Source organism: Durotheca rogersii, assembly GCF_024521655.1.
Source record: "Durotheca rogersii strain YMJ 92031201 chromosome Unknown GGS23scaffold_20, whole genome shotgun sequence".
Lineage (NCBI taxonomy): Eukaryota > Fungi > Ascomycota > Sordariomycetes > Xylariales > Xylariaceae > Durotheca > Durotheca rogersii.
Genome location: NW_026251251.1, coordinates 469,144 through 693,871, shown reverse-complemented (window position 1 = coordinate 693,871; position 224,728 = coordinate 469,144). Strand labels below are relative to the sequence as shown.

The following is a 224,728-nucleotide window of genomic DNA, read 5'->3' as shown; positions in this document are numbered from 1 at the left end:
GAACCTATCTTTAACGACGTAAATCGGTAAGCGAAGGTAATAATCGGTAAGCTAAATAAGACCGTCGATTATTCCTATATATAAGGTCTTTATAAAGGATCTAAAACCTCGCTATATCGCCTTAATACCGGTTATAAGAAAACGCTACTTCCTTATATAACTTTCTACGATTATATTAAACTATATCCTTATATCGATTACCGTAAATACGAGAGCTTCGTTCCCGTTAGGTCCTACGTTAACTACTAACTTAGGAAAAGGCCGGATATAGTTTTTAATATCCTTCGCGATAACGGAATTTACCGCTATTTTACTTAAAGGGTTAATAAACGAGGCGGTAGTTTACGGTACGCTAGATATTTTAACGCTTTCTTCCCGATCTTTTTATACCTATTCCTTTATAATCTTAATAACCTTAAGCTAACCTTCGTTAATCTTTATAACGCGTATCGTAAGGTACTTAACTACTTATTCCGAAAACCCGGATATAAATTTAATTAAGTCGTCCTACGAAACCTCGAAGCGTTTCCTATTATTCTTATTAATCTTATCTAGCTAAAACTCTCTTAATAGCTCGTTAATAATCTTCGCCTTCTTAGCTAAGTCGTTCGTATTCGAAGTAGCGTTCTTACCGGCTTTAGTCGGTTTACGCCTAGGTTATAACGATAGAACTTCTATATCCTCTTAATCGGATACTTCTCTTTCGATATACTCGCCGTTAGGACCTCTAGCTCGCTTAACTACGTTAACTTCGATTAGGTCCGTTTTAATAATACCCTTATAATAGTAAATACCTTCGTCGTCGATAAGACCCTTAGTTTAACCATAACCTAAGATTCCTATCTCGTATAATTCGTAGCTATATTTACGTTCGACTATCTAAATAACGTTAATTTCCGATATAACTCTTAGTATCTCTTCCTACTTTAATATTACTTCCTCGCTCTTAAAGTATCGTAAGTTAAGGAATATTAGCTTTAACTTTCCGGCTAAATAATAATATATTATCTTACGTACTTACTCTAGAGATTCCTTACTTTAGTATATATAAAATAAGATATAATAAGCGATCGGTTCTCCTTTACGCTTAGCTTAAGTAATAATCGATCCTAGGACTAGCGTTAACTCTAGCTTATCCGGGTCTCCGTTTTCGAAGTAATATAATCGCTTATTACTTCTATAATAAAACCGATTCTACGTTATATCTATTAATAACGGGTAGCGGCTATAGTTATAAAGCCGATCGAAAATATTATAAAACTAGCATTCGAATTCCTTATAATTATTCGTTTAAGTTAATAAAATCTTATTACGTATACCTCGGTAGTCTAGTATAGTACTACGTCTAAAGCCTATTAGGATCCTTTCGTTAATTTATAAGTTATAAAGACTTAAGTTCCGAACCGCGTTTATTAAAAACGGGTTTTTTTATTAATATTATTAATCGACGCTATACGTATCCCTAAAGCTATAAGAACTATTATCCTAACGGTAATTCTACGAAGTTATCTTTATCTCTAAAGCGTTAAGTCGGTCGTAAAAGGCCTATATATTAGCTTCTTAATTAATACTTAAGTAACCGTAAAAAGGTCTAAGCTACGAGGGAGGCGGTAGTAAAGGCATCTAGAGGCTAGGAGTCGCTAATCGTTAAACTATTTATATTATAAGCTTCTCGGGTTCTTCGAAAGTTACCGTTTTCTACTATCGTCGTTCTTCGGCTTAGGCCCTATCGGTAATTTATACTATTATACGACGTTCCGCCTACTTATAAAGCTAGGTATAAAGAATCCGGTAATCGATATCTCCGATCCTATTATAATTATAGTCTTCCGTTTTATAGAACTTTATAATTAAGGATATCCAGAATCTATCGATTAGGTATCCTACTTTCTAAGGAAGCTTTCCGTTATCGTTTATAAGCTTAAAAAGGCGTTTATAGTTTATAAGATACGTAAAAATCGCCTTAAAATCGTTAATTACGTTACCTCGTTCTAGCTATACGAGTTTACGTTTAACGTTAGCTTAGCCTAGTTTATCGGTAATCCTAAAACGATACTTTAAGGCTATAACGATAACTCTTTAAATCGTTTAATCCTTCGTAACGTCGTTAATACGCTCCCTAATAATCTTAATCGTAATCTATTCGCCGATCTCCTTAATCTTATCGTCGTCGCTTATACGGTAGCGATTAAATAATCGATTTACCTTCTTTAGCTACTAAGTTATATTATATTTATTAAACTTAAGTTTAAGGTAATCGATAGGGTTAGGAAATCTAATGGCTAATATTACGATAATCGGGGTAACTACCGGTATATTCTAGCTACTAGAGGCCCCGTTATTATTATTCTAAAATAATACTATAGGGATTAACGGAATAAGTATAGAGCCGCGGATAAGGGGTAGCTAAGTAGGAGTTTTATCGTCGTCCTCCTTTTCTTCGGGCGGATATAGGGGCGGAGAGCTAGTATCGACTCTTAAGGTCTTTACTAGTAGTTTAATCTTTATTACTTCGGGTTTTAATAACGATTTATTCCGTTTCCTAGCTATAGATTCCGTCTAGTCTAACGGTATAAGGTATAAAGTAAAAAGGGAAGTAGTAGGGGTTTTATTATCTAACATAAAAATAAAGGTATAATAATTATTATTTATATCCTAATACTTTTCCTTTAGTATAAGTATATTATTATTTATTATACTATCCCGATCGATAGGATCCGGGTATTATACGAGCTTCTTTAATCGGCTAACGCCTAATTAAAGTACGATACGTATTCCCTAAACTAATAATTTAACTATTATAAATAAATCGACGATAATTCCTCTTATTAAGGTCTAAAACTCCTAACGTATAACCTTCGTTAAGGTAATACGTATAAGGAATAAATCCCGAGTAAAGAATCGCGTTAAATACGATACCGGTTATAGCTATAGGCCGGTTTCGATTTAACGGAAGCTATTTAATAATATTAGCGGTATTACCGCTAAGCGCCGTTTTACGCCTATGTTAATACTTCTCGCTATATTAGCTATTAATTAATAATATAAGGCTAGCCTATATATAGGTATACCTATTAATTCGACTTTAGTTCCGTTTCCTTAATCCTTTATATCTACGTAGTCCTATTAATATTAATTCCTAGTTTTCCTTAAAACTATCGGTTACTAGTAGTTATTAATCTATTAATTCCTATCTATATTATTAATGTAAATATCTATATTATATCGTATATTATATCGTCGAATCGCTACGCCTAAGTATCTTAAAATGCCTCTAGTATAATAAGTTATCCGTATTTATATATTTAATCTATATCGATTAATAGGTTTAAAAGGAAAAAGAAACTATCGTAAGGTCGGTTAGAATATAATTACTATTAACCTTTATCCGCCTTTAATATTAATAAAGGAGTAGCGGGTCGTATAGGTTATCGCAATTTATACTAAGGCGTTCGTACGTCTTCTATATAGTAGGTAAATAATTATAAGGGGGCTATCCTAATCGCTATAAGCTTTATTTATTCGCACGAAATATACTATATTATTAGCGGTTCGAGGAAGCGGTTAGTATCGAGGGCTAAGTATTATCCCTAGTAGCGGTTATATTACGACGAAAGTTCTCCCGGGTTTCACGGGTTCTTCCGTATAGGTAGGTAAATAACGATACGAAGGATATCTTAATCGATATAAATACGGTTTAATCGTCGTATTATATCGTAATATCGATAGCTTATTAATATTATAAGTATTAAGGGCTAAGTAGTATCTTAGCGGCTATAATATCGTAATAAAGGTTCCCGGGCTTATACGTACCTCCTTATAGTAAATAAATAACCATAAGGCGGGATACTTTATTTAACGTAAAACGCGGGCTACTTCGCGGGTTAAATAACGGCGCCGACGGCGATCGGTATCCTCTAAATCCTAATAACGTAATAAAAACTCCGTAAATTAAAGGTTAAGGGGTCGAAAAAGTCATAGGGTAGTCGCTATTAAAAAGGAGTAAAGCGTACGCGATATTAAAAACCCGGATAGGTTTACTCGAAAGTATACTCTATCGAAGACTATAATACGTACGATAATCCAGGATAAATAAAACTAATATCGCTATATTAATCGAGAGATAAGGAATCTAATATAGTTATCGTATCTTAACTATGCCCCTTAGTCGTAGAGATATAATAATCGCTAGCCCGAAGGTACAAAAGGTAAGGAAAGAAAAAGGGCAAAACGCAAAAATCACTTATTCGGCTATAGCGGTACGACGAAGTAACTTAAGCGCTTATAACTAAAATAAATGCATTAATCGGAAAACGACGAATCTAATAATAAAAACGAATCTTTAATTAAAGCAAAAATAATAAAGATAGTAATCTAATTAGGTAATAAACTCGATAATAAGCATAGCATATCCCGCACTTACGGGAGCTATAATTACTCTATATAGGCATAAGGCCTATCGTAACGTATTACGTAATACATCAAGAGGGCATATCTTACCGCACCACTACAGTAGTTAAGTTTATTTAAGGCCCGACCTAAAAGAAGAAAAACGATATAAAGGATACGTTTCCGCGGAAGATTAATAAGGGTAATAATACCGTTACGCTAAGAAAACGCTAGCGATACGACGATAATACGACCCCGCCTAAAAGAAACTTAATAAGTTAAAACGAGAATATATTAAGGTATTATATTTACGATAGCGAGACGTACTTAGTTAACCGGTACCCTAAGAGAGATTCGCCTTATATCGGAAGCCTCGCTAAGGAAAAGGGAAAAGCCTAAGCTCCTTAAGTATATCTTAACCTACGGAACCGTATCCGTTAATAAGGGTTATAATACGGTTCTACGTTAAAGCTATAATAGAAGTATTAACTATTATTAAAACATACTTCGATTTCGACTCGGGCGTTAAAATAAATTATATTAGCGTCGAGTTCGTTAAATAAACGAGACTCTAGCGAGCTAAACTTATAACGCCGGTATTACGCGTTATCGGCGACTTACGGTATCTAAGCTACGGAATATATATTATACTAATACGAATTACTGATAATAAGGGTATAATAAAGACGCTAAAACGCTTATATATAGCGATCGACCGAAACCTTAAACTAAAGGGGAGTTTTATATTACTTTCTATAACGATAATAAAGGACGAATATATCTTATTCGATACGGAAGCGAATCGATAGTAGTTTAAAATTATAAAACCTACGTACGAGTTTATAAAACCTTATTAGTTCATAAAATACGTACGAAAGAACGAAGTAAGAGTCTTTATAATAATCTAACTACTAGAACCTATTCCATTATCCGATAAAAAGATATCGATACTAAAGCGTATCGAAGACTTACCTAAAGAGCTACGAGACTTCGTCGACGTATTTAACGATAAGGAAGTAGCTATACTACTACCCTATAAATAAGCCGACTACGCTATCGAAACGCCGGAGGATTTCGTCCCTTCTTATAGCCTAATATACCCTCTAGCCTAGAATAAGCTCGATACGCTACGAGGATATATATAGGAAAACCTAAAACTTAAACGTATACGGGAATCGAAAAGCTCCGTAGGAGCCCCTATTCTTTTCGTACTTAAAAAGAACGGAGGATTAAGGCTATGCGTCGATTATAAGGGGTTAAACCGATTAACGACTAAGAACCGATACCTCCTCTTCCTTATATTTAAAATCCTCGATAAGGTTTCGGAGGCGAAGATCTTTTCGAAGATAAACCTAAAAAACGCGTATTATAAAATATAAATTAAGGAGGGCGACGAATAAAAAACCGCCTTCCGGATCCGATACGGTTATTACGAATATCTAATAATGCCTTTTAAATTAACTAACGCTCCTACTATCTTTTAAAATTATATTCATAAGGCGCTTTACGGGTTAATCGATATCGTTTATATAGCGTACTTCGACGATATCCTTATTTTTATATAAAACCGAGAAACCTATACGCGTAACCTTCGTTAAGTCCTTAAAAGGCTACGAAAAGCCGATCTTTACGTTAACGTAGCGAAGTATTCCTTTTATCGCGATAGTATCGAATTCCTAGGGTTCTATATATTATAGGAAGGAGTTTCGATAGACCCGAAAAGGGTAGATATTATTAAAGATTAGCTAGAATTTACGACCTTTTACGAGATATAATAATTTCTAGAATTTTATAACTTCTATCGTAGATTTATAAAAGGATACTTCCGTATAGTAAAGCCTTTTTACGAATTATTAAAAGGAAGTATTAACGGAAGAAAACTAGGAAAAGTCTAGTTCGCGGGCGAAGAGGTACTAGCGTTCCGATAGCTACGCGACGCCTTTACGAAAGCGCTACTACTTCGATATTTCGATCCTAAGGCGCGTATAAGGATCGAAACTAACGCTTCCGGGTATGTTATATCGGCGATCCTATCGTAATTAAACGAAAAGGGCTTATATTATCCTATCGCGTTTTAGTCGAAGAAGTTTAAAGGCGTAGAGCTTTAATATGGTACTGTTAATTAAGAGCTAATAACTATCGTAGAATTATTTAAATACTAGAGGTATTACGTATAAGGGAGTCGATATACCGTCGAAGTATTATTAGATTATTATAATTTTTAAACGTTTATAAAATAACTTAGGCTTAACGAGAGATAGGCTAGGTAGTATATATAATTAATATCCTACGATTTCGTAATATAATATCGTAACGGTAAGCGTAACCCCGCCGATACGCCGTCGAAGCGACCTAATTACTATAAAGAAAAGGGAGCTTAAACGGAATTATTATTATTACTAGAAGTAAAGCTAACCGTAATTAGAGTATTTAATAAGAATAAGAAACCCTTTAAGAAAGAATATTTAAGGTATATTCTATAAACGATTCGTAAGCGAAAAGCTAACGAAATAATAGTTTAAGAAACGGTATACGAAAACGTTACCGAAATTATAAGAATATTACTTTAACGTATTTAGAAAAGTAACCCTAAGCTTAAAAGGCGAAAAGAGGAGCTAGAGGTAACGGATAGCTCCGTTAAAGCCGATAGCTCCCTATAAGCGGTAAATAAAGATAGGTTAATTAGGTATTAAAACCGAATCTATATTCCTATGAAACCGGGCGTTAGGAAAGAGCTTATAATGCGTTATTATAACGACTTTTTAGCGGGATATTTTAACGAAAAAAGGATTTATAAGCTTCTCTTACGTAAGTATTACTAGAAAGGCATAAGGTTAGATATAAAGGAATAGGTTACGGGGTATTAGGTTTACTAAGGAATATAAGCGCTTCGGTATCGCCTTTATAGCGAATTATAGTCTTTATTCTTATTAACCGGTCCTTAGAAAGAGATTTCGATAGACTTTATAACGGAAGTCCCGGAAGTTTGGTATCGAGGTTAGGAGGTAAACGCTATCTTCGTAATAATAAATCGCTATATAAAGATAGCGGAATTCTTTCCTATTATTATTACTTTATTAGCCGCCGAATTAATAGAATTACTATATTAAAAGATATATATAAGATACGGCTATTTAAACGGGATAGTTACCGATAAGGGAAGCTTATTTACGAGCGACTTTTGGTTTAGCTTATATTATTATTCGAAGATAAAGAAAAAGCTTTCGATAGCGTATTACCCGTAAATAAACGGATAAACGAAAAGGGTAAATTAAATATTAAAATATTACTTCCGATATTTCGTTAACGATACGTAAGCGAATTAGCCGAGTATATTAAGCGAAGTATAATTTACTTATAATAACGTAAGGAACGTAATAATAGGATTATTATTATTTATATTCCTAATAAGGTATTACTTAATAATAAACTTTAACGTTAGGAACGACGTTCCTAAAAGGGGAGTACCGGTAGTAAAAGAAAGGATAGAGATCCTAGAAAATATACGCGAAAAGGCACGACTATATTAATAAAAGGCTATCGAATCGTAAGCGAAGTATTATAATAAACGCTATAAATCCCTTAGGCTAAAGAAAGAAAGCCTAGTAAGGCTTTTTACGAAGAACCTAAAGCTTAAAAGCATAAGCTTAAAGTTAGTACCTAGATTTATCGGACCCTTCCGGATTTTCGATACTATCGGGTCGGCGGCGTATCGCTTAGCCTTACCCGAAAAATATTAATCGCTATATAATGTCTTCCTTATTTCCCTATTAGAATTTTAAAAGATAAGGAAGTAAGAATAAGAGCCTTAGTTTTTAATTATACCGGAGTTAGAAGAAAACGACGACGAATAAGAGGTAGAAGAAGTCTAGGGAAAGCGATAAAAGGAAAAGGATACCTTTTACTTAATAAAATAAACGGACTAGCCGTTAGAATATAACTAATAAATTCGGAAGGAAGATATAGGTAACGTAGTGGTTAAAATTAAGTAGTTCGAAGTAAAGGATTAAAAAAAGCGGAAAAAGAAGTCGCCTTAAAACTAAGAGTCTTAAAATTTCCTTAAAGGAAATACCTAAGAATTATTTTATAAAATACCTAAAGGCGGAAAAAAGAAACGGCGATAAAACGCCGAAGCTTTATTAAAGTATTATTAGAACGATATTAAGGCGTCGCCGTAGCGACGGGAAAATTAAAAAAAGGACCGCGCTTAACTTTACGTTATTAACGCGTTATTTAATCGTTAGCGGGAAGCTCGGGAAATTCGTCTTAGTCGCCGAAGTACTTTATATTAATTAGGTACTTCTTTATAATTTCGTTTAACTCGCGTATAAACGCGTTTTTCGCGTTAATTTAAGTAGAGAAGCTTACGTCGTTACTTATTAAGCGGTAAGTAACCTAAAATTATTACCGGGCGAAGGCGGCGTCGTCTTAGAAACGACGGTTAAACGACGCGATAGATACGAAACGAAGGTTACTTACGGTATCAGGACCTAAGTACGGGTAACGGATAGCGAGGAAATTACGGCGGTTTATTACTTATAACTCGTACTTTTAAATCCTTTATATATAGGAATTAATACGCGCGATATATATAATAAACGCTAGCGCGTCGATAACGCGTCGCTATTATAAGGATAACGTATCGCGCGATTACGCTTAATATTATTCTTATAAAAACTAGCCTTATAACTTTTCTTTATTTATTCGAAAGCGTAAAGGAAGCGGTAGATAAAGGCGGCGAAGGCGTTTCGTAAGTAGGAGGAATATACGAACTCGCTAAGCTCGTTATCCTCGTCGGTTTTTACCGCATAATAGCGGTTAATAAAGTTAATTACGGTAAATAAGCCGCGCGTATCGCCGGTAATACCGTTAATTAGCTATATCGATACGTTAGAAACGCGTCCGGAACGCGCGTTATAATAATAACTTACCGGGATATATTCCTTACGGTAGTAAGTATAAAGGCCGTACTTCGAAGAAGCGGCGTTAGGAAATACGTATAAGGAACGGAACGGTATCTCGAAGTACTTTAAGCGATATCGGAAATAAATTATATACGGTAGGTCGGTATTTTTTACCGGCGTAACGTACTCGGTAGGCGGGTTATAGGCTATATTAACGACGGCGTTTCGATTATATTACGCCGGGCTTAGCTTAAGAAGGAAAAGGGAGATTAAGGAACGGCGTATCGTAAGCGTATTAATAATAAGATAAGGGAATAGAAATAATAATACGAAGGTACGTCGACGATTCTTATTTAGTTATTTAATTAAAAGAGGGTAAGATAGGTAAACGTAGCGAAAAAGAAGAGAGCCGACGGGTAGGAGAAAGGAAGAAAGTTAAAAGGAGCGGGCGTAACGGTAGAAAAATTTTATATACGCTTAAGAGATAGCGGTTAGCGGTATTAATCGGTAGAATTAACCGGCTATATTAATAAAGCCCGATTTAGTATTTAATACCCTAGGATAATTAATGGAATTAATAGTATAACGCGGGCGATATTATATCGATTCGTAATCGGGACGACTACTTAACTTAGGGAGGGATAATTATAAGGAAGCGATAGGAAGATACGCGATAGATACGAGGGTATAAGGTACTATAATACTTATACCGGTACGAGGATACCTCCTAGGCGGTAACCGTTTTAGCTTACCCCGCTTTTCGCTATATAGGCGACCGCCTATCGCTAGGTATTTGCCTTCTTATCCTTTTAGAAGGTAAGTACTTATTTACGTTACTACGGGAATATACTTACTACCTAGCTTAAGGATTCTACTATAGAAAGCTATCTTTATATAGCGATAATATTTTATATCTATATATTAATTAATTAAGGAAAGAATTTACGTACCGGTAGTACTTACGGCGACTCTTTAAATATTATCGTAATTATTTCTCCGCGAATATCCTATAGATTAAGTAATACTCTAAAGTATTCGAACGATTAACCTAGTAAAGCTTTCGTAAGTCCGTTTATTAGTATTTAATTAATAGGGAGGTAAATTACTTCGAAGGTATCCTTTTAATATTCCTAACGTAGCTATATATTCTATATATCTATATAACGTAACTTAGTATTAATCCTTTCTTTTTTTCTTATTACTAATCTTATCGTTTATTAGTTATCGTTATATATCCTTTAAGGTTTTCCTAACTTTAAGGTAATATCCCTAAAGAAACGTTTAAAAGCTATCGTTTCCTTAATTATATATTCTAAAGCGAATAATTTAGCTTTAGTCGTCGATATCGATACTATATTTTAACGAACGGCTTTTTATATAATCGGACCTTTAAATAAGAATATTACGTATCCCTAAGACGACTTTCTTAACTCGGAATCGTTTATAAACGAAGCGTTACTATTAATTAAGAGTACTTACGCGCTATTATTCTTACCCTTATACCTTATATTAAGGAAGCGAGTAATATATAGGTATTTAATCGTTTAATTAATCGCTTTAAAGTATTAAGGTCTTAAATTAATTAGAAAATAGGATAATTAAGATATTACGAAAGCGACGTCTAGGCGTATTATAATTACGCTATAAAGTAATAACCCTACTTTTTCCTAATATTCCTTAACTTATTATTTCGAAGTAACGCCTATATACTTTACTAACTCGGTAATTAATAATAATATTATCGGAAATTAATTATTATTTATTAATTTAAAGCGTTTAGTAATCTTTTCGATATAAGCGTCGTATATTAAGGTTATAATTCGTATTTTACGATTACGTATTACCTTAATCCCTAAATACTACTTTACCGTTCTAAGCTTTTTCGTTTTATAGGTATCCTTTAATCCTTAAGCTACCTTTTATATCATCGCTTTTAAGCTTTTATAGTTTATAATTAATATATCGTTTACGTATATTAATACGAAGATTTCTCGTCCTTTTATATAGAATAAATACGGCTCCTCTAGAGAGCTCTAGAGTCCCAGGCGGTTAAAGGTACTCTCGATCTCCTTAAACTAAAGTAGGGGTAAATCTCTAAACCCGTATATTATTCTTATAGCGAAGGCGCATTTTCCCTCTTCCTTAAACTCGTTTAATAACTCTATAGGTATAAGGTCGCTTTCCGGTCTTATTACGTTAAGGAACGCGTTTTTAATATCATACTAATTAACTTCGAGGTCGAATTAAGCTACGATAGTTATTATTATATAGAATAATTTCGTTACTAACGTAACTACGTAAGTATTCTCGAGTAACTCTTTAGGCTATAAATCTCCTTACGCTATTAAGCGCGACTTATAGGTAGTAAGGAAATTATCTTCGTCGAATTTATAATCGAAGACTTATATTAATAAAATTAGCTTTATTTTTACCCGTTCGCGATTAATAATACGCTATATTTTAATACGTAGAAAGGCCTTAATCTTAGATCTAACGTTTTCTTTAAATCGCTTTCCTAATAAATACTTATCTAAGTCCTTTTATATCTTTAACGGTTTAAGTAAATCGTCGCGGTAAATTCTTATCTTATTAAGTAATACGCTTAATCGCTCGGCCTTCGTTTAATTAACGGCTATTATAAAAACTTAATATAGCGTAATATACTTATCGTAGCTCTTTACTTACTATCTTTTTAATTAATTAAGTTAGAAGGTTATTACGAAATCGAACTAGCGATCTCTTAAAAGGCTACTCCTAGCCGTTAGGTTATCCGATATTACGTAAATTCTAATACTTAAGCTATTTATTATTTTATCCCTTTCCGGGCTTTCTCCTCTCTTCCTTTTACTATAATGGATAATAAGAAGATAGACCTTTCTCTTACGTTATTTACGCTAAATAATTTACGGAAATAGGCTATATTATTCCTTTTCTTTAAAGGAAGTACGAATTTCTTTAGTTAATTACTTTAGAGGTTATTCCCGAGTATTTATTCCGTCGGCGAAATATACTCGCCGCTCCGGACTTTCGGTACTTTTACTAGTAGCCATACCTAACTTTAGTTATTTTATACTCCTTATCGGAGTATTTCTACTTCCCGTAGCTTCCGCGAGTACGATTAAAGTAAGTCTTAAACTCGGAAGCCCGTGGGATATTTCCGCTTCTTCGTTTAATTTCTCTTAGGTTTCCGCTTCGAATTATTCTTATATTTCCTACTCGATTAATTCGAATAATTCTATTACTTCTTACGGTTACTCGTCTTTAGACCTAGCCGTTTCGTATTTTAAATTATCGGAATCTATTTCTAGTTCTTTTTCTTCTAGAGGCTATCCCTTTCCCGAGCTAGGACCGGCGGATTAAGTCGTATCTAGATCCTCGTTATCCGAGGTAGGCTCGCTACCTCCGAAGGGAATTAATTCGCTACTTAATTCTCGATTAAATAATATAAGCGAATCCTATAGGTCTGGTACTTCGATAATTAATTAAGTAACGTTATTACTTATACGTATCGAGAGATTTATTCGATTAATCTCTTCTCGTTCGAATTACTAAGCTTTTTATAATAGGCTACGCCTATAGTAGGGCCCTGGCTAGTGCTAGGACTTAGTACGTAATTAGTACCTACGGCGGATAAGGCTAGCTATCGTAAGTACGGCCTATAGGGCATACTTTTTCTCCTTTTTTTCCTCGTTTAGCTTTAGTTTATTAACATACGGCTTTTACCTAGCGAATAGCTCTTAAAACCGTAACAAAAAGCTAGACTAACCTTTTTTTATCGTTTTACGGAAGTAGTAATATCGAAGCGAGCGGAATTAGTAATAGGAACGGCGATATAGCCCTTAGAGAAGCGGTACTAAGCTAATAGTCGGAAAGGCGGTATTAGCTTTTAAATATACGCGCCGGTAGTACCTATAAACGAAAACCGACATAAGATAACCCGAAAAGAAAACGACCGATAACCCCGAGAAAACGTAATTTAAACGGTAATTTCGAGATAAAAGAACGACGAAATCGACGAAATCTACGGCTAAAAACGGCGGAAAATTTTTTTCTGGAAAAAGATAATAAAGCGCTAGAGTATAACGCTCGTCGAGAATCAAGAACGCCCGAGGCGTAATATAAAGAAGGAACGGCGTTAGAATAGCGACGAAACGATAGGTTAAGCTAGGATAATAATACTTCGATAAGGGTACTAAAGGTACTAGCGGTTTACGGAGAAACTACCAGTCTCTTAGCATCGATAAAGGCGCTAGCGGCGCTAGTAATAAACGGAAGGACGCGCCCCCGCGCGCCTTTAGGCGGAGCCCTTTAAACTCCGCTAGCGGTATACGGATAAACGATAGTCTTTAAACGAATAGGAACGGCGTATTATTAATACGTCCTCCGGCGGGGCCTTACGGCTCCGCTAGTAATACGAAAGGATAGACCCCTAGCCTTTAAACGGAAGGATAGGCCCCTAGCCTTTAAACGGCGGAAGAGACCTAGGCCTTTTAGTAATAGACGGAAGGGCGCGCCTTAATACGCCTTTAAGCGGAGCCCTTAGCTCCGCTAGTAAACGATAAACGATAGTCTTTAAACGAGTCGGACGGCGTGCTTTAGTACGTCCTTTAGCGGAAGATAAACGAAGGTCTTTAAACGGCGGTAGACGAACCGACGATTCCGTAGCTACGGAAGCTAGGCTAAACCTAGCAGGCGCTTATACGTAACTTCGTACGCGGGGCTTTAAAGCTTTACGGTTTAACAAGAGGATCAGAACTAGTAGCCCTCGGGGAGTAGTAATACCCCGGGGAACGAAGATAGTAGCCCGGGAAGCGGATAACGTAACCCGGGAAACGGCGAAGGAGAAAAGGCTCTCGGAAGGAATAACTACCGGAAAAGCGTACCCGGTAAGCGAAAAAACCCGGAAGACCTACGGAGGAAATCCCGGGGAAAAGTAGGACCCGGGGAAAGAGCGCCGGGGGGCTAGAAGCGCCCGGTATAATACCCCGGGAAACGAAAGGCCCCGGAAAGGAAACGGCGAAGGAAGAGACCCCGGGGTATAGTATAACCGCCGGAAAGGAAAAGGAGAATAAGGCCATACCCGGGGGGCATTAATACCCCGGGAAACGTACGAACGGAAGGAGGCCTAGGGATATACTAATACCTTAAGCGGCGGAATTAATAACCCGGGGAGTAAGTAACGTACCCTAGGAAACGGAAGCAATACCTAAGGATACGGTACGTATCCTAAGGCGCGAAAAGAAAACGGGTTAGGTTATTAGGGCTAAACGCCGAAGAAAAAGGGCGGCAGGACTAAACGCCGAAAAAAAGGACGGTAGGGCGTACTTTTTTTTTCCAGGAAGGGACCTTATATAATAAGCTACGCCTATAGTAAGGCCCTAGCTAGTACCAGGGCTTAGTACGTAATTAATACCTACGGCGGATAAGGCTAGTTATCGCAAGTACGGCCTACAGGGCATACTTTTTCTCCTTTTTCTCCTCGTCTAGCTTTAGTTTATTAACATACGGCTTTTACCCAGCGAACAGCTCTTAAAACCGTGACACTTTTAGCTTATTTATTTAGCTATAAAACGTTTCTTCATTAAAAACTATATCCCTAGTTAGGATTACTTTACCTAGCCTAGGAACCTAAATTCGGTATAGGTTACTAGTATAATATCCTATTAAATACCCGATATAAGCTCGTAGGTTTACCTTAAATCCTCTCTTATTAAGATCCTAAGTACGCTTTCCTATTAAAGGATACGCGCGATACCTATATATATAAATACCGTTTTAATCCGGTCGTAGGTCGCTCGTTAGCTCCCTTATTACCTCTAGAGTATACTATCTAAAGTACTACTTAAATTAGATATTTAAAAGCTCGTAAGGTATACGAAGATTATATACTTAACTAGGGCTAATATTAATTAGATATACCGCGGCTTTAACGGTTTCCGGCTATAGTTTCTTTAATAACCTTACTTTAATCCTTATCTTAATCGATTTAACGATAATAATTTATTTAACTCTCTTACCCCTACTTATTAACTCCTTAGTATTAACCGGCGGGAGTTCGAAATTAATGCCTTCTTTTACTACCTAAATCTTATATCCGGATATACCTTTAATGCTTATTATTAAACGCTCGTTATCGTAACGTATCTTATAAATTAAGAGTCGGAATTACTTCCGAACCTATCTTTTAAAGAATCGAAGAGTTCTTATTACTAGTAAACCTTACTTACTCTTTAAGGTCTTAACCTATAACATTCTGCTAAATTTATCCCTAATTACTATAAGCTACTTAAATCCGTCGTAACCTTCCGGGTAGTTAAATAAATCCTAATATACCTTTTAAAAAGAACGTAACGAGCGATATATTAATAAACGGCGCGAGATTACTCTCTTACCTATCGCTTAACTATAATATTCGTACTTAATTATAGGTATACCGTTAATCTTAACGTTCCGGGCGTTTTTAATGAAGGCTTTAAACGCCTTAGGATTAAGATACCTTACTCGCTAGTATTAAAATGCCTCGGAGTCTTTTCTCGGTTTAATAGTATCTCTCGATCTTCTCTACCGGACGTTTCTTTCCGGGAAATAAGGTATTACTACGATTAACGCTACGCTACGTAGAATACTCGATAGTATTATAAATAGTATTATAAGTAAAACTTACGAATAAAAAAAGAACTACTTAAATTCGAAAAAGACTAGGTTAAAACGTCGCTCTAGCTTCCTTACTATAATATTTTTCTCGAAGGTTCCATTCTTTAAAGTATAATCTAAACCGTAAAACTAAATACCTATACTACGAAGTTTCGCCTCTAAGATAATATTAACGTAGAAATCTTTAATAAGTACGACGTCTTTAAGCTTTAAATTAAAGGTAGGCTTATTAAATTAATTTAAGATATACTTCTCGATAATCTTACGACCCGTACTAATAATAAGAAAGCTCGTAGTACTAGCTTCGACCGTTTATTTATCTTTAGCGGAAACGAACGACCCCTTTATTAAAAGGTTACGATTATTAATAAAGTAAATTACTCTATAGTTATCGAAGACGGTACTTTCCGATAATAAGTATCGGACTAGGTTTATAATAAAATAAATCCCTATCTAAGTAAATAAGTATATAATACGTAGGTCGATTATTATTACGCTAATATTAATTAATTAAGTAGTAGCGTTATTTCCTCTCCCGTTTCCGGAGCGATTATTAAGTATATTATTTACGGAAACGTCCTACTCCTAGCGGTTAATTTAGTTTCGGAGCTTAGCGTACTTAGGTAAATCGTATCTAGCTTTGATTTTTCGTATAATATTAACCGGAATCGGCTTTAGGTTACGTATAGTTTAATTAGTAATAGATTTTTATAAGGTTTTATAAAAGCGAGCTACCTATAAATATGGTTTACCTTTAGACTTATAAAGGTATTCGTAGCTCGTTACTTTTCCTTAGCCGTTATTATTACTTAATTTCGCTCTTAAAATCGGTCCTTAGTAAGCTATTACGAAAATTTTATAACCTAATTTACCTTTTTACTTATTCTCGGTAGCGAAAGCGTTAAATACGATACTTAATTACTTAAGAGTCTTTAATTATTCGCCGAGTTTATTAGCTTTAATAAGAGTAATTAATATCTATATAACCTAATCGATTACGATCTTAACCTTAACTACTTCGAGGAAATCCTTTGCTCTTATAACGCCCTTAATCTCGTTAATATAATAAGCGCGAGCGTAAAGGAAGGTATATTACTATATAACGTAAAATTACTCGGGATTATAAGTACCTACCTTTACTCTCTAGAGTATCTTACGGTATTCTCGCCTAACGAACGTCTTAATAACGGCTTCGGTAGGAGCTATTTACTTACGGAAGATCTTTACGAGGTTTTAAATAGTTAGGTTAAGGTTTAGGAACTATATCTCTATATTAACTACCTTAAGAAAGCCTATAGAAATAAATACGAAAATCTAACCATAGAAAACCTTATATTACTTATTAATAGCTATAATTTAAGCCTCGATCGTTATTTACTAGAAAACGAACTTATTATACGCTACCGTTTATTACTCTCGAGTTCGATCCTTAGGCCTTAGTAGTTAATCTCTTCGGTCTTTAGTTAGGATCGACGCTTATTCGTAAACGGCTTTCTTATAGTTTTCTTTAAGAAGTTCGTTCTCTTAAGTAATATACTCCTTAAAAATACCTACTACGACTCGAATAGCGTTAAACTTAGCTCCGTTTAGATTAACGTCCTTCTAAATACTAAACTAAATAACTATTAACTTAAGCGTAAGGAACTAACGTAGTTATTTATCGTAGGCTCGTAAGTAAACGTTAATAGGAATCTTATCTAAGGAGAATTCGGACGTATTAATCATTATAGCGAAATAAGTAAGCGATTATTTATTATTAAATACGGAAGTAGAGTACCGGTATAGAAATAAGAAGGGAATATAATCGTAAGATCTAAGAAATAAATAAATATATATTACTTACTTACGTTAAAATAACCTAAGTAATAATAGCTCCTTAAAAGTATCCCGGGCTTATAATTATTACGTAACTAGCGAAAGCTAAGCTTAGGTTAATAGGTTATTCGTAAAGGAAGTAATAAAATACGGATAAGAAGGTATATATTAACTAACTAAAAAAGAAGGAAAGCTATTAAAGAGTATAGAGCGATCTATAGGTATATATAGTAGTGCTTAACTAGCTTAGGTAAGCTAGGTGGTTCCTACTAGGGGTGCATGCCTACGTGACAGATATATAGGACCAAAATACTACGCGTAGAAGCTCTCGCGGTTGGGTACAGATAGATTATATTAACCCTTATTTGAGTCAATAGCTGTAACTAGGTACCTAGGGTTCGGTGCTGAGGCCATCCAAAGCAATCACCCAATTGCGGTTGCATCATCAGTGCCTCCCTAATGCTCTGCTTTGGCTCCGATCCACCAAAATGATTGACGCTCCAGCCCACAACAACGGAGTACAAGTGATCTGAAGCACCAGCTCCAGCCAATACTCACAGCTGTATTATCCGAGTCTATATCCTCTTCTTTCCAATTCAGTGACCCTCTCGGTTCCATCGTACGGTCCCTACACCTATCAGTATCTGGCCTCTTTTCCGTTCGTGTCGGCTGGTTCGCCGAAGTTTTTCCCCATCGCCGACGAATAAAACCCCTTTTCGAGCTCGTCTAACTGCTGGCGCTCATCTTCTATATCTCTCCCGTTCCTCCCCCTCAGGAACAGGATTAGCCAGCCGACGACGACGAGAAACATCATGGGCGCGGAAATTTCGAAGTAGAGGAACAATCGATCTCGCTCCGTAACCCAGCTATAACCCTGGCCGGGCCCGTTGCCGTCCCCCGAGTCCTGCCACCGCAATATGCCGCTGCTGAAGAATGTCTGCCGAGTCATGAGAGCCACGCACATGTCGAGTATAAGTAGAATGCTTACGGCGAGGAAAGTTCCTGGTAGAAACACGAGTGTAAATACGGTGATCGCATGCATCGACACCGTTTGGTGGCCTGTTCTGAGGGCGACGTCGTGCATCTTCTCCGTCATGACATGCATCCTAGCAGCCATCCCGGTGGTGAAATTCGTCGATATTTGCGCGTTCTTCGCGAAGTGCTTGCTGGCCTGCATATTGGCATATTGCTGGGCTGTGTGGAACTAGAAGTTATTGTATCAGTTGCCGGGAGCAAAGGGAGCGGCCGTCGAATCTTAAACCCACCAAATTGCACCGATCTTTTAGTAGGATACTCAGCGTCTCTAGTCTCAGCTGCTGTATCCCGAGCTCTTTCTCGACACCGCGGGCCTTTTCCTGAAATCCCGCCACGGCCGACTTACAGCCACCCTTGATCTCACAAGGAAACCCGTCGCCTTCGGTTATAGTGGCGTAATATTCGATGATATCTTCGATGACACCGCGATTTAGTCTCAACACCATGAGCGCTTCCTGCAGGTGTTCTCCCAGATGGTGTAGCCCCTGTAGCTTTTCGAAAGAGAACACGCGTTCTACGTTGTCGTTGTCATTGTCGTTTCTATTGTCGATCTGCTCGGGTTCTTCGACGATTTGGTCGGCGTGGGTGGGACGCATCAGTTCCGTCTCGGTCACCGTCGACGTTTTCTCCCCTTTTGACATGGACGGAAACCTAATAAGAGAGCTCCACTTCTGACTTAACGGAGAAGACGGTTGCGACTTGGAGGTGGTTGCCCGTGTGCTCTTTTGGTTGATAAACGTGCCGGGCCTGCTAAGAATTGGCACGCTAGACGGCCCAGTGAGGTTGTCGACATCGACTATCAGGACATCCCTTGCCCCTTTTCGAAGTCTCTCGTCCAACTCATTAACGTAGTCTCTCCACTGCCCACCACACCACTCTATCACCTGAAAATGGGCTGCGAGTGATGCGTTAAACGACTTAGTCGGTGTCTGATGCGAGCTAGCGTTCATGTCCGCGCATATAGCTGAGTTGGTCGCGCCCACGATGCGCCCCTCCATAGTTTCGTTACCCTTGATGAAGATCCAGAAGGATTTTCCCGTTTCCACATCGAAGGAATTATACACGATGGTCTGTCGAATAGACCACCCCCACTCCGGAGTAGAAGCCGACCGCTCGACCGAATGGAGATTGTAACAATTTTGGATGAGTCGGCCTGATCGGCCTAGGCGCGGGATGTTGCCCGCGTTTCTGGTATTTGTATCATCTTTACTCAGGTAGCTGCCATGGCGGAAGGCCGTGTAATAAAAACTGCGGAGCCCTTCTTGCCTTCCGCAAGTAAATAGGAGGTCTAGAAAAGAAGGCATCACCTGGTGGTAAGTTGATAGATAAGTGAAGTCGTCTCGTGTGAGCCCCAGCCGAGCCCTTGCGTTTCTAGACCGGATGAAGCTACGCGCATATAATTAGCATTTTTAGAGAGCAGCTATGGTTCTCATGGGTGTCATACACATAGCGACATGCCGGGTCGGGCAGATTACTCTCCTGGCAGTGATTTTTCAAGCTGGCAACATCTGAAGGTTGGTATTCCCCAAATTCTATCGCTGATTTAGTGTCCAGGACAGCTTTCCTACTAGAAAGGGGTAAAAAAGTACCTGAACATTCACTATTAGTTTCCCAGAATTTCAGCAACTTAGGTCTCGGGGCTGTGTCGAACAGCCTCTCTGATTCGTTAAGTAACGCTTCGTAGTATGTCTTCAGGGTGGTCTCCGAGACCAGAGAAAGCTTCAAGTTGGTTGGGTACAACGAAGAGTCTTCGCATGAAGAAAGGAATCGTGACTCGTTATCGTCTTGGTTTGGCACGGGGCTTCCTTTGGACCCCGTCATGTTGCTCGGTCCAGCAGAGTTTAACGGCATAGTTGATAATAACGATGTAATGTGAGTCCCGAAGGCATGAGTAAGACCCGAAGGAACCTAGATTTCCTTCTGCCCGCCGCCCTTTATAGGTAATTATGTCTATCTGGGCCTTTCGGGCGAGGCTATCTGTATTGGGAGTGTGCTGTAGGGAATTGACATTTCGAAATTAAGCGACGAGTAAGCGGGCGCTTACATCTGAGCCTCCGGCGGCTGGCTGGCTGGCTGTAATGCTAGGGCGTATTTTATCGAGGCGCATGCGACAGTGCTCCCTAGATGTATCTGTGTGGAGGCAAAGGCCGTGTTTCATTACCTGTAAGTGGCCTTCTTCTATGTTCGTTCTAGCGTGGCGTGTCGACCTACAGGCAGTCTTGCACCCGAAGATACTATAATGTATTCCTACGTAGCAACTAATCATGTATAACGGGTGTACCCGTGCTGCCTATCCTGTCCGATTACATATCACTCTTCGCCTCAAGATGTACTCATAGGTAGGCTTTCTTTTACATGGAGTTCTCGACGCCTATATTTTTCATTGGCGGGTTTTCCCAGCCTGCGCCCGCCGATCCACAGCTTTGAACCCGGGCTTACTCCCGGTGCCCCTCATCTCAGCCCCTATGGCAGACTGGTGAGACCTCACAATGCACCGGCCTTTCCTATAGGTACCTACAGTCTTTCGCCCCTCATCTCTATCCGTAGGGCAGACTGGTAAGGCTCCATGACGCACTGGCCTCTCCCATACAGCCTTTCGCCCTCCAGAGGGAGTCCTAGAGGGTCTCCGCGGTGCCTCCTAAAAACGAAGGTTGTCGAGGATATAGGTCGTCTCCTCCTAGAAGCCGACCATTAGATAGCCAACAGGAAGAAGTTGTGCGAGTATGGGGAATTCCATTCCTACCTTTGTCAAAGACCGAGGAATGTCAAAGATATACTCTCCGTTTTTGCGCTGCCCCGGCATTAGTTCTCTCGGAACGTTTCCCTACCCTCTTGACCTTTGAGAGTGGCAATTCCTAAAAGACAATACCCACGGTACAAGTAATCTTGCCTGGAAACAAGGTGCCCAAATATTCCTCGAGGGTTGCTTGGACTAGCCGATAGGCGTTGATGGTCTCTAGAGCCATTCCGACTGGTTGGACAACCTAAGATATAATCCTATCTGAAGGATAATTTGAATATGTCATGGACTAGCAATCATCCGCTGGGGTCTCGAGTCCAGTCTCGCCGACGAAGTCCTTCTGTTTTAGGAACAGAGAAGCGCCGAGCCAAGTGCGAGAAATCCGCGCTGCATAGATTTTCGTGTGAACAAGCGGAATCAGGCGTGGGGAAGGACGGTGCGTGTTCATCATCTAGGAGGCCAATGGGTGGAATAACCCCGCTTGCGGCTCAGCGAGTCGGTATTACCTCAGACACCGAAACTGAACCCCACTCCCAGAATTCCTGTCGTACCGAAGTGTGGCAGGCAGAATGCCCCTGGTAGGGGACGAGCCCTGGGCGACGCTGATATAGGTACCTAGAGCAACCCCTAAAGATTCCCCTTTTAATCAGGTAAAAAAAAAGCCAGGATCCCCTTCTTATCCGGACTGTTCCCTATCCTAGACTCCGATAATACACGTAGGCAAGTGCACGTTCTAGAGCTGAATCACATCGGCGCCATCCCATAGTCGCAGCAGCACTAGGAGTAGGTATAGGTTAGGGCTCAAGCCTATCTCGACTGAGCACCAATGCGTGCAATATCGATCTCACGCGCACGCTGCTCTATTCCAGCGAAATCTAATTCCTTCGGGAGCATCGGTTCGAATCCGATCGGCGTCGGTCTTTTCTTTTTAGCTTTATATTACCTTACGTTGTCACTCTCCCTTCCTTCTTCTGATTTTGATCTAGGCTTCCTTCCTCTTGATTTTGTTTTATTTTGCTAGGCCAGCTACCTATTTTTACCATCATATGCGGCCCTTTAAGTTATGCTCGCTCGATGTGCGCACTGCGTAGTTGACGCCTTCTTGTGCATCCCCAGCCCGAGGCCATCGTCACACGTTTTTTTAGGCAGGGCCTCTGGAAGCCAAGTATGATATTAACACCAAGGCAGGAAGTTATCGTAGTTGCGGGTCTGTTGGCCTCACACACGGCAATCAACCGAGATGCACTACCTAGCTGTCGGCACTACAAGGCAATGGGCAAGAAGTTGAGAATTCTCACGCTTGACGCCCTCTCAACTCGACCACTTCTCCTAGCCCAAATCCGCTTGACATTCCGGAGCTAAGCGATGTGAAGACAGCAGAGCCAGGCTTCCGCCGATGGGCAGATTTGAGTGACACCACCGTAGTACCGGCTGTGTCAGATGGCAGGGATACCTCCTCCATCGGCCAGTATGCTCAGCCCAGTTGTCTATTAGGACAAGGACAACAAGCCATCACGACAACTTACTATGTGAGGAAGAGAAGAAGGCGACAGAGGCACCCCAAGGCTCCGCGCACAATGTCCTGCTATAATCTTAGGCAACTCAAGCCTATGAGCCCACGACAGCCTGCTTATATGCCAAGCGGCTCGCCATCGACCATTGGGGATTTTATTCATTTCTTTCTTCTTATTTTCACTCCTCCCTCCTTTCTCCCCGCCTGCCTTCCCGAGGGCACGAATTTTTCCCCAAATTGCACCTCATCCCTCCCTCCCAAAGGCATCCTAAGCTCAGCATCGCCGGATATTTATTTTATCAGGTTACTCCTTCATCTTAATTGTAACCTCGTCCTTCCGCATTCGTTACTATAACCCACCGGGTCTGGTTCCCAGTGCCCCAGCGTTGGCTTCCCCAACAATGCCCCTAGGTGACGTTAGCGGGGGCCAGGCTCGATCTTCTATCTCGTTCGCCCAGTGGACGGGTGACCCGTCCGTCAGACAGGGAGGAGAGGACGGTACTGGTAAATACGTAGACTTTATATCGCATCGCAAATTGAGTGAACATTGGGCATGGTGGCGCGTTCAAGAGGTCCTCCACGGTTTTTATGACGTCACTGCCGACATCCGGACCATAAGAAGCTCATACCTCCGGGTTTTCAGCATTCTCGTCTTCACTGACCGTCTAAAATACATTGAGCATTTCACAGAACACGGTGTCAACGATGAAAGATTGCCACTCTTGCAGCGCCCGGCCTCCTGGCCTGAAAGTAGGAAGCTTGACGCCGTTTTCGGCGACTTCCTGAAGCACCAATGGAAGTTCTGCCCCCTGCAGCTGAGCGCCGGTGCTCTTACAGGCCAGCGGTTGGATCCTCGCCATATTCTTCCCATCCAGGCCAGAACCGTTTTACGGAAGTCCAACGCTATCTCGGAAGTGGTCAGAGTTACCTTCCACTCAGACTGCGTTGTAAGTGTACCAAGCCTAGGAGGCGCGAGATATGGCCTACTAACCTTCATCAGGATCAAGGCTTGCCCACCACCATGGTCCTCAAAGCATACACCGATACGTCGATGGCGCCGCAACTGTACAAGGCCGAAGTCAACGCCTTTACGAAGATTTACAACAGCGCCCCCAATCCCACCACCCCGAAACCTCAGTACATAGTCGAGTTCTACGGAAACTTCATACAGAGTAACAAGCACTACCTCCTGCTGGAATTTGCTAGCGAGGGTAACTTAGATATGTACTTTGAGAGTACATCGCCGCCGAAATCTCCTTGGGGCATGTTTCAGTTCTGGGAGAGCATGTTCAAGCTCATCGGAGGTCTCGTTCTCATACATAACTTGGGCGGTCGCGGTGAGCTAGCTGCTAGTTCATTTCTCGGGTTAGTTACTATGGATGACTATAATACCTAGAGTTACTTACCGTCCTTAGCACCCACCAAGACATTAAACCCGATAACATACTAGTGAATAGCAAGGGGACGCCCGACGAGTACAGCCTGACTCTAAAGATTGCCGACTTCGGTGCGAGCGACTTCTGGAGGGTTTCAGATGGAGACCCCGATGCCCTAGGAATCGATAAAAAGGGGGACCAGGTGTACAGTGCCCCGGAATGCATCGCCAACTACGAAGCTTTGCGTAGGATCATCAATCGGGTTGGCCCCGAAGTAGATATCTGGTCCCTAGGATGCGTCTTCAGCGAGGCCGCCGTTTGGGCCGTCTGTGGCCACAAGGGGCGGGAACGCTATCGGGAAAGCCGGCTACAGGAGACGAAACGTATTGACTCCATACGGGGGACCGGATTCGATGGGTGCTTCCACGATGGAATCGAGCCCCTGAACGCGGTGACCTGTATACACGAACACATTCGCAGAAGCAGACAAGCCTGGGACACGATAACTCCCAAGATTACTCAATTAATCAGCGAGTCAATGCTTCTAGATTCCATGGGACCGCGGAAGACTGCGAGGGAATTGTTACTGCTCTCTGGACGGCTGCTCCAGACAGCTCGCGACGAAGCGTTTGGGGCTAGTCATACACCAGTTCCACAGCTACTCGTGCTTGATCAACCAGCCCTGCCACCCATCCCGCCCCCCCCTGACACGAGCAAAATTACCATAGAAGAGGTCCAGAGATACCGCAGCGATATGAAACGTCGTCGGCCACCGAACGAACACGTTGCCACCGCTTGCGAATCATTGCAGAGGCAGATCCGGGGCCGAGACCACGTGTTTCTGATAGATGATTCGACGTCGATGAAAACGAAATATCGCAACGATGTCGTCAATACCTTCATCGCCTTGTCCTACGTAGCAAAGAGAATCGACGGGGACGGGATCGACCTTTTCTTCACTTCGGAGCCGTCGAGGAGGTACCATAGTCGTCACACGTCGAAACTTACCGAGGAACTTCAACTACACTACCAGAGCGCTTCTAACAGCAGGGCTACAATGGAGGCTAGCGTTAGTGAGGTTATCGACTACATCGTTAAGAAGCTGCCAAGCTCCTTCTCCAAATCCTTGACGGGTCTACCGGGCATCTCACACTGGCTCGCGGGGCGGCCGAAGATCACGCTCTTTGTCTTCACCGACGGCCTGTGGGGGTGTCCAGCGGCTATCTCCCGGGTGGAGAATCAGATCGAGAGACTCAGAAACGAGCTCCAGGGGCGGGGGCTGAGTAGAGTCTGGGTGGCGATACAATTCATCCGCTTTGGTGATGAGGGCATCGAATACCTCAGACATCTCGATAATTTCGACCCAAGCTGGTACGTGGTACCTACCGTATCTACGTCCCTCTCCCTGCGTCAACGGCGATCGCGCCGTCGATTCTTCCTCCGCTCACGCCCTAAATATGCCTCCGTGCGTCTGGTAGCGACCCTGCTAATCACCATACGCGTACAGGGATATAGTCGACTCAAAGTCCCACAAAGACCATGTGCTGGACATGTTCATCGGTAGCATAGACGAGGAGGTGGACAACAAAGATGACTACACCTACGAAGGCACATCCGCTAGAGATTCCTCACCCAACTCTGCGAGTGGCGCCTAGTCAGATGTTCGCACTCGAAAATAGGGGAACATCCTCGGGCATCCCGAAAGTCCAAGATCACCGACCGGTCGTAAACTACTCCTTCAACTCACGCCGATCTCAGGCCGACCACGCCCCTCGCCTTCACTGGCGCGAGGCCGATCCCCATCTCTCTCTAACCCAACCTCTCAGCTCACCCTAAGGAGGCCCCACCCCACACACTTGACGAGTACTAAGTGTCGATATCTAGTAGGCCAGCCTGGAAGGCGACTTACTCGACTCGACTCCAACTAAGGATGAACTGACCTGTTCTAAACTGATCCGTTCTAAACCGCTGTTGACGAAGCCCCCCCACCCCCCACCTCATTGCCCAATCATGGGTAGGTATACATAGGAGGCTAGGAACCAAGTTCTGTAAATGTGAAGGAAAAAAAAAGCTCTATACTGTCGTCGGCGCGTAGGTAGACCAACGCCCTGGGTGTATGATGAGAGAAAAGCCATAGCGATGCCTGGAAGAACTCAGTGTACTGCTTTACGGCCCGCGGGGAATCACCGAAGGCGCACGCGACGGTAGAAGGGTCTGTATCTAGCAACTCGACTTATAGGAGAGAGGGAGGGTGCTATACCTACGTTTTCGAATGCATATGCATATCTATCTCGGCTAGTGTTGTGGTTACGTCCTCTCTATACCGCACTGTGGTGGGGTAATGGAAGATCCTTGTCCGCTGCCAACCTAATCAGCCCTCACGCGTAGACCTAGGGCAACAACATAGACCGGGCTGAACCGGGTCCATTGGCAAGAATATACTGACTCGGGATTGATCCACCTACGGCGTCGCTTCAGTCCGCCCTCCTCGATACAATACCGCCACTCTCATACGGCAGATCACTGGGGGAGGGGGAGTGGATAACAAAGGGATTGGGGTGGTAACTTGAACGGCACTTGGAATAGTGGGCTACGTGACGAACAACAGGTCCGGTACAGCCTTCTCAAACGGTGGCCTTCATCGTTTACGCCGGCTCCCAACTTCATGACAAATGACGGTCAACTATTTCAAAGACTAGTGGATACAAATCGCACTTCATAAATCATCATTGGCATTGGACGGCTCCTACATACAAACAACCTGGGTATTGGCTGTATTCAATCCCACAGCCGGACGAACCCAACTCCGAGATGCCATCCCGTGGGCAAACCCGTAGACCGACCATATGCGAGCCTTACTTGCTTCGCGCCCGGAGCCTAGATCGGGCCTGGACTTCGGCGGCTCCCGTGGTTCACACCAAGATGAAGTCAAGCGAATAGGGTTGAATAGATACAAGAATTGAAGTCGAAATAACCCCCTTTTGTCGAAAAGAGGCAGGTGCATTAGACAGACATGTGTAAGGGTCCCGAGAGAATTCATATTCCGCGGAACCACAAAACACCGATGCCTAAAGCTCTGCAAAGAAGTAAAATACCGAAAATCCGCAGTCATAGCTTTTCCTCCTGCTCCTATCTGCCAATGTTCCGTGTGTCATCGATAATCGTGACCATGAACGGCGATTTTGCGCGAGAGCCGCCCGAAAATGTCGGAGGGGCGTAGGGCGACAAGCACAAGCGCAATACTATGGTCTTGGGTAAATTGTGTATGGATTACACACTATGAGAATCGAAAGAACACTTCTGGATCCGCGTTATACGGGGACATTGCTAGAGAGCTAGACGCTAACAAGCGAACGTCCCGGCAGATGATCGATTTACACAACTACGGTGCTCATCCCCAAAGGCTGGAGGACGTTGCTTGCGTAGGCACCACCAACATTGCCTAACAAAGAAATTAGTTTTGCAACGCAACGAGACCAGGGGGGCTGTTACGTACCTGCAGGGCCATAGTTGCACACGGTGTACCAGGCGTCGAAGTCATCATACATAGTCCCCTTCTCGCAGAACTGGGATGCGCAGCCAAGCTCCGTAGACGATTTCCACAGGAGCTGCGAATAATGTCCCCAAGACTCGAACGAGGACATATCCGGCGTGGCTTGTCCGTAAAATTGAGGAAGGAACTTGGAGAATTCGCCGTTGTACCACATATCGGTGACCGCCATCTTGACGGCGCCAGTGGCACCGAGGGCGGCAGCTCCAGAGCTTTGCGCCCAGTTGGCCAAGTTCTGACCATAGCCTCCGTCGCCTTGGTTCCTAAACAATTATCAGCGACTGAAATCATCGCTATCTTCATTCAACCTACATATCATGCGCCATTATGCACGTGGCAGCGGTTGCGGCAGCGTAGCCAGCAAGCTTCTCGCTCCAAGTCACGTCGGTGGAGGAATGGTTGGAACGGTGAATGTTGTGGTGATAGATGGCCGCACCAGAAAAGTCATCATCAGCAGGCTCAGGAGCCGGGGATTCGGGTGCCTGTGCGACAGGCTGGGCAGTGGTAGGCTCAGGCTGAGCTGTTGTAGTAGGCTCGGGCTCGGGCTCAGGATCAGCCTCCGGAGTCTGGGTAACAATGACAATAGAAGGCTCTGGAATGGTCGGAGTTGGCAGCGGTGCGTCTGGGTATACGGTAACAATGACGATGGAGGTCTCAGGGGTTACCACCGCGGCATCTGGGCGGCGATGCTTCGCTTCGAAGAGGAGCGTCGGCTGAGCCTCCTCGCTGCCAGTGACGGTAACGGTCGTATAGTCGACAACCCAGGTGGTTTCTAACTTCCGCTTCTCTAGGGGGCTACCCATAGCCAACACTGCGGCGCCAGCAGCGACCATGATGGAGGACTTCATCTTGATTTCTCAAGTTCTAAAGGAGCGACAACTGTAAGGATGTGAGTACACTTCCGTGTATTTTACCAGCCGTAAACAGTGAAAGGTTGAATGGTATATGAAATGAGTGTAGTTGCAGCGAGAGCGAGAGATTGCCCGATCTACCGGCGTCTCATGGTTGTGGAAAAGGTCAGAGAGGAAACAGAGGAAAGAAACAAAATACGACGGTGCTGTGAGCCCAGTTTTAACCCAGTGCCGGTTTGTTCGAGCTATGTTGGCCAACGCGGTCCAGGCAACGCTAGAGCCAGGGGGCACTCTTTGTTCCAAAATTGGGCTTTGTTAAAGATAAATATGGACGACTATTCTTGCCCATGAGATGAGTGGGGACAAAGCTTGGATTGTTGGCTTCGCACATATAGACCACGCGATCTGAGCAGCCTTTACGCAGAAGGATCGAGATAGGCAATAAGAAATGCAAGAACATACCTTTCTGTTTATATCTGGGTCTTGGTGGAGCAGTGGTGAAGACGAGCAGTTCAGATCCAGCTGGCAGTGGAGATGGGGCAACTTATAGTACCCGACGAGACCACGAGGGTATATCAAGACAACTGATGCTTAAGCTCGAATTGGGCTTGCGTGGTCCGACAGTGACAGAACTTGTCCAACTGATGACCTCCAGGTTGGACGAACGTGGGACAGAGAGTGAGTTGCTTTCTAGAGCAGGTCGATCAACTGGGTGGGCGGCTGGCGTCCGAGTAAGGAATGACTGGAGAGAAGGGAACAGATGTAAGAAGGAATCTACTGTTGACCAGGCACTCCAAACAACGGTCAGTTTGGCAGGCTGTTGGAATAGGTCGACAGTCAAGACAGGGCGTGAGATAGGGGAGGTATTTAAAGGAATGAAAGTTCGCCAAAGCGGACACAAAGGAGTGGAAGTGGTTGGTCGGAAGTGAGGTCTCACGAACGCGATGAATTCTGGAGTCAGGCCGAACGTGCAGAGGGGAAAAAAGAAGGGGAGAAGAGGCGGCACTAGGCGAGGAAAGGGGGGGGGTTGATGTACCAAGGGAACAGACGCGACTTTTCGCCAACGTAACGAAGGGGAGAAATTACATAGTACCTGGGTACCTGGGCTGCCCTATGAACTTGATGGGAAGGGAAGATGAAAGGGGACAATTGTTTGCTGGGCACCTGCTGTGTGCCTGCTGGCGCCGGGGCAGGTGCGACAGGGGTATATACCGGGATGGCCCGGGCTGTTATGCGCCTAGTAGCCAGGTACCCCGAGAAGCTGAGTGGCTAGGCCACTGCCGCACCACAGCGGGCAGGATGCGAATGGTTGATCCTAGCGTCATTTGGACTGGCGGGATGTTATAATGAGATACTGGTAGGTACCTAGGTACCTACCTCCGAGCAAACGAAGCGCCTAAGTTATACACCTTACCTAGCAGATGGCAATTTAGTACCTGGGTACTTCCTAGGAGGAGGTCGGTACCTAATTTACATATAAGGTACCTTATTATTGTTACATCTAAGGTGCCTAAGGTTCTTGGAGGTCCCTAGGTATACTGATACCTCCTACTAGTTAGGGTGTTATTACCCTTATGCATGCCTCTATTCCTAAGTCTAGTAGGGGGTAGTTAAGCCGCAATACAGTGCCGGGTAGGGAGGTAGGTACCTACCCGCTCCATCTTTCGACTAGCATAGTTAGGTACCTAAGGTAGGAGGTAGGTAGGTATCGATGCAGACACATAGTACATCCGTCCATAAGAGCAAAGTACCAGATGCTCCCCTGTGTTTTTCACCGCTGTCTCTACCTATCCCCATGGACGGCCCATGGGGCTGGATAGGCACCTAGCGCCAGATGGAAATGCAATGCGGAATTTCACTTGATCCGCAAGCCAACCTGTCGGTTTCTTCAGTAGAGAGGCCTATCAGAATCACATGGGACAGCGATGTGCAAACGGCCTCCCTGCACTAGGTAGGTGTTATCGTAGGTAGGTAGGTAGTATTGTGTGGGGTCGGCTACAACCTTACGCACCTACATAACCTTGAAGGGGTATGTGCCTCGAGGCGTCCAAGGTACCTGAGATAGGGAATACATCTAAGGTACTTAACTACCTGTAGGTAGGATAGGCTACTGTATGTAGGTATTCGTCCGTCCGTCTTAGCCCGTTGGGGTAAGATTTTCGTTGTTCTCTTTCCTTTCGTTTTCTTCTTTTCTTCTTCACCCTCTCCGAGCCAGATCCCCTATCCTTCCCCCCGGTTCTGCTAGTTCGGGCCATCCTCCTTCGGCATAGATTTAGCCGTTCTGAGATTGCCATTATTTTGCATCGGACGAGTCATTGGCTGGGAGGTTATGGTCCCTGCGTCTTGTCGCTCCAGACTTTGTGCCGGTGCACAGCGCAGCCAGCCCGTGCTCCTCGATAAAATCACTCGACTCCCCTAACCTCCGTACTTAGTGTGTTTCCAACCCCTGCTGCAAATCTGGTGCCTTGCAGCTTTTCTCGCCTCTCGACGCTTAGAGGCCAGACGGTCCCAACCTTGTTTCCTCAGGCGCGGGGCTAACAAGATGTGCCCCAGAACGGCAAAAGGGAAGGCCAATGGTTCGCCTCAGCCGCCCAGCTGTCTGTTCCAGCCCTCCCAAGAGGTACCTACCTAACTAAGTAGCCTGCGCAACCAACGTATAACGTACATCTATGTGGGCACTCGCAGACATACCGTGCCTTAGGTGCCTTGGGTAGGTACATATCAAACCCTTCCTACCTGTAGGTACTTTAGATATATGGCACCTACTCATAGGAACCTTAACAAATCTACGATGTGTACATATTACGTGTAGTCTGGGGAGCAGAAAGGCCCGCATCCTGATCTCCCCTTTAATATGTACGTACAGATATCCTTAGGCACCTTACGTAGGCGCCTACCGACCTAACCACTGTGCAAACAATGGAGTGCACACACGCCGGTACGTACTTCAGTTAGGGACGTAGCAACTCCGATGTGTGTGTCAGGTACCCTGGGCAGGTGGGTAGAGGTATGTATGCACTGCTTCTAGGCACACATTATAGGTATTTGAGACTGGTTGGATAGGTTCTTATTGCAAGACTTAGGTACCTGAGGTATGTGTAACAGACTGTTCAGACTACATAGGGACCTAACATGATGTTATGTACCTAAATTAGTGTCTACACTACTATAGGTACCTTCTAGTGTAACCGGAAGGCCTGAAGACACATGTGGTGCGTGCACGCACTCGTCCGAAAATTGATTGCGGGACTCCCGATCCCACAAACGACGTTTCACAGATGATTGCATCAATTTATTGAGCGCCTCCACGAGTCTGACATTATGTTTATAGCCTCGACACAGTATTGCTTCTATATTCGCATATGTACATGCAATTCAGAGACTACCAGCTATGGACTCCGTCTGACGGCCGCGTAACCTGTCTGGACGATTGGTTCCTATCCTGCTTGACCAGCACCAGCACGCCTCATCAAACGAATACTGGTGTTGTTTTTCCAGAGCCAAGTGTCCAACCTCAGCAAATCACGAAGCACAGTGCAGGTGGGAAAAATAGGTAAAGAGGGGCCAGGGGCCGCGTCAACAGCCTCCCTCGGCGGCATCACCGCGCCCCTCGAGGCTGCTTCTCCTCTCATCCACAGGCTGCGGCAAACTAAGGATGAAACGTTTAGGCCGCCGCCACCCCAACCATCACTGCTCACTGTCGGGTGACAATGCCCACTCCCCCGAGCCTTATCATGAGGTTTTCCTGACAAAAAGGTGAGATAGGAAGTGCCAAGCTTCAAGGTCTTCCTCTATGCCTAGCAGCAACCTCACAATTTTAGCAAGCCGCTCCTATATCATATAATTATCCCCCGCATCGGATGATATAACCCGACAGCAATCGTAACCGCAACCGCAAACGAAACAAACACAATCCCTATAGAGGCAGGATGCTGTTTTTTTCGGAGCGCATGTTTCGCACTTAGACTCTCGCCTAAAAATCTCCCACTCCAATTCTCATCAAGCCGAAGCTTCCCACATCGGTCTCGCCATTGTTTATTTCGGGCCGCTTGGATCAACTGTACTTGAGATTGTCCACATGTATCACGGCGGGGAGGCAACGCAGAGTGATGACGGCTTCGGTTGGTGGTCAATATACTTGGGAGTCCAGCTGGGTGCCACGTGCTTACTCACACAACCCACACTCGATACGACTTCTCCTCCCACTCGTATACATGTCTATCATCCGATCTCCTCCGTATACGCCCCATCCGTGACTAGCTACTCCGGGCCTCGTATAGATTGCCAATTGTCGATCTGCTTGTCTCTATTTCTATCCTAACCCCCCCCGGCGAGACTTCTTCCAGCATCCTTCTGTGCATCGGTGCCCACCCGTAGCCAAGGGGTATAGGTAACTACCATCGGATCTACAACCGTTCGCACTATCATATCTGTGGTAGAAGCATATCGCCTCTTAGCCTGGCATCTGTGCGGATTCCTCGCCTGCGATATTGAGAGACTTACTTAGAATCCCCGCCGGCATAAGACGTACGCGCAACGCTTATCGGTTACGAGCAAAGTGGACTGAGGTACTATTGCGCCATTTGGATTTCACGGCCAGAGCTTGCCTTCCTAGAATCCGGTTAGATAGAGAGGATAGTTTCCTGAAATGTTTTGTGCACCAGACGGGGGGTTACGTCCTCGAATCCAGGTCATGGACGTAGGTACTAGGTACTATCAAATCAGTCAACACTCACGGGTCGGTATGAATGACGTCCCATGTCTTAACCCTGCCACCACTTAAACTCCGACGCGATGTCCTAGATACCCAGTCTCAAAATGAAGCTGTCTTAACCGTCGCATGCGTTACTCGTATACGCATACGCGACAGTATTCTCGTTCGACCTAGGCACGGTACGGCGCCGCCGTTAAGAGAGTTGAACTATCCGGACGGTTAAGCTTCCGGCAGCACAACAACGTTGCCTTCAACCCCAAGAAGGCAACCTTTTTCTCTTCTTCTAGAATCACCTGTGGTCGCCCTCCCGACGTTTTAATAGGCCTGGTATATGTCCACTTCTTGTCCCAAGTTGAGACAGGAAATGACTAGATTCAGAATCCACCGTCCGACAGTAACTAAATCCTCGCCTATCATGCGGACGTTGACATGGTAAATGGTTCATCAGAACTGGTTCTAGGCCCGTCCTGGCTTACGATGGGAAAACCCACAGCGTCGGCCATGTAGACACAATGGCACTCGCCACCAACCAGAAATCCACGTCCTTTAATGAGGAGGGTAATGGAAGCGTGATCGTTGGTTTAGCTATCGCCCATGAAGGCTTCAGGGAGTGGTATCCCGGAATTTCCAGTTTGGAAGTTGTGTCACTTTGGCAGGACCATCTCTATTGTTCAGAATGGCGCGACGACAGCAAGGGGTTCGAATACCGGCGACGTTAAAAGCAACGAAGTCATAACTCGCTCGGCTGGCCCAGGGATTCGGACGGGACGGCGAAGAAAAGAGGGGGCTTCCTACGCATTGTAGGCCGGCCGCGCCGAGTTTGTTGAAGGGTTCACAACCCACACAGGGTTATCAAAGAGGTAACGCGCACAAACACGTACGCCTGCCATATGCCACCCACGAAAATTCTAAGACTGATGTCTCATATGAAACAGCCAGCAGCCAGCAGCCTTCCGGTCGAGCGGTTCGTAGACGGCGGGACCACGGCCGTCACACCGCGACTGCTATACAACGACCCTAGGCCGTCAGCAGTTCTTCATCATAACACCTATGTATTCCCAAGCATCTAGCCGTGTCCCGTGAGCGTGGGAGCTCGTGGAATTAAACCTTTTCGGGCAACATCGTCCAGCGTAACATACCTACTCCGCAGTACACCTGGTGTCATGGACTGCTACCAGGTCCTCGTACAGCAGGCCCGGTGGGGTGTGCGTGCTACCATAGCAGATTTTGCAGAAGCGCCACCTCAGCTGCGCCAGAAGGCATACTTGCGTGGATAAGAATGTGTTAGGGGCTTGTAAAACATATATCCTGTCAAGCGTCGGCAGCTGACCGGCGCGTACATCCAGCACTATGAGGACCCTTGTGATGGACGCGAGCCGACGGAAGAGGGGTGTGAGCGAGACACTCAAACACTGTTGGAATGTATGTGTCGCCTCCTCGATGGTTCTGCTCTCCTTCCCGACGAGGAGCAAACGCACAGAAGGGGGGGGGGCCGTACGTGTAGGAATGGACACGGAATCTCCCTGCGCCCCCCATCCCTCCCTTCTCACCCTGCCGCTGCTCGAGGTGAAGGAGAGGACTCTTAACAGTGGCGGGGACATTTGAAAGGGCGGCGGCAGTCGTTAATTACGTGCGAATAGTTGACTCGTGACGTCTTAAAGAGACGCGTGCGCACTGGTGGCAGGACTACTCGCATGCATGCCCGGTATGTTCACTTACACACACGTAGGTATGACAGGTAGGTGTACGCCTGTGGTCGCGGCACACAAGACAGGACAGCTCCGACAAGAGAAAACATGGTCCTCGAGGTTCGTCCCACTGGTCGCAAAGACAAGGGCAAGACCACGGGGTCCTACGCAAGTCGCTCGACAAAAGAAAAGGGGGAGGGGCTGGAGTCGCGCAGACAGGTATAGAACAGGTCCGGACAGGTTAGTTCGCTCGTTCGTAGACATTATGTCCTATGAGACCTAGGGCTACGCTTGCTTACCCACATAAACAGGTTGTTAGCCGACGTCGAGCGAAGCCACATGTCTTGTCTCGGCGGGTAGTTTCAGGACGGGCCATCTCCGCTTGCCTACTGCCTCCTCGCTGTGCCGCCTCTCCTTTGAACCAACATCAACCCTCTCCTCTGTCACTCTCAATACAAGTTTGGTACGACTAGTCAGCGGCCGGTCTCGTGGTTTGCGGGCGTATCTAATATAGAAGGTGACGCAGTATCTCATTGCATACATATGAACTTGGTCACTTCAAATAAAGCGAAAAGCAGGCACTGCTACCGACGCAACCGTCGTTACAGCGATCAAGGACCAGCATGGGATAAAACTGGATATTTGTTAACGCAGGCCGCAGAGGCTAGATGCGCTAGGTTATCGGCCGAATAGTGGAGCAGCTGAGGGCTTGTATATGAGATACGAAAAATGCTGTTGGACGATGCATGCCAGAATATGATGTATCTTCATGGTGGCGCCGCTAGCTCCGGGATGGGGCAGATGCATTTCTTGCGGGAAGCCGGTGAGGCGGAGACGAATATGTAGGCCGTGAGCGTATGTAAGGGATATAGGAAGGGGGGTTCAGCATTTGCATAGATACGATGCAAACTGCGATCGGCTGCCTAATCCTCAGAGCACTTAATTATATACGCGGCGCATCGTTCCATTATGGGACAGGGACACAGGTGTTTTTTTTTTCCTTTTCCGTTTCAAGAACCTCGCTCATGGAATCATGAGCTGGCGTATAGCTATCGTCGGTGCCCGCGAGAGCCGCTAGAACCATATTTGATGAGGAGCTAGGCGAGAATACGTATCCCTAGTTGACTTCAGATGAGGCAAAGTATTGGAAAACGGAACGTCGACTTCACTGTATTTCTTGCTTCCGTATATACATAGCAATTTGTTCTCAGAGTGCTCCGGGTGTAGCCTACTCGTCTGAACCGATAGTTCGTCCTCATGAAGCCGACGCTTCGGCCTGTGACTGCGCTGAAGGCGGGTCGATGGCCTTGCCGAACGGTGGTTGACCGCGCTCCCTAAAGATGGGGTAGTGGGCGTAGATCTGCTTCGTCCGGAGATGGACGGGAATTTGGTCCTCGGGGGCATCTGGGATCGTCTTCTCGAGTTTCTGTCCACGAGCATTAGCACTAAATGTCCTTTCGGGTAGCCGGGCCCGCGAGCTTCGAGTATTCATACCAGGTTATCGAAGACGCATTTATTAAGCTTCCACTCGTGTTTCCTGCACTGCCACAGCTGGTGGTTGTTGTTATCAAGGCATTGCCAATGCTTGCGAAACTCCACTATGCAGTGCTTGTTGATGTCGTCGACCCTGCATAGTCCCCCCGTTGCCGTTAGCGATCCTGTCCTGTGCTCCGCTGTATGCGGACGTGTAGGATTATCTCATTCATTGGCAATGGATGGTCAGATTGTCTTGCACTTGTTGCCGAAAGGGTCCCCAAAAGCAACATACACACTGGCGGCACATCTAGTGACTCTGCGGCCCTCCTTCAAACACTCGAACTCGCCTTTCCCGGGGTTCTCGGTCTTGCATTGCATGAAGTCATCGTTGTAAGGACGGCACCGGGCGCCTATGAAGAAGGAGGCTGAGAGTAGAGGCGCAGAGGTTGCCCCGACCTCTTTGACGGGGGGGATGGAGTCCGGGAGGGGTGTGGTATCGTAGAGAACCCGGTCGTTGAAGCTACGGGTCAAGTTAGCAGAGCAACAGTCTAGAAATGCGGAATGGGCCTGGCGTTCGTGAAGAGTTTCAACATGGACCGGCAGACCCATACCAGGCGGGGGATGGGTTTATAAGACATACTATGGTCTCCGGCTAGCCATTGCTGCGATATCGACGAAGTTGCCGGCGAAGTTGATGTCGGCAGTTTGCGCGAGCTTGGGAGATGGATCAGTTTATCACTGGCGATGAGCCGATCTCCACGGGCGGAACTACCTCAGGTAGGTTATCTAAGGGGGGTACCATGGGTCAATTGAATCGTGCTGATTGGTTCTAGCCACATGAGGCTGGGCTAGTCCGTGGCAGCGCTACAAAGTTAGTAACCAAGTACATTAGCATGTTTAATTACCTAATGCAATTAATCTTACATAAGGTTAAGAGGTATCAAGGTACCCAGCCTAAGGCCTCTCTCCAAGGTAGGTACCTAGGCACCTAAGAACTTGGTTGTGCTTATCGGGGAATTTGAGGCCGGCCGGCTATTGTTTTCGTGATGAAATTCCCACTTCCTCCAAACTACAATGTGGGTAAACATCGCGACGCCCACGGCCCAATAACCTGACCACAACAAGCCCAAGAGAATAAAAAGCACTAATAGAAAGCCTTTACATACAGAATTTAAAACACGTCCTGAGTACGACTAATAATCTTCATATAATCCCGGCTTTGGCGAAGGGAAGAAGGTGTGAAGAATACCGCCATGAGCTAAGGGGGAATCGCTTGCGACAGAATATTCTCAACACTGCTTTGTCTTCGCGCGTGTGTGCCTCGCTCTCCTTGCCGTTCTATTTTGCGGCTGTGTGGCCTCTCACCCGATTGTCAAAATTTTTTCTCCTCGCCAAAAATCGAGCTCTATACCCAGCACTATGGCCCTCTTTAATACCGGAAACTCACTGTCGAATGCTCCTGGGGGCAGCCTTTTTGGTCAGCCTAACAATACCTCGTCCCTCTTCGGCCGACCCGCAAACCAGCCGCAAAATCAGAACCAGCCGCAATCCAACCCGTTCGGCGGGAGCTCGTTCAGTCAGCCTCTAGGCCAGCAACAACAAGGACAACCACAGCAGCAACTGGGTGCTTCCGGGTTCATGAACGCAAGCCAGGGGATCGCACAGCGATCCAGCTTAATTTGGGAGCCGGGACGTGAATCAATCAGTATGTCTGCCGCGCTCTAGTCTTCCATCCTGCTGCGGAGGCTGACTACTCTCGTTCTAGTTCACAAACCTGTCACCGAGCAGATCGAGAGCATGCTTCTCAAATGGCATCCCGAAAACCCGAATACAGCTTTCAAATACTACTTCTACAACAAGGTTGATCAAGCGCGCATTCCCTTCTACCAGCCCTCACCTGCCGAAGACCCGCGAGAATGGGAGCAGGCCGTTCACGACAAGCCCGGCCCCGGCTACATGCCTGCCCTTGCCACTGGTTTTAAGGCGATTAGCGAGCGTCTCACGATGCAGAAGCAAGTGCTTGGGAACTATCGGCAGGCCTTGCACGCGATCAACTCGAGCTTAGATGCCATCCTCTCACAGAACGATCTGCAAACGAGCGTACGAGCCCTCAATGCCAAACGGAAGCACGCGATACTGCGGCAGAGATGCCTAGCGCTAGCCACCAAGGTCCAGGTTCTGCGCAACCGGGGATACTCGCTAGACAAGGACGAAGATGAGCTCAAGACAAAGTTGGAGACACTCGATAGAGCTGTGACAGACCCGGCGCTTAGCGCGAGAACGGAGGAGCTATGGAGCCGTCTGATTATGCTGAGGGGATATGCCGAGAGTCTACAAACCGAGCTCGACCGACGCGGCGCAGAGGCACAGGAGGGAGGAATAGGGGAGGAAGCCCAGGCGCAGGCTAAAAAGGTAAGGCATGAACCCGCAATAGCAACACTACGGGCAAAGACTAACACTCGGCAACTAAATAGCTTCTAGAGGCCTTCGATAAGCAGATGCAGTCCCTGAAGACCCAACTGGAGCAAATCAAGAAGGACTATGATGAGTGGCAGTCCTACACAAATCTACCCTCGAAGAAGTAGGAAATTATTACGGCAAAGATACTGAGACGTTCTCGATACCATAACGACCATGATAATAATAGTAAGTCTGGCGGGAGGAGGTAGTCCATCAGTTGACAGGAGGGTTCTGAGCTTTTGGCCACTTCAAGGAAAATCTGTATTAGGAGAGGTTCGCTCTAGGAAGCCCGCATAAAAACCCGGCGTTCAGGAAGATCCGATCCCTTGGGGATGGCTACAAGATATACTCTGCTTAGACTTTCCCGGCTTCACTAAACATAGTGAGGCAGTGCAGCCCAGTTATTGAAGAGTGACGGTGGTGGAATGCCCGCTTGCTTCTACCATGAAATGACCCTAGCTAACAAGCGCGTGGTGTTGTACCGCACAAAGGCCCACATCCGTCTATGACTATGTTTTTTTCCGACCCCAAGCATCACCTAGGTATATCATAGGTGTTCGTCGCGTCGTCTTGGCATTTCGGTGTGATCCACAATCACTATCATTAGAGACACACAAGATCCATGGCGCGAGACAGCCGAAAGTGTTTTGGTGACGGTCTGTCGCACGCCTATCGGTGGTGCATGGGTGGTTGGCTGTGGTCGCAGTACTACCCGGCAGCGCTATCTGTGTGAAGTTGTCGCCTCGTTTGTCTGTCGTGTCGCGTGGTCAACTAGCAGTAGGACACGCTGCTTAGAAAAAGCTCGAAACGGCATCGATCGCAAAGGGTGCTGGGGCGGGTTTGCCGATAGTCAGTATCTGCATGCGATACGAGTAGCACGGGAGGGAGAGCAGCAGCAGAAGCGCAAGAGGCTCGAGAGAGGGGGACAAAACATACACAAATAGAGGGTGACGGCGGCGGCAAGGAAGCTCTGGATGGTAAAAGAGGCTACGGCCTCGTAAGCCTCGATCTCCTCCTCGGAGAATTGGGGTGCCGCGACTGTGCATGTCTCCGCGTTAGCGGTACCTATATCGCGAGAGTAAGGAGCGGGGTTTCCTACATCCGCCGAACATTCTGACTGATCTGTGTCGTCTGCGTTGCTGTGCCTATTGGCGCGCGTGTGCGTCTGCTTGTTTGTTGTTGCTATTGCTGGGGAGATCGGCTTTACTGGCGAGGTCGGTTACGAAGCGTGAGACAGCAGGACGAGATACTCCATACACGTCACTGAGGAAATTATAATTTGACAGGAATTGTGTAGATGGAGACTGTCCCCCGAATTTTTCGACTTGGTAGGGATTTGAGAAGTCTATCGATAACCGATAAGCGGGAAGGCCACCCTCCCCTTCCCCACACCTTGCTCGGTGGGTCCCTACCTACCGTAGTAATAGAGAGGTACCCCAATAGGTACCTGTTGTGTCTACACGTACGTGTAAGCGGAAGGCCATCTGCTTAGCGAGGTTACTCTGAGATGTATGCATCAAGCCGCCGAACCTCGACGGGAACCCATATCGCATCTTGGTAAATGTACCATATACCTAGGTACCTACCTACCTACCTACCATAGGTACCTATGTCCATCCCCGCAGGATAGACCTATTCAAAGTGCTTTGGGTGTGGGTACCTGATGTAAGCAGCCAATTGGGGTGCCTATCTCCTCTACCTAAGGTAACCCCGGGTGCCGGCATCCAGGTAGGTAGGGGGTATCTACCAGGTATCACCTCACCTCATAGGTACATAGGATTTCCATAGTCTCTGGGTATGCATATGTACCTGTGTACATTAGGAGAGAGAGGTATTTATAGGTATGTAGGACCTCAGTTCACAAAATCCTCCCACCAAAAATCCATCGCAATGGACCCCGCCAAAACTTGGAGCTGTCCATACACGGGTTAGCTGGCTAGTCCTGAAAGTCCGAGGCGACGTTATCGGCCGTCTCTCTCCCGGAAAGACCCGTCGTTTCGTTATCTATGCGCTGTAATATCTCTGTAGGTAAATATCCAGACTAGTTTGTGTCTTCTCGCCCGATGGCGGCCGGTTCTCCTTTGTGGTTGACAAATAATAAATCCTCTCCCCTAGCCGTTATACAGCCCTCGTATGATCCTATTTCCTATTCACCACCCCTCCGACTAAGGTTGAATTCGTCTACACTACTAGCTTCGACCGCTCGTTTTTCTAGCTCGCATAAAACCGGCCTCGCTGGCAAAATGCCCCTCTGACCTCGGTATATCGACAAGATCCAAACCCCTTTCCAGCTCGCCTTCCCCAGTGCTGTCCCGCGGCGTTCAGTTCGGTTGCTGGGCTTGATTTCGTCCACTCGCGATGGCTTCGCTTGTCAGGACCGTACCTCGCCGCCTAGGCCAATCAGCCGCTCAACTACGAGTTGCATCTTCTCTCAGCTCGCGGCTGCAAAGCTCGAGTCCGCGGGTATGCCGCCACTACCCGTCCCTGGCCACGGCCACGTCCGTGGGACGGAGGTCATTCCTTACCCAGGCCGAAACAGCGAAAGGTCACAGCGAGTATGCGTATCACGACTTAGACACCTTTCCCCGTCGCCACATTGGCCCTGATGAGGCCGATACGGCTAAGATGTTGAAGGCCTTGTCCCCCCCGGTCGAGAATCTAGATCAGTTTGTCCGGCAGGTCATCCCGCCCAACATCTTGTCTTCGAGGAGCCTCAACATCCCACCACGCCACAGCCCCCTCTCCGAATCAGGTCTCAAGCAACATGTCAAGGACTACCAGAGCCTGATCAGCGTGAAGAAGAGTTTTATCGGTGCTGGCTACTACGGAACCCATACCCCGTCCGTCATCCAACGGAACGTGCTCGAGAACCCAGCCTGGTACACGAGTTATACCCCTTACCAACCAGAGATCAGCCAAGGTCGCTTAGAGTCGCTGGTCAACTTCCAGACCATGGTCACGGATCTCACTGCACTTCCCATTGCTAATGCTAGTCTTCTCGACGAAGGTACGGCTGCCGCCGAAGCTATGACGCTTTCTATGAATAGCCTGCCTTCTTCGAGGGTTAAGAGGGAAGGAAAGACCTTTGTCGTCTCAACATCCTTACACCCCCAGACAATTTCGGTCCTACGGGGACGGGCAGATGGCTTCGGCATAAGGATCCTAGAGCTGGATCTCTCCAAGGAGGAGTCTGATGCCGAAATCGGAAAACTCGGCGATGACTTAGTTGGTGTCATGGTTCAGTATCCAGACACCTATGGCCATCTGGAGAATTTTGCGCCTCTGGCTGAATCGGTGCACAAACAGGGGGCCCTTCTCAGTGTTGCCACGGACCTGTTGGCCTTGACGGTGCTCAAGCCTCCGGGAGAGTGGGGGGCTGACATTGCGTTCGGAAGCGCGCAGAGATTCGGCGTACCGATGGGATTCGGCGGCCCTCACGCCGCCTTCTTTGCCGTCGGCGAGAAGCACAAAAGAAAGATGCCTGGGAGGCTAGTAGGGCTTTCCAAGGACCGCCGAGGCGACAAAGCGTACCGGCTAGCTCTACAGACGCGGGAACAGCACATTCGACGAGAAAAGGCCACGAGTAATGTGTGTACGTCGCAGGCGCTTTTGGCGAATATGAATGCGCTCTATGCGATCTACCATGGCCCCGAAGGCCTCAAAGCGATCGCCGAACGGGTTATCCGCGGGGCAAGGGCCTTCCAATCTATCGCTGAGCAGAGCGGGTTCAGCGTTACGAAGAGCAAGTGGACCAACGATAGGGGCGTTCTCTTCGACACAGTCGTTGTCGACGTTAAGTCCGCCACGAATCAAGATAATATTATAAAAGCAGGGGATGAGTATGGGGTTTGCTTCCGCGTAATCGGGGACCGACACATTGGCGTTTCGGTTGATGAAACAACATCTCTCGACGATTTGACCAAATTGTCCCAGATATTCGCGAAAGTCTCTGGGGGTCAGGACACATACGCAGATGCGTCAAGTCGCGTCCACCAGATCCTCTCTCAGCAGGCTGGACCGTTAGACATCCCAGCTGCATTTCGGCGCACTAGTAGTTTTCTGACACACCCCGTCTTCAACACGCACCACTCAGAGACAGAAATGCTACGGTACATACACCATTTGCAGTCTAAGGACCTATCGCTCGTTCACTCCATGATTCCTCTCGGCTCGTGTACCATGAAGCTCAATGGAACTACGGAGATGTCACTCATCACGCTGCCCGAATTCTCTCAGATACACCCGCATACACCACAGAACTTAGTCCGCGGCTATATCAACCTGTTGGAGATACTCAAAACACAGCTGCGCGACATCACAGGGATGGATGCTACCTCTCTCCAGCCTAACTCTGGGGCTCAGGGCGAGTTCACCGGCTTGCGAGCAATTAGGGAATTTCACAAGCAGCAGGGAGAAAAGGGAAAGAAGCGTGACATCTGTCTGATCCCCGTGTCCGCTCACGGTACGAATCCGGCTTCTGCGGCTATGGCCGGCTTGCGGGTGGTTCCAATCAAATGCGATACGATTACGGGCAACCTTGACCTGACGGATCTCGAAACGAAATGCAAAAAGCACGAGACCGAACTCGCGGCTATCATGGTTACTTACCCCAGCACATTCGGCGTCTTCGAACCGGAGATAAAAAAAGTGTGCCAGATTGTTCACGACCACGGTGGGCAAGTCTACATGGACGGGGCCAACATGAATGCGCAAATTGGGCTCTGCTCGCCGGGAGAGATCGGCGCCGATGTATGCCACCTGAATCTTCATAAAACTTTCTGTATCCCACATGGCGGGGGTGGTCCTGGTGTCGGCCCCATTTGTGTGAAGCAGCACCTTCAGCCTTTCCTACCGCGTGACGCCAACCCTAGTGGCGAGGTGAGCAGCGGCGGTTACGCTGTAAGCAGTGCTTACTACGGAAGTGCCAGCATCAACCTCATCAGCTGGGCGTATAATTCTATGATGGGTGAGTTTTCCAGCCGATATGTACTAGCCACTCGACCAACCCCTTCTCCCGAAGTTGATTGTCAAGCTAACATGGCGGTAGGAGCCGAGGGTCTCACCCACGCTACCAAGATCACTCTTCTCAACGCCAACTACATCCTTTCCCGCCTCAAGCCTCACTACCAGATCTTATACACAAATGAGCATGGCCGGTGCGCACACGAGTTCATCCTTGATGCCCGACCCTTTAGCAAGACCGCTGGGGTTGAGGCCATCGATATTGCTAAGCGCCTTCAAGACTACGGTTTCCACGCTCCGACGATGAGCTGGCCTGTCGCCAACACGCTGATGATCGAACCTACGGAGAGCGAAAGCAAAGAAGAGCTCGATAGGTTCATCGACGCCCTCATCAGCATCCGTGAGGAAATTCGCGAGGTCGAACAAGGTAAAGTCCCGCGAGAGAGCAATGTCCTGAAGTTGGCCCCACACACGACACAGGACCTACTCCTGGGCGACGGCGATGGCAACTGGGCGAGGACGTACTCAAGAGAGAAGGCCGCATACCCACTACCGTGGTTGAAAGAGAAGAAATTCTGGCCTACTGTCACAAGAATAGATGACGGTAAGTTTCACTGGCGCAGCTGTCCTAAAATATTCCTCGCGTGGATGTACTAACTAATGGCTTAGCCTATGGTGACCTGAACCTCTTCTGCACGTGCCCGCCTGTAGAGGACACTACCTGAGAGATCTTCGCATCACCTCTCGGCATTTCCTGGGCATAGGAGCGTGGAGAGTGGGCATATAAAGCTAAGCGATACCATCCAGTTTCAACATTCCTGGGGGGGGAAGGCGTACCGGTTAGGTGCATATATGGCCAAAAAGAGCATCTCGCGGAAGGTATTCAACATTCGTCGGTATATATTTGGTAGAACGTGGAGTTTCACCAACTTCTAGAGCAGGCGTTAATAGGATTGGGGAGGGGGGCCAATTCAACATCCATTGCATCCAAGGGGTATTGAAGGAGGTTGGCTTGCGGTTGTATCTAGTTCTCTCAACCGAGCTCGGATTGCTTACTGGATAGCGGGTTACGACAAGATGGTAGGCATGGAAAGAGGAGGGGCACGACGGGGGAAATCAAGGAAGAATTGTGGTCAGTATAAGCAGCCAAGACGAGAGATTCCTGCGTAGCCTCTCCAGTAGGCAACAGAACTACTTTCGCGCCGCTTAGGAACTATAGTACTGCTTTAACCGGAAGGTGAAGTGGAAATGCGGTTTACCACTTTCTTGAGTGAGAACTCGCTAATGTTGGGCCGGGGATAGATGATGCCGAAGAATTATCTCTACATCGGTATTCTACACTTCGCTAACCTACGCATTTACTATATAGGTAGGCAAGCTGGCTTTATTCCACAGATAGATGTGCCCTTCTAAGCCAGATTCCCAGGAAATTCACGGGGGAATTAGGCTCATGCAGTCTGAATGTAGGTGATGTAAAGTCATCATCATAGAGCTCACGATCCTACGCTCCCTCTCCTCGTCGACAGCGCAAACCAACTCCATATAACCTAGTAGCAGTTCCAGGAGGCCAGCTCCGTTCACGTTCACGCTGACAATACCAGCCCAGGGCAGGCGACAGCTCTCTGCCTTCGCAGAACCGCCCTATACTCGGGGGCCATACCTAACGGGAGGGGCACACACGCGCACGGGCGCACACTTGGTACCTAGGCGCCGAACATCAAACGCCTACCCGCTGCCTCTTCCTCTCCCTACTTGCACACTTACCTCCGCCGCCGCCGCCAGCCTCGAGCACAACCCGCAGCACCGCGTCGCCGGCGCGGATGTACACGCACCCGTCCGCGCCCGCGGCGCCCGCGGTCAGCGACACCTCCTCGCCCTCGCCGAGCGCCGCCGCGTCGACGACCCGCGCCGCCCGGCCCTCCGCGTCGCCGGGCGCCAGCCACTCGATGTCGCAAACGAGCGCCTTCTCCTCAGCGCCCGCCGTCGGGTCCGCGCCCGGGCTGCCCACGTGCTCGATCTGGATCTCCAGCGCGCGCCCCGCGGCGAAGAGCGGCGACGTCCCGCCGGCGGCGACCGCCGCCGACCTCGTGCCGCCGCGCCGCAGCGGCTTCGTCGTCATCGCCCCCCCGGCTGGCGCCGTGGGGCCGCCCCCGGAGGCGGAGGGGGAAGCGGGAGGGGGAGAAGACGCGAGGGGCGGTGATGAGGAGACCTGAGGGTCTGGAAGTGCAGGGCTGCCGTCGGCCTCCGGCTCTACGGCAGTTGTCGGGGATACAATAGGGCTGTTCTCGAAGGAGGAAGTGGGAGAGGGAGAAGATGGGAGGGGCGGCGGTAAGTAGACCTGAGGGCTCGGATGTCCAACACGGCTGTCGTCTTCTCGCTCTGCGGGAGGTGGCGGGGATGTAGCGAGCGAGATAGCCGGCTCGACTTCTGGAGGGGCTTCTTCGGCGCCTCCTGGTATGTCGGAAACTGCCGATCCCGGTGCCGGTTCACCTCCAGATGCGGCGATATCCCCCTCCGTATATTCCCCATCATATATGTCGTTCGCTATTGGTTCCGGCTCTGGCGTTACCGTTTCCATCGCGCTGAGGGATGGAGGCGCCGACAGCAGCGTCGATGCTGACAGCGTGAGCAGCGTGCTCTCGTTTGGGCCGGTATATTTTGGCAACCCCTTGCCGTGGATGAGGTCCCTGACGCTCTCGCGCACGCGTTTCTCCAGGCGCTGGTTGAAGCTCTCGGCCAGGCCGTCGAACTCGGGCCCGCCGAGCGCCGGCAGCCGCCATCCCGGGTACAGCTTGCCGTGGGTCCCCGGCGTGTGGACCCCGGCGTACGTGAGGACGAACTCGTTGCACAGCCAGCACGCGTCCTTGCACGAGCAGACGACCCGCGGATGCGGATAAGACCGCGCGCCTGACGCCTTGAGGCTGCACCAGTACAGCAGCTGGATCTCGGCGTGGATCTTGGATTCTTCCAGGGTCTTCCGGGCCTGCTCCACGAAGCCAGAACTCGCCTTCTCTACCGTGCTGCTCAGCAGGCGGCACATGGTTCCGAGGTTCGTCTCGCCCTCCTTCAGCCCGTCGATGCGGAGGATAGCGGCCTGGAGTGCCGGAGCGTATTTGTCGACCGGGACTCTTTCGAATGCTTCTCTAGGCGGCTCGGCGAGCACAACGCGCATATTTCGAACCTGTGGTATCTTTTTCGCCTTGCGGCACAGGTACCTGGCTGCTTCGCGGTATCGGGCCACTTTGTTGATCTTGTCCTCGAAGCTACTTCTCAAGGATGGGTTCATAACCTTGTTAGGGATGATTTCGATGAGAGCATGTATACGTCCAGCTTGTTTCAGGCGGTATACGCCCTTGACCACCTCCTGAAGCCGTTGTTGTGTTTGGTCTTTTTCCCAAGAGCCCATGAGCGTCGATAACTCCGTCGCCCGCTCGATGAACGGGCGTAGTGTATTGGAAATCTCGGGCTCCTGGATGTGATCATGCCGGATATTGCCAAGATATCCCAGCGCAAGTCCGATGCTGACTCTGACCATTTCTAAACGTTCGAGGATGCGCTTCGAGCACATAGAGACGATGACCCCCAGCACGCCGTCCGTTGTATCAGAGGCGGAGTCTTTTCAGATAGGTATAATTAGTACATGAGCGGTGTCACCGGGATTGCTGGCGCACCCTTAGCACTGTCTATTTTACCGAGGAGAGAGAAAATATCCTCGAAACTTCTCTTCAACTGCCCTAGGACATGTTTCCCGTCGTCTGGCTTGGCTTTGTTTATGGCAATCAAGACATTCAAGGAACCTGCATTCCCATCTTCCTCGATGCAGACGGCTGTGATGTGGTTGGCGTTATGGTTTGGGCGCGCGAGGAAAGCGAGCGTGCCGCAAAGTCGACGCTCGGTTTCGAGAGGTAAGGTATAGCCTTTCGACCTATCATGACTATTCGCCACCGAGTTGCGAGATGGCAGGGCAGGGATGGGATGAAGAAGATGTAGAGCCGCGATATTCTCCGCGCAGATGATCGCGGGGGCATTGAGGTCATCCCGTGCCACATCCAAAGCCTGCATTTTCACTCTAAGGGATAAGCTCTCTATAATAGCTGTCGGCATCCGTAGCGGGCGATGAAGTCTCCTCTACACCTTTGGTTCGTCGACTGAAGCGGTAATCGTCCCCTCTGTCCGTTTTCTTCTTCTCCCCTCTTGCGTTGGCCATGAACCTCAATCGACCGCCGATAAGTCGCGTAATACGCGCCTCCCCGCCTCCTCCCCCTCCTCCAGGCAGTGCGCGCGCGGTCCTCGAGATGATTGGCACCCGTTCGCGTGGTTACTAAGATACATGTGCATCGAAGCCCCTCCGATACGAAAGACATGAGATGTGATATATCGCTGCGAAAAAAGCTGCGGTGCTACATCGAGGTACCCGGCGGTGCAAAGTGTCTCTCAAAACCCCGTATATGACCTCCGAGCCACGGAAACCAAGAGGTCTATTCGGAGAAGTTATGATCGGACAAGCCAGCGAGATTGGTCCGGGAAATCGACCCGAGTTTTCTGTCGTGGCCGGACACGAGCGAGAACGCGCTGGACATTTCTCGACGCGGCTACGGGAGCTGTGGTAGATATGCCTACCATGAATCGTGTTTCGTCCTTCTATTAGCCTAGGGAAATAGGGCTCACAGCAAGCCTGTCAGACGGGGAGGTCTAGGGTATTTCCAACTGAGAGTCACCCTCGCAATTCTCTTGCCATCGCCTGCCTGCGACATCACTACCTGTTTACTACATTTCGAGCGTCTCGAGCGGAATCACTGGAAATGCTCGCGATGATCGAGAACAGCATATAATAGCTTCATTCATTTCGCCATGTACTGCGGGCAATGAACTAGTGCCAAAGCATGCTCAGTGGTACACTCGGGATTGCCGGGAAAAGGGGGAATTCGCATTGTCTACGGTAAAAAGTAACGCTATTACATAGGTATTCAACATACTTAAGGGACTGCTCGCTCTAGGATGCTTGGGCGGCGAACGCATGGCGTCAAGTGACGCTCGCTTCGGGTCTGGTGGCATACCCCCTTTTCGTCATCCGATGAACTCTGAACCGGTCTTTAGCGACACCCTCACCGGAACGGGAAGCTTGCGTGGTATAGATAGCAGGTTGGCGTACTGCATCAGGAGTCACCATAGGATGGCAGCGCCTCATAGCCCAAAATAAGGTCTTGCTTATACAACGACCTTTCGTTGAGGTAGCCAGTTAACGAGTATCATACGAGGGAGATAATCCTCCAGATAGTAAGTCAGTTTAGAGTACATTTACTAGCATTTGAAGAAACAAGGGCAAGGCCCGTTAGCACGGAGCCTACGGGCCGAAGATCGTGATGATTTGCAAGGCCGCATTTTCGTGAATGGTACCGGTATGTGGTCAATCAAACGCGTTGGTGCATTAAGGTCGCAAGCCATGTGCTGTGTAGTACATGTTGACATGAACAATTTGCCAAATGAGACGCGCAATTTTAAATGACACCAACAACCACGACCATGACGACTCCCCAGGGTTCTGACAGAGGGGTAGGTGGACTCGGGGTATTAGAAGAATTTTGACCGTGGGTTTGCCGATTCTTCGTCATTGCCTCCGCGACGACTGAGGGGAGGAGGAGCGTGTGAGCGAGGCCAGACAGGAGTGAGCAATACAGCTCCTCGATACTTTCGTCCGGGGGCTAGCAAGTTTGATAATTCGGCCTCATTGAAGGATTGGAAACAACACCTGTCTCACGAGGACTGTCCCCATTTTCGAGTTTACCCAAGAGTTTAGTCCCAAGGTCGCTTTCACACACCGCACAATCGTCAGGCACATTAGGTATAGTCCGCTGTACTATAGGTAGTAAGGGTGTCGAAGGAGATCGAACGGAAGAGGGGGACCCTGAGAGCGTCGGCGGTCAGGGGGGGGTCACGCCAGCAACGGGGGCGGACTTCATACAACAAGAATACACGGGCTCAGGCTGAGGGCATCACGTACACACCTTCGCGCTACACTGGTTGGCAGGGGGGCAGGACTGATTGAATATGAGTAGAGTAGGAGGGGGGGGGGTTAAGGACATCTACCCTACCTTACCTAAGGTGGCGGTCCGAGAGATTGATTTGAAGGTTGACCCATGGCCAAAACACACCCTTGTACATAAGACATCTGAGTAAGTCTCTCCGTAGGGAAATTTGTGGTACTTTACCAAGCCAGGTGGGTTACGTAAATTTGGTGACATATGGACTTCTCAACAGAGTTCGTCAGTCTCACCGCTGGGTTGGCGACGAGAGTCAGCACCTATGAGGCATATGAGGCATATACAGGTATATAGGTAATGTCGCGTGGACTATCGTGATAGGACAGACGGCAATACACCAAGGCGCATTTTTTTCTCTCTCTCTGGGATGGGTGATCAGACAAGCAAACGTGGCATAGTGCCGGGTGTGACACATTTCGGGCGTGACATATGGCGACATATTGGCGACGATTCGCGGCCTGGGCGCATTTCGCGAAATATTTTTCCTCTTTAGCCGCCTAACCATTAGCAAAGCGCCGCTGTCGCGAACTGGCTGCCACCCAGGCCCTGCTTCGGGTCCAGGCCTGCAGGGTCGTCAAGCTCCCGTGCCGAACGGATACCGGACTAGAATAGCCGTCGCATTCATTAAGCGTCGTCGAGGGCCGAATATCGAATTGATCCACAACCGGTCGTGGTCGAGGGACAGATGACCATAAAGGAAGAAGAAAAAAAAACAAGAACGCGCCGGGACATCTGCACAGGCAAAGTGCATACCTACCTCCCATAGTCGGGCAGATCTTCTCCACCACATCGCGCATCCGGGTTGAGCAGCTGCTGTGGGCGGAAGCCACCTGCCACTCGACCAGTCCCGGACCGCTCTGGGGGAAATTGCAAATTGCGTCTGTGCTCATAAGAAGACGCGCCGTAGCTGCTCGTTGGGGGCTAGTCAGGAACAAGAGTGACGATACCACCTGCGCTACCACCCTAAGACGTGGGTACGTGTGTACCTATGTTACCCTGCTTGTTACCTTACCTACCTAGGTACCTACCTCAGGCACCGACTGCCTTAGCTACGTTAGGTACCTCTTAGATATCCCCGAGCGTGCCTGAAAACTGCAGGAACAGACGTCTTGACCCAATCAAACATGATCAGATGCTACCTTCCTGTAGGACGGGGCCTGGCCGGGCTGAAATTGTATGATTTGCCTAGGTAGGTTTAGCGTGGCATTCTGTAAACGCCCGAGGGATCCAGGGAAGGGGTGAATGGCATTGTATGATTGATGGGATCGCAATATCGGTAGTCACTTAGGTACCTCTAAGTTAGTGCTATACCGAGGTAGAGGGGTGTATTTTACATGCCTTAGTTCGGAGGTATGCTTGGCTTGGCATGAGGGTTGCTGAGCGAGCGTCTGCTGGTATCTGCAGGCCTCGACAAGTGGTCTTGAAAAGCCTGACGACAATCCTATTACTGTCCAAGCATTGAGAGATTCGATCCGCACTGCGTGTTTGCGCGGAAGGGAACGGCGCGGTAACTATACAAATGGAGGAAACGACCTACCTAGATAACAAACGGGGGGAAAAACCATCTCAAGGTGCATTCCGTCTGCCTGTTGTATCCAGCGCAAACAGTGAAAAGAACGGCGCATTCGGGGCTACCTTAGCTGTCGGCCCTTGGTATACACAGCTTAGGTCCCTAACCGCACGTACAATACAATACCTCTTACAAAACCGGCACCCGCCGGGATGCTAAGTACCTTAGAAGGCATGTAGGCAGGTTAGGTACCTAAGGTAGGCCACACGGAGGAGATATTGGAGCTGGAGTGCGGCGCTGTGCATCTCGGCACTCTGACGTTTTCACCAGTAGTGCCCTGCAGGCCGCATCAAATGTATCTATGTAATTTCCGTTGCCCTGTGCAAATTCGGAGGATGCGATCCGTACCGTAATACCTCCCGAGATACTAACCCTAAAAGGCATATGCGTGTATGGCAAGAATGAAGACTAATTCCCTCAGGGCTAAGGAAAGCAAATGTAGATGCTAAGATTTTATTTAACCTCTCCCACCAGGCCTCGAAATAAAGAATAAGCACTTAAAATTGATCTCGAAACCTCCGTCTTATGGATGCTCTGGGAGCTAGGTTGCCTGCCTCCCCCAGCTCTCTGCCTCGCCGGGCTCTCTCTACGTGTTGGGATAGGGTACCTGGAAAGCAGAAGTAACGGTACCTACGTACTACGTAGAATGTAGGTTAGCTTACTCATGCTTGTCGCTCGCAGCCAATGGAAGAGTCGTGCAGCGATTGCCCAGAGTTGAGCCTGACCATCTCATTGGGCAGGCCGGGGGGGGGCCTCTGCTCGCTTGCCCCAACGCCCCAGTGACGCCCTAGTCCTCTGGTGTAACGCTGGTAATCTATGCCCTGTATGGATACTTCAAGGTACCTCCTATTGCTGTTGATCTCGCCATAGACCCACAAGGAGACCCCAGAGATGATCGTGGCTGTCGTCCCGCCGCCTCTCTGCCACCCATCTCTCTCGTTCCTTCATTAAACTGGCCTAATACCCTCACTACCTCACCCGCGCGCGTACTCACTCTCTCACTCTCTCTCGTTCTCGCTCATCCACACACCCACACACTCTCTATCTCTTCCTTCTACCACAGGGCTCCGTTGGCAGAGTCCGCGCCGCGAGTTTCGCAACTAAGTTCGAGTACCGAGTACTCGGCCCAACATTCATTGAACCGCTCATCGTATCAGACCTAACATATACGCGTCTGTCGCAAGGCACGAGCTGGATATATTCGCAAAGAGAATTGGAAAAGGAAGCAAGGGCTTCAGGGAAAACTATATCCAACGACTGATCCTCTTTACTCGGAAGTATCTACCTTCGCGATAACGCACCGTCCCGTCCCGTCCTGGGCTAGACATCGAAACCCATATATTAGAATTTCAGGTGGAACAAAATCTGCGGTCTCCGAAATGCATCTGTCGTCCATCCTCGCAACCGCGCTCCTGCCCCTGTTGGCAGTCGCTGAGACCTCAACTACGACGTCAACGTTGACGTTGACCAAGTACATCACCATCTCCAAGGTCTCTACCTCCAGCGTGTACAGCGCGAATTCGACCTCGTTCTACGCAGCGACTGGCACTATTTCTTCTTCCGCCACTTCTTCGTCCGCCCTCTTCGTCCCGACTACGACAACGGGCGCCGACGGCACGCCTACAACTGCTGCGCCCGTTGTCAGCCCTACCATCGACAACAACAGTGGGGTGGCACTTGGATCCGCACAGATCGCGTTCGCTGGTGTGGCTGGCATGCTGATTGCAGCGTTGTTGTAAATTTACGCTGTACCTACAGTGTATATCTTACAGCCTCACCTCCGCCAGCAACGCCAGCCTAACCCTCCTTAATGTGGACATTTTAACCTTCGCCTTTATTTATTCTATCAAACCGCTGCAGCACTCTTCGTTTCCAGAGCTGTCCGCCTACATCACATGCGACAAGACGAATGATTTACGATATACATCATCAAAATTGACAGCGTTTCGCTTTCCATCCTCATCCCTGCGTCATTCCCGGCTTTCTCTGCACACCTGTCTCAGGTTGCAGCAAGCCGATGATGAACCGCCACTACAAACTCGACGCCGTACCCTCACCCTCGGTATTCCTACTGGTGTTGAGCGTTTGGCGCCCCCTTTTTATCTCCTTAACAATTCAGAGACCTCGATGGACTAGCAAGCTGCCTACGACAAACTTCCCTTCTGACATCCATGTGCTCTTGAGCGAACTTGACGCCTTCGAATACACATAGGCCTCTACCTCGGAAGGCCAGTGTTGACGGGTTGCGCTTTAAATGGAGCAGTTCATGGTGAAGATGGGAGTGTATTGTTGGCTGGACTGTCATTTTTCATTCATATGCCCCCCTTTTTTCTCTTGTCTGTGAAGGAGCTCTATGATGAGCTGCGGACCGGAGGCCCACGAAGGCATCTTTATACCATTTGTTTTATTCTTTTTCTTTTCACTCGCCTTCGTGTTGTTGAGATACCCCCTTATTGCACGCCCGCCGAGCGAGGGTTGGCCCGAGGTGGAATTTGTATGAGGATTGATGATGCCTGAAGACGTTTGTCGTATTCTCACTGTGTGTGAGTGTTGCCCGTCGATTTTTAACTACTTTTCGGAGACTCGTAAGCATTCGCAGTTGCTCTCCCTCCGAACTTGCCACCTACTGGTTGGAAGGAGGGAGGAGGGAGCGCGATCTAGCACTTTGTTTAAGAGAGAAGTTCTATGAATGCTATACAGCTCAATCGATCCCCTTTAAGCAATATGTTTCCTGGCTGGTAGTTGACGTGCTGGCTTGTTGATATGAAGCCCTGTGTGTAAATTGAAGGTATGTAAGTCCTTCCTGATCGGTCATTGGCGTTATTTGTGATTGGCCAGCATACACTGGGTCCAACTCACAGACCCATCGCTAGGGGAGGCCTGGTGATGTACCGAAGGTAGGCGAGGAGGGAGGTAGGTATATTATAGGTATACGGTACGCCAGTCTACCTTAGCAAAGGTTACCTGGTGGTAACGAAGTTTTAGTAGTATAACATTGACATGATGGTAGTGTTGTCCTCCCCTCTTCCATCATGCCCAGCTATCGTAGAAACGCGTTTCTTCGTCGATGGGCCCTCTTGTTGTGCGATGTCGTTTGGGTATCGTCCAGCAGTCCTTCCGATGAACAATCCAAAAGTAAATCCGGTTAGGCATACTGGCAAGACTGGTTCTTATATTCTACTGTCCTCTTCAACTACATCCGATACTTTGGGGTGGCGGTTGAAGGGGGCCTTTCAGCTGGCATCAGCTGTGAGTAGTACATACAAGCATTCCAGTACAAAGGCAGCTCCGGTTCTAACCGATAAGGCGGGCTCAGGCAGGACGCGGCCAATAGTGGGCCACCAAAAAGCTGGGGAGGATAATTGTAAGCAATTCGGCTTATGTGGGTATTTATGCACCGAAGGCGTCAATACCTAATCGTTATTCCTAATCGACTTATCAAAGGCGAGATATTTTGGAGCTGGCTTCGCCATCCCTACCCTCTCTTCATGCTGTCATCGACAGCTACCCCCAATTCCAGCATCATCCCAGCGCTGCAACGATGGCATCCCCTTCGGCTTCATTGAGCCGCATCCGCGCGCCCGTTCAACGCGCAATCGCACAGTCTTCTGCTATCGGCGCCATCCGCCTCTATGCCACTATCCCTACGACCACGTCCGAGCCGTCTCCCTCGTCCGGCAAACCCCGCCGACCGACGTATTTCAAAGACACGACGGTAGCCTCCTTCGACGATTTCCTGCCCACCTCGTCCGCCGCGTCGCCGCTGCCCCCCAGCGACGCCTACCAGCTGCGCACCGCCGAAGTCGGCCCCGCCTCCAACCGACGCACCATCACCCGGCTGCCCGAGTGGCTCAAGACGCCCATCCCGGCCGGGAACGCCAACTACAGCAAGATCAAGGCGGACCTGCGGGGCCTCAACCTGCACACCGTCTGCGAGGAGGCCCGCTGCCCCAACATCTCCGAGTGCTGGGGCGGCAGCAACAAGAACGCCGCCACGGCCACCATCATGCTCATGGGCGACACGTGCACGCGCGGGTGCCGCTTCTGCAGCGTCAAGACGAACCGCAAGCCGGCGCCGCTGGACCCGCACGAGCCCGAGCACACGGCGGAGGCGCTGGCGCGGTGGGGCCTCGGGTACGTGGTGCTGACGAGCGTGGACCGCGACGACCTGGCGGACGGGGGCGCGCGGCACTTCGCGGAGACGATCCGGCGGATCAAGGCGAAGAAGCCGAGCCTGCTGGTGGAGGCGCTGACGGGCGACTTCCTCGGCGACCTGGACATGGTCGGGCTGGTGGCCGCGAGCGGGCTCGACGTGTACGCGCACAACGTGGAGACGGTCGAGGGGCTGACGCCGTACGTGCGCGACCGCCGGGCCACGTTCCGCCAGAGCCTCGCCGTGCTCGAGCACGCCAAGAAGGTCCGCGGCCCCGCCGGCGTCGTCACCAAGACCAGCCTGATGCTCGGCCTCGGCGAGCGGGAGCGCGAGGTCGCCGACGCCCTCAAGGAGCTGCGCGACGTCGGCGTCGACGTCGTCACCTTCGGCCAGTACATGCGCCCCACCAAGCGCCACCTCCAGGTCGACAGGTACGTCACCCCCGACGAGTTCGAGATGTGGCGCCGCCGCGCGCTCGACATGGGCTTCCTCTACGTCGCCAGCGGGCCCCTCGTCAGGAGCAGCTACAAGGCCGGCGAGGCCTTCATCGAGAACGTGCTGAGGAAGCGGGCCGGGGAGAAGGGCCGAGCCGGCGTCGACGGCAAGCTCGGAGAGACCATCGCCATCGAGCAGGCGATGAAGAGCGAGGGGGTCTGAGAGAGAGCACTGCTCTCTGGGCTCTCCATCTTATCCCTCGCAAAAACTTGCTTTTTTCAACATGGCTTGTACATAATTGGTTCCCGCCGCTCGGGCTCTGCCCCCGAGCGAGTGAGGGTGGCATGGGACTCGGCGCATAGAGACGGGCGGCTCTCCCCCGCCAGCGTGAGGAAAGGGGGGCGGGGGATGGGGGAAAGACTGGAGTTTGGAATTTGGGAACGCTCGTCGGCCATCTTATTCAACCAGGATACGGCGGCCGGGATCAACAGAATGGGAACCTGGGCACATTGGCCCTCAAGCACTTGTACTTTCTTGATCTAAGGTGAACATATGTCTATCCGGTACCTATGTATCTAGGGGCTGTGCTCGTGTTCTACGCGTGCGCGGGCAGACGTCCCCTCGGACTCACTTATACCTACTATAGAGCTACTTATGTCTGTAGCACTCCGTAACCGGCCTGGGGGTTAACGAACTTAAAATATCGGGCCCGGAGCACGGGGCGGAGGCTGGCCGACCCGTCGGTCCGGAGCCGAGCTAACGCATCTCTACAGCAAGCCCAATATGTCCCGCGGATCAGCCATAAAAGACTCTCCACAACGGCAAAGAGACGAAACTGGAATTACCCAAGCAGGGTTATGTACACATGTTATAAACCTTCAGCAAACGTGGCGTCGTTAATCGTACTCTAAAATGTAAAGCGTCTCCAAAACTCTACACGTAGCATTCCTTGATCGTCATGGGCCGTTTGATACATCGCTCTTCACTATGTATACTTCGCCGATGAGGACGGCGCATCCGACGACCATCGATATGGTGATGATGGGAAGGTTCACGCGAGCGAAATCGAGACCCCGGACGTGGATGTGCTTCCTAGCGAGGATATCACGCCACAAGAGACCGGCCAGGGATGCGCTGAATGCTGTGCTAAACGCACCATAGTTGACGCCGAGGGCCATGCTAACATGGCTATCAGTACGCTGAGACGAAATTAGGGGCCCTTGTCGTGCAGACGACGTTAAAGAGACGAGTGGGGTTAGTGCCCGTCTTCTTCATACGCACCTATATACCGTTGCCCAGAAGGTTCTGTCTGAGATCCGAGTTCCATTCTCTTCGTGAATCTGCTGCCACGCTTGTATTACGCGGGAGAGGAGGATAGTCGTACCGATATTAGTCCCCGCAAACTAATTCACGGCAGGAGATTAGCTAACGAGGTAGACCCCATCGGGGCAACAGATACCTACATTGCAGAGGATCACCGAGAGGAATGCCATGCCTCCAACGCTACCAACCGTCCCCGTCTTGTTCACCCAGTGATCCCAGCCGTAGGCGAACACCGGGACCCAGCCCTTAGTGACTAGGGCTTGCACGAGGATAAACATAGAGAAGGCGAACGGAACAAGTGCATATGGTAGGTGACTTAGCACCGCTGTCGCTGTGGGGAACGTCTCCTGCGACCACCTGTATGCATCAGCTACTAACGACACGAGTGTCGTCCCCCGGCGTTCTGGGCCCGCTGCGACACTACAGGAGGGCTCCAGTTTCGCTTCCGCCTCGGGCTCAGATGACGCTAAACTCGTCTCTCCCGCGTTTTTTATCAACGTTAAGCCTGAAAGTTTCTCTGATGGGTATTGCGGGTTCGGGGTAGTGGGTATCTGTTTTTCATTGATAATCGCTGCATCATCTGCCGGAGGGCGTGCTCCCCGTGATCGGTCGTCCTGCGGTAGTGGTTCGACGGTCTTATCCGTCGGTAGGCTATTTTTAGCCTTTATATCGCCGCTGGGTGGATCAGTAGTATAGTGAATGCCCTCCAGAACAGCATTCTGGCAATGCGTACTCGTTTCTAAAGTGGCAGTAGGTCGAGGAGGAACGGGCGAAATGTGCGCCTGCTCTCCGCTTCGGTTCAGAATGGCTCTCTCCATAGCTTCCTCCTGGGCTAGTCGTTCGGCCCGCGCTCGTTCGAATTCTCGCCGACCGTCGCGGGCGATCTGTCTGGTTTCGCGGCGGTGGTGCCATCCAAACCCAATATCCCAGCAAAACATGACAAACGCGGCCGGTAGGGTGACATAGAATACGGGATGCTCGCCGGTGCTAGGAGTAGATGCGTTGAGTGCGAGGAGCGTGATAAGAGTTGCAGCCATAATGACACCCCCGAAGGCAGCGCCTCCTTTATCCAAAAAGGGATTCATGATCTCTTCTAGGGACAGAAGCTTCTCTTGCTCGCCGTTTGTCGGGTTGTCCTTATCCTCCTCGGCGTTTCCTCTGGCGTGAGGAATATTGGGGTTCACAGGCTTCCTCGCCTTGGCTTCCTCCGACAGTTCATGCATCTTAATGCAGAGCGGGATGAGAGACTCGTCCGCGAAAACGATATAGAGCAGAAAGGGGAAAAGGACGATGGCGGTGATGACCACAGGGACGATCATATGGGCCGTATAGTCGATGAACTTGATGTTGAAGGCGCCGGCGAGTACTAGGTTTGTGGGATTGGAGGATACGAGGACGGCCGAGGCAACGTTCGCTATAGCGAACTGGGTGAAGATCCATGCCCTCGGATGGATGATATTGCTGGATACCCGAGTCATGTACGCGAGGAAGGCCGTACCGGAGAGTATGATTGGGTCGTTGCCGATGAAGATGCCTAGGGCAAAGAAGAAGGCGTACAGATAGAAGAACAGCCGATGGCCAACCTTTCCTGCTTTCTGAAGGACCTTAAATGCTAGATACCTAATGAGACCAGAGGCATCGATCGATATGGCAATATATGCTAGCGTAATGAAAAATGCCATAATGTCGATAGGGGAGATGTTGTTGGCGCCGATCGTGCCCCCGTACACCTCCTCCCGGCCGATCGCCAGTATCGCCAACAGGAAGAGGTCAGCTATTAGGGGTGCCGTCACAAAATTCATAGGGAAACGAAATCGGACAAAATGCCTGCCCCGATCATCCTGGCCCTCGCTGTAGACGCTAATGGAACTGGAGACGTGAGAGGGGCGATTCCGCCTCGGGCCTATCACCCGCAAGGCCCCCAGGGCGTCCAGGATGGCATCCCTCAACAACCTAGGAATATAGATCGGAATATGGAAGGGGAGGAGAACGATGATGTCTGCATAGCCGACAGAGCCAACGGGTTAAATCATATGCTTCGTCTTCGCGTTACGGCAACTCTACTTACTAGTGATGACAAAAACGACCAGGGTGATGATTGACCGCCACGTGTGAATCTTGGTAGTATCGAGGTCGAGCCGAATAGAGCTCAGGTGCTCGGCCATCTCGATGTCCCTCTCGCGAAGGCGAACGGAGCTCTAGTGCTTCCCGCCCAGGTTCTCGAAAAGACGAGAATTTCGGGAGAGGATGCTGGTTACGGTGACCGGGTGTGTAGCTCCGGCCTATGAATAAGTACTTCCCTAGAGATATATACGATCCATGTGCGGCGAATTCGAGATTGCTAGCCTCACCTACCTCTACTGTGGCGACGAGGAGGACCCGCGCCGAGAGTGTGGGATTTTGCAAGCGGGCAGTGCAACCAGCCTCATATATACATGGAGGGCTGGGAGGGTCGGTGAGCCGGCCGGACAGGCATGTAGGTAGATCTCAAGGAATCGATAGCTGGGTAATTGAGACCGGCGGCGGGAGCCAAGCGGGTCGATAAGCGAATCGGACGGTACACGTACTCTTGGTAGAGACGGAGATGGGATTTTTCTTCCTGTCGAAGTGAGGGAGAGGGGGGGTTAGAGAGTGCGAGAGAGAACGTCTAAGCAAAAGAGACGGGAGCTGGGCGACGCTCACCCAGGATTTGCTGTGACGTAGGTAGTTGCAGGCCTGGAAGGTGGTAGAGGTAGGTGAAAACGTAGTAACGTACTGGTAACAACAAGTCTATATACCGTAGGTACCTACCTACCTATACTTGCCTACCTAGGTACCTAAGGTATGTGACCACGCATCCTCCCGCACCCGGTGTGGGCCGACGCGGTATCGGGTTGTTCTCAACAGCCCTCTCGCCGCCACAACCTGTCTGCACCGGTGGCTGCGCCTGTGAGATTCCGTCAGGTGTGTGAGATTATATCAGGTGATTAACAAGACGTTCCTTCGGTTAGGCACCTATCTGTAGATATCTGCCTACTACCTATGAGGTACCTACTTACCTAACCTCTCTACCTAATGTATGCAGGTAAGCGTACACGATTTGCACCTATCGGAGCTCGATCCAATGCGGCGACCGAATACCGGGTAGGGAGGAGGTGCCCGCATGAGCACTGCCTTCCAAATGCACCTACTACTACGTACAGACCTCCTAGTAACATGCATAGTAACATAGGTTGTGCGCCTGGGGGTTCGATTGGCCAATGGGATCGAAAGCACCGTAACCGCGGCCAGTAGACGCACCCAGCCAAGCCAAACCTATCTCGTGTGTAACCGATCGCAGGAGGAAAGTTGTCGTATGAAGGCGTATAATCAACACGCGACTGATATGTCGAATCCCGGCCCCATGCTCGTGTAGGAGGTAGGTATGTACGTATTGCAGGCATTAATATGCTCTTCTTCCGAAGGCGGGATGCGGGGAAGAGGCGCGCCAGGGCTGAGGCGAACCAGTAATATTTCTAGGGCTCGGGAGGCTGGACCCGCCCTTTTCCTCTCTTTTCCTATTCCACTCCTCGGTATCGAGGTTCGTGCGTCATCCCCAGGTCAGATGTCTCGCTGATCAAGCGGCCCTACGCCACGGACGGGGGAGGCCTTAGTTCCTAACCTCCGTTGCACCCACGGCCCCGGTTGTGGTTGGGACTGACCAGACTTACCTGGCTCAGGTACCTACCTCCTACCACGTGTAGTCTACGTGTCCCGTCCCGTCTCCTGCGTACCCCCAGTTCTATACCTACCTACTCTATACCTTCACGTCCAACTCCTCAAGTCGACACCCCTCCACCCTCCTCCTCCTCGGGCCACCGCAAATGCATAGGTATACATACCACTCCGACCGCTAGCCTCGTGTTAAATCCGAGGCCACTGAGCGATGGACCGACCTTTGCGCCCTCTAGATTCCTCAACACGGCACAACTTGTTTGCGGCGGTGCTGATGGCCCGGCCTATCAAGCCAAGCTGGCTAATCTAGCTTATGGAGGATGGGTCATCTGCCAAGGACTACCTCGCTCGCCTTGTGTTGGGAAACACGAGGCGGTTGCGATATTTACTGACCTCGGTGCCGTTTCTATCTTCGTAGGCGCGCTATCTGGTCGCTGTGACGCGCAACTATTAGATAAAATCGTCGAGCAGCCAGCGTCGTTTTGCTGTTCTCTCTTATGACCCCATTCACTTGCGCTATGCGGACCTGTCGGTTGATTCTATCTTCTATGTCCCACTCTCCGTCTTTTCCTCCAGGCCATGCCGGCGCTGCCTTCGACGGTGCTATTCGATGCTCTGGCTAGCCGTAGCGAGCTTCTCACCGCAAATGGTCCCTCCACAGCCCTCAGTTCGGGTAATGCTACAAATGGCGACGATGCTATGCAAGTCGTTTGTGCCTGGCCCTTGTCCGGCCAGTATGGCATTGGCTCGAGGGCGTTGTAAGTCGACGGATCCACACAGGCGACGTACAAGCTCGAGGTTGCAACGCGAAACTAACGAATAACCCCCTCCCCCCTCCCCCGCGGTTAGATACTACGCTCTCGTAGCAGCCTGCATCTTCGCTCGAAAGGCCGAATGGCTGAGAAACGCTTGCTTAGCAGCTGCTTGTATGTCCATATCTAAACACCAAACCCGGCCTGGCCATGACCCTGAAATTCGTGGGATACAGTCTGTGGTAGCGACCTTATCCGCAGATAGACGAATGGTCGTAGCTGATACTACGTGCTGCAGTGATTTTCCCGGCTGTTGCCGCCCTTCATGGCATTGTCCTCGCCGTACTACATACCGACAGTGAGTCCCGCATACCGCCGTCGAGGTGCAAGCCGTATTTACATCCGTGTTAGGTGCCGTCGACATGGACGTATACGGGGCCTTTCAGTTCTGCGCTATTGGCCTAGTAGCCGCTCCGCTGACAGTGAGGATGTCTCGGACCTACTTCTACGACCCCGGTCGAAATATAATATTTCTTTGGACTGGCGTTGTTCTCGCTGGTCGGTAGTCGTCGTCTCTGGCTTCCAGTGCCTGTGCTAACAACAGCAGGTCTATTGAGTCTGACCGTCGAGTTTTTCCGAATCACAACCTCTGCCTGCCCCCACGACGATTCCGGTAACCCGGTTTCCCCTCTTGATTTCAAGGGCTTCCCATATGAGCAAGCTACCTGTGGTCTCACCTGTAGCATCGAACAGGGGCCGAAATCTCCGCTGAGACAAGGCGCAACAAACGAAATATACGTCATTCCAGCACCCAATATACTCACATTTAACGCTGCGACGCTCCTAGCGGCTGCGTGCTGCATCCCTGCCATCCTCTCTCTTGCGTCGATGTGGAATAAGATCCTCGAGATCAACTGGAAGTCCAGATTCGGCCAAAGAGATGGGAATAAGTTAATTGAGGGGTCAGTAGAGTCTGGAATCGTCCAGACGCACATTTCTCTTTCTTCCTCCTTTGAACTATGCTCATTTATCCTGGCTCTATAGGACGAACGGTGCTACCGTCGCGAAAATGAGCAAGGTTAATACCGTGGTGAGGTTATTTTTGAGCACCGTGGAGATTCCTCTATTTAGCGGCGCGGTAATTGCCCTTCTCATTTTTGGTGAATGGAATTTCGCCAGTCCTCAAATGGCATATCAGACCGAACTCATGACTAGCATAGGTAAGTGTCATCTTATATCCTATGGGTCGTTGATAATAATATTTACCTCGTTCATAGGCCAGGTTAGTAACTGAAATCATCCATCTTCACCCCAGCCACATGAAGATCGGAGTCAGCCCGCCGTTAGAGAAAGAAAAGTTGAAGCTATCATTTCTAGCTTTCGCAGGAAGAGGTGTTCAAGTATTTGCTAACACTCATATACGAAATAGTGGGCGCCTCTTGTCGGGACCGGCCTGGCTGCCTTAGGTTCGCTGTACCTCCTCGTCGTCGACTTGGAGATGACGAGGGAGGGAGCAACACAAACAGAACCTGTGTGCTGTGCTTGTTCGAACCACAACTTCAGTGGCGACCAATGTTCGGGTTTACTCATTTCAGCTCAGGCGGCCTGCTCCGTTAGCTCGGAGGAGGGCCGAAACGCGTTTGAGAACGCCTTCGACAGCCCGCCACTAGACCCAAGGAATCCATCGGCTTTAAATGGGGTTTATGGCGGCGCACTTTCGGGGTCCTGCGATTCGATTGTTCCCCCAGACGCGGTACATTTGCCGCCTAGCCTTTCTAGTCATGGCGGAGTGCCGGCTGAGACGGACTCCTTCACCAGTCAGCCGAAACCAAAAGACCCGGGCAATAGACGTAAAGTGGCCAAGGTGTTAAGAAAGGTTAGCGATTATTTTGGCACGGCAAAACTTCACCAATTTGACGACTCCGAGTTCAAGCATGGCAAAGCGGTCGACTTCCCAGAGGTTCCAGGGGAGGAGCAGCGAAACCCGGACCTGCCTCAAATCCGAGAACAATACAACACGCACCGCGAGGATGAGAGCTCGGCTCGCTCTATCATAAAACGGTCGCCCAGATCAGACAGCTTTACGGGGAGTGTCAGCTCCAGGTTCAGCGCCGAAAGCGGGTTGCTAATGACGAGGGCGATATCAGCAGAGTCACTACCGCCGCCGCATTCTCGCTCGTCATCATCGGCGCCATCGACGGCCGGAATAACGCGTAGCGACACGCTGCCACCAGTACATGGCCCGGCTGAGCAGCATGACCCAACCAGGGGCCAGCCAAGACAGCGGCGAGATACTCTGGAGGTACCGGTTCTGGATTTTCACAGCTCTTCGCGAGCTAGCTCGTCATCCTCTCCGCTTACAACCGTCACTGCTATCGCTAATGGCCAGGGCTCGCCCGCAATTGTTATTATATCCCCCGACGCCGAAACGGACGCCGATGCGGATGCGGAGCCTCTCACTCTCAACCCCGCTACCGCCTCGTTGTCCTCTGCGTCGCCATCTTCGCCACCGGCCGATACGTTGCCTCAGCCATAGCACGGATGTATGACACCTCATGCGTGGAAGGAAAGAGAAGGTCCTCGTGAAGGACTCGGTATTTTATGATTGGTGGTATATACTCGTAGAAGTTGGATATGCGTATTTTCTTTATGCGTAGGCTTGATCCCTCAGAAGGTGTTAATGGTACAATGCCTACCTGTTTAGAGGTGCAGGTAGATGTGCGTGGACGTTCTCGAGCATAAGGTCAGGAGGGATTGGGGATATGTCTACCTGGAGTGGTTATGTATGTATGTATGCAGTGTTCAGAATATGTAGGTGCCGTGTCTAAGGTAGACAGGACAAGTATATATATATATATAGAATAGGAGAAAGAAAGGAGGTGTGTCTCCTTTTTGACCATCTTTCAAGTGCCTACCTACTTCGACGAACCGTCGTATTGATCCACCGACTGGCTGGCCAAAACCAGTATACTCCTTGCTCTGCTACGGCTAGGTACCTACGGCCAGGTACGGCCAGCCACTAGGTGCTTCAACCAATATGCCACAGCGGATCTTTTCACCGCCACAGGACCCTGAAAACAGCCTCTAGGGTCAGTAAATCAGTGAGCTGTCCGTTGATCATCCATCGTACGAAGCCGTCGACACAATAATTCGTGGCATGATCGCGGCCAGCGCGACTTGTTCGTCCTGCCATTGAACGCGCCCGCCTGCCGGGGCTATGCAAAACATCGCCCATTTTGGTCCTATGCCGGCTCGGTGAGACCTCTGATATATAACAAGATCCCCTCCGCCGATATACCCTGCACACACCACGCCGCCAAAGGGCGTTGTGTACAGATGGCGGTCGAAGATCTCGTGCAATGGCTCGACGCATGCGGCGCCCTCCTGCGAGACTTCCCGTACGTTTCTTTCCCCGGCCGAAGGCTTCTATACTAACATCTAATCGCACAGGGCCGAGGACTTCGCCTTTCTTGCATTTCCCTTAGCCTGCACCATCCTGGGCGGCATCATCTTGTACTTCACCCACACGGACTATTGGGACAGACCCAAGCACTACACCGTCCCACCTCCAAAGATACCCGATGAAGTCAAAATCCTGGAACAACCGACCATCAAAGTCCCCGGAACGACGGCGATCCAATGCTATATGCCTGCCACCGGCCGGCTCCTCGGTCTTGTCAATCCGTCGACCCCCGCCGGTATCGATCGCGCGATAGCTCAGGCTGCTGCTGCCCAGGAGAAATGGGCCACTACTTCGTTCAGCGAGCGGAGGAGAGTGCTTCGCACTATGCTCCAACATGTCCTCGACAACCAGGAGCAGATCTGCCAGGTCAGCTCTATGGATTCCGGCAAGACCATGGTCGACGCTCAGCTCGGCGAGATCATGGTCACCGCCGAGAAGCTCCAGTGGACCATCAAGCACGGCGAAAAGGCCCTGCGCCCCAGTAGGCGCCCGACAAATCTACTCATGGCGTATAAAAAGAACACAGTCCACTACGAGCCCCTGGGTGTGGTGGCGGCGCTAGTTAGTTGGAATTACCCATTTCACAATCTGATAGGCCCTATAATCAGCTCCATCTTTGCCGGAAATGGTGTCGTGGTCAAGGTTAGCGAACAAACCTGCTGGAGCGCCGCCTACTACACCAGCATTGCGAGGGGCGCGCTGGTAGCACACGGTCACGATCCCCAGCTGGTGCAGAGCGTCGTCTGCTGGCCGCAGACCGCAGGACATCTGACGAGCCATCCCGGTATTAGCCACCTCACCTTCATCGGCAGCCGGCCCGTGTGCCACCACGTCGCCGCCAGCGCGGCCAAGAGCCTCACCCCCGTTGTTGCGGAGCTCGGCGGCAAAGACGCAGCCATCATACTCGACTCGGCGGAGCCCGACCTCAAGAGGATCGTAGACATACTTATGCGCGGCACGTTTCAGGCTTCGGGGCAGAACTGCATCGGCGTGGAGCGTATCATCGCCGCGCCGCGGGTCTATGACAAGCTTGTCGCCATGCTCGAACCTCGCGTCAAAGCCTTACGCCTCGGGCTGTCCGAGGACGTCGGCGCCATGGTATCGGACGCCTCGTTCGACCGGCTCGAGAAGCTCGTCGAGGACGCCGTGGCCAGCGGGGCGCGGCTCCTCGCCGGGGGGAAGCGATACGTACACCCGGACCACCCCTCCGGTTTCTACTTCAGCCCCACACTTCTTGTGAATGTGACGCCGGACATGGCCGTGGCGAGAGAGGAATGCTTCGGGCCGATCATGACGCTGCTCCGGGCCCCCTATTCCTCGGCCAAGGACGTCCTCGCGATAGCGAACGCGCCGGACTTCGGGCTCGGGTCGTCGGTGTACGGGTCGGACGCGGACCCGGCGCTGCGACAGGTGGTGCGGGGGATCCGGGCGGGCGGCGTGGCAGTCAACGACTTCGCGGTGTACTACGCGGTGCAGCTGCCGTTCGGCGGGGTGGGCGGGTCCGGGTACGGGCGGTTCGCCGGCGAGGAAGGGCTGCGCGGGCTGTGCAACCTCAAGAGCGTGTGCGAGGACCGGCTCGGCTGGCTCGGCGTGCGCACGGCGATCCCGCCCCCCGCCCGCTACCCCGTCCCCAGCCAGGCGTCCGGGTGGCGCTTCACGAGAGGCGTCGTCGGCCTCGGGTACGCCCTGACGCTGCGCGAGAAGCTGCGCGCGCTCGTGGACATTGTGAGGAATTCGTAGCTGGCTTGTCCCACTATCACGTATGAGGGGAGAGGGCAATATATATATAGAGAGAGAGAGAGGGGGGGGGCGGGGGAGATGGAGGAAGTACAGTGCGTAATTTATTGTATACGTCGAGGGCCCCAACGAAACAAAGCCTGTAAATGTGGTGGTTTGCACTACCCCCGTTCCTGGTGGGTGTCATATCTCGACGTTGTCCCGGCCCAGACGGAGGGGGGAAGGGAGAGAGCAGGGCAAAGCGCGCCTTTAATATAACGACCCCCCTCACCACTCTCGATATGTATCCGTGTAATGTTTATAACGTGACATGCGGGACCCTCGGGGATCGTAGGATCCGTAGGGTCGACCACGTGTAGGACACGGCAGTGCCGTGAGCGTACATGCACTACCTTAACAGGATCAGGGCGGAAGAGGGCAAGATTCCGCGCTTGGAAACCCATCTGCGTATTATAGTTCTCTACCAAGAATAACCGCGTGCTTGGAGAGGTATCTCGCGTGTCGACCTCGTTCGTAGACCCGAACGAGGCCTCAGCAGATACCCTGCTACCCCAGGCCTAACTCGTTCCGCCCTCCACCACTCCCTCCGGTCTTACATCATCGCAAAGGTCGCTGTCGACTCCCCTTGTCTTCTCCCTGCCCTGACTAGCCATTAATTCATCAATCGAGCCTGTCTGCCTACATTCCGGCTGGCGGGCCGCTTAGGTGACCGCCGTCACCGCAACCCTTTAGAACGGCGTTGGGCAGCTCCCTCTCAGCCCCCTTACTTCCTTCCCATCGTACATATCTCGCACATACGCTTGCGCACCCTCGCCGCGGCTATTATACCGGCCAGTCATATCCTTCTGCTAGTCTCGTAGCTCGTATAGTCTCATCGGTAGCATAATGTGTGCGAGAGAGACTTGAGGCAGCGGCTGCACACGCAGCCTAGCGCCTAAGCCCGGCTCCGCCAAGCCTTCTAGGCAGCGACTGCGGCCATGAGGCGGCGCTGTATCCGGACCAGGTTGCCAAAGTCCATGCTCTTCGAGTCGTCGGCGGGGGGCACGTGCTCGCCGGACGCGATGCACAGGACGCGCATGCGCTCGTCGTAACGCAGGCCCGTCAGCAGCTTCGGCGTGATGAGGAAGTACTGGCTCGTGTGCTCGCGGCACGCGATCTCCACCATCCGCTCGTGCACCATCCGCTCGTTGCGCGGGTCCATGCCCTGGTTGATCTCGTCGACGACGCGGAACGGCGCCTGCGCCATCGACTGCAGCGCCATCAGGTAGAAGATGGTCGACACCGCCCGCTCGCCGCCCGACTGCCGGTGCTGGTTGAGCTGCTGCAGCGTCTCGTTTTCGCTGCCGAGCCGAACGTAGGCTGAGCGTTAGCCATGCAATGGGGGCTAGGAGCGACGGGGAGCAACTTACCGAAATTTGACCTTGATCTCGATAGCCCACTGTTCAAAATCTTCATCCTTGTGAATGCCAACCTCGCCCGCACAGTTTATCTGCTCAAAGTTGTAACTGAAAGCGTCGTTGATCTTCGAGATGACTTCGTCGACGCGAGGTTCCCATCTCTCCCTGAGCTGACCCGTCTTCTGGGTATAGGATTCGAGCTTAGCGTTCATTTCGTCTTTCTTGAGGGTGAGCTCCTGGATATCTTGCGCACGCTTCTCGTACTGCCGCAGGATCGCGGGGTCAACTCCGTGGATCAACTCGAGCTTCGTCTGCTCGGCGCCAATCTCGTTGTCGATGTCCTCGGCGGTCTTATCCACCACCAACTCATTCCAGTGCTGGAGCCCCGCTCCGCCACTTGTCGCGACAGCTTCCTCCACTTTACGTCTAGCTTCAACCGCTTTGGTTCTCAACTCTTCAGTCTCTTTCTTAATATCGTCGATCTCGGATCGCTTTTGGTCAAGCTGTTGCTTGATCTCGGAGTTCCGTTCTTCTAGCATTTTCACATCCGATCGCGCTTCGATAAGCCGGATTTGTACCTCTACCAATGCTTGATGGGCACCACGGATCTCGGAAAGCTGTTCTTTGTGTTGCAGTACAGATATCGTCTTCTCAATGATGAGCTGGTCCTCCTGGGCACTATACTCGAATATTCTCTTCCTACACTGCATGAGCTCGCTCTGCGCGCTTTCGAATGCTCCCTTCTCAGCCGCTACTGCTTGTTAGTCCAAGACCCGGATGACTAGGCGTATACATATACTTGCCGATTTTGTCCCCAAGGGTTGCGTATTGGGTAGCTGCCTTCTGGAGCTCATTCTTCTCGCTCCTCAGAGCATCCTTAGGGATTGTTAGCAGTCTGGACTATATAGGTCAGTGGACGCGGGTGCTCACGATTTTTTCTCGGATCGGCTCTTCAGCTTCCTCTATCTCTCTGATGCGGGTCTTAACGACCGCCCCTTTCCCCCTAATTTCCTTAATTTCTTCCTCTGCTTCGTGTATTCGTCTTTGCGACGCAGCTCTCTCAGAAGTATCCACGGGCTGGTCCGTCCAGAAGCGGCCGGGCATGATCCGTCTCGTACTAGTAGAAACAGCACTGCCACCGTATTCCCTACGTCGCGAGATGCGATATAGCGTACGGCCAGTGGCCCAGCTATTAATTTTTTCCGAGCCGACGAGTCGATCGTATTGCTCGTTGCTAATGTCTCCAATGGCAACGCCAGAGACGTGCAATCTCTTTTCTGCGCACAGCATGGCGAGAACAGGTTCTGGGCCTTCCAGGTATGAGATCGAAAACCCATCGAGACCCATTCCGCGAGCTTCTTCGTTAGAGACAGGTGGGCGAAACGAGGCGAAGTTGCTCCCGCAGGTTCTAATGGTGACTGAAAGCGACAGTTGCTTGTAGAATTGGTTGCTTAACTTCTTGTGGTCATTGCGGGTCTGAGTGGTGAAGCAGACGAAATCTTCAGTGGCTAGAAGTGATTGGATTTGATCCGCGTACCGCTGGTCCGTGATGGAACAGTTGAGCATTGGTGGGCCAAAAACCTCCTGCTCAAACTCATCCTGATGATCCCGAAGCCATTCCCAGCCTTTGGCGGCATCTACATTGATCTTCTTCAGATAGGCTAGCTTTTGGCCCTCCTGGGAATCCAGGGCTTCCAAATCCCTTTCGTGCCTTTGCCTCTCTTCATTCTTGCTGAAGTTAAGGGCTTTCAGTTCGCCAAATTGGCTTTGCAGTCCCCTTTTTTCCGCCTCGTTTTCTCTTAAGATCTGTTCTTGTTGACGCTGGAATCGTGCCTGTTAGCATCGGAGAGTTCGAATCGTGTATGAGACAAAACATACAATTTTTTGGTTCCAGTCGGAAGGAACAAACTCGGGGGGCTTGTTTTGCAACTTGGCCTCGAGGTCGGTAATCATGCGGCGTATCTTAGCAATCTCGGCCCTCTTGGAGGTGTGAGAGCTCTCCTCCGCACTCTTCTTATTTTGAACATGCTTGATTTGTTCATCTAGGGCCTCGACACTCTGGAGAAGTTGGTCGCATGCCTCTTCGGCGTGCCTCAGGGCCTTCTTGCGATCCTCTACGACAGCCTGGACCTTGTCTCGATACTCCTGTTTTAGGTTAACAGCCTGCAAGGCGGGTCCACAAGCATGCTCGAGTTCTTGTAGCCTCTTGGTCGCATCCTGCTTCCTTCGCTTTGATTCATTTACCATACGGCGAAGAGTATTGTACTCGGCAACTTTGCGTGCGTTCTGGAGGTCATGAATCTTGGTTTGTATCGCCTCTCGTTCGCGTAGTCTATCCACATCAGCCTGCGATCCCTGCTGGCGGATTTCGTGCCCTCTCAGAGTCTCAGTGCAGGTGTCAAGCCTGATCTTCAGCTCTTTGTGCTTCCTGTGTAGTTCCTTTAGCTGATCATGCCAGTCAATCATGCGTTCCGGGGCGGCCGCTCGCAGGGTTTCGTGGAGAAGCTGTATGGGAGTAAGACCAGCGAACTCGGCGACTCTGTCCTGGGGAAGAAACTGGCATAGGTTGTCGATTTGGATATGCAGTCCGCTAGTGACGTTTTTGATAGCCTGGTGGGTACTATCTCTTCCGTTCAGCCACCACTTAGTTTTATTGTCCTCCTTGCGAATCTGTAGGCGAATCACGTAGTTGTCTCGTTCGGTTGGTCGGCACTGTAATTCTATCTCAACTGTAGCAGTCTCCTTCCCGTGCTTGACGAACTCTCCTACGTTGCTTGCCCGACCGAGATGCTTTGGATGGTAACCCAAGCCCAGACAGATGGCACAGACGAGGGAACTCTTGCCAGTGCCGTTCGGACCGATAACCATGTTGAGGTTGGGGCCCGGGTTGAACTCGGCGTGTTCGTAGGTGACGAAATTCTCGACCAGGACCCGCACGATTGCTCCGGTCTGAAATTCCCTGGTGTCATGCTCGCGATCGTCTCTTTCCGGATCGGGCTTTACTCGTATCTCTCCCCGATTTTCCCGGTGCGACCCCCTACCGGCGAAGGAGACATCCTGGTCAGTCGAATTCTCGCGATCTTCGCCAGCATTTCCGTCGCGCCTTTGCCGTTTTGGAGAAGTTGAGCCGGATGATTGTTCTTCGTCATTCTCTTCCTCGAACCGCGCTCTCGACCGACGGCGGGGCTCTAGGGATGGCATGGCGGAAGTGAGACGTGCGGCAGGCCAGGTCCAGCGATCGCGTCATACGGAAATGGAGATGAGCCAGCTCGATAATTCTCCTCGGTTACGAAAGGGGGCTGTTGATCGGATGGTCAAGGAGTCGTACTCGACAGAGATGATTCAGGTGGGAAATTTAGGCTATTGAAAGAATGGCCGAAATAAGACGCGCTGTCGGGTGCAAGTCGCGACGAGCTGTGGGGTGTTTTACGATGTACTCGGTACCTATAGTACATGGGTATAAATCAAGCGAGAGGTACCTAGGTAGGCAGCTCCCGGTGTATTTTCCACCCCTCAGCTCCAGCAAGGGGCCTTAGGTAGGTACTGAAGGAGGTACTATATACATGCTTCATTTTCACCCACAAAAGGCAGGCACTACCTGAGGTGTCTGGAACGAAACATTAGGAAGTTGAGATATCATGTATATGTAGGTATCTACCGAAGCATCACTTACTAAGGTGCCTTACAATCCTTAGGTCAGGTACCTCACTTGGTACCTAAGGTAAGTACCTAGGTGAGGCAGGCACATAGTGGATACTTGGCACGGTTCCACCCTCATGCGTAGAGGTGGGGTACGTACCTGCCTACCTAGGTAGATGTTAAAAAAGTTCAGCCTCCATTTAGAAGTTTGCCGACGTCATCCCTTTCTCTGACATGCCAACGCCCTTTCCAAACGCGCCTGTTCAAAACACCTACATCAACATCTACCTACACGTACATATGCATATATATGTACATATATCATATGTACATGAGCTGTAGGCGATATAGGCACCTCGAGACCAACTTTTCTCCTAAAGACCTACCTACATATTCGCATATAGGTATCTAACTTAGACGCCATACATAGAGGGTATTGCTGTTTCCCCTGGTCAAGTTACAGTTTAGTACCTGGTTAGGTACGTGAAGTATAGGTTTCTATAATGCCTAGCTACAGGTACCTATGTGAGTACCTATTTAAGCAGATGCTGGACGAGTGGAGGAAGGGGAAAAGTAGGTGCTAAGGTATGAAAGGAGGTTTGTATGCATATAGGCAACTTAAGCAATACCTACCCGTTATTGTCGAGATGGCCCTCATTGTTTTTAGTCAACTCTTATTGTCCTCCATCTCAACAACCTAACTACACATTCTAGGAATTTGCAGAGGAATTACTTGCTAAAAACTTCCATCCTATCAAATGCCAATCACTAGGGGCATACTGGTGTAAGAAGCATCACATACCCAGCAGACACGTCCCTCGGTTCCCAACCCACCCTTGCTTTATTCTGACCTCTCCCTCCCCCCATACCTCCCTTCCAACCTCATCCTGCCCCTTTCCCTTACAATTTTCCTGGCTGCCCACTCTTCGGGGCGCTCTCTTTTCTCTCTGAACCCAAACACCATTCCAGGCTCCCTATAGTCCCTTCGAAATCTGCTCGCGGCATAAAATCTTCCTATAGATTGCTAAGCAACCGTTGCCCCCAACCCTTGGACTTTCTATTCTTCCTTGGCCCCATCCAATCATTCCTTCTAGCTCACTCCTTCACTATCACCGTCCCAGCAATTAGATTATTCTCGGGGTCGAGCTACCGCTTTATCTCCCCCAACAGATTTCATTCCCATTCTACCGTCCGGCTAAGCCAACGGCAGTCCAAAGAAGACGGCTATGGTATCAAAACTCGGTTTCTGATTCCGGACATGACTGATGATAGCGGTCCGGCGTTTCGCGCTCCTCGCGCTCCGCTTGGGGATGCAACAAATCGAATAAACAATGCACCCTCTCCGACGAAGCCCATCAAGTCTAGCCATGCTCCGACCTCCCAAATTGACCCCCTAGGAATACACCCCACCAAGGTCCAACCCCGCCAAGATAACCAGTCAAACCAATCCAACCCACATACGTCGGAACGTCCGCAAGAGGCCCAAGACGACGGTAAACGTAGGCCCAGCATCAGGACCACGGGTCGTGCCTCCAGCGGCGGTCGCCGTAAAACCCACATCGGCCCTTGGGAACTAGGCAAATCTTTAGGCAACGGTTCCGCCGCGCGAGTGCGCCTAGTTCGTCATACTGTCACAAGCGAGTTGGCCGCCGTCAAGATCCTCTCTAAGAACCCCGACATCTTAACACATCCGGGAAGCATAGCGCAACTCGACCAATGGGACCGCACTCGAGAGGAGTACGGTTCAGAAAACCGCATGCCATTTGCCATCGAACGGGAGGTTGCTATCTTGAAACTAATTGACCACCCGAACATCGTAAAGCTGTACGATATCTGGGAAAACCGCTCAGAAATGTACGTTATGCGGCCCGATTCTTGGCACGATCACTAACTCAGACGCAGTTATCTCGTGCTCGAGTATGTACAGCGCGGCGACCTTTACGGTTACCTTAGCCAACACGGCCCCCTCTCCGAGGTAGAGACCATTTTCTACTTCCGACAGTTGCTTAGCGCCTTGGAATACGTTCACTCGTTCAACCTCTGTCATCGCGACCTTAAACCGGAGAACATCCTTCTGACAGAGGATGGTCGCGTCAAGGTGACCGACTTTGGTATGTCTGCTCTGCACCAGGGACCAAATCACATGTTGAGAACTTCCTGTGGGAGTCCACACTATGCTGCTCCTGAGATCGTCAGTTCGGCATCCTACAGAGGGGACAGGGTTGACATATGGAGCCTGGGGGTGATATTGTACGCTTGCCTGACCAATTCCTTGCCATTTTATGATAACGACATGCAGCGGCTTCTTCACAAAGTCCAGAAAGGAGTGTATCGCATGCCGACGTTTACCCCTTACGAGCAGCAAGATCTGATCGCCCGGATGTTGAAGGTGGATCCAGAGGAGCGCATTTCCACGCGCAAACTATGGCTGCATCCTTTGGTTCGTAAGTATGATCATCTAGATGATTTTAACGACGGCGAGTGCACCCAGGAGTACAGGCAGAACGGCCGCTATGACCCAGTTCGACCCGATGAACTCGACATGCAGACCTTGCGGCAGTTGAAATCCGTTTGGCATACGTTCACCGAACAGCAACTGGCGGGGAAATTGACAAGCCCGGAGTAAGTTGGATCCGTTTAGCACTGGTTTCGGCCAGCTTTATCATGGACTATATTCACTGACGTGGATGGACAGGCGCAACGATTTCAAATTGTTCTACTGGCTTCTCTATAACTACAGGGAAAAGAGGCTGGAAAATTACGGTGGCGACATAGCCTATTCCGCCAGTGACTACCATCACCTCCAACCCCTGAATTGGAAGAAGAAATACACAACACTAGAGTTCCAGGGCAAACCCGGGAAGAATCCGCCACGGTTTACTGTCATCTCGAATGTTGCTACCAACGCAAACGGCGAGGCCCTGGAGACAGCATCAACAGACGGCGGTGCCACTGTTAAGAGTTACGACCCGTACAAGTCCTCGCGCATAATGGAAGACGTGGTAGCTAGTCGCGCAAGGATTGTGATCCACCGCGATGGTACCAATTCTACACGAGGTTCAAGGCCCTCAAGCGCACGAAGCAGGTCGGCCCGAGCCAACTCGGAACACTCACGTCTCGGCAGAGGTGCTCGACATCCGAAAGGTTCGACCGCACTTGGGGGCTCACGACGTTCCGTTAACTCAATCAGAAGCGGCGAAGAAATTTTATATAGGCGGCCGGCTTCGCGCCAAAGGAGAAATATCGATTTCTCGCATGTTCGGAAACGGTCAGCGGACCAGAGCGAATCGGCATGTCGCCCTACAAGCATCGCGGGAGATGATACTACTTACGATCGAGACCACACATCTCCCACGAGCCCCGCCAGGAGAACCGAGCGGTCTAATATCTCTAGGAGAAGTCGCTCCGAGACGCAATCCATGACGGACGTGTCCAAATCGCAGGATGGAAGTCTGCATTGGAACGAGGAGCTCCGCCACTTCAGTCGTAGCATCGCGAAGGACTGCGACGACGCGTTTAATAGCAGCTTGCTGAGCTTGGAATCTTGTCTGGGTGAGATCTCATTCGAGTCACCGATGTCAGAGGGCGCGGGGGCGCATTCAACCGATCCGAATACTCTCATGACCAGCGAACCGAACACTAAACGACGGCCCTGGGACACTCGGTCGCTACCGCCCCCGCCACCACACGAGAATTCGGATACAGAAATGATCGTGGCGGTCAAGGAGAGAACTGAGCGACCTAAGGGCGCCATGGATAAAACTCCCGCCCAGATCAATAAGCCGATGTTCCCCGTAAACCAGCTAGGTCGACCCGATAGGTCATTAGAGAAGTCAGAAGCAGACCGTAGAGTCACATCGGCGCCCATCTATTCGCAGTTTAGCACACAATGGGGTAGGGACAAGATTCCTCTGCCGCCTATCGACGAGACGCCGAAGGAGGACGATTGTCAGAGAGATGACGACAGACGAGCCGTTTCTGCACCTATTTCTGAGCCGTGGGTGGCTCGTCACACAATGGCGGAAGAGCATGACGGCTTAGAATACCTTGCCCGACATCAGAAAACGATACGTCTCGTTACTTCCCCATCTGATCGACCCAGAAAACCCACGGTCCTGGATCCTCACGCCGATAAGAAATTGCCCCGGGACGACCAACCGAATTCCCAGGATACGCAGGGGCCGAACATCCGTCAGCAGTACTGGGACGGTGAGACAAAAGCAACAACGCCCCAGGATCCCCCTATAGTATCCAAGGACGGTTCGTCGGGCTCCATCAAAAAGAAGGGGTCATGGTTCAGGCGTAGCTCCAAGGGTCAAGACGACATGCCGAGAAGTGGCTCTAGCAAGAGCAACATCGATGGCCTAACCGCCGCAGAAACGAATTCATCTACAGGCTCGGTCATCCCGCTGGCAAAGAAGAAGGGCTTCGGTTTCTCTTTCTGGCGTGGGGGGAAGGTAGAGCCTCAACTAAGGCTCTCGCTTGCAGGTAGGCTCCCCCCTCCATATGTAGGCACGGGGCTTGGGGGTAGGAGGCTAACCAGAGCCGCAGAGTCCGATTTCGACTTTCCATCGAGCCTCGAGCCTGTCCGGGCGCCCGGGCGTCCCAAACCCCCACGGGCCGGGAGCACGCGGCCCGATAAAGCTGCGGCCCGCAACATCGAGCCTCAGCGGAACTGGCTGGCCCGCCTATTCCGGGTCAAGCCGGCGACTCGGCATTTTTGCTTCGTGATATCCCGACGTCGTGCGCGGCAAGAGATTGCTAATTTGTTCAGGGAGTGGAAGCGTTTTGGTGTGCAGGATGTCGTGGTGGACAAAGAACGGAACCTCGTCTTTGCCCGAGTTGCTAAGGAGAACAGTAAGCACCCTCGGCCGAGCCTGGAGGGTAATAGCGGACAGGGAATGGAACTAACGGCAACCCGTTTGGTAGGCCTAAATCTGAAGGAAGCTTGTTTTGCGGCGGAGATTATGGCGGTCATCGAACATGGAAAGCGTAATCGCCTCAGCATCGCCCGATTCACGCAGGAGCGCGGGGCGGCGAGCACATTCAACAAGGTGATGAACACGATGGAGAGCATCTTCGCGTCACGAGCTATGCTTGTCACGGAGAAACGAAAAGTGAAGATGATGATGAAGACACTCGACTCGTGACACTTCCCTGGGGGGGCAGTTGCGGCTACGCAGGGCGAGCGCGCACGTCTAGTCGCGTCGACTGGTTCATAACCTGCACGACGACGGCGTGCGCAAGACCCCCCTCGTATCGCTCGAGTCCGGTTTGAGGAGGTGATCGTACCTACGTGCTTTGGGGGAGGTTTCCGGGATATCTGTGTGCGGATGGGGCTGGAGGGGACATGTCAGGGTTGCGATGGAGGATAGAGGAGTGTGCTGTTAGGCGGGCTACTCTTCTGTCCCCCTCTCTTCCTACGTCCGGTGTTGTAAGTGCGTATATGAAACCGAGAGGAGGGAAGACTCTTGACAATGGCTGCCAGCTCGTAGCTGCGATGGCTACAAGAGGTGAGCTTGCGGTTGGAGAGAGTTGTTCGGTTTAGTTTCACATAGGCTTGATACCTAGATGCTCGATAGGGTGAGGCGTTACAGGTTTCGTTAGTAATGGGATCCGTGGGGGGACCAATTTGCTTTTCCTTTCGTCTTCAACGCGCGGAGGGCCGGTTGGAGGGGGACCTGCATCGTGTTACTACATCTCGCACGCGTGTATATCGGTACCTACGACGCCCAGTGAAGATCCCTTTACGCCGACAGGGTCGGGTGTTTCCGGCTGCAACGCGTGGGCTTGCCATCGAGGCGGCTGGCCGGAGTGGTGGAACCGACCGCCCTACCTAGTTGCTGAAGCCTTTCACAGCTTAAAACGGCCCGGCAAACCTGCAAGTTCCTAGGACTAGGGTTTAGGTAGGTACCTACCTACTTCGCGCGCCCGATGCGAGCGCCGATGGTGGAAGCGGGAATTTAGGAAACGCGCTCGGCGGCTCTCACGGGATCAGCTTTTGGTAAGGGGACCGAGAAAAAAAAAAAAAGTCGATTGAGCTGCCGTTATCAATCTGTCCTTTTTAAATCCCCCTTGTCTCTCTCTCTCCCCTCCTCCCTCTCCCCTAATAACAACTCGTCGCTTTTCCCTCTCTCGCGCCTCTGAACTCGCCTCGAGACTTGGCTAACGTACCGCTTGCTTACGTTAGGAGGTCTCCGAGGTAGAGACACTATAGAAAGCCTAAGCTTCAGGCGGCGGGCCGCGACAAAGACCCCGTCTCCTGCCACTCGTCCCCCAAAGGAGACATCGGCCCGTCACCTGACAGAGCGCAGCCAATTGGCCGCTCTCCCCCTCTTCCCGTCGTCCTGAGAACCTTTTGGGGTGCGCCTTCGTGTGCGGCGCAACCATGCTGCGATCAGTAGCACCTGCGGCGGCCGGCCAAGCTAGGAGCCTGCTGGGGCCGAGGACCGCTCCACGGCTGCTCGACACGTGCAAATCTGCCTTCTCCTCATCCTCCACATCGTCGTCATATGCCCCATCGAGGCCTCTTCTCAGCAGCAGCACCTACAGCAACCCCCCCCTGTGCTTCCAGAGAAACCTGCACGCCACATCGACGAGAATGGCTGCCAACACCAGAACCGAGAGCGACGCCTTTGGCGAGATCCAGGTGCCCGCCGGCAAGTATTGGGGTGCCCAGACGGAGCGCTCCCTCTCCAACTTCCGCATCAACCAACCCCAGGACCGGATGCCGCCTCCGATTGTGAAGGCGTTCGGTATATTGAAAGGCGCTGCTGCCACCGTTAATATGCGGTACGGACTGGGTATGCTACAATCCTGCCCAGAGTGCGCCGCGCCTGGCCTACGCTGAGGGGGTATATTGACTTACACGTGCTGCGACCACGCTATTATCACAGATGAGAAAATTGGCAAGGCCATCCAGCAGGCTGCCGCCGAGGTGGCCGACCTCAAGCTCCTCGACCACTTCCCCCTCGTTGTCTGGCAGACCGGCTCCGGCACCCAGTCCAACATGAACGCCAACGAGGTCATCTCAAACCGAGCCATCGAGATCCTCGGCGGCGTCAAGGGCAGCAAGAAGCCGGTCCACCCGAACGATCACGTCAACCGCTCGGCTTCGTCGAACGATACCTTCCCCACCGTCATGCACATCGCCGCCGTCCTCGAGATCGAAGGGAAGCTGTTGCCTTCTCTCAAGAGCCTTCGCGATGCGCTGCAGAAGAAGGTCGACGACTTCAACGCCAAGAACATTATCAAGATTGGAAGGACCCACCTTCAGGATGCCACCCCCCTGACTCTAGCCCAAGAGTTCTCGGGGTACGTAGCTCAGCTGGACTTTGGCATCAAGCGAGTGGAGAGCTCCTTGCCGGATCTGCGGCTCCTCGCCCAGGGCGGCACTGCCGTCGGCACGGGCATCAACACCTTCGAGGGCTTCGCGGAGGCGATCGCCGCCGAGGTCAGCAAGATGACAGGAACCGAGTTCAAGACGGCGCCGAACAAATTCGAAGCGCTCGCCGCGCACGATGCCATCGTTCAGGCCTCGGGGTCCCTCAACACCCTAGCTGCGTCGCTCACCAAGATCGCTCAAGATATCCGATATCTTGGTAGCGGTCCTCGCTGCGGTCTCGGCGAGCTGATCCTGCCGGAGAACGAGCCGGGCTCGAGCATTATGCCGGGCAAGGTCAACCCGACCCAATGTGAGGCATTGACGATGGTCTGCGCTCAGGTGATGGGTAACCACGTCGCCACGACGATCGGCGGCATGAACGGCCAGTTCGAGCTCAACGTCTACAAGCCCCTCGTCATCCGGAACCTGCTGCACAGCGTGAGGATCTTGGCGGACGGCATGCGCTCGTTCGAGAAGAACCTGGTGGAGGGCCTGCAGGCCAATGAGGAGAAGATAGCTAGCATCATGAAGGAATCGTAAGTCAAGAAACGAAGAGGAAGAAAAAGTCCGCCCTCGTAATTTTAGCCATACGATAGCTAACGGTCACGACGCAACACGCACACAGGCTTATGCTCGTTACCTGCCTCAACCCCAAGATTGGCTACGACATGGCATCCAAGGTGGCTAAGAACGCGCACAAGAAGGGCCTGACCCTGAAGGAAAGCGCAATGGAGCTCGACGCCCTCACCTCGGACGAGTTCGACACCCTCGTCAAGCCGGAGCTCATGGTCGGGCCAAAGCCTTACAAGGGTTAGACACCGGCATTAGGCAGTCGAACCCGCGGTACATTACGTCCAAGGCGAGCTAGGCGAGCTCGACAAGCTCGACAAGGAAACTAACCACTAGCTTGTCGCCGCCAATCGCGCCAATGATAGACCAATGCGTCTCTAGCAAGACCCCACGAGAAGGGTCGGTGGCGGCGCCAGTCTTACTGTGCACGCAGACAGAGTACGGCGCGAGTGTACATAGAACCTTGTAATAAAAAAAAAGAGGGAAAGAAAGAAATAGAAGATGAAGGTATTGCCGATATTCGACAACCTTACCGACTAACTCGTAAAAACCCGAGGCTCAGGGGGGAGGTTAGACGGAGCCGATACGAAGAACAAAGGGTTAACCCGCTCGTTGACTCCGTCCGTGCTAACAGCATCGATCAGAGCGCCCCTGCGACGGAGATTGAGCTACCTATGTACATACGCTAGTAGGTGAGCAAGTAGGGAATGGAGTTCTCGTCGATGTGGACGATATTGCACGTGGAGCACCCAACTCCGGCCGTTGGGGATTCGGGTACTCTCGGCAACCCAAGCGATCCAAGGCCGCTAATTAGCCCACCGCCCGACCTCGGCAGAAACAGGAGAGAGAGAGAGAGAGAGACAAACGGCACTGGCCAATTGGCCGGGAAGAGCCGGGGGGAGTAAGCTCGAAGTTGCTCGGGATCTCGGGAGTTTCAGGGCCCTCTCCTCTCGACTCGATCTGCCCCCCTGCTATGGACCCATGGAGGCATCGCGACGCCTGGGTTACTGAGGCGCTACGACGTATTGGTAGGGGACGCGAGGAGGACGCAGGATGCAGGGCTGCTACGTCACCCGGGCGATATTTTAAACGACCCAATGGACGGGCGGCATCTTGGAGTTTGCGTGCCGCCTGCACCCACGTCTTCGGGAGGAAGTACTCACAACTTGGCAGGTCCGTTCTGGCATCCAGAACCCCCCCACCACGATAAAACCCCCCCCTGCAGTGTCATCGAAATCTCCAGAGAGGCCGAGAACATAGCGACAGCCCCGCGATATCGCAGTGCGATGCCGGATACGGACCTAAGCTTGTCAGATGAGAGGAGGAAACCCCCATCGGGATCTCCTTCGGAATAAAAAGCAATAAAAAGATCGAAGTCGAACGGGTATAGCCGACAAATTGTCTTGATGGACCTACATGTACGTTCAGGAAGAGGGGGGGGGCGGGCAGAGTATTCGGTGATAAGATAAGAAAGGTACGTTGTCGATGCCGTCATGATCCCAGGCGGAGGCTCCGACGATAGTATTAATAATAGAGAACCACATCATCGCCGACATGGGTCGGAGGGCATACGTAAAATAAATGGGAAGCGAAACTATGAGTAGTTCCGTACGTGCGGCGGCCGGGCGGACGAGATAGACCACGTCTTACCGGCGCGGCCAGATGCGCCAAACCAATGGCTGCGCACATATGAAGGAACGAGACTAGGTAGGTACCTAAGGAAGAGAGAGGTAGACGTCTTCTGGTGCTTTGGTGCGCGCGCGCGTGCTATGTGGGGAAGGAAGCTGGGGAATCCTAGCGCAAGCAAGCCAGTCAGTTAGGTAGTAGGTACGTATGAGTAGGTACCTACGCAGCAAGTGGTGAGTGGCGCACCAACGGAAAAGCCAGGACCGAAACCGCCCCCCTCCTCCCTCCCTCCTCTCTTTCTCGCTCTCTTCCTCTGTCCCTGGCTTACACGTGAAGGTCCGAGAGGAAAGCCGGCGACGGCCACCCTAGGCAAAAGGGGGTCGGAACAGAAGCACAAAGAAAAGAGGTTCTGTCGACAAATAACAAAGACCTCTTGCTTGCGGGCGCTGGTACTTCCTATAATAGGAGTACCGGCTGCATGCCGGCTTGTGGGAAACTAACCTAGGTAGGTACTAAGCTACCTCGCTGCCTCCCCCACACTTTCACAAGCTCTGGCAGACCTAGACCTAGGTAAACAGGTAAGAGTCAAGACACATCCGTCTCTCCTCGCGCTCGTCGGCTACATCAGCGACACCCAACCAGTCATCCACCCTCCCTCCAGCCGAGCTCAGACGGAGAAAGGGCGCCTTCGAGCCACCTCATGTCGTAATATCCATGTGTATACTACGTACCTCACGTCAAGGCACCCCGGTACCGCATTGGCTATTGGCCAGAGGCACCTCTAGGTAGGCACCTACGCGGAGGGGAGTACATCCCTTTCCCGGTTAGATCTACGCACGGGGCGAATCTATGTCCCCAGAGCAATACGCCCGCCTCTGCTGCCTCCTGATATGGGTACTAACCGCGGCAGAGTACATACATACCGCATAGAAATAAATTCGAGCGAGATAGCTAACCCTTGGCATATACTGGGCACCTAAGGTGGGTAGATAATAAGGCAGTCGGTCTACCTACCTACCTACCTACCTACCTACCTCTAGGAGGGGTATGTAGGTACTTATGCTTGGGCGTTAGGTGCTGCTCGTGGACAATGGGGGAGGTATCAAAGGTGGCCGACTACTGCCGCCGCCGCCACCTCCTCCTCCGGCTTTGAATACGTCAAGCACCTAACTACTACCTGCCCTCTTACCTGCCGTCCGGGGAAGGGGGTACATACATCGCGAGCTTAGAGGTAGAGGTGGTTTAGATACGTACCTACCTCTGGGCACCCGGCAGGCATGAATAGGAAGAGAGAGGTACCTACAGGTGGACAACCTATCGCACTGATATCATTACATACCTACCTACTTACCTCTATATGTAGCTGGCAGCTTCTACTTCTACTCCTCCTCCCTCCCCCCCAGCCGCCCTGCCCGGCATATTATACCCGGCTCCCTTCCTCCCACCGCCGAACCTACACACATACATAAGTCTATACCGCCCGCCTCTTTCTACACCAGGAACCCCGTCCCCTCTTATCACACCCGTCTCTCCAATCCTACCCGTCTACCTCCCCGCCCCGTCGTCGGCTCCTTGGACAATCTTCTCCAAAGCAGTTACCGTGTGCCTTAGCTGCATCGCCCGCTCAGTCCTGCACAGAGTGGGCTACGCCGCTGCCCGACCCAGTTGTCGTCGCCCGTACTTTAATAACCGTAGGCATCCGCCGCTATTCTCCTTGGAAGGGTGGGCCAAGCAAGCATTCGGGTGAGTATAAGAGGTGTCTATGACACACGTATAACACATATATAACCCGTAACCCAACCCCCCTTACTGGTCCTCCAGGTTTCCCTTCTCCCCATTTGGTCGCCCTATAGACACATGTTGTCTTCTCTCCACCCAACCCCCTACGCTCCATTCCTCTCCATAGTCAACCCTCTCGGCTCATCCGACGTTGGGGTATACCATAAACTTACCTACTGAAACCCCCTTGGCTTACCCATCCGCTAGATCTCGGCCACCCTAGGGTTATCTCTATATATCCAGCTGCGTGTCTGTTGATGTGGAGTTGGTGAACACGATGGCGACCACCGACAGCATCCTCCAGGGCGTCAGCATCTCGGGCACCATACAGCCCGAGCACAAGAAGATCCTGACCCCCCAGGCCCTCGCCTTCCTCGCTCTGCTCCACCGGTCCTTCGATGGCACGCGGAAAGCGCTGCTCGAACGACGCGTGCTACGCCAGGCCGAGATAGACCGAGGCATCCTCCCCGACTTCCTACCCGAGACGCGGCACATCCGCGAGGACCCCACCTGGAAAGGCGCCCCTCCCGCCCCAGGGCTCGTCGACCGCCGCGTCGAGATCACGGGCCCCACCGACCGGAAGATGGTGGTGAATGCTCTGAACTCGGACGTCTGGACTTACATGGCGGATTTCGAAGGTGGGTGGTTATTATTGTCGCCCGAGGCTCAGTGGGAAGTGAAGGGGAGAGATGGCTAACGAAAAAGAACCTTGCGCAAAACAGACTCTAGCGCTCCGACATGGGACAACATGATCAATGGACAGGTCAACCTCTATGACGCCGTGCGGCGGGATGTAGACTTTAAGCTCGGGCCCAAGGAGTATAAGCTCCGGACGGACCGGACCCTACCGACCTTAATTGTGCGGCCGCGTGGGTGGCACTTGGTTGAGAAACATGTCACCGTGGACGGGGAGCCCATCTCCGGATCCCTGTTCGATTTCGGGCTGTACTTTTTCCACAACGCTGTCGAGGCGACGAAGCAGGGCTTCGGTCCGTACTTCTACCTGCCCAAGCTAGAGTCGCACCTGGAGGCGCGTCTGTGGAACGACGTCTTCAACCTGGCGCAGGACACCCTCGGCGTGCGACGCGGCACGATCCGGGCTACAGTCCTGATCGAGACGATCCTGGCCGCTTTCGAGATGGAGGAGATCATCTACGAGCTGCGCGACCACAGCTCCGGCCTCAACTGCGGCCGCTGGGACTACATCTTCAGCACGATCAAGAAGTTCCGCCAGAACAGCAACTTCGTGCTGCCCGATCGTGGCTCCGTTACCATGACGGTGCCCTTCATGGATGCCTACGTCAAGCTGCTAATCCAGACGTGCCACCGCCGTGGGGTGCACGCCATGGGTGGCATGGCTGCTCAGATCCCCATCAAGGATGATAAGGAGGCGAACGATCGCGCGATGGAGGGCGTGCGGGCCGACAAGCTGCGCGAGGTGCGCGCCGGCCACGACGGGTACGTCCTCCCTTCTTCCCGATTTCTTCTTGTTCCGCTCCCTCCATTCTCGCCCTCACTCGCTCCAGTTCGAGATTCCGGCTAACCTAAAATCCAGAACGTGGGTGGCGCACCCGGCACTGGCTTCCATCGCGTCCGAGATCTTTAACAAGCACATGCCGACGGCGAACCAGCTATTCCGACGGCGCGAGGATGTGGTCGTGGGTCAGAACGACTTGCTCAATATGAATGTACCCGGTAAGGTCACCGAGGAGGGTATCCGCAAGAACCTCAGCATCGGCCTCGGCTACATGGAGGCCTGGATTCGCGGTGTCGGCTGCGTGCCCATCAACTACCTGATGTAGGTCATCCCTTTTCCTCATTCCCCATGGTCTCGGACATGCTCCTTTAGGATATCTACTATTTGCCTCTTACCGATCTTGATTTTTTTGTTCCTATTCGCTCACACGCCAACACAGGGAGGACGCAGCGACGGCCGAGGTATCGCGGTCGCAGTTGTGGCAGTGGGTGCGGCACGGAGTGACGACGGCGGAGGGCAAGAAGGTAGATAAGGCGTACGCGCTGCAGCTGCTGCGAGAACAGACTGAGAAGCTGGCCGCTGCGGCGCCCAAAGGCCACCGGTACGCGCTCGCGTCGCAGTACTTCGCCGGGCAGGTAACTGGCGAGGATTACGCTGACTTCCTCACGACGCTGCTGTACGACGAGATTACGTCTGTGGGTAACGCCGCGCCCGCGAGCAAGCTATAGGTGAGACAAGCAAGATGGTTGTCTGGGGAAAAGATGGAGAGAGAAAGATAGCGGCTTGCGAGGTGAAAGTTGTAAATACCTGGGAAGAATGGCTTAAGGGGAAAGGATGTTCAACCGGTAATCGGCGACCGATGGCTCTAGGCAATCATATGCATTTGAACCGAGTTCCGGTTTTCGCCATAACTGGATATATATTTTATATAAACACGTTCGAGAAAATGACAAGAAATGTGACGATCAGGTCCTAATATTACCCCGCTGCCTGCGTGTCGGGTGCGACATATTAGCTATACAGGTATATCCTAAGTGTAGCAATGATAGTGTCCTCCTGCCGGAGCTATAGGGTAGATAAGACTACTTACACCCGAATTACCTAGCTACCTATATATACACACGACGCTTACAGCTGCCGCTTTCTGCTTACTCGTTGACAGCGACTTGCGAGACAAGGCAATGCGGTCGCCGGGATAGTGAATGCGCGCCCCTATCCCGATTTCTAGTCTCGTACTACCTAGGTAGCTACCAGGGCATAAAGTACGAATATCCCGGGAGGAAGGAAAAGGAGTTGTCGAAAATGAAAGCTCTTTGACTCGGGCATCTCGGGAAGACGAGATAGAGTGATGTTGAACGTGGAATTTGATTGACGTCGATCCGAACTCCTGATAGCTCGGGGGAGACGGGTTGAGTATGTAACAAAGCAAATAGTGCTATCAGGAATATGCGGGGACGGGCAGTAATTAGTCACGAAGATGACGTCACTACATATCGCATCGTGATCGATTTCGGGCTGCCGTCGATGGCGTGCTACCGGGCATGTCTCGAACGCGACGGCAACGCAACATCGCGACATCTCGATCCATCTTAGAAAACCCCGTACTTGACTAGCACCACTCCATTCGACCAGTACCAGTGCAATGACTTCTGCGTTGATCATCGGTGCTACTAGAGGCCTAGGTGCTGCTCTCGTCAGAGAATACGCCTCCAAGCCCTCGACGCTCGTCTACGCAACCACTCGATCTAGAGATGCACCCAGCGGGTTTCCGGGCGGCGTCAGATGGCTATCGAACATTGAGCTGACCGACCCCAAGGTTGGTGACAATCTCACCGGCCAGCTTAAAGGCGTAGAGCCTCTAGACGTGGTGGTAGGTTCGCAGGCCAAGGCTTCGAGTCCGTAAGGGCACGGTTGTTATTAACCCTCAAATGATCTGTCGATCTAGATCATCAACGCCGGACGATTCACGACGGAGGACTTCTCCGCCGAGAAGGGCCCCAACTGGGACGAGGAGGTGGCCATGTACACGACGAGCTCGGTAGCGCCGGTGTTCATCGTGCACAAGCTCACTCACGCCGGCCTCCTGAAGCAGGGCTCCAAGGTCGTCCTGGTGTCCAGCGAGGCAGGAAGCATCACGCTGCGGCACGAGAACGAGGGCGGTGGCAATTACGCGCACCACGCTAGCAAGGCCGCGCTGAACATGGCCGGCAAGCTCCTCAGCATCGACCTCAAGGAGCGCGGCGTCATCGTTAGCATCGTACACCCGGGCTTCATGCGCACCGATATGACCAAGGGCGTCGGCTTCGACAAGCACTGGGACTCGGGCGGTGGTGAGTCGTCCGAAGCAAGCAGGCCGACAACAGAATGGAAGCTAATACGTAGACGCGCCCCCCCGCCCTTTAGCCGTGACGCCAGAAGAGGCGGCCAGAAGTCTAGTGGAGTGGGCGGACAAGCTAGATATTAGCCATTCCGGGGAATATTGGGCGCCGCGTGGCCCGCGTAAGTGTCTTTCCCGGGCGATCTAGATCCGCGCATATTGCTTCTGCTGCTGACAACAACGGGGATTAGGGGATATCGGCATGGCTGAGACGGTGCTGGGGAAGAATCTCGGAACGCCCTTACTGCTGCCTTGGTAACTCGTATCCTGAAAGTTGAAGAGGCCTATTAGATGGGTGTATGTGTCTGCCTCCGTACACGATTTTTTTCTTTTTTCGATATAAACAGGTGTATGCTTGATGTGGGTGGTATGAACCAGCCAATCAAGGTAGACGGAACCCTATCTTGCCATCTCCGGCGACGACTTTTTCCATGTCTTTATGGTAGTAAGCAGATCACAATTGAGCCCAAACCGTTTCCAAATTTGATACTGGTAGATGGAATAGTACCTCTATAGTATGTAGGCTGGATAGGAACCTAAAAGGGGGGACGGTAAGCAGGGGACTGGCGGCTGGGCGGGAGGTACTTACCCCATTCTAACGATGATGCCAAGGGGGCCGGCCTTTCGACTTGCACAAGCCACTAAATATGGATGTGCGCACATCATCACACGGACACCGCGGGCACGCATTAGAAAAGGGGCCCTGACCATGTTAGAGATATCAATATTTCGATGCAAAGGCAAAGAGCTGACCGCCGAACACGTAGAGGCAAAAGGCTATGCCATATATTACGCACTATTCGTCACTTTTACGTACGATATCCCCGTCCCTATAGCACGTACATCGGCAACCTGGGCAACGGCTGTCAACGGTGGATATGCATTCGGGCTTGGACACAGGGACGACGGCGGGGAAGAATGCGATCTGATAGTTATCTAGCTCCGGGTCGTCCTCTAAAGTAGATTGTCTCCGAACGAGAAAGTTTTCAAGCGCACCCTCCTCTCAGACACGAGCGGAGCTTCCGCGGTGGGCTGGACGGGATGTGTCGACGGTCGAGGTCGAACTTGCTGACCATCGAGTGGACCTCTCTCGACGCCGTAAGCCTCGTGCCGCGATTTGGACCGTCCGCGAGGAGCGGGAGATATACCGAGGCTGTATCAGCGGATCTAGCTCTCGGCGTGGTGTAAGACGAGGCGAAGCCGAGACGACTTTCTGCCCATAAATATCTCCGACCCGATGGGCAGGTTGGGAGACGTGTAGAATACATTAGCAGGAGGCGGACTTTTTATTGTCGACGGTTTCCAACCCGATACTGCCATTGTCATTTCAAGAATACGTTCCGCCGCGCCGGCGGTTGACCCTTCGCCATTCACACAGACAAATTGGCAGAGACCATTGTAGGCCAAAACAACCCAAAGCTAGGTAGCTAGATCAACAATGACGGATGATTCGGACAGGGTCGCGAGGGCTGCGTATCACCGTATTTGTGAGGTCCGTTTTCTTTCCCGCGGCCGGCCGGATTATGCATTGAACAGCCCCTTAGACACGTGACTGGCGACGAAGCGAAAAGCGGACGCGCTATACGCCTACATAAATACCAGGTACCCAATATACCTGTCGTGTACCTGCCTGCTTCCAAGACCTCCCGTCTGCAAGCCATTTATAGGCATGCATTACTGCGCCTAATCCCCCTAACGACTGCTCCTGCATGTACCTGGCATACAGTACCTTTACGTACCTGCACCACACGGTGGAAGTACAAGAACTACCCCTAATGGTAAGGGTGTGGTCCAGACGTCCCGATATTCCCCCTTTCCCCCCCTTTCTTATTTTTGTAGGGCGAGGTCGAGTCGGTTCAGCGAAGCTGACAAATGGGTTACGCGTCAGGGACAAGAACGAGTTCACATAGGATCGTCTTTCGCAATCCGAGCCCCGGGCTTGCTCCCGAGGTAACGGTATGTGGCACGCACGGTAGCGTTAAGGTCGGGTTAGGTGGGCGATCACACACAGATATATATATATATGGATAGCTAGACGTGCAGCGATAACCGTCACCAGCCATTTCTTTAGGATAAACAGAATACGGACGCATTAGTTCCCCCCCCCTCCTCCCCCCCAGCCGGCTCAAAAGGAGGTGGATACGTGCAGACATCTGTGTGCGTAGGTAGATATACACGTAGGCGGACCGCGTTCGAGATCAGGAGTCGAGTTTGGCCTGGTCTCGGCAGACTTCGAGGATCGGAATACAACCTTAGGTTAGGGGAGTCCGGTTTTGCTGGAGCGTTGTTATTACGGGCGATGTTGCAGGTGACATCTTGTAGGAGAAAGGTAATCTCCTGAAGGAGGCGGATTGGGCGGGCTAATAATCCGTCGAGGACGCAGCACACGTATCGACGACGTCTTCCTCGCTCCCTTTATACTATACCCTCCTCTCCAGAATGCGAAGGCATGACGAGGTTGGACTCCCCCGTCTGGTCTGATAGGTTGACCCGACAATGGTGCAAGTGCGGTAAGGAACAATGTTGCTGGGGTCTCCCCATCTGGCAGCAGCGGCGGGACAATTGTAGGCCGGCCAATGGCGTAGCGGTTCAGCTTATTGTTGCTCATGCTTATGTATACGATCCAATCCACTCGAACCATCGGGTTTCTAGACCTGTCTTCATTTTCCCGATGGCCTTCCATTTCTTGCCCCCTTGGCTCCCACACATGTATGTACACATATGTACTTGTATTCCGTGGTATATTATGTGCAAAAGATATACGAGGATATATGGATGGATGAGCGGGTAGGTTATCTCCTGAGGTATGCAACAGTCGCACTGAAACTATACACGCTCATTGCCTTAATTACTCATACCTACGCGGTAGCCACCTACACGTACTCAATGTATGTACATCCGGTCTTCTCTGTTAGGATAGGAGGTACCCAGAGGTATCGGCCACCCCAGAAGGATTGCTCAAGATACAGGCCGAGTAGGTACCTGCCAATACGAGGCACAACGCCTGCAATACGCACCTCCTAACCGGCCTAGGTAGGCTACGTACTTTGACGTATTACTTGCCGATTTAAGTAGGTCGCCGCCGAGGTTTACTGGGTAGGTGCCCTAACACTTTGATGTAAGCCATATGCCATGCGCAGCAGCATGATATGTAGGCATGTAAGGCAGCAGGTCGGTCGGTCAGTTTGGTTAGCATGGTGGCTCTCATAAGTCTTGGGAGATACGTGAAGTACATATACCTAGTAGGCATGTGATGGCTGTGCGTAATGACATGTGCACGTATATTACAGCTGTGTAGGAGATCAGGCACCCTAACGCACGTGTACCATAGGTAGGCACCTACCTACCTGTATGAGTAGTACCTTGATTTCTCCCAGGTGGGTGTAGGTAATTACGTACGCGCCTGGGGAAGATATTACCTAGGTATCTAGTCTAGGCGGTAATTGATTCGATGTTGGATTCCATGGTGTATAGTAGCGCTCCGAACAGCAAGCACTATGCACGTGTGTGCATATGCCATCCTGCTGTGCTGGGTCAGGATGGGCGGCTATTCCCGATCGAGTATTTACCGCCAGACTAAATCGCGTGGTGGGTGCTAGCGACCGTTTAGGAATGCCACCGATCCCCAAAGCCAAAAAGGTTGATGGTGCCTCTGTGCTTCCCTAAGGATCTGTCACAGTGTCTCAGGTGGTCACAGGCCTTTTACGTACCTATATTATTAGCATTACCTCACTACTACGTCCATGTTGGGTGCCGAAAGCCTGTAGGTAATTTAAGCATGTATAGCATGCTAGTGCCTGGCTTGCTCCCTCTATGCGTATACGAAGTAGCTACGCAACCCTGGGAGGTAGGAGGTAGGTAGGTACAATAGACGGGCACCTAAGGTACTGCGTAGTACCTCGTAAGTGGAATCCGGCGGTCTCTGCCCCGCCAGTTGCCGTTCGTTAATCTCCATTAAAATCAACCCTCTCTCTTCCCCCTGACCCTGTTTTAAACGAGCCCGGACAGGGCCCCTTTCCTCGCCATTCGTACCTAAATCAAAAGAAGCCCACCACGGGCAACAGTGCACTGCTGCGCACCTACATACGTACATGCGTGCCGGGCAGTTTTGGCGTCGCTGGATCAGGGGGGGGATCTCCTTGCGGCGAGGGCCCTCGACCTGGAGAAGCGGGAGGGGTAAAAAGCCCAAATAAAATTAAAAAATTAGAAGAAGACGGCCGAAAAGAGGAAGGGAGGAAGAGCCGAGCCGAAAAGGCATTAGCAGAAATCTAGGGTACCTGCCGCCATCCGACTCTGCATAGGAAACCCCAGGCAAAACCAACGGAAGGACACGCAGAGAGAGAGAGAAGACAACAGCTTCCCCCAACACTCGTCGAATCCCTCCCTGGCTACCTCCCGTCCGGCTGACCTTGCCGACTTTATTTCCTAAGCAGCGCAACTGATCCTCGTTTTTCTGCACTTCTTGGCCGCTCACTTCTCGCTCTTCTCGCCCTCTCGCTCTCTCGCTCCCTCTCCCTATTTTTCCCTCGCGCTATTTCTCTCCTCCCCAGGCATCCATCCAGCCATACTGCAAGTCGCCTCGAAGGGCCCAAGGCGCGCGGAATAAGGAGGGATCTCAAGACCGGACCTCTCCTTGTTTCCATCAGCGACAGCAACTCCTCCTCGTGGAACGGCAACCCAAGAAATCGCCCCAACCCGATCCGACTGTCCGACCGGACGGAAGAAACTCGCCTCGCTTCATTTATCGATCGACCAGTCGGACGTATTGGCGTAGCTCGACGGACGTAGCCTTCGTTCTCGCCCGCCTCCTCTTCTTAGGGTTCCTTGCATAAACGGTCCAACACAAGAACGCGTGTTGCCGCACCCAAGGGCCGAAATAACGCTCAGCGAGACTTCGGGCTTATTCTTTTCCTATCCATCCATCGATCGATCCATTTCTAGCCGCCCCCGTCTCTCTCTCGACCCACGAGCTGACCACCGCCGCCGCCGCCGCTGCCGAGTCAGTCATCAACTTGGCTACCGCACTTGGAAGCGTTTCGCCACAGTGTACATCGCGGCCCCCTACGTGCCTCAAGCGCCTTTTTTTGTAACAAAGTTGCTCGACAGCTTGATTGGCGTCTCTTGAACTCTCCTCTGAATTCCGCTTTCCCTCGTACCGACGCGCGCGCGCATATACGGACAAATTAGATCTTTTGGATCGTCGTTGGACCCGTGTCGTGCTAGGTTTCGAGAGGGCCGGCAAAGATCATTGGCTTCGTGCGGGAAACGCTTCCAAGCCTCCGAGGTCAGAAAACATCATAGTTCTCTGACGATCGCGGCCCATCTTCTTTCACCCCTGACGCAACCTCGCCAGGAATTCTGCAGTGTTGTCCTCTTCCACGTTCGGCTCTGAACTCTTAACAAAAGTCAGCTATTGGTTGACTGGGCACTTCTCCCGGCTCTTTGATTACCAGTACGGGGCCGGCAAGCACCCCCTGCGAGACAACGAACCCGCACTAGAAACAGGGAAACAAGGGGATTCCGTACACCATGTCCTCCACCTCACATTCAGCAGATCTACTTGGTAAGTAGCACATGGCGTAGTAGTCGGGAAGCGAAGACGTCCCAGCTCCGCCGCCCCCTTTCCCCCCCCCTCCCCTTCGCGTTCCCTTTCCTTTCCCATCTCGAACACCAACTGCTGCGATAAAGGGGAGCCGTGTTAGGCAACGGTCCACTTAACATATCCAGCGGCCTGTTTCATTTGCAGTGGTAGACGTTTCACAATTGCCTATCATAGTCATCTTCGCATTGCAACAAATCTGCATTGATCCGATCAGCTAACCGACTTTCTTCCGTTTGCTATTCATAGGTCTGTTTGATAACAATTCGTCCGCTCAATCCCCTGGTCTGACGCTTAATCTCTCATCAAACAACCCCTTTCGTAATCGTGCGGCATCGCCCGCCAGCCTATCTACTCCTCCCCGTTCCCCATTTGATGATCCTCCTCCCCGACCGACCTCGAGAAATCCTTTCCTCGATCCATCCAACAAACCTGTTGCTGCCAGTTCCGTCTCGCTCGATAAGATGGCATCTAAAGGCCAGAAGTCGCCTACGGTCGAGGACCTATTTGTAAGTTCGCTTTTCTAGTCTCGCCCTGGTCCGCGAAACCGGTTATTAATCCTCGCTCTCAGAACAACTTGTCGTTTGACGATAAGGAGGCCAAACCCCGACCGCCCCCAGGCCGACCTCCGATGAATCGCCCTCCAGGTGCCCCCCCTCGAGGCGAAAACAACCCTCCGCGAGGTCGTGGCCCAACGTCTTCCTCGTCTCATCGGCCTACTCGATCGCAAGAAGAAGCATTGAGAGCGCGCAGGGCGCACGGTACCGGGAATGGGGAGAAGCTCATCGATATTGGCTCTCCCAAGAGAACGGCGGATCGTCGCCCACGACGCAATAGCGACTCGTCTGTGATAGAGAAGCCGCTAACCGAAGAAGAAAAGAAGGCACGTGAGCTTAAGCGTAAGGAGGGCGAGCGGCGCCATCGCGATGGCAAGGACAAGAGCCGGGGAGGCCGAAAGCTCGATATCATTGATCAGCTCGATGCCACCAGCATTTATGGAACAGGACGTGAGTATTTTGAGGAGACCGAACGCAAAGGATTCCCGGCCTTACACTTTCTTAGTATTCCACCATGATGGCCCATTCGACGCCTGCAATCCGAGCCGAAACCGCAAGGGAAGTCGCCGCGCCCCCATGCAGGCGTTTGCTAAGGACTCTGCGAATAACTCGATCGGAGGCGCAGGCCCCTTGAATCAACGACCCGACCACGCACAGTTCATGGGACATGATCCTCACGACGCTTCTAGTATGTTCGGAAGTGTGGGTAAGGAGTCAAAGAGCGAGACGACGTTTTTTGATCCTAAGCAGGCGAGCGAATTCGTCACGGGCGAAGAGACACTAGGTCTTGGATCCTCGACGTTTTTGGAGGGCACTCCGGCTGCCCGTACCGCAATCCAGCGTAACCAGGCCGAGGCACAGGAGGGCTTGGAACAAGGATTGGGCAGGAAGAAATCAGTTGTGCAACGTTTCCGAAGCATGAAGCGTGCACCGCGCGATTACGGCGAGTCGGGGCGAATTACGAGCCCAGACAGCAATTATGGCTCGCGCTCGGCCGACCTTCCCAACGGGAGTAACAATGGCGAGAGGAACCCCTTCTTCAACGAGTACGACAAGGCCGACGAGCGCATCTCTGTCCAGCGTAAGGGTTCGAACGCGATGACCCCAAACAGCCCACCACCCCCTCTACCAAATACGGCCCCCGAGCGCCGAGCAACTAGCGACGGTCCTGGGTCGCCCGAGTCTCCCAAGGGATCGAAGGGGCCAGATGGCTTCCTATCGCGTGTCAGGAGCCTGAAGGGCGGTCGGCGACAGCGACCGGACCCGCCCAGCAGAGACGTACCACCGTCGGCTCCGGGTATGGCTATCTAAACCTCTCGAGAAATGGACAGTGTTAACGAATCGTGTCTGGGTACAGTGGCCAGATACTAGGTAACGGCTACATCGAGATCGGCCGGGGCGGATTTCAGCGGTCATAGTAGGGACGAGGAGGGTGGGATGGCTTTTTTTTTCCTTCCTGAGCTTCGGATTTGCCGTTGGCCTAGTGCGGTGGAACTTAGGACAAAACGTGGACAAAACGTGGACGCCTCGCAGGTTCTTCTCGGAGAAAGTAACAGTGTTGGCATGGGTTGGTTGTGGAAGAATAACAGAGGGAAGGGTTTCCGCGCGCTAACAATTTACGCGTCCAAGCCTTTCATACCTCCATCTTCTCCTACCCTTCTTCGCGCCGTGTACGACGCCCAGGGGAGGGGCCGCCCGCAACACCGTTCGGCTATCCCTCGATACCATTGTGGGGAAAGCAAGAGAGGGAAACAAGAGTGGAGGGAATACTGCTGCCGGTGGCTAGGCAAAGCTCGCCCAGAATGAACTCAATGAAGAAAGCTTCTAATTACTTGACAGTGCTGGTTAGAAATATGCAGAAATGCTCTCTTCCTGGGCAGTAGTGTAATTAATATGTAGATACATGTATGTAGTGTTGTTCAACTCGGGATTGAGAAAGCAAGTTGCCTTCGATAATAGACGTGGAAATATGCATATCCAAGGACGCACCGGCTCGGCAGGGAGACGGAATCAAGAAATTCTGCAGCCTCTGTGCGACATGCGGCAACAGGCTCTGATACCGAGAGGCTTTGATACTCTGGTCTCGACTGTGTCATGGTACATTCTTCAGTGGAGAGTATTTGATAACGTAGAGGCATCGGGAACTTATGAGTAGAAATGTCGAGGCATTTGATACGTACATTACCTCGCCAACCGGGTAATCGCTAATTCATCAATATAATATGCAGGTACCCGATAGATGAGTGTAGGCCTCGGGTTGTTCCCCTTGTTCGTCTTCTCCTTCAACCTACCGCCTTGCACCGATGACGAGTAACACCGACGCCGCCGCCACCTCTGCCAACCGTACTATTTGCTGCTCATCCACGACCACCACACGCTATAAGTGGGGGTTTAACGAGCCGTGATACATACCGGCCGTGCGACCCCGTCAGACGGCATGAGCGCGGAGGAAACCGACGTCGCCACCAGCGCCGTAGTCGGCCCCGCGTCCTCGACGTCTCCGCGTCCGTCTTCCTCGCCGTCGCCGGCGGGCCCGCAGTACGTACCCACGTCTGGCGCAACGCTGTACGGGCTCGAGGTGCGGCGACTGCGGGAGAGGCTGTTGCCGACGACGACGACGACGAAGCAGGGGGGTGGATGGGGAAACGGGGACAGGCTACGGATGCGCACAGGGTGCGCCGAGATCGACGGCGGCGCGCTGCTCGGCGGCGGGTTCGAGCGCGGCACCATCGTCGGCGTGAGTGCCGAGGAAGCGGACTTTGGGGTGTTGGTAAGTTTCCGGCCCGGTCTGGCTATTCGTTCGCGTCTGCGTGTGGGCGTGGAGAGGCGTCTTCGTCTATGTGTTGTGACGATCTAGCCTTCTTTTTCTTTTTCCCTTCTCTAAGATATACGAAAAAAAAAAAACAAGACTGAAGCTGATAGAACCCTTTCTAAGGGGGAAAGGTGTGGTATGGCAAGGCGAGCGGATTAAGTAAATGCTGACAAAGGGGCTCGAGGGTTAGGTCGGGTTGCAGACGGTCGCACGAGCGCTCGTCTCTGACCATAGCGGCGAGGGGATTGGAGGCGGAAAGCCCGAGAGCACGGGGGCAAATAGGCTGCGGGCCGCTGTCGTCACCACGCTGCCCCCCGCCGCGATCCTGCCGTTGCTGCGGGACGTGGTCGCGGCGCAAGCGAGAGCTAGGTTCGCGACGGGCCACAGGCCACGGGGAACGGAGGAGGTAGAGGAGGTGGTGAAAGGGATAGTAAGGAGTTGCCTAGAGCGCGTCTCGATCTCCCGCATCTTCGATATCGAGGGCTTGTGGGAGGTGATTAGAGAGCTAGAGACCCCTATCTCTACTACTCCTGATGCTAGGACTGAGGGTGCTCAGATAGCTAGCCCCAGCGGGAAAGATGGGGGGGCAGATCCTATACGGTCTACCACCGCCCAAGAAGAAGAGGCGCAGGCAGTTTTCCCCGAGTCGTTGGTCTCGGAGCCGTCCCCTAGTAAAGTTTCCGGAAACGACGAGGATAGTGATGCTGATCTCGGGCTGGTCGTAGCAGACCCCCCCGTGCCCGAACTGCCCCCAAGGACTCATAAGACAGAAATACAAGATAGCGAGGACGACGAAGACGGAGGCCTGGATTCTTCGCCACCACCGATGATTGCTTCTCCCCGGGCGAAACTACCCATAACCCTGCCCTCTCTTCGCTCACCTCGCTCGCCTCTCCTCCGACCTCCCCCTTCCCAACTGCCCCCTGCCGCACCACCGACCACCTCAACCCCCAGAGAGCCAGCGGGCGGTGTTCGCGAGGACAACGCCGAGAAAGCGGCGGGAGACGAGGAGAGGAGCGGGCGGGAAGCGGGAGCCGAGAAGGGCGAGAACGAACCGACCCCGACCTTGCCCGACATCATCCTGGTGACGCACTTCTCGTCGCTGCTGGCGGGCCTGTTCGCGCGCGCCGGCGACCACGGCAAGGCGGCCGCGCACGCGACGCTGCAGCTGCTGGCCGCGCACCTGCGGCACCTGTGCCGCGCGCCCGCGCCGCCGCTCGTCATGCTCCTCAACACGACCACGGCCACGGCCACGACCGCCGCCGCCGCCGCCGCCCCTGCGCCTGCGCCGACGCTGCGGTCCGTCTTCAGCGCGGCGCCGGCGCCCGCACGGCCGCGCAGCAAGCCTGCGTTCGGCGCGACGTTCGCACAGCTCCTTGACCTGCATCTGCTGTGCACGCGGGTGCCGCGCTCGCCCGCCGACGCCCGCCGCTGCTGGGTCGTCGAGGTGCTGCTCGACGAGCTCGGGGTGTGGGAGCGGGCCACGGAGGCAAGCGGCGGCGGGGGCGAGGAAGGGAGGAACGCCGGCGGTAGCGGGGGCGACGGCGGCACAGGAGGGAGGTGGCAGAGACGTAGTCGAGAGCAGCGCTGGGGCGCCGTGGACGTGCGCGCCGGCGTCACGATCGTCGACGCCTTTCCCGGACCAGGGTCATAAAAGGTGGTAGACTTGCTCTGGGGGGCGAAGAGTCACATGTGCCCTATACTACGGATGTAAAGCCGCACCTAGAGGCGGCGGAAGGCTTGCTTGCTTGGGTCAGGTATCACGTCAAAATTCTTGCGGCTGCGTTCGATATCAACCATAGTAACTTGTCAACCTGTGAGATTAAATAGAGCGAGATCAAGCTTCTCCGCTTCCCCTCCCCCGCCCTTCTCTAGGAGCGATTTGCAAATTCTGAACGCTGTTCCCATTAGAGCATCTCCCCTCCTTTTTGGTCGCGACTGGTCCTAACCTACGTCTATATCACAGAGATCACCTACGAAGAGATGCATCATCCCATCTCTAACCAACTACCCAGTACCTACTACTTTGCTCCACCCTACAGCTCGCCGGCCGCGGGCTCCTGCTCATTCTGCGAGCCCCCGTCGCGCTCGAGGTACGGGTCGAGCCGGGCGACCAGCTCGCCGACGGGGATCCCGCCGTCGAGGTCGAGGTCCCAGGACGCGGGCCGGCCGTGCTGCCGCGGCGGGATGAGGATGTCGTCGACGGCCTGGATGACGCCGTCGCGCGCCAGGCCGTCCTCGAGGGCGATGTGGACGCGGCCGTTGATCAGGACCCGGACGAAGCCGTACCAGCGCGTGACGTCGACGGCGAGGTGGGCGTCGCCGAGCAGCGTCGGCAGGTCGAGGTGGTAGTGCCTCGCGCCCTCGCCTCGCTTCTTCTCGCCGTCTTCATAGTAGTCGTCGTCGTCGCCTTCGCCGCCGTCCTCCTCCCCCTTCTTCTTCCCATAGAACTTGTCTGTGTACAGCGTCTCGTTGACGACGATATGGTACTGGAGCAGCGCCTTGAGGTAGGTCAGTCCCTTCTCCGTGTTGAAAAGGAAGGCATTGGCGCCGGGGCCGAGCCGCTCGAAGGCGGTGTTGGTGGGCGCGAAGAGCGTCAGGCCCGTCAGTTCCGGCCTGTCGTCGCCGTCGCCGTCGCCGTCACCGTGACGGTGGTGCGATAGCCCGGTCTTCTCGGCGGCAAGCTGGAGGGTGGAGAATTTAGTCGGGAACAGAGAGATGACCTTTCCTGCCGGCGGCGGCGGGACCAGGATGCTCTCCACGCCGTGGATGATGCCGTTCTTGGTTTCCTGTATTAAGGGAGTGGTGGAATTAGCGTGCGTGACTCTTGTGAGATGCAAACGAAGATGCTGAAAAGGAGACGTACGATATTGGCCACGACGACCTTGCTGTAGAAATTCAACCTCAGGCCGAATAGGCTCAAGCCAACCCGCAGCCTCTGCGGGCGCCCACCCAGATGCTCCTCGATCAGGCTGGTCGGCAGGGTGTGATGGAAGAGCACGCGGCCGACGGGGTAGAGGCCGGGAACGATGTGGTACTGGATGACCTTCTCGATGAACTCCTTCGGGACGTCGTCGTGGTGCGGGATATGCTCAAAGGCCTTGTTCGTCGGCACGAAGGCGGTCACGTTCGCCGAGGTGCTGTTGAGCTTCTCGACCAGGTCCGGATAGTCGTCGACGAGGGCGGCAAACTTGGTGGTGTAGTTCGAGGCGTGGATTGCCTGGTACACGGTCAAGTTCGTCTGGCCGCCGTGGTGCCCCGACTCGCCGGGCTTGCTGGTGTAGTCGCGCGAGGGGAGGAAATCGACGACCTTGGGCAAGAAGCTACTGAGCTTGCCGGCCCGGGTATTGAGGGTGTCGAGGGCGGCGTCAAAGGCGTTACCCGACGACGACAGTAGGTCATCGACAGGGCCAGACAGCTTGTGCCACCATGGAGAGGAGGAGGACGACGCCTTCTCAGTGGGCCCGTTGGTGTCGAGTGCCAGCTGCTCGGCGGTGGCCTCGTCGGGAATAACGAAGGCGGCGGCGGCAGCCACAAAGGGCAGGACTACGGTGGCGTATTTCATGTCGACGATGTCGATACGCTTGGTTGGTAGATTGGTTGGTTGCTCACTCTCTCTCGCTCTCCTGATGACCACTTGGTGATCGGTTGAGCAGCTCAGGGTCTACGGAAGTAGGAAGGGGAATGAGAAACCGCTCTGCCTAGGACCCAGGGGGCTTCGCCTTATAAGACGTACCTACCTACCTGCCTAGCAGTAGTAAGTCCTTTTTTCCCTCCGTCTTCCCCTCCTCCTCCCTCTGCCTGTGCGAGGGGGATGGGGCGCGCTCCTCTAGCGACCACTTACGTCAAGCTGTGTGTATCAATTAGGCAATGGAGGCGCGTCAGACCTGGAATCACAAAGGGGACAGGGTGAGGGATGGAGTGGAACACGCAATCGGCTGGAGACCTACGCCCAGGCCCGGGACCTACGGAAGGGCGATTTGCTGGATCCTCTCGTTCGTTCGCCTCCCTCTCTCTCCCTCTCTCTCGATCTCTCTCAACGGACCAACGGCAGGGCTGGACGGCGTTGCTGGGGCCGAGTTGGGTGATTTCTACTCGTGCTCGCGTTATGGATCCTCCTTCGTCATGACCTTCGTACCTCAGCCCACCTCGGAGAAGAGTGCGAAAGGCCAGGCCGCCCGAGCCCCAAAGCGGCAAGGTCTAGGTACCCGCCTACGTAAGCTATGGAGGCACCTCGTAACGCATGCATCCGCTGGACAGGTACCTCTGGGCAAGGTATTCCATAGGTATCTACAGGTTGGAGGCATGCTGAGCGTGTACATGAGAAGCTGCTTGTCTACTCGTAAGCAGGTACCGATGACTTCTCGAGGGAGGTACTGGTATGTATACGTGTAGCTCGCAATTACTTACGGTTAGTTGCTCCTTAAATGCCGTATGTGCATACATGCTGCTATAGGCATATACTGTAGTATACGTACCTAGGGACTTCTCCAAAACAACCTAGCAAGACCGGAACTGCTTCATTTCTCGCCAAGCTCCTAATGACTTATTCCACTTATCTCGATCACGAATCCGGGAATTCGATGGCGTACTCTCTCTCCTGTCCCCCTCGCCGCGGATCGGCACGCAGGCAGTCGAGTCCTCCCGCCTAAGTAGTATTCTTCTGTTTGCCCGCCTCGACCGCCACCGCGGATCCGGCCTCGCCATTTTCGGAGTCGTGCCCGACGATTGAAGACGACGTCGATGCATGGTCGGTTGTGTGTTTCCTGCCCTTCTGTCAGCAAGCATGCCCACTCCGCCCTCGCCCTACCCTGCGTATCGTCGATAGTGAAGTCTGTGTGGCTTACCCCTGCTGCTTGGTGTGCCAATGCAAAATCCACGTCGCTACGATGAGCATCACGGCGCAGCCGAGACAGAACGGGAATCCCTTCGGATACCGCGGTTGGTCCAGCGTCGGAAACGTGAGGATCTGTGTCCAAGCCGTCGAAGACTGCGCGAGGATGTTGATCATGACCAACGTGAATCCCCGCTCTTCTGGCGAGTCTCTCAGCAGGTTGTTTACCCATCCGTGGAATACGCTCGACAACGAGATCGCCCAGTACCCCGACGAGAACGCGAACCAAATCGCTCCTTCGGGCACGCCATGCCAGATCGTCAGGATGAGAAGTGCCACCGCGTTCCACGTGCTGGCGAACGTGATGGCCCACGCCGGACCCATGAACAGGTCCGAGGCGAAACACGTGAACAGCGTGTAGGGTATGGCTAGCGCAGCTTGGATCGTCCCGAACTGGTTCACCTGCGGCGTCGTGTACCGGTTTAGGCTCTTGATCCAGAGCAAGAAGGTGCCTGTGTTTAGATAGACACCGGCGTTCCAGAACAGCACGTCGACTAGCACTACCACCCAGAACCGTGTGCTCACGAGAATCTTCTTGATCGTGCCGACCTGGAACTTCCCCTGGAAAGCGTGGCCACCTCTCGCTAGTCGCTTCCGGCTGATTTCGAGATCGCTTTCCGTCAGGATCCAGGGATTCGGTTTCTGTAAGCTACCGGGCAGCAGAAAGTATCCGAGGATGCCAACTGGGATGGTGATCACGGCGCAGATGATGTACATCCACCTCCAGCCAGCTAGGCCGTTGACTCCTTCCAGAGCGCTTGTCGTGGCGGACGTGATCAGCCCCGCCGTCAGGGTACCGAGACCGACGCCTAAGTAGAAGACGCCGCCGCGACGGGCGATCTCGTGGCCGCGGTACCAGCTTCCAAATACGTAGTGCATGGCTGGGAAGAAAGCTGCCTAGGATAAGTCAGCAACTCGGCGTTGGCGTGAGCTCGAACCAAGGCACGGCAAACCTCGAACCAACCGACGAAAAATCTGTACGCTGCCATTTCCGCAAAGGAATTCCCGCGGTATTGAAGCAGCGTGAAGATCCCCCAGAGGACGTCCAGCGACGGGATAAGCCAGTACATCGGAATATACGTGAACAAGAACAGAAACGGGATTTGCCCGAGCACGGCGCCCACGATATACATCGTCTGCAATCTGACGAGCTCATTGCCGTAGAACCCGAGGTCCTCCTTCATCCCAGAGACATAAGCGTTATCTTTTCAGGTGATTAGTTATAACCGTTTGAAACCATCACATCGGAAGTGCCGACTCGACGACGCGAGGCGGCGCGAGGCTGCTCACTCAGGTTGGCTTGGTCGATGTACTTCACCCAGTAGGCGAGCAGCGCATAGGGCACGACGATCAAGTCGAGCTTGATAATGAACCGACGCTCCTCGGGCGTGTCGTCGTCCGAATACCATTGTAACTTCCACCACGCCGATCTCCGAACAACGTTAGTATTCCCAGGTCCCGGGTTGTCGGCATCCATCATTTCGCGCGCACTGTTCTATACACACACGCTTGAGTTGAGGAGACGAATAGGGTATCGTTGGTAGACGGTGGTACACGTCCTCATCTCTTCATCTTCGAAAAAAATAGCTGAGGCTGCACGCTACTTAACTATAGCCATCTTTGCCGCGGTGCTCGTGCCATAGAAGATTGACGATATCTTCTTCTCCGGTTGCACCATTGCGCGATGGGCGCCGCAGATTGTACGATATCCGGATTCATACATAAGCCGATGACGTGCTCGCGCGCGGGGGGGGGCGTTGATGATATCCGCAGGGATCATACAACGTTACCCTTCAGAATCAACCATACATACACATACACACTTCTGGCCCGGCCCGACTATGCATTCTTGCCCTCGGCATAGTCTAGGACGTGGGTAGTTATCGCGAGAATACTATCACACTTTAATAGCCGTCACTAGAGAAAACCTGACAGGGTTATAGATATCCTGCTTGGTAGGGCTTGGCGGAAAGAGACTATACGAATGGTTGGCTATTCGTTAGTTATCTATGCGTGTCGAAGGGCCTCCGCGATATGATTTGCCTTCGAAGTTACGTAGATTCAACACCAGACAGCAGCGCAGAGGTCTATTTTTGAGGAATGGGCAGTATCTTGACGCCTTCTGTTATCCTGTGTGAAAAGGGGGGCATCTGGGATTATGAGTGGGCCGGCTCGACCAGGAGAATATCAGAGAGTGGTCAAGCGGCACCATCCCCCCCCAACGCTTTCCTGGTCGTTGTAACACTGTGCGGCGCCATTACGCGGCAGAAGCATCAAGTGAATGATATGGGTCGATCCACGCGTATGCATTTTTCTATACTGCTGGGGGAAGAGAGGGCAAGGCACACACTTATCGACAGTGGGGGCTTGATATCATAGGCATATTAGTTGCTGGAGGAAGGAAAATCATTAGACGGGAGGGGGAAGGGGGGTTCTAGCGAAAGAAAGGGGGTAATTTATTATATTATGTGCTATTAAATAGCTATACCAGAAATGCGCAGGTGCTTAAACAGAATATATAGGTATGAGTAGATATCTGGCGTGGAATGCAACATTTCTCCCAAAGTCACATGCGAGAGCGGTCTGTCGTCAAATAGTAGTCGTGTTGCTTGCCATCGAGCGCAACCTGTATAGAGATTACTCCCCTGGCTAAACACCGCTGTGAGTATCTTGACGGTATCAAACCCCGGTGGTATATATAACGTTGGCATCCCATTTCTCTGCCCTATTGCTCTAATTCTTTTCCCCTGGGAACCATTGCCTCAAACAAAGCCACATTACATTCCTATCAGCTGGGTTAAGCGCAGCATGCGCCCTTCTGCACTTCACGCGCTATTTGCTATAGGATATTTCCACCTAGTATCACAAGCATATAACGCGAGGTCCTCTTGCTAACGCTATATATCCTTGTATATATCGCAGCTCCGTAATCCCACGAGTATGGTGCCTCTCTATGTGTACAATTCAGATTCGCGCCGGCTATATTCCCTGCAGCCGTACGGGCTTCTAGTTCTTAACCCAATAAGGCGTTGCCCATCGAGGGTAGAGAGAGGGAGTTGAGCCCCGTGCAATTCCTGGTGGGGGTCGGGTAGGGGAGAGAATTTACCGTGGTCCCCCCCACGGCCCAATGCAACCGAGTGACATACAAGGATAAAATTTCTACCGTATAATTAACACATCCGATCGGAGATTAGCGAATTGCCTGCGTAGGCAATGCCACACTAGCCGGGCGGGCGCGCGCTCAGCTCTCCAGAAACTCCTCCAGCACGCGGTTGAACTTGTCGGGGTTCCCCCAGAACACGAAGTGGCTGCCGCCCTCGTGCTTCTCGAAGACCCTCGAGCCGCGCGCCGGGGATCTGCTGCGCGACACGCGCTCGACGGCCTCGACGGGGACCGGGCTGCCGCGCGCGCGGCGACGACCAGCGTCGGCACATCGATGCGCGGGAGCACGTGGCGCCAGTCGGCCGCGAGCGGCGCCGGCGTCTTGGCCTGCTGGGCGAGCGCCCACGCTCGGTCCGCAGGGTCGGCGCTGGGCAAGAAGCGGCGGGAGAGCGCCTCGCGCGCGGCGAGCTCGAAGCGTCGGCCGGCGGGGAACACGGCGCTGCGGTCGGGGGGGGGCCAGGCCGGGTCGGCGGTCATGGCGGGGGTCTGGTCGACGAGGACGAGGCGGCAGGGAACGCGGGGAAAACAGGTCGCGGTGGGGCCCAGAGGACGGAGGCGCCCATGGAGTGAGCGGCCGACGAGGGCGGCGGCGTCGCGCAGGTCGAGGTCGGCGGCGTCGGCGCGCGACGCGGTACTCGAACGCGGGCTTGTCGGAGTCGCTGTGGCCGCGGTGGTCGTACGTGGTTGACGCGGAGGCGCGCCGCCTGCTCGCGGAACTGCGCCGCCGTCTGCGCCCACCCGGCGATGAAGACGAGCGCCGGCGTGGACGGCGGGCCCTGCTGCGTGTGCCGCAGCCGCACGCTGTCCGCCGTGGTGACGAAGCTCGAGTGCGGCGCGTCTGCGGCCGTTCCTTTCTGGGTTTCTTTTCCCTTGGAAACCCTCGGTGGAGAAGAGAGCGGACAGAGGTGGGAGAAAGCTGGTGAGGGGGAGCTGAATGTTCTACCTAGGTAAATGATGGCCACGAAGCGGGCCAACAGTGCTCGCCAAGCTCTCTTTGGAGTGTCGTGGGGGAGGCCGGATAGTGGTAGTGTCTAACCACCTTACCAGGGAGGAGGTGTAGGTCTCCTCTTTCCATTCTACGTTCACGCATATATATAGTCTGCCCTCCGGGGGCGTCGCGGATATAGCGGACCGTAAAGATGCGTATCTGAAGGACTCACCTACCTAATCGCGATGACGGCGCTCTCGACAGCTAGGATTGGTGTCATCTCGCGGGGCGTCATCACTCGCTGGGTCTGCTTGAGCTAGGTACTCCTTCGATTCGAGAATTGACTACCTAGGTAGGCAATCGTCGACCTAAAGGTAAGTAGACTTGCGGAGTCTCGTGTACCAACAGGAGTTCCATATTCCGTAGTACCCGACCCCTGCTACGAGCGACCTAGTTGATTGCCTTAATCAAAGCCTACGGCACTTATTATAGGCGGAAAATATGTTGGATCTCAGATGGGGTGTTCCGGATCGCTTCCGTGTTGTTCGACCAGGCGAGAATCGCATGGAATCCTGTTCAACGTGGGCGTGACGAGCTCTAATACAACATCATGCTCCGCTTACACTGCTTGCCCACCCTCCTGTTCACCGTGGATTTGTCAGGGAGAAGGGGGGGATGGGGAGAAGAGGCCCAAGAGTACTTTTAGCAGCCTTCTAGGTAGATTAGTTCTTTCAGTGAGTCGAAGTGTCATAGTGTCGATAGGACACGAAGAACATGCCAGCGGAAAGTCTCGAGTCCGAGAGTCAAGATTTCGGAGAATTTAGAGAACCAAGGGGAAGACTAAGCGCGCTCCTGGTACATTTAGTATTCTTGCTATACGCTCCTGGGGTCCCTCGTGTTTCCGGTGTTCTTTTCCCTTCTAGAACTTCCAGTGCTCTTAGGCTGCTGTCATCCCAGTCGCGAACAATTAATATAATCTCTAAGGTATCAGGTGGTTTCCCTCCGTCGTCGCCGCACGAAAGTCATCTCTCTTGGACTCATCATGAAATGGCAATGGTTCGGGGCACTGCTTTGTTGTCGGAGTCCTGCTCCTGCTCTTATGCCGTCGTTGTGATCGTTTGGTTCCTCTCCTTGTTCTTCATAGCTCGCTCTTGGAATCTCCTCCGCTTCCATGCGACCCGCAGGGACAGTAGATCCTCTTCGAGCACGCTTTGGTGGAACACCCGCGTAGCTGAATAGTAGACGTGCTGGTGTTCCGTATGAACCGCCGCTAACATATCTCCTGCGGTCTTAAGGGCGACGCATTCGTGCTTTCGACAAGCCGCGATATCGGCGTCCTTGGCAGCTCGGGCGCTGGCGGATGTGAGGGGCGAGCACTCCTTCTCGGACCGGTAACATGCAGCATGTTTGAGCATTCTCTCGCACATTTCCTTCTCGGCAATCGTGAGCATTTTGCCGTATTTCTTACGGTACTTCTTCTCGATTACTTCCTCCCTCGCTTCAATATAACTCTTGGCTTGTGCCGCGACACTCGCCTTGAAATCGGCTTCAAGGTTCATCCGGGCCTTTTTCTCTCGGGATTTCCACTTTCGTAATTGGTTTAGGTGTGAGGAACGTAGTTTGCTAGTACGGCGGCGGGAACGCATTGCCATGACCTGAATGTCTCGCTGGAGCGAAACGGACTGCGCCGCCAGTTGCAAGTTCTCGCTCTGCAGCTCCTTTACGAGTGAATCTGGCTGCTGGTTTTTGCCTTGGGCCTGCTCGAGTTGATACGGGAGAGTCTCCCAGTGGGAAAGGCCGATAGTTGGGTTTATAATCCCAATATCTTTCACCGCGGACCCTGGGAGCATATTGTAGGCCTCGTCTCGCTGCGCGGTACACTCCTTAAGCTCTCGAGCCAGTGAGCTATTGTCAACTCGGAGTTTTCGTATCTCGGCCATGCAGTGGCGGATCTGCCTGTTTAGTTGCGCCGCCTTGCAGAGTTCGTCTGCCTGCTTTGCGGCTACTTGCTGCAGCCCGGATAAAGCCTGGGCGGCTTTCTGCTCTCGGCGAGAGAATTCTTGGATAGTTTCCCTTAGCTCAGAAATCTCCTTAGTGGCCTGCTGTCTCAGGCTGAATATTTCTTGTGTAAATTGCAACTCGAGTGATGCTTGCTGCGCTAGAGCGGCATCTCTGGCTTGCTCGGTGGCAGTGATATGTTGTTTGATGGCCTGGAGGTCGTGGTGAGTTTCCGGGAGTGGCTCTAGGAGACCAGCCCTGAATGATTCTACGAGATTGTCTCGCTCATTGGCTACGATATTGTAGCGATGTTCTAAAGATAGGTAGCCCTTTACAAGCCCCTCATACAAGGGGTTGGCCGTGGTAACCGCACTAGTGCATCCAAAAGACTGTGCGGGTGGTGGCATGATGGTTGGCTAGATGATGGGGTGAGAGTACGGGTAAGGGGCGACGTAGAGCGTTTCTGAAGAGACGTGATTAAGTTCAATGCGAGGCTGGGTATGTTGGGTGATCTTCAAGTCCTTCTGGCCGAAGAGGTAGGCAGTTCGGTGCTTGAACGGTCGGTACTAGAGGGATCTGTGGTGAGAAGCTGGTGTCGAGGACACTTGGAAGTTCATGAAATGGGCAAGGATGGAGAAAGAGAGAATCAATAAGTCAGGAAACCGAAAACACCTCGTGTTGGGTCCGTTTGTGCTGTTGCGGGCCAGGGCTAAGACCAGGTGACTAGAAAACAGCCATTGTCGCCCTGGAATCAGAAATCCCAATGGTCACTGCTTCAGTAACCGAATTGGGTGCCTTAGAAAGGAGTGTGGTACAGTTATGACTCTGTGCCATCCAATGCTGGTGACTAGCCCTCGGGTTGTTAAGGTAACAACGATAACCTGTTTGTACGTAATTGATACGAACTCTGCCACTACGGCTATCTGGGGTGTGTCCATGTATGTCCTGCATTATACTCGTATATAATAAGTGCGCATATACACGAAAGGGGTGTATTCGGGCGAGCAGGAGTTAATGATTGGTATGGGGTTAGTTATACCAGCCTCGCGATCCAGGCCCTTGGTGACTTTGTTCTATGCGATGCTCTATGATCGGCTCGGTGATGTGGAATGCATCGATGATGTCTCTCCAGGTCTTCATATCGATAGATAATACGGCTTGCTGCTTCTGAGCTCGATGTTTGGTGGAACCGGTTTCGTCCTCACGGTCGGCCGGATCTTGGCCAGGGTCAGCACTTTAATAAAAAAGATTTGCGAGGAGGCTTGACCTACGTAGCGTTGGTAGCTTATTCTCGTCGAAATCGATCTTGATGCGGCCGTCTCGTATCAGAAAGCTGACGTAAAACATATTCTCCACCGTCTGTCCAAAGGAGCGCGGGTTCACCACAAATTTCAAGAGATCTATACCGCCCGTGTCCCTCAAGCCGTGGCGGTCCATCAGTCTTTGTGCCTCCTCATCGCTAGCGCCGCGGTTGACGGCCTCCTCTACCACATCCTGGGCTTCGTCTTGCACCTGCTTCAGCCTTTGGAGAATCTTGGAGCAGATAGCAGTAAGATCGTTCTTCTCCGCCCTCTGGACGTCCTCTGCATTGAGAACCTCGGGTCTCGTTTCTAATAGATTGTTCGGTCGGAACGGGGCACTGCGCTTGATAATCTTCCGCCTTTTCACCTCGGCCGACAGAGGGCCGAGGAGGAAGCCGGGTGCAGCCGGACGTCGAATGTTCGGGAGGCATCCAAAGCGGCCGAGATGCTCCCAGTTGAGCATGTCCCCTTCGTCACCAACATCATCGTAGTCGTCCCCTTCGTCGCCGAGGGCACCGCGGCCCGGCCGTCTTCGGTGCTGCTGTGTAGCGGTAAGCTCCGGGGCGTCGTCTTCCGTAATCCCTGCCCCTAGTCTCATGTAGGTGATGCATTTTGACACAAATTCGTCAACATCAATACCTTGAGCAGCACTCCCCGAGGTCAGACGGACTGTCTTGCGATATGATGCGTCAGCAGTATTCACCAAGAGTTTTGAGTCGATAGTAGCCTCGGTGGTTTGCTTCACGCCGGATAACAGTAGGTTCGCCTTTCGTAGCGTTTCGTGCAAGCCGGTAGAATCCTGCTTGAGATATTCATCACCGTTTTCTTGGAGATCCCGCAGCAGATCCCGATACCCGCGTTGGAGATTGCGCCTTTCCACCATGGACTGATCCGGGTCGAAATCCATATCGCCCTCCTTTCCGTCCTCCACATCTACGCCTGGCTCGCGCGTGCGCCGTCGGGAATTAGACTGCTCAGCGCCATGGGTGGAGGCTCGCTTCCTTTTTGAAGCACTTTCAAGTTGTTTACCCTTGTCTCTAATGACTAGTGGATTGTGAAGATCATCAGCAGCGGGCGCGGAGTCGGGGGACTCGGAGTCGGAAGACAATTGTATCGGCTGCATGTCTGGTTGGAGTCGCTCTAGATCTATAAGCGGTCGGTTGGACCTGAGACGTTGGACCTGAGACGCTTGTTAGTATCTCAAGACTCTGTGAAAAGACAGCCTTCTTGTGGAAACCCAGGAAGATGTCGAATTTCTGGTGATGGTGACGATTTGAGGTCTGCTCAATTAAAGGCTTGGCAACGGTGAGGCGCGCACCAAGTCGCGTCATCTCGAGGCTGAACGCGACTGACCAGGTTTATTAGGTACCTAGGTAGTTAGCGTAGTACTGGCAAGTCTCCACATGGGCATCTACCTATGTTTGCTGAGTGATGGGTCAAGACCTATCATTAGGTAAGAACCTACCTTCCTCTTGCTGTAACTGATTTGACTGGAAGTTATCTTATCTGATAAGCCCCTGTAGAAAGGTACTTATGTACCTAAACCTGATGCATAACAGGTACCTGGTACTAAAGATATAATGACATTTGCTGGGGTACCTACAATCTTGTGAAGTCTTACCGTCCTAGAGGAGGTACCTAACCTCATCCTAGGTACCTCCTAACTTCCATTCAAGGTGCCAGTACGGGCACCTTCTACCTTACCTATGTGCCAAGCAAAAGTGTCAGCCAATCTTGCATGTCATAGTGGTCCAAGCTCCCACAGTCTAGGACCCAAGAATATGTGTACCTCAAGTACTGTTACTGGATGACGAAATAGGTACATAACCTAAGACAAAGCAGTGTCATGTGCGACTAAACACCTACATCCTGTCAACATCAATTCCTCCACCAAACACCAGCCGTGAATGCATGCCTGCCTACCTACCTACCTACCTACCTACCTACCTCCCTCCCTCCCTCCTGGCATATACAGCTTTACTATCGTAAAGTTGTCATGGGACAGAAAATACCGTGATGGAGCCCATTTCATTTGGTAGCTCTGAGTTATTAGACTACCCGGTTAGCATACGCATGTGAGATCACATCTGATGTACCGTTGTCGATTTGTCCCTGGCGGACTGACGAGTTCCGCGTAGAATCAATCTTGAGGGCGACGAAACACCTCATCTGTACTCAACGTTACTGAAAAGACCCGATCTTAGACACATTGGCTCCAACTTGAGGTGTGTACTCTTTGGGCGCCACTCCGCTTATCGATTGTTCTTCGAGGCAAATGGTTCTGACCTAGGCATTCCGAAGTCCTCATTCTGATCTTCATGTTACCGTCCAAGTATGGGCTGGCTCGAAGCCCCTAACAGTCCCTGTACAGACATCATATAAGGCGTTCCGTAATGAGAGGAGGTACGACTCAACCACTATATGTACGTCCACCGATATAGAGCATGTTAATTCACACATATCAGGTGGAACGAATGGCTCACCCTACCGATTCCCTACAAATCCCTCCCGATCAATTCGTATCTTGCCATCACGATATGGGATCTGTCCCCGACCGGCGGGAAACAGGCCCAAGGCCATGCGATCCCCTTCGGCGGAACAACACTCCCCCTATTCGACCAGGACAACCAGCTACAAAAGGGCAGGCAGAAGTGTCTAGTTCATCGCCACAAACAAGCAGACGGAAACGACAACACAACTACGCCGTCGAGCACCGAAAAGAAGAAGAGTGGTTCTAAAAAAGAGAGCAGCACCCTCGTAGATAAAGAAACCGAGGAGCTTGAACGCCTCGAGAAGCTTTTCAAAAAACACGAGATGAACGAGATCCCCAGAGTCGAATGGTTGGATCAGTTAGTCTTCCGCGAGACGGAGAGGCGTGGCTTAAAGGCGGCAAGGAGTTCGATTAAATCTCTACAACGCCAGTCGACCATCAATGTTACAAAGGACGGATCCCAGAATAACACGACGAATCTCGGAGCAAATGACCAGTTGATGCCTGGCCCGTCGAAGTTCATGCTGAACGTGGAACTACCTCGCTTCGACTTTCCCGTCGTGTTTGCAGACCACGAATATCCGTCGCCGCCCGTCTCCTCTTTCCAACACCTTTCGGCCTCTCAATCTAATATTATAATGAAGCCCCCTCCAGAGGTGTCGTATGGCCCCGGTATCAACGGCCCCGATAGCGCGGGACACGGTATGAGCGGTCGTCTCGTCAGCATATACGACCCGGAAGTTGGGGCTCGGGACAACCCGGCAGAAAGCAAGCATAGGCGACTTGTTAGGAGTCAGCACCGTCACGGAATATTAGACAAGGATTTGAGGCCCAACGCCAAAGTCCGCGACGAGCTGAATACGATCATGTCGTATTCGCCGACCCATACTTTATTGCCCGAGGAAAAGGATCTCGTCTGGAAGTTCCGCTACCATTTGACCAAGGACAAACGCGCCCTCACCAAGTTCGTCAAATCCGTCAACTGGCAGGATCAGAGCGAATCCAAGCAGGCCATCCAGGTCCTCAGTAAGTGGACCGACATTGACGTGGACGACGCGCTGGAGTTACTCGGCCCTACTTTTGACAACCGGGCCGTGAGGGCGTATGCGGTCGATCGGTTAAGGAAGGCCGATGATCACGAATTACTTCTCTACCTGCTCCAACTGGTCCAAGCTCTCAAGTTCGAGCATATATCAACCGACTCTAGCCAAGCTGCTGTACGCGCCTCCTCGCTCGCTAACTTCTTAATTTCGCGTGCCGTGGAAAATTTCACCCTCGGGAACTATTTCTATTGGTATCTCGGCGTCGAATACGACGATAAGAGCAACGACCAGGGAGAAGAGGTACGTACTATGTACGCTAAAGTCCAATACGATTTCATGAAGGAGCTGGAGGAGCGTCCAGGAGGTCGAGAAACAAGAACTACTATTAGGAGACAAGCCGAACTCGTCACGGTGTTATCTAAGATATCGGCCGAGATTCAGGCTTCAAACGAGTCGGTGGCCCGGAAAGTGGAAAAGGCCAAGTCTTTCCTGGCAGATCCAAAAAATGAGGTTCTATCTATCGACCCGCCTATACCTATCCCTCTAGACCCATCGGTCATGGTAGCGGGCGTGATCCCAGAAGAAACGCGGGTCTTCAAGTCCTCTCTGTCGCCTATTATGGTGACATTTAGGACGACTTCGGGCAGCAAATACCCCATACTCTTCAAGACCGGCGATGACCTACGTCAGGACCAACTAGTCATCCAGATTATCACCCTTATGGACCAGCTGCTACAAAAGGAGAACCTAGATCTCAAATTAACGCCATACAAAATTCTCGCGACTAGCACGACCGCGGGAGCCTCTCAGTTTATACCCTCTCAGACATTCGCGGCGATATCTTATAAGTACCGCGCCAATCCGGCTCTTGCCTACCTCAAGCAGCATAACCCCGACGAGCGGGCTTACCTAGGGGTGCGCAAGGAGACGCTTGATACGTTTGTCAAATCGTGCGCGGGATACTGCGTCATCACCTATATCCTCGGAGTCGGCGATCGGCACCTGGACAACCTGCTCCTCACTCCCGACGGCCACTTCTTCCACGCCGATTTCGGGTTTATCCTCGGCCGAGATCCCAAGCCATTCGCGCCCGCCGTCAAACTCAGCAAAGAGATGGCGGACGCGATGGGTGGCTCGAACCCGCCGAGCGAGCAGTACCTGCAGTTCAAGCAGTACTGTTTCCTCGCATTCGCCGCGCTGCGAAAGTCATCGAACCTGATCCTGAATCTGTTTAGCCTCATGGTGCATGCCAACATCCCGGACATTAAGATCGAGCCAGACAAGGCGGTTTTCAAGGTGAAGGAGCGTTTTCATCTAGAGCTAAACGAGGAAGACGCAATCCGGCATTTGGACGGGATTATGGAGGATAGCCTTAACGGCATCATGCCTGTTGTCATCGACCGGCTGCATGATTGGGTGCAGGCCTTCAGGCCATAGGGGTAAAAGAGGTGCTGGCAACCTGTCATGATATGTATGTAGGAGGGTCCTGGGACGGGGCCCGGCGTAGGTTGGTCGGGCAGCTATCCGGAGAGGGTTGCAAACAGAGCGGGTTGGAAGTGAATGAGATGCGGGACGCATGACGGAGTTTTGTTGGTCGTTTCTAAAACGACGCGCGTGCATAGATCCAGGATCACACCCACGCAGGATACCCGATATACAGAAGACGGAGACAAGCGGATCAAATGCAAGCCACTTCACAGCTTTGGACGGGAGCTAGCGGTCTCGACATTATATCATGGGCGATGATGAAACACGAACGGAGTGCGGCAGCCACAACGTGGGATGGGAGGGAAAGGCGCATTTCCGTCCGCTGCGTACCTATACATATGGACACCTAATACCTCCTATCCGGGCATACAGGTAGGTGAGCTAAAGAACGAAGACTACCAAGTAGCGCTGTTAGGAATCGAACCTATCCTTCGTTAAGTAACCTACTGATCTCAGGTAACCTACCTCGCGATACCTCCAGGTCGTTGAGCTACAGGCATGTACCTACCTAGGTACCTAGCTAGGTATGTATGCAGGCACCTGCTGTCTAATATGCCTATGCGTATGTGCGATATTCCCTTTAGGTACTTCCCCTGACCTCTAGGCAGGTGGGTACCTAACTTGACGCGCCGGGGGGGAGGATGGACTTGCATTTCCAATGAAATATTCCCCGTATTCTCGGTATCCTCGCAGCTCTAGCTGCATAGGCGGAGGCTTGCCGGCTGCGCCACGGGTGGATATATTGCATATATATACCTACACGTACATACAGACCTGTATGCAGGCTGCCCGTGCCTAGAAATAATGCGTAGGCACCTAGGCACGTCTCCGAATAGGTAAGGGGGGGGGGTACACGAGGGAGGAGTCGAAGGAGGTGCCCAACACCTGATGCATTGGAGCCTCTCGGAAGTTGCCATAAGTCCCGTGACTTCTTTTCTGGTCGTATGGGCTATGTAGGTTTAATGCCGTGAAAAATCAAGCCATATATACCTGGGTACCTAGGTGTGTAAGTTGCGTCTCACGTCGTGGCATCTCACGTCGTGGCTACCTAGGTACCTACCTCTAGGTAGGTATGGCTCTCTTTACCCCTCCTCGCCCCTCTCCTTCTTTTCCCCGTATTAAATGATCGAGAATTTACCGCACCCAGGACATGTGGCGTCCCCGTGGTGGCTACACGTCACTGATGTTCTCCCAGCTCAGACCGGGTTGCCGTGCGAGCTGTTTTTTTGTCTTGCTCAGAGGGGGTGATATACATAGGTACCGAATCTATACAGGCAAAAAAAGGTAGACAAGATCCTGACGGACGAGGCTGCGCTCCCATATACACGTATAGGTGTAAGCACGGCGGAAGTTGACGCGAGGTAATGGATGTTAGTGGCATACTACGTATAGTATATATAGCATCATGCCGGCGTCACTACCGCCTGTTTAGGGAGGTGCCACATGTGTACGTCGCAGTCCAAGTTTCGAATATATATCTCAAGGTTATCCCTAAGCCCACCTTGCTTCACACTAGGCACTCTGCCTAGAGTGGCAGATCTTTTCTCTTCTATGAGGTACCTACCTAGGCACCTACCTGCCTGGTACACTAGCAAGTATCTTGCCCGTTAGAATATGTATCGTATGGAAAGTTTTACTTCAATTGCCTTGAGTATACCTACGTGTGAGTTCGGAGACGGACCTAGACTTGGCATCTCCAGTAGGAGGTAGGTGGCATGGAAGTTTTTAAATAGAGATAGGTAGGTATCTTCGGTACTATCATAGGTACCTGACATGGTGCTTACAGGTAGGTGTGAGGTAGGTACCTGTTACGGAAAACGCATCCGGAACAAGCCCGAATAGCAGTGGCCTTTTCCCTATTCGGATTTTGTCTCCTCATCCATGTTTTCTCTGATAATTCTCATTATTATTACCTACCTAGGTAGCTTTTTTTTTTCTCCCGCGTCCACGCCCTGTCCGCTCTCGAATGGTGGATGTGTCATGTACTCAGGAGGTATGTACATGTGTAAAGAACCATTTACGCAAGAGACAGTTCCATGGAACCCTACCCTGTGAGAGCGTCGATTCCCAATTTGCAGCTCTAGTTTGGCGGTACTTTCATGTGTTTATAATACCTATCTCATCTATGTACGTATTTGCATCCGTTCAAACCTGTCCGCCCCCTCCCTCCTCCACCGTCCCCGACCCCTCAAACTCGTCTCTTTTTCCCACCGTCCCATCTCATCGTGGAAATCTGGGGAGCTGCAAATCCCTCTTACCCACCCGGTCCATCATCGAGCAGACTAAGATTGCCTGATCTCTGCGGCCTCTTGCGGACACACCCTGCCATAATCGTGAGGTCGACCCATCCTCCTCGGCCATCTTATATCTGCCCTATGTCGTACGCGGACTTTCTTGAAGAAGGGAATTGCTGACTTATCGCCCGTGAAGTTGCATTCCTACATATCATTGATCTCGCAAACCCCAAAGCCGGGTTCCCTAGCGCACGGCCTTTAAGCACATCATTTCATTTTACAAGAAGGGCCCATCCATCAACCCCCCAGCCACTTCGTTCGCGGGCCCTTGATCCTAGCACTCCCGGGTCTGGCCTGGCCTCATCTCTCTCACTTTCTCGTTCTCCACCCTGAAAACAGAAACCCACCGCGCCACTGACTCTGTTTCGTTTCTCCTCCTGCTTCGGGCCTCTCGACTCTCTTCCAATTGCTAACACTTCCGTCGGTTCCCTTCTGCTCTCTGCTAATTGCGTCGCGCCGGGGTGCTTTGACTTCTCTCCCTTTGCCTCGAAGACCGGACCGTACCCAAAGCAAATCGCACGTCTCCAGGCTAAATCTCTATCGAAAATCGCGATCGTCCCTGAGCGCACTAGAATCTTTAAGGGCCACTTTCTTCTCATGCCCCCAGAGTCACGGTTCGTACCATCTTCCCTTAGCTATCACGTTTTGGGGAGGGGGGGCGCTAGTTTCGTTGTCCCTCCCCCTTCCTGTCGACCTGCCTACCATGTTGTCGACATAATTCTCCTGACTCAAGCCATCTAGATCATTCAAAGCCAACGGCGAATCATATCCGATCCCACCCCCTGAACCGCGTGGACTTGGCGCGATCGTCAACTCCGATCATGCCTGCTAAACCGTCGAGTAACGGCGCTGCGTCCGCCACCTCGGTGTCCTCAACCGCGAATATGCGTTTCGAGCTTCCGGCCCTGGAATTCGCTTTCGGCTCCCTGACGGACGGCACCGACATTCCACCGCCGCCACCATCCCCCAAGGAGAAGGTACCGACGCCGCCGAAGACGCCGATAGTGGACGAGGCCGAAAAGAAGCAGGAACTCGCAAGCAGCGCTGCCAATGGTCATGGTACTTCCCCCCAAACTGAGTCCATCGTCACAGCCAGTGTCGGCACCAAGCGGCCAGCAGAAGATGGTCCCGTATCACCTACGCTGTCGAGCCGCGGAAGCCTCAGACGTCTCCTCAGCAGAACACTACTGAACAACGCTTACGATGAACAAGGGTCGATTATAAATCAGAACGCATCTAGGCCTCCGAGTCGGACGGCAAGTACCGTCGCGGAAGAGAAAAAGTCGAAGCGCTCGAGTGGCTGGTTTAGACGGTTACGGCCAAGTGATCATGCCAAGAGGGTCAGTCAGCATTTTGAGGAAGTGAAGAAGTCGTCGCCGGACCCTTCATCGCCTGGCCCGTCGTCGCTTGGTCCGCCGCCACCCATGATCCCGGAGCTGAGCGCGCTCGAGTCCAAAGTCGATACGCGCCTAGGTGACGATTTATTCAAGGAGATTAAATAAGGCGTTACGCTGCCGGGAGGGGAGGGGGGCATCTCTCAAACTTTTCATCCACGAACATCTTTCTGGTTGATCCATTTCGGTATCCTATGGAGGTTTCTTGGAGAACCATCTTCAATCTACTGCCATAACTATCCTAAGGCAGAGTAATAATTCGCCACACTGCACTGAACACAATGGTTCTTTATAGAGGAACCGATATTGAAGAAGAGCGTCCGGAAGGCGGAAATACACTTAGATACCCGGCTCTTATGTGAGCTCAATCGCCGACACACCTCGTCAATTTTCTCCCTCGTTTTAAAAAATTTTTTCCTTCCCCCCTTACTCAAATCTTTATTATTATTCTGCGTTCTTATTTTCTCCCCTTCCGAGACCTTGCCACGCGTCATATGTGTCCGTATTATTGTCCAGAACATGTGAGCAAAGACGTGCACGCGCGTGCGAGCTCTCTGTGTTTTAGCCCCTTCCTCTACCCAGCCCCTTTACTTATTTCATTGGATGTACATCTCTGTTCTGCTTATCTCGGGGAGGATGAGGGACAGTTCTACCTAGATAGCAGTTGGAAACTTACTTGCTCAACCCGGATAATGTCTGATCTGGGGAACAGTAATGGAGGAGGGCCGACAAGGTTGCGCGAAAGTTCGGCAGAAGGACGAAAGACGGGGAAGAAAGGCATAGGGCGATTTTTCAACTAACGGTCAACACTTTCGACTATGTGCTTATGGGTCACGATAGCGGGAGAAATTTATACCCAGCTTGCGGTTGGAGAGGATTGACCATATTGCTGTGAAATAGTGCATTTCTGGCGCGAAGGACGTCGTCGGTTTTCATTCCCCATTACTTGTTTAACTCGACGTCCCTGCCAGTCTAAGCTGAGAAGGAGAGAAGAGGAAAAGTCAGGATCGGGGACAACAGTGAGAAGAAGAAGAAGAAGAAGAAGAAACTATTTCGCGCCTGAGGGGTCGTCAATGGCGCTGCCCGCTCCCATTCTTTACCTCTCCTCGGTCCTTGGGTTGGAGGTCCTTGGACTGGGTATGAATTGCTTTGCCAGGCCTCATGAAGATGATGATTTTAAATACCATGGTTATGTCCCCCGTTGAGCAGGTTAGATTAGGTAGTTAAAAGGTACTTGCCCACCTCTGTTGGGTACCTATATCCTACCCTACCAGGCACCTACCTACCTGCCTGTAAGGAGGTACCCAAGGTAGAGAGGCTGGTTTACATGTACCTAGAGGTTCCCACGTCAATCAATTTGAGGGGCACGTAGCGAATCTGTTGACGGTTCGAGCCCTGTTTTGCCAGCACGGGCACCTCACCTCACACGCAGATACCGGGTAGGTATTAGAGGCAGGTGAGGTCTCAGACCAGCCCAACTAGTCCCCTGTACCTCATCCCAACCTCTAACCGGATTAGGCGATTTTGCCGAGCTTTTTCCCTGTCACCCAAACTTTATCCCTGTTACCTAAACTTTTCGTACAAGGGTCATTAAATTCTCCTTTCTAACCACCGTAAGAACGTGCACTTAATTTATTCTTTTTCGTGATCAAAAGTTGCCCTAGGAACGTTCGATAAATAATTAAATAGGCGGTAGTAGTAGTGGTAATGGTGGTGGTGCAGTTAACTTGGTGGTGCAGTTGACTTGGTGCAGTTAACTTGGTGGAGTTGACTTAGTAGTGGTGGCGGTAGTAGCGGCTTAAGTAATCAAAAGGATCTCATCCCAACTAACTAGTAGAGTAAGGTCGTAGGAAAGAGCCAATAGAATCTTCAGGAATCCGTAACCCGCTTTGGGGTAAGGTTCAGGGGACTAGTTGGGCTGATCTGTAGACTCGAGGCAGGTAGGTAGAGGTACAGACGGGAGAGGGACGATCAGAAAGGGGATTGCGGGTTAGGTAAGCCTGTCCCTGTCATGCTGGCCAATGGTAGCCTACTTTCGGCAAACGCTAGGTACGACGCAGTGTGATACGATCAAACGTCATTGCCGAGCTCAGCTTCCAGAGCTCCGAAGGGAGGACCCCGGGCCCCCTGATATCAGGTATGTATCTGATGGTTTTTTTCATTTAAATTATTATCGTGTGTCGAGCCTGCGCACGCCGGATTGTCACCAACTGCCACCCCCGTCACCACAACTTCGACATCCCGACAACCTCTGGTCTAACTTCCGGTTGTTGTCAACCCAAGGTTCAATCGATACCCGCCAGCATCGAATGTCATCCCGCACCGCGCATGCCGAGACATGACTGTGGCGAGCATCCGACCGCTCAGAGTGCGGGCTCTGACGAGCTCGATTTGGCCGAGCGCGCACGCGGCCGGTCGGGTCTGGCCCGGTCCGCGAACGCCGACACAGGTCCGCCGCAAGTCGGGTCCGTACGGATACACTCAAGCCAAGTCGCTTGTCTTCAGCGAGCATGGCGAGCCGAAAGATGTGCTCAAGTAAGTCTCTCCCACCGAAAGAGAGCCCTCCCTCCACCCCCCTTCGATAGAGTAAAAATGAGTCGCTTTCTGTTTATTTAATATATATATATATATATATATATTCAGAGGGCAAGGTCGAAAGCGAAACAGAAATCAAGATGAGCTAATGCTGCGCTTCGTGCCTTGCCGCCTGTTAAAAGACTTCACACACATTCCATCTCCCCCGAGCTCCCCTCCGAGAGCGTGTTCCTACGCACCCTCGCCGCGCCTATCAACCCGGCCGACGTGAATCTAATCCAGGGCACCTACGGCGTAAAGCCGACCTTCAGCTCGCTGATCGGCACCGCCTCGCCCTCCGCTATCCCTGGCAACGAGGGTGTCTTCGAGGTTGTCGCCACCTCCGTCCCAGACCGCTTTGCCCGCGGTGACTGGGTCATCCCTGCCCGCACAGGTTTCGGCACCTGGCGCACGCACGCGGTCGCGTCCGCCGACGACGTCATGCCCATCCGCAAGGACGGGCTCACGCTGCTGCAGGCCGCCACCGTCAGCGTCAACCCCTGCTCCGCGTACCGCATGTTGCGCGACTTCGTCACGGACCCGCCGCTTCGCGAGGGCGACTGGTTCGCCCAGAACGGCGCCAACAGCGGCGTCGGCCGCGCCGCCATCCAGCTCGGCGCCCTCTGGGGCTACCGCAGCGTCAACGTGATCCGCGCGCGCGCCAGCCCGGCCGCGACCAAGGCCCTCAAGGACGAGCTCACCGCCCTCGGCGCCACCCTCGTCGTCACCGAGGAAGAGTTCGAGGCGCGGACGTTCCGCAAGGAGCTCGCCGGCCGGACCAGGGGCTCGCGCGAGGCCGTGCGCCTCGGGCTCAACTGCGTCGGCGGCCCGTCGGCGCGGACCCTCGCGCGCTCCCTCGGCACCGGCGCCACTCTCGTCACCTACGGCGGCATGTCGCGCGAGCCGCTGACCCTGCCGGTCGGCTCGCTCATCTTCCACGACCTGCGCGTCGTCGGATTCTGGCTCAGCCGCTGGGCCGACCGCGACCCGGCCGCGCGCCGCCGCACCGTCGACGAGATCCTCGACCTCGCGCGCGCCGGCCGCTTCCACTTCGCCCCCGCCGAAAAGATCCCCTGGTCCTGGGACACCGCGCTCGAGTCTCTGACCGCTGCTGTACAGGGAACCCTCGAGGGCTACCGCGCCGGGAAGGGCTTATTCATATTCGGGGACACGTGAGCAAAGGTGACAAAAAACCGGGGAAGGCGGGGTTAGGGGGCATGTGACGGGCAGAAGAGAGTATGTTAAAAATAGGAAGAGTGACGAGGTCTTCCATACATTTGTTACTACTCCAGACAAGGCTTCGACGCATCGAGCTCCTCTGCTATATCGTCTAAGCGGGCAGATATTGTATATTGTAGGTACCCAGTGCCTACAAACCAAATACGGTGCTGAATGGCAGGGCAAGGCATGGCATGCCATAATGCGATACATGCACGTGTATGTCCCGGGATAAGGAGAGAGAGTGTGCATTCGCTTCGAGTCCTAGAGAGTACCACGTATAGGTTGTGTCGAAGGTAGGCCAACTCGTTGCGCCAACGGGTCAGAGGGACTCTTGATCCGCCCCCTGTCCTGCCCACACTCGCCCTAAAAGTTCCATTTTCTCTTCGTGGACGTATGCCAGCGTATGACCTACATTTGTCTCTTCCTGATTTTCTCGCTCTTTATTTACTGCTATGCAATGCCCAAGCGCTTCCTCCGCTGGGCGCCCACCGCCATGATGACAGCGACGATAGTTCAACCCGAGCACGCGGCACAACGCCGTTCTAAGCTTATGAAGTGGGAGTGGGGGGGGGGGGAAGGGAGGCGACACCGCGACTGCCAAAAAGGCATGAAAAGAATGATGTACGTAAGAGTTGAGGAAAGGAGGTAAGAGTAGAAGAACAACACGATCTTATAGCGTCTAGAGTACCGGTGAGAAGCTCAGCCCCAACGACGGCTTCTTCCTATCTGGACTCGAGGGGGAGAGGTGGAGGCGCGTACATCCCAGCGCGCGGGCTACTATGGTGACGTCTTCTGGGGGCGAGCATAAGTAGCGGTCCACTCTTTCGCGGTGGCGATGGCCTTGTTTTCGTCGTCCTTCCAGCTCTTAGCGACATCGGCTGCGAGAGGGTCATCCGGGTTCGGGGCGCCGAGGAGTGCCTGAATAGAGAGCAGGATGGTACGGATCTGAAGCGCCGGCGACCAGTTGTCTGTACGGAGAGGGGAGGTGGGAGGGAATGGATCAGTAGGCGAACGGCTAAGCGTTGAGGGGTGGGAGAAGAGAAGTAGAAAGAGCTCACTCTTCAACACATCCAGACAGATCCGCCCGAGCTTATCGACGTTGGGGTGATATATCTTGGTGAGGAAGCGGATCTTGGGTGGTACCATCGGATAGTCGTCGGTCAGGAACAGTTCGAGTTTGAAGATACCTCCTGCGAAAGGGAACAAACAGATAAGCTTCACTGTCAGCCGACCGCTTCTGCGCGGCGGGAAGCCGGTTCGGGCCGTGTATAGGATTATCGGAACATACCCTCGTACGGCGAACCTGACGGGCCGTGGATCTCGACATCGAAATATCGGAGGTTGTCCTCGTGCGGAACCGCACTGATGCCCGGAACCCTGAAAAAGCCCAGTGGTCAGCGAGCAGATCGGCACCACGGAACCACCGGGAGGTACGGGTCCCCTGGCTCCTTTATTCGGGCCATCTCACGGCTCGGTCAGGAGACGTTCCGTCTCCTTTATGATGCGCTTCGGCAACGCCATCTCTGTGTTCTTCCTCTGGGTGGGATTGGCTTTATTTGTGGGAAGAGCTGTAGCCGTGGCGGGGGAACAAGAATAAAAGGCCGAACTAAACGGAGCTGTGGCTCTCAAGGGGCGTCTGCTGGGTGAATAACGCTTTAGTCGCGCAGCAACCCGGGGGAGGTGTTCTGGTTAATCTAGATGACTCTTGTAGGGCCGAATGCTGGTCGAGTAGGAGAGGGTAGGCGAAGGCTCAGCCGTCAAGCGGAGGGAGTGCCGTAGCGTTGCAAGATACGCAAGTGCCGACAGGGAGATGCCGGAAGAGAAGGACGACCGCTGCTCAGTGTAGCCGTCGGGCGCGCCTGAGTCCCAAGGTATGGTGGGCAGAGTGCGTGAGTCAGGCAAGCAATGGTGCTGCGGGTGCGGGGTGACTGGCCAAGCCAGAGACCGGCTTAGCCTCGAAGCCGAGGAGGCGGGCAGGAAATTCAAGAAGCTATTGTTCCGCAGGCGGGCTCGTCGAAGAGAGTACCCGGCGAGGAGCCTCGCACGTAGCCGGCTGTTATGTAGGCTGTTCTGGTGTCTGTGGTAGGAGAGGTTCGTCGAATAAGGCACGAGGTGTTGCGCTCGGATAAGAAGAGAGAGAGCCTTAGGTGACGAGGGCGTAAAAGTGGGCTGGTGGCCAACTCCCCCCAAAAAGCATCGGTACCGGACGGGTGGCACTTGTAGGTACTTGTCTAGAGAGGTAGGTACGTAAGTACTTGCTTAATGTACCTATGCATTTACGTGCCCGTACACCTAAGGTATACGAAACGAGAAATCTCCTGACATGAAGGTATTGTCAAAACTTCTTAAACATTAGGTCTAGAGGTAGGTAGGTGCCCAGTATAAAGCGTATATGTCGAACGCAGATGTTAACTTACCCCATACCTAATGCGAGCGTTCTGTGGTGGTTGTGATAAGCCGGAAAAGCACCCTCAGGGTCGTCGTGGGCCTCTAAAGGTCACCTCTACTAAATAGAAGCCGCGGGCGTGCCCTTAAAGAGTGTCTTGTGTGTATACATATGCGACTAAAGCGGTACTTGTGCCCAAGATACCCACATCTTAGCAACAACCCGGGACGTAAAACTTCTGTAGGTTAGGAGGTACCTATCCTAAGACATTCCACCCAGTAATACATAGGTGCCTAGGTAGGGTGTCTGCCTTAGGTATCTCGTCCCAGTTATAGCCTCGTTCCCCAGAACATCCACTCACCATTCTTATGCCAGCCCCAATAATGCTCCCTCGTCGAAGCCTTCGTTAATTCATCCAATCTTGCTCGCCGGGGATACCGTGTGGCCGGTGCATCTCGATCCCGTGGACGTATCTCTTCTACCGTCTAAGCAAGGCGCGCTGGCTGAAGAAATATCGAGATAGATGAAGGATGGGCAGCGCCGCCGTGCAGATCTCGTCGAGAAATCGATGCTGCAACAAAGCTCGGGGACATCTGCATCAACGAAACAAATCGTAACTGACCATGCCTTCAACTTTCGACAACGCCCTGGACCCATCTAAGAAGGGGAAAGTCATCAAGTCCGCTTACGACAGCGAGACCTTTGACACCGACGTGACGATCCACGTTGACGGGCTGGTCGGATCAGCAACTATATCGCCATGTGGTCGCGACATCGCTCTTGCATCGTAAGTCGGCCACGCCACTCTCTTACATGGTGAGATACGTGCTTATGTCGCCGAAGACCTGAGGGCCTAGCCATCATCGATCTGGATTCGTATAGCCCTCCCCGTCGGCTAAGCAGTCATGGGATGCCATGGCTTGTTGTCGATGTGCAGTGGTCGCCCTTTGCGGCACGAGACTACTGGGTGGCTTCGACAGCAAATCACCGCTGCCTGGTCTGGAACTTGAATCTGAGAGAAGATTCCCCCACAGGCGCCATTGAGCATTCTCTCCAGGCCCATAGCAGGGCGATTACCGACATCAACTTCTCCGCCCATCACCCCGATATCCTAGCCACCTGTGCAGTCGATGGTTACGTGCATTGCTGGGACCTGCGGAAGCCCAGACAACCCGTCCTGACCTTCTGCAATTGGTCCGCCGGGGCTACCCAGGTCAAGTACAATCGGCAGAATCCCAATGTGCTCGCATCCTCTCATGACCGGTGGTTGCAGATCTGGGACGAGAGGAAATCTTCGGCGCCGATCAAGTCCATCACCGCGCACACGTCCAAGATATACGGCCTCGACTGGAACCGTACGAAAGCTACCAGCATCGTCACGTGCTCGCTGGACAAAAGTATCAAGTTCTGGGATTATGAGAAATCCGACAAACCAGAGAGGATTATCCGAACAGATTTCCCGGTTTGGCGTGCTCGCCACACTCCCTTTGGACGGGGCTTATTAGCTATGCCCCAAAACGATCCGGGAAACCTATACTTATACGATGTTCGCCGCGGAGAGAATGAAGCCTTGGACGACGCCGTAGAGCCGCGCAAAATATTCCCCGGCCATGGAAGCCACAAGGTTAAGGAATTCTTATGGAGGAGTCGCGGAACCGTTTCCGATGAAGGGAGAGACAATCGAGAATTTCAACTCGTATCGTGGGGCGAAGACAGCGAGTTTCGTCTTCACAAAGTGGACCCGCAAGTTCTCGAGTCCGTTGGCCACGTGAAAGGTGGCCCGGCCCTGAATATGAACTTTACGAGGAAAGGGGCAGCGTATAAGACTTATCGGGCTGTAGAAGATCATTCTCACCGAGAGAGGAAATCGGCTACAATGAGCGATCCTCGCCCTGGTAGTGGCGGCAGCCAACTCCGACGAAGTGCTCTCACTATAGTCATGCAGGCAATGTCGTCGCATTATCCTCGCTCCGGCAACGGGCCTCCGAGTTGGAAAGGCCCGTCGATGAAGGCAAAGCCTGCGACGGGAAAGGCGACTGACCGAAGCCTGGACCAGCTCGGCTGGATGAAAGGCATAACTATGAGCAAGAGATCGGGATTGATCGGCCCGCCCCAGAGAAAGGGGTCCAGGGACTCTACTATGTTCGGACATAACTTTCACGACGAGCGTTGGGGCGAACCCGAGACGTTGCAGGAAGAGATCATTCGCGTGAATCAGCAGTTGCCAAATGTGAACTGGGAGAACGTAGATCTAGATACACTGACTCTCAGGGCATCCCTCAAAGGCCCGTGGGGCGCCAACGGCGATACCATCTATATCAACGTCAACATCGATATTCCTTCAAATTATCCGAAGTCGAGAGCGCCAAAGTTCATCATAGAAAAGACCGCATTGATGGCGGACGAGACGCACAAGCAGATCAACCGGGAAATCCACCAGCTAGTAAACCAATTTACGAGGAAGCGGCAAAACTGTCTTGAGATGGTCCTTAGCTACCTTCTCGGAGAGGTCGATTTGTCAACTAGCGACTCGCTCTTCAAAAACGTGAAAGACCTGGACGATGACCTTAGCGGACTTGCCGACGAAAGCTCAAGCGAGGAGGAGGATAACGACCTCCCCACTGGTGTCTCAGCCATCATGTCCCAAGAGCTTACCGCAAGCACAGAGCTGGATGCCACCCTTGCACCGACTAATCGGCCAATTATACCACCAATGCCCCGTTTGTGCGGCTGTCAGTTCTCGAACGATGGGAGGCTGGTTTGCTTTTTTCCGACGAAGGAGGACAAGGCCAGGACTGCCTTCTTCTCTGGCAGTGACTCCTACCGAGAGCGTCCTAGAGGCGAGCCTAACTTTGCAGGGTTTGGCAGACTTCAGCAGGAATCTGCGGCCCCGAGAAATAGATATGCCAACGACGATATTTCAGCAGACGACCAGTCGGATTCGGAGGGGGAAGAGGAGTCGTCCAGTTCGAGTGATTCAGAAACCACATACCTACATAAAATTAACATGTGGTATCTACCAGGCCGGCGCTTTAGAAAGACGTTTAGCGGCAGTTATTCTATACACTCCAGTGGCGGGGGGACTGGAATCGGCACAGGTACGGGCACGGGTACTAGTAGACGCCGGCCAGGGAAGCCGAAGAATATTATATCCATCTATAACGTTACTGGAGAGCTGCCTTCCAAACGAGAATTCGCCCAGGAATATTGCATCTTCGGAGATGGTCCGGATGTCTGCGAACACAACGCAGCTATCGCACAGAAATACGACCGGCCAGATCTGGTCGACGTTTGGAGGTACGCTGCCCTATTACTCCGCGGAAACGTACCCCTCGAGCTCTTGGGAGACGGCCAGGGTAGAGAGTCCATACTAGTGATCGCCAGGGACGCGGTTACGCGCTTCTCCGAAGACAAGTCGTCGCCCTGCCCCCGCTCGGACTCTGCTAGGCTTACTGGACGGGTTAAATGGGGTCATCACCCTCTTGCAAAGGATCTCATTGATCATCTCTTCCATCATTTCGAAAACATCGCCGATGTACAGATGCTTGCTATGCTCTCGTGTATATTCAGCGAGTCGTCGGCCGAGGACAGCGTTGCCTACGCGGAATCTCACCTCGCTCAACCAGAAACACCGCTCCCCATGAAGGCACCGTCTTTCTCGTTGGATTATTTCCCCATAGATGCCTCGCTGTGGCATAGTAACAATTACAAGAGCCAAGCCAACTCCGGAATTTCTACGCCCAAGACGCTGCACACCCCCGTTCACCTCCCTGGGTCTTACGGGTCTGAAGAGGCAACCTGGGGCGGTGATCCAAAATCCAACTCGTATTCTTGCGGAGAGACACCTCCGACGACAACCCCGCGGGACCACCTTCCCGACGGTGACACGACTCAGAGCCTAGCAACCTCTCCTGATAATAGACTGCTGAGTCGTGCCAACATCGCTCTAACCGCCGGGTTGGCGAGTTTCCCTAGGGCGTTCGCTAGCGTTGCGTCAACATCCCCCCCTGCCCGGAAACGTCCTAGCCCCGGGGAGACGTTCCTCTCAAACCTCACTCCAAGTAACATTACCTGGGGCGGCTCTACTATTCTCGGCCCCACGCCCGAGCAGGCTGGTACTGCACGCACCTCATACTCCGACGACGAAGCACAGAATGATGACGCATTCCCCCTTGTATGCCATGGTATATCTACGGAGATGGCAGATCAAAGCATATTTGATGATGATGGATGGCTAGGCGTTCCTTTCCTCGAGCCTTCGCGCCATGCCGTGTATGCGGGCTATCGACACGCGTACGCAGAAATGCTGCAGATGTGGGGCCAACCGCTGGCTCGCCTCGAGATCATGAAGTTCAACGTCCTGAAAGAAGAGCCGTCCGATCCTCATCCTACGCATTTCGCGAGTCCAGGGGACACGAATTTCCACGAACAGTATCATGGCGCGGAAAATTTAAGCCACACGCCACACGCCCATCACGGGGTCAACTCGCAAATGATGCTCGGGAAGAAGGAAATATTGCAATCGTTGATCGCGTCTGATCGGGGCATCGATATAATGGGCATTTGCCGTGTCCATGAGACTCATCTAGACCCGGTTTGGTCGACCCATGCCAGCACCGCGTTAGGGGGTGCAGTCGGCACCTGCGACCGTTGCAAGCGCACGCAAACACAGCTCCTCTGCGTGTTCTGCAGAGAGCCAATCGATGCTCTCTACCCGCCCTGCCTGTCTTGTGGTTGCGCCAGCCACGAGGCTTGCGTTGCGGAATGGCACGCAGCCGGTGAAACCGTATGCCCAGCCGGCGATGAGTGCGACTGCGTAGAAGAGGCAAGCAACGGCCAGGTCGAGACGTGGGCCGCCATGATGGGCGCCTTGCGCCAGGGCAAGATCCGCAAGCCGTCGCTCGAGGACGAGGACGAGGCATACGGCCGCGATGAGTCTGACGCCGTCGAAACACACGACTGGGAGACAATCGCCGGTGGTTCGCGGCTACCCCTCGCCGACGGACAGGGGAAATCCTCGGGGACCTCGCAGTCCCAGTTCCAGAACCCAGTGTCAGCTGCTAGGGTCAGCCTCGGGAACAAGCTGAGGAAGTCGGCGGGCAACTGGGGAAGTACCACGTCGCTACGCAGAAAGCCCAGCGGCGCGGGACCGGCAGCCAAGCGTTGACGTGTACGCGCGCTCGAACTGTCTTGTTATTATAGTATACGGTCCATACATGGCCAGCGCAGGGACCCCTTCTGTCACGACTGGGACCCCGGCTTTTCGGGGATTTGGGATACCCAGAACTCGGGAGAACCCGTCTAGGTGTGCTCGTGCCTATGCTACCGATGTGCAGGCATTGGTTGGTTACCTTTGGAAGAAATACTGAACAGTCACTTTTGCCTTGGAGACGTATATTTCCCGCAATCTACTGGTTGTGACATTTGCACGACTAGAGTGGTATCTCTTCAGTGAAAAAGAGAGTGCTTGATTGTATACCCATAGAACCCCTGGACGAACACGGAAACGAAACCGCCTCCCCGCCCTTCTCGTTTTCCTTTTGTCTTACTAACTGGCAGAATCCGCCGTCCCTTTTCCTAGACCTTGGCCTGGGTGTTTTGTACATCCACATCCTTCTCCCTTTCCGCTTAGCGTTCCGCAGCTCGACACCACCCCGGTACCGATAGTCCCCGTCCTCTCCCCCGGGGCTCATCTCGGCTCGTCTTACCTCGACGCCGCCGCCGTCGCAGCTACCCGGCATCATCGCCGCCGCACCGACACATCTGCACGCAGCGGCTGGTAGGGTCGGCGTGGCAGGCGACGGGGGCGAAGTCGTCGCCGGCGGCGGCGCCGGCGCACAGGCACAGGTCGCGGCAGAGGGCGTCGAGGCCGCCCATGCAGCGCATCGAGGGGTTGCGGGGCGGCGGGGCGGCGGTCGCCGTCGCGGACGCGGACGCCGAGGCGGAGGTCGCGAAAGTGGTGGTGGCGGTCGCGGTCTCGGTGGAGCTAGTGCGAGGCGCGCCCGAGGCGCAGCCCGCGAGCAGCAGCAGGGACAGCAGCGGGAGGATACGGGGCGCGGAGCGCGTGGCCTGCGAGGGGGGGTTCGCGGAGACGGGGAGTTAGTCGGGGACGGGGGGGGAGTGGGCGGAGGGGAAGAGAAAAGAAAAAAAAGGGGTAGGGGGGCTGATCGCGGGAGGGGCGTGTTCGGACCTTCATTCTGGCGTTGATCGGCTCTCTTTTGTTCTCACGGCCGACGAGGGGGAGGAGGGAATGCCCGGGAGCTTGGACTTGTTAGCGCGAGGTCGACACTGCCTTGCTGCTCGCGTACGCGGTTCGGTATCGCTGTCGCTTGACGGGGGTACGCCACAGGGGGGAGGTTAATATACGCCGATATACGCGTCGACTGCAGACGGCAGAGGCGCAGAGCTCGCAACATAAATACACCACGGACGGACCTGTCGAGCCTAGATCGAAGGGGGCCCGCATGAGGGCGAAGAAGCGGCTGCACGTAGGTACTGGTTCATATATATTCATATACGGGGAAGGCCACTCGCCCGCCGTTGCGTCTCGGCTCTCTGCGTGTGTTGCATGGTAGGGCCCGGGCGAAATAGGCACAGGAGATAAGAGAATGACGGGCGTTGAGTTGCTCGCCTGGAGCTACGAAATAGACTCGATGGCGCGCTTCCTACCGACCTACCTACCCTCCCCGTCTACCTGCTTTCGAGTTATGCGGGTGTTTGGTAGGTAGGGTATTATACAAGTTTACCCGCGAGGCCGGGTTACGATGGTGCAGCAGCACACAAACAACCAACGGCTACTACGACGCTGTTCCGCATTTCTTACCAATCTACCTTACCTACCTACATATTCTGCCGCTCACCCACCGCTGACGGGGGGAATAATCTCTGACCAGGGAAACGAAGAACCGAGCTGTCATCTCCCGGATAAGATTTTCATGGTGTGAGATATCGTCGGTCTACTAGATTCGAGATCCCCCCCCCCCTTCCAGAGCCAGACGCAGTTCGGTCTCATAGGCAGTTCTTGACTTTACCTGTTGGATAGATTACCTAGGTATTAGAACGTAAACAACCCCTCCCGTCTTTAAAAATAGGATCCATGTTGGCATGTACGAGCTGACCCCCGAATTATGCGAAACAGACTAGATATGTATAGACACCGAGATCACCAAAATGGTTAGTAGACAAATCTATGTCGTCGTAGTTGTTTGCTGCTCAAGTGCCTCGCTTCGTTGAAGGACAGGAAACAATGCGGAGCAACTGACGGAATAGTGGCGCAAAAAATACCTAATCTTTGTGGATGTGCAGCGCGTCGAGGAGGAGGGAAATGATTGACGTAGAGACGATGATCACTAGCCCGGCTTTGTTCGGCAAATAGGCACAACTGTTTGTTAATTGCATCGTCAAATACCTGCATTGGTATTGCTCAATACGCTGCTCATCTATGTACGATATTGCCCCTCCTGTAACGACCAGGTAGGTGCAAGCTCGGCAACTTTGCACCTTATTGGCGGCTGTAGATGAGGAGAGATCGCCCTGAGGTTATCAAGGAGCGGGTCCTAACCCGGCATGTCTTTGAAATCCCGTTGATGAGAACGACAATCCGGGAACAACACGCATACAGAGCCTACATTCCAAAGCCCTTAGCAGACGCTTCTGTGAATTCCCTCCGCAAGACGCTCTGCCTTTCCTTCGAGCACCTTAGCCGACTGCTGCAGCAGGCCCCTATCCGGCCGGCTATCTCCGGCCGGCTTCTGAGCTCGGAGGATGGATAGGTCGACCTCGTCGCTATCTACGAGGGTCTGCGTAACGGATACTAGGTCCCCGATGAGGCGGTCGAGAAGGTCGAAGCTCATAGACTCGCGTATAACGATGCGGAGGATCTCCGTCTTCTCCTCGTTCGGCGGCAACGCGTAGTTGGGGATTATCCACTGGCGCGCACGCATGAGGAGTGAGACCGATTCCTGCTTAATATGCGGGAATTGCCGCTTGAAATCATCCGCGAGCCGGAATGAAACCACCGGCAAGCCTGCGACGTAGTCGGCGGATGTCTCGTCACCCTCGCCCTTGCCTAGAGCGTTCTGCACAGCACCCGTTAGCACGGCTGGGGCGGCCGGCCTTCGGCGATGGATGTCCGAGACACAGGTATACCAGCCCGTGGCTTCGAGGCTCTTGGAGAGAAGGCGCGCGTTGCGGAGGCAACTCTCCATGATCTCACGGTACCCGTTGGACCCGAGGTGGATGAAGTTATAGTACTGCGCGATGACCTGAGCCCCCGGACGTGAGAAGTTAAGCGTGAACGACTTCTCCGTCCCACCCAAATAATGCAGCTCGAAGATCAGGTGCCGTGGTAGATACGCCTCGTCGCGCCAGACGATCCAACCTACGCCCGCATAGACCAAGCCATATTTGTGACCAGAAGTGTTGATAGACTTGACTCGCGGGAGCTCGAAGTTCCTTGTACAGTAAGCACTCAGCGCAAGACAATTCCCTCGAGGTATTTTTCAAGGGGCTCTCAAAACCTACCATTTCGGACCGCCGGCCTTCGCATACGTAAAAGGTGCAACGAAGCCACCCGAAGCCGCATCGACGTGAATGGGGATATCGATACCCGTCTTTTCTTCGTACTGGTCGAGGATCTTGGAAACCTCCTCCACTGGCTCGTAGTGTCCAGTATAGGTGCTACCCATGATGACAAAGACGCCAATCGTGTTCTCGTCGATATTCTGCCTTACAAGCTCTGGGTCTAGACGGTAGTGACTCTCTGCAGACACCGGAAGAATGCGCGGCTCGACATCGAAGTAGCGTGCGAACTTCTCGAGGGCAACCTGCGCATTGGCGCCCATGATGATGTTGGGACTCGAAGCATCTAGGCCCTGAGCCTTTCGGTGCTCCTGCCAGCGGCGCTTCATGGCTAGGCCGCCGAGATGGATGGCCTCCGAGGAGCCAGTAGTCGCCGTCCCAATCGCCTTCTCGCTCTTCTTGGCCGCCCAGAGGTGGGCCAAGATGCTGACGCAGCGCTCGTGGAGGGACATCATGGCCGGATACTCGTCATTGTCCGCCAGATTCTTTGCTAGGTTCTCCATCATCAACTGAGACGCATTCGGCTCCATGTAAGTTCCTACGAAGCTGATCGGGCGGTTAGGCACTAGGCTCTAGTAATAGGAGCACCCTGGTATATACGAAGCCGGCGTATTTACCTAGCAAGGTTCAGATTCGGCTTGCCATCCAGGTCCAGCTCGTCGCGAATCAGCTGGTAAGCCGTGTCGGCAGGCGCTCCCTTTTTCGGAAGCTCGTATTTGGGCACGTCGGTCTCGCTCGCATACCTGGTGCCATAAGGCGTAAGGTGAGAGGTAGCGATCCTCCGGCGTAGCTGACGGCCATTTTCGGTGAGGTGAGTGCCGTGGAGCCGACTGACGAGCTCCTCAGGGTCGATCTAGGCAGTTGGGAAGATCAGCCGAGGAAAGATTGCTAGCACATGGCTTTATCAGACGGACCTGGAGAGCTAACGGCATAGCTAGATAGGTAGGTAATAGTTCTGTCGGCCGCGGAGGGAGGCAGGCGAGTTGATCTTGACGGGCGTAGGAGGCGAGATACCAATGTCTAAGGGCGAAGGATCCAAGTTGTGTGAATCTCAAGCCTGGAGAGGAAAAGAACCTATCTATGAGATCTGCCTCTGCAGTGCTAGTCAGGCGTGCCGAAGCTCCTACCGTGTAAGGCGGCCGCCATCGGGAGAAGGCGTCATGGACGGGCGGGCAGCGAGCTTAGCCACCTATGACGTACGTGACGTAACTTCTTGCTGTCCAACCGTCACGATCTACTGCTGTACCTACCGAGATACCTACACAGGTACCTACCTAGGTAGGTACCTAGGTAGGTTTAGGTAGGTACACTACCTCCTCAGGTACCTAACCTAGGCGACTCAATAGGTAGGTACCTACACTTGCCTCCTGCCTCCTGCCTCCTGCATAAAAGGTAGGTACCTAGGTATCAATGCGCATAGATACCTTAGGTAATACCTCCCCGACGGGAATATGAACCCATCTCATCCGTACAGGCATCCCTCTTTTCACGAGGTGTTACCAAAGGTTACAGCAGAACCCAACCCGGCGTCAGGTACCCACGAGGCAGGTAGGTATTCATATGAATGGCACCTTATAACGCGGGCAACTAGCCCACACACCTGCCTACCTCCTATAACCAACGCGAGGCTGGCTTGGCAGAACTGTGTAGACTAGGTAATATGACGAGTATTACGTAGGTCGGGAGAGCTACGTATGGGGCTGAGGTTGCTCTGCTGTGGGAGCAATGGAAGCCGGGATGAAGAGGTTGAATCGACTGACTAGCTAACTAGAAAGGAAATGAGCAAAGGAGATGCGAGCTACCTATACATACACAATAGGGAGCTGCGAGCTCAGTTAGGTAAGCGAGCAACCAGTGAAGAGGTAGAGAGCTAAGTATAGGTGGCTCTCTACGCGACAACAAGTTAGTGGGGATATGAGCTTTGGTGCTGTGACGTTGAGGGATCCCTGCCGCGTCGCGGCGAATCTGGGTTGGTTAACCTGCTACCCAGCTTATCGTGTTACTAAAGCGGAACAGCGAGAGGAAGCGAGAGAGAGGAAGCGAGAGAGCGTGTGTGTGTGAATACAATCTTCTGTTTCCGGTGTGCCAAAAACTCTTACGAAAGAACAAGATTATGCCGGATTCGTGAGGACGTGGGCAGTGAGACAAGAGAGGTGGCATAAGAAGAGGCAGAAGCTCTAGTCAACCTGGGGTGGACGCCTGTATGGGCCATAGTGTACGAACAAAGCCCGCAAATAGCTGTAATCTTGCGTGTCGAAGGTTCAGTATCTATCCCTTTGTACTCAGGGGGAAAATAAAAGGGCTCACCAGACGTACAAAGCTTGCGTGCCTCCTCCAGCAGACAGCGTTGTTCACTTCCCAACTTTGGCTAACCAAGAGCACGAAATCACTATGTCGGGGGATGGAGCGTTCAATTGGGCCGATGGCCTCCAGCATATTAACAAACTTCTTTTGGAAGAGTTGTTTGACCATAAGAAAGTCATCTCCGTCAATGAGAACTTCGACAGGACCCTTGTTGAAAGAATAAACCTCGAGGTCTTGACCAAGGTTGTCCCTCCCTTCTCCGAAAGAGTAAATGGGTATCTCCAAGACCAGATCAAGGCGTTAAAGGATCAGGTGGCGGAATCCCGAGACGATTACGAAAGGTTGAACAAGGAGAAGGTGCAGCAAGAAGCAGACATCGAAAGCGCAAACAGAAATTTCAGACTCATGCAGGAGACTCGCCATGAGGAACTAGTCCGGATTGATGAGGAAGCTGAACAGAGAAAGCAGGAGGAAGAGGATACGAGGCAGAGCCTACAGAAGCAAATTACAAAGCTGAAACAGGATCTCCTGGAGGCGAGAAGGACCACAGGCACCCGCGAAGGATACGTCGATGACTTGCACAATGCCTATGAGGCATTACAACAAGAGATAGGGACGACGAAAACGGAGCTGGAAAAAGTCCAGAACGAACTTCAAGAGGCACGGGACGAGACCCGCGAAACGATCGAAAATATAAAGGACGAGCGCCTGGGCGTTGGTGAGACCAAGATGCAACTCGACAAAGCGAGAGAGGAATTGGAGGCCCATCGCAAGAGGCAAGAATCGCTCGAGGCTAGGACCCGGGAACTGGAAGCTCTAAGGACTGCCGCCGAGGGGAATGCGCAAAGGCTTCAAGACCTTGCACAGCAGAGGCAAAGGGACATAGACAGCCTCCAGGAAGCGTTAAAGGCCGCCAGGGGAAATTTAGAGGACGACGAGCATCAGCAAACCGAATATCTCAAGAAACTCGAACAGCAGATCACGGAACTCCGGCAACAGTTAGCGAAGGCAAACGCCAGGGTCAGCGAGGATTCCGAGGGAGCGCACCATCTCAAGTTTCTCAAAGAGAAAGTGGGGGAGCTCCGGGAAGTTCTGGGTGATGAGAGCAAGAAGCTCGACGACTTTTTCAACAAAGCACCAGATCAACTCGAGGCAATCATAAGGAGGCTCCGTGATGCTCGCGAGGGCGGCGAAGGACATGCCGACGACGAAACAAGCCGCAAGCTAACCCAAGATCTCGAGAGGTTGGCCAGCCTGCGAACACAGATTGTGGATCTTAGCAAAGAGCGCCAAGATTATAATAATAAAAACAGGGGAAAGCGCGGAAGTCCTGCCGAAGACTGGGACGACTTACGAAAAGAGCTACAGCTCCTTTACAGGGCCCTCGTCCTCAGGGGAAAGCTTCCCAACGAACTCACGGACGCCGTGCAGATCAGCAGCGAGAAGGGGAGGGACGGAGGGGGGGAAGAAGCGGAGGAACGACTCAAGGCCCAGATCAGGGAGCTTACCGACCTACACGCAGGGACTAAGGAACGTGCCAAGAAGGCAGAAAGGCTGGAAGCCGAAGTCAAGCGGCTCACCGACCAGCTCGCACAAAGCGGCGAGCGCCACAGGGAGCTCGTGGACGATTTCACCGGGCAGTACCGCGAGATGATCCGGCACGGGGAGATCGTGGGGGCCGAGCTCGACCAGCAGATCAGAGCCAGCCAGGAGTCGCTGGACCAGTACCGGGAGCGGCTCGGCCGGCTCAACCGCGAGATGGAGAGGAACCCCGGGGACGCCGAGGCGGCACGGAACCGGCGACGGGTCGTCGGGATGCAGGGGGAGATTGATCGGATCAACAGCATCATCCGGACCCTGACGGACGAGAAGACCTTCTTCGACGACGCGGTACGGCAGCTCGAAGGCGCCCGAAGGCGAGCCGGCGTAGCAGCTGCGCCCGCAGAGCCGCCGCAGCCGGAGGAGGGCGGCGGCGGCGGCGGCGGTACTTTCTGGCTGACTGCGATCGCATCACTGGCCTGGAACCTAGCGCAGACGCTGCTCCGAGTGGTGTTCCGGGGCCGTCTGAATCTGGTGCTCTACGTAGGGGCATTCCTATCGATGACGACGGCCGCGCTCGCGTTCGGCCTCGAGCTCGCGTCGTGGCGGTACGCGAACTCGCCGACGCGGCGGGGCCTGTACGCCAACTCGGTGGACGCGTCGACAATCTGTTTGAAGTTGCCGACTTTGGAAGTGTTTACGAGTTTCTTCGCCGCGCTTATGGCGGGCCGCTGGAAGCTGGTGGTCTGAGCACGCTCGCGTCTGTACTGAGATATATATATATGTGTATATACCTACCCACGGTTAGAGGGAGGCGGAGTTGCATATCCAGGATGAACGCTCGCGAGGGTAACTTGGCTATGGATTACTTCCGATGTCGAATTCAAGGCAACGGGGCTGGGGTTCACCGCCAGACGGGACCAGCAGAAAGGTAGATGATGTTGGCGTCAGGTAGACCTAGATCAAGTAGTATTAGGAGGTAATTGAGATGGGAAACGAGGTACCCACGGTTAGACAGGTATGTGTGCTAAGGGGTAATTTTGACATCAGCGGTATGTCACGTACCTGCCCATAGGTACCTAGGAAAGTACCTACCTGGCAGGTAGGTACGTGGTACCACCCAACTCAACGACCGCATAGAACAGCACGTTGGGAATGCATAAACTACTTACCACGTACGCAGAGGGAGTTATGCACAAGTTATCCCATGTCTGAAACCTGTCAGTAATGAGTTGCGTCATTTCGTTTAACGACGGCGGCTTAATACCGTGGCTCAATGGCCACTTTATATGGCTGCGGGCGAAGATAAGGTACCTAGGTATCGTACATCACTCTATTCTTAGGTACATAGCCTTAGGTGCCTTCGGTTGGAGGTTAGGTATTTACAGCTGATAATGCCTACCTTTACCTACCTACCTTACCTGCCTCGGCACCCAAGGTAGGCATCTACTCATAATAATGCCCTTAAGCGCTCGAGCTTCGCGATATCATCGTGAGCCAACGATACTCAGCCGCACTCTGAAACGGAGAGGCTATACTAGCGCTGTCTTTATTCGTGTCATCCATTCCCGGCCTCCCGGAAGCAGCAACAGGATCCCCAGAATCACCTTTGTCAAGAGCGCTCTGCTTTCGACTGCTGCATTTCCGCCTAGGCTTCGAGAGCAGCCGCAGCAGTTACCACCACCACCATCATCACCACTACCACCACCACTACAACAACATCGTCGCCTCGCCATGTCCTCCAAGCTCATCCCGGACAGCCCGGCCGACGTAGCCGTCATCCGGCACATAACGCCCAACGTCGTTACCGTCTCCATGCCCTTCTCCCGTTTCGGCATCCTCCGCATCGGCGGCCGCGGCACTATAAGTAAGCCAGATATCTCAGATCTACGCGTGTCCTACCCGTACCTAGACTAACCGCCATCGTCACCGCTTCGCCAGTGCGCCTCACGTCGGGAGCCCTAGCCGTGTTCTCGCCCGTGGCACTGACGCCCGAGACGCGGGCCAAGGTCGCCGAGATGGGCGGGAACGTCGGGTACCTGATCGCGGGCGACATCGAGCACCACATCTACCTGTCGGAGTGGGCGCGGGCATACCCGGGCGCGAAGCTCGTCGGGCCGAAGGGCCTGGCCGAGAAGCGCGCCGCGGCGCACGGCAAGGACGCCAAGATCGGCGCCGAGCCCTTCAGCTTCGTGTTCGGCGAGGCGCCCGGCGGCGACGGCGACGGCCGCGTCGTGGACGACGAGTTCGCCGCCGACTTCGACGTCGAGTACGTCGCCGCGCACCCGAACCGCGAGATCGTGCTGCTCTACAAGCCGGACCGCGTCCTCGTCGAGGCGGACCTGCTCTTCAACCTGCCCGCCGTCGAGCAGTACTCGCGCGTGCCGGCCGCCGCCGCCGCGCCGCGGGAGGGCGCCCTGCGCCGGCTCGCCAACCGCATCTTCGAGGCGCTCAACACCACGGCCGGCGCGGCCCGCGGCACCAAGCGGTTCCTGTGGTATTTCATCGCCGGCGCGGGCGGCGACCGCGACGCCTTCAACGCGAGCGTGCGGCGGATCGCGTCCTGGGACTTCGACACGATCGTGCCCTGCCACGGCGAGACGATCGAGGGCCGCGGCAAGGCCGTCTTCGAGAAGATGTTCGAGTGGCACCTGCAGAGCCGCAAGTGAGGGGTGGAACGCAAGGGAAGGGAAGGGCGGGGAGGAGAGGCGGGACTTGTCCTGCATGCCGTACGTAGAAGCACGCACACACGACGTACCGCGCCGACGGATCCCCCGCAGCCGGCCAACCACGCTCGGCACAGTTGCGCCTACATATGCACCTACACGCGAGAACCCCGGCTCGAGGTCAAAGTAGCTGCTCATCTCCTCCTCCCACCCACCCCCCTTCTCGCAATCATCCTCACCTAGCTCTCTAGGTTAGGTAGCTAGCTCGAACGTCGCTGCCCTGACCCGGCCATCAGGTAAGGGGACATCGAGCACCTGATGCATGTCATGCGTAAGCGTATACAAGGATGGGCGGAGGTGCGGATGGAAGGGATGGGGGCGGACGCGTGTGCGTGCAGAGCTTCGGGTCGTAGGGAGCACATACGATGCGCCGGCGAAAACGGCGATCTCGACACCTGCCCCCCCTCCCCTCCCCCTTCCCTCTCTCCCCTTCTCCCCCACGCGACTTGGGCTACGTGCTGGTGCGCGTCCGCATTGCGTGCCTAGCACGCCAACCTACATAGAAGCACGGCGGGCGTCGCGCGCCCCCCATTCGCCGGCGGAACCTCGCAAAACATGACCCCGAAATCTCCCTCTCCGCCGCCGCCGCCGCCGCCGCCGCCTCCTCCCGCTCGCTATTCGGCCCGTTTCCCCCACTCCCCCTTCCCCTTACCTCTACCCCTACCCCGCAAGCAGGTGCCGCCCCGCGAGGTAACGGAGCGGAGAGGCGGCGCCAGAGGGACGCAGCCGAACAGGAAGGACTCCACGTCGCCTTCGCCCTCCGCGCCCCTCACACCGCTCCTCGGGCCAAGGGCAGAAGCGAAAAGGGTGGGATTCGATTGTGCTGCGCTCGGTGTGGCGGCTTGGCCATGGCGTTACCGGAGACGGGTGTGCGCGTTCCCGAGTCAGGCAGGTGGGAGGGTTATATATGTTTCACCTAGCTTATAACTAAGTTGGCTTGTATTTATTCAAATTTTCTTGTCTGTATATGAATAATTCCCTCTTTAAGCTCCTTCTAGGTTACACCCGTCTATCCTTTATACGACAGGCCAGCCAGCTCCCCACCTGCCCGTGCCAATATCTTATCCTCTATCGTCGGGGAGAGGTGTAGGAAGGTCGACGCGGTATGAACACGATAACCCCTCGTAGGACACACGCCTGTCCCTTTCACCTCATCTCATGCCCCGATGAACTGGCATGGTGCCACCAGTCAGTAGTCCCCCTGGGATGTGCAGGAGCCGTCGGCTGTGGCTATTGATGCATTATCCATACCCTCGCCGTCCCCTCCAACCCTCCCCCCTAACGGTTTTTTGCGCAAAGAAAAAGGAAAAGAAAACACCGGCCATCCTATAGACAAATTCCAAACCCTAAAGTACGCCCATTCCTTTTGGGCGGTGTACACACGGATGCAGGGCTTCATGGACTTCCATCTCTGGAGGGGGTCGTACGCTTCCGTGACCGGCCCCTTCCCGGGTCGGAGTCGGAGTCGGAGTCATCGGTACCGTCGCTATCGTATGAGTACCAATAGCCATATGCTGGTGGCGTGTGAAAGCGGTCGTGGCTCATCGACGCACCCTCATTCGTGAGCTGTACGACCCAATCCCGTGTCAGCATTTAGAGAGATGGGGGACTCTTAGGGGGGGGTAGGTTGGGCAGAGAGGTAGACGTACAATGCACATTTTGCAACGCTCACCAAATTGTGCGACTTTGTTTTGGCAGTTGACCTGCGCCTTTCCGCCAACCATCGTTAGCCCTCCGTGTGGCCAGAAGCTATACAAAAAGCTAGGTACATACGTAGTAGTTGGCACAGTAGAAATGCATGTCGGCGGGATAATGCAAGACGTAGCCAAGCTTGAGGTGAACGGAACGAGCCGAGAGGAAGCTGCCGTGCGGTCCGTTTATAAAGCAAAGTTATCTGTAGAGAGAGGGGGACAGAGAGAGGATATTGCAGACTGGTAGGCGCTTAATTAATGTGTCTGATGAAGCCTGCGAGTTAGGAATCCGCTGGGGAGAGGGAGGACCCTCATTCCTTTATAACATTTCGTTACCGGAGAAAGTGCCTCCCAAGAGGCCGGTCCCAACGTAGGATCTCAAGATCGAGATCTTCCACGCTGCGTTCTGCTAGTCTCCCTCCTTACCACAAGCGTGTATGGAGCCCGCACACGTAGCAGCAACCAGGTCCGACATGCCGGACAGGAATGGACCTTGTCCCATCGAACTCAAAAGCTGGGGAGGGATGGAGGGCATTGTGAAAAGGGATCGGCACCACCAACCCGGCCCGCCCGGCTTTTGCAACTCGAACTCGCAGTATTGGTGGTGGTATGGAAGGCGGGGGCTTGTGGACGTGAATGACTGTGGCGGTAAAGGGCCAACAACTTGATCACCTCCATCACACCCCCCCACCCCCTCCCATCTTTAGCTGCGCGAGCTCCGTCAACCGCAACACCATTACATAGCACAAGTTAGGATGACTTACCTGGAAAGGAGCAAAGAACTGCGCGCCTAATGTACGGAGGAGTTACACCGCAGTAGGCAGAGTCAGATGCCCTAGACTTTCGCATCCCTTCTACTTGACTCGGGGTCGAGGACGACGGCATCCTCGATTAGGAAGATCAGTAGAATCTAGGCAGGTTAGGCCAGTCTGTGCTGTTCATTCCGAGAGTTGACAACTCCAGTCTGCTCCCCCCCCCCCCGGCTAGATCTCCCCAGCTGTGGCACTTGAAGCATCATAGGCCCAAGGCGCCCAAGGCACCCGTGCACGAGGTGCGTTTCGGGCAGTCCACAGTCCTCGAGCTGCCCCGTACGGACAGTCCCAGAGTCGATGCGGTGTTGCTCGGCACTACCTAAGCTCATGCACGTAAGTGTCCGGCCCAAGACGGAATATCCCAGAACACGGAGTGCGCGTAGGAGACCTCAGGGTAGCACGCCTTTCGTAGAACAGCTCAGGCTCGGGTCGGCCGTCATGACCTCATCCGAATAGAATGCTCGGCTATGCAGACATTGATATCTTCCTTGTTGAGGTCATCCACAGAGGCATTGCCACAATTAGCGCTCTGGTCAGGGGGTGTGTTGGGAATGCCACGGGAGCCCCAAGCCCCGTCGCCGATGGGGATGGTTGGCCTGGCAGGTCGTTTCCGATTACCATATGAAGGCCGTAGTTACCGGGTCCCAAGGCCCGGCTACGTCGAGCTATGAATAAGAGCGGAGCGGAGCGGAGCGGCGCGGCGCGGTACGCGCCATACACTTACGCCCGGATTTGCGGACAGGAAGGACAAGCCCCAACACTTGAGTGGTTGAGGTGGCCGCGCGGCCGGGCGAATGGGCAGAGCCGGAAGTGGTCGCCGCCGCAACACTGCTGGCGGATGGATAAGGGAATGCGAGGAGCCGGGATCCGAAAGCTGCTGCGTTTCTGTTCGTTGGCTCTCCAATGAGAGGCCACCCGAGAAAGGAACTTCTGACGTTTGGACAGTGTCGATCTCCGATCGTCCTCTTCATACCTCCAGACGATTGGGCAGGACAGACAGGCTCCCCAGCTCCATCTAACGTTGCCCCCATCCCCATCCGTCGTCCAGTCTAGCCTAGCGGGATGGGCGGATGGAGGATGGGACGGAGGAGACGGCTAAAAGCGAGAAGGAAAATAAGAATAGGAACCTGAGGAGACAAAAACCAAAAAAGAGGAGGTAAAGGACCGAGAAATAGAGTAAAAAGGAGGGTATATTTTTGGTACCTACCCAAAAAAAATGGATCGGGCGAACCTGGACCTTTCCGATAGCTGGTCCCGCACGGAGACAGGATGATAAGCAGACCGATCAACCCGCCTTAGATACGGAACCCAACCGCCATGTGCCCGTCCTCACATGCATTGACTTGCAGCCGGGGAGGAGTCGGGCGGCTCATTACAACAACTTGTCGTCGTCGTTGTCGTCGTCGAATTGTTAGCAACCGCCATCATCGCTGGCAACCGTCATAATACTGGCTCTCCAAGTATCTCCGATGGCAGGGGAGAAGAAAGGAATGGGTAAGTGATCAACGATGTCATAGGAATGCAGTCGCTTACACAGCCAAGTTGCCTAGGTAGGTAGATATGTATATATCCATACATATATCTATATACTGGGTAGGTATATAAGTACCTACCTAGGTATATAATATATACAGATACATAGGTATATACAATATTATATAGGCCCATATCTACCTTTAACCCCAGGTGCCTCCTGATAATAGACCATCATCGCCCTGGCCAACAACTCCCACCCTCGAAGCCTTGTTGTCATCGCCAAGTTTGCGGTTCCCGAGACTCCACACGCGCACTCGCCCTCGTACGTGTGCACGTTCTTGTCAGCACTTACTTACCTACATACTTACATGTGCATTAGCCCCCCTCCCCCCCGTTGCGCCCTTCACCGACCTGCAGTTCCCGGCCCTCGCTCCGGCGCTTCGTACGAGCGGCCGGGCAGACCGAACATCCCACCCACCAGAGCCCGCGGGAGGGGTTTTGGAATCCAGAGGGACTACGCGAGGTACGGTCATCGTTGCCGATGCGGCAGGATGCGTGGAAATACATCTATGCTCCCTGAGTCAAATCTCACCGTCGATGTACACAGCAATACCCACTTGTCTAATCACGAACCCACGATTCCGCTAACAACCACCCTACGAGGATTTAAGTGCGAGGAACGACAGTGAAATGTACCTACCGAAGAGACGCATACGTAGAACCAAGCGAGGAGGCATGCTTGAGCATTCTCTCTACATCGGTCGGGCACCTATTGCAAAGTGTTTAGGCCTTAGCTGTTGTTATTGGTGATTATGGCAAGGAACTTTCCTATAGGTTTAGCTACTTCTAGACACACTCTCTGACTCACATACACCCACACCCACATTTCTCCCATATCTCACCCTCTCCCCCCCTCTCCCCCTTAGCCATCTCCCTTCCTCTGAGAAAACCGGTATCCAGCAGAGGGTTTCTTCCCTCGACCCGCCTTTGCTGTCTTCCCCCATCTTGGGGATATCCTTTCACGACGAGCTCCTGCTCGAGCTGGTTCTTATCACCGGGCCGTATTAATTACCTCTGCGAAACTCGCCCGGCTCGGCGCAGATTGGCGTTCGAACTCGGCTCCATCGAATGATAAAGAGAGTGAGAGGGTCCCGTGCTCCACCAGGGAAAAGCCCCCATGCCTCCGGTTCGACCTAGTCTAGACCCAGAGCTTGGTTTTAAACAAAAGGTATTAAAAAAAAGATCTTCTCGCCCCCAAAGACACTCTCAAAAGAAAAGAGGACGTTTCGAAGGGAAAATTATGCCGGGTTAGACGGGGAGAGGGGATATAGAGAAGATGTTTGCGATGCCCAGCCACACATATTGAATCGCATGCTTATCCAGTATCCCCTGGTCCTACACGGTTTGAGCCGAGCCGAAATACTAGGCGACCAAATGGAAAGCTAGATACGCCAGATGATGGTCGAAATACCCGCCGCGGGTCTCAGTCAAGAGTAGAGTTACGATGCTGAGATCATGGAGGCGCGAGCATCTCCGACTTTCGAGCACTCTTCCAAAAGTCAAGCGCTGCAACTACATCCTGTCCTGCCTCGTCTTCGTACGCGAATATGATCTTGATGGGGTTAGCAACGCCGTTTACTTTGTAGGGGGGATAACCGCCGCTGGGGTGGGAAACTTACCTCATGTGTACTACTATGTAGCATCCTGATATTTTTGTGGGGAACAATATGGACTGCGCCGCTCTCGATGTTACGGAGCTCGATGAAGCTCGGCTCGAACGCCAGGATCCATGGATATGAGAGGGCAAAGGACTGCGGGGTCCCCTCCCAGTCGATGCGCCATTCGGGCCTCGCCCTCCAGCCATTTCGATTAACAAAGAAGGAGAAGTCTGTGTAGTTAAGAAGGAACTCCCCGTTAAGGCGCTCGATATGGATTGGCTTGACACCCTCCTTTCTCGCGACGAAGTCGAGCGACGTGTCGGCTTGGTCAAGCAACGACTGGGTTTCGAGCGTATCGAGCGCGACAACCTCGAAACCTCTAGCGCATGCCACACACAATTTGCTCTTGAGGAAGTGAACGGACGACGACTCAGTCGGGATGTAGAATTCCTTAAATGCCCTCAATTCGTCCTGACCGGCGTTGAACATCTTACCAAATCCTTTCTGCTTCTTGCCTTTGCTCATCGAGTCGTTGGGTTCGTAGACCTTGATCGTCGTCGAGAGTGCGCTAGATTTGACGCAGCAGACGAGATGTCTACCCAGACAAATGCCTGTCTTGAAGAAGTTGCAGTTGTTCTGGATCTTCTTTGGTCTCTTCCCCAACGCCGGTTCATTGGGGTCCAGGGCCGCAAGTGGGTACGACAGGAGAGACTTGTTCGATAACACGAGCAAGAGACCGTACTCCTCCAACACGTCAACCTGCGTGACATGCTGCGCCTCGATAACTCGTTTGGGCGCCTGATCCTTGACCTTGCGATCCGAGACATAGATGCCGTGATCAGTGCCAAAGATCAACTTACGGCCGCCATCTGGATCCAACCTAGTTAGCATATGCGGCATACCTTGCGTAGGATACTTTGCAGCACGTACCGAAGGGTGTGACTGTGTTGACCAGGTTTCCAGCTTGGAAAAAGTTGGAAGAGAGGGTGCTGACGTTGAAGAAATCGGCTCGCGCTCGAAGGCGCTGTTGGGCTGCATCGATAAACTCGAGCCACTTTTTCCTGGCTGTCTGATTCGACGCGTATAACACCTGCTCATAGTAATTTCTACCTAGATGTCGGAATGTTATCGGCCAGCCGTCGGTCGTCTTCTTACCGGAATCGTTACCGCGGAAGGGTAAATTCGAAGACGCCCGCTTTATGCCCTCCTGGGGGATAACCTCGTCCATTTCCTTGATGGAGAGCAGTTCGAGCGGGATTGGCTGGGCGACGACGTCAGTTACCGAGCGCAAGGGCTATAGGATATTCTCTCGCGACTTACTCTCCTGTACGCCTTCACCTCTTCGCCCTTTCCGACTTGTTTGATCCTCACGAGAAGAACGGCGTGGTCGAATAAGAAGGCCGTGATATCGGTAGGGTCCGTAGGCGTCTTCTTGAACTGGGTCTTGAAAACGAGCTCGCGGCCTTCGTCCGTCAGCTTCAGGTCAACTCGATCGGCCGGGCGGAACTTTAGCTGCTCGTGCAAGCGGCGCAGGTTGAACCGGTTTTCGGCTTTGCCGGACTCGGCGTTGACTCTGCTTAGCAAGTCACGAATGGTGACGAGGACTTTCGGAATATCCTCCTTGTCGGGATTTCCGTCTTCCGTGTACTTCAGAACGTTCTCTAGGAGAAGCGGGTAACGCGCAAGTCTAGTTGTGGGTTTGGTCAAGTAACCGTTCAGCTCCAGCTTCCTCGATTCCTTCCTCCTCTCGATCTCCTCGACGAACTTGGCAAAGTACGGGTTGCTTGACCGTTCATTCTCGAACTCGAACTTGGCCTCCAGCTGCTTAGAACCATACAAGATGAACGGCTCGAACTGAGGGACTATCTCCAAGAAAATATCGCCGAGGTTCTTGACCACGGGGTTCTTCTGCTGCCGGTCCGTAAGAGCCTTTGCAAATCTAGAACTGACCGAGTGTATGCTCGGATGGTCGATGATGTTGCTGAAAATATTCTGCACAACTCTCTCTCTCCTCGCGGCAGGGATAGGCGAGTTCTTCGAGTGTAGAGGCAGGATCCAGAAATCTCTAAGATACTCGAGGTCCTTGACGAAGTCCCTTTCGGTGTAGCAGATTTCGGAAATAACCTCTTGTCGCTTCTTCTCCCTGTCTCCTACGCTCTCGGCAATTTCCTTAGGCACTGTATTGATCCAGAGCTTCTGTTCGTCCGTCTGGTCTGCATCGTCGTTGATGGCGGCATCCTGTTCTTTCTTCAAACCCACTTGTGGCTTGAGGTTCAATCGAGACACCTGTTCCAATCTTCGGGGGCAGGCGATCGAGTAGCAGAGCTGGTCCCTGGTACAGGTTGGCGAGTAGCATTCAGAGAGCAGAACGAAGACGCCATTGACGGGATGTTTCTCCTCCGGTTCATCCATGAGCGTTTCTCTAAATTGATACATCTCGGACGTCGAATCTCGTAATCGGTGCTCGTAGGTGACATCGTGAAAAAACTTCTGCGCGTCGAGGGCTCGACCCAAGAGCAATGCTAGATTCCTGTCCGTGGTTCTGATGATATAGGATAGAACGTCAACGGCCTCGGAGCCGCTAAAAGCATTCTTATAGGTAAGCTCGTTCTTTGTTCGCTCGCCCGTGATTATCTTCTGCCTGAAGCACTCGGCAACCCTCGAGAGGAGGGCAGGATAAACCAAAGGTGGTCGGATCTTGGCGGTGGGCGGTCGCTCGCCTTCGATTGATCTCGAGGATATCGACGGTCTGTGCACCAGCTGCTGGCGGGCCTCCGAAGTCTCGGGGACAATGGTGCTAGCCATTGACATGGTCCGGCTGTGGTCGCCACCCAAGGTCGACGAGGCCATACTCATTGTCCGAGTTGCAGTGCCCGGCGTAGGAATGAGACCCGGATACCCGCTCGTGTTTCCATTCGGCATGGGGACTTCGTTAGAAGGGGCCCTCGCGCGGTTGGGAATCACTCGACCACTCATCATCTGGTGAGCGTCGCGCTCCGGAAAATGGCCAGTCATGGACATCGATCGGTCGTCGTAGCGTTCGGGTACTACCCGGCCCTGCGCCGTCGTTCGGGAGGACATGGTACCGCTCGGAGGTGACCGAAGGCTATTCTGAGGGGATTGGTAAGAGCCCGGTGGTGGTTGGTACATCGGTTGTCGCGGAACGCTAGCTAGAGATTGGGAGCGATAGGGATCGTCGCGCATGGCAGGACCGGAGCCGGCCCCGGGCCCGCCTTGATAGTACCTAGGGCCGGGGTTCCGGGGGGGATATCCCGGCTGTTGAGGCGGCGGTCCCCTCGAATCTAATCGGGGAGGGCCTTGCGGCGGGGGGCCGGGGTAAGGCCTTCGGTCCGGGCCAGGAGGCGGCAGCCTGCCATACTGCCCTTGCCCCTGGGGGTTCGGGGGGTACCCGCCTGACGGGTTCCGCTGGCTTTGGTAGTAACTATTGGCCATACTCGTATCCATTGTTCTCGTCCGACCGGACATCGCGTCCTCGTAGCCACCCCCCCGCTGAGGTCGTGGAGGAGGACGCCGTTGCATATCGGGCGACATGCCTGACACGGACGACAAGGACGACATGGTATGGGTTCTTCCGTCCTGCGGCGGCATGTGCGGCGAAAGTCCGCTCGGCGACGACGAAGTCATAGTGCCAGTTCGACCCGGGGGAGGGGCAGCACCAAATATGTTGGAGAAGGCGGCATCTCGCTGGTTATTGGATGACGAACCATATCGGCGTTGGTCGTACTGGTAGTCCGCCATCTTGTGGTCCTAAGGGGGGAAGGGAGGAGTCGCGAGTGTCAGCAGAGAAGACGTCGCCGAGCTCCAGGAGCAGTGAATTCGTCGTATCAATAAGACGGGGTCGCCGGTGGCGTTGCACAAATGCACCTCACGCACGCAGGTGCACCTCTCGATCATCAAAGGATAGGGTAGGGGTAAGGGACAGAATCCAGGGGCGAGGGGGGCTTACTCTGGTGAAGCCTAGGCGGCCGCGGGCCTAGACAGAGACCAAGGCCGTCCACAGAATGGGGGAGATGAAAAAGGGGTGATTTGCCGATGGCGACGACGGGCTCACCGCCGTGGTCGACGGCCGCGATGCGCGAGCGATACCCAACTGGCGTTGCTGGTGCTGGCGCCGCTACCACTCGCTACTCCCTCGTCGACTCTCGTCCAGTTCTGCTCCCTGGCGCTCCGGAACGCTGGCTGGGACTAGTTGGTCGAGCTTCCGGCGAATGCAGAATTGGCAGGCGATCGGCAGTGATGACGGGATGGGTTGTGTGGTTTGGAAGGGGGCAGTGTGCACGACGTCGGCATCGAATCGAATGCGTTGAGTTGTTGGACTGAGGAAGGGAGGGAGGTCGGGTATACGGTATGGGGGAAGAGAGGGAGAGGGAGAGGGAGAGGTAGGTAGCAGGTTAGGATGCGAATGGGCGCTGTACGTAGGGTTAATCTGTACAAGTCAAGACTTTTTTTTACTGATAATAAGGAAGGATCAATAGAAACGGAGGCCCATTCATCACTTTGGCGTAGGGGCCATATCGAACCTGCCTGCATTCCGCCCAGATATGGAACCTGCGCGACGGGACTAGCCTACTACTGCCCCGGCTTATTGTCGGACGGGAACTCGTCCCAACGGCCCAGGTTGTCCGAAGGTACCTCACCACCCGCGCCTCGCTGTGGCGGTACCTATACCTACCACCGTCAGGCCAGACGTCGTCCGTTCTCTCGGGCACCTGGAGGCAAGCCATTGAATTTTGTGAACTCAACGCCGCCTGGTAGCCGTGCCCGGTAAACCATGCGGACGAGGTACTTGCACTACCTTATCCAAGGTACTATACACCGGATCAGGTAGGTACCTCCTTAAGTACCTACCTACCTAGCCTGGGTTCGGTAGGTTAGGTAGGCACCTAGGTACCTAAGGCAGGAAGGAGGTCGGCAGGTGCCTAGGTACCTACCCACCTACCTACCGACCTATGACACCTAAGGTACCTCAGGAGTACGTAGCGTATCCCCATCCCCCCACACATCATGGAACTCAGCCCGATCAAATCAGCCAAGTTAGATAAGAGGCGGATGGAAGGCGAGAGAGAGGCTTGTTTCTGGGTTTCCATCTTACCTACCTAAGGCATCTCCAAGTCGCTTGCTTTTCTTTGCTTTCTTCTCCTCCACCAGGGGACGAGCGAGTTTATTCCGAAGCCATCCTCGCAGCCTTTTTTCCCCCTCTCGTCGCCCCTCATTTTCCCCTTCTTGTCCTTTCGCAATTTAACAATTTCCCCAGGTGGTATTGCGCATGCCCCGGCCACGATACACACCGATGGTGGTATGCCTCGTATAAGAAATCGCGACACCAGTTGCACACGAATACATGCCGGAGGTGAATGCCCATGTGTATATGTGGTATATATGGTATACGTGGTATACGTGGTATGCTGGGCAATACCGAGCAGGTGGACGAGATGCGGACGCCCCTCCTGCTCACATCGGGAAAGAGGATGTGGCAGTCCCAATGATGCGCTTAAGTCGTGATCAACGGAACGACCGAGATGACGATGCCTCCCCCGAGTTAAACCACCCGCCGAAATTGTACACGATTTTCCGCCCTTCTTCTTTTCTTGTTCTTTTATGGTATCTGACCGGACAATCAAGAGACATCATCTCGTTCATGTCGTTCCGCCCATTGTTGGGGGCGGGGAAAGGAGAGTGCCAGTCCGAGCGGAGAATGACCTCTCCCATCGACAAGTATCAATGCCGAGTGACTTGCTGGCTTACTGACTACACCTACTCGAACCCGATCTTATGACCGATTCCACGATGACTATGTCTAACACAAACGACTCGTGTTTTAGAAGCATGTGCACATGGCTCCTAAGAGTTGGGTGCAAATAATATCTTGATTATCTATTCCTTGAACTCCATTCCTTTTTTTTTTTATTAAGAAAACGTAAGGGGAAAAAACGCCTCTTCATCTTCCTATATGTATGCATTTGCTATCCCCTCTCCTCCCTCCCTCTTTGCGTCGTTGTCTCGAAAGAGGGATATGGTCGGGATGTCTGTCAACACGAACACGCGAGTATCCACAGCTGTCAGAATCGTTACATTTGCTACCTAGGTAGGTCAGCCTATGCTTGTATCGCACATTAATGAACAGAGAATTTAGCAGATATTGTCCTGTACAGATTCGCTCTATCACCAGACATCAACCGAACCAGCACAATACAGCCAATTAGAAACGAAGGTACCTATAACCCAATAAAAAGAATCAGCGTCGAAATATCGATACTTTTCAGTCGGTTCTCCCTATACCCCTGCCCACAAGTAGCCTTGCTGCTCTAACCCCTCTCCCTTACTCGCTCTCCCCCACCACCCACACACTTTTTCGCCCCTTTAGGCGAGGGGAGCGCATTCACGAGGATACACGAGCCCGGCGAACTCGTTCGACGAGCACGGCAGGCCCGCCACGCGGACGGTGAAGCTGAAGGCCGAAGGACCTTGCCAGTTACCCATGACGTTGCGCACGGGGTAATACTTGCCGGCCTCGAGCTCAACGTCCGCGCAAGCCTCGGGGTTCTGGAAGTTGCCGCCCATAGCCACGGCGAGCGGCTCGACCCCGTCCGCCGGGGCCACGGCGTTCCAGCAGTTGAACGCGTTGCCGTGGCCGAGGTAGAGCTCGTTCCGGTTGTCAGCCGAGGTGCAGAACGTGTACGTCCCCGACAGGGGTGCCTTATAGTACCCTGAATAGACGAGGGTAAAATTGTTGGCGTCCACGGCAATTCCGCCGTTCGTGTCTCGCGTCCAACCTGGCCAGTAGGCGCCCGCGGCATCCGGAAACTCCGGGTTGGGGTGGGTAACGCCCGGATCAGTCGGGTTTCCCGGACTGTCGTCCTGGACGAACCCCGTCACATTCGTGAGAGACGAGCTGAGTGGGGTGAGCCTATCCGTGATGTAATAGGACGAAGGGAAACCCTCCCGGCCATAAGTACCCAAGGGGTTGCTGTAATACTCGACGTTGAAGCCGCCGGCTGGACAGGTGCTGCCGATATACGGGCATGGTTCCACGGCGGTGATGGTGGTGGCCCGAGCACCGAGTGCTCCCAAGCCAGTGGTTGCCGTATCGCGTTCGGTGACTACCGCTGCAGCACTGCCGACCAGAGATGCGCCTACTAGTAGGGCAAGAATCTGCAAATTCAGCATGATGGAATGGATCAAGACTAGCAGCCGAGTTATCTGCTGAGCTGTGTGTCGGTTTGGGAGGACGTTGGACGCAACTCAGGGGAAAGTGCTATTATGTCTATGGAAAAATATGTGATGAGGTGAACGCTTTGAGTTGAGAGCTCTAGATTACCTTCTCGTCAAAGGTAGTCGATAGGATCTCATATATACCCGACGAGCACCCAACTCCTTACCGAGAGCCGTTTGATCGTTGTCCTTGGGAGGATAATTGGCACGCCTACGAACTCTAGGTCCTGAACCCACAACAACTCTGAGTTAAGGTATTGATAGGCAGGACTTCAACGGCAACGTAGCTAATCGACTTCCTAACAGAGACCGACGAGGACTCGGTCGTAAGAAATTTGATGTCGTCGGCTTATTGCGCGTAGGCCTTGAAACCCTATCAGCGCCCTCATAACAATATTTAACATCTGACATAATGGATAACCTTCCAGCGTGCACCTCACCTACGCTGTTTATCTGGGCTTGGCCCGTATGTGGCTGCCGCAACTTTCTAGTTTGGGGAAGCGGATTATAATTCGGTATTCTGTAATATACAATATATAGCCACTGATGTCAGCTGAACCCAGCCTTGCCTCGAAGCTGGGCGGTTGGTTCTCGTGTGGACGATTTAAGCTTGATCTAGATGCGAGGTTAAGGCGGGATTTTAGCTGGGCGTCGCACCCTGGGAATTCTCCAGATAGTCCTACGGCAGGCCTCACGAACCTCTTCATCGAGACGGGGATCTCAATATTTTTACATCCGGACGCAGATATCGACCAGCCACCTTCGCGTCGACCGCGACTTCGTAAATTGGACCAATGGAATTACAGCCCGCACGTTTATGTACCTATCGGCGTGAGGGGAAATAGAATGATGCCTACATTGAGGTCATCTTCAATTTCGATTCTCTAGGATACTTCAGGTGGGAGTGTACGAATGCAACGATGCAAAAACGGGGTTGAGGGGGCGCTTGTTCATCTTGCGGGGGAGGAAGGGAGGAGAACATACATGCGTTATGTAATCAAGTATATCTCACGTGACACCGTCTCAGCAGCAGTTCCCAGTTTTACCCTAGCCTTGATGAGACACGGCACCGCAACTGGTCGCTTGCTCAGATGTAAGCAGTTCCAATGTTAGCTTCAGCTTCATACAACTTCGAGCACTGACGGATACGGCAAACAGCCACCACTCGCGAATCTCATCCACCCCCCCCCCCCCCCCCCCGGTCCGTTATACCAATTCCATCTCTACAGAGGAAAGGCATAGCTCGCTTTTATCCATCATGGACGAGTCGGAGATCGCGCCAAAGTTTGCCCCTTTCCTCGGCATGGTAAGCCTTCCTCCCTCGCTCCCTCTGTTGCTTGTTCTGTCGCGCCGCGGAACGAGGCTCCAGGCGGCATTTCGGTAGGACTGGGCGCTGATCCTGGCGAACCGCAGGCCGGCATCGCAGCGTCGATGATCTTCGGAAGTACGAACGCGTCCCGACTCCCAACCCCCACGCGGCCTAGCAGCCCCATCGACCGCGCATGTGCTGACGACGAGGAACCTACAGGTATCGGCGCGGCATACGGCACGGCAAAGTCGGGGATCGGCATCGCCGGCGTCGGCACCTTCAGGCCAGACCTGATCATGAAGGTTGGTAGTCCTCCCAACACGCATACGTACGTGCGCGGCGCCGCGGGTTTGGCGGTCCCATCGATTCGCTCTGCTCCGCCCAGCGATACATCTACGCGACTCGCGCTACTACCTTTTCTACGCGACGAGAGTTGCTAACGAAGGCCGCCCGCCCGTCTATAAACCCAGTGCCTAATCCCCGTCGTCATGTCCGGTATCATCGCTGTCTACTCGCTCGTCATCGCGGTTCTCATCGCCGAAGATATGGCCCCGCCGTCGGACCGGAGCTACAGCCTATTCAGGTACGCTTCCCCCCCCTCCGCCCGCGGGCGCCTCCATACCTATATGCAGGCGCTCCAAACCCAGCTCGGGGGACTTTGAAAAAAGAGAAAGAAGGGAGTAGGGACAGAAAAAGAATACGAGGCCCGAAACGAAAAAGAGAGCGTAGGAAAAAACTAACGTCAAGAACACAGTGGCTTTATGCATCTCGGGTGCGGCATCTCGGTCGGCATCACCGGGCTCGCGGCCGGGTACTGCATCGGCATCGTCGGCGACAAGGGCGTGCGCGCCTACATGGAGCAGTCGCGCATATTCGTCGGCATGGTGCTGATCCTCATCTTCGGCGAGGTCCTCGGTCTCTACGGGTAAGTCCAGTTCCTCCCCATTTCCCCCCCTTCCTTCCCCTTCCCGCTACTCGAACCCCCCTAGAAAGCAGAGAGGAGAAAGACGCCGGCGGCGGCAACATGCTAACCCGTCCGCGCGCGCGATAGTCTCATCGTCGCCCTCCTCCTCAACAGCAAGAGCAAGGGTTAAGGTCCGGCCCGAACTGGGGAAGGGCGGAGCATCTCTCTCTCTCTCGGTTTTTTTTTTGTCGGACCAATGCGGGGCCTAGCTCCCCCCTTCCTCACCGGAACCAGAGAAGAAGTTTCTCGTTACTCGTCTCGCTTTTGCGATTCCCGGCCCAGCATACCATAACATCGTCGACGTCTACGAGCACACGCACACCCGCACGAATCAATACGCCCCCCCAAAAATTTGAGTGTCTAGAATCGAAGGACGAGACAGTAGAAAGGGGAGAAGAGAGAACAGAAGAGAAGAGAAAATTTGGTCTTCGTAGAGGCTTGGAAAACAAAGTGTAATCGAATTATAACTGGCATGTTCGACGGCGTTTTACGGGTATGTATTGTAGAACTGCAGAACGGGCCACATGTGTGAAGGGGGGGTGGGAGTGAGGCAAGAGACTCGTTCTAGGATCGGTCAGGTAAGTCGTCAACGTCCAGAAGAAACGGATGGCTTTGAATCAACTAGGTAGTGGACGGGACGGTGGCTCAAAGTAGCAATACGCGAAATCACCACGACAATATCGTCACTACGTTTGGGCCCCAGGCCGTTGTTGCTTGTTGACCCTGATCTCAGTATTCGCACATTTTCAATGAAAATCAATGCTAGATACGGGCCATTTTAGGACGGCCCATCGTCGCATGGCGAAAACACGACTGGCTAAACTAAAGGGATAAGGAGTGGTGTATGACGACGACGACGACTATGAGCAGGTTCTGGTTCTCGATGTGTCCCGGATTTCGCCCCATTCGTAACCTCGACTACGATAATGACAGCGCGCGCCCTCCGTCTTCTATCGAATCCTAAATCACCGCGGAGAGGGACAGAAACAGGGAGGGGGAAGCACGCCACCCGAGCCGATCTAGCTTGCTCCGAATGACGCCGAAATGGTAGCTCCGCCCAATGCATACAAGAAAAGAAAGGACAGCTAAGATACCTGACTTAAGAACAAGTTACACTAAAGAGCGATACGAACTAGAAGGCAGACGTGGTCGATCTCAGTTTCCCTCATCGTCAATAGATGGGGATTAGCAGGCGAGAGAGATAGCTGTCGTAACGATAGCTTCTAGGCAGGTCGGGCCAAGCAAGTAGTTCAATACTACTCATCGGCCGAAGCGGAGAGCGAGCCTGCCGCGACTTTCGACGTTTCTGCGATAGTTGCTCCAGTTTCGGTCCCGGTCCTCCGTTTCCCTCATTTGGGCTGCACATTTTAGGTAAAACGTCAGCACTCGGCATGTAAATGCCTCACCAGCTGGGTACGAGCAAATCAAGCTGGAGGAGAGCGACGACAGGGCTGTCTTATGGCGACATCCAAGCCAAAAAAGAAAAAAAAAAACACACTCCTCCGCAGACACGAATAAAGCAGAAGAGGGGACTTTCAGACGAGAGAGTAGAGAGACTATACGCACCTAGAAACCAGTCCCACCTTCTCTCCTCACGCAGGAGGATATCGTCGCCGTTCTGTCGAGCCAGCCTCTCGCGTTTCGCCCTCGCAGCCGCCTCCTCGCCGACAAGGTACGGATCTTCGAGAGGCCGGACCTTGTTCGGATCGTCGTCGTCGTCGGTGGTGGTGGCTGCGGCATGAATGCGGTCGATGGCGGTGCGCAAGGCACCCTCAACCCAAGCACCGTTGTTGGCTGCAGATACGCGGCGGTGCGCCACCCTCTGGTAGTGGCGAGTGTTCGGGTTGTTGCTCATTGACGACCAGGAGGGGACGTGGAAATGGCCGAGGTGTGGTGCGTCGTTGCGGCGGCGGGGCGAGGGAATCCGCGGGAGGCCGGCCCCAGGAGCAAAAGTCGACGTCATGGGCGTCGGCGTGGGGGACAAGTTTAGCATGGATGAGGATGTGTAGCGAGGCGGTGGCGATCGCGACGATTGGGATGAGCTCTGCGGCTCCCGGGGAGTGTAGGCGGGAACGCTCTCGTTTGTCAGGATCGTCGAATGGTACGACGGCGCCTCGGAGACTAGTAGAGAACATCTCTCGGATCAGCACTTCCCCGATACCTCGGGACGTCGGGAGGGAGTGTCGGCTCACCGTAAGACGGGGCGGCCGAGCGGATAGAGGCCGTCTCGAAGTCCTCGGCACTCAGGCCTTCCAGGCGAGACGGCCCATTATGAATGGCGGTTTCGGTAGACATCGCGTCGACGCTGTGAGGTGTAGAGTATCGCTGGGCGAGTTGGCGAGCAAAACGAGCGTCAAGGAGGAGCGAGATTGGAGAGGAAGACCCGACGCATCTGGTGGAACTCCAGGGAGCCTTATCATTCAAGCCCGTGTCATCAAAAGGCTCTGCAACAGCAGCAAGGTTAGTCACGATGAGGCAGGCACACACACTCTCTCTTCTCTCACACCACCACCAGCACCGACCAGGCTCCGGGGGATTGATAAAGGCGGGAGAGGAAGTTGTTTCGTTACAAATGCACACGTGAGGACTGCAGGGAGAGGGTCGCTAGGATGGGGAATGGGTGGAAGGACAAGAGCGGGAGGGGAGAGATGGGTGGACGCAGGCCAGGCCCAAGGGCCGGGCCAACCACGACGTCGAACGCGGGGGTTGAACCGATGCAGAGAACGCTACTACTGGCTGTGCTGGGTTGCTGGGTGGCTGCTGCTGGGGCCGGGCGGACCGCAGCTCGGTGCCACCAGTCTCGCAAGGCTCCTTCTACCGGACCATCCAGAATGACGCAGCTGCACGACGGGCAGGTACGACAACTGCAAGGTTGGGCTGGGCAGCGACCTCGTTTTGCTGCAATCTACCTGAAGGGTTGCAATTGTCATAGGAGTTCGCAGGTACCTTGGGTACTTTCAAGTACGTACCTACACCTAAGTTCGGTATCTAGGTAGGTACCTACCTTAGGAGGTACCTGTTACCTGTAGTAACAGCAGGTAGGTAAGCCTGTGGCGCTGCTGCTTTGTATTACTGCCGGGTCCCCGGACTCCTCCCACCTGGGCAGGTTTAAGGTAGGCAGATGTCTGGGCCTAGGCCTACATCTTCCTCACGGATAGTAGGCCCACGCCGAGACCGCTTTCCTGCCTGTCGGGCCCACGGAAGTCAGCGGGCGAGCAAGAGGGGGGGGCGGTCAAGTTAGAGACCGTCTTTGATAACAGGTAGAAGTGGTGGAATCATCACTCTGGACACGCTATGAAAGTTGCGCTCGCCAGGCTCGACTTGATCCTACGCCTCTGGTTGGTTAGTTGGCGAAACATTGGCCCTCCGGCTCTACGTAGACATGCCCCGCCGAGTCCGTCTACATAGGCGCAAGTAACCTTTCCATCCCCTGCAGAGCCTCTTCGTTTTCTTAGTCCGGCTCCGGTTGAGTCGGACTATCTTCGATAATTATCGTGTGCCCTAGGTAGGTACCTAGGAGGTAGGTAGGAAGCTTAGACATGTGCTTACCTGACCTGCCTGTATCACAGATACCTAGGTATGTGTGCTGCTGCATTAGGTACTTCAATCCGTTGCCCAACTCAACGCTTGGGGTTGGTCCACCTGTGCAGAGGGGCAGAATAATACCGCATTTCTCAACGGCGGCGCAGGATGATGGCATTGACATAGGCGACAAAGGAATATACCTAAAAAAAAAATGCATGCTTATCAGGTAGGCACCTATGTCCTTGTAATTTGCTCGGACTTAAGCCTACCTCAGGTTAGGTACCTGGGTACCTACTATGTAGTATCCACTTAGGTAGGTATGACGAAGTTGACCGAGCTTCACGGGTAAGCATCCAAGGCAAGCACTATCTAACCGAGTCCTCTGGTGTGTGTTCGGTACCTGAGATGACGAGCTCATGAGAGGAGCACACGTTAGCTAGACGACATAAACGGAAATAAGCAGAGCAGATGCAACCTCCAAGCACTATGCGTATTACGACATAAAATATGCATAAGTACCAGGTAGCTTAGGTACCTCCTAGAGGTGAGAGGTACCTAGGTAAGTACGTTAGACGTCTTGTACCTAATATTAGCGGAAGAGATAGAGGTAATGCCAGCTGTCCCTCCCCTCCCTGTCTTCCTCCCCGGTCCTGATGCCCTCCTTCACCTCCCGCACCCCCTCCACCACAAGAGAAAGAAGCAGCCAGATGATCAATGCCAATGCGACTACGCTATTTCGTCATATCACGTACCTATTCGGCTCTTCGATCCTTCATCAATCATGCATCGCATCTTGAGGATGATCCCGTCCCGAGACCCAATACGTGTTGCTCAGGTCCATAAAGTGCTCCGGAGGGGCTTTTGACGACGACGGCAATGGCGAGATAGCCACACTAACGGTATCTGTAGGCCACGCTACCTACCCGATGGGGTGCTATATGTTGCCCTTATCGCCCAGGTAGGCCCAGGTAGGCCCAGGTAGGCCCAGGTAGGCAACGGGTCACCTGCAAGACGTCAAGTGAGACCCGGCTGGGCCACCCCTCTTCAGCAATGTGAGGTTCCGAATCAAGCTCAGATGACACAAGGCCAGGTGCTCTAACTCTGCTAGAATCCTTCGTCGCAACACAACTTCCAAACAGCCTCCGATGCTGCGACGTCTGAAAACTTGGCAGGCTACATATCCTGCCAATCCCTATATCGACATTTCCATCGTAATATAGCTTAGAGGCTACAGACGGTCACGTACCCGACCGGTACAGCTTGGTCACTACCATCGACATCCACCTGGTGTAGCTGTATGTAGGCGGATATGTATAGGTGTATTCGAAAGAGAGGAAAAAACTGTAGTGCCCCGAGTAAGTCTAGGTAATGCCCCGCCCTGTTGATGAGCAGAGAATCCAAATAGTCCGCCCGAGCAAATTCCTTTTACCGTCCCATCCGCCCAACCGGCCCCAGAAACCGTAGATGCGTATGCGTATGCGAGCCAGTACCAAATGAACGATGCCAATCCTACAACTGATCAAGATCAAGCCCTGCTTTACCAGAGCCGGCGTTGGTAGTACACCGGCTCCATGCCCTCTGACAAGCGACGGATCTCTTCTTTGATCCGCCGCCTTCTCTCGGCACGGCTAATCGGCTTCTCGTCGCTTACGATGCCGTCCGTATTCCCGTCATTGCCGCCGCCTCCGCCGCCCTCCTGCTCCTCCCCAGCCCCGGCCGCAGCATCCGCGACGCCGACATCATCTTCCCGCTCCCCCACCTCATCCTCCTCCTCCTCCTCCTCCTCCTCCCTCACCGGCGCGGCGACCGGCTGCAGTTGGCCGCTCTTACTCGCGTCCCTGCTCCTCGGCCTCTGGCCGGGCAGCGAGGGCCGAATGACGACGAAATCGTCGTGGCCCTGCGGACGCGGCGCTTCCGCGATGGGCTGCTCGGCGGCGACGGGGCTGTCGTCCGGCAGGTAGTAGACCTTGGGGCTCGGCCGCGGCACGCGCTTCGGCCGGATGGCGGCGCGCAGGTCGCGGAGCGTCCGCTGCTGGATCACGTAGCCGCTGAGGAAGAGCGCGGCCGTGCACAGGATCACTATCGACGAGAGCGTGCAGGCGTCCTCTTGTTAGCCCATCGAACCCTCGCGCCGAAGCTGTGCGGCTCCTGACAGCCGTCTACGAACGTGTAGCTCCCGGGCGTGTTCCCGGGGCTAGCTCGTTCTCGTCCGTAGGTACGGACGAATGGCGGGAGGGTCGGTGAGGGGAAAGCGGGAAACAGGGGCGGTGAGGGGGAGGGGGGTTTAGCCGTACCGATTCCCGACGAAAACACAACCGAGACTTGCGACGATGTCAATAGCATCCTCTGGCATCGGCAATTCAATCAAGGCGCGCGAAGGTAGGTATACTTAAAGTAAACACCTAGACATGTGCACATAACGGCGTAGACTTGACTCTCAAGTAGTTGAAATTCAGAATTCCAAGTTTTTAAAAAACCAGAATAGATGAAGACGTAAACGCCTCCTACCCACCGGGTAGCGCCGTCTCAACCCCCAATTGTCCCCGGTCGACCTCGTATTCTCCGTCGCCCTGGCAACGCGGGCCCAGGAAACGATCGACCGACGCCGCCGGCTTGGCGATCTGACCCCGGTCCGATCCCAGATCTCTGGTAAGATGCTTGCTTCCTTCTACTACCCACCACGTTGACGCCACTTTCTTTTTCAACTACGCGGATTTCCGAGGCGGGCCGATATACTTTAGAAGGCCGAAACCGCGCGGGCGACGGCACCGCATTCGCAGGCGTCTTCCGGACACGGCGGCGATTTTCGTCGTGTTAGGCGTGCCCAGCTGAGCTTGGGGGGGCCTACCGCGGATGCACACGTAGCACGGCATGCGTAGGTGCGCCATCTCGCCTGCTCCGCCTGTCCGCCGTGGCTTCGGGACGCGGTGCGCCCCCCCCTCCCCCGCTCTCGCCGCGCCGGCTAGCGGCCAGGCTGCGCTACCCTCGGTGGCACAAACGAGCGTCGAGTTGTCGCACCTGGCACCCCACCCCGCTCTGCTGCGAGGTCGGCATCCCCGGCTGGTCGAAGCACTCGACGCACATGGTGCGTACTCGCATACCTGCCGCTAGTACATCCGCTCGCCCTCGCCCCCCGGGATGGATGCAGTCCGGGCCGCCCGGGAACGCTATTCGTGCCTGGCGATAGACGGTGTGCGAGCAGGGGCCGGGAAGTCCCGTTGTCTCAGCCCCGACAGCTTTCGATGGAGGCATGCGGAGCTTATTCCGATTCGTCCGTGCGTGGGGGGCAGAGTATAGGCGCTGAGGCGAGTCGCGAGGTCTAGGGCGAGCCACCCTGAACCCCGTGTTGGGGTGGCGGGGGCGAGGGTAGTCCTTATGTAGCGTGCCGTCGTCGCCTAGCAGCAGAGAAAATCGAGATGCAGTGAGCCGCCCAGCAGAGTGCGGCCTTGGGCCCAGGGAGGCGATGCTGTCTTGCTGCCGCAGTATCTACCCGCCGAAACAAGGCCAGAGCCAACAACCCCCGCCCCCCCTCTCTACCGTCCGAGTTCACATCCTGCTCTCTCCCGCCTACCCCGCGAGCGAATCAGCCGGCGTCCCCGAGGTCGTGCTGGGCCGGCTCATGTTGCTGTCAGCTAGGACGGGAAGGAGAGAGACAAGAGGTAGGTAGGTACTCGCCGCTAAACTTCGCCTCCTCGACGAGCCCCTAGCGGCAGCGGGGAGGTAGTATCACGCTGTTCAGCTCGGGGCGAGAGGTGTGTGATATGCTAGGAATCGGATAGACACCAAGTGCATGGAAACTGGTGCGCAACACAACCCTTGCGATCGGATAGCTCCTAGCAGGGTCGCGAGAAGCGGGGTTTCGCCTATCCTGGGTCTCTTCCTGCTATGCTCTGGTTTCCAGGAAGATGAATGCGGATAATGTCGTCTTGTTATTCGCGGGGGCGTTGCCAGGCTGGCGCGTCTCGAGCAGTGGCCGCGGTCGCTCTCGCAGGCATCTCGCAACGACCCGGCGGCCTCCTGCCCGGCACGTGTTGGGCGGAGCGCCGTACTTAGCATGGGAGCTTGGCCTACCCGAGACCCGGATTCGCGTACTTGCTTGTTCGTAGCGGCCGTCTATTCAGCCGGTCGAATAAGTCGAAGCATCCTTCGAACGCCGCCTCAGCCCCCCGTTTTTCGAGGTTGGGTTATGACTAGATACCTAGGCGGTCGAAGAAGCCAGCGGACAAGTGGGAATCGTGTTTCTCGCCAATGCTTACTTCCCGCCCCCTAGCGGTCAAGTAACCACGTCACGGAGTCTTGTCGTTTACCAGGTACTATTTGCTTACACTTAGATGGGGAGCGTCGTGCCAAGGTATTCTGATTTCCTGATCCAGATAATACTTTGTGCCCTGATTGGCCGAAGGCGCCAGGTTTGGGTGCCGAGACAGACCATCAGCTAGCCGTCCAGGACAGGACGGGAGAGAACAACAAGGGTCGAGAGAGGCGTGGGCGGTGCAGTTTGACGGCTACTAAGTGAAATGCACTTAGTATATGAAATCTATGGTAGTTGTATATAACCCGTATTACCTTCTGCCCCAGACTAGAGAACCCTCGGTCCGGCCAGTCCGATTCCGAACCCGCTGATATTAAACTCCCGCTTATCCGCCTAAGGAATCCATGTTTACTCCCCTAGTCTCCACCAGCCGATAACCATCAACAACCTGTCTACTCAACAATTTGACACCGGTTGTTTAGAGCTTCCTTTTTCCTTTCTTCCTCCTTTCTTTTTTAATTACCTTTTTAGAAATAAGCATGTGGTGCTATACAGGAGTGGATTCTCAAATATGCGTGGCTTACCGTGCACGAAGACAAAAGTAAAGCAGGGGTGGTGATAACACTACGGCGCGGAAGTCGATGAGAGCTCTCACGTTCCGTTTCTGCTCGCCGGCTTCGCGGCGTCCGCCGCACCGAATTCGACATCTATCCGCGTGTCCTTCACGATGAGAAGCTTCCGGCTTGAGCTCCCGTCGACGGTCTGGCTTCCCGGCCATCGCGATTGTCGTTGGCTTGTCAGGCAGTTAGTCCTCAAGTCCCCTAGGTTCGGCAAGCTATCGAGCCGTATGGACCGGGCGCCGCTGGGGATGTTTTTTTGGCTGCCGCGGGTTTCGAGTATGTTATTCACGTAAGCTCGCATGCCCCGCCCGTCGAGGTTGAGCTCGCATCTGTTGAAGAGCGGGCGGAGCGGCGGGAGCGAGCCAGCAATGATGCCAATGCCGCATTCGGCAATAGACCACATGATAATGTACCCGAGGTTTTCTGCGTATAAAACATTCAGCAGTCAGCCCCCCCCCCCCTAAGCCAGACAACTAGGGGCCGTAGTGTACGGGATGCCCAATGGCTTGATTACTTACGGAGGGCATTCTGAGAACGGTTGCGATGGTTGGTGCGAATGGGGAGGTATTGCAGCCGAATACAAGTAGAGACACTGGCTCTACAATACCAAGCAGGTCAGCTATTGCCGTATACAGAGCAAGGGACAGAAGGGGAGGGATATCTCACAGAATACCAAGGGCGAGGACGAATGCGAGAGAGAGCTTGACGCTGAGCTTCATGTTCAAATTCCACAGGATGAAGGCGGGGATGATAGCGCACGACCAGTCGGTCAAGATGGAGATGCCCGACACGGCAATGCTAATTTTGCCGACCTTGCCGATCCCGTTGCACACGCCAGCGGAATGTTCCCAGTTCGCGGCTAGCGGGGTGCATCGCGTCATCACAATTATGAACCCGATGAAGCTGAAGACGACGCTCAGGAGCATCACCACCCATATAGGGATAACGTAGCGCTTCGCCTTGGTGATCCGTAGGAGGGCGGTGCAGATGGCAGTCTTGATAAAGCCGTGGCACCACATGTAGTTGATGTTGAAGATGACAGACACTGGAGGGGAGAAGGGTGAGAAAAAGAGGTCAGTTTCCCGGTCGTTATGGGGTTAAGACGACGCATACTCTTCACCGCATTCTTGTGCATCTCTCCCGACGGGTCCATCCTCTGTATAACTTCGTCGGTTGCGCCAATTCCCGAGAAACAACCAATAGAGCTGCTGGTGACGCAGCCTATGAAGAACATCTGTAGGTGCAGTGTCACATTGTTAGCATCCGAAGCCGGCCCATGGGCCTCCGTTTCCCTTCACGATTTTTTCTTCCCCAGCTAGGAACGCTCGCGACTTACCAGGGCTATTGTCATCAGGAGATCGTCCAGGCCTCTTGCCCCGATCTTAAGCCGGACCCAGAGTCGCAGGCTGACAGATATGACGGAGAAAAAGCACAGCAGGACGGCAGCGATTATCGTCCTCCGCCCGAGTCCCTCGGGCATCTCTCCCGAGGTAGCCATGGCCGCAGAATGCTCTTCTTCCGCTCTGAGCCTAAGTCGATTGGGATTCCTCAGCTAAGTCCGGGGCGCGCGAGACGAGAGCTGGCTCGAGTAGTCCTGTGCGAACTAGCCATGGCCAATTCTACGGCAGCAGCGGCTTTTATATATCAATGGTAGGTGGGTTAGATATCTGGTAGGCAGGTAAGTATATAATAGAGGTGTATCGGTATGCTCGTTCGGTAAGGGCGGTGCATTGTTTGCGTGGAGCGAAATTTAGCACCCGAGTGCTCGTAGGACAACCTTGCCCGGCTGCCACCGGCTTGCTGCTTGCCATCGAAGCAATCCCTTGCGGAGATGCTCCACAGCGTACGAAAGTACGAAGGCATTAGACTCGTAGGAAACGACGAAAGGTCGTCCCGCATATTGGCCCTCCCCGAGAGCCTGATAGTGGTTAGCTCGACGAGAGAGAAGAAAACGGAAAGCTGCAAGTCGGGCACCTCTAAATTACCTAGGTATGGCTCGAGGTTGAGCCTGTGGCTCGGGATCCTCCCCGGGAACCATCCCGGGTTTTCGTGACCTTGGCACCGTCATACAGTCCGAAGGTGGCACCTGTGAATAGGTAACTATTGGGGCGGCATTCAGACAGGCCGTCGTTAGCTTGCTGGTCGGTGTCGGCGCCGGTGTTCATGTTGCAGCAGTAACACCCGCTCTTGGACAGCGGGTTTGTCTGCTAGGCCACCGAAACCGTCGAGGAGGCCTAGTAGACCTGACTAACTCCTCTATCCTGACCGTATATGCGCGCAGTCCCCGCTGGTTGTTCAAACTCGCAAAGTCCAAAGGCCGGCAGTTAACCGTGGTAGTACCCGAAACTTCCTATTGGCCGGCGAGTCGCGAAGAGCAATATACTGTAAACCCAACGCCCGCAACTGAGGGGAACGTGCGAGTGTGCATTACGTGCGTGTGCCGATGGCGGATGACACCCCCGGAATATGCCAACCGCCCTAAGTGATGTCTGACCCGACAGGCCGGTAATGTGCCGCAGATGTTTGGTCTGGTACTCCATAGTCCCCAGTCGCCTTTTAAGAAAAGGGTACGCCCCCGCTGTGCGGTCCATTTGTCGTTCTCGGCTTGGTTCTATGGGCAGGTGGTAAGTATATACCTACCTAGGTGTAGGCAGGTATACGTAGGCGCCTATATAACACCCCCGAGTGAGTCCGTTTACGGCCTCCTTGCCAATACGAGGAATATCTCACGATAATCTACGGTGACCATGGTACGGCCGAGTAAAAGTTGGACTCGGACGTACCTGCGCGTGAATACGGTGACAGGTTGCGGTGTGGCGTTGTTGGTTGACAATCCCCACCGTTGTGCTGCCGTTGTCAATATCACCCATTTACACGAGAATGCCGTACGCAGCGCATGGGAGGACAGCTAAAGCGCATCGAGATCTCTTCAGGGAGTATTTACGTATTGTGGAGATGACCTTGCCACCTCATAAATTTCAAATTACCTACCTAGGTAGCTTAGCGGGTTTCTGTAGCTTTATGGGTGTCTCCAAGAACTCTCTGTTTGTAGGTAGGTATAGGAAGGTATAGGGTGGACTGCTTGGAAGTTAGAGAGAGTACGTATAGTCTGCCGCCGCAAAAAGCTCAAGTAAACTAAACTAAACGTCGCAGAGCCAGTGTATAGTTATCTTTGCGTTGCTCTGCGGGTGATGATTCAGGCAAATTTAACGAGGGCGATGGGCGTCTTACTCTACACAACATGAAGCCGTCTTTCTCAGGGGGTGATGCTTGCTAATTTTATATACCTGTTTAACACATATATTCTTGTGGTTATTTGAATTTCTCTGGTAATTGGCTATCGCAAATTCAATCGATAAAACGTACCCAAGCTTGAGTTGCGAGATCCGCCTCGTCGCTACGGTCTACCTACTCTTACTATCTCCTACTCGTCCGCGATCCGATCAAACGCCGTGTTTTTCGCGTCCCCCTGTGCTGAATCTGTACATATAACCTCACCTCCGGCCGGGCCCCCTCTAAAACTTCTAAAATAGAGACCCGTAGAAGCATATAGAAGACCGAAAGCCATACGCGGAAAAATGGCCAAGCGCGAAACCCACCGCGCCGACGAGCGGCGATTCCTGGACGAGCGCGGGAGCGACGTGCCGCTGGCGCCGAACGGGCTGAACCCGGCGACGATAATGGAGAAGGCGGTGCGGGAGCGGATCGTGGACAGCTACTTCTGGAAGGAGCAGTGCTTCGGCGTGAACGAGGCGGACGTGGTGGACCGGGTGGTGGAGCACGTGTCGTGCGTCGGCGGGACGTACGGCACGTCGCAGCGGCCGACGCCGTTCCTGTGCCTCGCCTTCAAGCTGCTGCAGCTGGCGCCCGACGACGCGACGCTGCGCGAGTATCTCGGCTTCGGCGGCGAGCGCTTCAAGTACCTGCGCGCCCTCGCCTGCTTCTACGCCCGCCTCACCCGCCGCCCCGAGGACGTCTACCGCCTCCTCGAGCCCTTCCTCGAGGACCGCCGCAAGCTGCGCCGCCGCGGCCGCGCCCCCGGCGCCACCCTCACCTTCGTCGACCAGTTCGTCGACGACCTCCTCACCAAGGACCGCGTCTGCGCCACCAGCCTCTGGCAGATGCCCAAGCGCGAGATCCTCGAGGACCTCGACCTGCTCGAGCCGCGGACGAGCCCGCTCGGCGACATCGAGGACTTGCTGGAGGAGGAGGAGGAGGAGAAGGAGAAGGAGAAGGGGAACGATGGGGATGTCGATACGGATAAGAGGAACGACGACGATAATGACGACGACGACGACGATGAGAGGGAAGGGAGCGATGACGAAGAGGGTCAGGTCGAGGAGGATCGAGAGGGTAGACGGCGCCGGAGGTCGACGTCCGGATCGAGCGCGAGACTAGACCCCAGGGCGAGAGGCCGAAGCCGCTCACGAGACGACATGGATGTGGACGAAAGCGATGGGGATAGTAGAGATGGCAGGCGACGGTAGCCTAGACATGGAAACGTTGCGCGCTAGAACCGAGTAATGGGACCGAAGAAAGGTCGCCTAGGAGTTTTATACAAGCCGGGTGCATTTGGGCTAATCGGACAACGATGAATGGCATGGCGAGAGCGAAATAATCATCGTATTTACAATCCCTATCGGGTATTATACGTACGCCATCTGTCCAGCTAAACCTCCATTTTTTGAACTAAGTCAATCAGCTAACCCCCAGAGACAGAACCGCCTCACCCAGCCTCCAGCCCCGTACCTTCTGAAATACTCTAGGTGGCTGCAAATTTGCGTTGCCGAATGGAGGGCAGTAGCACATCAGCTACGGAGAGCAGCCGTGCATCGTCCCAGTACTGCCCGATGATTTGCAGGCCCCCGAAATCGAGCAATCTTTCTTCTTCATTAGCTGGATCGACCGGGATGTCCATGGGGATGCTGATCGCGGGCAGTCCCGCCAGGTTGGCCGGAACCGTGAAGACATCGTTCATATACGAATCCAGAGGCGTCTGCTTCATGACATCGTCGAGCAGGGGCGGAGTTGTCGGTGCCGTAGGGCAGAGAAGGAAGTCGACTTGCGAGGGCCCCAACTTGTCTTCTAGTTGTACGCTACCTTCCATCTCGCTCAGATCGAACTGCTGCTGGTCTTGGAGGGGATCTGGTAGCTTAAAGACGCGATCGAAATCTCTCTTGACCAGTCGGCGGACTTTCTGAGCCTGTATGAAGTAGTTGTCCATAGCTTCCGAGCTGAGGGTGTATGAGCCAAGTAGAATGCGACGCTTCACTTCGCTGCCGAACCCGGTATCTCTCGTCTTTGCATACAGTATCCCGTCGAAGACATCACTCCCACTGTCAGTATTTCGCTGTCCGTAGCGGATACCATCGTATTTGGCAAGGTTAGATGCTGCCTCGGCAGGCGCTATCACATAATAAGCAGATAGGGCGTTCTTAGTAGAGGGAAGCGAGACGGGGACGACGCGGCCCCCTAGTTCCTCAATTTTCTCAGCTGCTGTCAGCCAGCCCTGTCGTATACGTGGGCTGAGCTCGTCTATGTTGTACTCTAACGGTACGCCGAAAGTCAGCCCCCGAACCGCCCCTTCTTGAGCCGGGTTCCAGGAGGCGAAGCCTCTCCTCTCGGCGGTACATCTCTCGCGCACTTCGAGTGGGAGGGAGGTTGGGTCCTTGGGGTCATGTTCCAGATAGAGGCCCTGTCCCAGGATGGCCTTTCCGATCGGCGCTACGGTCCTGGCGAGGAGCCCAACCGTATCCAGCGAGTTCGCGTAGGCGACAACACCCCAGCGGGACAGCATCCCGTACGAGGGTTTGAACCCGACGGTGCAGGTATAGGCGGCCGGCATGCGAACCGAGCCTCCCGTGTCGGTGGCCAGGGCCAATTCGGCTTCCCCCTTCCTCACGGCAACGGCACTACCTCCTGAGCTACCTCCGGCCGAGTATTTCTCTAGACCGAGCACATTGTGTACAGGCCCGAATGCCGAGGTGGTGGAATGAGTGCCCATGCCGAACTCGTCCATGCCACTCTTTCCGCTTATGGAGGCGCCCCGCTGCCTGAGTTGGCTGACGATTGTGGCCTCGAAGGGGGTGTTGTTCCCCGCGAGGATGTTGGACGCGCATGTTGTAGGGAAGCCAGCAACGGCGATGTTATCCTTGACTGCCAAATGCAGGCGGCGATGCGAGACGACGGCTGTCCTCGGTCGAGCTGAGATCACCCTACGGACGGCTCTAATATGGGGGGCCTTGATATAGGTAGACATGTGGTCTGGGTGATGCTGGGCATAGGGACCTGCCCTTCATTGGCGGTCTATACCAAGCTTTGCCGGCGCCTACCCTCTGCGACTTGCTCGGTCTGAAGCTGGAGGGGTTTTATTTTTTGGCGAGTACTTTGCACATGTCACTTTTCGCTCTGGTGGTTTAATTGATTCGGGGCTTACTAAGGCTACCGCCTACCTGTACCTGCCTGTACTCATAGTAGTAACAGCCTATTTGTAGTTGCCTGGTTTAGAATGTACCTCGATACCTTCTAGTCTTTAGTATTCAGGCACCAATGGACCTGCTGGGTAGAAGTACCCGGTACTAACATTATACCATTATTAGTGCCAGAGCGGGTCCTGGATTAGGTACCTACATTTATGTGGGTTGACTGGATCCACGTGCCGGAAGGAAGCCGCGTTGCCTGTGCCCTATAGGCTGGCGTGGATAGAAGTACCGAGTACATGGGTGCTGAGTGGCAGGTTGTGACGCAAGCCGGAAACGTAAGAGCTTGGCAGGTACCTTGAGGTCTCGGCTCAGGAGGCCCGGTCGGTCTTACCTCTGACAACTCGTACAGCCTTTGGGAAGTCATCATCAACATCGTCCAGATGCGACGAGGCAGGTACCTAGCGTAGCACTTGCCTCAGGCAACTTGACCGGTGAAGCCTGCATTAGGTGCCCCGTAGCCCTCATAGCAACCCAACAGCGGCGCGTGCTCCCTTTTCCATCGCCGATATTATCTTCAGCATTTACACACATCGTATACATAGGTATCCCCCCCGCCGCTGAATCACCGCCGAACCCGGTCTTGACAGTGCTGGGTGATAACGCTGCGTTGCCCCGAACCATAGTCGAAGAATCGAAACACCTCGGAAGACATACGCCATGATTCCGAGGCCTATCCTCGTTACTGTGTCCCTGGCCGCCGTTGCCAGCGGAGCGCAGCCTGGTGCTCCCGCGCCCGTCACCGTTCCTATGCGCGATTTGGAATGGGGGCAGCTCAACATTATACACACGACCGACACCCACGGCTGGCTGAGCGGCCATTTGCAGGAGTAAGACTCGCTTGATGAGATATGTCGACTTGCTGATCGCTGCTGACCTATCCCCCCTCTCCTCTAGACCGCAGTATTCAGCCGACTGGGGCGACTACATATCCTTCACGAGCCATATGCGAAAGAAAGCAGACGAGAAAGGCGTCGACCTCTTAGTCATCGATACCGGCGATAGAATAGAAGGAAGCGGGCTGTATGACGGTTCCGATCCGAAGGGCAAATACAGCTACGACATCTTCACTCAGCAGCCTATAGACGCTCTCTGCACTGGGAACCACGAACTCTACCAGGAAGGCTCGGTCGATCGAGAGCACAACACTACCGTTCCGCGCTATAAGAACGCGTATATCGCATCAAACCTCGACTACATAGAGCCCGAGACGGGCAACCAGATCCCGCAAGCTCAGCGGTACGTCAAGTTAAAGACCAAGAATCTCGGCTATAACATCATCGTGCTCGGCTTTCTGTTCGACTTCGACCGTAATGCGAAGAATAGTGTTGTGAAGCCCGTTGAAGAGGCTATGAAAGAGGAATGGTTCCAAACCGCTATTCGCGAGAAGCCCGATCTCTTCCTCGTCCTTGGCCACATAGGCCTTCGTATGAAGGAGTTCGAGCAGATCTTCAAGGTGATCAGAGACCAGAACTGGTACACCCCCATCGCCTTCTTCGGCGGCCACGTACACGTGCGAGACGCGAGAAAGTTTGACGACAACGCCTTTGCGATTGCCAGCGGTCGGTATTTCGAAACCATCGGTTGGATGTCCATCGACGGCATCAACAAGAAGAGCGCCAGCGACATCTCGACCGAGGCTACCGCGACTTTCAAGAGACGCTACATCGACAACAACCTATTCGGTCTCCAGTACCATACTGGCTTGAACGAGACCACTTTCCCTACCGAATTAGGTCGTAACGTTACCAACATGATCGCTAAGGCCCGTAAAACTTTGAAGCTCGATCGCTCGTTCGGCTGTGCACCTCAAGATTTGTGGATGAGTCGTGCCCCATACCCCTCAAATTCCAGCATATTTACCTGGCTCGAGACCCAAGTACTTCCCGACACCATTGTCAACGAGGAAAGGGCCAATTTTTCAAGGCTCACCATCGTCAACACCGGCGCTATCCGTTTCGACATCTTCAAGGGCCCCTTTACCACGGACTCTACGTTCCTCATCTCGCCGTTCATTAGCAAATTCAACTATATAGCCGACGTGCCCTACCCCGTCGCCAGCAAAGTTATCCAGCTCCTGAACAACGGAGGACCGGTTTTCAATGGTAACCATTCGCTTAACACGAAGCACCTGACGATTCCCGAACGGACCTCTCCATGGGTGATCTTGAACACCGTGGGCGAGGAAGAGGTACCGCTTCCCGCGCTGTTCATGGACGGTGACGGAGCGATCCAGAAGCCGCTAGGCGGGGGCAACGACGATCCTAGCGAGGGGCCTCAGTTGACTCAAGGATACACCACACAAGATGATCTTGGCACGGACGGCGACGACGCCGTGCACGCACCCATAAGATTCTACGACGTACCCAACTGTATCGAAGCCAAGATCGCCTTCCCCCCTCCTCCACCGCCGGCTCCCTCACCACCGGCTCCTACCACAACCGCAACCACGTCCTCCTCCTCGTCTCCGTCTCCATCGTCGTCGGCGGCGGGCGCCAGCGTCGGACCGGACCCGGAGAAGGTAGACCTGGTATTCCTCGACTACGTCCAACCATGGATCATCCCGGCACTGCAGTTTAGCGGCGGCGACTACAAAGTCGAGGACGTGCAGCTGTACCTCAACGCGACGCTGACGGATCTAATCGCCGGGTGGGTCAAGGAGAACTGGGAGGTGAACTGCTGAGATGTTGCTGCTTAGCTGCCCAGATATATATATATATATATACATATACATACATACGTATGTGTGTGTGGAATCGAGAAGGAATATAGCACAGCGCCGGCGATGGGTAAGCCTAGGCGCGGAATGTTGGATATTTCTCTTTTTGGGGGGATACGGAAGGATATTGGTTATGGTCACGGATACGGGATATAGGCACGGATCTCGCACCAGAAGTATTTTAACTGTATGAACTATCATTATCGTTATTACTATTATTCGACGGGGCGCCGTGTCTCAATCCGTAAATACTCGCCAGCGCCGTAGCAATCGACAAGTCCGCTGTAACTCGGAACTACATAAAATTACTCTTACAGCCGGAAGAGGGGGAGGTGGAAACGGTAATTGACAACTCGCAATGCAACCAACCATGCCGATTAGGCCCGATCAACCCGCCAGCCTGACAGCCATGCTTAGTATATATTATTATATATCCGCGGGCGCGGCGTGCGTAGCATGGCACCATGACCTTGTCGACGCTCTGGCGGCTTCGTCCAGGTTCGCAGCGGACGATACTCTAACTGCCTGCCTGTCTGTCCGTAGGGCTAGGCGCCACCTCTCCGTCCTGCCCACCCTCTCTCCGCCCGCAGTTCCCCTCCGGACTTTTCTTTCTCGGCGCGAACTCCTCTTCCCGCTCCCGGCTCGCCTCGCTCCGTCGTTTTCCGCTTCGCGCGCGCACGCACCGATAGCTCCATACGGAGGAAGAGGGTGGTGGGGAGGACGGGTTAACTGATTGAAGTGGCACGCCCCAGAACCGTAGCCGGCCCGTGTCCGGACGCGAACAACGAGCCGGTCTCGCTGGGCTTGGGAACGACGGCGGCTGTTATCCAGATGAGAAAAGGCCCGGGGACGAAGACGGCGAAAAACCACCTGCGCAAGGGGCCGGCCTTCTGCCGTGGCGATCGGGTGTCGGAGTTTGGACCGGATCGACGCGAGGAGGGTCTGGCCTCTTTGTATGCTGGAAATCCGTGGCGGGCTCGGGGCCTGCTGGGCCTGGGATTGATGTCCCGGCTGCGGTTGCGGTTGGGGCTGCGGTTGCGGTTGGGGCTGCGGTTGCGGTTGGGGCTGCGGTTGCGGTTGGGGCTGCGGTTGCGGTTGGGGCTGCGGTTGCGGTTGGGGCTGCGGTTGCGGTTGGGGCTGCGGTTGCGGTTGGGGCTGCGGTTGCGGTTGGGGCTGCGGTTGCGGTTGGGGCTGCGGTTGCGATTCCGGTTGCATTTGCTGAGCCTCGAGATCAAAATTAGGATCGGAACGTCTGTCTACGGCCGCGCCGCCGGCATCGTGCTCGGATCCGTCGACTCGGGTACTAGAGGCGGCGGCAACACACGTGCTTCTTGGAGGAGGACTACCACGGTGTTCACCAGCGGTTCCGTGGATTTCACCACTCCCAATCCGAGCTCCGCTACTACTATGGCTAGTACCTCCGCTAATAATCTCGTGACCTATGCCATCGGTGCTAGAGTTGATGTCGTAGTTCGCAGATTTCGCGACGATCACCGCGCTGGGAGGTTTTGTGATTATAGGAAGTTTTATGTCCTGTCTTGGCCCGTTTGGAGTACAGAGACTCGGCGTAGGCCGACCCATGACAATTAAGCGAATTAGCGTATAACGATCTGGTATAAGACGACTTTGAGTTGAGCGACTTGGGATTTCGGTTGAGATATCCTTGTGGCGAGGGGTAGAGGCTTCGGCTTTAGCGTCAGCGGTATTGACGTCAGGAGAGGGAAATGGCTCGGTAGTGATTAAGATTGGAATCTGTGGCTGGAGTATCTCTTCCCCGAGCTGGCCTGAATAACAATATGGTATTGCCTCGATTATAGGGCCGCATAGCTCGGCCTCCAGGTTGAACGGACCACCCCAGACGCTTCCTTCGCAGTCTCCTTCGCGCTGTATCCTAAAAGGGATGGGTATCACGAGTGGGCAGCGCTTGGGATAGCTAGGTTGATGGTTGGAAAAGCGCGTCCCAGGCCTAGCAGGGCTCCGGCCCGAGAGCTCGCTGTGGGGAGAATGGATAGGTTCGGTAGTAGAATTGGCCGCCTCTTCTAGTTTGTCCAGTGCTGAAGCTGTTCTTTCTATACGCTCCACGAAAGTACTGGTTCCTCGTTGGGGAGACCAGTGTCGGGGATGAGGAAAGTTCCGAGGTATCAACGGGCCTTTGGACGCGAGATCGTCTCCGGCCTGCGTCTTAACGGATGCTCCACCGGCGGAGGAATACCTGGTTTGCTGCTAGTTTTCTTTGAAAAGGCTGATCGTGCTCACGGGGGTGCCTATTAGTGGTATCTTCGACCCGTTCCGTAATTTCCCGCCAGGCGGGATGCGGAGCGGGAGAGATGTAGCGATACGTTGAAGGTGATCGCCATGTGGCCCCTAGGAGCACACGGGGAATAATGTATATGACGATGTTTTCTCTTTCTATGTTGTTTCTGTAGTTCTCATCGCTGCGGCCCGGGGGGGGACGGGAAGAGGAGTTCCGGAATGGCGTAAGGAGGAAAACGCGCTGCCAACCCGCTGAAGGGAAGCGCTATTGGATCTGGCCGAGCAATTTACGCTTTCTCCTCTCTATGAGCTCCTGCTGCACCTCCTCTAGAGTGGGCAGCTCCCACGCCTTCCCGTCGCCTACATCGCCAGGCAGCGGCTCCCATCCTGGAGGGGGTTCGGCCTTGCCCTTATTTAGTAGCACTTCAAAGGCCTCGCGCTCCTTCTCAGCCTCGTATTTTAGCAGGGCCTCGTCCTCCTCGTCGGGTGCATATCCGTAGTAATTCGCGTCCACGGCCTTCCTCAGGTCTTCGCGCGTCTCTAGCGGCTTCTCGGCGTCGTGTGCCCTCCTCTGCGCGGCCGCCTCGAACAACTCCTTGACGCCGGGAAGCTCCTTGGCACGTCCGAAATACCGGTACCCTTTCCCTCCTCCGGGTATCTCGCGGCCCGTCTCGTCGTAGATCTTGCCGCCGCCACGCATGTAATTGGGGCCGCCCAGGTTGCGTATCTGGACCTCCCACATGTGCTTCTCGCGCATGAGCTTGTTGATCTCATCGTTGAGATCCCGGATCTGGTAGTCGCTCAGGGCCGGGTCTTGGATGCGCGAGACCTTGCGGCTGATCTCCTTCAGCGTTTGGCCGCGCCACTTCTCGCAGGAGGGGATCGAGTCGACCTCGGTGATGATCTTGGGTCGCCGTGCCCGGCCGGCGTCGATGATGCCCAAGTCGGCGGCCTGGGCCTCCCGGAAGCGGAAGAGCATGGACTGAGCCTTTTCCGAGTTTCGCGCCTGTTGCCATGTGGAAGAGACTTGTTAGCTGCAGTTACTTCTCCTGAGCGCGAGAAAGATGGAGCCAATGGCACTGGTGACTTACCATTGTCGCGGATTATGCCCCGGGCGTCTCCTGGGTTGAAAATACCGTATGAATGGTCGACTGTCGACTGGGAGGAAAAGTGAGGGTGGAAGAGGGAAGAGCTCGAAGAAATGGTACGTTGGGTGGGCACCTTTTTTGCGGGCAAGCTATGTACCGAAGTACGTCTCTCATTACGTAACCATTCAGTATGTTCCTATGAGAGGTAAGGCTGTCATTGGTGTACTTAAGGAGGCAAGTATCTGTAGGCATGAGTTTATGTAAGGAGATACCTTGTTGTTGCTTTGGTTGAGGCTGAGAGAGCTGCCCTAAGAAAGTGGGCACGTGTGGCTTGTCGAGAGGGATTACTAAGCCTAGCCTTTCGGAACGCGACGCGACTGCTAGGTCGCACGTACCTTTGTATGTCCCTGATATCGATATATTATGGTCCTTGAGGTCACTGCACATCCACCCAGCAGTTCCATCATCTTTCGCTTTCTTGCCCCAACCTCATCTTTTCCCCTTTCACCCTTTTCTCCTCCTAGGAGACCAACAGCAGAGCAGGTCGCAGGAGATTCTCCTCATCGCCCCCCGCCCTGTCAGGCGACTGCCCAGCCCTACAATATTACGACTGCTTACCGATGGAGTTGACGGCCGATCTGCTGCTCTCCGTCTTGACGTGGTCGGCTGCGCAGTCTGCGACCAAAGCCGCTCATGCTCTGGTCCAGGGTCACAGAGAGGGGATCACAACCTAGTTGACATCGAGCATTCCCCTTTCCGAATAGCAAGTGCTACCAACCACCGGCATCTCAAGCCAGGGCTGGTCTCTCTAATATCCGTAACTCGGACCCCTATCGATCACGCATGGGGCTTCTCATACTACCTACCCTAGCATGCCTAGAGTTCACTGCATTGCGGGTCACTAATTTATGAGAAAGGGACTCTTAACGGACTCGATCCCTCGCTAGCAACCACGGTAGGATCGGCCAATATTTCTACTCTCTTACTATTATCCACGCGGCAGCAGCTAGCCAGCCAGCTATACCAGGACAATCCTCCCGCAGTCTGCCATCCCGCGGGCTAGTGCCTAGGTACGGCAGAGGCAAGAACAAGAACAAAACCACACAACTCGTACACCCTCGACCTAAGCCGTGATGAAGACCTCTTCACCGAGACTGCTGGAGCCCACACACGCGCATGCCGAGCGAGCGAGCGAGGCAGCCGGGCGCATGACAGCATCCAACCAAAGAACAGAGATCTGAGCTTAGTCGAGCGTTAAGGAAAGGGGGAACTTCTCCCCCTTCCCTCCCCAACATCCACCTCTTATTTCCCAACACAGCGTTCTCGTGCCCGCGGCAGCATCGGCTCCCCCCTCCCCCCTTTCTTTCCCCTCTTCCAAGATCCCGCGCGCCCGGCCATGACGAAAAAAAAATCACAGCACCCACCACACGACCCGAGGACGCGAGGCCCGCTCCGGCGGCGCCGCGCGCGCGTCCGGTGACGGCCTTTTTCTAGTTTTCAATCGGAGCCCGGCGTCAGGGTTGGGGTGAAGGGGGGGGTGAGGCATGCGTTTGCGGCCCAGCAGTGCCTTGAACCAGGGGATGATGATGGTTTGGTATGGGCGAGAAGATACGAAGAAAGAAGGGAAGGAAAAAAAAAACATACATACCCGGTGATGACCAAGGTATCCAAAAAGCCAAATTTGCAGACAGCCTGAACGAGCCCGGGAACGGGTGAGGGAATGGTTGCCAATGAGAACCTGAGAGCTAATCTGAGGGTACATGAATGTATGTGTGTATGTATGGTGCGTCTGGAGCTGTTGTTGATTCGATAGAAGATGAAGCTAGGTTCGCCTCGCTAGTAGCGTGGGAATACTACGCGGATTATCATGTTTTTGCCTTTTTTTTCTCAACTTCCACTGTGTCTATACGGGATGGCAGTAGTATGAGACAATACTAAAGAGGCTATAGCTTGCCTAAGGAACAGCAGATAAGGGCCTCTCGTATCACCCTCCCGACAGCACTATAGATCATGCTGTGAAGTTTACGTGTATCAACCCATTTCTCATTATACCTAGCCTGCATAAGTATCTATGGTTCCTCAGTCCAGTAAATGGTAAGCTCGTCTAATTCCCTCTTAGACCACTCCAACTCCCCTGTTTTTTTGCCCGTCCTCGCGTCCATATATCATCGACAGGAAACGGGGGTCTCTGGCCTCTCCACCCGACTAACTTCGATAAAGGTCTGGATAGATCTGATGACTTCTGCCACCTTAGAGTGGCCTCTATCAACAACACATATATCGGTGTCTTATCGTCGGCGGTTCCAAGCCTGCCCATGGTAGACGAAGCGGGAGAAGTGTAGACATGACATTGACTGCATAGATGACTCCTCTTGCATCTGTTTATTCTTTTATTTTCCGCTCATACCTGCCTCGTGCACATTTAAATGCTAGGCAGAAATCCCTTACTTACTTTTCGGTCGTTTCCGCCCCCTTACTTTACGGTGAAACATCCGTCACTTCAACTTTACTGCTTCTTCTTGGACTCCTTGCGCGCGTCGGTACTTGGCGGTTTGCTGTACAGCCACAGGGCGCAAAAAGAGAGCCATCCGGTGACGGTCACACCAATGCCGGCGATCCACGGCCAGGCGCCACTGATGACGTAGCTGCGGGGCCATTCATCATGGGCAATGTGTCGCACGGAAACGGTGTTCTTCTCCTCGACGTTGCTGTAGAAAGGTCTCTTGTAGTTGACCTTGAAGTTGAAGATGCCGTGCTGGTCTGGCAGCTTGAACGATACGGAATATGTGGTGCTGTCCTCGGATGAGATGGTCGGGTGCAGTTTCAGCCGGTAGAAAGGGGAAAGCATGGAGAATTCCAGCTGCAGGTCGTCCGACTCGGGCACGGTAAAGGGGATATATTTATCCCAAGAGTACTCGGATAGCGAAATGGAATATGTCTAGCCTCAATGTTAGAGCATTTTCGATAAAGTGAAGGAGGGATACGAGACATACCACGTCATTCTTGATACGATAAATCTTGGGGTTGCTCGCGTTACTTGCACCTGGCTCATTCAGGTGGTGCTCGATCCAGTTCACTCTCAGGACACCCGTCTCCTTAAAGGTCCAGCCCGACACCTGCTTGGAAAACTCGCGGTTAAGGGTTCCAGCTGCCTTCTTCTCGCCAACCTTCTTCACCTTCGCGTCGAACCACTTGTCGCTCAGCATGTCGGCCGAGCCTAGGACGGTGAAACGGGCCGAGTTGCGGGCCTGCAGAGTGCTCACAAGGGAGAGCTGGGCACCGCTGGCAAAGAGGTCATCGATGACTTCGGCTTGCTCCTTGGGATTGTAGCTGTAAGATGTCGAGGGAGCGCGCAGGATCGGGCTGAGGAGGGCGCCCGGGCCGAGGGCCTGGCCCATACCGTTTGGAAAGGCGATGAACTCCCCGTCAGTTGAAGTGGGGGCGAAGAAGTCCTTGATATCTGGCCGGAGGGGGCCGGGTGGCGGAAGCAGCAGAACGTCATGCTTCTCCGGTGAAGACGAGATATCGTAGTTGAAGTGGTCAACCACTAGGCCCTGTCGGTCGGGAGGTAGGTGGATGTCTAACTCGAGGAGCAGGGAAACAATGGTTGTCGGCGCAGGCTGGGCGGCGGAGAGGGCCAGTAGGATGTTGCCGTTCGCATTGATGAAGTCGAGCAGGATCTTGGGCGTCAAATTGGGGCCCAGACCTTGGGGGCAGTCAGCGTCAATAGAAGCCAAGAAGCCCGAACCAACATGATAGCTGGGTACATACCCTTGGACTTGGTGGGCAGGAATAGAATATGGTCATAGGATCTCTCTCCCAGGTGGAAGACACTCAAGCCTTCGCTCTTGGGTGTCTCGTAGCTGATCTGGAACCCGCGGCCTATCTCGCAGTATATGGCATCAGTATCGAGCGAGTCGCAGTAGCACGCTGGCTCAAGCATCTGCCGAGAGGCAGGCCTAGCCTGGTCGGGCTCTATACGTACCCTCTAAATCACCAAGAAACTTGGAGTAACTCTCTTTCTCGGCGACGTCCTCAAGGATGACCAGCAGACGATCCCCGGTGGAGCTGATTGCGTGGGAGAGGGCAGCCAGGAGGAGGAGCAGGAAGGAGAGTAGGGTCTTCATGTTGGGCAGGTTGTCTCGGTGGTGAGTTGGCTCTAGCCAGAGAAACAAGGCAGAGAGGAGATGGGCGCGACAACACGAGAAGGGTTGCGCATGGGAACCAGCTAGAATCGTAGGGAGCGTCTCTGGTTGCTATGGGTGCCGCTCTGCCGGTTGCTGTGTAGTTGTGCTGTGCTGTGTTGAGCTGGATTGGGATTGCGGCGCTGTGACGATTCATCCATTTATCACTTTTCTTCGCCGTTGACGGTAACAGCGAGCTGTTCCTTCTCTGAGAAAAGAAAGCTACAAGTTCGCGACTGCTCTGCTCGTTTAGGTAGCTGCTTGCTTTGTCGGGAGGTCTGGCATACGTAGCCCGTACCTGCCAAGATCTTTTTCAATTGTGGTAGGTACATGGCATGTACATCCGTAGGTACCATACCTCCCTGGACCTTTCACTTGGGCCCTCCATGGAGGGACCTACGTACCAATGTAGGTAGCAGTGCACTTAGGAGGTACCTAGGTGTCTACCTAGGTTCCTACCAAGGCACAGCACGGCAGGTTTAGCTCCGAGAGTCCGATGAGGATGTCCTCGCCGCTACGTCTTAGCTAGGTACACCTTACCTAAACCCTTAGGTAACCGGATACCCGATGCCTCATTGGTGATATCCAATCCCACACGCCCACTCCCCGCCCGGCCGTTGACTTGACCCTCTTGTCGCAAGCTCAACGCACCACCTCCCACCCAGGATCGAGAGAGAGAGAGAGAGAGAGAGAGAGATCGAGACGCACACACGTACACACCCGGCGCAATCGACAGACGCGCAGACCATGTCCTCCGCAACGCCGCAATTCTGGGCCGGCCCCCTCCGGTACCTCCGCTGGGCCACGCGTGAAAGGCCCAACTACGTCTGGCCCGTCGTCATTGGCGCCGCCGGGCCCGTCGTGCTCTTGACCGTCCCGCCCACCCTCGAAAAGCTCGGCTACCGCCGCGCCCCCCCGATCCCCATGACCTATCCCAGTGCGTCTCCCGTCCCCCCTCTCTCCCGTAGCCCCTTTGCATCTTGGTCCCTCCCCGCTCCCTCTCCTCTCTCCGAGCTAGCCTCCTCGCGCCGCTAGAAGCCAAGCTAACGCAACGCCCGCAGTCCCCCCCGGCCCGAGGAAGACGCTGACCGGCTACGACGACGAGTAAAGCGCGCCCGAGCCTGCCCCGCAGCTTAGTAGGACGAACTACCCACCAGGAGCCGTGAGGGGCATGCGTTTGGATGCGCATGAGAGGAAGAGAGAGAGAAGGGGGGAGACGGAGGATACGCAATTCGGCTGTATATCGACGCACTCGCGCATTTGTAGATGTTATACTACGGACCCCCGAGACAAGCAAAAGGGAAGAGCTGGGGGGGGGGGCACTCGTCTAAGAATGATTGGCCGATATTTAGGTCCGGGTTCGATAGACATGCCTTCGGGAGAAAGACTGACAGAGGCTGTAAAAAGGTTCCCAGAGGAAAAAAAAAGTAAAAGAAACAGAAGACGGAGAGTATGCCGATTCACATACCACCCAGACGAACGAACGAATAACCAGAAACCAACTCGGAATGTCGCATGTGCCTTGCCTTGGTCAAATCATATTTTGCACCTGCTTGCCTTCTTCGCTGCATCGCACGGCTAATACCGCCCGTCCACACTGCTCTGACTCAAGAATCGATTCTAATCCCGGCCATCCGTCTATCCATCCATTCCATTCCAGAGGCTATGACGGCAAACAGACCTGCCGCCCGACCCCGTCACACCGGATACGAGGGAGCCCGAAATCTCAATGCAAACGCCGGTCTATGCACCAATGCCTTTCGACCGAAGCCCCCTTTCCCTTCGCCTCCCCCCCGCCTCATCTCCCCGTTGCGCTTCGGGGGCGAGCCCTATCTCTCCCGCTGGATCAAATTCCATTCGTACTAGATAGGTAAGAGTCATTTGTTAGCTTCGTTCACGGCAGCGCGCCCAAGGCTTATCCGTATATCTACTTACTACTCGCCCATCGTCGTCTCCGGTGTAAACGAGCTGCGGCATCGGCGTGATGCAAGTAATGGCCGCTTCCGTGTTCGTCCCCGTCTCGGTGCGCGTGTCGATGTGATCTAGCCGCCTCACCAGCTCGAGAATCCACTTCCCGTCCTTGACCACTCGCTTCCAGATGTTTACCTTCCCTCTCCGATGTCCCGTGAAGACGAGGTAATTCTCAAGCCATTCACTTCCCGATCCTTCGTAGAACGAGCACGAGTATACGCAGTCATCGTGCTCGGAGCACACGTTCTGGTCGAGTATTAGGTCGCCGTTGATCGTGTACAGCGCCACATTAGGCCCCGAGCACAGCATGATCTCGCCGGACACGTCGTTGATACGAGCGCACTCCACCGCCCGGGTGCTCGGCAACTTCCGCATAAACTCGAGGCGGTTGAGGTCCCACAGAAACGCGTGGCCGTCCCCGGAGATGGTGACCAAGGTGCTGAAAGCCTTGGACACGGCGATGGTCGTAACCGGCGTTTTATGTCCGAAAAGCGACGACCGGTGTACCAGCTCAACAGGTTTACCCGACGCAGTCTGTATCGTGAAAACAGACACGACGCAGTCCTCGCCCGCCGTGATCAACGTCCTAGAGTCTGCGACGACAATACACGATATCTGACCAATGTGTAGGTTTTCACTCACGCCGGCGCTCTTCCGATGTTCGGTGTGGTAGAACCGCACACTATTATCCGCGTAGCCCCATTCAAGATACTTGTCGAATGACGGCGGAAGATTGAGCCGGAATGGGGAAGAACACAGGAGGCGATCCAGTTTAGGCGAGTAGGTTAACGATGCGACCCGTTCACGACTTTCGAGGAGCGGGTGGGGGATCCTCGCAAGAGCATGACTAGACGTATCAAGCCTCTTCGCCGGGAACGAGACGTTCTCCCGCGGTGGGTGAGGTTTGGTGAAAACCTGGTGCGGAGTCTGCCCGAAGTTGTGTATGATGCTTGTGGTAGCATGTCGTTCATCAGAATCGGTAATATTGTCCAGGTCTTTGGCGCCGTAGTACGAGAGGTAGTGAAACACATTCAAGTTCTCTACGGCAGCTTCGCCGCGTTGCTTGTGACCGAATATCAAGTCGATCCAGAGGTGAAGGTTCTGGCTTACGTACGGGCTCTCGAGCGCCTCGCGATGTTTGGCAATGAATATCTTCGGGTCACCTTTCGCCCAGGGAGGCAGTTCGACGTCGTTCACTCGTCCCCCGGAGCCTTGGCGTTCCCCAAAATTGTATCCGTTGACGTTCGTTAGGAAGTCTGGGAGATAGAAGAACTCGGGTATTAGCTCCCGCACGTCCGAACCATTATCTTGGGAGGATGATTTCCATGACCCTTCGATCGAGAAGAAGAGCCGATCCGCGTGATCGAAGGAACCGCCCTGCAGAAGTATGAAAGACTGCACAAAGGGAGGCAGCCGAATCAGATACGACGCGACAATCATAGCGGATGAATAATGCGTGCCATAGTGGAACGGTGTCTCGCCAATTTCAGCTAGAGTAGAATACCTCGACTGATAGTCGGACTGGCGTCGCGCGGTCTGCGCACCCATAGGTTTCGAGAGATCTCGAAATGTGGCGGGATCGTCCAGGTTCAACTCGTCGCCGGTGTAGTCTGCCAAAACCCACGGGAACACCGGATACTGTGTGAGGTCGTTGAATGTCCGGCCTGCCATTGTATTGACAAGCATCAGATAATGGAAATTGGAAATCTCGCCCCGTTGCCATCGGCGCATGATAGGATTCCAGGGGGAAGAGTTGAAGATGCTACCAAACTTGGATCCGAGTGTTTGGGGCGAGTCTTCGAACACCTTAAGAGATTCTAGGCGCCACGCATCTTCTGGGTTGGGCAGCGAATTGACCCCCGACGTGTGCGGAATCTTATTGATGAGTTTCGTGAAGACTTCGTCTCTCATTACCGAATTCTTGGCAGTCAAAAGATAACTGCGACCGTCGGTGAAGAAAATCTCGATCGCCACATCCCGGAATAAGAAGCGGCGCTTGGATATACTGATCGCATCTTGCCATTTCCAGCTCCGTGAATCCTGGGCGCTCTGTGCGGACGTCTGGCGATTCTCACTAGACTTTGACCCAGTAATGATTTGAGAGAACGGGTCGCGTTCTTCAGGAGGTGCCTCCCAGACGTTGACTATTTCCCCATCTACGCACTGGAAGAAATTGTCCATTATATAAAGGGCATTCTTCCCGACGAGAAGGATACCCTCAAAGGCCTCGAGACCAATGATGCGAGAGATGTTATAAACCTGTTGTACGGCATCACCTTGCTGCAGGCGTCTCATTACTCTCCGGTTCTTATCTTCAAACCCGTCATCGGCTGCATTCGGATCATTTGGATCATCTATCAGTTCGAAATCGTCCTCGGGGACGACCGACTGCGCTGATTGTTCGGGATCAGCCCGAGCACCGGCCACGGAGCTATCGGGTTCATCTTCGGGGCCGTCGTCTAAGTTAGCGATCTTCGCCTGAGGGGTGGACGACGTGGTAGTTTCTGTCAAAGCGGTAACTATGGATGGCAAGATCGACGTGCTTGGCGCGTGGGCTGCAGCTGATGGCTGGTCAACTGTTTTCCGCTTCGGTTGATACTGGTCGTGGTCGGTGGTAAGATCGGGCAGAAGCCGAAGCCGCATGCGGTGGCGGCCTTCAGTCCTATCAAGCTTCCACTTAGAAGGGCCAGGTTCATACAAGACGGCCCCTGGTCGGTTGAGGTCTCTTTGCATTTTTGAAAACGCAGACGAATAGAAACCGACATCGTCTTGTTGATCCTGCATGAGACGCTGGTGTTTGAAATGCTCAGAAGCATATATGGACTTCATCCATGCCGAGTTAGCCATGTCATGCCGTAGGAGGACATTATCCCGCTCAAGAGTCTCCAAGTGCCACCGCTTCAGTGTTTCTTTCCGCTTCGTTAGTCGCGATTTGGCCGTTTCCGACGTGCGTTGGTTTTCTATGCCAACGAATTCTTCCCAGGCTCGTGAAATTCCTCCTAAAAACAGCGTGTCCAGCGAGGGCCGGTGTTGATCCACCCACTCAATGAAAGCATCGGTGTCCAGCTCGGTGATTTTCTGGAAGTCGGTTATTAGCTGAGCCTGATCCGAGGTCGTTAAGAGGCGAAACAACGAAGAGCATTCGTCGGGCTTCTGGACTAGCATGATGCGCCAAATGTCCACAGCAGCGAGCCGCACAGCTTGCCTGGCGTCAATTAATTTAGCATAAAGCTGGTACCAAAAGAGCTTCATGTAGTCATCATCAATGGACATAGACTGCAACACAACCATCTGCCAGTAGAGTATCTTTTCCATCGAAAAGTTCGCCTCAATCTCTGTAGTCTGTGGGTCATCCATCTCTGATAATCTCAACAGAACCAACTTGAGGAACGAGCCTCGAATAGTCGACACTGCCTGGCTACAGAGCCTTACGGTCTTCATTGCTGCTACCTCGGGTTTCTGCAGGTGCTCCAGCAGGACTCCGGCGAATTCCAACATCGACTCGGTCCCGTTCATGAACCATCCCTCGAAGATCGCTTCAACCATGTGGATACTGAATCTAGCCATGTTGGTAAGTACTTTCGGTTCGCTCAAAGCCTTCCAGTCGAGCTTAATTGTCGTGGAAAGGTGGACGATAGTGCTCTTGAGCACATATGACTCGAAGTAAGCCTGATGCTCCTGGAATCCGGGAGGGACTTTGAGGAAAAGTCCAAAGCCGGGGAATTCTTTCCGAACTAGCAACTGGTCTATGAAAACGTTGATGACAAGTTCCAAAATGCCATCTACTATACCGTGTCTAATGCTCTGCTCGGCAGCTCTCTTCTTCGGCGATATCGCGTGGACGAGGCGAACCGGACTGGCTTGAGTGGAAGTTTGCGATGTCAGAATGAAGGAGGAAGCCTTCCGCAATTGAGTTCCGCGGTGGGCAGTCCCACTAGTCGGGAGCGATGGATTGGCTGCGCTTGAGGTCCTCACTACCGGAGCTACACTCGAGCTGCCGGCAGCTGGGCGAATGATGACATCGCTTCCTTCAAAGTTGAGTGCCGAATCCCCGGAGTTAAGTTCCGTCTCGGGATAGACGGGGTCTGCGCTAACAAGAGCGGGATAGAGGGCGGACAGAAGTAGTCGTACGTAGTCTGAAGACAACGCAAAGTCTCGGAAGTCTGCTGATCGGGCATGAAGGTCTACCATGAATCGAATGACAGTCTGGAGGACGGCGGCATCGCCGGTAGGGCGTTCGGCTGGTGTGTGCATCGCCTCTGGAGCAAAGTTTAGTTGAGCCCTATAGCATACAGGGTAAAACTCACGTCGCAATTCCAGTTCCTTCTGCAGTAACATAGACCGAGCCCGCGGCCTTGTAGCTGGGTATTCGCGGGCTGCTGTGCTTTGCTCGGCGAGGCTAGGCTCGCCCGAAGGCGAAGTCGGATCTGCTTGGCTCTTGAGGACGTCTTTCATGCCGTGCTGAATCATGGCCGTGATAATCGGCAACGCGTCGGGATTGGCAATTTTGCACTTCCCGAACGTCTCGAGCATGCTGAAGAAATCGAAGCTCTTATCGAAGTCTATCTCCGCAACATCATATCCGAAGAGAATGCTGAAGCAGATGGGCCAAAGGGTTGGGATGTCCCACCATCGCTTAAGGTGGTAGGCCATGATATGGAATCCGCCAGTCTTCCCGGAGAACTTGCCGATATACGTCGGGCCGTGGGTAACTAGAAGCCTGGCGAGTATCTTGCAGCCGTTTACTACGATTCCCGGGTCGTCCTCGGTGAGGAGATACAGAAGCCACTGGGCCATCATCAGCTTAGAGTTTTTTTGTGATGGCCATGCGTCAAGTACCTTATTTGTAACAGTTTTTGCAAACTTCCGGATAATTGCTAGGTTTCCTTTCTCGCAGAGCAGTTGGCTGTACATATCCAAGAGACGTATACCAACATATTTTTTCGTCAGCAACCGGACATCGTCTCTGCCGGTCCCATTGGCATGGGATGGGCGTCGCGATGTGACGCTCCGTGAACCGGGTCGGTTTGTCGTTGGCTTCGGGGTCCGCGAAACAGGCCTTGCGGGAGGGTGGAAAGCATAGGTGATAAACAGAGCAAGCGACTGATGGACTTCGGTGTTGTAGTTGCACTTGACGAGGCTCTTCACTGTACTTATGAAAAAAGGGAGGACGCTTTCAAGTGGAGGCTCGGATTTCACGGCATCGAGTAGCCTTTTTACAATCCCTAGAAACAGGACGCGTGTCAGTATAGAGCACGATATTCGCCTAGGCCGTAATACTCACGCATTCGAAGCAGCCGGCGGTTGTTGTATTGGTGATGCTTGCTCATCACAGCGAAGCTCACGAATTGCTTGTAGTACTGCTCTTGGACTATATGTCCGCACTTCCTCCAACCATCAAAGTCGACGAGGAGGACGCGATACGCCAGAGGGTTGATGATGACGGACTCCAGAGGGTCGTTATGCTTGTACCCGACAAACCCCAACACAAGACTCAGCAGTTGAAGACATAACTTGTCAGTCTCGGTCTTGTCAAGCGTTAACCTGTCCGTCAAACTTTCGCCCGTGGTAGGTCCACCAAACCCGAGCTTGGCTTTGAGCAGAATCGCCAACGTTGCGTATCCTCCGTCTTTCTCCATGGCCTCGCTGTTCCGCCAACTTGAATTGATGCATAGAAATACCATCTCGACGGCGCGGACTAACGTGTCGGGCGACGAAGCTCGCTCGACAAGCCTCAACGCAAGCGGTGTGAACCCGGCGAGCTGCCAAAGGGCATCGTCGAAGAATTGAGGAGTCACGACGATCGGGTTCCCAGTCAGCACCGCCACGCCATTTGAGCGAAGCAGCGCATCGTTGATGGAAGGCGACGCAGTGTTGATGGCTATGCCTGTGCCGTTCTTCAGGACCATTTGCACCAAGGTGTTGGCGGGCCCGCGTGATAGGGCGCGAAATAGCTGGGACTCCCCGAAATGCTCCTTCTCCCGAAAGATTGAGGACGGCATTACGCTGAGAAGAATGTGGCTCTCCGGGACCACATGGCTGCCTTTATCTCTTATAACTCTCATGATATCGGAATCATCTTTTCCGGTACTGACAAGGTCGTTGCGTAGTCCCAAAGCAGCAGATGCTCTATATGTCTGGAACCCGCCGAGACAGTCTTGGAAATTCCCTTGATAATGTACGCCTAACCGGCTAGGCACAGAGAGAAAGTCATCGCTCAACACGTCATCGAACAAATGGGCAGTGCCGAGAGACCACTTTGACTGTATCAACCCGGCGCCTAGGTGAGAAGAAAGCTCTCGTGGCGTCCCCAAGAATGACTGGACCGGCAACGTCTTATTATTAGAGGAGGTGAAGGACGCAAAGCTTTCCGTACTCCCGTTCGACAAAGGTGGAGAGGCAGGATAGGAGGCTCGTATTTGTTCGACGAACTCGCCGTTCACATACAAGGAAGCTTTGCTGGGCGTCATTGTCTTGGGTCGTCGGTGAGCAATGGCGACGTGATACCATCTACCTTCTTTAAAAGTGAAGGTTCTAAAACGGACACTCGGCCGCTGAGAAGTCACTGACGTTTGTAAAATGAAGTTGCGGGTATCTTTCTCGAGATACGCGAGGAGGAAACAAGTTTGGGTCGAGTCAAAGGCCCCAAAAATTGTAGTATGCGACCTCGGGTCAAACTTGTCAACTCGCACCCAAGCAGCGAAGGTATACCCGGCGGACGACTGAGGGGGGAATGGGCGGCCAAGACTTGGTAACTCGATAGAAGAATGCCCATACTGGGACAGGTCGAATTGGACAAACGGTGGGCCGCCATACTTTTGCATTACTTCCAAGCAAAAATCTGACGAGTTTAGAGAAGGGTTGAGTAGAAGCTGTTGCGCGTCAACGAGCTGGTTCACGCCAAACGGCACGAGAGATCGGCAGAGGGTTAGGGCCGCTTCTCTCTCGGCATCGTTTAGCGAGGAATTCTCTTCAAAGGCGAGTTTTAGGAACCTGGACAGAACACCAGTCTCGTGGACCAGGCAAAGGTTGGCATTCGAAGCATCCACGATCGATGAGAGGACCTTAAGTACGAGGAGCGATACCGTATTCTCCAGAGCTCTGCTATCACGGGGAAGCGATTCCCAGAAGTCTATAATGGTAGGGATGACCTCGGGGTTTTGCAGAGTCGACTTGGAGCTAATGGTCTTCTTAATCCTCGCCTCGATCGACGCCATATGATCAAGGCGGGCAATTTCGTGGTCCTCGTTCCTGGTGCTGTCTACCCCAGTGCCGATCTCTGTAGGCCCCACCAGGACCCAGGGGGTGGTATCCTCGAGCAAGATCGAGCAGCATAGTTGATCCAAGGCGCGGTCGTTGAGCGCGAGGGCGAAGAGCTTCCCAAATAGTTGGCAACTCGTCCAAAGATCCGAGTCGCTGCCGCCGAGGCCAATGCTTGCTATAGCCTGCTCTAGAGCATCCCACCCACCGTCCTCGACTCGCGTGCGAAAATACCGTCGGTTACCGGGATGGTTCCGAAAAGCAGCCCCTAGGGCGTCGAACACGGCGTTGAGGAGGTCAAAGCAGCCCTTCTTTTCGTTCTCGTCCCGCTTCTGGAGGTTGTAGAAGCCAGAAAAGGACCGCAGGACATCCAACAATCGGTGGAAGCCTCGGAGATATCTGAAGTCATCTTGGACGGAGCTTGGCGGTGTGGTCGCCGACAGATGCTGTTTCACCTGGCCGATCTTGACAAGCAACGGCGCGAATATCGGATACCCGTTTGCTGCGGAGTTTGAAAGAGCGGAAGATACGGAGTCGAGGAGCGTCTGGAGGACTTCGGTGGCTTTGGATGTGGGTAGGGGCGTCGACGCAGATGTCGACGATCGGTAACGGCCCGGTCTTAGCGACATGGTGGCGGTGACAAAGAAGTAGTCTGCGAGACGGGCGAGAGTTGTGATTTCTTCATATTACACGAGCCGAACCTGCCACCGCCCCGTCGGGGGCCTAGGCTGTTGCTTACACGGGAGGGCATCAAAGGCCCGTCGAATCGGCTCCCGTGAGGCAGGGCAAGATAAGGGCGTTGTGCGAGGGACAGTTGGTGCCGTGTGGACTCGGGCGGGCGGGAGTTCTGAATTCGGGTCTCAACACGGTGCAGCGATTGCGAGGGCGGCTCCGTCAAGACCCCAAAATCACCCAACGACGTGTTGCCGTCGGCGGATTCGGGCCCTACAAGTTCGTGAAGGTTAGTCGTCAGCCTTGGGAGGTTTCCAGAGGTCGGTACCGAATCCGAGGTACCTCCAAGTAGATCAATCAGAAGGACTCGGGGCGCCTCTCCTGTTTAGGCGCACCGCTTGGGTACTCCCCAACTGCTACCATCGCACGCAGTATGGGAGGTACCTCTCAGGAGGTGGTGTGGGGCATTGTGGCTTGCATTCACGAGTTGACGTTGCACCTAAATTTACTTGGGAAGGCATTCATCCAACCCCGCATCGAGTACGCAGCACCAGGTAGTCTCATAACCCCCTTTACAACCGCCGTCTAGTCGGTTCAACGGTGATTATTCACCTTCTAACTCAATAATCACTGTAACTATCACTTACACTCGCTAAATATACGACGATGCTCTCTAAGCATAATCCCCCTCCCCTCGTTGATCGTTGAAATCGACGAGGAAAAGTAGGGTGGTATTCTTGGGTTAACATGACCTCATCATACTTCCTTACTTGGGGTTCCTTCAAGTCGATTGGAGACAGCTAGGTACGAATACCCGGTCGAATCGACTTCATTCCTAGGCCGTGTTGTCAGGTAGCTCTTCTCGATGTAAATAGGTAGCTATGCGACTGCTTCCACGGGCTACGCACGGCTACTAGAAATGAGCAGAGTAGGCTCCCATCCAAACCATCGTACTTATGCTTTGCAGGGACGAGACCATGGCCACTTTGAACCACTGAGTGCGCCATCCTCGAGCAATCGAACTACGCTCAACAGTTGGCCCGGTTGTGCCGTAGGAAGCGGTTCGATCTGCCCGGAAGGGAGTGCGCCATCGCGAGGGAGGAATTCGATTCCGCACCGTGACGGACCCGGCCGGGTCGGCGTCTGCGGCCCACACCATCGGTGCTTACCTCGAGGCCAAGGTCGTGCTCAACTACCGCAGGGACTTGACCGCCTTATCCTTGATAGCAGTTGGCATCGGGGCAGCCTCATCCAAGTACCTATCTCCGTCGCGATGGCGTCAATCCTAGGCTTTCGAGCGGTATCATCTACTATAGGTAGGGGGCAGCGGTGGCTCGAGAACTTGAGAATCTGGATTCGAAGAGAGGTAGTTGAGATGCGCTCGGTGTTGCTCTGAGAATATACCATGGGGTTGCACGAAGGCGGTAGACGTCAGGACCTGTCCGTGTCCTCCCAATCTCCAAGCGGCGGCCGGGCCAAATCCTAGCGTCAATAAAGATCTCAAGTCGACATCCAGCCTTCCTCCGGTGCGTACATATGTGCGAACGCGATAACATTGGGCGGTTTTCTACCCCTATGCAGGGTCCGGCCAGTCTCTTGCCTTCACGTGCGCATTCATCCAGCACAGAGCTGCCAAGGTTAGTTTGAGCTCCTCTCACCGCTTTCATCGTCGAGGCAGGGCCGGATAGAACAACACCGCCGAGTTCTAGTGTTCGTCACATCCCGGCGGTCGTCTCGATGCAGTTATTTTCGGATCCTGGCGTCATCAGCTGCCTACATGACGGATAGATACGTCGCCTATTCGCTTTAGGATTCACATCTTTCGTGTACCTATCCGAAAAAGCCGGGGCGGACTGAGTCGCTGTGCATAGTATAGATATGGCCGTGCATTGATAATCTCCATTCCGGGGGATTGATGTGTGTGGTGTGTCAGCGAGGAGCGAGACAAATACGATGCAGTATTACCGAGTCAAGTGACTATGAGCGATGCGACGGAGGAACCCGCGGCCTACAATGCGTACTGTAGGTACTGTGTGTGTGTAGGGGAGGTCATGCAAAAGGATCCCAGGTAAGAGAGTTGGTAGGTGACAGAATGAATGACCTACTAGGATAGGTAGATAGGTGGGTGATGGATAGATGGATGGATGTTTCTGCCAACCCGGGAACGGCCCCTTGATAGGCAGACGATCGTTGGAAATAGGGCGATCTATGGATGATAGGTTGGGCACCTGAAGTGCCTGCTAGGCGCGACGGTAAGAACACATTATCGATCACTCGCAGCTGGCGAGGTATTCAGGGCGAGCAGTCTCCTATACGTCAATGCGGCGAAGACGCGTCTTTTTAGGTACGTGGTTAGGCACCTTGTTGGCTAGGAGAATCGACGTTCTCATCCAGGGAAGTGAAGGCAACCAAAATGTTACGTACAGAACATGGAGCAGGGCCCTGCTAGTAGGTACCTGGGTACCCAACTCCTCCCAAGCCTCTACGATCTCCCTTGTTGAGTCGGAGTTGTGGAGAGAGCAAGATGGCAGGAGAGCACGTGCCACCACGCCAAGACTGGGCTTGGAATCAGGTGTGCGCAGCTGACAGATACGAAATGAAAGAGTCGAGGTCCGATTCATACCGTACTCATATGTGCTCACGATAGCAGGGAGTTGGTTGACGGGCAAGGGATGCAGGGCTGCCTGGTTGGATGCCCCGGTGGTGGCCACGAACTCGGGAAACACGGGGGAGAGAGACACCTATAGGCTTACGGCCAACACATTGCCTCGTCCACGACCCGTGTTTTGGCCTGTATCAGACGCATACACGCTATGGAGACTGATCCCGGCTCGATTGTGTCATTCCATCGTTATCTGAGGTGCGTCTCTCGCAACCTGTCACCAGCGGCAAATGCCCTATCAAGCAACATATACGCCAATCAAAAACAAAAACGAAGCGCGACGGGATACGACAGACACGGCTGCATTTGCAAGAAATAGCGAGGGCATACCTGGTGTTATTTCAGGAGCGTAGCCCGTAACTCGTGCTTCCTACCTCGAGTATGACGCACATTCGATGAGCGAGTGCGTGCCAGCGATGGCGGGTAGGCCACTCCGTACCTCCCTATGTGCCTAGGCACCTAAGGTACCTACGCGGAAGCCCCTTTTACAGGTAGGGCGGGAGGTCTACATATGAGTGTAGGTACCTAGGCTACCTTGCCTCATAGTTGTCCACCGCCCCCGGTCCAGTGCCGGCAAATCCACAGCACACGCTGTTCAGGGTCCAGAGGGAAACCAAGTCAAGCTGCGGAATGGAACGGCCATCGCCCCAGAATACGGTATGTACATACACAGGTACATACGTACAGACAGATACCCGGTATGCAGGCAGGTATGCCTAGGCTGATAGGAGGATAAGATACGGTGTGTAAGTCGATGTGGTGCCCTCCTTATCGTCGGCCAATTGTTCCAGTCAGGGGAGAGGGGGGGGAGGGAGAGCAGGGGGGGCTGCAACACATCCCAATCTGCTTACGCCTCTTCCGGTGCTCGTCGATAACCCGCGTGAACGCGGAACCGATTAGGATTATTACCCATCCGCAGATTTACTTCCCTTAGGAATAATGTCCGAACGAGTGATCACCGCGACGCTTTGCCTGGTACTCGGCGGGAGCGGTGGCAGTTTCAACCGTAGCAGCCGATCATCATCCGACTCCGGCCCCTTGCAACGCTATCAGTCACTTTGCCTAGGTACCGACTTACGGTTTCCGGTAGGTGTAAGAGGTACCTAAGGCTAGGTAGGTGATCATCCTAGGAGCAAGATAAGGGGGGAGAGAATAGGCCAGCAAGCCAGCCAAGTTGGAGAAGGTATTACATATATACGCTACATATATGCGCTACATATATGCGCTACATACTGCCTCAGAGGTAGGTACCTAACTTCGTAGGAATCCTCACTGGAATGGCTCGGCGGGTGGCGGGAGGTTGGGAGGGAGAGGTGCCTACCTCCCATACTATAGGTTAGGTACCTTGGGATTGTAGAGTAGGTACCTCAGGTACGTCGCGAGCACTGTAGCTGTGTACAGGTGGACACGGCCCGTGTCCGGGGGGGAATCCACAGGAAGAGCGCAGCTAACCGGTTGTGGCTTGGTCAAGAGGTCAGCCCACCCACACTTAGCCCCTTCTGGCTGGTCTTGACGGCTGCGTGCGTCACCTGCACTGCTCTGCGCTGGGGAAGGCAACCACCACCACAGTGTGCGGTGCGCACCTACTATACAATTCCCGGTACGTACCCTAGCGCCTTCACGCCCCAAGCTTTGCGGAACCCTCCAACATCTATGTACATAAATACCTACCTCCCGGCTATGCACCTCTGGACCCATCGACTTGCACTGTACCTGTCCTAGCAAAGAGGTACCTACCTAGGAAGCCCGCCCGCATAGGACCTAGCACCCGTCCCCCGTTGCTGGTCGCGGCCTTTATCAACCATCTCTGCCCGCTTTCGCTCCTCGACACGCTTCTTCCCTTCTCCCTCCTTCATCTTCCGATCATCCCGTCTCCCTCTCTCATCACCATCTCATCGAGCAACCTCTCTGTGGTGGTCTACTTCCTGGTGCATCATTTATTCGGTTTCTCGGTCCTTCCTTTTCTTCGAGCTTTTCCTGCTGCATCTCCTCTGAGTCGCCGGTAGACTTACCATCCGAGTGCTGCGAAAGCCGTCTCCCAACCCCTTCGCTATTTTCCCATCACCATCCGCCAACATGAGAGGCTTCATCGCCCTCTTCGTGTGTGCTGCGGCCGCAGCACCCTCGTTAAACTACGACCCTTTCCATTCCCAGGCGGCGCCTCTCATCTCGGCGTCTGTCGTCGACGAGGTCCCCAACTCCTACATCGTCAAGTTCAAGAGCCATGTGACCGAAGCCTCCGCTTCCAAGCATCATTCTTGGGTCCAGAAGATTCATAGCAATAGCGAGGATGACCGGCTGGAGCTGCGAAAGCGTAGCCAGCTGCCGCTTTTCGGCGGCGACGCTGAGACGTTCGGTGGCCTGAAGCACACCCTGAAGATTGGCACCGAGTTCTTCGGGTACGCCGGCCACTTCGATGACTCGGTTATCGAGGAGGTCCGGAGGCATCCTGATGTAAGTACCCGTGATATCTCATCGCTGTTTGCAATTCTCTTATCTGCTGTACGACGCGGCTATGCACGGCAGCGCATGTATGAGTCACGTGGCAACGATGATGCTAATGCAATTCGGATTCCCAGGTTGAATTCGTTGAGAAGGACTCCATTGTCCACGCTCTCGAAGAGCCAGATCTCGAGAAGAACGCGCCGTGGGGATTGGCTCGTATTTCCCACCGCAAGCAACTCTCGTTCGGCACATATAACAAATACCTTTATGCCGCCGAAGGTGGCGAGGGTGTTGACGTATACGTCATTGATACTGGCTGCAATGTTAACCACGTCGACTTTGAAGGACGTGCGAGCTGGGGCAAGACCATCCCCACTGGGGACGAGGATGTCGACGGCAACGGCCACGGTACACATTGCTCGGGCACAATCGCCGGCAAGAAGTACGGTGTTGCCAAGAAGGCTAGCGTTCACGCCGTCAAGGTCCTCCGATCTAATGGATCCGGTTCGATGTCGGATGTCATGAAGGGCGTCGAGTGGGCTGCAGAGCAGCACCTGTCTCAGGTCGCGAAGGCCAAGAAGGGTGAGCGCAAGGGTTTCAAGGGGTCTACCGCCAACATGTCCCTAGGCGGTGGCAAGTCTCCTTCCTTGGACCAGGCTGTGAATGCTGCTGTTTCCGTTGGCCTGCACTTCGCTGTCGCGGCAGGCAACGACAATGCCGACGCGTGCAAGTACTCCCCGGCTGCTGCTGAGAAGGCCATCACCGTTGGTGCCAGCGCCCTCGATGACAGCCGCGCCTACTTCTCCAACTGGGGCAAGTGTGTCGACATCTTCGGCCCCGGCCTCAGCATCCAGTCCACCTGGATTGGAAGCAACACTGCCGTGAACACCATCTCCGGAACCTCTATGGCCTCGCCCCACATCTGCGGTCTCACTGCCTATTTCCTGTCCCTCCAGCCCAGCAAAGACTCCGAGTACGGACTCGCCGAGATCACCCCGGAGAAGCTCAAGTCCAACATCATTACCATTGCTACCAAGGACGCTCTCTCCGATATCCCCAAGGATACTCCCAACTTGCTCGCTTGGAACGGTGGTGGCTACTCCAACTACTCCCAAATCGTCGAGCAGGGTGGCTACGTTGTGGACACTCTGGCTGACAAGTCGATGGGATTGTGAGACAGACTGGGTAGGCTTATGAGAGCTTAGGAGTTCAGGTTTCTGGAGGATGTGATTACTAGGCTGGAGAACCCGCTTACTGGGCCGGGGGAGATTACCACAGACCTCACCATGGCCATGGCTACGATGCATATAGATATGGTAGAGAGTTTCAAGCAGGATCATGGTTATGGACGCGGTCGAGGATATGGCGGAAGCAATTACTATCGAGGCAGCGGTTATTGTTACCCCATAGACGATGTGGGCGAGATGATGTTTTTCCCTTATGTACCTAACAATTAGTAATTTCAGGACCGCCATGAATTAAACAACAACTCGCTAATGCCCAGGACATTAATTAAGACGTTGGATTTATCTGGCCTAGTTTAAGTCTACCAAGCCACGCATGGCCGACGAGAGCCGTGGACGAACGTATAGTACCTGACGGCATACAGGAGACTGTCCTAGCGCCTAGAGTTAGAGCTCAGCGACTGCCCCTTAATCCAGGTTGAAATCCCCCCCCTACACGTATATCCTCCGGCCAGGCGTTGCCGCCAGAGTCGCAGTACCGCGACATAAATTACTAACCCTCCACGGCCCTATCGTCGCCATCATGCGTTATCGCCACGATGGGACCGACGTACTCCCTCTTCTTAACGGAAAAGTGCCAAATAACGACGAGCAAAGCGGTCGCCCCTCATGTCAACACGCCGAAGTTCATAGTCTCCGGCGTGACTGATGTAGTAGGAGGCCGGAACGCCCAAACCCATACGACGATGAGGTAGATGCAAGCGAACACGTTATTAACCACGCCCAACGCGCCGGGAATCCGTTATGGTCCCCAGCTTAGGTTATCTAGACCTACCCATTCGACTCGCGCGTCGAGTGGCTTGATACATCCAGGCTATAGTCGCCGCCAGAGAAGCAAACTACAACAGAGTAGGTAGGACGAATCCAGGCCGGCGATGCTAAGGTTTACGACGATGTTGAACGCGACGCTTGAGTCGAGGATGATCAGCGAAAGAAGGACGAATATTAGCCCGGTAAAGCCGATAGTATTATAGATGGGGATGGAGGTGCGACGGTCAAGCTAGAAAGCATCCAATCCCGTGTGGTTAGCGCAGCTAAGACCTTCACGGGGCGGGTTTTCTCGCCCGTCCTTAGGAAGTAACTCTCTGGAAGAACTCCTCGTTCCCTGGCAGATGATCGTAGCATTCGGGAGGAAGACGCGAAGACATGGTGCCAGGGGCGCGTGGAGAGGATTCTCGGTGTTTAGCCCGGAAGCGTCTTACGCCGATAGCCGAGTCGGCGCCGACGAGGGAGAACACGGACGCCGGCAAGCCGACCATGAAGGAGAGGAGCCCCTGTGTCGGCCACCCCCCTGCATTCAGGAAGGCCGTGGAGAGCGAGGCGTCGTTGTGTGGAGCAGGATAGATTACACCGGCCGGACCGCCACTGAGGACTCCTACCAGTCGAGAATTGTAACGATAATGGGTGCTCGGCCTACCTTGGAAGGCTCTGCGTCGAAACGCAGCAAGCTAGTTAGCCCCCCGCAGATTATCCCTCGCGGGACACGCACATCACGATCCCCTCTCACATTATGAGAGCAGTGCACGAGGACTCTAGAATAGACATGGACCCAAAGTCCCTCTCTACGATGTCAGCTGTGGCCTGAGCAGAAGGGACCGGCGCCGAAAGCCTTGCCTTTGGCGCGGGCTTCTTGTCCACCCGAATCAAGCCCCTATCGTCTCTGGAGTAGTCCAGGTCGTCAACGTTATCTCCAGCTTGGAGCCACGCCGAGGCGGGTTTTCCCCCGATGTGCATCTCGACATCGACTGCGGCTATTCGAGTGTTTCCCGTCGTTGTACCCACCTACCTGCCTAAGGTCACTCCTAGGAAGTTAGGCCGGGACAGCATACCGCATGTAGGCAACCGAACCAACTTCTTGAGACTGTCTCGCCATTTGCTTGGCCAGCCGTACGGCGCCATGTAGCCAGTTTCATGACTTGTGCGCACATGCACTATATACCTCCACCTACCCACCGAAGTAGAATCGGTAACCTACGCATCGACAGATGGTGGAGATCGTGACAGACAGTTTGCAGATTGCGCCTGTGTAGTTAACTATACGCCGGCGCGAGGTCTCAGGGGTTTGGCCCCCCAGCTCAGAGTTACCGGCTGTTAAGAGTGCAAAGCAGACGGTGTTTCGAGCAATGAATACATCCGCACCCCGGGCACCGACCTCGTCCGCTACTCGCAGGAAACGCCGAAAGGTTAGGGAGCTAGGGAGATGACGAGAGAGCACCAACGTCTCCCAGTCAGCCTCCAATAACGCAACGGATGGGGGCAAGAAGAAAGATGCTCTGCCGCTAACAGCAGCAAAACATTGGCCATCCCACCCTCTTACATACTATCACCCATCCTATCCGGCCTTCCGAACCGGCAATATAGGTATCTACAGGTTTGCTTATTGTAGCAACTGCTCGACTCGTCCCAACGGCCGCCATCACCTTTCGCACAACACTGGACTCCCCACTCCCCTTCTCCTCTTCTCCCTCCCCCTCTCCGCTCTCTACCTCTCTCGAAACTCTCTGGCGCAGAAAAGCACACAAGACGGAGGGAGCCGCAGCCTTCCGCGTGCCGGGCCTAGCGGGCCCGGGAGGAGGGGGGAGGGGGGGGGGATCTGGATCGTGTACATATGCAGCGGTCATATGCAGCTGGGCGTGGACGTGCGTGTGCTGTGTGCGCGTACGGCGAGTACGACGAGCTGGAGGATGCGTCGTCGGATCGGCAGATAGTCGCCGTTCTCGGGCCGTCGCGCAACAACGGCGTAGCATCCGTACGCGAGGTAACATGCGCCGCGCTGCCAACCGTGGTGTCCCCCGCTGAGTGCGGGGAGTAAGGGACAAATGGGACCGAAAACCCTTTATTTTCGGAAAGGATTCGATGTTGGTAGAGGCTCGCCGCGTGGGGCAGCAGTCCAAGTGAAAGTAAGTGGTTCGTTGGAGGTGGAGTGACGCGGACTCTCTTTAATGCTTCTCTCGAACACCTTGCTCCTCCATGCTCGAACACGGCTGTACCAAGCCCCTGTAAGTGGATAGATGAAATGAATAACCCTAAAGAATATGAGAACGATTGCCGTCGATGGGACGGGATAGGCTGCTGCTGGCCGAACTACCGACTGTTTCTGCGCAGCAGACATTCGTCCGTTTCCGCCCTATACCGACCTATCAATCCCTTTCCTCTCTTCTTAGTTTCAGTCCTTTGGTTAAGCCTTCATCTGACTCGTCGAGCTCAACTTATTGATGGATAGGGGAATGAGCCGCGGGAAGCAGAAAGACAATAGTTACCACCCCATGGGCGGCATTTGGTAATGGGGATGCCTGTCGTATTCACGCCGAATAAATGGCCCTCAAACTCTTGATAGGTCACTGAGCTTCTCATTCGTCTCTATGTAGCTTATGCACTTACGTACCCAGCGAGCAGCACGACACAGTATTTTAGCCCTTGTCGCCATACGCGTTGCCCCCTTTCTCTTAGCTGTACTGGCATCCTCACGTTATCGAGATTAGAATCTTGAGCCATGATCGATTTCTATTGCTTCCCTCATCGGGTCAAACACAGACACCTCCCGATTCGGTCATATGTGGTGGTTTCATGCTGCCGAAATTCGGAACTGCATGTCACTCGGTGTGTCTCCGTGAGATCCTCGACCAGGAACATATCTCGATAACACGGAACTGAATGCGATGAGCGCGGTGGATACGGTTCAACTGCGGCACCGGGTCTCGTCGTTTTGGTCTCCCAGTAGTCCCGCTATTCTCGAGGTCCCCCAGCCTTGACCTAAATGTGTCCTTCGACTCAGTGTTCTTCGACGCAAAGCCGGTTCCGATCTCGATAAATCGTCACTAATTGCGATAGGTGGCGCGGTCTTGTCCTGACCGGGCCCCGCGAGAAGCTATGCAGTGTCGGTGGTTAAGACGACGGCTCGGAAGATTCTAGTAGCGGCCGCTTGCATGCCGACATACCTAACCCACCGCGAGGACGTGGTCGAATGTGGTCGTTATTAGTCCGTCGACGAAAGGCAGGCTGAGACGTTGGGCGGGTATCGGCAGGCCTCGCGCTTCCGGACGCCCTTCATCTTCGCCATCTCGAAATGGCAGAGGTCACACAGAACCCGACGCGGGTCGCGGGCGCCGACGAGCGCGTCCTGGCAGAGGCCGACACCAAGTTTCCGGCACTCGCATTTGCAAGTTTTCTCGCTCATTTTTCGTCGATGAGGTTCGGGCTAACAACCTGCCGTCGAGGGGCTGCTCTCCAACGGCCTTGGTTTGTTTGTAGGCAAGGTGGTAAGCCAGATACCTCCTGAGTCGATGGCTGAGCTTTTACCCTCTCCGTTAAAGGGCCAGCGAAGCGTTGCCCTGAGACGTGTCACAACCCCTCTCCCATCAACTGACCGACTCTGACGTAGCGTTTCTTTGTGCCGGAAAGACATTACATATGACTAGTCAGCGGTCAGACCTCAAGCGCAGGGCCTTCCGCTCCGTAAATGGGATCTTTCTTGAACCACGGCACGTTTTCGATGCCCCGCACCTTTTCCTCCTCGCCCTCGACGCCGTAGCACTTCTCGTCCTTGTAGCCTCGAGAGAAAGCTATCACCATCAGGAATCCAGCATCGAGGTCCTTGTCCATCCGCTGGGCGACACCGGCGGGCACTATGAGGACGTCGCCCTTGACGGCGGTCACCTTGACCCCCCCTGGGTTGTCGTCGCCACCGAAGAGGAGGCGGGCCCTCCCGTTGGAGACGCACAGGACTTTGTGGCTGGTGGCGTGGAAGAATGTGCGGGGGAGCATAGTCCAGCGCGATTTAGGAAAGACGGCGCGGATCGCCTTGAGGTGCGACTCCATCTTCGAGGAGGAGGTGTCGCGGGGGAATACATGTCGGTAGTGTAGGAGAGGCTTGTTCTGGATGCTGGTGTTGGGGAAGAGATTATGCGCGGGGATGAAATAACGATTCACGACCAGCGACGATAGCGGCGTGAGCGCTAGTTTAACCTTGGGGCCCATGGACGGCTATGATGAATCGCACAAATCTGTCCGGATTTGTTGCGGTGTTGTGGGTGTAATTGAGAGCCCTCAGTATGCCTCAAGGGCGTATACTCATACCTAGATAGACGAATGGAGTGGATAAAAAAATTTTTTTTTTCCTTTCCTTTTTGGCTTCAGTTTAGTCGGCACCGCTATCACTCGGAATCGGGTTCGATGTCACAAAGGCACTTGCGATCTCCACTCCAGTTGCGTGTAAGTATGATGTACCTCCATCGCCTCGATTTCGCTGCACGGTTATACATTAATAGGCCTCAGATACGATGGGCTCAAAACGCGATACCTAAGTTGATTGATCTACCTAGCTCTATGAGTAGAGGTCGCTATGAGTGAGTGTCAGGTAGGGATAGAGGCCTGTCCCCGAGCTTGATTAGGGAGTTCTAGTCACGTGCTACTACCTAGTGTAGGGTACTTTAGTACAGACGCTTCCCATATCCCGTGTCACGTGTAAATATGGACGTCGGCATTCCCCCAGAGTCGTCTTATTCCCGACTCTTAGGCTAATGGCGCAAGCAAGCAACAGAGTACCGGACCTTTAGACCTCGAGACTCAAAGTCTCAACAAGGACTTATAGGTAGTTGCGGAATACCTATGCATCACCCGGGTGCCGTGGAGGCTCGTCTATTTTAAATACCTACCTACAGAGAGAGCAATTGCATGAGGTGATGGCCCACGCCCCTTGTATGACCGCCGCCTTCTGGCGACGATGATGTCACTCTCCGCTAGTTACACACATGACGTCGGCATTCAGATATCGACAAGGACAGTTTAAATACAGATTTCCCTCCATCCGTGATCCCCAGACTCTCGCCACCTTGTTTCCTTTCTGTTAGGGAATCTTAAATACTACCTATCTAAGAGACCAGCCTATCGAACCTCAGATCACTGTAACTTGGTCGATACGAGTGTTGCACGTCGCCGCTAAACTTGATAGTTGTTCGTCGAAGCCATCTTCGACCGCATTCCTCTCGAGTATCCCGAACACACCATAGTGAGCGTCAACCCGACGAGACGAGCCTAAATAAAACGAGCATGTCCTCCCACGAAGGCACCACCACTTCCACCGCCAATGCCGCGACCGCCAACCCCGGCCCTGCGAACCCGAACACCATCAGCCGCGTCACCACCTCTGGTGTTGTAGCGACGACAACAGACCCTACTGCCGCGCCGACTGCCAGCACGGCCGAGAAACTGCGGGGCGATGCTGTCGGAGCTGCCCGCGGCGTCGCAGGCAGTTTACAGGCGGTGGTGGGCGAGACGATACGCAACCACGATCTGGCGGCGAAGGGCTTCGCGAAAATGCGCGAGGAGGACGAACGGCTTGGCGTCGAGAGGGGAGTGTTGCCCGTCGGCGCGGAGCGCAGAAGGGAGGTCGGCGCCGGGGAGGCTACGGGAGCCGGATCGGGAGCCAGCGCGAGGAAACACGATGAATAGACGGAAAGAGTGCGATATGAAGGAGGATCGGAGTAGGTATAAGGTGGAGTAGGGGCGCAGGATTGGGTTTGCTTGAAACTAGCTCAACAAGCCACCTACATGCTTAGGTCTTAACTTGATGGGCGGGCCCAGCGATGCAAATTCAACGCGGACTGCAATTACACGTAGCTATAGCTATCTAGGTACTAACTCCCAGCCAGGGACACTCATGTACCTATAACGAAGGCATTGCCGACCGCATCGTCGCTCAACGAGGCAATCGGCAGCGCTCGGCTCGAGTATTCTTTAAAATCCCAACCCTGCTGCTACCCGCTTGTCGTCATCGTCAAGTTACGAGGTGCCGAAAAAGGAGGCGGAACCAACGCGTCGGGTTGAGTTTGCATCGGCGTTTTGACAAGCAGCTATCCGCTTGCAGTCTCGCATCATTGTTGGCCAACCCCGAACGGCCAAATTTGATTCGCGACGAGTATTTCCCGACGGCTCCGTGCCGGGATATAAGTCTAAATAAGAAATTTGGCCTCAACGAATCAGATCAGGCACAAACCTGGGACTGAGCGGGCTTGTGGTTTAGTGGTATAATACTCCCTTAGCATGGGAGTGGTCCGGGGTTCGATTCCCCGCGAGTCCATCAACTGGAGGTTAGATTCCTTCTGTACCACCGTTTCTTTTTCTCTTTTTCGCGTCCTCCTCCTTTTTGCCGGCTTGTATGGGCAAGAGGAAAATAAACCATAATTCTCACCCGCACGATTATTTCTAGTGCTGGCTGGGTTGTGATTTGGGCAGCATATAAAATTGGACTGCCCCGTATCAATAGATACATGCGCGCGTTCACTCTGATTGTCTTGGGAATATACCTATGTGTGGTAGCATGTGTGAGTACCCGAGTTGTAAGCCTTTCCCCCTCTTATGGGGGTCTGGATAGAGGGTAAGAGCATAAGCAGCATCGAGTGGACTCCGGAGCAGCAAAGTTCACCGGTCTGTCTTGTGCTGGTTTCAAGGATGTTCCGACGACATCGCTAGACATCGCGAAGACGAGCGGTCTCCGCAGACAGTACTACTATATAGTCGACAGCCAGGCGATGCATCCGACGAAGTCGAGTTTGCCGTATTCGGATCGCCAAGGGGTCAGTAGGTATGCGAAAGGCGGTGGTAAAGCCACAGTTGAGCCACCTGGCCGCTGTCAGAGCGACAACCAGACCTTGCCAAGGCCAAAGAGCGAGGAGATGAGAATTCACGTCGCCGTGGAAGTCTGTGGCTTGTCGAGTTCGTATTCGGGTTCACGACGCCAGACCGAGTACATGCTGGTACGTAGGTACGTAGTACGTGGTAGCTGACACGGAAGACCCCTGGTGCGGAGCGGCATGAAGAAATGCCACTAGACGGTACACACAGGTACCACGTAGCCCGCCAGCGGCGCAGGTACGACCCCTGCGCTAAGCGGTGCTAATGCAAGTTTGGGCACAGCTGATTGGTCGGAAGCGTAGCGGGAAGGGCAGCTCCGACCAATCGAAGACGGAAATTGCAAAATGGAAAATAAAATAAAATGCAAAATAAAAAAGGGTCGCGCCGGGGGTTGGTTTGCGCGTACCTGTACCCTGGAAAGCTGTCGCCGATAAGATTGCCAGCGACGGGAAAATAATTGCGTATAATAGGTAGACAGGCCATCCCGTCTTTCTCACCTGCTTCGTGTCGTTCCCCCCTATTCTTCGTGTGCTGATAACCTCCCCCTTCCACCCTCGTGTCGACAGGATCAGGATTGCCATTGCTTGGGACAGAGCCCTCTCTTGTTGCTCGCTGACCTATACTTTGCTATCACGGATACCCCTCTCTCACCATCGTCTCGCAAGCCCAATCCTCGATTCCGCCCCGACTCCTTTGACTCTACCGAACCCAAACAGCACAGCCGTTCCCGACCACCCTTCGACATGGCCTCCAAGGTCGCGCTGGAGAAGCAGGACAGAGCGCGTGATGCTGCCTTCAACCAGGCCATGCATGGCGATACTGCCCAGGTCAAGGGCGGCTTCCGTGCCATGGTCGGCAAGGGTGCCGATGCCCAGAAGGCTGCCGTCGACGAGTACTTCAAGCACTGGGACAACAAGGGCGCCGAGGATGAGACCGAAGCCGACCGCGCCAAGCGAACCGCTGAATACGCTACCTTGACGAGGCAGTACGTTATAGACCGGCCCATTTTGTTTCCTTTTTCTAATGTGACGAATAGTTACTACAACCTGGCTACCGACCTGTACGAGTACGGATGGGGCCAGTCCTTCCACTTCTGCCGCTACTCGATCGGCGAGACATTCTACCAAGCCATCTCCCGGCACGAACACTACCTGGCGCACCAGATTGGCATCAAGGAGGGTATGCGGGTGCTGGATGTCGGCTGCGGTGTCGGCGGACCCGCCCGCGAGATCGCCAAGTTCACCGGTTGCCACGTTACCGGTCTGAACAACAACGACTACCAGATCCAGCGCGCCACGCACTACGCCGCAAAGGAGGGCCTGTCAAGCCAATTGACCTTCGTCAAAGGCGACTTCATGGTGGGTCCCATCGCCCCAGGGCCCCAGTGCCCCGTTCCCCTCGCAAATCTATCGTATCGTAGCTGGGGCCGGCCCATAGTTTGCTAACCCGCCTGGCTGCCAACAGCAAATGGACTTCCCCGACAACTCGTTCGATGCCGTCTACGCCATCGAGGCCACGGTGCACGCGCCGAAGCTCGCCGGCGTCTACAGCGAGATCTTCCGCGTCCTGAAGCCGGGCGGCGTCTTCGGCGTGTACGAGTGGCTCATGACGGACGACTACGACAACGACAACCTCGAGCACCGCAAGATCCGGCTCGGCATCGAGCAGGGCGACGGCATCTCCAACATGGTGAAGATCTCGGAGGGCCTCGAGGCGATGAACGTCGCCGGGTTCAAGATGCTGCATCACGAGGACCTCGCCGATCGCCCCGATCCGATCCCGTGGTACTGGCCGCTGTGCGGCCAGTGGAAGTACATGCAGTCGGTATTCGACACGTTTACCATCGTGCGGATGACGTGGTGGGGTAGGCTGCTAGCACACAACTTTGCAGGGGCCCTGGAGATAGCGGGCCTAGCGCCTAAGGGCACGAAGAAGACGGCGGACAGCCTGGCCCTCGCGGCCGACTGTCTGGTTGCCGGGGCGGAGAAGCACCTGTTCACGCCGATGTACCTGATGGTAGGGCAGAAGCCGGCGCAATGACGCAGCGACGGTGCTGGCGCGGATAGAGGATAGCGAGAAGGGCGACGAGAGTGCTTAGCGAAGACGGCACCGTAATGAGTATATAGAAATTCGACATTAATGCCTGCTTAATATACCTACCTAATTGACACCTAGCTTTGGCAACTCTTTCTCTTTCCATTATCTCTCTTCTCTCTCTGTGTGTGTCCGGCCTGGAGAGGGGATGGATTTTGGACTGGTTCTGGCAGACTGTGCTTGCTTTACTGTACCGTACCCGGCATACTAAAACATAGCTTACTATACCAAGGCCAGATGCTTGCATGGCTGGATATATAATCGGTAGGAAGCCTGGTTGGAATATAGTTAGGGCTTCCCCCCACTGCCGCCGCTCAACGGCTGGGTGATACATTGCATTCGTGAAGGTCGCGTTTTAGATATCTTCTAGCTGTTGGGGGGCACCCATGGGCTGGGAAGTAGCCTATCTAGACCAATTCACAGACAGCGACCTGGCGAGTACCTAGGAACGAGACGGACGATGTTATCACGAGCATGCCTTAAGTGCCTATGTATGTGTATGGGCAGGCGAGGAGCATGTCTAATTCAGGAGAACTAGAATCGTCGGAAACCCCCAACGCAGGGAGATCCCCAGCCGCACCTCCGAGGCCACAGGGCTTGCTGTCGCCCGACGTGGTTCCTAGGTGAGGTCAGGCATGATAAGGGGGTTTAAATCAATACCTTAGGTAGCTTACCTTAGGCATAGGTAGGTACCTACCTAACTACCTAGGTACCTACCTATCTCTTAACCTCAGGTACCTAACCTACCTAAGGCTACAGTCCGGTCGGTACATGTGCCCCCGAAGGCACTGCGATAATGCGCAGGTGTCTTATCGGCGGCCACCGGTCGCGTATCTCAGGCACCCAAGCTCCGATATGGTCGGGCGTAGTACCCGCGCTAAGCTGCAACGAGCTTAGCGGCTGACCTCACCCCCAACAAGCTGTTCCTTATCCCTCAAATGAAAAAAAAAAAAAAGGTGGGATCGATTGTAATATAGTGAAAATCGCTCTTTCGACCCCCCCAAATAAATCCCCGTTGCCGGCCGAACAGCCCTACGGATAACCACCACCAAAACCACCTCAAAACGCGCCGTCCACCAGCCAGCTGCTCCCTCGTAGTCGGCCAAGGGAGTCTGCACCTCAAGCTAAGGTCACAAGTCGACGGCGACTCCGTCCTTCGCTCCCCCGTTGTCCTTCGTTGTCTTCTCAACTGCTCTATCTCTCTCGTCCGGACCTCCCTACCAACTCGGACTCACCATCCCTTGATACCCACTAGTCCGTCCGCCAAATATGTCGCGATACTTCCGTCCGGCAGCTCGACTAGCTGTCTCCGCCCGCGCCGCCGCCCAGGTGACTGCCGCCCCTCGAACTCTCCCCCGATTCTCCCCCGCCGCCTCTGCCCTCGCCGTCTCGCGTCAGCAGAGGAGGACATACGCCGATGCCAAGGGAACCAAGGAGTATACCGTCCGCGAGGCCCTCAATGAGGCCATGGCCGAGGAGCTCGAGGCCAACGACAAGGTATTCATCCTCGGCGAGGAGGTTGCCCAGTACAACGGCGCCTACAAGGTCACCAAGGGCCTGCTCGACCGCTTCGGCGACAAGCGGGTCATCGATACCCCCATCACCGAGAGCGGCTTCTGCGGTCTGGCCGTCGGTGCGGCGCTGAGCGGTCTGGCTCCCATAGTAAGTATTTTGTTTGTATTGTGCTACGTGGCCTGTTGTTATGCATATGTCTAGATACCGTACATGTCCTTCTTTCTTCTGTCTTTCCCCTCCTACCTTCTACCCTTACCACGTCACAACAAGATTACGCCAAGCCGGCGGGAATATGGGGAGAAATATAGGAAGACGGAAAAAAAGGGGCGGTTGACCGACCAGGAAGAACATGACAAGGGTTAAATAAAAGAAAAGTCAGCAATATCTAACCGTCGGCGGCGTTTCTAGTGTGAATTCATGACCTTCAACTTCGCCATGCAGGCCATCGACCAGGTCGTCAACAGCGCGGCCAAGACGCTCTACATGTCGGGCGGCATCCAGCCCTGCAACATCACCTTCCGCGGGCCGAACGGGTTCGCGGCCGGCGTCGCGGCGCAGCACTCGCAGGACTACAGCGCCTGGTACGGGTCCATCCCGGGCCTGAAGGTGGTGTCGCCGTGGTCGGCCGAGGACGCGAAGGGCCTGCTCAAGGCGGCGATCCGGGACCCGAACCCGGTGGTGGTGCTGGAGAACGAGCTGATGTACGGGGTGTCGTTCCCGATGTCGGAGGCGGCGCAGCGCGACGACTTCGTGCTGCCGTTCGGCAAGGCCAAGGTGGAGCGGGCCGGGTCGGACCTGACGATCGTGTCGCTGTCGCGGACGGTGGGGCAGTGCGTGGCGGCGGCCGAGGGGCTGAAGCGCAAGTACGGCGTCGAGGCCGAGGTGATCAACCTGCGGTCGGTGAAGCCGCTCGACGTGGAGGCGATCGTGCGGTCGGTCAAGAAGACGCGCCGCCTGCTGTCGGTCGAGTCGGGCTTCCCCTTCGCCGGCATGGGGGCCGAGATCCTGGCCGTCGCGATGGAGTACGCGTTCGACTACCTCGACGCGCCCGCCCAGCGCATCACCGGCGCCGAGGTGCCCACGCCCTACGCCCAGGGCCTCGAGCAGATGAGCTTCCCGACCGAGCAGCTCATCGAGGACTACGCCGCCAAGCTGTTGCGGGTATGAAGTAGGCAAGGGAGGGGGGCAGAAGGGGGGTTCCCGGGACGGTCTGCTAGCCCCGACCGGACATACTTTGGAAAAGGACGGGACGGGGCGGGGCAGGGCGGATAGGAGACGGCGACATAGATGGGGGCAAGGAGAGAGGGAGGAGGGGTGGGGTTACCGGCGCTGGGATACGGACTGAATAGAGTGGGTGACGGAATAGACGACAATGATGACGACGAGGCGGCCCGAGGAGAGGGAATTGGTGAAGGGGGAGGGATCTTACGGCGGCAAGGACGGGGGAAAGGGGAAAGGGGAAAGGAGGAGGGGGATCAAGGGCGGCGGGGATACGAGGTACGACGACGGACGGACGGACGGACTGGCTCTGTACGATACTACTAATTCTATTACTTGCCCTGCCTACCTACCTCTATGTCTCCTGCTTTGCTCACCCTCCCTCTGCCTAATCGTGCTAACGTCTGTCTTCCCTCCCTCCTGGCGCTACGCCGCGCTACCCGTACGGCGTCCGCCCGGTGGCGTGGCGGGGCGGCGTGGCGGGGCGGGGGGAACTAGTGTTTTACTCTTGTCTGTCCCTTTTCTTCTTTTTTCTCGAGTCCCTTCTCTTTTGTTTCTACTAGTTCCTTCCCGCCGCCCACGCACCCACCCGCGTCTCCCTCCCGCAGCCTTTCTTTCTTTCTTTCTTTCTTTTTTTATCAGGCTTTTTTTCTTTCTTTTTTCTTTTTTTTTTTCCTTCGTGTGGAGCGAGGAGCGGGACGGGGTCTCTGGGGCAGCAGCAGCGGAGGACGTGTGCGCGTTGCGGGATAGGGAGGGAGACGAGGACGGGGCGGGCTGGATGGCGGCGTAGGGTGCGCGAGCCGCCTGCGCGTGTGTGCGGGGACGGGGTAGGTATATTGGGCTGGGCGCGGGGGGTGCGGGGGTTTGAGCCGGGCGGCGCGAGGCGAGGCAGGGTAGGTCGGAGTATTTGCGCGGAATGAGGCGGGAAGGGACGGGGACGGGAACGGGATCGGGTCGGGCGGATGGGTCCGCACTCTGCTTCCGAGCGGACCGACGCGATGGAGGGGACGGGAGGGGAGGAAGGGGGGGGGGGGGGGCGGAGCACCCTACGTTCCACGTGGCCTTGCACCCGGAGGCGGGAGGGCAGAGGGGGACCGTAGCTCGCCCGCGCGTGTAGGGATGGAATGGGATGGGATGGGATGGACCGAGCCGGCGCGACTCGTCGCCTCCTGTCACACCTACCTAGCCTGGGAGAGAGGGAGGGCAGGGGGCATGAGAGGGGGAGGGCACCGTGCGGCGGGCTATCCCTGCCGGCGAGAAGGCCGAAGCGAAGGGGCCCCGAAGCAGCAGGCGAGAGAGCCTCATCAGTTGCGAGAGAGAGAGAGAGAGAGAAAGAGAGAAAGAGGGGAAGAAAAGGTGTGAGGGGGAGCTAGAGGGAGGGGGGAGGGTCGCATGCAGACGCGCATATACGGGTAGGATAGCCAGAGGAGGGAGGCGAAGCGAGGCGAGGGGAAGGGGGGGGGAAAGCATGAACAGGCTCGCGGAACTCGCAGGTATCCACGGGACCCGTAGATGCGCACGATGTGGGTGTGACGTGTAGGTAGATAGATAGTCTCACGCACTTCTCGTCCTCGCGCGCATGGATGTTGCAGGTGTATGTATGTATGTGTGTGTATGTAGGTGTGTGTGTGTGTGTGTGTGGGTGGGTGGGTGACTTGTGTGTGAGAGAGCCGGGAGTGGGAGCCGGCGGAGGGGGGACGACGAGCAGGTGAGCGACGCGTGCCGGCGACAGACAAGTCGACAGACATACCTACATACGCCCCGTCGCACGCATAACACGGATATATATACCTACAGCCTGCGCATGCCGCGGCCAGGATCGTCGCTGGTGCTGCCGACGGCACGGCCGATGCGATGGCGCCCGCTGGCGCTTCCTTCCTAACGCAGCCGTGATGTGGTATCGCGGCGCGGATATATGTCTACATATATATATATATACCAGCCGGGGCAAGACTATGAGTAGGGGGTGAGGCGGAGGAGGACGGGCAGGGGGCGGGGACTAGCGACGGAATGGGCTGCGGCTTCACCGCGGCCCAGGCGGGCATCGCAGCAGCGGCTAGCGGTGCACATCGTACGTGTATGTTGGCGAGAGTCAACAAGCTATAACTAGGGGTGTGTGCGGCAGGTTCTTATGTAGGTAGGTGTGTTGGTTACGGGCCACGGGTCCCTGGCCAGCAAGAGACGGGTAGGTAGGTTTATTCTGGCGGGCGGGCCGATCCGGTCTCTCTCAAAGCCAAGCCGAAGGAGAGAACCAACTGCCACTGGGACAGACTGCGAACGTACCTAAGTCGAGGAAATAGAGGAGGCGTATCCGCGATCTGGGTATTTACGTGGGGACGGTATGCTGCGCATGCATGTAAGCACTATATGTAGGTATATGTAGGCTCTGTATGTAGGTTCTGTATGTGGGTGTATGCATGCGCTGTGTTATGTGTTGAATGCAACCGAAAGGTGGGAAAAGTCTCCGCTGACCGCCTCCTCTTGCTTCGGTCTCTGCATCCATAACCGACAAGAGAGACAAGAGACGAGAGACAGACGGGGCAGACAGACACACAGAGAGAAAACTACCGACGAATAATGCATCGTGGTCGGTCCGCCCGTCCATTCGACCCCGGCCCCTTTGCGGGGTCCCCCCCCTCTCCCCCCTGGACCGGTCCACTCTACTGGACCCGGTTTCTGCGTCGTCGGTACGGGAGGAAGAACGTAGGGACACACACACACTCACACGTATCCGTCCATGAAGTCGCTGGAAAGTCTAGGATGAGAGATACCTAGCAGTCAGATAAGATAGCCGGCATGGCCAATTATCGCCGTTATATTCTATCTACGTTTATACGTATCTGCGGAGGAGAGTGGGCGTAGGGGACGGGGGAAAGAAAAAAGGAAAAGACCGGGAGGAGGGAGACAGCTGAGGCGTGGGACGAGGAGGGGGTGCGGCGGGGAGACGAGAAGAAGCGGAAGAAGAAGAGGGGGACCATCCAGCCAGCCATCCATCCACCTCAGCATTCTACAAGGTAACCAGTGGCTTGGCCGGCTCAGGCCTCGGAGTCCTAGCAACTATTATCTGCCAGTGATCGAAGGGGTTCCCTTTAGTGCCTGGTCTCCGCGCTCTGCCCCTGAACGATAGGACGGGACCTTACCTATTACAACAACGACAACAACAACACTACAACACCCTGTCTGCAGACTCGCCTACGGCAGCGAGCACCGCATATATTACATATATGTACGCCTACTTACCTACCTACATATATATACTACCTGCATAGGTATGACAGGGCCCTTACCGGATGAGGCCGGGTGGGACGGGACGGCAACATGCACATCGACCGATGGGATGGGATTGACGAGACGCGCGCGATGCTACTAGGACGAAATGCATCGCTACCTACCTTACCTAGTTGCCACTTAGGTACCATGCCATACCATACCATACCATACCATACTTGCACCTTACGGCAATCCCTCTTGGCTTGGTCTGAGGGGAGGGGAGGGGACCGAGGGACCCGCGCCTAACGAGCCTCGGGCGTCTTCTCTTTTCGCTGGCCGAAGCGAGAATTGCAACGCGAACGAGATAAGAACGGATGCCCGCCGAGGAGCCAAGTCAGTTCGAGCTGCCGTTAGTCTCTTGGCCCCCTCCCCTCTGCCTACTATGTAATTTTTTTTAAATAAAAAAAACACACTTGACCTGGTTTCGCCTTACTATATACCACTTCGCCGCTTTCCTCTTCCCGCAAACTTGCTTGCTTCCAGTTTGCCTCTTTTTGGTTTTATTTTTTGGGAATTCTTTTTTTTATTTTTTTTTTCTTGCGATTTGCTCCTCGTCCGGTTGCTCTCCGATCCAGCACGCCGCCGTTTCCCCTCATCCGTCCTACTCCGTGCCTCGGTGTCGTGCGCAACCATCCTCCATAGAGGGAGAGAGGGAGATATAGCTATTACCTATATCTGCCGGATGGTCTGGTGAGAAGCCAAGAGAGCACCCAGAGCCCTTCCAACTGAGGTATTTAAATCCCGTCTTCGTCGCCGTCATCTCGCCCACCTCGCCCTCCCGACTCCCGGGTTCGTCTTCCCTCCCTACTTTTCGCGCCGGTATACGTATTTGTGTCTGTGTACCTGGTCGTGTCCGGACCCGTCTGTAGAAGCTACCGGAAAAGGGGGGACCGCGCGGGACGGGACCTTACATGAGTATTAGACCGGACCCGAACTAAGTAGAGCCGCGCCGCGCCGGGCTGGGCTGAGCCGGGCTGGAGAGAGGTAGCATTTATATCCGTATCCGTGGATAGCTAACTCACCTACCCGAGCCGGGCTTCTCACTAATTTACTCGCTGCTTATCTTAGCTGCCATGGCGGACCAACCCAGCACCTCCTCCGCCCCCCCAGCTGCCGCCCCAGCTACCGCCCCAGCTTCCGCTCCGGCCGCCGCTTCAGCCGCCGCTCCAGCTGCTGACGTAGCCGCTGCTGCCACTTCCACTCCCGCCGCCGCCGCCGCCGCCGCCGCCGTCGTGAGCCCCAGCTCCCAGCTCCCCGCAGAGCCCGCAGCGATCATCGCCGCTCCAGACCCGGAAAATGAGGTACGGAAAAGGGTGCCGAGCAAAAGAAAACCTCCCCCAACCCAAAAACCCAGGATGAGAGGGAGGAAGCCCAACCCGTCGTCACCCCTGCTATCAACCAGCCACAGCCTGCAGGGCGAAGAGGTGGGGAAGAAACAGGGGTGCCAATGGGCACTTCGGGATGGGCGAGTTGCTCTTGGGGCTGCGCCGGCGCTGTTGGCAACCGATAGTTGAGATGGCGATCGAAAACGTTGCGGCGCATGTCTTGCCCAACGTGAAATAGTTCCCTCCCACTAACCGCTTCGTTCCAACGCGCAGGGCGACGACGACGACGGCACCGATGCCGACTCCGCACTCGGCGAAGATGCGTCAGTAGACCCTTTCCGTACCACCTGCATGCCGTCCGGCATCCCGGCCCCACCTCTTCCGCCGGCCATCTCCGTCGCGATAGAAATAAACTATGAGCATAGCGAGAGGATCGGGGATGCCGGCAACCCGCCCCTATCCTTCTGCGCTGCACGGGATAGGGGGTGGCAAGAGAAGAGGGGAGGGAGCGTCTAAGGCAGGGAGCATCGCTAACACCCACCGCAGCGCGAGCTCCACCAACTCCATCACGGCGAGCATCATGGAGTACCGCACCATCCAAGGCCGGACGTACCACAGCGAGAAGCACAACTCCAAGTACTTCACGCCCAACGACGAGCAGCAGCTGCAGTCCGTCGACATCACGTACGTTTTCCCCTGAACCCTTATCCCCCCGGGGCCCGGCCAGTCGTCAACGCCGACGCCATACCGAAGCGCTGCTAGCGGCCAGGTGGGACGGCGGGCGTGGACGGGTCTGCGATGGGGTCTCAGGACCGGGCAGCTTCTAACTTCGTCGCCGCTTGATGCCGAAAAAAACCCCAATAGTCACCATTACCTTACCGTGCTGTGCGAGGATAAGCTGTTCCTGGCACCTATCCCGGATGACGTCCAGGTTTGTTCCCGGAAAGAGGGGAGAGAAAAAAAAAATATCGGAGGAAAAGGAGAAGTGCTGACGAGAGTGCTCCATCAGAAAGTCCTAGACATCGGGACTGGATCCGGTGAGTGCCAGATGCGTCATTCCATTCCCCCGAGACGAGGCTAACAACCCCTCCTCCCCTTTCTCTAGGAATTTGGGCCATGTAAGTGACGCACCCACACCCACCACAACAAGACAGCCGCTCGTTCGGCGCGGCCAAGCAGACGCTTACTTGTTTGCACGCGCAGCGACTTCGCGGACCAGTACCCGAACGCGGAGGTGATCGGGACGGACCTGTCGCCGACGCAGCCGCTGTGGGTGCCGCCGAACGTCAAGTTCGAGCTGGACGACTGCACGCAGCCGTGGACGTGGGCGGAGGACAGCTTCGACTTCGTGCACATGCGGTACCTGTTCGGGGCGGTGACGGACTGGGACGAGCTGCTGCGGCAGGCGTACCGCGTCACCACCCCGGGCGGCTGGGTGCAGTCGTGCGAGGCCGAGGTCGAGATCCTCAGCGACGACGGCACCGTCCTGCCCGACAGCGCCTACAACCAGTTCTGGAACATGCTCTACCGCGAGGCCACCGCCAAGGTCGGCGTGCCCTTCCAGGTCCTCTCCGACGACCTCCAGCGCCGCGCCTTCGAGGAGGCCGGCTTCGAGGACATCACCATCCGCGACTACAAGTTCCCCGTCGGCGGCTGGCCCCAGGACCGCCGCCTCGCCGAGGTCGGCCAGTACGTGCAGCTGACCATGCTCAACGACGTCGAAGGTGAGCTCCAAACCCCCCTCTCTATCTCGCGCAAGCGCACACCCGCAAAGGCTCGCTGCTGACCGCGCTCGCCCCCAAAAGGCTACACGCTCTTCCTGTGGAGCCAGGTGATGGGCGAGAACGCGCCGGGCTACCAGGAGTACCTGGCGGTGATGCGGCGCGAGCTGCGCAACCGCAAGATCCACGGGTACATGCGCACGCGGTATGTCTACGGGCGGAAGCCCAAGGCCGCGTAGGTAAGTCGCCCGGCCCTCCCCCCACACCCACCCGCACGCGCAGACGTGTACGGATTCGCGGGTGAGCGAGGGAGGGACGAACGAAGCCGAGGTGGACAAGGAGGAGGAGGAGGAGGCGAGGAAATTTTTTCATGCGTATATGAGCGAGCGAGCGAGCGAGCAAACGCAACGGATGCGCGGACGGGCGAGCGAACGACGACGGGTGGCTGCCTTTTCCCCCTCTCCCTAAGGTGTAAATAGCGCGGGAGCATCGGCGGCAGCGGGTTAGGTAGTTTAACGAGCCGGGTACGCGTGCGAGCCAGGGCCAAAACGGGGGAGGCCCTGGGCACGGATATCCCTCCCCCTTTTTTTTCCCCCCCGATCTTACTTGCTCCCAACGCACCCCCTTTTTTGCATCTCTCTCTCTCTCTCCCTCTCTCTCTCTGCATTCCTTGCCCAGCGCGTCGAGGATTGCCCTCCGCGGCTGTCTGCCGGCGCGTGGCGTCGCGCGTTGCCGCGGGAAGCGGAAGCAGGGACCTTGGGAAGCCAAACCCAGCGCGGGTTCGTTTTCCCCGGCTCGTGTCGGTGCGTCAGTCCGCGATCTAGATCGTGATTGCTTTTTCCATCGTCTTGGTTCTTTTCTTTTTTTCCCTCCCCCTGCCTTTGCTTACGGCCAAGCGATCGCCGTCTACCCAGCCTGGCTATAATACCGTAGACATGCAGCATCTGGAGGAGGGAAAGGGGGGGGGGGAAGGGGGGCACGGGGGTCTTATATTCCCTTCCCCGCCTCCCCGCCGCTTACGAGGCACAGCCGTGGCGGTGGCTGTCCGAGGCCGCGGCACCACCCGCCGCAAGCCCGAGCCGAGGACCTGGCTACAGGTAGGTAGGTAAGTAGGTCATATCCCGGGCGCGGCGGCGCGCCACTGGCGAGGCCTGCAGGTGAGACGGGGGGGGGGGGGGGGGGCAGACCAGGCCAGGCCAACTACACCGCCCATGCCGCGGGTTGTTGTTGCTGCAGCGCCGGCAGTAGCTAGTAATGCCGTCTCGACGTATAGCCTAATGCTCAACCCGGATTCGCAACGGCTCTCGTATTTGTGCTCAGGCTCGCCCCCTGCTCCCTTGTCCCTGCTCGGCGAACCAACCCCATTTCCGTAGACGGTCTCTCTAAGACCTCTGCCCCCCCCTCTTACCCCCTCAAGGACGAAGAGCTGATGGTGCAATTCCCGGGTCTCACATACCTATGTACCTATGTATGAGTAAATACGCGTTCCCACATCCCAGCGAGACAGCGCCCGCCTTCCCCCCCCCCCCCCCCCCCCGGGGGGTTCCGGGTGCACCCGGGTCGAGCCCTGGGGGGAGAGTCCACTCAGCGTTTCACTGTGTGGGAGTGGGAAGAGGGAAGAGAGAGGGGGGGGGGGGCAATGAGACCAGGCGCCGGGTCGTACGACATCGCGAGACCATCGTGCTGGCCTCGGCGCAGCGGATCTGCCTTGCGTCGCTGTCCTGCCTGCCTGCCTGCCGCGGTATGTCTGCCCTTAGTAGAGTAGAGCGTCGGCCAGCAGACGTGCGTGCCGCTACTAGAGAGAGAGAGAAGAGAGAGGGATACGGGTAGGCTCGGAGCATCGCCCCGGGACGGGCCGTGCTAGCTAGCGTAGGTAGCAGCAGCCTCTTGTCTGCCTGCGTGCCTTTCCGCGTCCCTGATGCCGCCGCGCCCAGTGGCACCTCCCTTGCCTCCTAGCCCGCTACAGGCCGTCGGGCATGCGCGTGTGCGCGCGCGAGAGAGAGAGACAGCGTCCGTCACCGCCGCCTCCCGTTCCCAACTGAGCACCGGCAGGCAGGCAGGCTGGAGGCTGACGCGTCAGTGTCGGCCGCGCGGCGCAAAAGGCGAGGAGGTCAGGATGCCTTCTCTCGGTCCCTCGCGCCCGTCTCGTGAGCTTTTCGTCCTCTCGCGTTGCCCTTCGTTGGGGAAATATTGTGTCATGGTAGCGTAGCTGGGAATGCTGTATCCATGCAAACAGCGCAGCGGCTGTCTGGCTGCAGCTGATAGAATAGCACATGTCGGAGGGTTGGTTCACCAAGTTTGATGGAGTTGACCAGTATCGGCGAGAAGAAACCCAACAGTGTAGGGATGGTTATACACGCGATGCTAAGAAGGCATCTTCAGTCTCTTCCTCACCCTAGCCAGGCGTTGCCGTGGATAGGAGAGAATCGAGATACGATAGGACTGCCGTGTACGGAGCAGAGAGTATAGAATCTAGCGTAGAGAAATGGAAATAGTATTCAGACGGTTTACCCAAACTAGGCATCGTGGGTATACGGATAACAGCGCTCTGAGATTTCGTAAACAGATTTCGAACTTGTATAAATATGAGACGGAGGTCCTAGACAGACAACGCGTAGTTCGTTCCCCTCGTTACCCGTCTAACTAGCGCTCACCACCTCGCCACCCATCCCGTTATTTCCGAGGCTAGAGAAACCGCCGGACTGTGCAACTCCGTACCCGCTCGCGCCGTCGCGGAAACCCATCCCGTCGTAGTTGCGCGGGACCGCGGCCGCGGCCGCTGCCGCTGCCGCTTCCATGCCGTTCGCCGCGCGCCGGCCCCGCGCGGCCGCCGTGCGGTCCACGAGGTCGATCGCCTTGGCGAGCACCTCCCGGTCCTTCTGGAACGTGAGCCGGCCGACGGCAGCGTCGCACCGCGCGAACTCGGCCCGGAACTGCGGCTCGCCCTCGCCGACCACGCCGCCGAACTCGGCGACAAACCACCAGACCAGCTTGACTCTGCTCCGATGCGCCGAGTTCGCCTCCCCGCGATCTAGGTCCCGGACGTCCAGCATGAAGGCCTCCGTGAGGCTGTCGTAGGTCCGTGGCGTGTCCTCCACGTCGGCCGGCTCGAGCTCCGACGGCGCGCGCGTGGCCATGGTGACTGGGAGCGGCCGGATCGCGCAGCCCGACTCCTCGCGAACTTCGCGGATCGCCGCGGCGATCCGAGATTCCCTGCAGTTCCGTCTCCCCTTGGGGAGAACCCATTCGTCCGACTCCGCGTCGTAGAGGAGGAGAACCTGCTTCGGCTCAGTGGAGGTGTCGAACACGACGGCCCCGCATGCCTCGACAAATTGCTCCGAGGAATAGAGCGTGCTTTTCCACCATGAATCTGCCATCGGATTTTGTCGAGAGAGAGAAGTATGCAGGTAGCCGAGGAACGATCTTGTGAGAGCCGCGGCGGAGATAACCTTCGACTGACAGTGTCTCGCAAGGTATTCGGTTGGAAAGCCGCACGGGGTGAGGCAACCCAGACTAACATTTGAGGAGAGGGTCCACAAGCCAGCTCGACCCTAGGTATAGGCCGAGAGCGTCGCAAAGGAAGAGGAGTTCGGGTCAATACAGAGCGGGTTCACCGTTCCCCACGGGCAGGCTAGGTCGTCTAATCCTAGACGGTATCGTGCGACGTTGCTCACCTACCTAGACAACTGTTGCGCCGCCAGCAAGACGTATTCATGCAATACAATGCGGACAATGCGGATCGAACTGCGGGCTCTTACCGGGCTAGCCGGCGACGCCTCTCAGTGCCGCCACATTGAGAAATGGCACGGGTAGCACACCGACCATAATGCTTAGTGCGTCGTCGCGTGTATGGGGCCGAGCGAGGCCGGGAGCGGACATTAGTAGCCACTTGAAAGGTGTATCAACGATTGTACATACGAAGGGCGCTTGGCACCAACGACGTTGCTAGGTAAGAACCTGCTACCCGTGCATGCGATCAAGAAAATTGGGATACCCTGGACCCTTGTTAGCAAGGTAATATTGGACCAAAGCCGCCTATGTGTGTATTCAGCTAGTGAAGAGGGCCATACCCAACAGGATAGGGGGGTGGGCAAGAGGAGAAGCGGGCGAAAAAAAAAGAAAAGAAAAGAAAAAAAAGGAAAAGAAAGGAGAGGCGCATATACGGATGTTGACGAGGTGATATATATGCTTGGCGGGCGATATATAAATAGCACGAGTTAAGTTCTATGACTCCGGCGCCATTTGTCACTTCTCGCCATCTCTCGTACTCTCTCAGTCGAGGTCGTCGGCGGCGATGCCAATGCTACTCGCATCGCATTGCCGAATGGCAGCGGAGCCAGCCGCAGGTGGATGCGGGGAGCAATTACGTCAGGCGTCAGCACCAACGTCGGCGTCGAGAGAGACGTTGGGGTGGATCCGATCGGGTCTAGGTTCTAGGTCGCAATTTGGTAAAGCTGCCACTGCGACGGCGTGATAGCAAAGTCGAGAGACGCCGGAGCGGCACGGAAAACAAAGCCACTGATTCGTCTAACGGCTGTATGTCCCAAACCCGAGCCCAAAGGGAGAAGCAGACGGTAGACGGGTGCGTAGTAGCGGAGCCAATACCGTCCACGGCCGAGGTGATTCGTCTCGATGTCCAGAGGAGCCCCCTCTTCCGCTCCCCTTCTCTTCTTGGCTCGCTACACGGGAGCGGAGAAGGAGAGGAGGAGTCGATAACGACACGACAAGTCGGGTCGGTCACGGTTGACATGTCAGGCCAACTATCGATAACCATGGGCACGCTCTCGGGTTGTCGCGGGAGCAGCGCGGACGCACAGGCGGAGATGGGGATACGGGGAAGAGACGTACAGACATGCATGCCTACGCGCATAGAGACATGGAACCCGAGCTCAGCTTGGGCCAGGTCAGTACCCTATCACGTACGTAGGTAGAGCGGCAGATGGGAGCGCGGCGGGGGTTCTGTGACGCGAAGCGCGCAACCCAAGCCTGTCCTTGTCCACAGGGGCGGTATGGGTTGGGGGGACCCCTGGCGCCCATCACTCTACTCCATCCAACCACGTCTCGCCGGCTTGAGAGACATGTGAAAGCTAGTGTACTCGCACACCAACACCACCTGGGAGATTCCGGCCTCGTATGCGTCGTAGTGGCAGCGCCTGACTCTCTTGCGGGATACCATTATTGGGACTTGTCTCGGGTGATGAGGGGGGAGGGGGGGTTAGGAGGGGAGAAGAAGGAAAGATAGAGAGAAACACGATAAGAGAGGAGGGGGAAGGGGGGTCAAATGACCAGCGTGGTGGGAGAGGCATGATCACCCAATCTCCCCTTCTTGGTGGATGGTTGTCTCGAAGGGGAAGAGAGAGGGACGGCAGCCAAGAGGCAGCGGTTGCGAGAAAATGGGACGGACGGAAATAGTAGCGCCCGATGCGACGGTAGCTCTCTGTCTTAATCGTAAAATGCTATGTGGACATCCTGTGTACTAATCAGCCAGGCTCGAGAGGGTATATGGCTTCTGACCTCCATTGCCTTGGCTTACAGAGGACCTTGGGTACTGCTATCCCTCCCTCCGCAGCCTTACTTCGGGCGCATCCAGGGACACTACCAGAAATAGGTGCTCACCGCGTATATCTAGCACAATTACGTCCACCTCATATACCTACCTAACCTTGCCTTCCGAAGGTAGGTATACCAGGTTGAAGGTATGGGGTGACCGAATTGACCCTAGGTTCGCCGTCCTACACACGCACACACCTCTCTCACCTCGCATGGCTCACCTTTATCCTCGCTCGGCACACTTCACCAACGCTACTTGGGTGCACTGCCGATGCCATCCCACGTTCACGCTCGCCCGAATCGGTTTAGCGCGGATCTGGACGTGTTGGGTCGGCTTCCCCCCAAGTTGGCGACCTCTGATCTACGCCTCTGTTCTACCCTACCTCGACCGCGGGCATGGGAGGGGGCGCAGGAGGCAGGAAGCTAGGGAGACAGGGGTGCCGGTGATGATCATGCGGATGGACTGTGCGAGGTTCGCCGGCGATAGTTGGATTGGGGATGTCAGGAATATGAGTATGGCGAATGTACCAAGACGGTCCAGGTGTGGGTGGTGTGTGTAGTGTGTGTGTGGTGTAAGCAGCACCTATGGGAGTGGGTGTGTGTAGATGACGAATCCGTAGGCATGACTGGTGACGGTGGCTCATATGACTGATACTTCCGATAGCCGCAAGAGGGACGGCGATGGTTGTCGAGCTAGATAACTCCCTGCCTGCTTAACTTGCCCAATCTATCTCGGGTATGTATACACGCAATAGGCATGTATCGAACGGTATCGTGTATACCCAGCACAGACCTGCCTAAGATAGATAGGTAGATGGGTAGGTAGGTAGGTAGGCGTGTAGGTGCTACCGAATTAGTTGAGGCAGGCCGGCAAAGGACGTGCCTAAATAAGAAACACAATCGAATGGCATCAGTACCTACCATCCATGTGGTTGGAACTCGTGAGAATTCATCTTCTAACCGGACCCGGCCAGGGCCACCGTCTGCCTTAGGTACCTCTCACCATAGGCACCAGAGGCATTCTCAATGCGCTGGCTGTCGCCCTGCCTACCTGTCTCTGTCTCTGTCACCCCCCTCCCCCCTCCTCTCTCGCCTTTAGGCACCGGCAAGCATGTATTTGCGTTCGATCGATTGACTTAGGTAGTCGTGCTTGTCGACACATGTCGACGCATACACACTGACGCACACAGTGCCCTCTCGGCATTCGAAAACATGAAGAGCCACCCGCCACCCCCAAATTGAGCGAGGCAGCCAATATCGGATAGATGGGTCTCGAAGACGTGCCGTGCTTGGTGCTCGACCCTCTTCTCTGGCTATGTGTTGCTCGCTAAGAGCGAACGAGCAATCACGTCGGCAATTGGGCCTCAATTGGCCAACGAATAGCTTTCCGGGGCCAATTGCACGATACGGGTAGATATGCTCTGGCCCGATAAACAGGTGGTTGGTCTGACTTACTCGACTGACTTGTTTTGTATCCACGTACGGAGCAACCGGTGGATCGTCGCAAGCGTCGACGGCCGAGGATGCGCGTTCAATTGAACTTGGCCGCGGTCAATTGAGCTCGATCCCAACGCACGGATCCGCGGGCGTAGTTCGCTTTGCAATGGAGAGGGCGTAGGCGTCGCCCCTTCGTCTGCAAGAAGAGACGGAACCGGCAATTGGCCTTAGCTAGGGTAGCGACAGCGGTGCCTGCGAAGAATCGCCGCAGAGGCCCAGGCGGTTTTTGCCTGTGGTTCGAGCCTGGTCACCCTGTGGCGAAGCGCAATCTCGCAAAGTATCCCCGTTGCCTTCTGTCTCTCTCTCTCTCTCCACCCTTCTCGAATAAGCCGAAGAAGGTAGGTAGTGTAGGAATCTAGGCTGGCGTACTGACGGGCACGACCGCACGACCAGCGCTTGCGGGCCTTATGAGCTTTTTTTTTTTCCTTGCACTGTTTTACGCACGCACACGCACACGCACGCAGTGGACTCTCGTAGTGTAGCTCGGGTGCTTTCGGAGCCGCGTAACTCAGGCCCTCGCCACCATACTGTCATACGTTAACGATGAGGAGTTTAAGAGCGAGGCTCGTAATCCGATAGCAAAGGGCGGGCCGGGGTAATTCGATAGCTTCGTCCGTCGAAATGCTCCGGATGCGTCGGGGGAAAGGCTTGGATAGATGGGCAGGTACTTGAAATATTCCCTCGGTGATCTTACGAGGTAGGTTATGTATTACCACCCAGGCAGTTGTAGCACCGGCAGCACCAGCAGCGCCGGTAGCAGAAATAGGCTTAGGCGGTTGGATATTAAGTCCGTTGAAGTCCGAGGGCGGGAGACGGGACAATGTTGTGTGTATGTAGGTCACCCAGAACGGTCACCGTGGATGATGCCGCTATTATCGCGGGAGGATGAGGGTGTGCTCCACAGAATTGGAGTCAGAGGGCGTTAGGCACCGGAACATCGTCAGCATTGTCCCACGGTGCGTGTAAACGGTTGACGGGGGGAGGGGGAGAGAGGAGAGAATTATGGATTGTGCACTCTTGGATGCGGCCATGTGTGCGTGGGTGATGTGTAGGCGTGTGCCATCGACGACGTGTTCCATGACTCCAGGACCTGGAAGGGGATAGGTAGGCATGTAGTAGCGTAGAGCGATTTGCAGCTCTGACTATGGACCCATGACAACATTAAGCATGGCGAGGTTGTCGGGGTATAGCGGGTACCACCCGCTAATACCCCTAACCCAAGGTACCTAGATACCTGAAAGTACCTACCTACCTCTTCGTTTCGACGGATCTCTGGGTTCCTCTAGCCTAGGCCCACCAGATTGGATTTGTGAGCAAGTCCGATCTGTCTGTGCCAGCAAGCCTATGGAGTACACCACCCACGACGCACCCAATTACCAGGTACCCCCTATGTACCCATATCATACTCTAATTGTATATCCACGCGGTGCCTCAGACAGTGGGCGTTCATCCGGGTTTGGTGCTACGTAGGCCAATTCCACGTGAACGTACCTAGGTACCTGCCCGGGGCGCCCAATTCAAGCCACGGGACGGCTCAATTGCATCGTAGAGCCTGTAGACCCGGCACTGGGAGGCCCGGCGTACATCAAGTACCGTCAATGAGGTTAGGAGGCCAGCCAAGTGGCTTGTGACTCTGCCATATGACGCTGTGGGCATGCCGTGTCTCTGGAAGGTTACATTAGGTTAGGTAGGTACCTAACCTGACCTACCTACCCTCCTACCTTAGGTACCTACATACCGTAGGTAGAGGATAGGGCGGGGGTGCATCGTGAGGCACCCGCGTACCTGATGGGGTGGGGAAAGTAGAGAGTACGAGGAGGGCGGGAGACAGTACATGAAGGCGAGTGGCAAGGTACCTACGGGTAGGTAGGCCACTGGGTAGGTGGTTAGGTAGGTACACCGCGGACATCGCTGCCTTGATATACCTATGCTGGAATAATCAATCCAGGGCTAGCCTACCTCATATGGATGTCCATGCTGTGCTGTTGGTGGACCTCTAGGGCGGGAGGAGAGAGGCGGGGGAGGTAAAATACTAGCTTTAAGCCTAAATAGGTAGGTAGGTAGTTAGCTCTTCGTTCCCGCTCCCGCCTCTGTCCATCTGATTTCCACCTTATCGACCAACCAGCCGGAACCTCTTAGGTCGGTAGGCACCTACCTCCTACACGTACCTTAGGTACCGTAGGTAAATAACTGCGCACACGATGACTCATCTGGGTTAGTCGGAAGTGTTACTAATATTATCATGGCTGTCATTTGCATTCTTGTTTCTCACGAGGCCAGAAAAAGAATAGGAAAAGAAGAGGGGAAGGGAAATACTGGCTTATGGATATTCCACTTCTCCTCCTCCTCCTCCTCCTCCTCCCAGTCCTCCTCCTCCCTCACCATTTGCGTCCCCGTTGATCTCGCCTCACGTTGTGACTCACACGCCCACCTCAGGTCACCTCCCACGGCCGCTCACCACCTCCAGCTCGACCTCAAGCAGCCAATCAACCCACCCACCCACCACTCTCCTCTCCGTCAATTGACTTTGCAATTGGTCAATGCGAGACTTCTAATTCCCAATTCCCGGGGGGGGGCCAGCATCAATCGGTCTCCTTCGTCCATGTCAATTCCGTTGTCAATCGCACGGCCATTCGCCTCCCGCTCCTGGAGCTCTCTGCCTTCGATGCCGCGCACTCCATCTCGGATAGCCGCTCCATCCGCTAAGCCCCCTTTCGAGTCCTTCAGTTAGAGATCTGTGGCCAAACGGGCAAATAGCCACGCAATTGTCTTTGAGTACGCGCCGTGCACACGCTTGGCCTGCCATTTTTATGCTAGGCTTCCAGGATGACGACAATGTCTGCCTCACGCCCACGCCGTCTTCAGTCACGCCGGCTCTAGGCTCTGGGCCTTACTGAGGTTGGTAACAGAGTATCTCTTTTTTCCCCCTTCTTTTCCCCTGCTTTTAATCCTGCCGACCGGAAGCTCCGCCCGGCCCGTGGGAAGAGGGTGGTCTGTAGTCCCTGGGAATGAATCAACCTATCGATTCAGCGTATCCCCTGCTCCGTGCGCGCTTCTTCCCTCCCGTCCTACCCATAGATGTCCTGGATCGTGCAGTGTTTACTTGCACAAGGTACCGCAGTCTTTACTGTCCGGCATGTCCTCGTGACGGCGAGTGCTGCCTTGCCCCCGATCAGCCCCTGGGCTACGACCTCGCCCTTCTCGCCTGGTGTGCATATACCGCTCGCCGTGGTCCTGGTCTCTGCCTGCCTACCTACCTATCTACCTACCTACCTACCTACACCTCGGCCGAGCATACAGTGTCTTGTTTCTTTCTTGCGCATCTGGTATAGCTTGGCATCGTTGCTGGCTAACGGCATGACGACATGTCAGGATGGTATACGTCGGGACGTGAAGCTTTCCGCCCCCCTATTCGGCCTGCGTGTCACGGTCTTGGTTTCTTGGTTGGCAGGCGTTATTGCCCGCCATTGACCAACAGTTCGGGAACACCTGGTTTGCACAAATCCCATACGCATTATCCATGGGAAAGCAATGGCCAGACGTTGCGTGACACGA

General features: G+C 53.7%; 58 protein-coding genes and 1 non-coding gene across 59 annotated transcripts; 31 read left to right on the top strand and 28 right to left on the bottom strand.

Moving 5' to 3' along the window:
• Positions 1–18,096: 18,096 nt before the first annotated feature.
• GGS23DRAFT_578793 (uncharacterized protein) lies at positions 18,097–20,983 on the bottom strand. Its single transcript, XM_051517013.1, has 4 exons — positions 20,387–20,983; positions 20,242–20,329; positions 19,028–20,183; positions 18,097–18,966 (listed from the first exon to the last, which is right to left on the bottom strand). Exons 1-4 carry the CDS (start codon positions 20,646–20,648, stop codon positions 18,400–18,402), a joined length of 2,073 nt encoding a protein of 690 aa, XP_051369817.1. The 5' UTR covers positions 20,649–20,983; the 3' UTR covers positions 18,097–18,399.
• Positions 20,984–23,332: 2,349 nt separating this feature from the next.
• Positions 23,333–26,763, top strand: GGS23DRAFT_209034 (uncharacterized protein). Its single transcript, XM_051511865.1, has 4 exons — positions 23,333–23,997; positions 24,051–24,415; positions 24,466–25,797; positions 25,934–26,763. Exons 1-4 carry the CDS (start codon positions 23,452–23,454, stop codon positions 26,079–26,081), a joined length of 2,391 nt encoding a protein of 796 aa, XP_051369816.1. The 5' UTR covers positions 23,333–23,451; the 3' UTR covers positions 26,082–26,763.
• A 1,037-nt stretch (positions 26,764–27,800) lies between these two features.
• Positions 27,801–28,824, bottom strand: GGS23DRAFT_598982 (PR-1-like protein; the record flags this gene model as incomplete). Its single annotated transcript, XM_051518863.1, has 3 exons — positions 27,801–27,868; positions 27,923–28,239; positions 28,289–28,824. The coding sequence occupies 3 exons, from the start codon at positions 28,822–28,824 to the stop codon at positions 27,801–27,803; spliced, it is 921 nt and encodes a 306-aa protein (XP_051369815.1).
• Positions 28,825–36,128: 7,304 nt separating this feature from the next.
• On the bottom strand, positions 36,129–37,477 carry GGS23DRAFT_208956 (NADH dehydrogenase, alpha subcomplex, subunit 8). The gene is made up of 4 exons (XM_051511864.1): positions 37,346–37,477; positions 36,998–37,225; positions 36,724–36,856; positions 36,129–36,655 (listed from the first exon to the last, which is right to left on the bottom strand). Exons 1-4 carry the CDS (start codon positions 37,363–37,365, stop codon positions 36,485–36,487), a joined length of 552 nt encoding a protein of 183 aa, XP_051369814.1. The 5' UTR covers positions 37,366–37,477; the 3' UTR covers positions 36,129–36,484.
• A 647-nt stretch (positions 37,478–38,124) lies between these two features.
• On the top strand, positions 38,125–39,290 carry GGS23DRAFT_598980 (nucleoporin complex subunit 54-domain-containing protein; the record flags this gene model as incomplete). Its single annotated transcript, XM_051518862.1, has 3 exons — positions 38,125–38,410; positions 38,471–39,117; positions 39,180–39,290. 3 exons carry the CDS (start codon positions 38,125–38,127, stop codon positions 39,288–39,290), a joined length of 1,044 nt encoding a protein of 347 aa, XP_051369813.1.
• Positions 39,291–39,991: 701 nt separating this feature from the next.
• On the bottom strand, positions 39,992–40,512 carry GGS23DRAFT_578773 (uncharacterized protein). Its single transcript, XM_051517012.1, has 2 exons — positions 40,265–40,512; positions 39,992–40,203 (listed from the first exon to the last, which is right to left on the bottom strand). The coding sequence occupies exons 1-2, from the start codon at positions 40,275–40,277 to the stop codon at positions 40,016–40,018; spliced, it is 201 nt and encodes a 66-aa protein (XP_051369812.1). The 5' UTR covers positions 40,278–40,512; the 3' UTR covers positions 39,992–40,015.
• Positions 40,513–41,353: 841 nt separating this feature from the next.
• Positions 41,354–45,348, top strand: GGS23DRAFT_208838 (glycine dehydrogenase). The gene is made up of 3 exons (XM_051511863.1): positions 41,354–44,131; positions 44,213–44,731; positions 44,797–45,348. Exons 1-3 carry the CDS (start codon positions 41,524–41,526, stop codon positions 44,850–44,852), a joined length of 3,183 nt encoding a protein of 1,060 aa, XP_051369811.1. The 5' UTR covers positions 41,354–41,523; the 3' UTR covers positions 44,853–45,348.
• A 210-nt stretch (positions 45,349–45,558) lies between these two features.
• GGS23DRAFT_613281 (uncharacterized protein) lies at positions 45,559–48,850 on the bottom strand (the record flags this gene model as incomplete). Its single annotated transcript, XM_051520559.1, has 3 exons — positions 47,799–48,850; positions 45,892–47,742; positions 45,559–45,674 (listed from the first exon to the last, which is right to left on the bottom strand). Exons 1-3 carry the CDS (start codon positions 48,229–48,231, stop codon positions 45,559–45,561), a joined length of 2,400 nt encoding a protein of 799 aa, XP_051369810.1. The 5' UTR covers positions 48,232–48,850.
• Positions 48,851–52,893: 4,043 nt separating this feature from the next.
• Positions 52,894–53,766, top strand: GGS23DRAFT_208797 (uncharacterized protein). Its single transcript, XM_051511862.1, has one exon. The coding sequence runs from the start codon at positions 53,118–53,120 to the stop codon at positions 53,475–53,477; it is 360 nt and encodes a 119-aa protein (XP_051369809.1). The 5' UTR covers positions 52,894–53,117; the 3' UTR covers positions 53,478–53,766.
• Positions 53,767–54,956: 1,190 nt separating this feature from the next.
• GGS23DRAFT_208788 (lipoic acid synthetase) lies at positions 54,957–56,576 on the top strand. Its single transcript, XM_051511861.1, has 3 exons — positions 54,957–54,987; positions 55,045–55,120; positions 55,183–56,576. Coding segments are annotated over exons 2-3 (1,368 nt in total). The 5' UTR covers positions 54,957–54,987; positions 55,045–55,118; the 3' UTR covers positions 56,549–56,576.
• Positions 56,577–57,282: 706 nt separating this feature from the next.
• GGS23DRAFT_598974 (uncharacterized protein) lies at positions 57,283–59,814 on the bottom strand (the record flags this gene model as incomplete). Its single annotated transcript, XM_051518861.1, has 4 exons — positions 57,283–57,505; positions 57,608–57,729; positions 57,790–59,648; positions 59,718–59,814. 4 exons carry the CDS (start codon positions 59,812–59,814, stop codon positions 57,283–57,285), a joined length of 2,301 nt encoding a protein of 766 aa, XP_051369807.1.
• Positions 59,815–61,202: 1,388 nt separating this feature from the next.
• GGS23DRAFT_578756 (uncharacterized protein) lies at positions 61,203–64,978 on the top strand. Its single transcript, XM_051517011.1, is given in 9 exon segments — positions 61,203–62,100; positions 62,192–62,268; positions 62,393–62,452; positions 62,506–62,652; positions 62,702–63,056; positions 63,139–63,315; positions 63,333–63,334; positions 63,522–64,752; positions 64,865–64,978. 8 exon segments carry the CDS (start codon positions 61,922–61,924, stop codon positions 64,628–64,630), a joined length of 2,106 nt encoding a protein of 701 aa, XP_051369806.1. The 5' UTR covers positions 61,203–61,921; the 3' UTR covers positions 64,631–64,752; positions 64,865–64,978.
• Positions 64,979–65,274: 296 nt separating this feature from the next.
• On the top strand, positions 65,275–67,376 carry GGS23DRAFT_208619 (ALDH-like protein). Its single transcript, XM_051511860.1, has 2 exons — positions 65,275–65,492; positions 65,545–67,376. Exons 1-2 carry the CDS (start codon positions 65,431–65,433, stop codon positions 67,295–67,297), a joined length of 1,815 nt encoding a protein of 604 aa, XP_051369805.1. The 5' UTR covers positions 65,275–65,430; the 3' UTR covers positions 67,298–67,376.
• A 618-nt stretch (positions 67,377–67,994) lies between these two features.
• GGS23DRAFT_208614 (P-loop containing nucleoside triphosphate hydrolase protein) lies at positions 67,995–72,067 on the bottom strand. Its single transcript, XM_051511859.1, has 5 exons — positions 70,570–72,067; positions 69,622–70,512; positions 69,495–69,567; positions 68,704–69,442; positions 67,995–68,634 (listed from the first exon to the last, which is right to left on the bottom strand). Exons 1-5 carry the CDS (start codon positions 71,890–71,892, stop codon positions 68,253–68,255), a joined length of 3,408 nt encoding a protein of 1,135 aa, XP_051369804.1. The 5' UTR covers positions 71,893–72,067; the 3' UTR covers positions 67,995–68,252.
• Positions 72,068–73,165: 1,098 nt separating this feature from the next.
• On the top strand, positions 73,166–77,580 carry GGS23DRAFT_208590 (Pkinase-domain-containing protein). Its single transcript, XM_051511858.1, has 5 exons — positions 73,166–74,184; positions 74,233–74,952; positions 75,026–76,818; positions 76,882–77,187; positions 77,260–77,580. The coding sequence occupies exons 1-5, from the start codon at positions 73,589–73,591 to the stop codon at positions 77,478–77,480; spliced, it is 3,636 nt and encodes a 1,211-aa protein (XP_051369803.1). The 5' UTR covers positions 73,166–73,588; the 3' UTR covers positions 77,481–77,580.
• Positions 77,581–78,120: 540 nt separating this feature from the next.
• On the top strand, positions 78,121–81,015 carry GGS23DRAFT_578747 (fumarate hydratase). Its single transcript, XM_051517010.1, has 4 exons — positions 78,121–78,334; positions 78,521–79,133; positions 79,227–80,250; positions 80,340–81,015. The coding sequence occupies exons 2-4, from the start codon at positions 78,719–78,721 to the stop codon at positions 80,527–80,529; spliced, it is 1,629 nt and encodes a 542-aa protein (XP_051369802.1). The 5' UTR covers positions 78,121–78,334; positions 78,521–78,718; the 3' UTR covers positions 80,530–81,015.
• Positions 81,016–83,659: 2,644 nt separating this feature from the next.
• Positions 83,660–86,101, top strand: GGS23DRAFT_578741 (malate synthase, glyoxysomal). Its single transcript, XM_051517009.1, has 4 exons — positions 83,660–84,327; positions 84,412–85,147; positions 85,245–85,487; positions 85,606–86,101. The coding sequence occupies exons 1-4, from the start codon at positions 83,967–83,969 to the stop codon at positions 85,892–85,894; spliced, it is 1,629 nt and encodes a 542-aa protein (XP_051369801.1). The 5' UTR covers positions 83,660–83,966; the 3' UTR covers positions 85,895–86,101.
• GGS23DRAFT_578737 (oxidoreductase) lies at positions 86,102–87,811 on the top strand. The gene is made up of 4 exons (XM_051517008.1): positions 86,102–86,155; positions 86,256–87,036; positions 87,112–87,496; positions 87,570–87,811. The coding sequence occupies exons 2-4, from the start codon at positions 86,809–86,811 to the stop codon at positions 87,689–87,691; spliced, it is 735 nt and encodes a 244-aa protein (XP_051369800.1). The 5' UTR covers positions 86,102–86,155; positions 86,256–86,808; the 3' UTR covers positions 87,692–87,811.
• A 5,274-nt stretch (positions 87,812–93,085) lies between these two features.
• Positions 93,086–95,721, top strand: GGS23DRAFT_578727 (Pal1-domain-containing protein). Its single transcript, XM_051517007.1, has 4 exons — positions 93,086–93,651; positions 93,714–94,149; positions 94,205–94,996; positions 95,057–95,721. Exons 1-4 carry the CDS (start codon positions 93,607–93,609, stop codon positions 95,068–95,070), a joined length of 1,287 nt encoding a protein of 428 aa, XP_051369799.1. The 5' UTR covers positions 93,086–93,606; the 3' UTR covers positions 95,071–95,721.
• Positions 95,722–95,937: 216 nt separating this feature from the next.
• Positions 95,938–98,361, top strand: GGS23DRAFT_613261 (uncharacterized protein). The gene is made up of 2 exons (XM_051520558.1): positions 95,938–96,469; positions 96,702–98,361. Exons 1-2 carry the CDS (start codon positions 96,137–96,139, stop codon positions 98,163–98,165), a joined length of 1,797 nt encoding a protein of 598 aa, XP_051369798.1. The 5' UTR covers positions 95,938–96,136; the 3' UTR covers positions 98,166–98,361.
• GGS23DRAFT_578721 (FAS1 domain-containing protein) lies at positions 98,272–100,484 on the bottom strand. Its single transcript, XM_051517006.1, has 4 exons — positions 100,462–100,484; positions 100,256–100,361; positions 99,378–100,175; positions 98,272–99,300 (listed from the first exon to the last, which is right to left on the bottom strand). The coding sequence occupies exons 3-4, from the start codon at positions 100,074–100,076 to the stop codon at positions 98,548–98,550; spliced, it is 1,452 nt and encodes a 483-aa protein (XP_051369797.1). The 5' UTR covers positions 100,077–100,175; positions 100,256–100,361; positions 100,462–100,484; the 3' UTR covers positions 98,272–98,547.
• A 646-nt stretch (positions 100,485–101,130) lies between these two features.
• Positions 101,131–103,195, bottom strand: GGS23DRAFT_208146 (vitamin H transporter). The gene is made up of 3 exons (XM_051511857.1): positions 102,696–103,195; positions 102,359–102,609; positions 101,131–102,302 (listed from the first exon to the last, which is right to left on the bottom strand). The coding sequence occupies exons 1-3, from the start codon at positions 102,883–102,885 to the stop codon at positions 101,355–101,357; spliced, it is 1,389 nt and encodes a 462-aa protein (XP_051369796.1). The 5' UTR covers positions 102,886–103,195; the 3' UTR covers positions 101,131–101,354.
• Positions 103,196–104,646: 1,451 nt separating this feature from the next.
• GGS23DRAFT_598962 (alpha/beta-hydrolase) lies at positions 104,647–105,775 on the bottom strand (the record flags this gene model as incomplete). Its single annotated transcript, XM_051518860.1, has 4 exons — positions 104,647–104,787; positions 104,838–105,053; positions 105,119–105,446; positions 105,732–105,775. The coding sequence occupies 4 exons, from the start codon at positions 105,773–105,775 to the stop codon at positions 104,647–104,649; spliced, it is 729 nt and encodes a 242-aa protein (XP_051369795.1).
• Positions 105,776–106,592: 817 nt separating this feature from the next.
• On the bottom strand, positions 106,593–107,900 carry GGS23DRAFT_598961 (uncharacterized protein; the record flags this gene model as incomplete). Its single annotated transcript, XM_051518859.1, has 1 exon — positions 106,593–107,900. One exon carries the CDS (start codon positions 107,898–107,900, stop codon positions 106,593–106,595), a length of 1,308 nt encoding a protein of 435 aa, XP_051369794.1.
• A 622-nt stretch (positions 107,901–108,522) lies between these two features.
• On the bottom strand, positions 108,523–109,917 carry GGS23DRAFT_598960 (uncharacterized protein; the record flags this gene model as incomplete). The annotated part of the gene is made up of 2 exons (XM_051518858.1): positions 108,523–108,710; positions 108,765–109,917. 2 exons carry the CDS (start codon positions 109,915–109,917, stop codon positions 108,523–108,525), a joined length of 1,341 nt encoding a protein of 446 aa, XP_051369793.1.
• Positions 109,918–110,708: 791 nt separating this feature from the next.
• Positions 110,709–114,310, top strand: GGS23DRAFT_578712 (phosphatidylinositol 3-kinase). Its single transcript, XM_051517005.1, has 4 exons — positions 110,709–110,869; positions 110,933–111,019; positions 111,096–111,197; positions 111,260–114,310. Exons 1-4 carry the CDS (start codon positions 110,811–110,813, stop codon positions 113,763–113,765), a joined length of 2,754 nt encoding a protein of 917 aa, XP_051369792.1. The 5' UTR covers positions 110,709–110,810; the 3' UTR covers positions 113,766–114,310.
• Positions 114,311–116,504: 2,194 nt separating this feature from the next.
• On the top strand, positions 116,505–117,805 carry GGS23DRAFT_208055 (uncharacterized protein). Its single transcript, XM_051511856.1, has 3 exons — positions 116,505–116,724; positions 116,852–117,169; positions 117,323–117,805. The coding sequence occupies exons 2-3, from the start codon at positions 116,932–116,934 to the stop codon at positions 117,610–117,612; spliced, it is 528 nt and encodes a 175-aa protein (XP_051369791.1). The 5' UTR covers positions 116,505–116,724; positions 116,852–116,931; the 3' UTR covers positions 117,613–117,805.
• A 1,790-nt stretch (positions 117,806–119,595) lies between these two features.
• GGS23DRAFT_207921 (NAD(P)-binding protein) lies at positions 119,596–121,478 on the top strand. Its single transcript, XM_051511855.1, has 2 exons — positions 119,596–120,039; positions 120,222–121,478. Exons 1-2 carry the CDS (start codon positions 119,843–119,845, stop codon positions 121,252–121,254), a joined length of 1,230 nt encoding a protein of 409 aa, XP_051369790.1. The 5' UTR covers positions 119,596–119,842; the 3' UTR covers positions 121,255–121,478.
• A 534-nt stretch (positions 121,479–122,012) lies between these two features.
• GGS23DRAFT_207906 (ubiquitin-conjugating enzyme E2 35) lies at positions 122,013–123,050 on the bottom strand. The gene is made up of 4 exons (XM_051511854.1): positions 122,768–123,050; positions 122,588–122,676; positions 122,358–122,489; positions 122,013–122,267 (listed from the first exon to the last, which is right to left on the bottom strand). Exons 1-4 carry the CDS (start codon positions 122,818–122,820, stop codon positions 122,077–122,079), a joined length of 465 nt encoding a protein of 154 aa, XP_051369789.1. The 5' UTR covers positions 122,821–123,050; the 3' UTR covers positions 122,013–122,076.
• A 916-nt stretch (positions 123,051–123,966) lies between these two features.
• On the top strand, positions 123,967–129,493 carry GGS23DRAFT_578695 (uncharacterized protein). The gene is made up of 2 exons (XM_051517004.1): positions 123,967–124,472; positions 124,529–129,493. Exons 1-2 carry the CDS (start codon positions 124,309–124,311, stop codon positions 128,850–128,852), a joined length of 4,488 nt encoding a protein of 1,495 aa, XP_051369788.1. The 5' UTR covers positions 123,967–124,308; the 3' UTR covers positions 128,853–129,493.
• A 1,566-nt stretch (positions 129,494–131,059) lies between these two features.
• Positions 131,060–133,595, bottom strand: GGS23DRAFT_578692 (glutamate decarboxylase). The gene is made up of 4 exons (XM_051517003.1): positions 133,180–133,595; positions 132,883–133,118; positions 132,209–132,811; positions 131,060–132,139 (listed from the first exon to the last, which is right to left on the bottom strand). The coding sequence occupies exons 1-4, from the start codon at positions 133,195–133,197 to the stop codon at positions 131,326–131,328; spliced, it is 1,671 nt and encodes a 556-aa protein (XP_051369787.1). The 5' UTR covers positions 133,198–133,595; the 3' UTR covers positions 131,060–131,325.
• Positions 133,596–133,998: 403 nt separating this feature from the next.
• On the top strand, positions 133,999–137,098 carry GGS23DRAFT_578681 (uncharacterized protein). The gene is made up of 4 exons (XM_051517002.1): positions 133,999–135,556; positions 135,617–135,823; positions 135,924–135,982; positions 136,078–137,098. The coding sequence occupies exons 1-4, from the start codon at positions 134,657–134,659 to the stop codon at positions 136,856–136,858; spliced, it is 1,947 nt and encodes a 648-aa protein (XP_051369786.1). The 5' UTR covers positions 133,999–134,656; the 3' UTR covers positions 136,859–137,098.
• Positions 137,099–137,842: 744 nt separating this feature from the next.
• Positions 137,843–138,777, top strand: GGS23DRAFT_598952 (uncharacterized protein; the record flags this gene model as incomplete). The annotated part of the gene is made up of 2 exons (XM_051518857.1): positions 137,843–137,975; positions 138,050–138,777. The coding sequence occupies 2 exons, from the start codon at positions 137,843–137,845 to the stop codon at positions 138,775–138,777; spliced, it is 861 nt and encodes a 286-aa protein (XP_051369785.1).
• Positions 138,778–140,359: 1,582 nt separating this feature from the next.
• Positions 140,360–140,902, top strand: GGS23DRAFT_207618 (uncharacterized protein). The gene has a single exon (XM_051511853.1). It carries the CDS (start codon positions 140,485–140,487, stop codon positions 140,770–140,772), a length of 288 nt encoding a protein of 95 aa, XP_051369784.1. The 5' UTR covers positions 140,360–140,484; the 3' UTR covers positions 140,773–140,902.
• A 3,424-nt stretch (positions 140,903–144,326) lies between these two features.
• On the bottom strand, positions 144,327–148,679 carry GGS23DRAFT_613249 (CNH-domain-containing protein; the record flags this gene model as incomplete). Its single annotated transcript, XM_051520557.1, has 4 exons — positions 145,792–148,679; positions 145,402–145,732; positions 144,493–145,340; positions 144,327–144,425 (listed from the first exon to the last, which is right to left on the bottom strand). The coding sequence occupies exons 1-4, from the start codon at positions 148,228–148,230 to the stop codon at positions 144,327–144,329; spliced, it is 3,717 nt and encodes a 1,238-aa protein (XP_051369783.1). The 5' UTR covers positions 148,231–148,679.
• Positions 148,680–150,560: 1,881 nt separating this feature from the next.
• Positions 150,561–152,065, bottom strand: GGS23DRAFT_207448 (uncharacterized protein). The gene has a single exon (XM_051511852.1). The coding sequence runs from the start codon at positions 151,657–151,659 to the stop codon at positions 150,853–150,855; it is 807 nt and encodes a 268-aa protein (XP_051369782.1). The 5' UTR covers positions 151,660–152,065; the 3' UTR covers positions 150,561–150,852.
• A 732-nt stretch (positions 152,066–152,797) lies between these two features.
• On the top strand, positions 152,798–154,304 carry GGS23DRAFT_207441 (V-ATPase proteolipid subunit C-like domain-containing protein). The gene is made up of 5 exons (XM_051511851.1): positions 152,798–153,010; positions 153,118–153,315; positions 153,484–153,596; positions 153,768–153,938; positions 154,065–154,304. The coding sequence occupies exons 1-5, from the start codon at positions 152,963–152,965 to the stop codon at positions 154,105–154,107; spliced, it is 573 nt and encodes a 190-aa protein (XP_051369781.1). The 5' UTR covers positions 152,798–152,962; the 3' UTR covers positions 154,108–154,304.
• A 214-nt stretch (positions 154,305–154,518) lies between these two features.
• GGS23DRAFT_578650 (uncharacterized protein) lies at positions 154,519–156,987 on the bottom strand. The gene is made up of 3 exons (XM_051517001.1): positions 156,170–156,987; positions 155,544–156,098; positions 154,519–155,335 (listed from the first exon to the last, which is right to left on the bottom strand). The coding sequence occupies exons 1-3, from the start codon at positions 156,270–156,272 to the stop codon at positions 155,238–155,240; spliced, it is 756 nt and encodes a 251-aa protein (XP_051369780.1). The 5' UTR covers positions 156,273–156,987; the 3' UTR covers positions 154,519–155,237.
• Positions 156,988–159,039: 2,052 nt separating this feature from the next.
• On the bottom strand, positions 159,040–160,586 carry GGS23DRAFT_598947 (uncharacterized protein; the record flags this gene model as incomplete). Its single annotated transcript, XM_051518856.1, has 2 exons — positions 159,040–159,581; positions 160,502–160,586. The coding sequence occupies 2 exons, from the start codon at positions 160,584–160,586 to the stop codon at positions 159,040–159,042; spliced, it is 627 nt and encodes a 208-aa protein (XP_051369779.1).
• A 1,365-nt stretch (positions 160,587–161,951) lies between these two features.
• Positions 161,952–163,952, bottom strand: GGS23DRAFT_207325 (uncharacterized protein). The gene is made up of 6 exons (XM_051511850.1): positions 163,711–163,952; positions 163,488–163,608; positions 163,041–163,419; positions 162,893–162,972; positions 162,339–162,797; positions 161,952–162,277 (listed from the first exon to the last, which is right to left on the bottom strand). Exons 1-5 carry the CDS (start codon positions 163,870–163,872, stop codon positions 162,406–162,408), a joined length of 1,134 nt encoding a protein of 377 aa, XP_051369778.1. The 5' UTR covers positions 163,873–163,952; the 3' UTR covers positions 161,952–162,277; positions 162,339–162,405.
• A 2,000-nt stretch (positions 163,953–165,952) lies between these two features.
• Positions 165,953–166,861, top strand: GGS23DRAFT_598944 (PRP38 family-domain-containing protein; the record flags this gene model as incomplete). Its single annotated transcript, XM_051518855.1, has 1 exon — positions 165,953–166,861. One exon carries the CDS (start codon positions 165,953–165,955, stop codon positions 166,859–166,861), a length of 909 nt encoding a protein of 302 aa, XP_051369777.1.
• Positions 166,862–166,998: 137 nt separating this feature from the next.
• Positions 166,999–168,875, bottom strand: GGS23DRAFT_207282 (amidase signature enzyme). Its single transcript, XM_051511849.1, has one exon. It carries the CDS (start codon positions 168,631–168,633, stop codon positions 167,137–167,139), a length of 1,497 nt encoding a protein of 498 aa, XP_051369776.1. The 5' UTR covers positions 168,634–168,875; the 3' UTR covers positions 166,999–167,136.
• A 321-nt stretch (positions 168,876–169,196) lies between these two features.
• On the top strand, positions 169,197–171,590 carry GGS23DRAFT_578642 (Metallo-dependent phosphatase-like protein). Its single transcript, XM_051517000.1, has 2 exons — positions 169,197–169,683; positions 169,751–171,590. The coding sequence occupies exons 1-2, from the start codon at positions 169,514–169,516 to the stop codon at positions 171,534–171,536; spliced, it is 1,956 nt and encodes a 651-aa protein (XP_051369775.1). The 5' UTR covers positions 169,197–169,513; the 3' UTR covers positions 171,537–171,590.
• A 177-nt stretch (positions 171,591–171,767) lies between these two features.
• GGS23DRAFT_207276 (uncharacterized protein) lies at positions 171,768–173,622 on the bottom strand. The gene has a single exon (XM_051511848.1). It carries the CDS (start codon positions 173,151–173,153, stop codon positions 171,999–172,001), a length of 1,155 nt encoding a protein of 384 aa, XP_051369774.1. The 5' UTR covers positions 173,154–173,622; the 3' UTR covers positions 171,768–171,998.
• On the bottom strand, positions 173,622–175,168 carry GGS23DRAFT_207263 (Isy1-like splicing factor). Its single transcript, XM_051511847.1, has 2 exons — positions 174,917–175,168; positions 173,622–174,831 (listed from the first exon to the last, which is right to left on the bottom strand). The coding sequence occupies exons 1-2, from the start codon at positions 174,917–174,919 to the stop codon at positions 174,091–174,093; spliced, it is 744 nt and encodes a 247-aa protein (XP_051369773.1). The 5' UTR covers positions 174,920–175,168; the 3' UTR covers positions 173,622–174,090.
• Positions 175,169–176,932: 1,764 nt separating this feature from the next.
• GGS23DRAFT_578638 (Dolichyl-diphosphooligosaccharide-protein glycosyltransferase 48kDa subunit) lies at positions 176,933–179,404 on the bottom strand. Its single transcript, XM_051516999.1, has 4 exons — positions 178,899–179,404; positions 178,685–178,795; positions 177,907–178,619; positions 176,933–177,851 (listed from the first exon to the last, which is right to left on the bottom strand). Exons 1-4 carry the CDS (start codon positions 179,038–179,040, stop codon positions 177,420–177,422), a joined length of 1,398 nt encoding a protein of 465 aa, XP_051369772.1. The 5' UTR covers positions 179,041–179,404; the 3' UTR covers positions 176,933–177,419.
• A 440-nt stretch (positions 179,405–179,844) lies between these two features.
• On the top strand, positions 179,845–180,205 carry GGS23DRAFT_598938 (uncharacterized protein; the record flags this gene model as incomplete). Its single annotated transcript, XM_051518854.1, has 2 exons — positions 179,845–180,034; positions 180,159–180,205. 2 exons carry the CDS (start codon positions 179,845–179,847, stop codon positions 180,203–180,205), a joined length of 237 nt encoding a protein of 78 aa, XP_051369771.1.
• A 597-nt stretch (positions 180,206–180,802) lies between these two features.
• On the bottom strand, positions 180,803–189,328 carry GGS23DRAFT_207162 (beach-domain-containing protein). Its single transcript, XM_051511846.1, has 5 exons — positions 186,353–189,328; positions 185,908–186,293; positions 185,376–185,856; positions 181,033–185,327; positions 180,803–180,959 (listed from the first exon to the last, which is right to left on the bottom strand). The coding sequence occupies exons 1-5, from the start codon at positions 188,955–188,957 to the stop codon at positions 180,927–180,929; spliced, it is 7,800 nt and encodes a 2,599-aa protein (XP_051369770.1). The 5' UTR covers positions 188,958–189,328; the 3' UTR covers positions 180,803–180,926.
• A 3,978-nt stretch (positions 189,329–193,306) lies between these two features.
• GGS23DRAFT_578629 (serine protease 2) lies at positions 193,307–195,693 on the top strand. Its single transcript, XM_051516998.1, has 2 exons — positions 193,307–194,116; positions 194,242–195,693. Exons 1-2 carry the CDS (start codon positions 193,739–193,741, stop codon positions 195,280–195,282), a joined length of 1,419 nt encoding a protein of 472 aa, XP_051369769.1. The 5' UTR covers positions 193,307–193,738; the 3' UTR covers positions 195,283–195,693.
• A 483-nt stretch (positions 195,694–196,176) lies between these two features.
• On the bottom strand, positions 196,177–197,085 carry GGS23DRAFT_613241 (uncharacterized protein; the record flags this gene model as incomplete). The annotated part of the gene is made up of 2 exons (XM_051520556.1): positions 196,177–196,779; positions 196,859–197,085. The coding sequence occupies 2 exons, from the start codon at positions 197,083–197,085 to the stop codon at positions 196,422–196,424; spliced, it is 585 nt and encodes a 194-aa protein (XP_051369768.1). The 3' UTR covers positions 196,177–196,421.
• A 2,618-nt stretch (positions 197,086–199,703) lies between these two features.
• Positions 199,704–200,803, bottom strand: GGS23DRAFT_207073 (uncharacterized protein). The gene has a single exon (XM_051511844.1). It carries the CDS (start codon positions 200,326–200,328, stop codon positions 199,777–199,779), a length of 552 nt encoding a protein of 183 aa, XP_051369767.1. The 5' UTR covers positions 200,329–200,803; the 3' UTR covers positions 199,704–199,776.
• Positions 200,804–200,846: 43 nt separating this feature from the next.
• GGS23DRAFT_207078 (uncharacterized protein) lies at positions 200,847–201,954 on the top strand. Its single transcript, XM_051511845.1, has one exon. It carries the CDS (start codon positions 201,400–201,402, stop codon positions 201,799–201,801), a length of 402 nt encoding a protein of 133 aa, XP_051369766.1. The 5' UTR covers positions 200,847–201,399; the 3' UTR covers positions 201,802–201,954.
• Positions 201,955–202,357: 403 nt separating this feature from the next.
• Positions 202,358–202,429, top strand: GGS23DRAFT_t66. The gene has a single exon. It is a non-coding gene; the product is annotated as a tRNA-Ala (tRNA).
• A 955-nt stretch (positions 202,430–203,384) lies between these two features.
• GGS23DRAFT_578618 (S-adenosyl-L-methionine-dependent methyltransferase) lies at positions 203,385–205,166 on the top strand. Its single transcript, XM_051516997.1, has 3 exons — positions 203,385–203,968; positions 204,020–204,341; positions 204,448–205,166. Exons 1-3 carry the CDS (start codon positions 203,727–203,729, stop codon positions 205,021–205,023), a joined length of 1,140 nt encoding a protein of 379 aa, XP_051369765.1. The 5' UTR covers positions 203,385–203,726; the 3' UTR covers positions 205,024–205,166.
• A 1,180-nt stretch (positions 205,167–206,346) lies between these two features.
• On the top strand, positions 206,347–207,759 carry GGS23DRAFT_606536 (pyruvate dehydrogenase E1 component beta subunit; the record flags this gene model as incomplete). The annotated part of the gene is made up of 2 exons (XM_051519914.1): positions 206,347–206,739; positions 207,001–207,759. 2 exons carry the CDS (start codon positions 206,347–206,349, stop codon positions 207,757–207,759), a joined length of 1,152 nt encoding a protein of 383 aa, XP_051369764.1.
• A 102-nt stretch (positions 207,760–207,861) lies between these two features.
• On the top strand, positions 207,862–208,692 carry GGS23DRAFT_207050 (uncharacterized protein). Its single transcript, XM_051511843.1, has one exon. It carries the CDS (start codon positions 207,965–207,967, stop codon positions 208,598–208,600), a length of 636 nt encoding a protein of 211 aa, XP_051369763.1. The 5' UTR covers positions 207,862–207,964; the 3' UTR covers positions 208,601–208,692.
• A 3,986-nt stretch (positions 208,693–212,678) lies between these two features.
• Positions 212,679–214,547, top strand: GGS23DRAFT_206826 (S-adenosyl-L-methionine-dependent methyltransferase). Its single transcript, XM_051511842.1, has 7 exons — positions 212,679–212,728; positions 212,952–213,089; positions 213,270–213,336; positions 213,415–213,442; positions 213,511–213,523; positions 213,609–214,129; positions 214,211–214,547. The coding sequence occupies exons 2-7, from the start codon at positions 212,986–212,988 to the stop codon at positions 214,363–214,365; spliced, it is 888 nt and encodes a 295-aa protein (XP_051369762.1). The 5' UTR covers positions 212,679–212,728; positions 212,952–212,985; the 3' UTR covers positions 214,366–214,547.
• Positions 214,548–215,709: 1,162 nt separating this feature from the next.
• GGS23DRAFT_578606 (uncharacterized protein) lies at positions 215,710–216,139 on the bottom strand. The gene has a single exon (XM_051516996.1). The coding sequence runs from the start codon at positions 215,965–215,967 to the stop codon at positions 215,719–215,721; it is 249 nt and encodes an 82-aa protein (XP_051369761.1). The 5' UTR covers positions 215,968–216,139; the 3' UTR covers positions 215,710–215,718.
• Positions 216,140–216,596: 457 nt separating this feature from the next.
• Positions 216,597–218,053, bottom strand: GGS23DRAFT_206780 (uncharacterized protein). The gene is made up of 2 exons (XM_051511840.1): positions 218,045–218,053; positions 216,597–217,992 (listed from the first exon to the last, which is right to left on the bottom strand). Exon 2 carries the CDS (start codon positions 217,501–217,503, stop codon positions 216,766–216,768), a length of 738 nt encoding a protein of 245 aa, XP_051369760.1. The 5' UTR covers positions 217,504–217,992; positions 218,045–218,053; the 3' UTR covers positions 216,597–216,765.
• Between the last annotated feature and the right edge of the window lie 6,675 nt (positions 218,054–224,728).

Coding starts and splice junctions, on each gene's coding strand:
- GGS23DRAFT_578793 (XM_051517013.1), bottom strand. CDS start 20,648: ATGCCGTTAAACTCTGCTGGACCGAGCAACATGACGGGGTCCAAAGGA. Junction 20,330..20,386: donor AACTAATAGTGAATGTTCAG/GTACTTTTTTAC, acceptor AATCAGCGATAG/AATTTGGGGAATACCAACCT. Junction 20,184..20,241: donor GACCCGGCATGTCGCTATGT/GTATGACACCCA, acceptor ATATGCGCGTAG/CTTCATCCGGTCTAGAAACG.
- GGS23DRAFT_209034 (XM_051511865.1), top strand. CDS start 23,452: ATGCCCCTAGGTGACGTTAGCGGGGGCCAGGCTCGATCTTCTATCTCG. Junction 23,998..24,050: donor CCTTCCACTCAGACTGCGTT/GTAAGTGTACCA, acceptor AACCTTCATCAG/GATCAAGGCTTGCCCACCAC. Junction 25,798..25,933: donor GATAATTTCGACCCAAGCTG/GTACGTGGTACC, acceptor ATACGCGTACAG/GGATATAGTCGACTCAAAGT.
- GGS23DRAFT_208956 (XM_051511864.1), bottom strand. CDS start 37,365: ATGGCTAGCCGGAGACCATA. Junction 36,857..36,997: donor ACTAGATGTGCCGCCAGTGT/GTATGTTGCTTT, acceptor GGGACTATGCAG/GGTCGACGACATCAACAAGC. Junction 36,656..36,723: donor AATGCGTCTTCGATAACCTG/GTATGAATACTC, acceptor GCTCGTGGACAG/AAACTCGAGAAGACGATCCC.
- GGS23DRAFT_208838 (XM_051511863.1), top strand. CDS start 41,524: ATGGCTTCGCTTGTCAGGACCGTACCTCGCCGCCTAGGCCAATCAGCC. Junction 44,132..44,212: donor GGCGTATAATTCTATGATGG/GTGAGTTTTCCA, acceptor ACATGGCGGTAG/GAGCCGAGGGTCTCACCCAC. Junction 44,732..44,796: donor TGTCACAAGAATAGATGACG/GTAAGTTTCACT, acceptor CTAATGGCTTAG/CCTATGGTGACCTGAACCTC.
- GGS23DRAFT_208797 (XM_051511862.1), top strand. CDS start 53,118: ATGCATCTGTCGTCCATCCTCGCAACCGCGCTCCTGCCCCTGTTGGCA.
- GGS23DRAFT_578756 (XM_051517011.1), top strand. CDS start 61,922: ATGCCGGCGCTGCCTTCGACGGTGCTATTCGATGCTCTGGCTAGCCGT. Junction 62,101..62,191: donor GGCATTGGCTCGAGGGCGTT/GTAAGTCGACGG, acceptor CCCCGCGGTTAG/ATACTACGCTCTCGTAGCAG. Junction 62,269..62,392: donor CGCTTGCTTAGCAGCTGCTT/GTATGTCCATAT, acceptor TACGTGCTGCAG/TGATTTTCCCGGCTGTTGCC.
- GGS23DRAFT_208619 (XM_051511860.1), top strand. CDS start 65,431: ATGGCGGTCGAAGATCTCGTGCAATGGCTCGACGCATGCGGCGCCCTC. Junction 65,493..65,544: donor GCCCTCCTGCGAGACTTCCC/GTACGTTTCTTT, acceptor CTAATCGCACAG/GGCCGAGGACTTCGCCTTTC.
- GGS23DRAFT_208614 (XM_051511859.1), bottom strand. CDS start 71,892: ATGCCATCCCTAGAGCCCCGCCGTCGGTCGAGAGCGCGGTTCGAGGAA. Junction 69,568..69,621: donor AGCCGATCCGAGAAAAAATC/GTGAGCACCCGC, acceptor ACAATCCCTAAG/GATGCTCTGAGGAGCGAGAA. Junction 68,635..68,703: donor GAGATCAAGGTCAAATTTCG/GTAAGTTGCTCC, acceptor TCGGCTCGGCAG/CGAAAACGAGACGCTGCAGC.
- GGS23DRAFT_208590 (XM_051511858.1), top strand. CDS start 73,589: ATGACTGATGATAGCGGTCCGGCGTTTCGCGCTCCTCGCGCTCCGCTT. Junction 74,953..75,025: donor GGGAAATTGACAAGCCCGGA/GTAAGTTGGATC, acceptor GTGGATGGACAG/GCGCAACGATTTCAAATTGT. Junction 76,819..76,881: donor ACTAAGGCTCTCGCTTGCAG/GTAGGCTCCCCC, acceptor CCAGAGCCGCAG/AGTCCGATTTCGACTTTCCA.
- GGS23DRAFT_578747 (XM_051517010.1), top strand. CDS start 78,719: ATGCTGCGATCAGTAGCACCTGCGGCGGCCGGCCAAGCTAGGAGCCTG. Junction 79,134..79,226: donor TAATATGCGGTACGGACTGG/GTATGCTACAAT, acceptor CTATTATCACAG/ATGAGAAAATTGGCAAGGCC. Junction 80,251..80,339: donor GCTAGCATCATGAAGGAATC/GTAAGTCAAGAA, acceptor ACACGCACACAG/GCTTATGCTCGTTACCTGCC.
- GGS23DRAFT_578741 (XM_051517009.1), top strand. CDS start 83,967: ATGGCGACCACCGACAGCATCCTCCAGGGCGTCAGCATCTCGGGCACC. Junction 84,328..84,411: donor TTACATGGCGGATTTCGAAG/GTGGGTGGTTAT, acceptor TGCGCAAAACAG/ACTCTAGCGCTCCGACATGG. Junction 85,148..85,244: donor GTGCGCGCCGGCCACGACGG/GTACGTCCTCCC, acceptor CCTAAAATCCAG/AACGTGGGTGGCGCACCCGG.
- GGS23DRAFT_578737 (XM_051517008.1), top strand. CDS start 86,809: ATGACTTCTGCGTTGATCATCGGTGCTACTAGAGGCCTAGGTGCTGCT. Junction 87,037..87,111: donor TAGAGCCTCTAGACGTGGTG/GTAGGTTCGCAG, acceptor CTGTCGATCTAG/ATCATCAACGCCGGACGATT. Junction 87,497..87,569: donor GCACTGGGACTCGGGCGGTG/GTGAGTCGTCCG, acceptor CCCGCCCTTTAG/CCGTGACGCCAGAAGAGGCG.
- GGS23DRAFT_578727 (XM_051517007.1), top strand. CDS start 93,607: ATGGCATCTAAAGGCCAGAAGTCGCCTACGGTCGAGGACCTATTT. Junction 93,652..93,713: donor CTACGGTCGAGGACCTATTT/GTAAGTTCGCTT, acceptor CCTCGCTCTCAG/AACAACTTGTCGTTTGACGA. Junction 94,150..94,204: donor CAGCATTTATGGAACAGGAC/GTGAGTATTTTG, acceptor ACACTTTCTTAG/TATTCCACCATGATGGCCCA.
- GGS23DRAFT_613261 (XM_051520558.1), top strand. CDS start 96,137: ATGAGCGCGGAGGAAACCGACGTCGCCACCAGCGCCGTAGTCGGCCCC. Junction 96,470..96,701: donor AAGCGGACTTTGGGGTGTTG/GTAAGTTTCCGG, acceptor CTCGAGGGTTAG/GTCGGGTTGCAGACGGTCGC.
- GGS23DRAFT_578721 (XM_051517006.1), bottom strand. CDS start 100,076: ATGAAATACGCCACCGTAGTCCTGCCCTTTGTGGCTGCCGCCGCCGCC. Junction 99,301..99,377: donor AGGTCGTCGTGGCCAATATC/GTACGTCTCCTT, acceptor CCCTTAATACAG/GAAACCAAGAACGGCATCAT.
- GGS23DRAFT_208146 (XM_051511857.1), bottom strand. CDS start 102,885: ATGATGGATGCCGACAACCCGGGACCTGGGAATACTAACGTTGTTCGG. Junction 102,610..102,695: donor CATCGACCAAGCCAACCTGA/GTGAGCAGCCTC, acceptor TCACCTGAAAAG/ATAACGCTTATGTCTCTGGG. Junction 102,303..102,358: donor TTTTCGTCGGTTGGTTCGAG/GTTTGCCGTGCC, acceptor GACTTATCCTAG/GCAGCTTTCTTCCCAGCCAT.
- GGS23DRAFT_578712 (XM_051517005.1), top strand. CDS start 110,811: ATGGAGCCCATTTCATTTGGTAGCTCTGAGTTATTAGACTACCCGGTT. Junction 110,870..110,932: donor TACCCGGTTAGCATACGCAT/GTGAGATCACAT, acceptor AGTTCCGCGTAG/AATCAATCTTGAGGGCGACG. Junction 111,020..111,095: donor CACATTGGCTCCAACTTGAG/GTGTGTACTCTT, acceptor GGCATTCCGAAG/TCCTCATTCTGATCTTCATG.
- GGS23DRAFT_208055 (XM_051511856.1), top strand. CDS start 116,932: ATGCCTGCTAAACCGTCGAGTAACGGCGCTGCGTCCGCCACCTCGGTG. Junction 117,170..117,322: donor CAGCGCTGCCAATGGTCATG/GTACTTCCCCCC, acceptor ACGATGAACAAG/GGTCGATTATAAATCAGAAC.
- GGS23DRAFT_207921 (XM_051511855.1), top strand. CDS start 119,843: ATGACTGTGGCGAGCATCCGACCGCTCAGAGTGCGGGCTCTGACGAGC. Junction 120,040..120,221: donor GAGCCGAAAGATGTGCTCAA/GTAAGTCTCTCC, acceptor GCCTGTTAAAAG/ACTTCACACACATTCCATCT.
- GGS23DRAFT_207906 (XM_051511854.1), bottom strand. CDS start 122,820: ATGGCGTTGCCGAAGCGCATCATAAAGGAGACGGAACGTCTCCTGACC. Junction 122,677..122,767: donor GAACGTCTCCTGACCGAGCC/GTGAGATGGCCC, acceptor GGGCTTTTTCAG/GGTTCCGGGCATCAGTGCGG. Junction 122,268..122,357: donor CTGTCTGGATGTGTTGAAGA/GTGAGCTCTTTC, acceptor CTCTCCGTACAG/ACAACTGGTCGCCGGCGCTT.
- GGS23DRAFT_578695 (XM_051517004.1), top strand. CDS start 124,309: ATGCCTTCAACTTTCGACAACGCCCTGGACCCATCTAAGAAGGGGAAA. Junction 124,473..124,528: donor CGCGACATCGCTCTTGCATC/GTAAGTCGGCCA, acceptor ATGTCGCCGAAG/ACCTGAGGGCCTAGCCATCA.
- GGS23DRAFT_578692 (XM_051517003.1), bottom strand. Junction 132,812..132,882: donor CCGAATCTGAACCTTGCTAG/GTAAATACGCCG, acceptor CCGCCCGATCAG/CTTCGTAGGAACTTACATGG. Junction 132,140..132,208: donor AAGGCCGGCGGTCCGAAATG/GTAGGTTTTGAG, acceptor TTACTGTACAAG/GAACTTCGAGCTCCCGCGAG.
- GGS23DRAFT_578681 (XM_051517002.1), top strand. CDS start 134,657: ATGTCGGGGGATGGAGCGTTCAATTGGGCCGATGGCCTCCAGCATATT. Junction 135,557..135,616: donor TCGAACAGCAGATCACGGAA/CTCCGGCAACAG, acceptor GAGGGAGCGCAC/CATCTCAAGTTTCTCAAAGA. Junction 135,824..135,923: donor ATCTCGAGAGGTTGGCCAGC/CTGCGAACACAG, acceptor GGGACGACTTAC/GAAAAGAGCTACAGCTCCTT.
- GGS23DRAFT_207618 (XM_051511853.1), top strand. CDS start 140,485: ATGCACATTTTGCAACGCTCACCAAATTGTGCGACTTTGTTTTGGCAG.
- GGS23DRAFT_207448 (XM_051511852.1), bottom strand. CDS start 151,659: ATGCTGAATTTGCAGATTCTTGCCCTACTAGTAGGCGCATCTCTGGTC.
- GGS23DRAFT_207441 (XM_051511851.1), top strand. CDS start 152,963: ATGGACGAGTCGGAGATCGCGCCAAAGTTTGCCCCTTTCCTCGGCATG. Junction 153,011..153,117: donor TTGCCCCTTTCCTCGGCATG/GTAAGCCTTCCT, acceptor GGCGAACCGCAG/GCCGGCATCGCAGCGTCGAT. Junction 153,597..153,767: donor CGGAGCTACAGCCTATTCAG/GTACGCTTCCCC, acceptor TCAAGAACACAG/TGGCTTTATGCATCTCGGGT.
- GGS23DRAFT_578650 (XM_051517001.1), bottom strand. CDS start 156,272: ATGTCTACCGAAACCGCCATTCATAATGGGCCGTCTCGCCTGGAAGGC. Junction 156,099..156,169: donor CTCGGCCGCCCCGTCTTACG/GTGAGCCGACAC, acceptor GTTCTCTACTAG/TCTCCGAGGCGCCGTCGTAC. Junction 155,336..155,543: donor AAGGTGGGACTGGTTTCTAG/GTGCGTATAGTC, acceptor TAAAATGTGCAG/CCCAAATGAGGGAAACGGAG.
- GGS23DRAFT_207325 (XM_051511850.1), bottom strand. CDS start 163,872: ATGGCTACCTCGGGAGAGATGCCCGAGGGACTCGGGCGGAGGACGATA. Junction 163,420..163,487: donor GCACAAGAATGCGGTGAAGA/GTATGCGTCGTC, acceptor TCTCCCCTCCAG/TGTCTGTCATCTTCAACATC. Junction 162,798..162,892: donor CCGTTCTCAGAATGCCCTCC/GTAAGTAATCAA, acceptor TTTTATACGCAG/AAAACCTCGGGTACATTATC.
- GGS23DRAFT_207282 (XM_051511849.1), bottom strand. CDS start 168,633: ATGTCTACCTATATCAAGGCCCCCCATATTAGAGCCGTCCGTAGGGTG.
- GGS23DRAFT_578642 (XM_051517000.1), top strand. CDS start 169,514: ATGATTCCGAGGCCTATCCTCGTTACTGTGTCCCTGGCCGCCGTTGCC. Junction 169,684..169,750: donor CTGAGCGGCCATTTGCAGGA/GTAAGACTCGCT, acceptor CCTCTCCTCTAG/ACCGCAGTATTCAGCCGACT.
- GGS23DRAFT_207276 (XM_051511848.1), bottom strand. CDS start 173,153: ATGGGTCGGCCTACGCCGAGTCTCTGTACTCCAAACGGGCCAAGACAG.
- GGS23DRAFT_578638 (XM_051516999.1), bottom strand. CDS start 179,040: ATGAAGACCCTACTCTCCTTCCTGCTCCTCCTCCTGGCTGCCCTCTCC. Junction 178,796..178,898: donor GTTTCTTGGTGATTTAGAGG/GTACGTATAGAG, acceptor ACTGCGAGATAG/GCCGCGGGTTCCAGATCAGC. Junction 178,620..178,684: donor CCTGCCCACCAAGTCCAAGG/GTATGTACCCAG, acceptor ACTGCCCCCAAG/GTCTGGGCCCCAATTTGACG.
- GGS23DRAFT_207162 (XM_051511846.1), bottom strand. CDS start 188,957: ATGTCGCTAAGACCGGGCCGTTACCGATCGTCGACATCTGCGTCGACG. Junction 185,328..185,375: donor GAAGGAACTGGAATTGCGAC/GTGAGTTTTACC, acceptor ACTTTGCTCCAG/AGGCGATGCACACACCAGCC. Junction 180,960..181,032: donor GAGACGACGATGGGCGAGTA/GTAAGTAGATAT, acceptor TTACCTATCTAG/TACGAATGGAATTTGATCCA.
- GGS23DRAFT_578629 (XM_051516998.1), top strand. CDS start 193,739: ATGAGAGGCTTCATCGCCCTCTTCGTGTGTGCTGCGGCCGCAGCACCC. Junction 194,117..194,241: donor AGGTCCGGAGGCATCCTGAT/GTAAGTACCCGT, acceptor TCGGATTCCCAG/GTTGAATTCGTTGAGAAGGA.
- GGS23DRAFT_207073 (XM_051511844.1), bottom strand. CDS start 200,328: ATGGGCCCCAAGGTTAAACTAGCGCTCACGCCGCTATCGTCGCTGGTC.
- GGS23DRAFT_207078 (XM_051511845.1), top strand. CDS start 201,400: ATGTCCTCCCACGAAGGCACCACCACTTCCACCGCCAATGCCGCGACC.
- GGS23DRAFT_578618 (XM_051516997.1), top strand. CDS start 203,727: ATGGCCTCCAAGGTCGCGCTGGAGAAGCAGGACAGAGCGCGTGATGCT. Junction 203,969..204,019: donor TACGCTACCTTGACGAGGCA/GTACGTTATAGA, acceptor TGTGACGAATAG/TTACTACAACCTGGCTACCG. Junction 204,342..204,447: donor TCGTCAAAGGCGACTTCATG/GTGGGTCCCATC, acceptor GGCTGCCAACAG/CAAATGGACTTCCCCGACAA.
- GGS23DRAFT_207050 (XM_051511843.1), top strand. CDS start 207,965: ATGATGACGACGAGGCGGCCCGAGGAGAGGGAATTGGTGAAGGGGGAG.
- GGS23DRAFT_206826 (XM_051511842.1), top strand. CDS start 212,986: ATGGAGTACCGCACCATCCAAGGCCGGACGTACCACAGCGAGAAGCAC. Junction 213,337..213,414: donor CTATCCCGGATGACGTCCAG/GTTTGTTCCCGG, acceptor GTGCTCCATCAG/AAAGTCCTAGACATCGGGAC. Junction 214,130..214,210: donor CATGCTCAACGACGTCGAAG/GTGAGCTCCAAA, acceptor CGCCCCCAAAAG/GCTACACGCTCTTCCTGTGG.
- GGS23DRAFT_578606 (XM_051516996.1), bottom strand. CDS start 215,967: ATGCTCCGAGCCTACCCGTATCCCTCTCTCTTCTCTCTCTCTCTAGTA.
- GGS23DRAFT_206780 (XM_051511840.1), bottom strand. CDS start 217,503: ATGGCAGATTCATGGTGGAAAAGCACGCTCTATTCCTCGGAGCAATTT.